This window comes from Cygnus atratus, chromosome Z (assembly GCF_013377495.2).
Source record: "Cygnus atratus isolate AKBS03 ecotype Queensland, Australia chromosome Z, CAtr_DNAZoo_HiC_assembly, whole genome shotgun sequence".
NCBI lineage: Eukaryota > Metazoa > Chordata > Aves > Anseriformes > Anatidae > Cygnus > Cygnus atratus.
In genome coordinates, this window is record NC_066396.1 from 39,911,773 (window position 1) to 40,188,398 (window position 276,626).

General features: G+C 40.8%; 4 protein-coding genes across 8 annotated transcripts; 2 read left to right on the forward strand and 2 right to left on the reverse strand.

The window, feature by feature from the left end:
* The first annotated feature begins 41,374 nt into the window (after positions 1–41,374).
* PTAR1 (protein prenyltransferase alpha subunit repeat containing 1) lies at positions 41,375–78,207 on the forward strand. The gene is made up of 7 exons (XM_035558547.2): positions 41,375–41,557; positions 46,612–46,781; positions 52,348–52,414; positions 57,055–57,159; positions 59,944–60,157; positions 66,972–67,288; positions 68,676–78,207. Exons 1-7 carry the CDS (start codon positions 41,472–41,474, stop codon positions 69,022–69,024), a joined length of 1,308 nt encoding a protein of 435 aa, XP_035414440.1. The 5' UTR covers positions 41,375–41,471; the 3' UTR covers positions 69,025–78,207.
* A 13,289-nt stretch (positions 78,208–91,496) lies between these two features.
* Positions 91,497–181,546, forward strand: APBA1 (amyloid beta precursor protein binding family A member 1). 4 transcript variants are annotated; one of them, XM_050716129.1, is made up of 13 exons: positions 91,497–91,597; positions 142,865–144,069; positions 154,849–154,950; positions 158,368–158,407; positions 161,447–161,592; positions 166,508–166,540; positions 167,658–167,744; positions 168,321–168,506; positions 172,200–172,379; positions 173,203–173,415; positions 176,685–176,804; positions 177,429–177,569; positions 177,938–181,540. In XM_050716129.1, the coding sequence occupies exons 2-13, from the start codon at positions 142,918–142,920 to the stop codon at positions 178,007–178,009; spliced, it is 2,472 nt and encodes an 823-aa protein (XP_050572086.1). In that variant the 5' UTR covers positions 91,497–91,597; positions 142,865–142,917; the 3' UTR covers positions 178,010–181,540. The 4 variants fall into 4 exon arrangements, with proteins under 4 accessions (XP_050572086.1, XP_035414454.1, XP_050572088.1 ...); XM_050716131.1 differs by lacking the exon at positions 166,508–166,540 and having other exon boundaries at positions 91,518–91,597; positions 142,865–143,033; positions 143,153–144,069; XM_050716130.1 differs by lacking the exon at positions 91,497–91,597 and having other exon boundaries at positions 142,871–143,033; positions 143,153–144,069.
* Positions 181,547–201,494: 19,948 nt separating this feature from the next.
* ENTREP1 (endosomal transmembrane epsin interactor 1) lies at positions 201,495–231,548 on the reverse strand. The gene is made up of 11 exons (XM_035558578.2): positions 231,150–231,548; positions 229,840–229,896; positions 218,153–218,263; positions 216,236–216,364; positions 215,423–215,530; positions 215,167–215,300; positions 210,616–210,745; positions 210,023–210,098; positions 205,952–206,101; positions 203,796–204,085; positions 201,495–202,687 (listed from the first exon to the last, which is right to left on the reverse strand). Exons 1-11 carry the CDS (start codon positions 231,534–231,536, stop codon positions 202,481–202,483), a joined length of 1,779 nt encoding a protein of 592 aa, XP_035414471.1. The 5' UTR covers positions 231,537–231,548; the 3' UTR covers positions 201,495–202,480.
* A 35,006-nt stretch (positions 231,549–266,554) lies between these two features.
* On the reverse strand, positions 266,555–273,182 carry LOC118253772 (riboflavin kinase-like). Of its 2 annotated transcripts, none has more exons than XM_035558531.2 (4): positions 272,938–273,182; positions 271,764–271,915; positions 270,484–270,586; positions 266,555–269,941 (listed from the first exon to the last, which is right to left on the reverse strand). In XM_035558531.2, the coding sequence occupies exons 1-4, from the start codon at positions 273,017–273,019 to the stop codon at positions 269,811–269,813; spliced, it is 468 nt and encodes a 155-aa protein (XP_035414424.1). In that variant the 5' UTR covers positions 273,020–273,182; the 3' UTR covers positions 266,555–269,810. The 2 variants fall into 2 exon arrangements, with proteins under 2 accessions (XP_035414424.1, XP_035414423.1); XM_035558530.2 differs by having other exon boundaries at positions 272,890–273,093.
* Positions 273,183–276,626: the final 3,444 nt, after the last annotated feature.

Consider the following 276,626-nt stretch of genomic DNA (forward strand, 5'->3'; position numbering starts at 1 on the left):
TTTCTGCTTTTCCTGTGTTTGTATAAAAATACCCCAAAGCAAAGATATTAAATGTTGATCAAATCAGTATTCTTATTCAGTTTAAAAAAAATTCAAAAAAAAAAATCGAATCAAATAAAGAACAAGTTCTCCATTTTGGGAGCGGGGGAAGTGGGCGGGAGAGGTCATTAAAAAAATGCAACCCATGGGACCTCTGTTTGCCAGCTCTGTGGAAAAGAGTTTGGTGACTGGAGACCTTGCTAAATAGACTGTGAAGCTGTGTAAGACCACCTGAAAGTCCTTTCTGATTTTCAGAAAACTGTAGTAGAGCTAATTTCCATCACCCTTCAAGTTCCTCCTCCTGTTCTCTCCATCTGTGGCAGCAGTCTTTGCGAGAGCCTGGAGTGCACCTTGCTGTACACTTGCAAAGCAGTTTCCATACCTTTCACATACCCTGTCGTGCACCTGCTTCACACTCAAAATGAGTACTTACACTGTATAACTTAGTGCTTTTCATTAAACAATGGACTAACTGGAACCTGCTGTGCTAAAGTTCCTGCCAAATTAGTCAGGAAGCATCATGTAGCAACTCATGAATTTCCCAAAATTTCCTTTAATCAAATTATTACAAAGAAACATTCTTCAAATAGCTATGTTAAACAACTGTGTCTTGCAGCTATGTTGCTATAATCTTAAACAGATCACCCTTTAAAATTTGTTAATCAGTTAGGTTTCCTCCTTGCAACTGCTTTATGAATAAGCTTTTTGAAAGCTTGCTGTGAAGTCTGTTTTGGAATATATTATGATTTTGATGGCAGATTCATATCACAGAATCACAGAAGTTGGCAGGCACCTCTGGAGGTTATCTACTCCAGCCACTCAAGCAGGGTCAACTACAGCAGGCTGGCCAGGATGGTGTCCAGTTGGGTTTTGAATAACTCCAAGAACTGAGACTGCACAGTCTAGGAAACTTGCTCCAGTGTTTAGTCATCCAAACAACAAAAAGGGTCTTTTTCTTCTAAGTGGAATTTCCCATGTTTCTGCTCGCATCCATTTCCTCTTGTCTTATCGCTGACCAACACCAGAAGTCTGACACGGATTTCTTTACTCCTCCCGTCAGGTAGTCATGCATTCTAAAGCCCACCATCTCGTAGTCACTGCAGCCAGGCTGCTCCCAACTTCCACACTCCTGACCTTATTTTCTTTGGAAATATGAGGTGCAGCAGAGCTCCTCTCCTCCCTGGTTCCACAGTCTCACTGTGTTGCCATCAGTGTGGTCCAGAAAGCTCCTGGAGTGTCCGTGCCCTGCGGTGTTGACCCCCCAGCAGATATCAGGTGGTTGGAGTCCCATATGATGACCAGGGCCTGCAAAAGTGATGCTTCTTCCAGGCATCTGAGGGAGTCCTCATCTGCTTCTTTCTCCTGAGCATATGTTCTATAGCAGAAACCTGCCCGCAGCATCACTCATTTGTGTCTGATGTCCCAAGGTACAGCTCCACACTTTCCTGCTGCTCTCTTGTATAAGGGGAAACTCCATCTCTTCACACACCTGGCTGCCTTTCATAATAACCCTGTATCCATGCATCACAGCACTCCAGACGTGAGCTCACTCAGTACATCCCTGCAACTGCAATGATACCATTGCCCTGCAGCTACACACAGACCTCTAATTCCTCCTGTCTTATCCCCATGCTGCAGTGGATTATTAAATGGTAAAGCTGAAAAAAAAAATCTAATTTTGTGAAAAACGTGAAAAAAAATCTTGTGAAAAAATTTCTTGTGAAAAAAATCTCATTTTAAACTCTTTCATCCTTCTTATTTACAATCCTTCAAGAAATAAAATATCATAACCAACAAGCAAACAGCTGTGATTTTCCCCCAGCTTAATTCAAAGACTTCTGGAAGCACTAGGCATTATACAGAAAGAGGTCTGCTTGCACAGGCAGGTGAGGGGGACAGAACAGGAAGATGAGACTGGCTGCAGGAGTGAAGACATCCAAGCATGTGCTGCAGATATTTTTTGTAAAGTCGAATCACATGTAGCAGCCTCACTTTCCCTTGTGTTAATAATTGGCACATTGTGATGTTTGTAAAGAAAAAGATTGGCTTTTGAACAGATATAAAAACTGAGATATTTCTGCCCTGATGGAAAAGCTGCAGCTTGCAAGAGAAACCTGCGCCACAACAGCAGCAACTGTGGGCAAAAGCAGATGGAGAATAACCCCGATTGGCATTGTTCCCTACATAGATCCAGCATTCATCCATTCTAGACAACCACAGGGGCCAATCAACAATGCCAGGTTTCAAAAAATCAACAGGCCTTGGTTATCTCTGTAGTGTACCAGCCTCATGTTTGCAGCCACCTAATCCATCAGAGCTTTTGCAATCAACCTCAACTGCCAGTGCTGTTTGCTACTGTATTTGCTATTATACAGCATCATTCGATTTCCTGGTACTCCATTAATTTTGTACTTCATACAACTATGTTATTCACTTCAAAAACTGTCTTATGTTCTTTAATAATATATTATGATGCTACTTAAAATTTGGGAATGGCAGTTACAGACAGTTCTATAACCAAAAAGGCAATCTATAAACAAAATGCCAGTGACTGGTTTGTTTCATTGAAGATCCTGGAAAGCAGGTATGCACAACACAATATAACGTATTTTATTAATTCTTATTCAGCAAAGCCCCAGTACAGAAGCTAGGAAGAAAGCCAGCATCTAAAGAATGAATGTTATCTTTTTTTTTTTTCTTTTCTTTTTTCCATATCTAATATTGAGGTCAACTCCCACGTTTAGATAAGTGTGTTCAACATTCAGAACAAGTGCATTTTAATTTGCAGTTTTGCATACATTCAGAATGCCAAAACCTAGCAAATTCTAAGCTAAAGGTGTCCGGTCTTAACTGCAGCTAATGTTTCTGTGACTGAAGTTAAAACCAGCAGGAGAATCATTAGGTATATATATAACCCATATATTTTTATGGCTATGTAGCATGTGTTTAAGTGGGTAGAAAAAATTTTCTCTCCTGCTAGGCCAACTGGTACAGTTGAAAAACTTAAATTTTTATTGTCCTGCCTGTGTCCTTAGACCACCTTAGCTACAGCACTGTTGCTCCAGATCATCTTGTGGATGCAGAGTTAGAATAGCCACTACAGCACAGGCAAAAGTCAGCATTTTCAAATTTCAGGGATTCCTATTGATATTATCTCTGCCTTGGATTATCACGGACTGATAATTTTATTTGTGGTTTAAGATTTGAACAGCCTCTAGATGGCATGTGACCAAGTGTGACAGATGGAAAGAAAAAAAAAAAAGTCTTCCGAGCCTCTTTAACGCTGCAGTTTAATAAAAACACTCATGCAGCAAATGATATTTTCCTGTTTTCAGTAGCAAACTGAGCTCACTATCAGAAAGGCAGCCTGTGGACTTTTTCCAGGAGGTTCCTTACACATAAAGGACTGCTAATACAGCCACTAAATTCTTGGAATCTGAAAAAGATATTGGTTATCTCTAAGTAGCTTCAGAGGCACGCATTGCATTACCTTATTATTGCAGGCATATCTGTGAATTTGAAAACACTTGATACCCTGTTACTTTGGTATACAAGTAAGTATGGTTTATTTTGAAACCGCTTAGGGTGTTTGGTGTCTCTATATCCAATTATTTTAGTATTGTCTCTAGGAGAGTAAATCACCCACTGCTAGAGGAAGTGATATGGCACTTGTGATAGCCTTGTTTTCTCTTTACGTTAGGTACATCCATTTAAGGGATTATTTCAATAGCCTCTTTGTATTTCATGGTTACTCTTCCAATAATGAAATTATTTGTAAAAAATAGGTTTAAATAAGTGAGGAAATGTTGTTGCTTTTTAATTTTTGTTAAGTTTACATTTTGTGGACAACACCATTTTCATTTGCACTGATGAAAACAAAGATCCTTACAAATTTATGAGGTCCTAACTCCTCGAGAAAACTAACTTATATGCAAAAACAAACAGAACAAAACAAAAAAAAACGGGGGGGGATTTAGGGCACACCACACATTGCAACAGACTTTTGGGTTTTAAAACATTTAATGTTCATGTATCTGAGGGCAAGCACCAAGGTCCTGAAGACTAAACCCCAAAAGGTATTTTGGGTGGCCACCTCCTGTCTGTGCCCTCTGCATGCCTGTGTGCCCCTGGCCCCATTGCTCTGGGGACAGTGCCTGCCTGACGCCACGTCTCTTTTTCTTGTCCCACGCCTCTCTGCCTGGTATGGTGTAGCCATTGTGTCACACACAGCCACACATGGAGCAACACCTTGCACTGCTCCACCTTGGTGGGCAAAGCCACTGGCCATGTCGCTTTCACAAGCACACCAGAACTTCCCTTATTCCGGCTTGCAGCAGGCAGCCAAAAAGCCACGTGAGTCAACCAGCAAGAAGGGAAGCAGGGCCGGAGCAAGGACCACAGAAACTGTCTGGTAAGGAATTAATCACTTTATGTTCTTACATCAGTTGTTGGGCCCTGACAGCACGGAGTGAGAGGGGCTCAACGGCGTGAGGTGCTGGAGGTGAAGAGGAGTCCCTGTACATCCCTGCTCAACAGGAAGTCTTCAGAAAGGACAGGGCAGGAGTGCAAGCAGGAAGAGCAACAACAAACAAACACACAAAAAACAGCAGAAACAACAGCAAAAGAATGGTTTCAGTGTAATCAAAACACCACAGGAATAAATTTCACTTAAAAACAAAAGGCTTGGCTTAACTACTCATGCTTCTATATGTCATCTTACCTCCACGTACAATTATCTGCCTGTTAGATGGGCTGAAGGCTATGTGCTCAACCTGACCAGGAATAACACAGCCCATTCCTGCTGTTAACACAGGCGTAGAAAGTGTCACAACGGGACCTGTTTTTGTCTCAAAGGCTCAACACACTGGATTCTCCTTCCCTAAAGTCAGACGCTTTCAAGTCATGGACTGAATACGCATCATGAATTCCTGTTGGGTCATGTGTATGTATATTAAAGGAGACACCATGGTAATCATTCGACACAGTAATCAGCACTGTAAACACTTGCAGACTTTGGTCTGTAGACTCTGTAGAATCAGAGACAAAATATGCCAAAGGAAGGAGTGAGTTAAAGTAAAAGTGAACTGTGTTTAATGGTATAATGCCATGCAAAGATACTGACAAGTCTGAGCTGAGCTGAAAAGATCATGGCTAGCTTAGTATTTGGCATGGATGTGGCCGCAGTAAAGTGAAATGGTTATGAAAAGCTACAGTGAGTATGCAAAGTGAGTTTATTTCTACTGAGACAAGCTGTCTCATTTTGAAGAAGCCAGAAATTCAATGGAAAAGACATGTGCAAATCTATGCCAAAAGGTATGCCATGATCAACAAAGTCTTCCTGCCTGGAGTCCTCAGGTTCAGTGTTGCCAGGGGATTTTCATTATTGCTGCAGACAGCTTCACACACAACACGAGTGTGAAAACAGCAGCTGCTCTTTCCTCCAGGCTCTTGGGGAAATTTGGTACCCTTTGGAACATAAGATCATTTTTGTATTAAAGGCATTATGCAAAAAATCCATAGCACAATTCTTTATTGAAATCATTTATGCCTAAGACCTACCTACTCTAGTTTTCTTCAAACAGAGGAATTCCCAATCAAGCAGCAGAGCAGAAACTTATGTGGAGAGAAAACGTGAAAGCATCTGGTTTAAGGACAGACATATAGCATGTGAGTCTTCATAAATGTTTATAAATGTAAACCACAAACAGATTCTAATTCTGATCTCCCATATACTTATGAAAACTGGGAGAAAGCCCTCCCAAGCCAGTGTAACTACTTTTCATGAGGAAATCCGGGAGAATTTAAGAAGAAAGTACAAGTAGAGTGGTGTAAAACAGCTGGTGAACATAAGGGCTGTCGAATTTATACCACAAATTCATTACGGCAGGAATTGCTTCTTTGTTTGTGGCTGATGTCTTATTCCTTAATTGTCAGTGTTATTACCAAATGAGAGTAGAACTGAAAGCTCTGATTTTTGCTAATTCAAAGCAGAAAGAAACCGTATGAGTCTCTTAGAATTGGAAACTGAAGTTTATGAGCCTAAGTAACAGAAACCCTATTACAACATGTCAAGCACTAGTGAGTCAGTCACATTTAACTTTGCTATGGTCATACATTGTGTCCAATGCTATATTTTTACATAATATCCTGCTTTTGAAAATGTTATTAGTCATTCATGTCTCTCTGTGTATAATTTTATGAAGATTCAAAGACTCTTGATGAGCTTAAATGAGAAATACACCAGTGTTTCAATAAGCATACTTTGAAAATGTCGGCACAGGAAGAATTAAGTAGTCATCCTACTTCAGTCTGTCTTACAGTGATATATTTCCTTGCCTCTGTTTGTAATGCTCTCTGAATATTAACTAAGACTTTCCACTGTTCCAGTGTGGCAAAACTTCACATCAAATGCCGTAAGTGGAAAATGAAGGTCATAAAAGGCCAGAGAATAATAGAATATCATTTCATATTTGATTTCTGTAGTAGCCACAAAGAAAACGGTAAAATGACAAAACAAAACAGGATCAGATCTTGATTTCAAAAACTGATGATTCATTTTAATTTAAAAAATATATATGATTAGCGATTGAGCTATGCACCTACTGAAGGAAGAAACAGACTTTCTGTATCTGCTAATGGAAACAGGTGAAGGACTTCGGTCACCTAGAAATGCTGCAAACTGAAAAGATGTACAACCACAAAAACTACACGGGAAACAAAGAAAACATTAATTTATATTGTACTTTATCATGTCTTTGTTCACCACTATTTGACACTAGAGAGAGAAAAGCAGTCCCAACTGCACCAAAAACTTTGTTAGCCACTGGAACATCTAAACACAATGTTGTGGTTTAACCCAGTCAGCAGCTAAACACCACACAGCCGTTCGCTCACCCTACCCCGTCCCTCTCTAGGATGGGGGAGAGAAACGGGAAAGTGAAGCCTGTGAGTTGAGATAAAGACAGTTTATTAAGATAGGAAAATAATAACAATAACAATAATAATAATAATAATAGTATTAATAGTAATAATGTGTACGAAATAAGTGATGCACAATGCAATTGCTCACCACCCGTTGACCGATGCCCAGCCTATCCCCGAGCAGCCGGCCCCCCACCCCGGCTAGCCACCCCTATATATTGTTCCGCATGACGTCAGATGGTATGGAATACCCCTTTGGCCAGTTTGGGTCAGCTGTCCTGGGTCTGTCCCCTCCCAGCTCCTGCTGCACCCCCAGCCTGCTCGCTAGCAGGACAGAGCGAGAAGCTGAAAAGTCCTTGGCTTGGTGTAAGCACTGCTCTACAACAATTAAAACATCAGCATGTTATCAGCGCTCTTCTCATCCTAATCCAAAACATAGCACCCTGCCAGCTACTAGGAGGAAAATTAACTCTGTCCTACCTGAAACCAGGACACACAATAACAAAGATTTGTTATTATTATTATTTTTCCCTCTGGCATCCAGTGGAGGTGTTTCTTAAACAAAGGCAGCCAGGACCTCTGAACTCCATTGAGTTGTTTGCCACATTTCTGATGGAAAAACTGGTCAAGAGTTTAGGAAGAAACAGTTGTGGGGGGAAAATTGCGAAGTGTGAATGCCCATTAAGAAACCACACTTTCTTTTCAGATCAACCTTGCTTTGCCAATACACCCAGATGGCCACATCTCTTTCTCTCTGCTCAGCAAAACTATGCAAAGGAAGAATCTGGCTCAGTATGCTATTTCTTTTTATCACAAAATCTCTCTGGGTCATGAGTAATGGAATCAGGGAACAACCCAGAGGCTATTTGTTTTGAAAACACTGTTAAATGCTGTCTTCATTTTTTAAAGAATTTTACCAAACTGAAAGTGCACCTCTCACTATAAATCACAAGCAGCAGCATTAACATCATCAGAGCTACATCATGAAAAAATTGCACAAGATCAGAATTAGATCCAGTAAATTTAAGCTAATGACTACCTAAGGGCCAAACAGAGACATGCAATTGCTACAAAGACACTGAAAATGAAAAAAAAAAAAGAAAAAAAAAAAAAAAAGAGATCCTACCATAGACATCTGTGATTAAAAATGATGCTTTGAGAAGCATGCTTTGAGAATTGTCTCCAAAGAAGGGTGAAAAGGATGAATAGGGAACTTTATCCATGATTATTTTGAAAGACATCTTAACTCGCCTCATCCTTAACATCACAGCAGAAAATAAAGATTTCTAGTTTCAAAACAGCATTTTTGAAATACATTAATATGTGAATAGGTTATTTTATTTACAACTGTGTACTTTCATTTCTAAACAGGTTTGAGATTCAAAATTTCTAATATACCTTAAAACAACAACAACAACAACATAACATAGAATAAAACTTCTCCTCCTTTCTCTGTATAGATTTACATTCACATTTGCATTCACAGTTTCACTTCAGTTGAAGGCAAAGCAGCCTCTAGCTCAGTGGTATGCAGACTTAAACCCAGTTCCTGTTCCTATGCCCAGTGCCTTAAATTTTCTTTGTGACCAAAGCTGTTCTGGAAGTAATGGGTTGAATTCCAGTCCCATCCAATCACACAAATGATAGCAAACCCCCATGAAATCAAGGCAGGCAGAATAACACAAACACACACCACAACAGGTCCTTTAGTCAGAAGCACTAATCTGTCCAAAAAGCAGCCTTGCATATTTTTCCCTTGGCTTCCAATCAGTTTGAGGACAGCTGCAGCAACAATTAACCACTTCTGACACCGCGTGTCTTCAGGGGAACCACATATTTGCAGCAGGAACCTCTGTCCTCCTCTGCCTTAACCAGCTGCTACTGACTGGGGAGCTCCGGCACCCCTCTACATTCAGACGGTGTCCTGAAGGCAGAGTTTTGATTTTCTGAGTTTTTGCATTTGGTAAGCTTTCCTGCGTTAAAAGAATCTGCAGGGTGTCTGCAGCTGAGGGCAACTTGCACTCAAACTACCCATTTGTAGAGAGTGACTATGCCAGCTTCAGACGTAGATTTAACATTGTGGGTTTTGCAAGCCTTTGAAGCTAACCCCAGAACAATTGTCAGCATTTATAGTGGTGATTTCTAACATGCCACTGGGGATTGCTTCATAATCACAAAGAAAAGAAAAAGAACCACAAAAGCAAAAGCCCTGCCAGAAAAGTAGACTAAATCAGGCAGATGGTTAATATTAACTGAAAGGACATCCAGATTTGTGATTTTCTTTTTCCTTAACAGCAATATCAACAAACAAGTTAAGAAAGCTCCTAATATTCCATCAATTAACCACTGAAACACTTAATCTTGTAAACCGTATGTGATTTCTCAGCACCAGCTTTGCCAGTCGTACCAACAGTGCAAGTGGGTTCCACAGATTTCTCCTTTTTAAATAAGCAAAATTTTCATACCCACTGAAGACATAGGCAACCCGTGTTCTCCGTCTTTGATCATTTTCAGATGAAGAATATTTTTAGGCATTAACCTTATACCAGAGAACATGGATTATCTGTTCCTCTGTGATTTACATACAGCTGCACGAGAAAAGGAGTGAGGCGGTCCAAGCAGTAACTAAAACAACCGCTCCAGTGTTAAGAGAAACCACTGAACTCTCCTGTCACAGAACATATCTTAGGAGAAAATTGCAAAAGGCCTATTTTTCTACCCCAGATAAAAAGTGAAGAGAGCAAAGGAAAGGAGGATTCAGCTATGGACCTGACTGTCTACTATAATTATGTTATAAAAATAAGAATGTGGTTCTCCCCTACAACCCAAAAACAGACCAAGGATGTTACCCCATCCCCCTACTAAGGGTCACGCCAAGGCAGATCTAAAGGAGACTTACTTCTAAACTTAGCAAGACCTCTGCCACAGCTATGACTGCGTCTCCAGTCCCTGGCAACTGCTTTGGGGACAGAACCACAGCCTCTAGGTCGGTTTGGTGAGGAATGGCTTTTATCCAGCCTGCTCAGAGCCGGCAGCCTATGGACCAGCACAACTGCCTCCACAGCACAACACCGGCCTGAGCCTGCCCTGCTCCATCCCTGTGGTCCCAATCATAACTATTATTTTCTGGTGACTTCTTAGTTCAAAGTACAAAACCAAAAGGCCATGTGCACACCCTGCCACTGCTGAATTACTGAAACATCACACTAGTGATGTGATGTCCACATCCTAGCACAGCACAGAAACACATGCACTAACCTCCTGGGACTGCATGTGCTAAGACGTGCCCCATCTCAGAACAAACTAGCATATGTACGTCCTGAATGATGAACCACAGGATAAGGTCCCTGCTGCAAAGCAGGCAGTATGATAAACTGCTTTTGTTTCTCCCATACTAGTGTACACTCTAACCAACCAACCAAACAAACAAACAAATAAACAAACAAAAAAAAAAACACTAGAATTGTTGGCCACTAGGCCATCTCCAGGGATCCAGGGATGGGAGCCATGTATCCATCTTCTTGGGTGGCTTCCACAGTCATATACTATAATCAGGTTCAATTATGGAATTATTTCCTACAAAAGCAACCACTTCCCATGGTTTATTCAGCCTCTTGGGCCAGTACATGAGACAACTCAGATTCCTGTGTCCCGAGCAGAAAAGAAACTTGCAGAAGAAATGGGAGAGATTTTAGGCAGATAGGATTTCTTGGAAATTCTTTCTACATGTAGTAGGTCACAACATAGGCAAAATGTGTCATCAGAAAGTTATTACTAGGCCAAGAGCAACCCTCTGAAAGTCTTCGGACCATTGATGTGAAAACCTTTCAAAATATCTTAAGGTAACACTTAAACACCAGATCAAACAAGTACATAGATAAACAAAAGAAGAGGGAAAACCCTTTATTTTTTTCATACAAGAAGCTTTGTCTATGCAGCAGATGGAGATACAGGCTCCTACTGTCCAAACCAGTAAAGCATCCCAGAAGCTACAGCTTCATAAAATACCACTTCGCTGGAGTCACATGTTCATCTCCATGCAACAGCCCAGTATAAACCATCAGGTGCCTGGGAGGTGCAGAACCCCCAGTGCCTCAGCCTCAGCACGGCAGGGGGATGCACTGTAGGCCCATGGACCACGAGACAGAAGACTTTTTCTTGCTGGGTTTCTTCGTCAAAGCCTGAATTACCACAGTGCATTAAGATGACAGGTCCATGCTGAAATGGTCAATGTCTGTAAGAACACCTCACCCACATGATAAACTACTTCAGCAAAAGAGAGGCAGCCAGGTTACACTTCTTTTTTTCCTACTCAGATGCTGATCTCTGTAGTTCTGGTCTATTCTACATGCCATGAAGGGCACAGCCCCAGTATAATCACAGCAGGAAAGGCTTGCTCCCATGCAAGAGCCCATGATGCTCTTTCTGCATGGAGCAGAAGGAAGGTGTGTTCTCCACACCAGCATCTCATAGGAAACATGCCCTGCTGAGTCAGCTGTCCCAGTATTCACCAGGAGAGACATTCACGCTGATTCATACTAACTGATACAGCTGTGAAAAATATCAGATATCAGTATTTTGAAATCTTTATTTGCCACTATTTCCAGATGTCAAAGTAATTGTTATCTTAGACACTAGTGGTATCTGAGATGCCTGCAGCGAGGTTATGGTGACCCACATAAACACTCTCTGCTCACATTCCTGTGGTCCGGGGCTCTAGATGAGTTCTATTAGCAGATAATTCCTAGATTTAGTAAAAGTTTATTTGTTTCTAATTGTACTTTAAACTCTAGCTAAAGTATCTTCAAGACCTTGACAAACTCAGGCATGAACCAGTAAGCCATAAGAACAATAAAGTGTTCTTCGCTGACATACCACACTTCATTTTGAAGAAACATTTTTACAGCTTGTTCCTTTGTTCAAGATTTCCCAGCACACTTAAAGCTATTCTTCAGTTGTTTTAAAAAGAAGGTTACTGAAGTAACAACCACTTTAGTTCAATTCTTCCCTGAACTACTGGGGGAAGGTGGGAGGGGAATAATGGAGACTCAAAAGGGGTAAATCACCACTGTAGTGTTTTGATCTGCACCATTTGTGTCATATACCACAAACGTAGCTTAATAGCTACAGCATATCCCTTTAAGAGAAAAGCTTTGGCTTTCAAATCACAATGCTTTCTAGAGTAAGAAGTAACAAGGAACAGCACTGGGATTTCCTGTCTGCAAAATGCCCAGATTGAACAAACTCAGTTTACAAATGCACGACGTTTAGCTACCTACCCACTTCATACATCTGTGAGGGTTCTTTCTGCCTCGTGTGCTATTGCCACAAACACTTTAATTTCAACACAAAATGAAACACACAATAGGAATCGTTCAGTAGAACAGAAGAGAAGGGTGAGAATGGACACAGAGGTGGCTTTCAGAAGTTCTGTCTGCCTAGGGCTCTTCTGGAAAGGCTATTGCTGCATGTGCTATCAGTGTAACATGGGACTCAGGGTGAAAAAGTCCTTCTACACCTTCTCTATGAGCTGCAAAGAGCAAAGAATGGAGTAGGAGACAATAACACTGACGGTTAGAAACATTATTTGTGTCCTCTTAGCTGCATTCAGAGTGATGCAACTGCTATTATTAATATTTTCCAGTTTAATAGGAATTGCTCCAACTCTTCATATTCATTAGCCTAAGAGCAAAATAAATGTTAAACCAGATTACAGTTTAAGCAAATAACTGAATTTTTAGTGTTTATTTTTAGTGAAAGGCTGCAGCTAGGGTAAGAATCTATTTGCAACATTTTTCCACTTTTTTAACTAAAAAAAAAAAGTCATAGCTAACACATGAGTCTAAAATGAGAATTTGGCCCTACTTCTATATCCAAATTTAGAACTTGTCCTCTATATGAGGATAGCTTGAATAAAACAGTAAATTTTTGAAAAATGTTATAATTATTTGTACATAGTTAGAGACAGAGCTAAATTTTGTGTAAAGATAACTTGTAATTTTAGCAGCAAAATTCCTTTTTGCACTTTCTTGTTCCCATATAAAAATTCTTCTTTTAAGTTCCTTCAGTTTAAATAACTACGCTCTTCGGACTTTTTCTCAGCTGAAATACAAAAAAATCATTTGACTGTCATTGAAAATTTGCAAACAGACCACTGTTTTTCCCTTTAAAACTCTACATGTTTTTTTTTCTAGTGGGGAAAAAAGAGAAAAGAGTGTGTGAGGTCAGCAAAAGCACTGAAAATTTAAAATAGGGAGAATGGTAAACTGAAATTTGAAATGAAAAGAGAGAGAGAGATTGTGTCCAAATAATAGTTGAAATTCATATTCATTTTTAAATCTGTCCACTGGAAAAAAAAAAAAAATCAAGTCTGAGCCATTACTACCTCATGGAAAAAGCCAAAGTCATCAAAACCACACTTTGCTGAGGTGCATTGGTAGGTAATATATTGGAGAAAGAAGAAGCATTGTGCAACTATTATAAGATGCCTCAAAATCTGTGAGGACCACACCAGCGACAAAGCAAATAAGAGGCAGCCTGGACTCACTCCAACAGGTCCGTGTCATTCTTATGCTGGGATCCCCAGAGTTGAACACAGTACTCCAGGTGGGGTCTCACAAGAATGTACAGAGGGGAAGAATCACCTCCCTCAATCTGTCAGCTTCCCTTCTTTTGATATAGCCCAGGATACCATTGGCTTTCTTTTTGGGCTGCAAACACACATTTCTGGCTTATGTTGAGATTTTCACCCAACAGTATCCCCAACCACACCCCGGTCCTTCTCTGCAGGGCTGCTCTCTATCTATGCTCCACCCAACCTGTATTCATGTTTAGGATTGTCCTGACCCAGATGCAGGACTTGCACTTGGCCTTGCTGAAGTCCATGAGGTTCACACAGGCCCACCTCTCAAGCCTGTCCAGGTTCCTCTGGATGGCATCCCTTTCGTCCAGCTTGTCGACTGCACCACAGAGCTTGGTGTCATCAGCAAACTTACTGAGGGTGCACTCAATCCCACTGTCCATGTCACTGACAAAGATGCTAAACAGTGCCAGTCCCAGTACTGACCTGAGGTACACCACTCCTCACTGGTCTCCATCTGGACATTGAGCCATTAACAACAACTCTTTGAGTGCAACCATTCAGCCAACTCCTTACGCACCAAACTGTTCACCCATCAAATCCATGCTTCTCCAATTTAGAGACAAGGATATCATGAGGGACAGTGTCAAATGCACAAGTCTGGGTAGATGATATCAGTTGGTCTTCGCTTATCCACCAATGTTATTTCCCCATTGTAGAAGGACAACAGATTTGTCAGTCAAGATTTGCCCTTAGTGAAACCATCTCTGTTTTCTATGCCTTGGAAGAGGTTTTGAAAATATGAAACGTTACTGCATGGAAAGAAATAAAACAAACCAACAACAAAAAAAAACACCTTTGCCCAGAGGCAAACACTCTAAAACCTACTAGATAAAAGGAGTTCATATACAGATATTCACGTAACAGTTAACCTACAGAAGCAAAATATGTATCTGTGATTTCCCCTTTTTAGGCAACAACCGCTCAAAGAAAGGATACCTAGCAGCTTTCTTGCAGCTGAGAACTTCCATTGGGACTTATCTTTATTGCTCTCGACAACTACCTGAAAGGAAGGTGTGGGGAGATGGGGGTCAGCCTCTTCTCGCAGATAACTAGTGATAGGACTAGAGGGAATGGCCTCAAGTTGCACCAGGGGAGGTTTAGTTTAGAAATTAGGAGACATTTCTTCTCAGAGAGAGTGGTAAGGCATTGGAATCGGTTGCCCAGGGAGTTGGTGGTGTCACCATCCCTCCGGGTGTTTAAGGAAAGGTTGGACCTGGCACTTAGGGACATGGTATAGTGGGTGACATTGGTAGTAGGGTGATGGTTGGACCAGATGATCTTGAAGGTCTCTTCCAACCTTAATGATTCTATGATTCTGTCATCTTCAAGTAACCAACATGTAGGAATTGTGTGTCACTAACAGCTAATAGGTTATCCTGTGTCTCCACATTTCACTCCTAAATTGAACTCAAAAGCAGCATTATGTTCTCACAGTATGGCTAGTGATTGTGATACTCCGATTCAGACAGCACAGCCAAGCTACTTGTGCCTTTTCAGCCCCTCTGTTAGCATACCTATATATTATAAATTAAAATACCCCTTATTGCTCTCTGTGACTGGAACTTCAGTGAAGTATTAGTTCTAAAGCCTAGTGGTTGCTGTAAATAACATCCGACTTTGTAATTCTCAGAGAACCAGAGCCAGAGCCCACAAATTTTCCTAGGAAAAAGGAAAATGACAAAAAGGCCTCTGACTCTCTTTTCCCCAGCATCAGTCCATAATTACATTATTCCTTTCTACGCAGTTAGTAGGGTGACAGCTCAGAGAAATCCCTAAATCCATATTTTAGTTTCGGAAAAGTTACAAGATCAAGTTCAACCATCATTCCCTTTTCCAGGACAGGAGAAAACAAACAGATATACAAACTGCTTTAGACCAGAAGATTTCTTTTCAGCCATTCCCAATTTCACAGGACTGAGTAAGACCATTTGCCAACTCTTTGTTCTAAACAAGGAGGAGAAAGACTGGCTTATGGCTTCCTGGCAATATAGTCGCAAGTGAATCAATTACATCAAGTTTTAAGTGAAAATGTTGCAAGTAAAATTCCCCTAATCACAAAAAGAAGAAAAATGATGGCAAGCCTAAGAAGTCTTCATTCTTCTTTACCACCCTATTCTATCCCTCTCCTCCCATTTAAAACGAAAGATTTTCTAAACTAGGAGTAGGGACAAAGGCATCTACAGATGTAGATAAGGCCTGATGCAAATACTCCAAGATTTTGTTAATGAATAAATCCTAAGGCTCAACAGAGACACCTTTCAAAAAAGGCTCAAAATAGACCTTTCAAGCTCACGCTATGGTAACATTTACTATTTGTTATCTTAGGACCTCGTCTGTGGGGATAAAACCCCACTTTTCAAGTCAAGGAGGGGCTTTCCTTGACTGAGAGCAAGGTCCTGAGTTGCACTCAGGAATACAGTGCATTCAATAAACTGCTTTCCTTAAGAGTTTTTATGATTTTGTGACTATTAGACCAAAAAGGTGACAGCTAAGTGGTCTTTTAGGATAGGCTTCTACAGGCAGTGATCAAAAATTAAACAAAGTGTGAGACTTGGGTTATCTAGTTCTTTTTTGAAACACCTGATTCACTGAATCAAATATGATCACAAGTAACACATGCTGCTTGTGATAAATCTATTCTCATGGCAATAGTAAATGACCCATACAGGAGCACAGCTGACCAGAACTGAGAAACTGTTTGCACTAGATTAAAAATGAAATATTTCAGAAAATTCAGTGCAGATGAACCTCTTTAAATGACAGTTAATTATAATTCTTTAGCCTTAACTTTGCTTAATTTTTATGCCTATTACATGTCCATTTATCATATTGTCAACAATAGTATCATCAACAATTTCATTGTCTGTCATTACTAAAACAGTAACTGAAAGATCAAAAAACTGACAATTGATATGCTAGCATGAATATTCTGATGTGGTTAAGCTCTAAATACATGGAAGAGAAATTAAACCCATGAAGTAACAATGGTAGGAAATCTGCAACTACTGTACCCATAGCAACTTAGTCTTCACTGACAACCGAGAGGAAGATTTAAATAATTATATACCAATCCTTTGCAATATTCTCTCAAAACTACCAATCTATTTTTATCTCTCAACTTGATTTTCAAGGAAGACATGCAAAAAGATGAGGCTGTTAAACAAATTCATTCTGCTGAAACAAAACACACTGATTCAGGCAGGACACTTTTATTTTATGATCTTTTACAATCTTTCCAAACCTCATCCATCCTCTGCTGACTTACTCTGTTTTACAGATGCTAATTATAGATTTCTTTTGCTCCAAGAGGAATAACAGACTTCAGCTCTCTCCCTCATGGCACTCCATGTTTCCAAAATTTTCTGCTCATTTTACATTTTTCACAGAAATCCAGCTACCTGATTAATATAATTAGTAACTCAATTTCATCATCTTCATAATGAAATAAAGATTATGTAAAACTGCAGTCACAAGGAATACCTGTCCCTGAAGTACCATGGTCATCAATAGGTTTAAAGAAATGTTGAAAACACACCATATGTGCTATTCTAAATTATTTTAGCTAGGATTTTGCTACATCTTTGTTAGACCAGATGTGTCTGAAAACTTTATTTTGCTCCTTAAGTTTGTTACACAATTCTGCAAAAGCTAAAATCTACTCTTTTAAATTTTGCTGTTATGAAAGTTGACTTTAGAAAGATAGCATGCTTAAATTACCTGCTCTAATTAACAGCAAATAACACCTAAATTACCTGTTCCAATTAGAGACACAATCTGTATACAACCATTGCTTCCCATTTGTCCTTAGATCACTACAGCTAAAACGCTTTCATTAAGAGTCATTATTCTCTTAAATATAATCACTGCCTTGATGACACCTCTTTAGCTATGAATTGCTGAATTGAACAACTAAGTCAGCATTTTCAAAAGCACTGTCATGATATGCAGTTAATCCCATTGAAGCCTTTATAGGAGATCAATTTACTTTAAAGGAAAAATAAGGCCAATACCGAAAACTCTGAAATATCTTTGCCTTTCATAACTAAGTCCCAATGAAATCAAAAGAGTTAGGCAGGTAGGAACTTTCAGGAGGTGAAAATGAGTAGTTACCATATTTCTTCCTTCTGCTCTATATCATTCTTGAGCAATGACTATGTAAGATCTGGCTCTCAAGTGGCCATTCATCTTTTTGAAAGAGATTATTTTACGCAAGAGCAGAAACATCAGCTGTCTCTCCTAGTGTGTTTGGTTCATCGCTATGAATTATGAATGGTAGTTCCATTCACAGGGTGCTCCAACAGAATTAGGATATTGCATCTCTGTGAACAAAGAAAGGGAGGGATGGGAAGAATGAGAAAAGCACACGGCTTTCCCCCATGTTGTACTTGACATGCACTATAGGCACTATGCACACTCAGTTTTACACATTTTCTCCTTTTCTATACTGCTGACAAAGCAGACTGTAACCAGCTTAAAACTTTACAAAATGATCTAAGAAACAGGATACAGCACTGAAAGTAGTGTTTGCCACAATGATTCAAATGTAACAACAGCTATTTATGAAAATATGAATGGCTTATTACACAAGGACCCAAAGCATCCTCTGAGTCCAGATGTAGCTTTGCATCCAGATCCCATAGAATTTTTGTTTTCTCACTTTTCTGGATCCAACCCCCAAAGAAAAATTAATATATATATATATATAACATATATTCTGTATCTAAGAGTTTATTTTCAAGGTGTGACCATGACAAGTATATGACAGTTTACATTCTTCAGTTTTCCTGAGATAATAATTTATTGTTCATCTGGAGGTATAGAACAGTTAAGTATGTGTCTATGCTAATTTACCAAGACTTGTTTTCTTCTACATCTAGAAGAATATTTTAGAGCAATAGTTGGAAGGTTTTCAGTACTTTGTTTAGTCTCCAAAAAGTTGTCAACAGAAGCTGTTACACATTTTATCAATAACCTCTAGTTGATCTATGAAAAATAATGTATAGTTCAAACACCATCAGTTTTGCTTACATAGAGAGACAGTAAAAGAAGTATGAAAATAAGTGAGGATAAAGCAAAGAGTGTTCCATCTATTCTTGCTTTATTTTTTCTTTCAGTAACAACTCCTTTTTATAGCTGGGCTGGTTATAAAACATAGTAAATACCATGAGAAGGATATACACCATGCACAAATTTACCAAGTGTGACTACCATTATAATTAATTCAACTGTAAGAAATTCCAAACTAATAAGATGTTTAAAATTATATCTAATTCTCTCTTTTTTTTCTTTTTTTTTTTGACAGTTACATAAGCAATGGAAGAAAGTATTTCATACAAGGTGTATGTGTAAAGGTAACTGGACAGACAGCATGCAGCAACAGAAATGATAAAAAATCTTCCACTTAATGTGTTACACTCTTTTTGTGAAAACTTAAATCAAGTGTCTATGCTTAGAAGAACTCTAGCAACTCAGTACAATCACATACAGAGCTCTCTAGGTTTCACCTAATTGCATTGCTTCACTGTAGCTTCATACACAAAATACTGCAATAAAAAAAGAACTGAACAAAAACTAAAAGAAAGAAAACCCAAGAGATTAAAAGAAGCAAAAACAGGAGGGCTATGCAGTTCTACAAAAATGCATTTTGAAAATTCTTTCTTAATAAGACAAGATTTGTGGCTGCCCTGCAGCTGGAGAAACCTAACAAGACATTTTCTTGCTGGGTTTTACAGATGGATGTGGCCACACATAGCCTGGACTCGTGGGTATCCATTTAGGTTAAAACAGCAACCATTCATGGGTTTTGTAACATTTTCTACAGTTCTCTGTAGTTTTCTAATAATGGGACATTCAAGGTTGACTATATTCTAATTAACAAGACCATGAAATGTTGACATTTTCATTCATTGACATTTACTCAAATGAGACCATTTTTTTATTTATGTCTGCAGATCCTCAACTAAGATAGATCTTTGCAACTCTGCTGAGTTCAGTGAAATTATTTCTATGCCATTTGAAGATACTGTATCAATATGTTATAACATTTTTAAGAGATAGCCATCAATGCTCTTATCAGATAGGTATCCCTCAAATTTAACTCAGTGGTATAAATATAATTCCCAAAGGAATATTTAACCAATTTGGGGTTTAACTCTGAAGAACTGAAAAAAGAAACACAGAACAGTTGAGGTGGGCAGGGACCTCTGGAAGACATCTGGTCCAACTACCCTACTCAAGCAAGGGCTACCTAGAGCAAGCTGCCCACAACCATGTTTTGAAGAACTCCAAGGAGGAAAAATCCACAATCTCTCTGGTTGTGGAATCCACAACCTCTGCAACCTGCACCGGTTCTTGGTCGCCTCCACAGTGAAGTGTTTCCTTATGTTCAGATGGAACCTATTGTGTTCCAATTTGTGCCCATTGTTTCTTGCCTTGTCACTGGGCACCATTACCAAAAGCCTGGCTCCATCATCTCAACAGTTTCTCTTTGGGTATTTATATAGGTTGATAAGATCCTCTCTGAGCCTTCTCTTCTCCAGGCTGAACAGTCCCAGCTCTCTCAGCCTTCCTTCGCAGGGGAGATGTTCCAGTCCCTTCGTCATCTTCATGCTCTTTACTGGACTCTGCCCAGCAGCTCCTTGTCTTTCTTGTACTGGGGAGCTGGACCCAGTACTCCAAGTGTGGCCTTACCGGCACACTACATCAAGCTTTAGAAGTTTGAGACTTTGTTAATAGGGCAGTGCACAAGTACATTTGAACAACTAGGCCAAGACAGTGCAAAACATTTGCCACTTAGACTTTCAAATGAACAGCAACAAGACACTTAATTGGCCTCACGTCAATACCTGGAGTACACTTGATTGAACATAAACCGTTCTTTACGGTTAGTAGATGTTTGTATGAAATAAGAATGCAGCACTGGAGAAACTTTCCTCCCTCTCCTCACAATTATCAGACAAAACTCTTGATGTGGTTCACTGGATTCACTTTCCCACTTGCACATTCTCTTGTGAGTTGTAGAAGATTTGCAATTCCACATAGATTTAGTCTTGCTCATCTTTTTTTGATTTGATAGTTAGCTTGCCACAAGATGAGGAAACCTAAACAACTGAAATGCTCAAAGGGGTAAGAGAAAAAGTGCAGTTAGACAGAAAGTATGTCTGGGATACTACTGAGAACAAGATCAAGTACCTGACCTTCTTAATTAATGTCAGACTCTTTGCTTCTGGTGGTATTAGGTCAACAAAACATATTTACCACCATCTGCTGTACTAGAGGGAAGTGCTTTAAACTAGAGTATTCAAGAGCCTGAACAGTCTAAAAAATATCCTCCCATATTTCTCTACTGAACAATCACACAGGAGAGGACAAGAGGGACAGTTCTTATTTTGCTCAGTGTTTCAATGACATGGGGAATCACTGGTCATTCATTTCTTTGTGCACACAGGAAACAATGCAATCACACTCATTACAGCATCTGTTTCATTATTTAAAAAATCTCTGAACAGTGATCTTATCCACTAAGGATAATTTTAATTTCTATTTCCCAGCTAGAGAGATGATCTAGTTAAAGAATTGTGTGAAAACACATTGCCTGTGGAAGGTTTATCACAAACACCCAAAAGAAGTCCAATGGTACTTTCTCTCCTCCATTTCTACAGCTGTGTTGGATTTATTGTCCATTGTTACTCACCTGGAAATCAATGAATACACGAAACTCAGTATAATTAAGCTGATTAAGTTTTCTATGCTTGTGGGAAAGTGGGTGGTGATAAGTCTATTCTATTAGCTACAGTCTTTGGGGACATTTAATTATTTGTTACGAAAAATATTATACGTGACTTTTGCCAAAGTCACCCTTCTTTCTAACTTGTTTTATCACTATTTCTGTTAGGATGATGATCAACAACAAATTTATTTTTCAGAGAGTTGCCTGTACATCATTTATCAGTGGCAAATTAGCAGTTCCTGAGAAAGCAGAGTGCATTTTTAGAAGCAAACATTAGTGTTCTTTGGAACAGAAATGACATTCAGATGCAACATCAAGATGCATTTGAGCAATGTTACTAACTGTTTCCTAGCCTGGATTTATTTAAGCATGAATTATTTGGAGGTGATGGAGAAGTGGGAAAGGAAAGAAGGAAGAAGAAGAAGAAGGTAAAGTGTTAGAGGTAAGTCACCAACATGACGTTAGCGGCAGTAGAGGATTGTCCGGTGTAGATACCTGAACTGTGCAAATGAGAGTTTCAAAAAAAAAAAAAAAAAAACTTTCAAAATTCAGTAGATTGAGCAACACCCTTTAGATTGAGAACCACTTAAATGACTCATTTTAGCAAGATATATATATATATACTGACTCACCAGTAGTGCCTTAAAGAGGCTTATATTACTTACATCAGTGATACCACAAAGTCACAACCCTGCATACAAATGGTCTCATTTGTAAGGAGCAATCACATAAGTAATGCCCCTGCTCTCCGGAGTGGGGTATCCCATACCACAGCAAAACATTCAGAAGGACACTTCTGGATAAGTGGAATAGAACAAAATGTTAAAAAATAGTCCTAGAGTTAACTAATTACTTCTGAGGATTTAAAATGTATGCATGTATTTAAAATGTATTTAAAATGTATGTAACCTTCCATTAAAAGTTTAAATGATACTGCATACAAAATGCCCCCAACAAAGTTGCCCCCGAACAAGTTAGAAATCCCAGATTTTCTGCAAAGCGTTAAACAGTCATAACTGTATGCATTAACTACTTCAAAGTTAAGACAGTGCTTTCAGACTTAAAGACTGTAACCATTAATTTCTTTTTTTTTTTTTTTTAATTGTAGCTGTATTTTCATACTCTTGTAGTAGTATACAGCAGTACCTCTTTCAGACTAGCAGAAGTTTTTGCCAGTATTATAGGCAGTCATGCAGTCACACTTCAATATTATGTTATTTGAACATTCAATAAGTTATGCAAAAAGTACATTGACAGAAGTTTACCAAAATAGGATATATTGTTTCAAGGTGAAAGATCCCACTTTTATTTGTTAAATGCAGTATAAGGTACTAAAACATCTCTGACAAGAGTTGCACTAGAGCATCTGATTGTTGAAGCCCAGTTATGAAATTTGGCTTTTCCTCAAACTATATCTGCAAAAAAACTTTGAAGGCGGATGTAACAAAGAAGTGAAATAAGTACATGGACCCTCTCTGCAAGCTACATCTCATGCTCTAGCACCTCAGTTTTCAGTTAAACTGCTTTTCCATTTTGTACCTATGCTTTTTAGCATAAGTATCTGAGGGAATCAGTTTGAATACCAACATGATTTTACAGCTTTCTGCTAGTCTTGGAAGTGAAATTTATACATGCTGATAACCAAATACAGATTAAAAAGCAGTTCTGTGTTGAACTTTTCTGTAATCTTTAACTCTCCCACCACCCCAAAAAAAAAAAAAATCAGTACAGGATCTGCCACTATACATATCCCTAATGTTCTTTACCTGAAGAAAGGAAAATTAAAATCATGATTATTTTCAATGGATCATGACGACATCCTGAGAAACAACTTCAGTGCCTGTCACAGGCAGTCCTGTCGCCCTGAATTATTAGCAATAAAGTATTAGTGCTCCCCCTTGTGTCCGAGTACAGACTTACTGTGTTCAGAAGTGATTCTCTCGTAGTCGTTATATCAAATAATTTTGTAGCAGCCACGGCTAAACTCTGAGCATTATGAAAAACATGAAGTGCAAGCAGTTTCTACCGTAAACTCTCTTCGTTTTTTTTTTTTGTTGTTGTTGTTTTTTTATTTTTGTTTTTCCCCTCACTATATAAAAACAGCATTTAGCACTTTCAGGGCAAGATCTGAGTTTTGAGTGACTGCTTGTGAAAATAAGCAGAGAGGAGTTACTCTGAAAACTGCAATCTGATAATACAGTTAAGCTCAAGTTTTAAAAGGTTTGAAAAATGTGGGTAAGAACTAAAATACATCAGTTTTCTACAGCTGCAGTAAGAACAGCTGCCCTCAGTGGAACACAGGCACATAATTTCTTCTTTTTCTTGTTTAGAAATGGCAGCATGTTACTGGAATTTAACAAAGAAGGAATGCCACTTATATGCTATCTCTGTTTGAACTGGACTTGAGCAAGATTTAATCTCTCCCTTCTCCAAAGAATGCTAAATACTTTTTCTATGAGTCAAACGATTTCATATGAAATTGGGCATTGTCAGCCCTACCTGAGAAATGAAATCAAAACAATTGTGCCACAATCTCAAGTAATGATTAAACAAAAGAGTTCTTTCATAACATTTTACCACCACTCACACTTTAAAGCATATTTTCTTAGCATAAAGGAATAGGAAGATGCTTGATGTGAAGTTTTGCCATGAAGAACAACAATGTATTAATATAATCAACTGATATTCTATATTTCAGACAAATAAATTTAAATAAGGCTAACACGATTCCATAATCCTGTAGTTTAAATGCTAGTCTTCAGTAAAGAATGATAGTGCTGCTAGATCGGTAGAGTGATTTTAAGCAGCAATTTAAAGCTTTTTTTTTTTAATTGTGAAAACTCTTCGCATCAAGTAGCACTAGCTGTGTTTTGTGTTCATTTCATGCAAATGTAGTCTAATATGGAATCTAACACTTTAAAAGCTCTCACACCTATTCTAGATTTACTGATACTCTTTGTATTCATCAAAAATTACTGTTCTATATGACAGCTATACACTTAAAGTGAACATATGCAAAAGCAACCCATTAAATGATATTAGTGCAAAACAATAAACAGGTCAGGATCTATTCTCACATTTAGCTGAATTTAGTTTGCACCCATCTGAGTGAAAATGGAAATTGGTTTTCTGTAGGCAAACTGGAGGATGGGTTATGAACTCCCAAAGTACGTCGAACTGTAATCTGTTCTCCTTGATTTTATTCTAACGTGTGCTTGTCAGTTTGGGGCAGTGGGAGGGAAGATTTGCTAGAAAATGCTTCAGAGATGGTCCAGGCTGGACATTTCTTATGCTAACATATTTCAGATATAAGAATATTTCTAGAAACATCACCACATAATACAACCTTGTTGCCAACTGAATAATGATAAACAGTTTATTTAAAGATGTCTGACAAAAATCTAAAACATATAGTTGATTATACAGAATCAAAACACATTTTAATTCACATGTGATGTGCTGAAGTATTTTGGTTTGATTATTAAAAGGGTAGCTAATTGAACTGCATCAGCTTCTGATGCTTAGTTCACACCAAGCTTAGGAGATTCCACAGAGTAACTTGGATCAAAAAAAAAACAGGAATTACTCTTAGGATGTTGTCTTGGAAACTGCCCCATAACCAACTGCAGTTCCTTGGAGGCTGATTTCTATACAAATACCTTTGTTTATCTAAAAAAGTGTTTAGGATAATGGTGTTTTCTCTGTCTCCATACTATGTTTTCTGGGTAGAGAAACCTGCTTGGACAGCATAGAGCAATGTAGACCTGTTCTTCATTTTGTTCTACTAACATTTATATGTGTCAACAGGTTGTTAAAAATGAAGATACAACTCAATCTGAATTTAGTAATATTTATAAAAGGCAAGTAAGCAGCGCTGCGTGCGCGGGGAGTCCGCGCTCTGCCAACACGCACACACAACCGCCCAACTTTCTACGGATATAGAACATTGCTTTTACATATTCATAAGAAACCCGAGTACGCCTATACATATGTATGACCTATCCCCGCTTCCTGTTATAATTATCTCGTCCAGACCGCAGGGGCGGCTTCGACCGCTCCCTCTTCTTCTGCGCAAGCTCTGCCATCCACAAGGTTCCCGAAAGTAACAAAATGTGATCGACACCAACCCATGCGAGGCCGTCTTTTCCCGCGTTTCGGTAACCCTTGAAACCACACTAATAATATGATTATCATATAACATTAAACAACAAATTTTAACAGTTTACTCAGTGATTTTCATTGTTCTATATCAGTAACTGCTACTTCTTTGTTGATGACATAACTTCATTATATATGTGTTGCATCCCATACTGAGGACAGGCTCCCTTCTTACACTATTCGCCCCACAGCAGTGCTTTTCCACTCACTCTTCATTGGTCAAACAACTTCGCCCGGCAACCAGCAAACCCCCAGCAACTTCCATGCCTTAACGGCGGGAGAACAAGCAACCCGAGACGGCGTCTCCTGAATCACCCTTCTTTGTTCCCTCTGAACTCTTTGCATTCCTGATGGCCTCATCGTTAGGAGTCTGATGTTATCACCAACCAACCATGGGGCTTGTCGACCCCCATGGCCACACTCCCACGTCTCCCCCTTCTTTATTAACATCAACCATCTTCTTGACACGAATTATTACTCCATATATCACAAGGTCCAACCCAGAAAGTACACAACAGTGTTTGCTGTACTTGAAAACCCTTGTTTTCCGTACACACCACATGATTATTCACAGATTTAATATATTTTTAGCCTTATATATAAAGAGGAAAAGGTACTTAGTTGAATGAAAGTGAATTTGGATTTAACCTTCTCAATGAAAACTGCACATTTAAGTGTATGTCTGCTAAATAAACTGAACCTAAAGGCCACAAGATGCATGTTTCGTTAATCAAAGTTACAAGCATGTTACAGATGTGCACACTGAAATTTCTGAGCTATAACAAAAGAGAAGGAGCAAGTTCTTACAGCACTTGTCTTTCCTTCTGTCATATAAGAAGACCATCACAAATTCTTTGAATCCAAAGGAGTCTTATTTACATCCTAGTCTTTGTGGTCAACCTCCTCATGCCTTAAAAAAAAAAAAAAAAAAAAAGTACAACACATTTTTTGGAAAGACATAGTGAAGCATTCTCCACTTTCAGAACCAAGATCGAATAATAATCTTATATATAATCCTATTGTCTTACTCCATCTCCTGCTATTACCTTTAGTACAGATGAGGTTTGCAGTTGCATCTCATTGCACTTGAGAGATGATGAATAATCTTTCTGCTTCGTCTTCAGAGAAAACAAAACATTTAGTGACCATACTAAACAGGATTTTGCACATTAGTGGAAGAATCATTAAATCTATTTCCTTATCACTGAACTAACACAGAACTAAACAGCAACAAAGCTAGCTAAAATGTGTGCAGACATAGCATATTGCCAGAATTAAGTCCTTTTTTATCTACATTAATGTTCACGTAGAAGAGTTTCTCTCTAGCAATATGCTTTAAACATTCTCCAGATTAATGATTACCATTAAGTGAGGTGCAGAGCACAACAGCCTCCTCCAGCTGCTCCGGCCCAGAACCATTCCTGCCTGGCTGCTGGGGCCCAGCCCCATGCCTGTGGACTCGCACACTCGTCCCTCAGGCTCACCATATCTGCAGGTCCCCCTGGGCATACCAGCACAGCCCTGAAGCCCCACTACTTGCTGACTGGTCCAGCTTAAAGTGTGCAGGCGAATACACACATGCACACCCCAGGCTGGGGAAGATACATGCACTCGGCACCCCACCAGAAGCACCAGGCCCGTGGGCTGTAACCTGTGGCCCTGCTCCAGCCGGTGGTGCAGAGCCCCCTCACTCACCTTGCTCACTGGTTTGGGAATGTAAACCCACCTTGCCCCATGGCTGTGGGTAGGGAACCCCACTCGCCCTGTTACCCCACTCGCCCTGGTAACTGGCACCACAGTCTGTAGGGCACCTACACCCCTGGCCTGACTCCAGCAGCTGGCACTGGTGTCACTTGCACACACACAGGTCCCACCAGGAGCTGGCATGCAGTCTTTCGGCATGCACACCCACAGGATAGAGTGCAAATATGCAGAGAGAAAAGATTTAATGAGGAGACATAGGACAAATTCTGGTGACAAGGCACAGCCAGACAAGTGCACTGAGCAGCCCTGTTTCACACATGACCGTCCCTTTTATACCCTTTTCTACTTACTCTCCTTCTACATACTCTTACCTTCTCATATTCACCACCTCAAAGCGACCTATCTAAGAATCCCTAATAATATGATTCTGAATGTCAGTCATCAACAGCACTGTGAAATATAACTGAAAAAGATGCAAACTGCAAGATGCAGCAGCTGGAGCTGTCAAAAATGATGACAAATTCCAAGAATCCATTTTTTCTTCCCAGTCTCCAAAAGAAAAGCATGGCATCATTCATTCATTCACACTTTGTGGACATCTTGCCATCAACTTAATTAAAACTGTAATTTCACTTCTTAGAATATGGAGGAACAAACAAGTCCCTGATTCAAAGAAAACTTCAGTCTTGATATCAGCACCCTATTTCTAGAAATCCATGTTAATAAATTCATAATGCAATATGGCATTCTAAGTTGCAAGTACAGGACTGAGTATTGCAGAATCTGAAGGCTTCGGAGGTGACAGCTGATATTCTCAATAGCCATGTGCTTATAAGGGTTTTTGCATTATCTAGCTTGATTGAAGTGTTTGAGACTTGCATTCATCACCCTTAAATGAACTTGGTTGTTCTTTTCTGTCAGATCAATATGCTTTGAAAGCTTAAAAAGGAAACCTTGGCCTGTAGGGAGGAGGGGGACTTAAATAAATGAATGAATAAATAAATAATAATGTCATAAACTTTATTTGTAATCACTGACAAGCAAGTTCCTGAACCACAAATATTTAGTTTGCATAGAACATAGTTTTCTTCCACTCTTGAGCATTTGATCTGAACAGCATTATCTGACTTCTGAGAGCTGTGGATTCACAAGTTCAACCCTTAATGTTAAAAAAGGATCTTTTACCCAGAACAGGATAGGTGGTCCACATATTTGTGGACCTCACAAGGTCCTCAACCTATTTGGTAACTGCATTAGAAGTCAAATTTCATTTTAATATTGCAGTTATTTTGGATGTTTTATTAAAACAGCTCAAGAAGCCAAATCAAATGAAGTATTCTGTGCCTAAAAGACAACATTCTGAGTACTGTGTCCAGTTTGGGGCTGCAGAGAATAAGACATTGAAATACTACAGAGAGACCAGTAGAGACCATCAAGCTAGTCAAGGACCTGGAACAAGTGTTGTGTGAGCAGAAGCTGTGAGAGCTGAGTTTATTCAACAATAACGAGAAAAATCTACTAGGCAGCCCTACTACTGTCTTCAAGAACCTAACAGGAGGGTATCAAGGAAATGGAGTAAAGCTCATCTTGGAAGAGCACCATGGTAGGATGGGAAGTAAAGGACAAAGGAAGATTAGGGAAAATGCTGTTACTTGGGGCAGAGGGTCTGGTGACAAAGAATAGAGACAAGAATGATGAACTCAATGTCCTCTTTGCCTTGGACTTGCCCTCAGAAATCCCAGGCCCCAGGGGCCTGTAGGAAAGTCTGGAGCAAGAAAGAAGACCTTTGTGGAAGAGGGTCAGTTTAAGCAGCTTTTAAATGGATTCAACATACTCAAGTCCATGGGTCCTGACAGGATGCACCCACGAAAGCTGAGAGAGCTGACCCTTGTCATCATAAGATCAATCTTAGTTATCTTTGAAAGGTCACGAGAACTGGGAGAGACTCCTGTGGCCTAGAAGAGAACTAGTGTCACTTATACCTTGAAGGAGGTTAAGAAAGAGGACCCAAAAAAGTAGACTGGTCAGCCTCAGCTCATTCACAAGAAAACTGACAGGGCAAATAACTCTGGAAACTATTTCCAAAGATATGAAGGGCAAGAAGGTGACTGGGAGCAGTCGGGATGGATTCACAGAAGGGAAATCCTGCCTGACCAACATGATAGCCTTCAAAATTAGATGAGTGGGTTTGTAGGGCACAAAGATGATTAGGGGACTGGAGCATCTCTCGGATGAGAAGAGGCTGAGAAAGTTGAGGCTGTTCAGCCTGAAGAACAACCCCCTGAGCAAGGAAGTAGACTAGATAATCTCCAGAGGTTCCTTCCAAACTAAAATTGTGATGCCACAATTCTAAGTGCTCATCCTCCTGTACTCCTGCATGCATAATGGGGTTTTTCTGAATAAAGCATTACACAAGATTTCAAGAATTGTCCCTTGGCCTTCATGGTTTCAATAAATAATATTTGTCTTCATATTTTTCCTTAGGTCACCTAAGATGCTGTTGTTATTCATGCTTTGTTAGGTGCATCTATCACTCTGAAACACACCCAAACCTGGAAACATAAGAGCAGACAGTGAAATTCCAAAAGTATTTCCATTTATTACTTTGTTTAAGTGGTGTTAAAAAAGTTCCAGAAAAGAAGTCTTGTGACAATTCCCTAATAACAGCAGATAAACATTCCCACTCGCTTCTCTCATTGAGTCACCTGACTTCTACCTGTTAAGAACAGAGCTTTTATCCTGAAATCAGTCTGGTATCCCAGATAATGAGATACTTGATAACTTTGGACAGTCACATCAGTCACTTCTGGAAACAACACACAAGCCCTAGCATATTCATGTTAAATATTTACAAGTGCTACTTTCTCTGAACTTTCAAAACTTTATTGCTGACTGACATGTCACAATGAATTGTTAACTTGCAGTATAATGACATTAATAATTCAGAAATTCCTGAACTCTGACATCAAAAATCATAGTGAGACACGAGAATTTATTCTTCACATGCTTTGTCTAATTCGCAAATTCTCCTCTGTGTACAGGAGAACCTGAAGAGCTGTTGTACAGCTATTCTTATGAAAGAAGAACAAAGTTGTTTGTGTTTAAAAACAAATTAAAAATGTATTTAACAAAGGTAGGATTGAGGAACTCAGCTGCATGCAGAACCTCACTTTTAATTCTGTGCATCTTACGACATTGCAACTGATCTAGAGAATGTCAATAACATCAGTTAAATTTCACTCAAATTAATTTCACCCATTAATTAAATTTCACTCCACCAAAAAAAAGTAAACAGATAAAGTTATCGAACTGTTCATTAATGATCCATTCCTAGCTATGCTTTCACTTTTTTCTTTTTAAATGGCTTTAACAAAAACAAAGCAAAGCAGAACAGAAACACTGCATGAGCTTTTAACAGTGCAAAGGATGTCTGACGACTTTCCTAATGCCTTGGGTGAACAAGAACTGTTTTTTGCCCACCAAAATTTATATAAATAGGTATACACACTGACTTACCAGAAGGGGACAAAAAGCTAGGAGTGGAGGATGATGCAAAGTTTCACATCTCAGAAATTGTGTGCAACTAAAAACAGCCAGTATCCAATAATGGACACAGTGTAACCTCAATGGTATAACCTTTCTTGTTCCTCCCAGCAAATACTAAACTGCTAACCTTCCTGAAAACGAGAAATCAGAGACTATAGCTCATATATGCAGAGATGTCGAAGAATTTATATGGGTTCAAGGGAAGACTTGAGAATTTTTTAGTGAGATCTTTTGAGGGTTACTTAGAAAACAAATCAGGGAGGAGCAGCTGGTACTCCTGGAAGACTCTGCTGTCATACAGAGGGACCTGGACAGGCTGGAGGGATGGGCCAAGAGGAACCTCATGAAGTTCAACAAGGGCAAGTGCAGGGTCCTGCAGCTGGGCAGGAGCAACCCAAAGCACCAGTACAGGCTGGGGGCTAACCTGCTGGAGAGCAGCTCTGCAGAGAGGGACCTGGGAGTCATGGTGGAGAGCAGGCTGAGCGTGGGTCAGCGATGTGCCCTTGTGGCCAAGAAGGCCAGTGGTATCCTGGGCTGCATTCGGAAGAGTGTTGCCAGCAGGTCATGGGAGGTGATCCTCCCCCTCTACTCAGCCCTGGTGTGGCCACAGCTGTAGTATTGTGTCCAGTTCTGGGCTCCCCAGTACAAGAGGGAAGTGGAGCTACTGGAGGGAGTTCAGAGGAGGACTACTAAAATGATGAGGGGACTGGAGCACCTGTTGTACAAGGACAGGGAGAGCTGGGCCTGTTTAGCTTGGAGAAGAGAAGGCTGAGAGGGGATCTTACCAATATCTACAAATATCTGAAGGGAGGGTATCGAGAGTATGGGGCCAGACTTTTTTCAGTGGTGCCCAGCAATGGGATGAGAAGCAAGAGGCACAAACTGAAACACACGAAGTTCCATCTGAATATGACGGGTTTACTGTGAAGGTGACAGAGCACTGCAACAGGCTGTGTAGTCTCTTTCTCTGCAGGTATTCAAAACCCACCTGGACATCATCTTGTGCAATGTGCTCTAGGTGATGGTGCTTGAGCAGGGAGGTTGGACTGGATGACCTCCAGAGGTCTCTTCCAACCTCAACCATTCTGTGATTCTGTGATGCTGTGACTTTTTGATTAGTCTTCCCTGGGTATCCAGTTGTGTCCTTTGAGCAGTGACATACTATTGGAACTAGTCTGAACCACCAGAGTCACTTTTGTGTCTTGAAGATTTCCGGCTTTGTGGGGCAAAAACATTATTTAGTCTCATCACTGGGGAGGCTTAAGTCAGATCCCTACTTACTACCCACAACAACTCCAGCTCCCCATAAAAGGTAGAAGAGGTAAACAATTTCAGAGAATAATTGATCTCATCATGTCTATACTTTAACTGTTGGAGGAGGGTACTGATTTGTGAACAGTATTTCTAAGAAAAAAGAAAAAAAATAATAATAACACCACAGGTTTCCAGCACATGCTCCAGAGACATTAATCACCAGCAAAATCCCATCTTAATCAGCAACATGACCCTTGTCAACACAGCAATGCAAACACCTTGTCATGTTTCAGGGGCAGGGCTGTATCATCTGATCTTTCATTTTCAAGCACAACAGGAAAAAAAGAGAAGATAAACTGATGGGTATATTCTGAATCTACGGTAACTTTATTCTTTTTTCACAGTCTAGATGTGAGACAGCATGTGTTTGCACTGAATCACATAACTAAAGGCATTCACCCATAATTTTCATTTTATTAAAACCAGAAAACATAGCTTTTCAAAATCTTAAAAAAAAAAAAAAAAAAAAAAGCTTTCAAAATCTGCAGCCTTGTAAAAGGGCTTCTGGAAAAATATTCTGTTATCTGTCAATATTAATTGGGCAGAACTCATCCATGGGAAGTATTTCAATCAAGAAACTCAGCTCGTACTTTCTTGTTAGCAGCAGGGTTCCCTAGGTAACTCTAAGAGCATTCAGCCATTAAAATAAAGACAGAAATAGAAAAATATCGGAAGAAAATAAAGCAGGGTATCAGATTCAGAAAGTCAAAGAAGTTCTCCTTCTTTCCAATCTTTCAGAAAAGTTTTAATAAACAAGGTTCCTGATCACATAGTGAATCCATGATATTGTAAGTTAAAAACAATAACAACAACAAAAAAATTTCTACATACTAGTTAGCTGAATTGTCATTAAAAGCATTAACAACTGAAATTCACATATACTCAGAATACAGATATTTATTCTTGGTGGGATAACATTATGGTTTGAAATACTGATGTTCAAACAAGGATACTAGGCCAGAATGCAATGCAAGACAACAACAAGAAACAAAAGGTTGAAAGCAATGCTGTACCCATTACACTTGGGGATAATACACTAGGCCATTCTCCAGTGAATGTATGATTGTCATATACATGAAAACTGACAGAAGTGTCCTTAGTTAGCCTTTTTTAACTTAAATTTTCCTTGTGGTATGTGGATTAAAGGAACCAACCATATATATCTGTGACTTATTGGAAGTTTGGTCTCAGTAGACAGCACCGTTTTAAATGCTATACAACAGAAATAAGAAAAAATTTTAATAAATAAGAAGAGGTAAAATTTAAGGATTAGATTAAGCAGAACAAAATATTTGAATTTGGGAAAATGAAAGAAAAAGGTGTTTCCTTAGGAATATATCTAGCCAGTTCTCTGAATGCTTATGTCCTCCCATTTATTTACCATTAAGAAGGCCTGCAACTAGAAAAAAATAAATCAATGGCTGAAAAATAAATTAAGAAAGAAGGTGGGTTGACTGCTAGCACCAGTTTGGACTAATAGAACAAATTAAGTGGCATTGGTATAGGCTAGCATTAGGGTTTGTGAGTAAGGCAAGGATTCAGACTGACAATAGTTAATACACAAATTCAGAATAAAAAGACCAGTTAAGCTAGTTGCTGCAGTTACCATCATTCAGTGGGCTACGATAATACACGGTTCAACTATGAGAGAAAATTATATACTATGTGAGCAAAACCTATGGGGCTAGCCTGATGTCTTGACAGCTTGTACCAAAACAGATCACTACACCTACATTTAACTTAAGATGCAATCATCACGGGAAGACAAGGAATAGCAAAACGCTCATGAGATAAGCTGACAGTTGCAACAAGCATGAGTCACCAGGACATTATAAATGTTGCTGTCAGTTTGCCTCACATCTTAAGACCACTGGCAAGAATTACAGGCTAAGACTATGACTACTGTATGTGTTTATATGGTGAGGGGGCAGTCACATTGGTTCAGAGAAAGGTCAGAGCTGTAATCTGCATTATGGGTTGGGCTAGATGAAGCCTGTAAGCTAGCTTTTTTCAGTCACAACTGTAATATAAAAGAGTGAGAACAACTGATGAGCATCCTGACGGATGGACCCTGTGGTACAGAGCTATGTGGGAGCAGTTCTTGAAGAGCTGCTGCCTGTGGGCAGCCCCCACAGGCTCAGTTCAGGAAGGACGGCATCCTGTGGGAGGGACCCCACGGGGAGCAGGGGCAGAGAGTGACCGTGAAGATGTGGCAGAGACAAAGCGTTTGGGACTGACCACAGCCCCCATTCCCCATTCCCCTGCACTGCTTGGGGGGAGGAGGTAGAAGAGGGTGGATGAGGAGAAGGTATTTTTCGTTTGCTTTATTTTTTTTTGTTTCTCCCTGTTCTAGTCTGCTAGTGAGAGGCGATAAATTTTATTAATTTCCCTATGCTGAGTCTGTTTAGCCCAAGATGATAATTGTTGAGTGATCTCCCTGTCCTTATCTCAACCCTTAAGCACTTTCCATCATATCTTCTTCCCCTGTTCCTTTGAGGAGGAGGAGTGAGAGAGTGGTTGTAGTGGAGTTTAGCTGCCCAGCTGGGTACAACCACCACAGTCACAGAGGTGGATTGAGGTAAAAAACTTGGAAGGCTCTTAAATCACAGAATCACAGAATGTTTGAGGTTGGAAGAGACCTCTGGAGGCCATGATTCCTTGCCCCTGCTCAAGCAGGGACACCTCAAGGAGGCTTCCCAGGCCTATGTCCAGGCAGCTTTCGAAGATCTCCAAGGAAGGAGACTCCACAGCCTCTCTGGGCAGCTTGTGCCAGTGCTCCACCACCTGCACAGTGAAGTGCTTTCTGATGTTCAGAGGGAACCTCCTGTGTTCTACTTGGTGCCCTTTACTTCTAGTCCTGGCACTGGGCACCACTGAAAAGAGCCTGGCTCCGTCTTCTTCACACCCAGTTTGAATCCTAGTGTGAATACAGGCACTCATTACTGCGTAGTGAGCAAACTGAAAACAGTACAGTTGTTGGGGATACTTAGAACCTGAAGAGTTTTTGAAAACTGACATGACAGACTAACTTCTTTGAATGGACATGGCCAGTGTACTTAAGACTTTAGCCATTATCAACAGTGTGTAAAGTGCCATCTGACCAATGGTAAGATTTCAGGCAACTTGTATACATTATTCAATGTGTAATGGTGAAGTAGAAATAAATTATGAAATAATTTGGTATCTGACAGGCCTGAAACGTTAGCCATGGTTTGCTGTCTGATAATACACATTCTATAAGAAATAGTTATAACTATTACTTTTTTTTTTTCCTTCGGAAGAGGAAAAAAAGTAACAAATATGACAACAAAAAGCAGTTCTTATTACAAGGTATCTTCGGAGTTTGAGAAGGACAGATGTAAGGGGAAGAAAAGCATGTGTTACAATCATTTCTAAATATATCTGTGAGAAAGCATCCCTGCTATCTTTCCCTTCACACCTTGAATCCTCACGCTGAAGTCGAGGTGTTACTCGCCTGTACCAGCTGCTTTGTGGTCAGAATCCTAGCATCAGTTTGAAGGTGTGAATAAAAAATAAAAATAAAAAATAAATAAAAAAACAAATGTTCTGTTTGCAGTATTTACACCTACAGAGGTTCTATTAACACAAGCTGAAGATATTATAGACATATCACAAGAAGGGAAGGGCATATACATGCTTTGTTTGCTTGAAGAGAAAGCAGAACAACAGCTGTACACAACAGGGTTAGGGTTTTATCCAGGCAGACACTTCCCACTCCTACACATGCGCGCCACCTCACCTGCAAGCACTCGAACTTCACTTTATCCTGTGTAGTCAGCAACTCCTTGTGCACAACCAGCGACATATGACAGTTTTGGGGAGAAAACAAGATACCCATATCAAGTTATGCTCAGCTTTCCTCCTTAAGAGAGGCTACTAGATCTCTGCTGTTCATTCTGGGCCCTGGAAGCCATGACCAAGGCAAAAAGCCAGCCCTAGTTTTTCGGTTACTTACTGATGTTTTGGACACAGACTTCCACAAATGAATACCTTTGACAGCCACCCAAGCACCCTTAACTCTCCCATTAAGAATAAGCCCTTTCAACTGAGGGTAGCCAGAGCACCATGAAAGTAACAGCTGAAGAAGCACTGCCAGAGTGGTGCCTGTCAGAGGGGTGCCTGAGGGGGCCGGGGCAGGAGAGAACAGCAAGGCCACACGAAGCCCTCTCGCAACCCCACAGCAGATGGCTGTAATCCTCACATTTGCTGAGGATAGTGGCAAAATCTTTCATATAGTTGCCATTTTTAAAATTACTGCACAAGGTTATACCTTTAGTTCATAACACCTAAGAGAAATAACTTATCACTCAAATAATGTACGTATCATTTTAATCACAAAGTAGTTTCAAACATTCAAAAACATATATCTCATAATTAAACAGTAGTATACCCAATTAATGTTATATGAAAATATTAAATAAAGAATAGATTATAAAACTTATTAAAATGTCAGTTTTTCCAATTTTTTGGTATTTCTATTAACACAGTGTATCACCTTCCTTCTCCCTGCACCAAGAGTAAGTGCTAAACAACTCTGTCCTCATATAGAACCAAACACTATTCTTAGTAACTGTGGTAAGTCTATAGGTGTTAGATGATGAAATGGAACTAGCACAAATTATTTTGTATTTCTAAAGCATTCTGCTCCTCTGTGACCTCTTTCTATGTCACCAAAATGAAGTATTTCCTCCATTCTTGTCAGTATAGACATAATGCTTTTCTTCTTTCTTAGGTACCAAAGTCCATCTTTTAGATTCCTATGTTATAGTTTATAATATCTTTTATAGAGTAGGAGATTTTTTTTTTGAGTAAGAAAATCTAATCAGTCTAATAAAAATTGCATACTAGATCACTGTAAAAAGTAATTTTTTGTACTTTGTTTTTGCGTGCAGTCCTTATCCAGCAGTCCACTACACACACATCAACATCAGTAAGGAATTTCTTCCTTGTCCCTTCAGTTTCCAGATGAAGGCTCCAAGTCTATTCAGTTTAAACCAGTCAAGCCCACCTGCCACTGATTTATATACTTTCACTTATTGCAAGACTGTTGTGAAGAATAGTAATATTACGTATTAAAATATGTAAATATACAACAAAGTGAAGTCAGGAAGTCACAGAATTCCATTCTCTATCATCTGTATCCTAAATAGAAATTAATGCTTTTACATATAAAAATTAGTGCTCTTACATATAAAGAAATATTCTGAGACTGACTTCTGACTTTCCGTAAAAAATAAGAAAACATTCTCAAAAGCAGTCAAATGTGGCCTCTGGCAGTAAGGAAGAATGTTTCAAGATGATCTAGGCACAAGATAATACATGCTCATTTATAAAACCAAGAAATCATCCCACCTTCATGCTACAATAGGAGGGAAAACAAAAAAATAGTCATATATATTACTTGTCTGCATCAGTCCTTAACAATCATAAGTAAAATCATGATGAAAGCAGAGGTAGGCTGTACAGTTATCTAGGTAGAGAAACAGTTTCAACATGAGTTTGCTGATATGGAAAACTGTATAAAGATATCTCATCTTTGTCTTAGCTAACATTGAACTAATGGTATGTGTAATAGTACACACCCAGCACTAAAACAATTATTATTCCTTCACAGAACTTAAAACAAATAAATCACATTTAAAAAGAGGAAAAATGTGGTTACAGACATATCTTAATTGATTCTGTTTATTGCGCGTGATTAGCCGATTCAAGTGTATATTTGAATCAATTGCCACCATTTTGCAGCAGACAGGGTAGGTGTACTCAAACCACTTGGCAGCACACATATATATACAAGTGCTGCTGGAACAGCTCCAGATTAAAAGTAGATCTAAGTGAAAATAAATGCAGTTTGATTTTCAGAAAAAAAAAAAAAAACATCACTTGGCATATTGGAAACACTTTCATCGTATTAAATATGTATTAATAAAGCACAAGTATATGTTTTAGCAATTTAACATTTCCTGCCTAAGGTTACTCTAGAATTAAAATCAATTTAGCTTCAACTGTTACATGGATTAATATTATTCAACAAAAGAGAGTGGATAGTTTAGTATGCATGAGCACCTTTTCTTGGCACTTCGAATACATTTAATTTAGTAAGAATGGGGAAAAAATTAATGTGGAGAAACACAGAAAACCTAATAGCCTCAATTTAATTTCATTAAATCAAAATTATAGAAAGTATGGGATGTTTCTGAGAAACCTTTTTTTCAGATTTTTCTGCACATTTCAGTGTGAGGTTTGCTCCCCTTTTCTAGCCATTCCTTTTCTCTTTCATCCAGCTGAAGACCATGTCTGCACTGTCCCTCTATGATGCCATTTCAACTAGCCCACTGATACATTGATCACATTATGAACTGAGCCACACCACAGTTCCTACAGTGTTTAAGAAACCATTATAATAAAATACAATTTATTGCAGCTGAAGAATTATATTGGCATATTAAATTTTGACTCAGCAATAACTTAGGACAAATTTTTCATACGAATTATCTGGTTTTGTTGCAAGGAAGAAGCAATTGACAATATCTGAGTACCACTGTAACACAGTTACAATCTGACCTCCAGTGTAAACTACTAACTAGCTAATATAAGAAAACAATGAACAACAAACTTTCTCCCCATATATTACAAAGAAAGTAATACTTTTTATTATTTCTCAGGAACTGCACTAGGTTGTTTTGTGTTTTGTTGTTTTTGCTTTCTTTTCTTTTGTTTTGAATCTAAAAATATGTATTTTTAAAAGGAAAATCCATGTAATTTTTAGAAATTCTGTCGTGGGGTCTAAAATTTCCAACTGTCAGTATCACATCACAAACTGATGTTTTAAGATTTTGGTCAAAAATGTTACAATGTGTTAAATAAATAATTAATAAAAAAAGGATTAGTCACTTATCAAAGTTGATATTTCAGGTTGCACATCAGTAATCTCTTTTTGGTCATTAACTGTTTGTTTGCCAACTTTTGCGATGCTCTACAAAAAGCTCCTTTCTCCATAAAAGGAGAGTTCGGGTGTGTCTGGCATTTATAAGCTATTTCAATAGCTAGAACCTATTTTGTTTCCAAGTCCAAGAATGAGAATGCTTAGAACTGTTCAGAGTGACCATGTCCATCCATGTGACAAGTTCCTGAATGCTTAGGATTAAAAACCAACATCATCTTTGCAGAAAAATGAAATTAAGGTTATCCATCTCAAACAAGTAAAAAAAAAACAAGGAAAAAAAAAAAAGGATGTAAGGAAAAAAAACGTGAGAACATACACTGTTAGTAACATTAACAAACAATGACATTAGCAAGATTCAGAAATATACAGGAATGTTGAGGGACATTTTCAATCAAAAATAATGTCAGGCACTGAGAAATAAGTATATTCCCTGTGTTACTATTAAACTGGAGGACTTTTTATCATGGAATGAAGTGATAAGAGGAGGGGTAATGGCTTTAAACTAAAAGAGAGGAGATTTAGATTAGATATTAGGAAGAAATTCTTCACTGTGAGGGTGGTCAGGTACTGGGACAGGCTGTCCAGAGAAGCTGTGGATGCCCCATCCCTGGAGGGGTTCAAGGCCACGCTGGATGGGGCTTTGGGCAACCTGTTCCAGTGGGTAGCATCCCCACTAGATCATGCCCAGGTGATCTTCAAAGTCCATTGCAACCCAGCCCATTTTGAGATTCATCCAATGTTTCTAAATCCTTCAAAATAAAACAATTCAAAAAAAAAAAATCCTGGGAAACTGGATCATCCTTGTTCACAAGTTTTTTTTGTTTTTTTTTTTTAATGTTTGCAGTTTTCTCAGCTCAGACAGAGAAAATTTAATTAAAATCTATATTATCTCTTGCATATTGCCATTTTCACTTTCGCGCATTCGACTGGAAGGCCTGAGTTTCAAAAGCTGTAAGGGAAATAACAGTTTTAAATAGTGAATAAAGTGGGCTAATCACTGAAAACCTGATTTAACAAGACATAATTTTAAGCAATACAGCATCCACTAGTAGTACATCACCCAAAACAGACATAATCAAGTGTATGTCAAACCAAGGGGACTTCCCAAACAGACTGGTACACCACCTCTGTTAATTTCCATTCAAGTAGTGCCAGAGAGAGTAACTGGCAGGCTTGTCAGGGAACGATGGACAGGGTTGAGGAGCAAAGTGGCTGGGGTGATATGACAGGAGAGAATCCCCCAAATCAACAAAATAGGGTTCACCTCCAGCATTTGCACGTACTTAAGTGCCTACAATGCACCATTATGGAGAAATCCTCAGGGCAGTTTGTGGGAGATCAGGATGGCGCAAGCTAGCAATCTGCATGAAGCTGCAAGGCTAGGATCTTTCCAGGACCACAGAGATGTGGTGGGATGGCTCCCATGGTGAGGGCTGCAGTGAAGGGATACAGGCTCTTCAGGAGAGACAGGTTGGGAAGATGAGGAGGTAGAGTTGCCCTTTCTCATGAGAGGAAAAATACTACAGCAGGCTTAAAGAGACATCCATAAACACTTAAAATATTATTTCAGGGAGTATGTGGAAAGCAACATAAAACATACTAAGCTATCTTTCAGCAATTGCTGCAGAAGTTGTCTCTGACATCCATTTTAGCTTTTAACCCTGCACTTCCATCAGTGTCTTGTGTCACTTGGGATTCCCTGCACTCCTCAGCATCCGTATTTGTCACATCCGAACATATATGGTACTATTTAACTACTGAAAAAACACGCATCAGCATGAAACATATGTCTGCTTTAGGTAAAGATTAATTTATTTACAAACCCAGCAAAAACCTGGCAACCTGAGCATGTGGGAACACATTCAGTGTTTCTCTAGGGGACATCCACCTTCCTCTTTTACACATTTCCTTGACAGAGCTCCTTTTCTACACGGAGTCTTTCCCTCCTCTTTTTTTGCCCCGGAGAAGGGCATACACTGCCAGGCCCTCCTGGCGGTGGTGCAGATGATGGTGAGGACGGAGCAAGCTTGAAAATGAGAGAGAACTTAAATAACGCACAGCTAGCGTTTTGTAAAACGACTTGTTGTGGAGCAAGGCGTTATTTTTCAAACAATAAAATACCGCAGCTAAGACATTTTTCACACAACCATCAGACACCTCAGTTATGTTTCAGTTACAATCTGTTCTTCACGCTTCGTGCCCTCGGCCGAAAAGGACGCGGCCACGGACCCGCCGGCGCCGCCTCAGCGGCCGGGGCCCAGCCGAGCCGGGTCCCTCAGGGCGGCGCCGGCCCCTCCGCCGCCACCGGCCGCCGGGGGGCGCCGAGCCGGGGCCGCCCCAGCCGCACGGAGGCCCCGCGTTGCCGGCCGACCCGGAAGAGCTCGGCTCGGCTCGGCGCGGCCCGGCACGGCCCGGCTCGGCTCGGCTGGGCTCGGCGGCGGAGGCGGAAGATGGCCGAGTCGCCGGAGGAGGTGGCGGTGCTGGTGCAGCGGGTGGTGAAGGACATCCGCAACGCCTTCGCGCGGAACCCGCACATGTGAGCGGCGCCGCCGGGACGGGCACGGGCACGGGGACGGGGCTGGGGACGGGGACGGGGCCGGGGCCGCGGAGGGTCCGGTGCTGCCCTCCCGGCTCCGGGGGAGCCGCCGCGGCTGCCTGTGGCCGGGCTGCCCGGGGAGGGCCGGGTGTGCTCAGCGGGCGGTTCTCGGCACGGCGGGGCCGGCAGTGCGAGCCCGGCTCATGCGGAGCCAGCCCCGAGCCCCCGGTTGAGGTGGTGGCAGCCCCGAGCCCCCGGCTGAGGTGCCTCTCCCACCCCGGCTTCCCCTCCCGTCCTTTGTTTCGAGACACACGGCGTGTAAGGGGAGCGACTTTCTGCCCGGCCAGCCTCCATGTTAGCTACGGCAAGTGAGACAGCAGATCGCGGGGAGCAGCTTCGTGACTCCGACGTGTGTGTCAAGAAAGGGCTGCAGTCCCTGGGGTGGCAGCCTGTTAGTCTGCCCCAGAAAATGGCACGCCGAGCAGTTATTTAGGAGCCCTGCGTGTGCTTTTTTAATTTGCTCGAGGGAGAGGATCAGGACGAGCATCCTCACGCTTCTCTAAAAGTAGCTAACCACTTGGGTAGGTGGCCAGGTTTTAAAATACAGCATATGGGTGCTGCCTAAAAAAGAACTGCGTTTTGCCATGGAGTTTCATTTTTAGGTTGTGAGCCGTAATGTGCTGTAAACAGACAGTGTTTGTGAATGAACACTGTGAGCCTTTTTAGTCCCTACTCGTTCTCCAAAATTCTTTAGCGATGGCAAACTCGGAGACCGTGTTTTGGAAGAATATGCTGCTGTTGCTGTTTTCTTTCATACAATCCAGGGGGTGAAAGTAGGTTACAAGAGTCATGTGCACTGAGACCGATGCGCTGTGTCATGCTTGGAGTGAGGAAGCATGGGCTGGTATACCGCTCACCTGAGGAGGAGCAGGGGGAATTCAGCCTGCCAGGTTTCTGGGCCACAGCACCCGTGTGGATAAAACAGGCTCCAGGCCTTCTGCCTGTGGAGCAGCGGGTTGCAGCCCCGATGGTCAGGCGTTCTCATAGATCTGACACCCTGCCTTCCTCCTGTGGGCGAAGACGGTCGTAATCCTTTACGGTCCCTGTCAAACATTATCGTCTTCAACTGAGTGTCCCGTTTGTGTCACAGATCCAGCTTTGAATTCTTTAGATCTGGCTCCACAAAAAATAAGTGGCTTGCCCAGTGCACAGTGTTCGTTTAGGACCTCATACTTTTGTCCCCGACTCTAATCGCTATTACGGCATTTGTTGTCCCATGTCTTTGACTATTTGTTCACTTGCCCTCATTGCTTCTGTTGGAATGGATGCTTTGTTCTGGCAGGCTCACCATTTTCTAGGGTTTAAAGGGCGTGTTGTCTCTGGTCAACAATAAAAGCATGTAAAAAATAAATTTGGGGCTAACTAGAACATTGTTCTTTCTCTTTTATTTATTTGTTTTGAATTAGATTTGGAGCAACCTTTCATAAGGCTATGAAGTTTACTGGAAGATACTTTTACCCAGTCTGTAAAAGCATAGGTTCCAATAAAATCATTGGCATGAGTTGTCCCACTGGAACTGATGGATTGCCAACACTGAACAGATCAGTGCATGTCTTCTTTTTGAACTTTGCTTTTCTCTGCATGTGAGGTCAAACAGAATATAAGATTCGCTTGTCAAAAAAGTACGTGAGTTTTATGGGTGTAATTGGAAAGCTGAACTCTTAGATGGTAGCCCAACATTTGTGTGTGAAATCTGAGGATGCTTTCTAGTTTGCTGACAATGATTTATATCACTTTAGCTCAGATCACTTTTTCTGTCTCAATTCACCACGTTCTTACTGTGTTTGTTTAAAAAACACACTTCACTTTATTAGATTGAAACTCTAAATCAAGGCATCTTTTGGTATGATTGCAAATTTCTCTGCTGGGGACTGAGAAAGAAACTTACTTTGTTAAGTCCTTACTGATACGAAATTTGTCTTGCTGCTGGCAGAGCTCAGCAGATGGTTGCACCTAACTTCTCCCGTCTCGATGCAGGTTGAAGAAGCTCTGTAATGACTGAGGCCTTCAGTGACAACCTCAGTTAAGTCGTCCACTGAGTTCTAGCAGCTTCCATTGTGTGTTTTAGGAATGTGAGTTACTGTGATACATTGATCACCTGTAAATCCAAAGGTAGTTCATGCGGTTTTTGGAGCATGACCATAGTACTTGCTTTTAGGAAAATAAATCCATGCACACCAAAAAAACCATCATAAAATTCAACAGACAATAATGGAAAACCAGGGAATCTAGGGAGTGAAATATTACTTTCACAGTAGGTGGTGCTTCAGGTGCTAGCAAAGAACAGGAGCCCTCGATTGCTGTTTCCTTCAGTATTGTGAGCAGCTTGTATCTTGACCTAAATGTGGGCATCCTCTGTCCTGCAGCTGGTTTGTGCAGTCATGTCAATATGAGCGAGTTGTGCCCACGCCTGGGCCGGATCGATGGCTGCATTCAGCAGGGGTAAGTGCCAGGTCGTGCTCTGGGGTCACAGCAACCCCAGAAGGAGCTGTTGGTTGGATCTGAGGATCTTTAAGTTCTTTTCCAACCTGGATGATCCTACGATCCTGTGACCGGAGGCTGTCTGCAGAAGATTAAGGGTATTTCAGTCATTTACTTTTACAAGCGCTAATTGGGTGACTGGTGCCTGCACGTGAGTCCTGCTGCAGAAGCTTTTTTTTGGGTTTGCGATGGAGCAAAGGCTGCAGGTGTTCTCAAGCAGTATCTGTTGGACTGACAAAATGAACGGCCTGCCCTGTAACTTGCTCCTTTTGCAGACCAGAGGGGCCTTCAGGAGCAGCCAGCTGGAATAGGTGGTGGTTTGTATGAATTGTTTTGGCCGTAAGTTAGGCACCCTGATGTGGATAAATCTGTTCTTCTGGTATTTTAAAGTATAAATTCTGTTCCTTCTCAGGAACCGAATGCCACATATGGTTTCTGAACCACCCAGGTCATCAGAAGCTATACCAGGGTGTTGTAGACAACATCTCTACCAGATGACAAGTCCTAATTTGCATCTTGGGAAAACTGAGCAGTTACCAGACACACCATTTCTTGTGTTGCATTGTATCTTCACGATTTTCATTGTGCCATGGTATGGTCCCCCGCCTCTTGGCTTGCTGAGCATGACTCCAGAGTTGGGGTGTTTGGCTTGTCAGCTCCGTGCAAACCCTACCTATCTGTCATCGTGGCATCTTCAACGCAGTGTTGTGAAATTTAGCTTTCCCAAATCAGACCTTTTTTGCGTGGTAAGAACAGAAGGTGTGGGTGTGTGGTTCTCTTTGGTTTTTGTTTTTGTTTTTTCCCCTTGCTGTTTACCTTTGGTGTACTGTCTATAGGCATCAGCTGGTAAATTTTATTGGTTATTCACATAATTAATTAGCAAAGCTGCAGGTAACTATCTTTCTTGTAGCTGAGGCCCTGTATGTCCCAGTATGCAAGGCCAGACAAAGTTTGGCCAAGGACTAGGTTTAAGATTCATAAATGAAATGGAGCCAGCAGGAAGTACCAACTTCAGTCTATAAGGCACCTTCTTGAAAGCAGCAGTCTGGAATGACATTGTAGGTCTAATCTGACTAGCTTTGTGAAAAGCTTAACTTGTTTTTTCAGTGGAGCAGCAAGCATGAAAATCTTCCTTTTGATATTTACTGCTTACGGTGTAGTGGGTAGTAAAATATAGTTTTCCTCTTCTGTTCCTAGGTGACAAGAGGTGGGTAGGGGACCTAGCTGTGCATTTGGAGACAGAGCCAAGCTATTTGGGGATGTCTTCCCTCAGGTTATTTGTGCTCTTTGTGGCTTGTTGCAGTCTGACAGAATAAATCAGTTTTCTGAAAAAGCAGATACACTTGTTCTTTAACAAGCACGTGGTGTCACTTTTGCTTTTAGACACTGAACTAAATCAGTGCATTCAGATTATCCAGTAACAAAATTAGTTTAAGGTAACTGAGTTAAGGTTACAGGGTTGGAGCGTATCTGTAGGCCTTGTACTGAGAAAATTTAAGGTGGTTCTGAAAACTACAGCAGATTTTTTTTTCCTGTCTGAGACCTGAGGAGCTCCCTTCTCAGCAACAGACGTTTTCCTGTGAAACAGGGCATAATGGTGAAATCGTTCATAATAGCAAGTATAAAATAATGTTGCTTTCGGTCCAGGTGAGTGTGAAAAATTGACAGTCTGTTTGTTTTTAAGAAGCTGTTAAAGCCACTCTTCCAACACCCATGTATGCTAAAAGCTGAGGAAAAATGGAAAAAAATGTTGCCCCTTGAAACTAAAAAGCTTTAGATACTGCTGCTGTGTTTGCTGGTATGAATTTTTGTGGCCATGTTTTATTTATTTGATTTTTTTTTTCTAGAGGCTTGGTTAATGTTGGTAATGTGAAAAGACAAAGCAGGGACCTTGCCCATTCAAGATTTTTGGGAAAACCTAGTATAGCTTTTCTGAGTGCGTTCAGAAAAGTGAGAATCACCAGAAGGAATCTTCCTAGATAGCATTTTAAAGATTTTGAATTCGTTCTTGTTCATGCAGTCATGGTTATTACATTGAGGCTGTTCAGCATGTCTTAAAATGTCCCTGTTTTTCTGTTGCTACAGCACTGGGGAGCTAAAATAAAATTTTGTAGAGGCTCTTAACCAAAACCACAGCTAGCTTTTATGTTGTGTCTAAATAAATTGTGTGGTGATAAAATACGTTTAGGCTTTTTTTCTTTCCCCCCTCAACTTAAATCTTTATTCGCACTTTAGAACGTGTTTGAATCATTTATTTACTGAGTTAATTTGCTACATAATTGTGCAGAGGATGTCTTTCTCAAAGCACATTTTATCATACCTGAAGTCTAGGAAGAAACAGGAGGGTGAGTTGAGAATAATGAGCACGGACTTCGGTAATATCAGGGAAAAAGGTGATGAACGGGCAGGAAGCACTGCTTTTTGAGAAAAATAATTGGCAAATACTGGAACTAAGTTTAATTATATTTCTTTCTGTTTTTTTTTTTATTTTTTATTTTTTATATTTTTTTAAGAGATGAAATTGGATTAATACCCTGTCCTGAAGCCAGATATAACCGGAGCCCTATAGTCCTGGTAGAAAACAAGCTTGGTGTGGAGAGCTGGTGTGTCAAGTTTCTTTTGCCATATGTCCACAATAAACTTCTACTCTACAGACAAAGAAAACAATGGCTGAACAAAGATGGTAAGTTACCCAGTTGGAGAATAGTATCTTACCTGATTCTTAACACACATTTTGTATTTACCTTTTTTTGGATGCTACACTGCCCCTTCTTGAAGGCAGTTTAACGTGTTCTGAAAGAACTGAGTGCAGCTCTCAGGCTTTATGTTGTGCTTCATGGTGACACGAATAAGTTGTATTGTTGCTTGGTTGAAAATACAAATCCTTCCTCTCTTGCCACACTGGAAGGTTTAGAGGGAAGTGAGTTATTCCCATTTCTGTGTACAGAAGGAATTATGCCCTGAGACAGAAGGGCAGTTATGGAGATGTGTGGATTTGAAGTAAGAAAGAAGTGCGATGTTTTTTGGACTTAGGGGTACCAGGAATCATGTGTCCAAAGAACTTGGTAATTGTAAAACTCTATTCCCTTTTTCTTTTTTTGTTGTTGTTGTTCTGTTTTTTAATATGTTTTACTTTCATGAAAAGTACTTTTGTATGTATTGTCTATTTTGAATGTAGTGGGTTTTTTCTATTTTTTTTTTTAAGAATTATAAAGAAGTGTGACATGGGATATATGACTCTACAAAGTAACTTATTCTGTTTAAAACAAGAATTAAAAAGGGTGACTGTAGCTTAGGAAACTAATTTTTCAGCTTATGGCTTTAGATCTCTTCTAAATGGCAGACAGCTTAAAAATTTTTCTTCCTGTATGCTTCTCTCAGTTGGATTCAAATTTACTGGCACACTGCTCCTTTTAGGCAGGTTCTTGTGCTTTCTTGTGGTGACACCGTCTGTCTGGTGCAATCCTGTCTGTCCAGCAGGAATGGCAAGGGTGTTCTGACTGTTCAGAAAGCGTTCCTACTTTCCTCACAGTTGAAGCATCTCAGAATCTCTTCTCTCAAAACACAGGTCATAAAGTTACGCATCAGAAAATACTGGAGCACTGTGAAGTTTAGATAAGTGCCTGTTTGTCTATTGAATCTTGTTTGATTTTCTTCCTTTGAAGAGTAACTCCCTTCTCCTTTGTTTCTTTAATTATGAAAGCCAATGTCACATGTTTGAGAAGAGATGACCGACGGTATTTTCACGTCTTCTGAGTAACTCCTGTAAAACATGATCGGGACCTCACCTTGTTAGTAGCATGCTTAGAAGCAATGTACAGGTTACAGCATTTAGCATGCTGTACCCTTAAAAGAGTGTCACATTTGATAGGAAATTCTAGTGGAAACTGAACTGCAATGGTGGAGGAAATGAAGGCAGAAGTCTTTCCCAGACAGACCTACATAATTGTTTTTAACATAGGTTAAGTAGGTATACTGTATCAAGAGACGTTACCTTTTCTATACATTTGAAATGTAATATCCTCAAGGATTTCCCTCTGAATTCTTTTTTCGTAGGTAAGACTTCATAGTGAGAATTTGGCAAGGTAGTTGTTTTCTTTTGAATGTAGTAAAAGTATAGATTTATTGCTGCTGCAAACTCAATTGCGTATTCTATTGATATTTGTAATAAACAGTGATTGCAAATACAGTCTCCTATTACCTCTTCTGTATTGTTTGAATTACCATAAGCCATTTTAGATAGAACAAAGAAGAAGAACAGGGTCCTGATTAAGGTGTATGATTTTGTTGGTAATAGAAGATGAAATACACATTTATCCTATGAATATTGCTTAATATGTGTTACATTTGCGATGTACTGTGCCTGGGCTGCGCTTGGAAGATACAAAATATATGTGTGAAGATAGCATGAGAGAATGCACTGATTCATGATGAGGAGTAAGGAGGAGGACTAAAAGAATGCTAAATTGCAAGACATCTAGATAACAGGGGCCCCTCGGACCCTGGGAACTGGATCAAACCAACCTTACGGTTTGGACTGAGACCAAGGGCCCAGAAAGCATGCATAAGAAGAAAAGGTAAAAAAGTTCAACTCTGATGAAGACATCTTACTTCATCCCAACGACCACCCGGACGACCACCAGAGAGTGATAGCAAGCGCAGAAGGACTGATAAGATAATTAGCATAGGAAGCGGGGCTAGGTGGAGCTAGGAAATGAATATGCATAGATGTGTTGTAAAACTTAATGCATATGTAATATTTTAGGAGATAAAAGAGAACCGAGTGAACAAATAAGACGAAGTTAAGATTTGGGCAGGCATGCCCCTAACTTCCGTCGCCTAATAAAAGCACCTTCATATAATCACTTTGTGGACTATGTGTCTTCGTGAATGCTAACAATTTCATCTGATATTCTTCTGGCAGGATCCTAGAAGAAGCCAGTTCTTTATAATCAGTCCTTAATAACTTACTGAGAGATTTTTAATTTCATCATGGCTTCTTTTGAAAGCTTGAAGGTTTCTCGGGATCCAGGATCAAGATTACTTCTTGCTATTGTTCTAGTTTAGAAGTCCCAATTTCATAATATGTTTTTATCCTTTCTCCAAATTGTTTTAATATATGTATGTATATTATTTGTGTATGACAACAAGACAGTTGTCTGAAATTGTTACACATCTTCTCTTTATGCAGAGTATCATTGTGCATATTCCCAGAATATCCTTACTTCCCATAAACCTGCATTTCCACTTCTATAACAGTGGAATTTTTTCTTCTTCTAAATTCTTCTAATTTCTTTTCTTCTAAAACAGTGGAATCCTTTTTTCTTCTGAAAAGCACGTTAGTGTGATACACGTACAAAAATAAAAATCTGGATACAGTCATATTTGAAAAGAAAACAAGCTAAAAATATACAGTCATTCTTGCCCTCTTGCATCTGAGGAAACTTTTAATGCATAGAATGATACCTATTTTGTGAGCATCTGTGATGCTGTATTTTGATTAAAATGTATCAAGCAGAAAGTGCTTTTAAAATTTTAAATAAAAGACATGTTGATTTTTGTTATTGACACAAAGAGAACTATCTGGCAACTACTACCTATATGTGCCAGATCTGTCACATGACATTGCATGGAAAAACTTAGAGGTTACTAAAATTGTGTCATTTGAAATCTCTGGCTCAGAATTCATATTTCGTGAAATCTACATGTGCTGTTTGTTACAGAAAACGTCAAAGTAAATTGGACTGAAAGAAATGGTTATTGCTTGGAGATTTTCCTTTGGTATGCTTCTTTCCTGTGATTATGTTCAGGATACAGTGATTTTTTTATTTTTTTTTTTCAAACACTTCTGTAAAACAGGCAAAATGGTAGATAAGCTAGTGCTTAAATTGTGCATGTCTTGGTGCTGTTTCAAAACTTGGGCAATACCAGAATAGTCACATTAATGGGAAATCATGACTGTAGGACAAACAAACTATATTCTTCTACGTGGAGTTATGTAGTCTCTGAAAACTGTTTCTAAAAAGAATTTGAAAGATTGATACAGGCTGTAATACATTTCGTTTAACATATCCTATCTGTCATAGACTATATAATGATGGTACCTAATAATTACTGAAACAATTAATAAAATTCAACACTCAAAAGTTCAGATTTTTAATGTCTAAGTTCAGCAGCTCTGTGTTGTCTATAATGTTCTTTGTCACAGTACTCTGTTGTTTCTCTCCATTTCATTTTATCCTGCATTTTGCAGTCCCATTTACCTTTCACTTTTATAGCAAATACCTTTTCCTTCTATAGCAAATAAAAAAGGTCCTGAAGGCAGATCTCCTTTATTATTGCGCAGTCCTGGTGCCTTGATGCTTCTGTGATTGAGCAGAAGCATTGGACCCTTTAGATACAGCCTGCAGACTTGTTTGCAAAGTGATAAGCAGCTGAAAATGAAATGCATGATAAGTGTCAGTCAACCTAGATTTGGTGGTTGAAACTCTTCACAATATGTTTTAAAAATTGTACTAAGCCAGCAATTTGCTGGCAGTTGAGTTTAAGTATAAGAAAGCAAGACTAAGATGGATGTGGCCCTCTTGTCTAGGGGAAAAGCAAATACTAAAATTTTGTGTGGGGTTCCTTCTTTTGTGTTTGTGTTGTTGTTTTTAATAAACACCAGTTGGAGAGAAGGTTGGTCGAATGGGGTAACGATGCAGTTACTTAAATAAAGGAGAATCATTTTCTGTTTTTAGTGTTGGTTTGTGTTTAGCAGCAAAGGTGGTAATTGCTGGATTTGTTCCTTCAAGAAACTCTCAATTGCCCTATAGTAGGTATGTGAATTTGACATAAAGAAGATTTATGTTACCTTGCATAACATAGTGAGAAGTGATTATTAGCTGTTGGCCCGTTGCATTTTGAAAGGCAGGAAGTTTTCTATATGTTTGTATTGTTTATGACTCGAGGTAATAATAACAGAATAATTAGTGTTTAATTGTGTTTATTGATGACACGTACAATCTATAGACTTCCGTAAAAGGTAGAATAACTGCTAATATATTAAGAAGGTTAAATGGAAAGTGTAAATGAAACAACCACAGCTCACAATTTTACTTTATATTTCTTTTTACACATCTGCTTTTGATTTGCTGAGTGTTGCCAATGCGACTTTTTGAGTGTACAGTTAAAACCATAGCCAGCAAAACACTTACTAGGTGTTAAATTTTACATATGTGAGTAATCCTGAATATTTTATTGTGGACGCCTGCAATTTATCCGTGTAAAATTAAATAGGTGTTAAATAGGTGTAGAAGTACTTTACTGTCTCAGAGGTTGAATAAGTCAAAGAAAAAGCTGTGTACATTTAGGCATCATATTAAGAAAAGTGTTTGCACATCTTAGATGCGTTTCATACCCCAGCAACAAACAGGTCTTTAAACAAAAAAATTTCATTAAGGGCAAAAAAAAAAAAAAAGGCAAAAAAAAAAAGAAACCTGAAAAAAACAATTCAGCATAATTCTTTGAGGTAATTTTTAAAATATCACCGTAACAGCTCAGTTCAAAATTGTCACAGTGCACTAAAGAGGACTTTTTTTTGCTTGCATAACATATATATATACAAATATCTGTATATATATATAACTTATATATAATATATATATAAATATATAACATAACTATAGGTAGGAGCATCATGAGGAGCACAAATTTGCTCTGTCAGACATAAGTGAGCAAGTAGGTATGCAGTTATAAACAAACATATTCTACTTTTTCACACAAATAACAACTGACCTCTCTGAGAAATATCTTGGTTAAAATATAAATTAAGTAATTTTCCTGTCCATCTCTGAGAGCATATGATGTGTTTGAATCTGTCTATCTAGTTATTTATATCTCTATATAGATATATTGTATATCTATCTATCCATTTGTATGTATACCATCTATCTAGTTAGATAAACAGGTAGCAGTCAGAAATTTCCAGCTGCAGACTTCTTAGATAAGAGTAGTTAACAATATAGAAGTCCATTATTTCAAATAGCCAAAAGGGAAGATATGGCTGATTTTGCTCCCTCTTAAATTGTCATTTTTTCTGGAATGAGATATAGCAGTGTTTTGCAGAGGCAGGCATCCATAGATACAGCAGCCATGGGAGGGGAGACATTAAGGACGGGTGGGGGCGAAGGGATTTCAGAGAGATCACTGCTCTTTGTGAACCATTGCTAATTTTTGTGTTGTTTTTTTTTTTCCTAAACTCATTTTAGAGCTGATAGATATCACGTGTACGCTGCTGCTACTGAACCCAGACTTCACCACGGCTTGGAACGTGAGGTAGGTTGCCCTGAGCAAATGACATTAGAACGACCTGGGCCTTAATATGCAAGTCAGCCATAAGGTCTGCTTTAAGTGGTAATTAATGACACAGCAACAGCTTCTCAGCTAAGGAGTGCTGAAGGAATGTTGAACATCTCTTTTATCCTGTATACCTCACAGATAATTTCATACTGGTTTTGGTTTTTGTTTTTTTCATGCAGACAAAGTTTATGCTGCTGCATGTGAATACAGGAGTTAGGCCCTTTTTTTTTTTTTTTGGATGGAAGTCCCATTTGAACTGCTGCTTCTCTTTTTGTCCATCAGTTGAGGCGGGCTTCAACTGAGTTGTAAACTTGAGATGGACATATCCTTTTTGCTGAATCGCATAGCGCCCAACTGATGTTTGCTGTCTGATTTCATTGTTCCCATTTTACCATTCGTTCAATATTATACCTGAGTCCTTCTGAGCTAACTGTTCAATTTCCTACCATTACCAGTGCAGCTCATCAAAGCTGAATAGCCCTTAATAGATATATACTGCAAGAGAAGGGGAGGAAGTTGTATTCATAGCGTTGTGAAGCAGATCATTTTGTGTAAATCCTGCAGGTGGGGGAATATTCTTCTGCACCCCAGGTAAGATATGACGCAGTCTGAAAGGAATAGTTTAAGAGTGGTTAGAGGGCTGGCAGGAAGTTGTTAATGTCCAGGAGGGCTCTTGTTTAAAACAAAAAAACAAAACCAAAAACGCTCTTTGTAGTTAAACAAAGTAGTAGTTTAATTTCAGTAGGAAAAAAATGAACGAAATGACCTAGAAAAGCGATGGCTGTGAGTTGCTGTCAGCCCTATATATTACAAATTCAGATTTTTTTTTTAATTGATGATACAGTTCTGAAGGATTCTGCTGGGATCTGTAACTCTCTAGCGTCTTGGGTGTAAGAAAGGCAGGTGGAAGTGGTAGCAAAGGGCTTAGTGTCTTGAAAATGTATACCCCCAAGTAGCTTTCAAGTAGCAAAATGGAATTATCAGCATGTATAAACGCTAGAGCTATTAGAGTAATGTAATCTTGTATATAAAACTGAATTCAGGTTTTTGCTTTGTCTTTTTTTTTGATGCAAATGTGTCCATCCTTAACAGTCAGTGCATTTTTTTTCTGCCTGATAGCTGAAAGAGTTTGTACATACATGAGAGGGGTAGTTTAAAATTGCAAATGGAATAACAATGTTAAGGAATGTAGATGAAGATCGTCTCTTTTATGGCCTTTATGGTTTAGCACAGTGTGCAAAAAACTTGAGAGGATGTCTGTGCTCCCCTAATTTTTGGTGGGGTGGCCTGGTTAGCGGTTTGTCTTTGAAGCACTGTGTCACATTCGGAGAGAAGCTGATGTCATACCAGCCATTCAGTAGCTGAGGAATTTGCCTCTGAGTGCTCTAGATGAGGTTCTGATGTGCTGAATATAAACCTTCCTTGGTTTAGGCTGCTGCTGGGCATTGGCCCTTTCAAACGGTAGGCACTCGATGGCACAACCCAAGCCAAAGCACAACACTTCAGCCTCCCTACTATGCTGTGTAATTCCTATTTCAGCATGCTACAGATCAAGGCAGACAGACATGGATGATATATGCAGTCACAGAGTAGAAGACAGGCTATGTTCTGCACAGATACCGGAGATAAATTTGTACTGTGGATTTTTATAAGCTGGGAACTAATTGTGTGGGACTTGCACTCTGCTTGCAGAACATGATGGATCAGCCGTGGGATGATTGTTTTCATCTTGAGAGGATGTTTTTTGTGCCAGATTCATTATATGCTCTTGACACACAAATTCCCTGTTTTATTTGGAGAGGAAAAAAAGCATCATAGATTCGGAGAAGCCTAAAATAAAAAGAATAAGAGTTATTTACTGAATAGCAGCCCATTCCGCAGAGTACTTTGTGTACAGTCTAATAACTTTATCATTTTAGGCTGAGATAATCCATGTTTCTTACATTGTATTCTCTGCTGAGAGCTTCAGAGGTAGTGATTGACCCAACAGCATTGAATGTGGAGAGAATGTGAGAGAATTGTTTGAGAGTAGGAAAAGGAAATCTCTTCCTTGGAGAGGAGATAGGACTTCGCAGAGCAAGAAGAGAAGTGGTGATGTGGAAGGCTAATGAGTATTTGAGCCCAAATGACCATCATAGAAAGTTGTATGTCATTAGTGAAGGACAGGAGAACATAAAACTTTAAATATGCTATCTGCTAGGAACAGGTAATATAATATGTCTGTCTTGACTTTGGAGCTATTCTAAACAGTGTAATGTGCCTGCACAGGTTAGTCTTTTATTTATTTATTAGATTTATTTATTATTAGAAGAAACTGGGAAGCTACAGAATGGCAGAGCCTATAACCTAAGCAGGGAGAACTGATCAAGAGCCAATTGTGTGGTGTAGGAACGCATGATAAAGAATAGGAGATGTCATTTCTTAGAACTCATAGGGAAATTCCTGTCATACAGAATGAGCAACGAGGCATTTGCAGTTACTAATCATAACTTATTTTATGTTTTTAGAAGTTGAAAAATCTTTCAGGCTACTATGACCAAAATCGTTATGTAAGTTATTACGAAGGAAATTGTCATAGGCATCATTGTTGTTGATATCGTTGCTTACATGTATGATTGATCAAATGTCAAAAGGCATCAGATAACAAGAAGCTCTGGAAGTTCAAATATTTTCCCATGAGATATCAGTGACTTCAAAGATGTCATTAAAACATGAGGCAAGTGAAGAGCATTTCAGTTTATCTCTTACGGGAGCTAGAATTCTGGAGGTTGAAGAACTAACAATGGTTCATGGGGCAAAAAGTGAGCTGGAAGTTGTGTATCCTAAATTTGACATTTGCTTAAAGAGACTGAAAGAGGTTTATTTGGAGTTTATAATACCTTAGTCATACATATGGTTGAAGTCCCTTACTTATGAATGAGGGTATCTACTGAATGTAAATCTGTGAAGCTAAAAACTGTTTTTCTACCACAGCAGAAAAATTAAATCTTGCCTGTGATGTTCCTCAACTTTGTAAAACTCAGAACAAATTTAAGAGTAAATACGTTTGAGACTATTTATTTACAGTTAAAACTTCAGGATAGAAAGGGCAATTTCCCCATGAGGAGTCTATATACTGGGAGGTTGCTGTCCTGGTAATCCATAGCTAATCTAAACCTGTACATGTTGCTTTTTTTTTTTTTTTAAGTGCTAGACTGATTTAGACTGCTCTTTCTCTGTCCATATACATGTATTTTACCAAAATGTCGCCTTTTGCATAGCAATAATAGACCAGTTCTTCCACCTGCCAGAGTGTTGCCATTCTATGTTATGTTTCACACCACAGAGATGTTTTGCTTGGTATGTAGGAGTTGTTTTCATAGTGTATTTCTTTCCCATCCCACCACTTTTTTTTTTTTCTTTTCCTATGCCCTTCACTGACTAGCACTTCTCTTGTTTAACCTGGTGCCATGCATATGATTGTGGTAAACAACGTCATTTAAAAACAAACAAATGAACTAAAAGCCAAAATTGCTACAGCTTTATGCATGCTGAGGTTCTGGAAGAGGCATGTTTCCTGAAATCAAATGGTAATTTTGGATCTTACCGTATCTTAACTTCAAAGCAGCTATCTAATAAGTAGATTGGAGAATAGGAGATGGAGGCTAATGTTCTTGGAGTAACCAGTGACAGGGTGATGTCTACAAACATGCTTGAGAAGGGCAGGAAGAGTTGTAAATCCAGAAAGGCAAACAGGGTGTGGAGCAGGGAATTCTGTGCAAAGAAGGCAAAAAAGGTAAAATAAAAATTTCACTCTGCTATGTCTGTACAGAGAGTGGTCTGGGAAGGCTTTTGTTAGCTGAACAGTAAGTTTTGTTAGGGCAAATTCCTTTTTTTTTTTTTTTTTTTTTTTTACCAGAAGGTGTTTTACATATGAGTAAATGTAGTGATTTCTGCCTTTCTGGTAAGTTCGAAAAATATTTTACACACACAGAATATTTCTCCCTTCCTTCTAAATTTAGGAATCAGTGATACTGTAACTTGAGACATACTTAAAAATTGTGTGTGAAAATAAAATCGGGGGGGGAGGGAAGCTGTATGGAAGAGTGACTGTATTTTCGGATATACAGAATAATCTAAAGGCCTAATTTCAAGAAAGATATTTCATCATATATGTAACTCTATTGGCAGTCCTTGAATCAAAGAAAAAAGAAGCAACTTATGTTATTAAGACTCTTTTAGAGTGTGCAGATAAAAGCAACATTACTGTTAATAGGCATTACATGTAGCCCAAACTCCTTGGTTTTCTGATTAGTAATAGAAAATGTGGTAGAGGCCACACTCAAAAATACAGTTGATTCAGTGGTTTTTGGTGGTGGTTGTTGTTAGAATTGAGAACCAACAGATTGAATGTATTAAGATAAAGTTCTTTGATTTGGATTTATTTTGTTGGGCCTGGCTGAATAATGGTGCCTGTATATAGCCAAGTGGAATGGGTCAGTCCACCAAAGCCTTTTAATTTGACAGTGAAATTGTACTTTAATGCAAACAAAATGCCATGCTGTTTGTTATTGGGATTTGTGTTTTGTTTTCAGATTACATCTTTTATTCATACAAATTTATTTTATCTTTTGTAGGAAAGAATTAATACTATCTGGCACTTTAAATCCACTTAAAGATTTGCATCTTGGAAAACTGGCGTTAACCAAGTTTCCAAAGAGTCCAGAAACATGGATTCATAGGTTTGTTTCCCTTGCCTTCTGTTGATTCCCCAAACTTAAACACTCTTCCTAGGTGTTTTTTGTTTTGTTTTGTTTTTTTCTTCTCTGATTGGGTTAAGCAGAGTGCTAGATGGAAGAGGACAACTAGAAATACAGCAGATTCTTCGAGCCAGTCACTGTAAAATTCAGTGCTTTAGCTTTTGAAGATGCTTCCCTTATTCTACACTTAGAACTACAATCATATGCAATATGATATACACAAAATATACAATCATATGCCAATATATGGCATATTTTTAATGAGCTTTGGAGATGGGATCATTTTTCCTAAGGGTTTATCATGTCTTGCAGCACCTAAAATTCTCATCCTGAGAATTTTATTTCCATCAATAGTAACTATTTGAGCATTGTGGGTTACTGTCCCCTAGCCCCCCAACCTATAGCTCTATTGTTTGTCTACAGACACTTTGGAAAGAGAAGAATCTATAAAAGCTAATCTCTGTAACTAAAGGTGTCTTCCTTTCCATTTCTTTGCTAGTCTTTTTTGGTTTGGTGAATATGTTTTTATCGTTTCTAATTTACGCAATGCCATTAAATCACCTATGCTAAATATTAAGACACCAGACCACATTTTTGAAAAATGTAACTCCAGAATTACTGAAACACAGAGCTAACCGTTTTAGTCATGACTGAGTGTATGTAAAATTCCTGTAGCACAGCTGAGTGAAGTATAGACACATTGCTCGATTTTGTGATAAAATTTCTTGGTATTTGTGTTGGTTTTTTTTTTTTTTTACATTTTTATTCATTCTTTTACACACAATTTTCAAGAGATTTGAATGGAAAACATTAGAAAGCAGTTCATAATGTTTGCATTTCACATGCCCAGTATTGAGACAACCATGAAGTTAATATCCTATGAGGGGATTCATATTCTATCAAAAACATATACAAGTTTCAGTCTTAAAGATAACATGGATTTTGGGATGAGGGAGTTGTTGGTAAACTCTTCTTTTTGAGTGGATGTGCTCAAAATTCTTGAAGTTTACATAAAATGCAATACGTGGAATATTACTAGGTGTTACTTACTTTATAGGGTATTATTACCTCACATAGTTTCTGTTAATTTCTTAGTGGTATTGATTTAGCAACAACATTAATGAGTTTCTGCAGTGTTGATTTTTAATTTTGTTACCCTTCAATGGCTTTTCAGCATCTTCATTCTAACTACTCATGCTGCTTGATTGCTTTGTTTGAAGCAAAAGGACTACATGGAAATAATGGAAGAACACCCTGCAGTTTGTCATGGTTTAGCCCTTCCTCTGTGGTAGCTAGCAGTGGAAAACTAATTTTAGCATGTAACTAGTGCTGAGCTTGGTGCCATGCATATCGTTATGAGGACCAACATACTCTTATGAAACAAGTCAGAAGTTTGACTACAAGCTAAGTTGTGAGGTTCTTAGTATTTATTTACATCTTAGAAATAGTGAAAATGTCTGTCTCTAATGCAATCTTAAATTGGGAATATTTTTATTAGTGTTATAATTGGTTGTTCTTTCTTGTGTTTGCTCAGAATAAAAAAGTAGTTTCGAGAATGATTGAGATTTTCCCATTTCTTGCATATCTGGTGACTGAAGTTAAAAAATAGTAGATGGGAATGTTTAGATTACAATTTTTCGTATTGTCTTCCAATAGTTTAAATCTTGTTTAAAATAACTAAGAAAAAGGCACAGTTTAAATAAATACAAATGAATAAGAATGTTATAAACAGTCTTCAAATGAGACAAAAAGCAAACGGATTACTCTTTTTTTCTGAGTATTATCTTTTTTACAGCTGCTATTTTATGTATGATGGAACTGCAAAGGAGAATTCTCAATTTATTTATTTTTTTTAGCTGACACTGTCATGAAGTAATTATTAATTGCTTTTGTGACTGATGTGAGTCAGTACAAAATAGAAAAAATCCACTGCACAAACTGAAATGTGTCCAGCTTTCCAGACCACTCATTTCCATGTGGTCTAATTGGCATTCTCTTGACGCTGCTGCATGAATATCTGCCATCATTTTCAGTTCTCTGTAGAGACTGCAAATGTACGTTTTCTGTAGCATTGAGGACACCTCTCAAAATACAGTCCTCATCTAAAAATAGTACTAAAGCCAGTCCAAAATAAAATTGAAAAGCCATTTAGGAATCTGTATGTGTCTCAGTGACTTCAGATCAAATATGTGTTATTCAATAGTAAAGACATTTGTTTCAGTTAAGCCCATAGCCACTGAAACCTTCAGTCTTTTGCATTTTCTTTCTGCTGATGATGTACAAAAACTAATTTTGCTTGCAATGTGCAGTACTGAGAAGTGTAAAAAATGCACATGAAGCACAATTAATATCTTTATTGAGTCACATTTTTCTGCCTGATTTTTTAAACTTTATTTTAGTGCTATACAAGCCTCTGAAAGGAACTCATGAGAAATCATATGCAGACCTTGAATTGTTTTCCTTATTTGCTGTTTCTTTTTGTTTTCTTCCAGTATGCTCTAAGTAGCCATGGCTACTTACAGTAAGCAAACAGACAAATACAGCTAAAGTTAAATTATATTGGAATATGATCATAAAGTCACAGTTCTCAGTATGGGAGCAGTTCAGGTGGTTGTGTTTGCTATGTTTTCTTATTCAGCCTCTAATTACAGCATAGTTCAGATAACAGAAATTTCAGAAAAGCTTGATTGATTTATATAAATGCAAAAAATTGTTTTTCTCTAAAAATTGGTCTCTCATCATTAACACTGTACATCGTTTAACCAGACGATGGGTGCTGCAACATCTAATTCAGGAAAACTCCTTGCCCACTCTTGTGAATAAAGGAAACTTGGGAGCAGCACCTGTGGAGAGAATTCATCGACTAGTGCAGGAGGAAATGAATGTCTGCTCTGAAGCTGCTGGGAGATACCCAAGTAACTACAATGCCTGGTCCCATCGCATCTGGGTTTTACAGCATGTGGGAAAGCTGACTGTCAAGGTATAATGCAATAGTGAATAAAGTCTTAAATTTCCTTGTTTAAAAAAAAAAACAAACTGTTTTGCCAAGCAGATCCTCTGACATGGGTGGATAGTGTCATATTAAGTGAGTATAGACAGCTAAGCATGTTCTTAAAAAACAGGCAAAACATTTCAATACATACTGGTTTGCATTTTTCTTGCCAGCATAGTCAAGTTGTGCTCTGCAGAAAGAACAGATTTTTCCTGCCCATGTACAACGTTCTGTTCGTCTGTTGGTATTTAGTGTTGGTGAGCACGTAGAGGATAGGTAGGACTACGTGAGCTAAAACAAAGAAGGAACAAAAAATGTTTCATAACACTAATCTTAAATTTCCTAATAGAATAAAAAGACAGCACACGATGGATATTATTTTGATAGTGTAACATGATGTCTTATTTTCCTACACTCACTCTCCTTCTCTGTCAGGTCAGAATATTGATGTATTGAGTTAAGACAGCAGGAATTATAGAGAACACATAGTAGTTCCAATAGCTAGTTTCTTCAACTCCAAAAGCATCTTTTGGCATCTATGCTTTTGGCATCTTATCAGGCCATTCCAGCTCCAGCAGTCTTATGTGGTGGTGAATATTTGATAGCACATGGTAGTATTTAAAACTTTGAGACCTATGGAAAATTGAATTAATTCAATGTGACACGATCTAAAATTATATGGGTGGTTTTGTAATATTGTGGTTCATAAAATGACAGGTGAATTGACTGTGAATTGTAGGCAGATACAGTGACACATCATTTGCATTTCTAACAGCACTCACAGTATTTTACTGTAAATCTGTAGCAGAAGTAAGGGAGGAATTTAGAGAAGGAGGTTGAGTCTGTAGAGCTCTTACTGTTAAGTCTTATGGGCCAGCTATTGCTAGCAGTGGATGTTGTTTTGCTTGTTTCCTGTTAATTGTCACCTGAGAAAATTTAAAAATAGCTGTGTCAGATCAGTAGTAGGTAGCAAGTATGTTCCAGACTCCTTGAGGGAGACAACACAGAATTTATTCATCTACCAAGTAAGATGTGAAAAGATAGGTACGGAAAAATCAGTGATACAGGATTGGGATAACCTGGAGGTTAGAAATTAAGGTTAAAGAAATAATAGGAAATAGGCACTTCCACGTAAATCTTTGATAGCTTTTTTAAAAGCTTGGGGGAGAAGGAGGCAAAAAATGGTAGCACTGTTAATTAAGACTCAGTAATTTTATGCTTTAGTTGACAGTAGTTCAAAGATTGGGTTAAAACCTTAAATGTTTTTTGCACCTGCTTTTCCTTAATAATTAAAATAAACACAGATAGTTGCATCTTGCTAGAGTTCTTCTCAGAGTTGGAATTTTTGTGGTGGTTTTATTCATTGGCAGTTGTCAATGTTTGGTGTGACAAGTCACAAGTGTGCCAGTGGAGGAAAATGCTTAAATCTGTTAGATCACTCCCAACTCTATTTGCCTTGGCAGCCATCCCAGTTTCCCTATTGGTCTTCTGTTTAGCCTTGTTACTCAGGTAGTGATAGTTTTCTCTGGTTTTGCCCAACTGGCTTTCATAGCCTTTGGCAAAATTTCACCAGGGCTGCTGATCATCTAAGTGGGTTTAACCCATTGAGAAAATCTCCATATTGAATCTAGGTATTTCTCATGGCAACACTGATGCTCTCTTCAGAGACAACACTCTTTAGATGGCCTAGCATTAGATGTTTCAGATTCAAGAAAAGTAGAAAAGTGTGGAACAAGAAAGATACAAAGAATCTTGAGATAAAATTTGTATCTATGTAGATTTAAAAGGTAGAGTTTTTTTCTTGCTTGAGGTCTCATTTTGTATGTTCAACCAGTTGTGTGCTTTAAGAATGATAAATTTCATTGAGATTTGAGGCTGAAACTGTGCTGAAAAAACAGCAGATAAAACAGATATTGTGGTTCTTTAGCCATTTAGTTCTTGCAAGATTGCCTCAGGTTAGAGGTCACTGTTTTATTTAGTGCCATATTTCTGCTATGATGAAAACTTTGCCAGTAGTATTAGGTTGTTCTTAATGCAGTGTACAAGAAAATAGATTCCCAGAAATATAATGTATATGTTGTTTTATCACTGAAATAATACTTTGCAAAAACAGTTTATCATTTATGAATTTATGTTGGCTAACTTTGGAGGTTTTGGGGGCTGGAGGCTGTTTGGTGTTTTTTTTTCTCTTTTACCTTTGGTTTTGTAAACCTAATGATTCTGCAGACTGAAACTCAATTCAAGCTCAGGAAAAAATATATGAAATGCTAGAGAGGAAAGTTTGAAACTCTAAGAAGATTTTCTCACAAAATATGGATGTTTTTTTTTTCTTGCACTAGACATTAAAAATACTGTTTTGTTTGAATATAGAAATCTCAGTTCATTTTTCCTGCAGAACTTGAACCATAGTAGCAAGTTTACAGTGTATTTGAATAGTCTTCATTAATATTCATTACAGATCTTTCAAGAACAGATTGTTCCAAGCCCATCTTATCTTTCTGGTATTGGAATACATAACTCAGAAAAGGAGGAGAAAGCTTGACTTCACTTTTTTCCCTTGACAGTGCAATTAGCTAATGGGGAAAAACATTAACTCCAAGCACCCAGTAATAGATGAGTGTGTAATTAGTTGGAGAACAAGTGTAAGAGAGTAGTGTCAGTATAGTCTGTTAAAATTCACACCCATCATGGTGCATTAGTGTGCAAGGACAAAAATAGGATATTATTCAGGAACTGCGGAAAAATTTTAATTTTCTTTAGACAGAAATAATCAGCTTCCTAATTAGAGGGTGGAGAGTGACTGTTCAGGTAAAAAAAAAAAAGTAAAAGAAAAATACACAAAATAATTTTTTCCTGTAGTCATCCCCAGTAAGGCCTTGGATTTTCTTTAGATGACTGGAACTCCAAAAATGCCTGTCTTTTGTGTGAGAGGACATTGACATATTTATGTGGTTGTTGTTAGGAAGTTTTTTCCCCAGACACAGTCCCTTTTCATTTCCCCAGTGTACCAGACCAAGGAGGAAGTTTTGAGCTGCATTTTATGGTTGGTAAGCACATTAAAAAAGAAAGAGGGTCAGGGAGGGTGTAAGAGGGAGTGCAAACCCAGAGGTTGAGGCAAAGGTCGGCATGTGCGTCCTGTTCTGGAGCAGGGTGCCAATTCCATTGTACTCGGCTTATCCTATAAGATAAAAGAGGTTTTCAAGAATGGAGGGGGAGGTGTTTTAATGTTATTTCCAAAGAATGGCAAACGAGTCGCTCTGTTTGGTGTTGAAATGGAGAAAATTGTGTTGTTAAGAAAAATTCCCAGCTAAAATTCATCTGGGAGAGAAAAAAAAAACACCTCCAGTTGTTTGAAGCATCTTCCACTGTTACTCTGATGTTCGTGGAAGAAACACCCTTAGTTTTGTTGTAGATCTCAAGAGGTTTAATAGAGCTCTTCAGTCTTGCTTTTCTGAACAAGATTTTCTGTTTCAGATAAGGAATGATGCTAGGGATCATTCTGTTTACTCTGCTTTATTCGAGGAATTAAAATATTCAATTATAATGTTCCTCGGTATCTTTGTAGCTCATGAACGTGTCAGTTAAATTAATCAGATTAACCTGAGATATAAGCACTTCATAATGTGCCTAGTATCATTTGCAGCTGAATGAAGGCTGGTCCGATTTTTCTGATTACACTATTAAACCTTATGTTGTTTTTAATAGGATATTACGTTTTTAATGTTCAGAAATTTAAATCACTTAAGTTCAGTTCAGCTGAACAGAGAGAAATTAATCAAGTTTAAAGTGGAGAACTGGGAATGGGGATTATTAGCCCCCTTAAGAATTCCAAGCCTGGAATAGAATCCAAATCTTTATAGAATCATAGAATATCCCGAGTTGGAAGGGGCCCAAGAGGATCCAGCTCCTGGCCTCACACAGGACCACCCAAAACTCAGTCCATGTGTCTGAGAGTGTTGTCCAAAGGCTTCTTGAACTCTGGTGGTCTCAGTGCTGTGACCACTGCCCTGGGGAGCCTGTCCCAGTGCCCGACCACCCTCTGGGTGCAGAACCTTTCCCTAACACCCAGCCTGACCCTCCCCTGTCCCAGCTCCATGCCGTTCCCTCGGGTCCTGTCGCTGTCCCCAGAGAGCAGAGCTCAGCGCCTGCCCCTCCGCTCCCCTCATGAGGGAGCTGCAGGCCGCCATGAGGCCTCCCCTCAGCCTGCTCTGCTCGGGGCTGAACAAACCAGGGGACCTCAGCTGCTCCTCATATCTCTTTCCCTCTAGACCCTTCACCATCTTTGTAGCCCTCCTTTGGAGGCGCTCTGATAGTTTTATGTCCTTCTCATACTGTGGCGCCCAAAACTGCAGACAGATCAAGGCGGGGCCGCACCAGCACAGAGCAGAGCAGGACCATCCCTTCCCTCGACCAGCTGGCAGTGCTGTGCCTGATGCACCCCAGGGTACAGTTGGCCCTTTTGTCTGCCAGAGCACGCTGCTGGCCCATGTACAACTTGCCACCAACCAGAACCCCCAGATCCCTTTCCGTGGGGCTGCTCTCCAGCCTCTCTGTATGTACAACCAAGGCTGCTCCATCCCAGGTGCAGACTCTGCCACTTGCTCTTGGAAAACTTCAAAGTGTTGGTGATTGCCCAGCCCTCTAATTAGTCAAGATCTCTTTGCAAGGCCTGTCCACCCTGGAGGGATTCAACACCTCCTCCTAATTCCATATCACCTGCAAACTTTGATGGTATGTATTTGAGTCCTACATGCTAGTCATTTATGAAAACACTGAAGAGAACTGGCCCCAGAACGGAGCCCTGGGGAACCCTACTAGTGCCCGTCTGCCAGCCTGATGTAGCCCCATGCACTAGAACCCTTTCAGCCCAACCTGTCAGCCAGTTGTTCACCCATGGTATTATATTCTTGTCTAGCTGTATGCTGGACGTTTAGTCCCGAAGCCTATTGTGAGAAACAGGACTGAAATCTTTGCTGAAATCCAAAATACTACATTTCCTGACTTCCCTTGGTCAACTAGGTGGGTAACCTTGTCATAAAAGGAAATTACATTAATTAAACAGGACTTTCCCCTCATAAGCCTGTGTTGGGTTCACTGCAGTACAATGACTGCATTGTCTTTGAAATGTTTTTCAGTAACTTCCGGAATAATCTTCTCCATCGTTTTACCAGGCAATGAAGTGAGATTGACAGGCCGGTAATTACCAGGGTTTTCTTCCTTGCATTTCTCAGTGAACTTTGAGGGGACTGGGACCTCTCCAGATTCCCAAGACTATTAAAAAAGTAATTGAGAGAGGTCTCACGATGACATCTGCCATCTCTCTAAGTACCCTGGGATTAATCCCATTGGGTCCCATAGAGTTATATGCATCCATGTGGAGCAGCAAATCCCACACAAGTTGGGGTGGGCTGAAAGTTTATCATTAATACAGTTGTGATCCTCCAACTCAGGGCTCTGGGGATCTCAGGGCCCATCACTGGTGTTGAATACAGAGGTGAAGAAGGCATTAAATGTCTCTGTTTTGCTTATGTCTATTTGTGAGGTTACCATCCTCATCAAGTAATGGACCTTATCAGTGCTATTATTTAAAAGTGTGTTTCAGTTTGCTGATTTATAAGGTGCTGCTGGTCTGTTTTTTCCAGACCTACCTCAGGTAGAAGGTGCTATTTGCATTGTTCGTATTTGCTCTCTTGGCTTTTAAAACAGGTGCACCATAAAAGAGGTGTGTTGCTAACTTTGTGCATATCTTTTGTTTTCTTTCTGGGAGGCTGTGCCTCTTGTGCTGCATGAGGAAAAAGACAGACTTGTGCCTGTGCAACCTGCTTTGCATCAGTCAGCCCTCTCAAATGGTGGAGGTAGCTTAGAAAGAGTGTTTAAGGCTAGATAAACCAGTAAGGTTATATACAGTTCTTCAAAAGTAAGTGAAAAAGGTACAGCTTTAAGTTCTTTGAGAGTTTAAATTCCAGAGAGGGAGCAATGCAAGGCAAGTATGTAATCATTTCTTCTAATAAGAGAAAATAAAGTGAAAGAAGCTTTGTCCAGTAGTCAGACTCACCTACCTAGAAATGAAAAAAAGTCCACAAATTAAAATTCTTAGGTGTTAGCTATGTTATCAGAACAGTTGCAGTCATTAATTTAAGTTCTTTTGAAAGCCTGTCTGTGACTTCACCAAGTCAAGCATCTTAATTATAGACAAATAGTCTTCTATTTCATAAGCTCTACGTTTTAGAACACGTTAGTGGTCAGCATTCTGTTTTGAAAAACTGAAGTGTAAATTAGTTTGAATCTTTTTTCCTTTTTTAATCTCAAATACCCATCGTTCACTAGGCAAAAATAAAATAATTCTAATGAATAATATCCATGTAGTTTGATGTACCCTCTACCTAGTATTTATTCCTAGCCATTTTGAGGTTTTAACAACTGCTTATTTCTTGTCATAAGAGTTTTGTTGTTGTTGTTTTCTTTTTTGTTGTTGTTTATTTCTTTGTTTTCCTGATCCTGTGGGTTGCTGTGACACCTATCTTGTCAGAGTTTGAAATAAGTATAATTTCTTTAGGGGAATACCTGTCAGCACACAAGGGAAAAGATTCTGTGGTTATTTTGTTTTTCTGTGTTTGTTCTTAAACTAAACATTTTTCTGTGTTTGTTCTTAAATTAAACACATTTTTCTGTGTTTGTTCTTAAACCACACTGACAATAATCTATGAAAACACCAGAAGAGAGGGTTGCCCTCAACACAGAAGCAATGGTGATAAATTCCTCTTTTATACTGGTTGATGACTGTTGCTGCTTTTTGTTTCAGATTCTCCTTGATGAACTTACTTCCACTAAATATTGGGTATCCATGCATGTCTCAGACCACAGTGGATTTCATTATCGCCAGTTCTTACTCAAATCCTTGATAAGCAGAACTGTGAATGATGATAATACACTGGTACGAAATCAAATGGTGAATGAGCAAAACCCTAGTCTTCAAAAGGAGGAAGAAGGTGAAGGCGCAGAAGCTGCCTGTGCGGAGGAGCAGAGTGTGGATATCCCCCACTATTTAGAGGAGGAGTTGGATCTCTGCACTGATCTGATTGACACTTACCCAGGGCATGAAACCTTGTGGTGTCATAGGTAAGAGGACTTTGTCGACAGAGTATCTTTCTGATTGTTGGGCTGTTCCTTGCCTGATATTTCCAGACAAGTAGTTTTTCTGACTTTAAAAGGTACCACTCAATAGAAGATTTCTAAGCTACCATGTCTTGAGCCTTTGGAAAACATTCAGGAGAATAATCAAATCTCTCGAGTGGAAAATTTGATTGGGTTAAATTTCTTGTTGGCATAAGCTCTGCCTGTCTGTATAGTTTGTGCAAAAGACCCAAGATGCTATTAACTGGTCTTATCATACACAAAAGGTATAAAGGGCAAAAGATGAAGCAAAAGATGGCTGAAGGATCATCTGCAGAAAACTTCTGCTTTGCTAGCCATGTGTATATGCCTAACAAGGTAACAGCAGGTTTGCCGAAGTGACGCTGAGACTTTTTTTTATATGCTAAGCAAAATGAATGAATATGTATCATTTTAGTTTTTATCTGCGCTGTGTTACCTAGCAGGCTTGGCTTACTTGGAAAGCACAGTGGCAAAATTGCACAGGGTGTATGTGTGCTGTTACAGTAATGAGAGCTAAAGATATATATGCTGTATGAGTTGATCTGGTACCCTTCCTAAGTACAATATCCCTTATTTTTCTTAAAATCCAAGATCGGTTGTTTACAGGATTGTATTCCTACTGTTTAGTGATAACAGAAGATCATTTGTGGGGTTTGAGGGAGACCAGCTGCTACATACATGCAATTATATGCATGCAACAGTTGCTTTCCATAGTTAAATTTCTGCTGGTTTCTTCAACAAGTCTTGTCTAGGCTGAACAGAGAGGCTGTGTTGAAATTTCTACAGTTTGATAAAGAGTTGGGCCCTCTAACAGTGAGATCTGACAAGATATGAGAATCTGTACATGATGGATGTCTGTGAAGTTCCTAGATTAAAATAATTCTGGAGATACAGAAGCTGTCTTTTTGTTCAGCTTTGGCACAGCTACAACACAGGCATGTGTCCCTTTCCATTGCCTGTGCTCTTTATCTTCATTCCTGCATAAAGTTACTTAATGCACGATGCCTCAGATGAGCTTGTTTTGTACAGTCTGACTGTGACAGCAGATTTTGTGCAGTGACACCTATTTGCAAGGGAAAGAGGTGAACTTTACATGTCCTTTGACGGTGCATGAGGAATGACTTGCGGGATGGTAATGCAAATTTTATTACTGAGATAGGCATAGAAAAGTACAATGGTTCCTTTACAGTCATTCAGCTTGAGGTTATCACACTCTTTCTGCTTTCAATAAGCAGCTTTCCTGTGTGTTTGTGGAGAAATGTGGTGGGGTGGCAAATAAAGTGGTGCAAGAGCATATTGTTTTCAGTGTATGACTTTTTTTTTCTTTTTCTTTCTTTCTTTTCCTCTGAAGAAGGCGTGTGTTCTACCTTCAGCACCACCTAGGCAACAGACTTCCTCTTCTGAGTGCGGTTGTGTCATCTGTGGACAGCAGTGATGAAGCTTTTCATAATTCACACCCCTGTCCTGCAACACGTCACGTGGCACAAGCTATGGATGTTGATGGTTTGAGTGAATCCAGCAGCAAACAAGGTTATACTCAAGAAACAAAACGGCTGAAGCGTGGTCCTTTGCAGGACTCTGTTGGGCCAGAAACAGAATACCGGTTCGTTGATAAAGTTTTATCAACTTGCAGAGATGCGGACCAAGCCAGGTTTGCTACTGCTTATAGGAAATGGCTAGTTACTTTTTTAGGTCAGTGAAGGAAGTGTTTAAAGCCTTCAGGGTTGTTCTTTTAGTGCAATATTCTCTTTTCAGACACAAACGCATGTCTTCATTGCAAGTGTTAGCTAACCATGTGTTTCTCACTCTTTTAATGGTCAGTCCTAAAATTGATACTCAGAGTAGAAGTTTGTCACTTTATTTATTAAAGAACTGGCATACCTTTTTACTAAGCAAATATAGTTTGTTGTCCTTTAACCTTTTAAGAAGTCACTCTTTTTCTACCTGTGTGCCAGCTTCCTACCATGCCATTGTCTTATTTTTTAACTTCTGCATTAAGGTGGACTCTGAATCATGTGGCTTTTAAGAAAAAAAAAAGTCTGCTTTTGAAACAGAGTGTCTGGAAAAAGAATAAGAGGATTTGTCAGTACCAGCTTAACCTGTTTCCAGGTTTTTCCTCTCTACTATACTGGATCATGCTAAAACTGTATTGGATTCAGACTATATTCAGTGAGTGCTATTACTTTTGTATTAGCTACCTTTGGCAGAACACCAGACTGCAGTGTTTCTTCCTTGAGGAAATAATGGTGTTGGAGTCATATCTTTTATTATTGTTACTTTTTTCCCCTATTAGTTGTCACGAGTTTGATAAGAAAGTATATGAAATTGAAATTCTGAAAAGCAGATGCATGAAAATGAACTATTTTCCGTCACAAGCACACACACACAGTCAGAGCTATATTTGGAAATATTTTTCATAGAACAGACTTCTTTACCTTCATTTCCTGCTTTGTATTTATTTATTTATTTTACCTCAACAATCCAGAATTAATGACACTTGATATACATTTCTGAATGTATTACGTACACTACAGAATATCAGCCTGCTAAGTCACAAATTGATAACTTGTACTCAACCAACACCATACAAATCCAAAAGATGGTGGACTAAAAAGTAATTCTGCTGACTGGTTGTTGAGACTATACAATTCAAAAAAAGACAGCAGGAGGGAGCTGTCTCTTCACTTTTGTTCGTCTGCAGGGCTTCAGTGGTTTGTTTTGTTTCTGTTTTTTTTTTTTTTTTTTTCCCCCCCCTTTGGAACCCTCTTTCATTGCACTTCTCCAACCATAGGACCTCTGTTTACATAACTATAAATTTTAAGGGGATTTGATATACATTTCCGTTCTGGTGGAATTAAACATGAATGGTTTATTTTGTTGTTTCTTTAGGAGTTGTCTATATAAGGGATTTTTAAGGGGAGAAATATTGTACAACTGTAGAGGTTTGTACAATGGCAACATTGCCTCTGTTCCAAACAGAGAATATTCACTGAGGGTATTAGATTTTTTAAGCTAGAGTCTTCGCCAAAATTGCTGTATATTTCTCCTGCCCAAAGTGCCTCCTGACTACAATAAGTTTTAAGCTGCTGTTTCTGTTGGGCAGAGAGAGAGAGCACGAACGAGGGACTGAAAGATAGGTAGCCTGCTCAAAAACGTTATCACCTGAAAAGAAAAAAGGCACTTGAGATGTGGAATTCGAACAGTCCTAAATAATTTGGTGGATAGAGGTTACTCATGCATTTCAGAATAAAAATTGACCTCGTCTCGTCTTAGAGAGGATGTTCATAATCCATTTCAGCCACAAAGTAGCAAACAGAGACATTTCTAAATATGTGCTCTTCTGTTTGTAGTACCTAGATACATCTGACTTAGGCTTGAGGATCTGCATGGCAAAGCTTTGTCTCTGTCAGCCTACACTTTCCTCTGTAAAGGTAGGGAGATTATGGCTGTTTGTTTTGAGTTGATCTGAGATGCCATCTTGGTTGATGGTTTTAGTTGCAGAATAATGTAGCTGATGTGTGAAAGGGGTGTGGGAATGGCTTGAGAGGATTATTAGGTCATAAGATGTTTTCTGTGTGACCACTGAAAAGTGGGTACATTCAGGTACAAACTAGAGTCAACCCAACTCTAGCAAGAAGTTACACCCATCCCAGAAGATACAATATGTTTTGCATATGAAAGATACACTAAGGCATGTGCAGTAGCCTGGGTCAGCTTGATTACAGATATCCCATTAACGACTAGTATGAACTTGGAAAGTGTGACATCATTTGGCAGTCTATTAAGGACCATATTTGTGGTCCTTGGTTAGTTAGACAGTAACTTAGTTGCATTTTCTTTGTTTACCTTTGCAAAAATTACCTCCTCATAAGAAGAACAGAAGCAGACAGAAGACTGAGAAGTGGGAGCAGGATAAGAAATGTTTCTGAAACTGTGGGAGGGAAGAAATGCTCCCTTCTTGCACTGGAGTGATTGAGGCTTTTAGAGGAACTTGCAAGATTTATGCCAGAGCCTGACTTGAAACCCATACTATATTTCTTCCAGACTATAATCTGGAGTCTTGGCTTTCCTGGAGCTAAATCATGGAAGTACTGTGCTATTGAATTTGACAGTCTTCGTGACATAAACACTTAGGATCAAACAACTGCCCTCAAATGAATGTGTGCAGTTCCTATTTTTGTCAGCAGGAGTTATGCATGCTTATATGAAGACAAGATTTGGTCCTACATAACTGAATAGAGTTTCATTGTGCTTTTGTGCTTGGAAGATGTTCTGAGAGCTCTGATTAGAGATGGTGCTCATATTTTATTACTTGCACAGAACACTGGTGACTGTAGAACGAATCCAAAGTGTGAATTTTTAAAACCTATACCCGATGGAAAAATTCCTTTTTTTTTTTTTTTTTTATCCAACGAGAATTGCTGCTTTTAGAAATGTTTTCAGAATAGACTGCCACACAGAAAAGTAAACAATGGAAATGAATTTGATTGAAACAAGTCATGTTTTCCATTTGGAAAGACATGCAAACAGTAAGCTGACAAAAAAAAAAGGCTTTAATTTTTTTCACTGTAACAATGTAAGTTATAGGGATGAATAAAATAGATAACTAAATTATTTCTTGTTGTCAGTGTCTTGAAGCCTCTTACATGAAATGAATGAAGAGATACTTAGAGCAAATTGTATTAAACTCACAATGATATAATGTTCTGGAACTATGATCTTTGGAACACACCTATTTAGACATTCAATATTAGTTCAGAGTCCCATTTGGGCATGACTTACAGCAAGAAAAGTAGCTTCAGGGCATTGGCAGTTAACATGAAGGGAGGTTACTGTGTAAGGATCCTTCAGATAATGCATTTCAGTCACTTTGTATTTCAGAGGTCAGAGCATTTTAATGTCAATCTTCTCTATTTCATGGAGAAAATGTCCAACAGAAACTGCAGAATACAAGGCTCTAACTCTCTGTTGTAAGTTCCTTCAGTTATAAAATCAAACCTTGTACATCTTTAAACATCTTCATATAGAATTCAGCATCTTTACTGAACTTATCTTCTACTGTAGTAGGTCACTTGCATTGATGCACATTCTTTTTGTTCACTGGATTAATCCTTGTAGAAATTTATTTGTGCTAGAAAGAAAGGGTTTTGAGGAACAAATGTAATTTGAAACTGCAGAAATTAGAATGGAAGGAATCACGGTTTTAATGGGTTGAATTTGCTGCTGCTACATACATTAGCTGTTATTTCACTGGCATTTGGTATCTTGTGTGTTACAGTCACTGGAGCAACGTGCAGCATTAAAAATAGCTACAATAAACCTGTATAATGTTGATGTTGGAGCACATCACTATAGCTGCTCTGATTAATATTTGTTAATCTACTTAAACCTGCATATTAGAGTTTTGTTGACTTCTTACATTCTTTATACAATCAAATCCTTGTGTCATTTAAATATGGGGAAAAGTAAATAGTTTACACAGTTTAATTAACTTATATAGAACTTATGTTAAGACAAATAAGCAAAGTGATAATATGGTAAGAAAGCTTAGAATCTGTTCTACAGTCAAAATTTCTGGCATTTCTAGTTTTGTGCTAGTCCTACTTCACTAGAATATGTAGCTAGTCTTTACGGATAGGATTGAATTTTTTACTAAGTAGATAATTAATTTTTAAGCAGTATTGTCTAATATTGATGAGCAGAAACAAAGGATCTTGGAGAAGCTTGTCTGTCTAGCCAGACTCGGCAAGCATGCTTTTTCAGAATAACATAATACAATGAACAAAATGTGACTACCACAGAATAATGTAAGCAGTGAGTCTTCAGAGATTTGATGGACTGAATTTTTGGACAAGGCTTTTTGCTTTGTTTTGCCTTCAGTGAGGGAGTAATGATCCTTAGATTTTATTTGTATTTGGTAGAAAGTGAACCTTTGCACTCTAGTGTAGGGACAAAAAAAAACCACAACTGTTGGGTTGTATGTTCTAGAGCAATTATGGAAATCAAGCAGTGAAGTGAAATGTAGATGTGACTTTTAAATGTATGTTTGTCTTGTATTCATTTGGGGATAAGAGTTCTTTACAATTGGAACTTACTATTTTTTAATGTTAGATATAAGAGGGGATAAATCACCTATTCTCAAATGCACTTAACACTCAAGTTAGTTTCAAAGGAAGGTCAGTGTCCCTGTCTAAGAAAATTTTCCTTCTTTTTTGCCATGTGTTCAGAGGTATGTTTCCTTCAGAACTTCTTGTCTATTCTTCCAACCAGCAAAAGAAGAATGTAGCAAAGCATTGGTGAGGTGGCCTCATTTCATGTTTAAATAACTCTGTCTACCTCCCAAAAAGTGCTCTGATTAATGTCCTTAACGGGAGTTAATCAGGCTCAGTTTTTTCGGAAACCACATGCCAGGCCTAAACCCTCTTTCAGAGGTGAAAAGCTTTATCTATGAAGCCATCTAGTTTCCCCAGAACAGTTTAAGGGTGTGTTGGGAGGGGTGTTGAAGGAAAAAAAAAAAAAAAAAATGTGCGGTGGTAGATGCTTCAGGTTGTAGTTAAATTTGGGAAAACTAGAATTAGCATAAACTTTCATTAGTCTTTTCCTCTGAAAAAGCGATGTATTGCTAAAAAAAAAATGGAGGAAATATGTGCTTCCAAGAAATTTCTTGTAGACAGTTTATGCTTTTCAAGTATAAACCTGACACTTTCTAGTGGCTTTTACTTAGTGTGTAATGTTACTTCTCAGGGCATAGTCAATCATAGTGAATTAGGGTACATTTTTACAGTTTATAATTATTGATTTAAAAATAAAACCTAAATGCTAAACATGTAGTAACCGGCTTTTAACATTTTTTGTCTGGTGTAGTGTTTTATATCTACCCACACACTAATACTGTACCTTACCATCTCATCTACATCATATTTTTATTCTGTATCTTAAATTACTGTTGTAGTCTTGCAGGAATCTCCTGGGAGTTGCTGTGTTTCTTCTCTAAATTTCCTGGTACAATTCAGTAGGCTATTCAGTGTACAGCTGAGTATCTCACATGGGCATAGTTGTAATGATGGTAAGCTTTTTACTCTGTATCTGTGTTGACATGCTACGTATCTCAGTTGTTTTTTTTAAAAACTTGTTAGGAGCCAATATTAGAATTAACAATGCTTTTAGTTGTTGGTAGCTGGCATATGTTTATTGATGATGTAAATACTCAAAGGTTGGACTAGATGATCTTCCAACCTAAATGATTCTATGATTCTATTCTGAAGAGCGGAACTCTTACCTGAAGTCTAGTTTATTAAGCATCTTTTTCTGCACCATCTTAAACCTGCTGCTAATGCTTCTATATAGGTGGAGGTGGGGAAGAGCCCACAGCAAAAAGGAGGTGTGTATTTTGTTCACAGGACATGTTCTGAATAGAATGTAATTATGGTGAAACAAAGAGCTTTTCTTGGATGAGGTATTCCTGTATGTTCCTTTTGGAATTGGTATGTCACTAATACATTATGATTCCCTGAATGAATGGCTATGTAGAATGAATAGATAAGTTTGGTGTGTTTTTTGTTGTTCTTCTTCTTTCTGTTGTTTGTTTTAAGCAGAGTATAGATTACGTTATTACCTGTTGAAAAGTCACATAAATGATGCAAGGTACCAAAATTTTTTTTTTAATAAGATAAAATATGTTTATACCTACTATGTTAATTCCCTTTTGTTCCAGTTCTTTTTTGAAGTGTCTACATTTAAAACTGGGTAGCTATCTTGTAAAATGTGTTTGGGAATGTATTGTTTAACTTCATGTAATAAAAAATAGTGGATGTCTTAAATGGTTTTAAGTAGCATTAAGATTCATGATAGTGATAGCACTACAGTATTTAAGTATGCCATTAAGCACTAATTTTGTAGCACTCTCATGTACATCAAAATACTATTCTACGTAGGGCAAAATGTTTATTTTATCAAGATATGTGAAAAAGCATTTAATTCTCACAGCTTTCATATTAGGAAAAACAGTTGTTTTTAAACACTATTTTGCAATATTTTTCTATAAAAAATTCTCAGATGCACATTTGTGACCATTGTAAATTTTTTGATTTCCAGTGTTGATAAATTAGATAAATGGTAAGTTTTGTAGCAGAAAGAATAAGAGAACAGTAAAACACTGGAAAGTAATCCAATAAATGAACAATGTTCTACAGGATAAAGTTCATTTTTCACTGGTCCTACTTTGTTATAGAATTAATTATTTTCAGGGATTTTTTTTTTATTAGTAGAGATCTGGGAACAAATTATCGATATTTATTCTCCCACAGTAAGCATGTGTATATGTACAGGTGGATGAATGGCAGCAGAGCTGTGTTCATGTACCGTCCTGTAAAAAAAAAAAAAAAAAAAAAAAAAGGCAAAATCTCCCACCTATGGCTATTTTTGTGTAATGCTGATGATCTATGAATAGAACTCTTCCATGGAAGACCTGTCTTAAGTCTCTGATTCTAGAAAGATAATTGCCAGTGTCAAGGTTTTCTGAAAGCAGCAAGATCTCTCTTCCCCTCTGTGGGTTCGTCTTCCTTCCTTTCGTGATCCTTGGGCAAACGTGCACATCCACAGACCAAATTATTCGTGGTGGTGTTTGTTCCAAGTGCTTATAGCTAATGTTTGAGACAGTGAAAGAACTGGCAAGGTTCTGCAGACTGGGAGGACTGGGGAGTGTTCAGTTGGTGTCCTACTTGCCAGATAGCTTACAAGAGCGCCCCAGGAGGAAAAAGGCACATTTTTGATGAACTGCTTTAGCATCAGAGGAGACTAGAAAGAGGATGTGAGACACAGGCTGGCAACTGAAATTGATATTTGAATTACAGACATCAAATAGTTCTTTCGGTACGTTATTTTCAGTGTTTTCTCATATTGTCCTTATGATAAAAAAAAAAAAGTCACATCAAAAATTCTTTAAGTTACTCATCATTTTGAATGCCTTCTGGTTTTGAACTACTGGATTTGAAATATCTCTCTTACGGGGCTCCTTTTTTTTTTTTTTTTTTTTTTTCAAAATGCTAGCACCTTTACTCTTTTCACCTAGACAATGCCATTCATTCCAAATGTTCTAAAATGAGCACCTGAAATCACAAGGCATTATTGAAAATACTGCTTATCATTTTAAATTCAAAATTTAAAGCAGGGGCATTTTCTGCTCATATATGTTTCTTTCAGTTTATCTTATTGATGGGGTGGGAAGGCAGAAGGGATTTATAGGAAGCCCTGAGCAGATATGTACAATTTTGGTTCACTTAATTTGGGGTTTCATTAGATCAGAAGGTTTAGTATGAGCAAGTAATAAAACCTTTAGAGTCATTTCACAGAAACGATTTGCAGGATATAGTAGTTTGTTGCCAGTTTGCATGCTTGATTTTAGAATAGAACAGAACAGAGTAGTTCAGTTAGAAGGGACCTACAAAGATCACCAAGTCCAGCTGCCCAACCACTTCAGGGCTAACCAAAAGTTAGGTTGTATTAAAGAGGGCATTGTCCAAATGACTCTTGAACACTACAGGAGAATCAGCCACCTCTCCAGGAAGCCTGTTTCAGTGTTTGACCACCCTTGCGGTAAAGAAATTTTTCCTCATGTCCAGTCTGATCCTCCCCTGGCACAGCTTTGTGCTGTTCCTGTGCATCTTGTCATTGATTACGAGGTAGAAGAGACCATTTTTACTTCTGTTAAAATGAGTGACAAAATCCCCTCTGATTTCACTGGCAAAGAATCAGGCCATACTGCAGAGAGGGCATCAGTCACCGCATGGTAGCTTTGACATAATTACTGTGATGGATTGTAAGTGACTTCAGATCGTCATATTTATGACTTCACAAATAAAAGCTGTTAGGGTAATGTATATTCATTAGTGCTGTGGTTGAGGAAAAACTGTTCAGGTTCTGGACTATTATCGGTTTAAAAGGGCAGCTAGAAACAAACATGGCTACTACCCAGGTATCAAGAGCTAGGAAAACTTTTCTGGTTTTGTAGTTGAAAAAAGTTTCATACTTTATACCTGTGTGCTAACACAGTAACACATAAAGAGTTCTAGGAGGTATTGCATATCAAGATACGCGTATAGGTCAGTGACCGTGTATGCAAAATTCTTAGGGACAAATGGTAAGCTTTTAGGTGACCTGTACTAATTGGCGCAACACTGAAGGAAGAAAGTCTTAATAAATAGTGGATGGCTTAAGTTTTACTGTTCTCAAAGTGTGCTGTATACGTTTATGGTGCAACAATAAACTGCACATTTGTCACACTGTCATCTCACAGATGCTTATAATTAGGTAACAAATTTACTTTTTAAAATGCATCTACTTAATGTTGATTTGAGATGTTCTAGAATTATTTGTTGTTATCTAGTACTAGATCTTTTCCTCTTTTTAATCCTTCTCCAGTGGAACCTAGCCAGACACAGATTTTCATTGTTATAAACCTAGCTTTGCTGTAAAGGGAAGTTGAAATTCCACCATATAAAATGTTCAGATCTCTGGTGTCTAGTTAGAAACATAGGAGGACATCCTAACATCGCTTTCCAGTTGTGCACACTGGGTTTTACCTTGTTTATCTTGAATATTTTCTATTGCATGTTAATTATATTTTTACATATTCTAGTAGTACAAAATATATTTTAAAAAAAAAAGAACTTCCCTAGAGCCCTAACCATTCTATGCAGATGTCTTCCAAAATTTACAGGTACAATTTTAGTGGTGGTGGTGATAAATGGATTTTTTTTTTCACTTATTTATCAGCAGACTTGTTTTTATATGTATTAATGATAGAATGTACTAAGCACAGCTGTAAGTTATTGTATTTCTGTAGAAAATGGAAAATAGTGTAAAATTGTTTTTGTTACATGTTGGCAATTTTTAAATAAAGTTTTCATCTCCTAAAAACTGTTTTCTGTGACAGTGTATTTACTGTGGAGTTGAATATCATTGTTAACAGATACCCTTCCTACTTACTGCTTCTCTCTTTTTGGTGATAAGCTTCTTTTAACAGGAACTGCACCATCTTCCATGAATTTATATGATGTCAGCTGATTTAATTTATTGTCTATTTGAGCATCAACGAGTAAGGCTTTTTCAGTTGCATTCTTACATATTTTGTTTGAGCTTAGTTTATGAAAGGATGAAGATGCACAGTAGTAGGACGTGTTAAGAAATTTGATTTTGACAATAGACATCTGGATATACTGTTTAGAGTTTAATGAACCTGGGCAGCTGAATGAAGTTCGTGTTACTGTAACATCTACAAGTTTCAGCATGCTGTTTACTGAAGTGCTTCCCTTTTTTAAATGCTTTTATAATTGAATAAATTTCAGAGAGCTTAAAATCTTGAAACTAGGTATCTGCCTTTTTATGTTCAAAATACGCTTTGCTTCATTCAGAGACAAGATAGCTGTAATATAGAACTGCATTACGTTGATCCCAGTTGATTGCCTTTAGAATATAAAATTTGCTGCACAAATTTTATGGAACTCCCTGATGAAGAGAACACAGATGACCCCTAATCTGGTCTGGCTGGAAAGGTGCTTGAGGGTATACTCATTATTTTTGTAAACTTTCTAATTATGTAAATATATGTGCATTAAGACGGTATGAGTTTTTATATCTGCAGTTATGCTCCTCAGATAGCATGCTACTTTATGTATTGTTTTAAGCTTTCATTTATCAAAAAATGCTCTTTTTTCATATCAAAATTGTCTTCTATGTTAAGATGTCTTTCATAGACTTCAGTTAATGCTGCTGTAAATTTGTTTTCATTCTTTGTGTATCAGGGCAATCAATAGCTCTCTAAATAGCTTTCATTTCAGGGTATTATCCAAATAAGTGAGATTCTTGCTGTGTAAATACATTATTATTACCAGAATGTTGTGGGTTTTCCTTTTTTTTTCCTTTTTTTCCCCTCTCTCTATTTTATTTTTTTAATCTATGACATGGCTATTAGGTTATTTCAATATAACAGCTTATGTGAAAGATTTTTTAAATACGGTTAGACAACTGTATATTTTAAATTTTTTAGAAGGCATGACTGGAATTCAATGTCCAAAAATTGTTAAGTTTACTTAGATGTTTCTTGGGTTGTCTCGTAATCCTGATACCATGTTCATCAGATGCATATGCAAGGAATGAATTACTGACATGTGAAAAGAGTTGAAAGATATAATGTGTTTGCATCATCATCTCTTCTACTTGCACTCTGTAATATTTGTTGTTGTTCTCTGGTGTAGGGCTTCAAATCTTCCACTATTTTCCAGTTGTAATAAATGTAAATGCTACCCAGCTACTCATAAGCATACAAAAACCTTTAGAACTCACTTGATTTGTGTCAGAAAACAGTGGTGGCATTGTCTGTTTTCTCAAAGGTATGGAGCACCTGGCTGTTCCCCTGCAGTCTGGATTTCGTACTCTTTTAAAAAGCAAGCCATGATTCACAGCTTTGTTTGTAACAAAACATCTGAAGGACTTATTTTCTGCAGTATGTGGTAGAGAAAAAAATTTAAGAAAAGAAATGGAAATGATGTGTCAAGATGTGTCTAAGGGAAGAAGACAACCTTTCAAGGGTAAGTGTTTTTCATCATTTAAAGTGGAGCATTCACAAGGGAAGGACTTTTTTTTAACGTGGGGCAGCTTTTCTTTTATTTCTTTTGCATGTATGCTATCTCAACTCTGACATGCTCTGCAGTATCAGTATTTCTTTGACTAAAATAACCTTTCCTGGTGGCTTATGTCACAACGGACAAGGTAGATAGCAAAGATTTTTAGCTGCAGAATCCATGAGGTTTCAAAAGTCTTGCTTTTGTTCTCCTTCTAAATATACGTGTTCAAACACAAGTATTAATCTCTCTGCTAGGTCCCTCTGATTGGAAAAAGTGAAGTAATTGAAAGTGCACTTAGTGATTTCCATGGCAATGAGTGATTAGCAAGAGAAGAGTCAGACAGAAGGCAGGAAGTGAGAGATCAGTCCAGCTGTTTATCATCATTATCCATCATAAAGTTAAAAGCATACATCTTTGATTAAACTTGTGCAGACATGAAACAAAGTAAGACTGAAAGACATCACAGTTCTATAGTGTCAGGTCAGGTGAGTACATCCGTGTGTGTGTTTGGCTGTATTGCAGATGATGTGATTTTAGACAGGGAGATTTATCACAGCTGCAAATATATAATTGGAGCTGAGAAAATTTAGTAGCTGATGATGATCTGTTGACCTAATTTCATTCCTTATGGGGACGGCTTTGCTACTGAAAAGCAGTATGGCTGTTTCTGAGGTAAAAGGAAATAGGAACCTTACTCTCTGTGCATAAAACCTCCAACACCCCTCAGATATCCCAGATCCTTGCATCCTTAAGCATATTCAAAGTTCTGTTTTGCCTGCAGTTCCTTGGTAACCCATCAATGGGTGTGACTGACCAGGTATGTTTCTTGGGTTTTGGTCAGATTTGCAGCTCTGTATGTTCTTGATAGAACTGTACAATCACAGAATATCCTGAGTTGGAAGGGACCCAAACGATCATCGAGTCCAACCCCTGGATCCACCAGGGACCACCCAAAACTCAGTCAACGTATCTGAGGTCATTGTCCAAAGGCTTCTTAACTCTGGTGGTCTCAGTGCTGTGACCACTGCCCTGGGGAGCCTGTCCCAGTGCCCGACCACCCTCTGGGTGCAGAACCTTTCCCTAACACCCAGCCTGACCCTCCCCTGTCCCAGCTCCATGCCGTTCCCTCGGGTCCTGTCGCTGTCCCCAGAGAGCAGAGCTCAGCGCCTGCCCCTCCGCTCCCCTCATGAGGGAGCTGCAGGCCGCCATGAGGCCTCCCCTCAGCCTGCTCTGCTCGGGGCTGAACAAACCAAGGGACCTCAGCTGCTCCTCATATCTCTTTCCCTCTAGACCCTTCACCATCTTTGTAGCCCTCCTTTGGAGGCGCTCTGATAGTTTTATGTCCTTCTCATACTGTGGCGCCCAAAACTGCAGACAGATCAAGGCGGGGCTGCACCAGCGCAGAGCAGAGCGGGACCATCCCTTCCCTCGACCAGCTGGCAGTGCTGTGCCTGATGCACCCCAGGGTACAGTTGGCCCTTTTGTCTGCCAGAGCACGCTGCTGGCCCATGTACAACTTGCCACCAACCAGAACCCCCAGATCCCTTTCCGTGGGGCTGCTCTCCAGCCTCTCTGTATGTACAACCAAGGCTGCTCCATCCCAGGTGCAGAATCTGCCACTTGCTCTTGGAAAACTTCAAAGTGTTGGTGATTGCCCAGCCCTCTAATTAGTCAAGATCTCTTTGCAAGGCCTGTCCACCCTGGAGGGATTCAACACCTCCTCCTAATTCCATATCACCTGCAAACTTTGATGGTATGTATTTGAGTCCTACGTGCTAGTCATTTATGAAAACACTGAAGAGAACTGGCCCCAGAACGGAGCCCTGGGGAACCCTACTAGCGCCCGTCTGCCAGCCTGATGTAGCCCCATGCACTAGAACCCTTTCAGCCCAACCTGTCAGCCAGTTGTTCACCCATGGTATTATATTCTTGTCTAGCTGTATGCTGGACGTTTAGTCCCGAAGCCTATTGTGAGAAACAGGACTGAAATCTTTGCTGAAATCCAAAATACTACATTTCCTGACTTCCCTTGGTCAACTAGGTGGGTAAGCTTTTAAAAGTTAATTAAACAGGTCTTTCCCCTTGTGAAATTGTGTTGGATGCAATCAGTAACTGCACTGTCTTTCAAACGTTTTTCAGTAACTCTTATAATAATCTCCATCATTTTACCAGGATACTGAAGTGTGACTGATAGGCCAGTATTTACCAGGGTCTTCTTCCTTGCGTTTATTGAAATTTAGAGCAACATTTGCTAACTTCCCATGGACTGGGGCCTCTCCAGATTCCCAAGACCGTTGAACAGTAATTGACAGAGGTCTCATAGTGACATCTGCCATCTCTCCGAGTACCCTGGGATGAATCCCATTGGGTCCAATAAGGTTACATGCATCCAAGTGGAGCAGCAAATCCCACACAAGTTTCGGGTTGGCAGGGAGTTTATCATTAATACAGTTGTGATCCTCCAACTCAGGGCTCTGGGGATCCCAGGGCCCATCATTGGTGTGATGTGGTGTCACTCATTGGTGAAGGAGGCATTAAACATCTCTGTTTTGTCTACGTCCGTATTTGTGAGGTTACCATCCTCATCAAGTAATGGACCAATGTTGTCTCTCTGGTCCTCCTTTTGCTGTTACCATATTTAAAAGAGCTCTCTGTATTGTCATCCACAGTACAGGCCAGCTACAACTCTAACTGAGCCTTGGCCACACAAATTTTCTACCTTATGTCCATTTTCCCCTTTTTTTTCCTATTTTTTCTACCTTTTTCTTCTTGATTATGGCTTCCCCTTCTACTCTTCCCTTTTGTTTCAAAAAGGTGCTTGACAAGTTAAGGGAGCAGAAGTTCCATCTCTCCACGTACCCTTGCACAAACAAGTTTGCATGTTTTCAGGGAAGATGAAAATCTTACTTCAGTGTAGTTTATTGTATCCCACAGCAGCTTTATTGTTTTTACTCTGAAACCTTTTCAGTTTGACTGGAAATGCAAAACCTTCCAAAAAGCCTTCAAGATGGATAGATTTCATAATTTCTCCTGTCCCAGCAGTTTAGCAGTTCTTGACTTGAATGAATGCAGAAATTAAAAATGCTTCCAGCTGATCCATCTGTGATTGCACCATCTTACAGAGATACTGCAACCACTGCTCTAATTGAGAAATCAGTGAGGACAGTGGGTGTCATCAGAAGTAGTTTCTTAGGGGCTAGAACAGGGATGGAGCTAAACAACATGAAATATAAATAGTTTAATTCCCTTTCTGTCTTAAAAGATTGGGTTTTCTCAGTCATCAGTCAACTATAATAGCCCAGATCTTATGTAACTGTTTTGTTGTGGTGGTGGTGTTTTTTTTTGTTGTTTTGTTTTTAAGAGGAAGAAAGAGAACATAATTACATTAATGAAGTAGATGTTACATGGTTAACAAATAGGATATCCATATTTAAAATGCTAACTACTACCCAGCATGTCAAAGCCATCCCTGCCCTGAGTGGTATTTAGGAAAAACAAAACGAAAGGGGGGAGGGAGATGCAGGACATCAGTTCTTTGCTATCCCTAGTAGCAATACTAATCACTGCAAACTTATCAGTACATGGGGGAAACAGTCAGCTCACCTGTGGGAGGGAGCTGGTAGGAAGTAACACTGGAACTGCTGTGGGTGAGTCCTGTCATAAAGGAGAGAGAAAGGAGACTGCCTATCTCCATCCCTCTCCTTGTTAAAATTTTCCGTAAGGGGAGCAGAGGTACCAGCTTATTTTCCCTTTAAACTGGAGGGCAAAGGAGGGCAGGAGGAGATAACGAATGGATTATTTAGGTCTTCTGTGTCACACAAAATGTAAAAGAGTCTCACTACCCCAAAGAAGAAAGCAATCATGAAGTGTGAGAAACCTGCATAACCACTCCAGTTAAGCAGTGAGGGGAGCCAAAGAAATTCCTTCTCAGATTTCCAGCTTGGACTGTCCATTCTGTGAACTTTGTAAGGTATTTTATGCTGAGTGTTTATGGGAACCTGGCAGTGGCAATAAGAAAACCTGCCTTCAGGTCTTCCATAGGATCAGACTAGCATTAAAAGCCTGATTGATACAGAGGCAGACGGCAGAAGTTGAGCCTTCTTTACATCTTCCTATGTGACAACTAGTCTGCAAGATATTTTCCTACTCCCTTTGTTATTTTCTGCACCGGTGAATAGTTTTTTTTTTTTTTCTTTTCTGTAGTGCCAAAGGTACAATAGAAGTAACGAGGACTATAGGACTATGCCCCACTCAGGCAAAAAAGAAAACTCTGCTTGAATGCGGCATGTGGTAGCTAATTGTGGTAAGCAGTGTCCTCTGGCACAAAACAGGAGTGAGGTTTTTTGTTTGCATTTTGATGAATCGGCAGAGGGAGAACAGGATTTCTCCCGTGCTTTTGTGTTTAGCACCTGACTTTCATTCTGAGAAGTCAGGTATTCTGAAAGATCTTGTCAGTGATATTAAAGCAGATTACTAGCAACTAAAAGTAATGAAGAAAAAAGGAAATAAAGCTCTTCTATCTTCCAGCTGTTAATAGCCAGAGGTCTGGCACTTAACAGTTAGTGATTCGATAACCAACATTACCATGGTGGCATCTATTCCTGAGGAAGTTTACAATCTATTTATTTCATGCTGGAATGAATGTGATTTTGATTGGTATTGTTTAGTGCTTTATTTCAGTATTTTGTAGGTTTCTCTGTTTTCCTGTAAAATATGGCCTGTTTGTTTTGTTTTTTTCTTTTTACATAGGTTTAAAGGATCTTTCTGTACTAAACATAATAGACATATCTGAACTTATTTAAAATAAGCAGGCCTCCTCTGAGCTAATTTTCTTTGGTAAGGATGATATTCTGTTTTCAGCATACAGAGGAACACGTTCAACATCTAGAGACTGATTTATCTCTATACTTTGATATAATCTTAGTAGAACATGTTATAGCACACTTCTGATACATTGTACTGTGCTCTTATAATTTGAATGAATGCAGATATTAGCATAAACACATGACTAGACAGGCCACTGATTTTCATTTAGCCTGTTCCTTCTGTGTTTTCATAGGAAAACTATTTCATTTCTCCTCAAGACTTTATTATCCAGCTGTATGCATTATTAGGATCACATATATCCCTGACTTTTATGGCAGCTTCTCCTGTGTTGGTTCTGCATAACTCTTGCATACCTCAACTGCTTCATTTTTCAGTAAAAACTGTTGGCTTTTCCATTCCTGCAGTTCAAATGTAGGCCTCCATCTGGATGATTTCTTTGTTGACTCCAAATAAGTTATACTGGGATGGAGTTTTGTTTTACTTCATGTATTCACTGAGTTTCAGGTGAGACACCAACTCCCTCAGATTTGCATTACATTTTTTCAATCAGTGAGACCCAGGTATCAAGTTATCGCAAGTGACACTTGAAAAGGGATCCCATAGAATTAGTGGCCACTTTAAAAAGCAAAAGAGGAAAAAAAAAAAGAGAGAAGGATGTCACTGGCACTTCTGTTTCAAACAGTGTTTACAGGAACATTTACGGTCCTGGTAGGCAGTGTGGCTTAAACAGTTGCAAAGCACCAAGTACTCCAACAGCAGGCGTGGTATATAGCATGATGCATTTTTAGCATGGGATAGCTAATGCTGTGATAGTTATGTGCCTCAAAGAAGAAGCAGTTAAAGATCACACCTGATAACTGACAAGAGGTTCATCTTGAGAAAATAAGCCTTGCAACACGTCCTGAAAGCCCTCTTGGATCCAATAGATTGCTGGTGGAGGAAGTCAGAAATCACAGTGATCCTCTACTGGGAATATCTCCTTTCACTGTCTTTGCTTGGCTCCTGTTGTGCAAGTGCCTCAGCTGAGGATCTTTTCACTTGCTGAAATGCAAGGGCAAAACCACTGTAAAGGATACAAGTGCCAAGTCATTAATGTAAAACCTGGAGTTGCAGGCAGGAAGCTACAGATTAAAAAAACACTGGAGCTATGCCTTTTTTTTTTTTTTTTTTTAAACTGCAGTGGCTGGTTTCTACGGCATCAGCCCTTCAGTGCTGGCAGTACCTGGCTCCAGGAAAAGGCCCAGAATGGAGGGTGCCTTTGGGCTTGTTGTTGAAGTGACAAAAAATTACAATAACGAAAAAAAAAATCCAGTGTTCAGATGAATTATACTTTCTTTTTTTCCTTTTGCAGTCTGCAAAACAAACACTCCTACTCTCTGCACTACCTGCAAGTGTCCTTGGCAAGGCTTTTTGAGTACTTCACCAACAGATGGAACAGGCACTGACCCTGCCAAATCCTCTGCCTCTTTCAGCCTTGCAAACCAAACAGCGCTGCTGCGTTCTCTGAATGAGGCTTTAAACTCCTTTTGTGCCCTTTCCTGGAAACGCCTCAGAAACAGCTTGCTAATGAAAAAATGAAACAGAGGTGAAGCTATTGGCAACATCATGCTGCCAGAACACACACAGCCTAGAATGCCTCCTCTAACTGTTTTGGTTGGTTGTTTTTCCTGCTGGATAGGTGAATATGAACCACAGGCTGGGACTCTGCAGAGTCGCTGTTTCAGAAAGGCAGAGAAAGTCATTTGGGTGACTAGCAATGGCCCAGCTCCATCTGCTGATAGGTCTTAGGCGGCGAAGAGCAAGGTAGCGTTGAATTGTTCCATCTGCTATGAAGATCTCATAAGCAGGTAAATCAGTGTGTGAAAGCTGCAGTGGAGCTATTGGGTTCACTTTGGCAGCATGCTGGAGGAGATTGCTCAGGGGAATAAGGTATTTTTGTGGCATCTGAAGATCTGGAAAGAAAGGCCTAGAAAATGGGAAGTCAGAGAATTACAAGCAGCATTGAAATGTCCTTGCTAATAAGATCAAGACAAACAATATTCAAATAGAAAATGCTCATGTCACAGAAGTTCTGCAGATGGAGGTAGCTGAGGAGGAGTATAAGATTTGGTCTTCTCCAGGTTCCCTATGCTCCCTTACCCACCATTTGCAAGTGCTGGCTAGTCTAACCTGCTAAAGACCTCTGAGATTAAGACTACCAAGGCAGCTGCCGTATTCAATTCAATCTTTCTGTTCCTTCTGTGAGGCTCCTGATGTGTAGGTTTCACTAGAGATTCCCTTGTACACCAGTGGGAACAAATATGAAAAACCTCATCTGGGTGTGCCAAGTGCAAGATAACGATCTCTGAATTCATTGGCTTCAGTAAATATCCCATTCTGTTTAAGGCTGCTCTGAGACAAAGCAGCCAAAATACAAAAAACAAATAAACAAACAAACAAAAAAGGTATTTAACGTAGATAAATTATTTGATATGATTATAAATTAATGTCTTTTGTACTCACTACACACATAGTTTTTCTGACTTACACGTGAAAAAATATATTTTACTTTCCATCACTGGTAGTCATTAAATGTTCTAGAGTGTTTATGTCATGGTTGGAATGTATAACATAAGCTATAAGACACAGGATGTTTTCTCACACTGCCTTTAAACTGTTACAGCCTTTCGGAAAAAGATACACTATGGGTTTATTCAACAGTTCTATATAAAGCACCATCATCAACTCGATTGCTTTATCTATGTTCATGTCTCAAAAAAACCTGTCTAAACTGCAGGAATAGTAATTGATTCACTAGTGAAGGGGAAGAGTTAAAAAAAATCTCTACATTGTGTCAAAAAAAAGAAAAAAGGGATAGTAAGTTGAGGGTGACCTTCAAGTACATCATAGTCCTTTAACATTTCTCCCCACTTACTTACAAAACTGTCTACTTCAATGTGTTGTTGCTGAATTCCCCAAATACTACCATATATAATATTACCCATATGACTGATTAGTGATGATTTTTAATTTTATTCTATCTCAGGTTTTCAGATTTGCGGGGCAGGGGGGCATTTATTTTGTTATGAGGTCTATTGCCTAGTGTTCCAGAGGGCACAGATGTTTTCTCCTATTATACCCTGAAGAGTTTTCTCCTTGCCATCTGTCTATTTAAAGGCCTCTTCATTAGATGATGCTGCATTCTTTATAATTTAAATTAATGAAATATTTATGTATGTAGTCCCTCAGGCAAAATAAATGCTTCAAAGCATAACTAGTGCTATATTGTTCCCTCAGATTGTTAAAATATTAGAAAAGGGACAACCTGTTTCTACAGGTAGGCAGGCTGCAATAATTGCAACCCAAGAGAAGTGCACTTTTCTGTTGCTGTATGTGGGATGCTTGCTCCAGTGGAATGACGGGCGTCATCAGAAAATAAGATTTGTAGAAATTTTCAGTCAACTTTTTGGGAGCAAAGACTAATATTTGAAATAGGATGGAGAGGATTCAAGAGATATTTAATCCCGATTAATAAAGAGGCTATCTGTCTAGTGTCAGGATGACTTGAAAGTGTTATCATTCCCTGACATGAGAAACTAATTTATGAAGGAAAATTCCCACAGGACCTAAGTGTTTTTAGTTCTGCAGATTAGTGGCAGACTTGGTGTAGACAAAACTGGGTGAAATTTTATCCACGTGTTATACAGGAAATCAGAATAAATGATGATACTGGTGACTCCCAGCCTTGAAAACTAGCTGTGACTCTGCATTCCTGACATAGCTATTTTAGACCAAAGTAAGCAAGAGGATAGGATGTGTAGGAGACTTTATCAATAAAACTGTGTTCTCATTAACTGGGCCTGGATATTGCAAAGGGAAAGAAGTTACATTGAAGATTTCTCTTTTCAGAAAATAAAATAAAATAAAATGCACTCATTGGTCCAGCATTAGAATTTGGAAACATTTCCAGTTCTGAAAGGCACCTCCCTTAACATCAGGAAGCACCTCTGAATCAGTCCATGCTTTCTAGCAGCAGATGCTTCACAAACACTAGTCAGAGCTTAATGTTTTTTGACATATAAAAGCTGTAATTCCAAGCTTTCAGACAGTAAAAAGCACTCATTTCTGTCCCTAGTGGATCTTGAACTATCTGACCTTAAAACCATGTCAAGCTTACACTGGTCTTTTCAGTCTGGGAGAGCTATTTTGCCTTTGGCCCAAGGCTGAACCTAAGATCATTGCAATTTCTAGATCCTGAAAATACATTCAGGCTGACTAGATTAGTACAGCAAGGTAGTAAAAAAAAAGTCTGAGCTGCTACTGCCATGGTTTTTATGTAGGCTAATGGATATATGCGTAGAGGTGGAATGTAGACATGCTGAATCCAATTAATGTACTTTACAGAAGTTTTTTTTTGTGTGTGTGTGTGTAAGGGGGGGTGTTTTGGAAAAAGAAGCCCTCAACACAATTTCTTCCTGTTTGAAATATCCAGGCCCAGTTAATTAGATGTCTGTGTGAAATCCAGACCAGGCTCTTCCCTGTGAAAGAGATGCTTTACTGGCTCTCCCACGAAGTGGCTTACGCCGAATGAGCCTCAAAACCCATTGATACATGGAATGATGTAAATTCTTGTCTATAAATTGAAATACTGGGGGTGAGCATATACAATGGAAAATCAGTTCAGTGTTAATAGCATTATTTACATAACTAAAGTGTCTGAATATTTCAGAATCTGGTTGATTTGCATTTTTTACAGAATACCACAATGATTTAGAAAACTGTCACTCTTACAACGTTACAACTTAACGTCTAGCAGATTGTACAGATCCACCCTTACACTTACATCATTTAATAAATTTTGCAGGTTTTTCATGGAACTTGTGACACCAGTGTTTTGGCTAGGTTTTACTTACTACATTTAAAGGTAACCTGGTCGGTTTTAAAAGGGCATTTTACACTTGCCCAGGAGATTAATTACATCTAAGTGTGGTTTTACAAAACGCTAGAAGTGTTTCTACATTTTCAAAAAGAGCAAGAGCAAAACTGTGTTGCCTAAATTAAAGCTTCATTTCTAAAATAAACAGAATATAATTTCCAGCATTTAAATTGCAAAAATTTAAAAAGAAAAATATTGACATAAATAATGATCAAATCAATAACACGTTAGAGCTGGACAATCGGTGCTTAATGCTAGCATACTAATGCTGTTGTGTTACCAGTAGCTTCTCTTCAGGTTCACAGGTAACTTGTACCCTAGAAGACCTGTCATGATGAGTGGTGAAATAAATGGGAATAAAATGGAGCTGTGGGAGAAAAATGGATTTATAATACTGCATACTTCTTGGACATAATTTAGCAATCATGAAGACTGCTATTATTAGTCTTTTGAAACTGTAAGACTTTAGTAGAATAAGATAGGTTGGGAGGGACCTCTAGAGCTCAGCCAGCCAAATCTCCCTCTTAAAGGAGGGTAGAGCATATTCAGGTCTTAACTGCTTGATTTTGTGATGGAGGACAGAAAGAAGTAAGTCAATCGTAACTCAAGTGTTTTACCTAATGCAACTATTCAGGAATGAACAGCTTTGGATGTCTCTCATGCACATTCTGAACCTGCTAAATTGTAACCTGGGGCCTTAAGCAGGGCCATATACCAGGGCCGCAGAAAAGAAGGTGCAGAGATCTCCTCCGGGTTTTATTTTTACTTCAGAAGTTACCAGGCTGGAAGATGTCTCCAGGATGAGAAAGAAAAACAACAACGATAAATAAAAACTATTAGCAATGGAGAAAAAAGAGGAAGTGTTGCAATGTGATAAAAATAGAGGAAAGGGTAGCAGTTGTCTAAACAGCACAAGTCACACACATTTTGATATTTTTTTCTTTAACAACGTGTATTTTTGTACTCTCCTCTTCAAAGTTCGCACTAGTGAAGTACTGCAGCGTTTTGACTAGGACACAGAGGTAGAGTTGTGCTTACTGAGTGGCTGATGCACATCACAGGCCCCATGTTACTAGCAAGAACCTGAGTTTCTCTGGGGCATGTTTTTGGAAGGCAGTAGACAGGACTACATCCCAAACTAACGCCACGTTATCATAGTAACCAACTGCAAGCCCACGTCTGTGCTGCAGTTACTGAAGATAGCTTGCATCGGGGTATGCCTCAGCCCTTCACAGATGCTTATCACCTTCTCCGGAGAGACAAATTTGCAGTGCTGTCAAAATGTACCAATTTAGGATGGAAAACACTCTAATTCTGCATTAGTTGTTAGGCACCTTAATATGTCTCCCCTCCTTCTTTTTCAATGGACAACTTTGATTAGATATCAGTCTGGCCGTGACTAAAGAAGCGTGCTCCTTCGGATGGTTTATTAATCACTGTCTGGGCACCTTGCTTTGAGCACCACGGGAGCCGAGGCGTTCCCGTGAGGATTTCGGGGCGCAGCACCCAGGGAGACCGGGCACCACAGCTGCCTGCAGCCCCCACCACACAGAAGAAAGCGAGCCCTGCGGAGCCCTTGGCAGCAGGGACGTGAGCCCCGAAGAGGCGCAGGTACTGGCAGCTGTCTCCCCGGGGTGAGGACGCCCACGGGCTCGGCACCTCGGGGCCGCCATCTCCGGGCCCTCAGCCGCCTTGCCCCCGGCCCGGCCCGGCCCGGCCCGGCGCACCGCGGCGCGTCCCGTCATGGCGGCCCCGCCGAGGGCGGTGGCGGGCGCTCTGACGCGGAGGGCGGTGCGGAGCCGAGCGGCGGGAGGGGCCGGGCCGGGCCGGGCCGGGTCGGGCGGTGCTGGCGGCGGCCGGAGGAAGATGGTGGTGGCTCCGGAGGCGGCGGCGGCGGCGGGAGGAGAGGTGCGGGGCGGCGGCGGGGGGGCAGCGCTCGGGGGTGCCGGGCAGCGCTGCGCGGAGCCCCGCGGAGCAGCCTCGGCCCTCACCCGGTGCCGGTGCCCGGTCGGGCCCGGCCGCAGGCGGGGGAGGCTGTGCCCGGGCAGGGCAGGGCACGGCCGGGCAGGGCAGGGCAGGGCAGGGCAGGCGGCCGCGCCTCCTCCGTGCTGGGGGGACCGGCGGTGCTGCACCGGGGGGCGTACAGAAATCCGCCTTCCCGCGGGGCTGGGGGGGTGGGTGGCCTGGGCAGCAGAAACCGCAGCATCTTCATTTATTTTTTTATTTTTATTTTATATATATATATATATATATATACATATTTATATTTATTTATTTATGTATTTTTTTTTGGGGGGGGTGGGTGGGTGCTGTCGCCAACAGAACCGGCGGCACCTGCCTCGGAGCCAGCCGGCGGCGGCGGTGGTGACAAAGAGTGTGTGTGTTCCCCAGGTGTTACATCCCGGTGGGGGGTCAGGGGGGGGGTAGGGGGATGACAAAAAATGACAAAAAAAAAAAAAAAAATCGAGGTGCGTGTTTGCTTTTTGCTTTGGCGGCGGGGAGGGGAGGGAGAGGAGCTGGTGCCCGTGCCTCTGCGCATATTTGCGCTGAAAAATTTAAGTCTCTGGTGAAACACCGAGGGAGACCGTGCAGGAGCAGAAAATTCAGCGTTTGGGCGCGCTGTGGGTGTTGAGGGACCAAAATGCAAAGCACAGCGAAAAGCAGCTTGCTTGGTTGTTGGTAAAATACTGACCCGGGCTGGGATGCGGGAGCTGCGAGGCCGAACCGCTGCTTACAAAGGAATGGCGCTGCCATCGAGGTGGGCTGTGCGGCACGGAGCGGGCGATGCATCCCTCCAAGTTTCTGCTGGGCATCGCCAGCTGTGGCTCGAAGCAGCACGTCTGTCTCACATCGAAGCGCTGTCCTCGCTTAAAATAGAAATAATGCTTTTCGGGCTGTTGAGCTGTCTCCTAACAGACACAAGGCCGGCCGCCTAGAAGCCTGAAGGTGTTCACAGACTGGCCCTTTGGTTGTAAAATGTAAGGATGCTGGGAAGGTGGGTTTGTGCATACAGGTACTTAGAAAACGTAGCTCTGGTGTGTCGGAGGAGGAGAGCCACCAAATCTATCTAGTATAACTCCATTTGGTTACTTCAGATGAAGTAATTTTCACAATTACTTGATTTAATAATATATTTATCATTATGTTATTACATATATTCTCAAACATCCCTTCATGGTAAGTTTGCAGTTCTTTACATCTTGGGAAGAGTAAAAATGCATTCCCTTTTTTTTATTCGTTAAAGGCTGTCTTCGTGTGTTTAAACAATAGGACGTAATGCCTTGGAAGGTGCTCTGCGGTGCTGGATGTGGTGGCACGATGGATGCCAGGGTGGAGATCTTGGTATCGTCCGGTGTACCTTTGTTCTTGTGGGGCAGGGAGAGCGGGTGTGGATTTTTGGAGATAAGCCTGAATATTCCGTTTGCTATATGCAGTTATTAAGAACGCGTAATGCTTTCGGATCAGGGACTGCTAATTTTGAGGCTGACGTTCGTGTGATTTCTCCAATAAACAACACTGATCAGAAGCAAGCGATTGGAGGCGAATGGATTTTAACTGGGCAAGGAACTGGCTTCTGACTTCTTCGATACCATTTTAAGCCACAGTCATATACGATGTTTGCATTCTTAAGCTTAAAAAGCCTTTAATACGAGAATTATGTCTGTCATTAAAACACAGGTAACTTTCACTTTTTATAAACAATGCCTATGAATCTGGAGCTGCATGAAAGACGTGTAGGTGTGAAGAAACGGAAGCTCTTCTTCAGCTTCTTTGTGTTTTTCATAGGTCAATAAGGGTAGTCACAGTGTTTTAGTTGTTTGGCTTGAGGGTGTCTCAGTGTGCAGTAGTGTTTATGGCAAACAAAATCAGGAAAATGGAGCAGTAAATCTAGAAACGTTATCTGGGCTGGTACACACTAGGTTGGTTTTGGGGTGTTACTGCACCTACAAAGTGAGTTCAGGGTTAGTATCCAAAGCTAATGATCAGTTTAAAAAAAAAAAACCAATACACTTTTGAGTCATCAAGTAGACAAAATAAAGGAAAATCAAACTAAGAGCTCAAACATTCACCTTGCGTTTGTTTGCCTAGACACTTCAAGATTAGATTCATCATTTTTTCCCTCAGCACACAATTTGATGGCTGTTGACAGTAGCTGTTCTGGATTTGCACTAGGTTATGAATTAGAAGAATCAGACCTTTTCCACTAAAAAAGAGAAAGAAATAGAGGCGGTTCAGGTAGTTTAATTCACATTGTCCATAGGCTATGCAGCTTGATTAATTGAAGCTTAACTTTGAACAATATCCTATTACTGGTGGTTTAAGTCAATCATTGATGTTCTGGTAATGCATTTTTAGATATGTTTTTCTCATTTTACAGAAGATGAAGATTCCTACTTAATGAGAGGTCTAGCAGGCGGCCCTCTGCTCATTATTTCTAATAGGTTATGTGTAATACATATTGCATAGGGTTAAAGGTTTCTGAAAAACAGATTGATTGGTTTTGCTTCATCGTATTGTCTGGTTTGATAAGCCAGCTGCTCAGAGCACTGTGATAGTATTTTTCTGTTTTCACTGCATGACACGGTGTTTTTCTTAAAAAAAAAAAAAAAAAAAAAAAGCTGTATGTTTGTTGCTTTGCTGAAGGGACCTGCGGAAACATTTTTTTTGCTGCTTTCACATCTGCATGTGTATAGTGATACCTGTCCTAATTCTGAACAGCGCTTCCTATACATATAGGAAGTGAAATGAGGAGCAGCTGTAGGTGGCAGAGGACTTAGTTCAGGGCACCGTAGCGCTGTAGGATGAGAATGGACCCTTTCTGTTGGAGAGGGTCCATCCGGGCATCAGGGCAATATCAGGACATCGGAGGAAATAGAAGTCAAATTTCCAAGGAGCCAGCAGGGAGATGGCATTGGGAAAGTGGCGTGCAGCTCTGTTATGTCCGTCTTGTTGTCATCACTATCTCTACATAGTCATGTCCTGCATACTGTGTCCTACAGGCTATTTCCTATGCTTTGTTCAGGCTGATTTCAGACATTACTGGAAGAATTTTCTGTCTAACAAGACTATATAAACAATTGTTTGTTGATAAGCAGTGGGGTTTTGTACAGCATAAAAGAAACTAGTGAAAGACGTGGATTTACAAGTATGTAAAGCAATAAAAAGTCTAGGTGAGGTAGGCCATAGTAGGAGCTTCTGTTTTTCCTGTTGTCCAGCGAAAGGAGGAGATGATCTGTGAAATTTAAACAATGACTTCAGAATCATTAAAAAAAAAAGGGATGTTCTAAATTCTTTTTAGATGAAACAGATAATCCAAGAATATATGACAGTTGGGGGGGAAGGGCACATGTCTATGAAATCTTGCTCAAAAGCCAGCAATTTATTTATTTTTTTAACGAGGAGTTCAATAAAAATTAAACTCTGTAAGTAGAAGACCACCTTATCAAACACATAAGGAGTATTTGAGAGTTAGGAGTGAGGGACATCATAAAAAATCTGTTGGCAAATGTGACAGATTAGAGCACGTCCTTAGAATATTTGGTTTAATCCCTTTAATGGTAGTCCCTTTAATTTAATCCCTTTCTTTTATCAATTTATTAAACTTTTCTGAACCTCTGTGTCACGCTTTTCAAGCATCAAGAGCATTCATGCTGATTTTGGTATTTAAACTTTCAACTCTAAAAGGTGAGCACAGATCAGGAAAACATCAGGGCAGTAGAGCCAAAACTTGGCCATCTGCTACCAAGATAGATTGAGCAATTACCCTAAATTAACTCGCTGTTGCTTTATTTTTTTCCATGCTAGTGATGTATACAAGGGGAAGAACCGCTTTTCTGTATATATGGTAGGGGTGCTGGACTGATACCTAGGAGATAAAGTTCGAGTTCCCTGAATTGGTCTGGATAAATCATTTTATTTTTTTGCAATTATTTTCATTTTTGCACATGAGAGAGAAGGTTTCTGATTGTTCCACTTTTGGTGGTCATTCAGAACTTTTTTTCTGACAACATTTTGCTCACAGGATAGTGGATATTGGGATGAGCAGGAAGTTAGGGACTGGGTAATATAAAGTATTTTTAAACGAGGCAGAAGAAAAAAAATCAGGACAATGGAAAATTGAAAACATACATGAATGCTTAGGTTTAGTCATGATTTTTTGTTTAATTCATTCTGATATGTGAGTTGCAATTCTTGACGATAGTTTTACTGTTACTGTGCATTTGTATAATGCATATTCTGGTGGGACTTTGATCATGTTTGAAGTCTGGCTGCTTCTGTAGTCTTAAATATAACTCTTCCTTAGACCAAATAAATATAAATTGGTAAAGCATTTTTCCAAGAATAAGCTGACAGTAATATCTTAAAAACATCCAGACAATGATGGGGGAGGAAACGGAGGGTAGAAGTTTCTTGCTCTAGGTCTTCCCTAGGCTAATGTAGAAACAAGGTTTTAGGTAACAGGCTTTAAATCCAGAGTTTTTTAGGTTACAGGCTTTAAATCCAGAGTTTTGGGAGGGCAGGTGGCGCCTCCGCTCCTGCCGGGGCAAGTTGGCCCGTTCTGCGGGACGTGCGTGGGGAGCTGTGGGGTTTTTATTTTCTCTTAACAGCTTTCTCGCACCAGCTCTTTTATGATCCCAGGAATAATTTAAGTTGGAAAGGATCCCCGAACGCCATCTGATCTAAACCCTGCTCAAACTGGGTGACTGAGACAGGGGTTGCGCATGCGATGCATATACACGGCTTGGCTCGCTCGCCTCCGAAATTATGAAACCGAGGTACCGCTTCTCCGGGGGCTTCACAAAGCGAGGCTGTGCGAATGGTTTTGCTCACAGCCCAGGCAGCAGGAGGCAGGGCTGGCCTCCCTCTGACCCGTCGTGGTCTGCCTGCAGAGGCTTCCTGCTGATGGCAGCTCACGGTGCTGGGAACAATGGTTACCTCGCAATGGGCTCTGCCTTGCAGGTCCCTCGTACCGTGGTCGTTCCACCCAGCCTGAAACGCAGCTGTGTTATCCTAACCAGCGACCTGACAGTTCTCTGCTTTTTAAAGAAAAGATAAATCGGATTTTTAAGACGATAAAAAGAGAGAAAAGCGACCTCCAGAAATTCAGAAAAGATTTTCGTGTTAAATGACGTTGCAGCAGTTTCACAATTTGATCACTGTTTTTAAAAAATGAAAGATTTACTAAGCAGCTTTCCTACTAATTGCATGTTGTACAGTTACCTTTTAGCTGATGAAGAAAATCTCCCCTAATAATTTTGTGGTGACCTGACAGAAATGCAAATGTTTTGTGTTAAATAAAAGATTGTATGTGAGCCAGTCCGGAGCTTTGTAATTTCAGTACATTTCAGTGGGCATTTTAAATACCCTTTCCATGTGCTTTATTTGTATTTTTGATATCCTCAGCTGTAGTACCTTTTGTCTAGGAGTGAAAAATAGGGGTGAGCTCAGGGTTCTGCTCTCGCTCAAGAATTATCTTGCCTTGCTGATAAATGATTAATGTAATCCACTTAGTGGATTGCCATGACATCATTCAGATTTTGGCATGCTTAATTTTATTTCATAACAACGTACCAATGAGCAAATCCCAAAGTCCTTGAAAGCTTCTTCCTGCAGGAGCGCGCTCCGACGGCGAGGGCAGCGGGAGAGGTAACGGAGCTGCCCGCGCTCCTAGCGGTGACCTGGGCATCGCTGGAGGGGGCTGCTCTGCCCTTAGTACTGGTGCTTCTGCCTGAATCTCAACTCCTGGACTTCCTAGAGTTCAGCCTTCTTGCTACAAGCTGATGACAATTAGTCTGATCGATTCAGCCCCGTTTTAAAGTCTTGCAGGAGCTGGCGGTTTTCTCCCACTGTGTTTTGAGTGCGGCACCCATTGGGCCGTGATGGTTTTGGCATCAGCAGTTTCACTTGTAGGTGAAGTTGACACGTGAGTCCGCTCTTCTCTCTTTACTCACTGGGAGGGTACACTCAGTTAATTAGCTTAACACACACTCGGATGTCTTTTTATTTCTTCATTTAAAAAAACTATGAAGACTGAATGACTGAATTTCAAGTTAGGCCAAGCTGGTTTTGAATGTAAATTTAGCTGTAATTAAGGCTACAGAAAACACATCTGTGTTTCAGCAGTTACACACATTTAACAGTTTGGTGTACAATTCATCAAAACATGTTCTGGATACACTTCCAACTACTTTATTAAAAAGAACTATTATTTCTAGTTAGCTGCTGATCTCATTATTTTTGGTCAATGGTTTGCAGCCAAGATATCTCAGTATCTTGAATATAAAATTTATGCCTCATGGAAATCTAAATAAGTAAGCTACAAAGCAGGATAATTAAAAAAATATTGTGATGTATATTGGCTGCATGTATCACTGCTTATATTAGATCAAAAAGTCTCAGAAATGTATGAGGTTACTCTGCGGTTTACTTCAGTAGCATGGAACATCACCTCATGTCCTCTGGTGCAATGGTTATGAGAGCACCCAGGGATCTAGTCATTAGTTGTCCTTGACCAGCAAATTCCAAAATGTTTCTTAGAGGAGGTCAGTGCAGCCACCGGTAGGATGAATTATCCCCTGGTAGTCCATAGAGGAATTTTGAACTGAATGACAACGTGGAATTACAGTTGAATGAAAACTATGTACTAAAAGCACAACCATAACTTTTATACAGTTAGTATAGTAAATTTTCAAAAAAGTAATAGGTTCTTTACTTTAAAATGCTCGCCTTTTGGTGATTCCTCAGAAATTAAAATTCCAGTGGAGAGCATATTTGTGTGTGGAACACAGGCAGTTTTTGGACCTGGCATTTTTTGTATGCAAATTCATGTTCTGTTGAACATAGTTTTTCTTCAACATCTCTAACTATGAAGATAATGACTTCTGAGGTAAAGGCACAAAGATTGTATATGTGTATATATATATTTTTTCCAGTATGTAACTAGGTTGAAACCCAAGCAGGTCACAACTCAGTTTTGATCGTCAGTGATCTGCATATCTGTCTCTTAATTGTCATTTTGTAAGCAGCAGTCTCCACAGGCACCATGGTGCAGGTTTATATACATATGCTAGATACCCTCCAGGTTACGGAATAGCACAAACACTATTAAAGTAAGACTTCCTTTTTCTAGTGAGAAAAAAACACTTGAAAAAGGAAGACTTTTTCAGCTTTCTGCCCAAGAGCCATGACATTGTAGAAAAAGTTATTTTGGGGCCACGAGACATTCAAAACACTTAAGGATTTGTACTGGTTTTGTGGTGTGGTGGTTTTTTGTTTTGTTTTTTTTTTTAGAAGGTGTCTTACACCTGAAATCAGAGGGCTAAATTACAAGGAAAGAAGAATTTAGAGTGTTGCACTGGATAATTCAGATTTTTTTTTGTGTTACAAGGAAGATAAGGATATTTTTTGTTAAGATACCTTCAAAGTCAGTCTGAAGGTTTAATAGTCACATGAACATCAAAGAGATAATGGCAGTACACCAAAAAAAAAAAGTTACTCTTTGTTAAATAATATTCCATGTTGCTGTTATTAAGGGTTAGAGTATTAAAAAAATCCAACAGACACCACTGAAAGATTGGCCTCCTCCAACTAGATGCACGTATGCTGTCAATTTATTTACCCCCCTTGTTGAAGTCTTTACCTCTCAGATGCTTAATATGAGTCCTGCTGCAGTATGGCATTCTGCAATATCTAGCACTGTTATTATGGCATAGGAACAGACAAGCCACAGCTCTTCTGTGTTGGCTTTTTGGCTGTGATAGGGTGCTGAGGAGTGGGCATATCTGATAATCCAGATAAAACTCACAGTTTTAATGGTTCTGAGTGAGAATCCAACAAAGCCTGCAAAGCCTTTGTGCGGATTTCATTGGTCTTTACCTGGCATCTGTGAGGGACGATGGCAGAAAGAAAAGACATTTGTAAATATGTCATCAGATCTTCCAAGTTGGTATGAAGTGGTACACTGTAATTGTAATTATTCGTATGTAGTTTGAACAGCATGGAAGACTTGTTTGAAACACTAATGGGTTTTAGGAAGCGGACTCTGCTTGTAGAGAAGAGGATGAATATAAAACAGTGATTTATGGCTGCAGTTTCACTAGAAGCCAGTGGGGAGGCCACTTGCTGGAGTCCCCAAATGTGCCATAGGGATACACATGTTGTGTGTTGGAAGCAGGATCAGGTTTTGTGGTCTGTCTTGTGGCAGTGTTTTAAAGGTGAGGTGGAAAGTAGAGCAGTGTGAGGACAAGGGAAAGAATATGGGAAAGGGAGGAATCTAGTTAATTTTATTTTTTTCTGTAGGAGGAGAAATTGGGATGCTGAAAGTGCAGAGAAGTACCAGTAGCCACCAGTTCAGTCAGTCTGAGGGAAGTGTGTGTTAGGTTGGTGGCAGGGAGAGATTATTTAGAAAAAAATCAAACTTCTCTGAAAGTTGTGTGTTATTCTGTCTTTGCTGGGGTAAAACTAAGCCTTTCCAAAGCCTTGCAAATACTGTAGCAGTACAGCTTTGTAAATAGTTTTAGGACCGACACCAAATTTTACCATTAAATTTGACTAAAGTAATTGGAGTAGTGATTATGCTCAGGTAAGTAAGTAATTATCAGGACAGGATTTTCAGTGTTGGCACCTGTCATTGCTCTTTAAAAATTACATCCTATTTGGAGGAGAGGAACGAGGAAGGGAAGTGACTTTGTGTAAGTGCAACATCCATCTGGTGTGTTTTGATGACACAGCATGTCAGTGAGTTGAGTTATCTTGTATTTGCTGTGACGTTTGCCAGTGCTAAATACGTAACGAGGACTTGGCATACAGTATAAAAAGTACCTGCTATTTTACTTGAATTTTATATATTCAGACTTACATTATTTCTGAAGTCTGTTCATTCTTTTGCTCTTGTTTATTAAGTGAATCCTTTGAAGTCAGCCTAAGATCCCATGACCTCAGCCCTTTAGGATCAAAATTCATGAAGTAAGAAATTTATTTTACCGAGAGGGAAAAATCCCCCTGAAGATGACCATGATTTTGTTGTACAAAGACTAAGTCTGCTATCTGAAGTCCTGTCTAAAGGGGAAAAGGATGGATTAAATGTTAATGGTCGAGGATGGAAATCTGGAACCCATTTTTGCTGAGGAGAGACTAAAACCTGTGAAGTTTTGTCATCTTCTTCTGTTGCAGAAGAGCAACTGAAGGTACTGCTTTCCCCACAGGCAGTGGTTTCTGAATTCTCTTTTACTCCCAGATCTGTTCTTGTAGGTGTTCATATCTTACCAGGCACGGACACAGAGAACTGATGAAGTTTTTGACACTGTCACTTGTGTGGAAGCATTTGAATGCCAGGAGCAAAAATGGAGTGAAAAAAACACTGAATTCAGCCTGCTTTTTATGAGATGTCAGTGGTATTGTTGCAAGTTTTTGCATCCGGGGACTCAGGGTGGTAGCAGTGCTTCTATTTGCATTTCTAGAATTATCTTTATGATCATCATTCTTTCACTGTCAGTCCCAGATACATGAGAGGAAACCTGCTGTGCTAGTTAATTTTCATTTTTTTTTCGTGTCCCAAAGTGTAGTATGTGGAAATTGAATTGCTCCTTGCAAGAATTAATAGCATTGTCATCCTTCTGGTTCATCTCCACGTGTCGCATGCTTGTGACAAAGTCTGGAAGGTAATCTCACATACACATTTAATTCTACATCTGGTGTATCTGTTCTTGTTTTGCTGTGGGTACCGTGTATTTTAAATGTGTTTGGATTGTATGTGGTGAGGATTTTTAATCCTCTTCTTTTTTTTTTTTTTTTTTCTCTTCCCTCCCATCAGTCTCTGGCTTTTAAGTTACATCATCGTTATGTCCACTTGTTCCTTTTTGTCCTGAGGAGGCTAAATCTTCCCCTAAATGGAGCCCCGTCCACAAGTGCCCTGTGTGTGTGGTACATTCCCCAAGAAAAAAGTGAGGGATGGTGGGTTTTACCTCTGAGGGTTCATGATCAGAAGGTGTGGCTGTGGAGGACACGCGGGAAGAGTTGAGTGGGCTCATGTGTCTGGGTGTGCCTTTCATCTAGAAACATCTGCTTCATAAAACAAAAATAACTTTATCTCTTGGGAATTGCGGAAGAATCATGGACTGGGTTAATGGGAAGACCTGAGAGCTTAGAAATTGGCAGGCGCTCCCCCGTTGTGCCCGGAGCTGTGCCACAGCCCTCAGTCAGCCAGTGGCCCAGTGTCCGAATAAATCCTTGTCTCCTCACGGTAACGACTTGGCAGCGCGTGGTTACTGTTCTGCATGGCTTTGGTACTCCGGAACAGGGGAAAGTCTTCCCGTTCTCTGAGCCCAGCTGAATTAACTGTCAAAAAATCAAATTTTCTCACTTTTATATTTGGATTTTTTTTTTTAATAATGTTTAGTGTATTGGGATGATGTCTGTACGTACTTGCGTGTGGCACGAGTAAGATGGTGTTTGCTCCTTTCCTGCCATGCTGACAGGGATGCTTAGTGACTTGCAGAGATAGAAGGCCTCTTTGTGACGGACGTGAACACAGTTTCTCTTGTCAACAGCTGCACGTTAAGTACATGGCACTTTTGTAGTGCTTGGCTAGCAAAGGGAGTTCCCTCTGTTGTTGCTGCCGTGGTTGTGTGCTGGTTTATACGAAGGTTTTGTTGTTTCATAAGGGACAGACGCGATGCAAGACTGCAGAAACAAGCTTTCTTCGTTTTTCTTTGTAAAGCTTGTACTGTCAAGAAGAGAACAGTACTAATTCTGAGCTGAAATTAGGTTATCAGTCTTCCCTGTGAAAATTACGTTTTGTTTCAACGTCAGTAAAAGCAATTTTATTTTCTTCAATTTTTTGAACCGAAGCACCTCAGAAGTCCAGGTTTGGTTTTTTTTAGTGTCTCTTGTGAGAAAAAAGTTCTTGCTCTGCCAGTTCGTGACCTATCAAAGAGACACAGCGAGGAATGCGGGGAGCGATGTTAGATGGCAACATTGGAGTCTCAGCAGCAGGTCTTGGAGCACAATTTTCCATTAAGGCTTTTGGCTTCAAATGAACCTATAAACTTTTCATCTCGGCCTTAGTTGTGTGCCTCTTACGGTATGGGTTGCTCGTCTTGAAACAAATGCCACGAGGATGTTCCAGGGGTAGGGATTATTCTTAGTACTTTGAGCAGACTGAAATCTTATTTCCCTTTTGTTAATTAAGGGGAAGGATCTTGCTGAAAAGCTGCAGCCCCCTGACAGAAACAGCAGGAAACAAAACTGTGCATGATAATGAGGGCTTAACTGTGAGCGATGGGTTGAGAAAAAGGAGGAAAAAACTAAGCGTTGGAAAAATCAGCTTAACTCTGAGGTCTACTAGACTGTGAAATAGTCTCTCAGGGAGAGAGGGAAGGTGTACTGTTTTGGAGAAATCAGTCCTCAGTGGTACACGGACCTCAAAAATATGGTAGGGAGTGGTCCTTAATTTGAATAATCTCTTTCTGAGGGATTTTGACCCGGCTTTGCATTTCATGATCAGGGATGACTTCATCCGTGAAACTGATGTAAACAGATCCTCCCCTCCCCTCCCCTCCCCTCCCCTCCCCTCCCCTCCCTTTAAATTTGTATTGTTTGTTTCTCATCAAATGTAATGTTCTGATACTGTTTTTTACCTGAGCATAACCATGTGGTGATGGAGTAAATTATTTTCCATTTTAGCTAAGCTGTTGAAACAGCATTCCTTGTCTTTTTCTGTCGCCAACTGCTTTAGCTTGATATTTAAAGTTTGATTGTAAAAAAGGTTAGGAAAGTACATCGGTATATTTGACCCTTGCAAAAGAAGATCAAAATTAATCAATAAGTTGGTATCACCTGTCTTAACAGGTGGTCATAGCAGAATTGCATATGGTCATGCTTTGTATGATTTTTATTTTTTCTATTTTATGACCTTTGCAGGTCAGAGGAATGTGTCTAAATAGTGCGCCCTGTACCAATGGGTGTATCTTTGATGTAACTCTGAACATGACCACAATTTGAGCAACTTGCCTTTCCCCTTTTAAAACATACAGGGACAGTGAAATCTGTAGAAAAGTCGACCTAAATTGTAAGGATCAGACAGAAGTTCAGTGAGTGGCAGAGGGAGTGCAATATGGGCTGGGTAAAAAGAGATTAAGAGAAAAAATGGGAACACTGTACAAGTACCCTCACTGTAATAATGTACAGGGTGGGAAGGGGGTTAGTTAACTTTTTTCAAAGTGGTAAAACAAGGAAGGATGTTCCGGAGTTGAAGGTGTTGGAAAAAAAAATCATAGTAAACATTACAAGAAATTGTAATGGTAATGCAGGATTAATGGAAACACTGCTAGGGATTCTGACTGGAAATGATTTATAGGATTCAGAAGTTAATGTAGATCAACAAAAGATGCTTTACAGGCCCTGTGGGTCTGTGATGTAACCATTTCCCTTCAGGGAAAATATCTTTCCTAGCTGAGTTTCTTTTGTTGCCACAGCTGGCTATGAAAATAATGTGATGTGCATTTGTATGTAACTTTCTTCTTTTTATTCTGAAAAGACAGAGTAATTTTTATGATTGCAAAGTGTCTTTAGCTATTTCAGCTGCTTTGGTCCTCTCTCTTTGTGTCCCTGTAGGTGGTTCAAAGGATGCCATTCTAGCTCTGAGGATTCTCATTGTCTCATATCACTGAGTCGTATTTTCTATGCTCTTAAAATCCTTCATTGTGCCAAATGCTCTTTATTAATTGAAGAGTGATTATCATTACTTCTGTAGACTATTGCATTCTCTTTAATGATCCTGAATTTCACAGTATTCTGTCTAATATACCCCACTTACACATTTTACCCATCACCATAATACCTTCAGCATGTGAAGTGGGCAGTGGAGCCTCCTGAGCAATCACAACCTGTACTTGCACAGGATCAAAAGACCATAATGAGGCATCAAGCCTGACTCTACTGAATGATCACGCCTGCAAATGGTGTGACTGCAACTGTAGGACTGGTGTTGTGGCTTCTGTGCTACTCAGAATTGAGAAAATTATTGTACATCATCTCACTGAATTGACTAATTTCCTGGATGTACTAAAAATGGAACAGTTTATTTTTTCCTTGCAAGTATTTAATAATTTAACAGATTTTAAATACTGTTTCTCCTTCCTTTCCTCCCTCAACTGTTATTTTTCCCCATTTTTACCAAAGAGCCTGAGCTTTGAATATAAAGAACTCTGCAATCTCCAGGAAAGCAGTGTCCATCAGTGAGATGCAGCATATACTGTTATATTTTGACTCTTTTAAGATCTTTCTCCTGCTTGTCAAGGCTGTGTGAAATCCATTAATTTGCCAGACTTCTGCAGACTTCCAGGACTGGAACAGTGGTGGAGTGGGGTGGAGAAGGTAGTGTGGCCCCCCTAGCCACGTGCCCCATGTCGATTGCTCGCTCTGGTGAGGTGACCCACGTGGCCGTGTCAGTGATAGCTTGTTTTGTGGAAGCCTGCTCACTGAAACAAAGAGAAACCTGTCTCTTGTGCATCCTGACTGCTGTATTCCTCCTGACTCGTGTTAGCAGTTTGAGGAGACTGACACACTACATTTTTATGGCCTGAAGTTCAGCGACGACATCCTGGAAGTCTTCAAGTCCAAGTCCATTAAGCTGTGTATGCATAACATAGTACAGCAATAGCCATTCTTCTGTATGAATTTTAATTGTGATTGGAAGATCAGCCAGGGAACTGTCAACGTTTGTTTGTTTGGTAATAAATTGCCAGTGTTGTTTGTTGCTGTGTGTACAATGCAGACCAGAAATCATTGAGACAGTGGAGGGAAATGCATTTTCAGTCTTAAGCAAATGGACACGCAACTCAGGTGCAGGGTTTGTGACTCTGAGGAACCTAGTAAGGTTTAGATTAATGTTAACTTTTGTTTCTCAATAAATTCAAAACATGTAATGAAGTGATTACTGCCTGATGCCTGTGGCTTGTTCTTAAAAGAAAAATCAGTCTTCTGTGACATTTGGTTAATTTCACTGAAGCTTGTGCAAAGATTTGGCTTCTCTGTGTATTGTGTGCAAGTGCAATCAATGTCTGGAAAAAGATAATGAAAAATATTTCCAAATGCTCTTCTACCTTTTTTTTTTTTTTTTTCAATATGTGGAGCAACCAAAAAGATTAAGGTGACATTGCTGCTTTGATGCTGGGGGTGTAAGGGTAGAAGTAATGAATCGATAATCCTCTCTACATGTAAGAGATTACCTTTTTTGTTTAAAGCAGCATTTACTTAATTTTGATAGTATTTACCATGTCGCATGCTTCTGTTTACACTTCCACTAATTGCTTGCTCTAGAATAGCTCGCAGAAATGCCCCACAGAGACCAGTGCACAAGCACTTTCAGAGCAATGAATAGGCGAGCAGAGGATGGCATTGTGGAAGCCCTGAATAGCAGTTGAGGCTATGCATTTGAGCAGTGACATCCAAAATCTCTGAGGTGGAAATTAGTGCAAGTGAAGGGTATTATCAGTGGCATTCTTGATGAATTTAGCTATAGCTTCCCTAAGTGGGATTTTCTTGCTGGATATCCCAGGATTACAAATCCTTGGGAATTTGGAACAGTACATGAGTAGGAAGTAGAAAGGGCCTGAAAGATCCTTCAACTTAGCAGATCTCACGATCTGTTTCTAGGGTAACTAGCTAAGCCCCTAACAGAGATTTTCATTTGCACCAAGAACGTAGAAAAAGCAATAATTTTAATGAGGAAAAAACATCTAGAGACAGCTGATTTACATCTTTGTAGCTCTGCTATAATCCTGTCAGTGATGCAAAGCTATATTTAATTTTGTGGAGTTACATATATTTAGAACCAACTGGAGGTCTATCCTTAGTATTTAATCCATGTTTGTTACTGTTGAAAGGCTTACTTGGGAACTAAACTGAGATGTCGTTGTGGCTTTGTGGACATCTCTGAAGGATATGCCCATATGCTGTTCGGGAGCTATTTTGGAAGCAAGTTTCCACTATTTCCTTTTTGGTACTGTTCTCAAACAAAATCTGTTTAAGTAACTCTTAGTTCTTATTGGAAGCCATTTACCATACTCTTCTCATACTTGCTCTCTTTTAAATTCAGAATGTGTCAGTTGATCAGTGGCATTTTCAGCTCAATATTTGCATTGATGTAGCTAAGAACAAGGTGCAACCTGTAGCCATCAGTGATTTATGGCTAATTTTGTATTGTAATTTTTTTTTTTTGATGATACAGTGTAAGATGTGGGAAATAAGTTTCAGAAGCAGGTGAGCTCAAAAGCAAAGATAACTTCTTAAGATTCTGTACACTTGCTTGTAACTGGCAAAAAAAAAAAATCCACCCAAAGAAATCTGTAAGAGAAAAACATGCTAAATAGGCTGATTTTTAGGTAATGTTCTTATTTAATAGGCTTTTTAATTTAATTATTTAATATTTAATTTTTAATTTTTTATTTAATTCAGGCTTCAGATAGCAAAGTGACTATCACTCTTCTGTCTGTCTTTTCATAATGTAGGTAGCTTTGATTATATTCTTGCTGGAAGAATTTGCTATCAGTTTTTCTTTGTGTTTTTTTTTTTGGTTAAGAAGTGAATTGGGTGATATTTTAAACACAAACACAATGAAGAAAAAAAATGCAAACCCAAACCCCATAAACTAGTCAATTTGGACTCTGCAGAGCTGTTTTAATGTGATTTTTATATTAATAAGGTATTTTTGGTTGAAAAAACTAGAAATGGTTCTCATCTAACATAGAAGTTTATGAAACTTGAGGGAATTAAAAAGAAATACTGTTTCCTAATCAGATCATATTTATGAGCATATAGATAGGTTAAAAAATATTCTAAATATGGGGATGGGAAACTGCATGTTCAAGGAATTGCCACTTTCAGATCTGCATTTCTGTATTTGAGAAGTGCTTGTGAAGTTACTCCAACACTTAATATTTTGCTTTCTGTCACAGTTCATCTTTGTATAGTTATAATGCCAGAAACCAGCAAAGTTCAATATGTGTGTTGCAAAATTTAGAAGAAATCAGTCCTGGAGTAATGCCAAGCAGGACCATAATTTATAAAAGAAATGGTTGCTGAGTAGGTGGATTCTGTACACAGGGAAAGAGCTAAACTTCTGGTTTGTTTGGACCCTTCTGTAGAATCCTTTGTACTAAAACTGTAATCAATAAAATTACAATAGGCAAATGGAATATCTTTCCTAGAGAATGAGCACAATCCCTTCCCAGGGATCAAATGACCTTTCTGTGTCTTGGACGTGTCCCATGCAGAATCCCTGTGTGGCTCATGAATACAGCTTCTTCATGTCTTTTTACATAGGATTTGAGGAGTTGTTTTGTAATATGTAGCTGTCATATCTGTCTCCAGAGTGCTTCTGAGAAGAAAAAAAAAAACCTTAAGAAATTATACAAGGACTGGGGCACATGGAACCTGATTTTTGAAGGATTTCAGAAGTCTGCCTTTCTTAAACCGCTCTATTTCTTTCTTATCCCATATCCTATCTACATATCTACATATTCCCCATATCCTATCTACATGTCTCCCAAGAAAAGCAGGGAATTGGTTAAGAAACAGGATAGGATGAGGATAAGGTAAAGCTGAACACGTGCAGCATTGTTGACCAGATCATGTCCACAGGTTGGTCTGCTAGCAGCTACCAAACTTACGCTTGACTTTCCCCAGGTGGGAAGATGAGTTGGGATTGTCCATAAAGCTTAGAGAAAATGTACTGTCTTTGAGACTCCTGCCCTTATTAATTTAAAATTGGTCAGTGGTTAAAAAGTTAAGGATGAGAAATAAGAAATGTTTAATCACTTTAATGTACTGTTTATGTACCAGCCTAATAAAAAAGTACCTTCCAGGCCATTTCATCATAGCATTTTTTTTCACTGTAATATTATGCATAGGTTGTAAATCTTACAAACCCATGTGGTTGTTTTATTTTTGGTAAATGGTCATTGAAAATGAAGCTTTAATTATGCCTATCCATTTCTGTTCCAAGAGAATCAAGCTGTGTGAAAACATCAGGTATACTTCATGAATGTGATGGCCTCTCCACAAAACTGCTTACATGCAGATCCATAGCATTCATCTGCATTTTGTTTTATAATGAGCTCATTCCTGATTGTGGTTTTGGTGAACCTTTGTGTTAATTTTGGTGCAGTATGGGTTCTTAAAGAGTTAATGTTGTATGAAGTGTAGAATTTGGATTCATGTATCTAAAAGTAGATTTAAATTGTTATGCTTTAAAAAAAAAAAAAAACATTTCATTTGCAATTCTGAATGGACTGTATGCCAGACCATGACTGCTTCTTTTCCCTTGTTTACTTTGCTTTTTCTTTCATCCAGAAACTTGAGTTACGATTACTTGAATAATTGATTACTCAAGGAGATTATTAGAAGCCTTAAATTTGGCTTCTCTTAGTTTCAGCACTAACCATTTTGCAATTGCAGTGGTCATTCATGAAGAGATCATGCAGCTAATAATACTTCTGTTTGCCCAAACAATTTCTTACAGATGGATGAGCTCTTCAGGACAGTATTTTTGATTACCTTAGAAGAGATACAGAACTTCATAGTAATCACTTTTGTGTGTTTAAAGTATTTTCATTTGACATTTTTCAACAGAAGTTTGCAATAATTTTGAATCCCTGCTATCAGTGGTTGTGCATCAACCAGTTGCTACACAATGAAAAACAGTGGGTTATGGAAAGCAAAACTCATCTGTTTCTCAGTTGTAAATAGGTTTGCTAGACAGTTGGCTGATTTCATGTATTACCTTTTCAGTGCCACAAAAGAGAATTGAAAGTGTCAAAAGGAGTGTATCAGCATGACTTATTAGGACAGAGATACCATTTAGATTTTTTTATTTTTAATATTTATTTCTCTATTTTGTCTGGATTTCTTTGATATTATCTGAATTGACAAATGAAACTATGGTGGACATTTCTTATTGTCACAGGATGATGATAACTGGTGCATCTCTAGCCAGCATTTTTATCTACCTCCTAAGCCAGCACAGTTTCTCCATGGTTATCCTTTCCCTAAAATATAGTGGTATTTTCAGCTGATAATTCAGGTAGACTATGAAAGGAAACTAAGTATTGCCTTTTCAGAGCTTTTCTAAGAGGTACTAATTTTAATTTTGAACATATTTAACTTGGAAATAGACATTGTAACTTTATTCTGCTTTAGATTTTTAGTTGTTTTCAGATATGTGTAAACAATATGAAGTGTTTGTTTACAAACGAGTGGATTATGTCCAGCCTTCAACTCTTGCTTTTATTAATCTCCCTTTCCACCTCTCCTTCCACATGCTTTTGGTATATGTGACCACCTTAAATAGCAAGAAGGCTAGAATTTGTTTATCTTCTTCAATTCAACAATGTCAAATATCAGTGTTACAACAAAATGAAGAGAAAGGGTTGCTTCTACAAACATTGACTGCTGTAAATTCTGCCATATCGGAAGGTATGCAGTTGCTGCTAAGGCTTTTTTTTTTTTTTTTGGTGTTAGGAGTTTGGTGCTAACCTTTGGTTTGAAAACAAAGCTTCTCTGGATTTCAGGGGATTTTATTTTTATTTTTTAAAATTTTCTAGCTTGTGCTTTGGTCTTCTACTGAATTTCTCATTATTCTTTCTCAGTTGTTATTTTTCTTTCAGAAGATAATCACTGTTAATTCCACTGTAACAGGAAGCATAACAGGGCCAAACAATATTCCCACTTTGTAGGAAGAGGTAACAGTCTGCCTTCAGAAGTATACTGCCTTCTGTGACACTTTTCCTAGCATTCCAGCCAGGTATCTAGATGGTGCATAGTGTATATAGGGACATGTAATTTTGTGTACTTCACTTGCTGAACAAAAAGAAAAAATTGAGTGATTTGTGTGTATATATGTATTAGGGAGGCACTTACAAATGAAACTGTGGCTAACAGTATGATTTTCTTAGCTTTTTGTCTCTCTCCTGAGAAAAGTTATCCGTAGCTTAACACTAAGTGCTACTGAGCCCAGAATCTGGTTATGGAATAGCAACTTTATTCTGAAAAATGACTACTGGAGAACAGAACCACTTATGTAATTTTTTCCTTTGTATATTTCACGTGGGTCATTTTTGGGGATAAAAGACCTTGTTAGCTAAGTTGATTCTTCTGTTTAACATTACTGCATAGTTATGCTGAATTTCATGTTTGATTTGAAGAATGATTTGCTGCTTTTTTTTCAGCATCCTCAAAGGACGCTGTTCAAGGTCATGTATGGAGGAGGTTGTACTTCATTACAGCTGAGCAGTCCAGAATGCCCCTTGGTGATATCACGTACTAGTACTCTGTGAGTACCTGGGGGTTTTACTGCTGGAGCACAGCACCAGATGAATACGTTATGGTAAGGTTTGCTGGCTGGACCTGCACTGTGGCATTTTGTCTCTTGTTTTCTCACTTGTTTCGTTGGTGCAGACTTGATTAGTGGCAGAGGAAGGGTTTTTTTAGTCTGCTGCTTCTTGTTATAAATTAGTGTTTGTTCTTTCAAGTGCTGGTGTACTGAAGTAATGGCAGCTCTGTATGTTGTTACAGTGAAAGACTGATTCAGTCTGTAGGAGTTTTAAAACATTGAATGCATTGTATTCTGTCACATTTATCACTGTGTAAAATTACACAGGCCTTACATTGGTATGATGTGGTGGTTTCAGAGGTTATGAACTTTGGAAGAAGGTTAAGTAGCTTAAGGAGATGCGTGTGTTCTTTGTCTATGCTGAAGCAAGAGATTTACTTTGAAAAGCAGGTTAAAGAAGTAGAAAAGAATCTAATTATAATAAGTTCTCCTTTTTTCCTTTTTTAAGAATTGTAAAGATTTGGCAATACGTTTCTATTAATCTATCATCTTCTACATTTTTCATTCTGCTTCCTGGGGAGGAATTTTTCAAGGACTGTGGTTCCTTTAATGATTGATTATTTTAGTCATTTATTTATTTATTTATAATATTTCTCTGGTAAGTGTGAGGTACAAAGGTCTCTGTGAGAAATATCTCAATAATTTTCTCAGGATCTTCTGTGAAGCTATTTTATTCATGATTGCAATGGCAGGCATCCTGCAAGCAGGAATGCACGGTAAAAGTATATCGTAACCTCATATTCCCTATTACTCGATGCTTGATTCCTCCCATTTCTTCATTGGCTGAGCACTACAGGTTCACAAACTACTAGACACTTATTACTATACCATCTATGTACAAATTTATTTGACCAACCTTTAATTTCTCCTTTTCCTGTTTTTTTTTTTTTTTTTTTTTCCTTCTTCTCTCTTGACTAGAGGGCCTGTGATTTTTGTTTTTACTGATTTCGCACTGCTCGTTCTGTTTTTCTTATTTTGGGACAGTGGGACCTTCCTCTTACCTGCTTAACATACTCCCCACTGCTATGCTACTGTCATGCCTGCACAATCACTTTTGAATATGCAAGGTTAGTGGAATTTTCCACTGCAAAAACACCTCCTATTGCAAAACCACAACTTTGTTTCTCACAGTCTCCTTGTTCTAAAAGCAGAGCCATCTTCTATGGAGATGTTTTGTTTTGCTGTTTATGTTTAATTTAGTATTCTTTTCTCAGCTGTTCTTACATCCTCAGCATTTCTGAGGAAGTCAGTGAAATAAGAGCAACCACATACCATTAACTCAGTGCTGAACTGGAAATGTGTATCAGGATTTTGTAGGATTTTGTCAGTAATACTCAATATTTTCATTAATGGCGTGAAAACTTGAGTGGAGAGGCTGCAGCCTTGGAGGAAACACCAGCGTTTTGGAGGACAGAAAACGATCATGATGAGTTTTCAGAGGGTGAAGGGAGAGGCTGGTGCTATTCAGCAGGGGCAAGGGCGAGGTGGATGGGAGCAGCGGGCAAAGGAGTAGGTCTGCAGAATCGGTCCGTGCGGGTTGCAGGTGTTCAGAGTGTAAGAGGAATTGCCAGTATTGTATCGTTACTGAAAGGCAAGTGCTGTACCGAGGGTACAGGAGTGTAGCCCTCGGAGAGGCATGAAGGGTTCTTGGAGAGGACGTGGATGCTGTGTCCTTTTTGCACTCTGCGTTGGAATGAGTTTGGAAGAGAGCACTTAACGTGGGTAGGGAAGACTATAAAGAGTGAGATAGGTGGGGATTCTTTCAGCCACAGAAGAGAGGGGCTTTGCAGGATACTGAAATATAGCTGCAGTAAAGAGAAGCTGGGCAGCCTGTGCTTGGTTTGACAGGAATGGTATGACTAACCAGCTTCCACTGAAGCAGTGCAGAGTCAGGCTAGATTTTGGGAAAACCATGCTAATAGTAAGAACATTGAAACACTCAAACCGGACCGGGTGACCACGGATGCTAGGAAGCCTCTGGAATCAATAAATACTTTTATCAGAAATGCCACAGGTGTCATTTATGACAGGAACAGGGACATTGATACGATTTTATGTAAAACAACATCTCAAGGTATGAATGACTAGTGACTGTGGAGTTTTTGGTATGCCACCATGTAACTGTGCAGTTTGTTGGTCTTTTTTTGTCACAGGCCTGAAGTTAATCCACTGGGGTGGGAATGGGCTTATACATGCCCACCCCTTCTTTTCTTTTTGTAGCCCGATATTATAAAGAAAAATAAATTTATACAAGTTTCAGCCAAATTTGGAAGAAAAGTAGAGCTCTAAAATAAATAAACCCGTTCATATTTCTTGATATTAATTATCAGATAATGGGAAAATGTTTTGAGTACCTACACTGAGAAAAAGAGAAGCTGAACTTCTTTACATATAAATTTGGCAGTAGCCATTTGACTAGGCAGATTTGTGTATTGGACAACCATTGCATGTGTAGCTCTGGACTCATCACAAATTGTTCCATTTGGCAAAGCGTAGAAACCCATAGGAATTTGAGCTTTTCTTGAGTTGTCTGAGTAACAAAGTTGCTTCAATTTATGAAGCAACCCCATGTGTTCACACAAAGACTTCTTTCATCACTATATTCATATCTATTATTTCAGTACTGCATTTCATAGAAACATAGAATCATCAGATTATTAAGCTTGGAAGAGACCTCCAAGATCATCTGGTCCAACCATCCCCATACCACCAATGTCACCCACTAAACAATGTCCCTAAGCACCATGACCAAACTTTCCTTAAACACCCCCAGGGACGGTGACTCCACCACCTCCCTGGGCAACCAGTCCCAATGCCTGAACTTCCCTTGGTGCAACTTGAGGCCATTCCCACTTGTGCTGTCACCAGTTGTCTGCGAGAAGAGGCTGACCCCGAGCTGCCCACAGTTTTTTTTCAGATAGTTGCAGAGAGCAATAAGGTCTCCCCTGAGCCTCCTCTTCTCCAGACCAAACAACCCCAGTTCCCTCAGCTGCTCCTCACAGGACTTGTGTTCTGGGCCTTCACCAGCTTCGTAGCCCTTCTCTGGACACACTTCAGGGCCTCGATGTCCTTCTTGTAGCGAGGCGCCCAAAGCTGAGCACAGTACTCGAGGTGTGGCCTTACCAAAGCAGAGCACAGGGGGATATGGTTTAGTAGAGGACTTGTTAGTGTTAGGTCAGAGGTTGGACTCGGTGATCTTGGAGGTCTCTTCCAACCTGGATGATTCTGTGGTTCTGTGACAATCACCTCCCTGGTCCTGCTGGCTACACTATTCCTGATACCAGCCAGGGTGCCGTTGGCCTTCTTGGCCACCCGGGCACACTGCTGGCTCATGTTCAGGTGAGCATCAAGCAACACCCCCAGATCCTTTTTCCTCTGCACAGCTTTCCAGCCATTCTCTCCCAAGCCTGTAGCGCTGCACGGGATTGTTGTGACCAAAGTGCAGGACCTGGCACTTAGCCATATTGAACCTCATCCCCATGGCCTCTGCCCATCAACCCATCCTGTCCAGGTCCCTCTGCACAGCCTTCCTACCCTCCAGCAGATTGACACTTCCCCCCAGCTTGGAGTTGTCTGCAAACTTACTGAGGGTGCAGTCAATTCCCTCATCCAAATCGTCAATAAAGATATTAAAGAGGATGGGCCCCAACAGTGATCCCTGGGGAACACCACTGGTGGACTGGTCACCAGCTGGATTTCACTCCGTTCACCACCACTCTCTGGGCCTGGCTGTCCAGCCAGTTTTTAACCTAGCAGAGTGTACCTGTCCAAGCCTTGGGCTGCCAGCTTCTCCAGGAGAATATAATATTTGTATGAATTACAACACTTGACTTCTTCCATTATGTTTTCCTTTGCACTAATTAGATTTAATATGTAATCTGTAGCAGGCAAGATGAGAACCATGTATGCATTTGGGAAAATACCAGAGACCTTGTCATAATTGTAACTGGTGATTTCCAATATATAGTTTAGATGCTAAGCTGAAATCTTACAACATATACCCAAGGGGCTTCTTCTGAACAGGGGGTCTGTTTATTGTTCATGGTTTTAAATGAGGGGTGTAGACCCAGTGTAATGGCTCTTTACTAGTGTTTTAAATATGTTAGTATGTATTCTATATTGAATGCTAACTGTCCTCTCCCATGTTGAATAGAAATTGTAACACATCTGAGCATCCTTTTTACACAAGTAGTGAATGGAGTAGAAGGAGTTTGGCTTTCTTGCTTTTCAAGTAGATTTGAGATCCGGGAAAGCTCCAATTGGATGAGCCTCTCTCTTTCAGAATTTGAAGCCTCTACACTTGTCTGTATGTGTGAAGTATTGTCACCTGGGTTGAAAACCGTGCGGCTGATAGTCTGACAAGAAACTTTGGTTTATGATGGAACACGAACTGGGTTAGGACACATTTGCTCTGTGAGCTGTGATTATGGCATGTTTCCTGCCTGTCTTCTGAATGCAGGTTCTGTGAGGCAATGGAACAGTACAGTGGGTGTTTGCGAATTAATAATGTCAAGGCCACAATTGAAGCTTGGAGTAATCGGTTTTGCAGGCTGATGTTGCTGTTGCTCAGTTTTCCTGGGTGTTGTCTCTAAGACCAGCTCTGCTCTTTCTTTTTGCTTACTGAATGATTTTACACAGGGGAAAATGTCCAAAATAATTCCCAGAGGAAATGAAGGAATTTGGAGGAGGTCTGCTTGGTGCAAAATACTGTCATATCTCTGACTAATTGAGAATAGAAATATAATTTGGTTCATGTCACAAATAGAACAGTATGCCTGAGAGAACACAAATGGAAATTGCTTATGCAGTAAGGAAGAGTGAACTGCATTATGCTGGGTACTATTTTGCGTGTATAATCTGTAAATCCGTTCTGCTCAGATTCTTATCCTATGTGTCTCTCTGTAGAATTAGAGTGCTTCAACATAAATGAATGGGCAATGTAATTAGTTTATCTCAGCATTTATCCATGTTGAATTTCAATCCAAATTGTACCTTGGGACATCTTGCTGTCCAGTTTGGCCTAAAGCTTCTAGAGCTTGTAGAGGGAATAGTATAGCTAAATTTATGAAAGTGTTTCAAATTGGAATTAGTTTTTTTACACAGTAGAAAAACAAGACAATAATAAGATAGATAAAATCAATACAGATGAAGTAAATGACTTCTGAAAGTGAGCAGTCATGAATTATTCTGGTTCAAATACAACAGTTTTCCTTTTTTTTTGCTTTTGGTTTTGGGTGGTTAGTGACTATACAGAAGTCATTTATATTGTCTGTGTTCTAGAAATAAAGTTTTAATCTGGAAGGATTTTCAGGATTGTTTTCAGTCATCTTTGAAAGGTCATGCGTATCGGGGAAGGTCCCCCTCCATTTGAGAAAAGCAAGTGTTGCACCCATCTTCAAAGGAAAAGGACTTCCGGCAACTGTAGTCTGATTAGCCTTACTTTTGTCCCTGGAAAGAATCCTGGAGTGAGTCCTGTTGGAACACATTTCTGGGCATGTGTGGTAGAAGGCAGTGACTGGGAGCAGGTAGCATGGATTGACCAAGCGTGTGGATCATGCCTTATCCACCTTACTATTTTCTGAGACAAAATGACCATGGGAGAGCAGTGGGTGTTACTTACCTTTACTCTAGCAATGTTCAGCCACTGTATTCTATAATTTTCTTTTATCCAGTTCTGACATTACGGTCTGGGAGGGAGGACAACCAGAAGGGTAAAAAACTGGTTGACAGTAAATGGGTCATGTGCTGCATGGAGGCCAATATCCAGAGGGATGTCACAGAGCTGTGTCCTGGCACCTGTTGCATTTAACATCTCTTTCAGTGACTCACCTGGGAGAACAAGACTCCTAATTTTTGCAAATGACACCATAGCAGGGAGACTGGTCAATTTGCTGGAGGGCAGGGCTGTCATTCAGAGGGACCTCATTGGGCAATAGAAACTGAACAGGTTGAAATTTTTAAAGAAAGACAAAGGCTGAGGCCAGCTCCTGGGATGGATGAATCCCTGGTAATGATACAGGACTGGACAGAAGGGGCCAGGGAGCAGCTCTACAGAGATCATGAGCTACCCTGTGCCAGTAAGGTGGGTGGACCTTGGTTGGCAGCTGCACACGCACATGGCTGCTCTTGTATTCCCCCTCCTCAACAGGATGGGGGAGAAATAAGGTGAAAAAGATTATGGGTCCAGATAAAGAAAAGGGAAATCATGTACCAATTATTGTCACAGGCAAAGCAGACTTGACTTGGGAATAATGAATGTGATTCAAAGATCGATAGTCCAATTTCTTTAAGTGGTATATTCTTTATTGCAGCGCTGGATGCATGGGGGATCTCTCCGCCTATCGTGCATACCCGAAGTGAAAAGCCATCCCAAATTTATACAGCAGAGTGATGAATATTTTATTAACGCCTATACATATTCATTATCTAACCCCGCCTACTCTCGCTTCTCATGCTAATTAGTTTTTTGTGTCCTGCGTCTGCGCAGATCCTCTCATCAATTCTGGGCAGTGGTCGTCGGGCTGTGGGTGGTGGTCTCAGAGAGGAAGGCCATAAGTCTTCCTCACAGTGTACTTTTCACCCTTGGTCAGGATTCTGCTGAGTTTGCTTTCTTCCTAACCGCAAGGACTGGTTTTTGCTAATTATTTCTTTATCTTGTGTTCCAATGTCCAGTTTGAGATATATTGTCCTCCAATGTCCTGTTTGAAATATATTGTCCATACATCTGTTTCCTGTCCTATACATAATGGTCTGTTTTCATTTTATTCCTCCATTATCTCAACTTCTCTAATCAAATGTTTTGCCATTTATAAAAATAGGGTGGAATGCTGAGAAACAAAGACAAAGCTAAACACCTTCCCCACAGCCCCTTCTCGGGCTCAACTTCACTCCTTCATTCCTGACTTCTCCTCCGGAGCAGCACAGGCAGAACGAGGAATCAGGGTTTGCTGGCAGTTCATAGCACTTTGTCCATGCTGCTCCATCCTCCTCACACGTCTCCCTCACCCTCTTCCACCTCCTCCCCCTGCGTTGTGCAGGGGAACTGGGGCTGGGGGCTGCGGTCAGTCCCTAACGCTTTGCCTCCACCACTGCTCCTCTCTGCCCCTGCTCCCCGTGGGGTCCCTCCCATGGGATGCTGCCCTTCCCGAACTGAGCCTGCGGGGGCTGCCCACAGGCAGCAGCTCTTCAAGACCTGCTCCCACATGGCTCCGTACCACGGGGTCCATCCCCCAGGAGCAAACTGCTCCAGCACGGGTCCCCCACGGGTGGGCGGCAGCTCCCCTCAGACCTCCTGCTCCTGCGGAGGCTCCTCTCCACGGGCTGCAGCTCCGGCCCAGGGCCTGCTCCAGTGGGGGCTCCTCCACCCATGGGCTGCAGCGTGGAGATCTGCTCCATGTGGGACCCATGGGCTGCAGGGGGACAGCCTGCTCCACCAGGGGCCTCTCCACAGCCCGCAGGGGAACTGCTGCTGCGTGCCTGGAGCACCTCCTGCCCTCCTGCTGCATTAACCTGGGGGTCTGCTGGGCGGCTTCTCACTCCTCACTCCTCTCTCTCACAGCTGCTGTACAGCTTTTTGTTTACCCTTTCTTAAACGCATTTTCCCTGAGATGCCACCATCTTGGCAGCGCGGCCCAGCTGGGCCCTGCGGTGGGGCTGTTGGAGCTGGCTGGAACCAGCTGTGCACAGCATGGGGGAGCCCCGGCCTTTCCCTGCAGAGATCCCACCAAAACCTTGCAATGTAAACCCCATACAGCCAGACACAGACACTTTAGCCAGGCTTAAAACTGAATAAAACAACCCATTGGGCACCAAAATGTCAGCCAGTCAGGGAAGCACATGGTGTTGCTGCTCAAACTTAGTTAAAATAGTGGTTGCTGCATCAAGAGATCACAGCTCTTGGAGGATCCACACCAAGGTGGTGACACCCCTGTCAGAATGCAGCCCATGGAGGAACAGAGGCCTGGAACAGAGAAAATGCGTTATAAGGAAGGAGCAGTGGAAGGAGATACGCAGGAAGCAAGAAGCAGTAGAAAAAGTACACAGTATTAAACCCACCCTCCTACACTACCTATTGCCTTACCGTAGGAATTGAGGACTAGGCATAACATGCAGTGAAAACAAGGAAAACAGGGACTAAGAAGAGAGAATAAGGGGTGTTGGGCCAAATCTCAGCTTGAGCAGGGAAGAAGGATGTTTCACAAACTGTCTAGTTGTTTATGTTGTTGTTGTTTTTTTTTTCAGTTGGTAATCAGATATTTGTACTAATTGGATGTGGACATATAGAAATGAAGTAAAATTCCCTGTGTCAAGATGTTTTTTCCTGTGGCAGTGCCATACCTGTTGTGTGGTACAGCTGCTGAAAAGCCAGCCTGTGATTAGTGGAAAACAAAATTTCATGTTGTGAAAATGTTGATTAGTTAAGCGCTGGTCAGTTAAACGTAAGGTATGTGCAAATACACTGTGTTACTGTAGCATTTTTGCTAAATCTAACATAACTGCATTGATTAACAAAAGTTCGGAAGAACAGTACTACAATGTTAGTCATAGTCCATTATCCAAGTGTCCTATTTCTGGCCACAAACACTTAGGAAAAAGTATAAAAACAAAGGGTATGTTATGGAGTTTTCTCAACCTTACAGCATTCCAAGAATTTCCTCACTCAGAAGTGAGGTACAGTCATCCTTTCAAAATGAGAGAAAGGTGAAATGTGTAGAGGAATACCCTTCTACAGAAATTGGTTTGTTTTCACCAGTTCCTGATGTCTCAGATAATCCTGTGCATAAAAATTTGGTGTTTTAAGAACAGCTAGGCTTGAAACTTTTTTATTGCTTTCCCCAGAACCCCAAATTTGAAAGCTGTTGCAAAACCAACTTACTTCCTTACTAGACTTACTCCTGTTAATCCTTTTACCAACAACGTCGTTCAGTTTAAAAAATGTTGATTTTTTTTTTTTTTACTTCCAGGTTTTTAGGTTTTTATTTTGTTAAAATCAAGATCAGCTCTTCTAGACTTTTCTAGGAAACTAGAAAGCTTGTCCTAATTATCCTTGTGAATTGTTCCGGTACCTGTTCCAGTTTCTGTACCTGTTCAGTGGTTCTGATTGAGATTCCAGCTGAGGTCTCACTAAGATCTTGTGGTTTTGCTTGTGAACTTGCTTGGTTTGCTGCCTGAATTCTGATCTTGATTCCTGGGAACTCTAATCAGAAGCAAATCTGGGCTTCACAGACTGAGACCTCTGTATTGAATATATGTAACTATTTTCCTTTGAATAATACATGAAGGAGCTCTCCAAAGATGCAAACGTCCAATGAAAATTCGTTTACAGGAATTAAAATTGATGCCTTGTTCTCAAGCAGTAAATCTTAAGATGCTCTAGACTAAAGGGCATTAGAAGTATCTTGAAATAAGCAAAAAACAAGAAATCTTTATGGTGAAATCAATGCGATTAGATAATTTGTTGATTTCAATGGTATCTTTACCTTGATTATCCTTGTATAAGCTTGTTTTTACATTTCATTTTTTGTTTTTGAAGATTCTATACTTTTTCCTCTTCCCTGCCTAATGACCTTACATGAAATCTAAATTTTGATCTTTAGGGTTTTCTTTTGTTCAACACTGAACAAGTACATAAAATTGTATAATGGAATGGCAAAACAACTTTTTTATTCAGAAAAGCAGTCCTTAAAATATTTCAGAAGTTAGAGCCAAGAAGGAGAAAGCAAGAAATTTTGACAACATTTTCCACAATGCTATATTTAAACCGTTCCATGTTAAAAATATTTCAGACTGAGGTTTTGGTGTTAAACTGTCTATTCAGTCTTCCTAGAAAACCTTTGAAGTGTACACTGTCAAGGTACGCTTAAAATTAGCCCAAACTAATCAGAATTTGTTTTTGGCAACGTTTATGTATTCATCTCATGTAGAGCCAGGTGCTTTGCAGGTTCATACCAGATTGGTCCCTTAAATCAAAGGGAGGACTGCAAGAATGGATCCTTCTGTGCATATACAGGACCTTTAAGATTTGCTTGTCTTGTAGCATGGGCCTTGAAGTCCACTTTCAGAAAAGATATAATCAGAGCTGGAGTTAGTCAGACTGAGGTTACTTCATCACAGAACTTGTTTTCAGTGTAGCATTCCAGAAATATGAATGGTTAGCCTTGGCTTTGTAAGTTTTTTCTGTATAACATGGTTGTCTGTACACCACCCCATTCTGTAAGTTTTCCTCCTTCAGCCTGCTAGTGTGCCTGCAACTTTTGATCATAACCAGTTAAAATATAAGATGTTTTCCATATCTCCGTGTGCATTCAGCTCTGGGGCTGTCTGCTGAGAAACCAGAGATGGCAACCTGTAGTTTGCACCTTGCATAGTTGAGTGCTATCCATGGACACAGTGCACAAAGTTTGCCTTGTGAAATAACAACTCATGTTTCAGGAAGAGAATTTAGTTCATGTTTGTGTTGCTGCCTGTTATGGGTCTACTGAAGTCCAGTCCCTTGGGATTACATAGCTGAGAAGATAGGATTGATGTCTGTGATTACTGTTTGGAAGGAAATATCTGATCCTTTTTTCCAGGAACAAACTCTTAAACTTGCCTCGTCTACTTGGGATTAAAAAATAAATTGCTTAAAGGAGGTGAAATTAATCCCTTACAAAATTCAACAAATTTAATTTGGGCCATTCTTTGAATGCCAGGTTGTCTGTGAGACTACAGGTTTTTCAGTCTTATCTCTTGAAAACTCCGCAGGTATTTCTTAATGGGTTGTAAGATGGCATTGTTAATGCAAAACTATGTTTGGAAGGTTTTTCAGCCTTCTCTCTGTTTTTCTCACCCCACTGTCAAGTTGAGTAGGATTAATAAAGCACCATTATTGAATCCTATAAGAAGAAGGATTTTATGTTTTCCTGCTGTTTTTTCAAGCAATTTTTAAAGGATAAAGTACTGAAATTTTAAATGTTTTAAAGGAGGTGACAAAGCTTGTGGGCATCCTTAGAGCGCTTGTTGAAGGCACTGACAGTTTTCTTTCCAAAGTAGTTTCAAGATTAGATAGACAGCATATGCGGATTAAAAGGATCAGTCTGTGTCCTGGCCTGTGAACAGAATCTGGGTCTGCCCTGAGGTAGTGCTGTGAAACTGCTGAATTGCTCTCTGCCTTTAAAAGTGTTTCCCATAATATTTTAGGACATTTGCAAGGAATCTTCTGACCTCTTTGTGATGCCCATTTGCTGCAGCGAGGCTACAGCAAGTAGGACTTCCCAGGCAGTCCTGAACCCTGTAAACTGAAGAATTATGCAGTTATGCTGAAAAATATAGCATCCATTTCAAACAACAAAAAAAAAAACAACATACCACTTCAGCTTGCTGCCAGCTACTTAGTACTGGAAGACCTTACAATCTTACAACATGAAGAGCAACTCGGCTCACTCTACTTGTAATGTCTCTTCACTATAACACCTGATTTTAAGTGCTGTCCAGTTTGATTTAAAGGAAATAAAATGTTCCTGTTCTTAACCTCTTGCATCTCTGTGGCAGTGCACAGAAAATTTGGTAATAAATTTTACAGTTAAATTCACAGCCTGTATTTATAGATATTTAAATCTCAGTCAGCTGCAGTCAGTAAGCCTGATTTAACTCAAAATGAAAAATTTACATCATATATAATTAATGTGCTTGAGATATGTTTGATTTAATTACTGCTGTTGCATTCATTTATGTAACAAGTAGACATTTCTCATAAATCCTCCAGATAATTATCTTCAGGAGATGTGTTGCAGGTTTACACTGTTTTGGTTTTTTTTTTTATTTATAAATTGAATTCTTAAGTAGACTCACTTTATTTTAAGCTTTATTTTGGTCCCTGGTACAAAAATAAAATAGGTGAAGTAAATAAGGTGTGACTGTTACCAATGCTTATAGAAGTTAACTTCATTTTTTTTTTTATTTCTTCCTCCTCCCCACTGTATTTCATGTTGCTGGTGCTGTGTCTATCATTTTAGGACTAGTTGACAGAAATTGTCCTTTTCATTTTCAGAATTCACTGCAAATACTCACTGATTAATTTTCACTGCAGTCTAGTAACCTGAGTTTTTTAGTGTCATGCTATTTGCCTATTGTAGACAGACAGGGATACTAAAGGAGACGTTTTATGTGACTTGCCCACTGCCAAGAAGGGTTTAAATAGAAATCAAGAATTTCTGGATGCTAGCTATGTTCTTGGAGCATCTCTTTCTGTCTCAGTACAAAATAATCCACATATTATAAGCTTGAAGCAGTGGCACAACCGTTTGCCATCAGAGTTGTTTAAACATTGCAACTGTTTAGTGCTTTGTTAAGTTCAGTGCAGGAAGTTGAACCCTAACATTTTTTCAAGAACACTTTTCTAGTGGTGATTAGGAGAAATAATTAACCATTTTGGTTAACACTATTTTTATTTAATAATTTTTTAACTGAGAAATGTTTTAGTCAAACTGTTTTGGATTTAGTTTTGTAGGATTGCATCACTTGCATATCAGATGCATAGAGCAGGGAGTGTCGTGTCGGTGTCTGTCTTGGTACTACTTCATTAGAGCAAAATGTACTGTGCTGGATCTGACAGCCTGAAGGAGCTGAGGCGTCTGCTGCTCCATGGCATGGGGTCCAAACCAGTAGCGAGGCCAAGCATGAGCTCCCAGGGGACACATGCACACTGAGCCAAACAGTCATCCACACCAGCCTCCCCCCGGTTCACACGAGACAAGCCCCATTTTATCCTCCTGCCCCTCTATTTTCCCACACCTTCCTCCCCGGATCACCCAAATCCATCCCTTTCCCCACGTTCAGATCCTTCTCTAAATATCCTGTAATGTGCAGATCCCAGATGCTCTCCCCTGTGTCCCATATCATGTCCCACAGCCCTGGACAGGACCCCCTCCTGTCGTCCAAAAGGTGATGGGAGAGCTGCTCACAGTGACTCACCATGGTTGTTTACCACACCTGGATGCAGGGGATGAAGCTGTCTTGGGACAGCCCTGGGAGGGCTCCAGACAGGGTCCTTGTTCCTCCAGGAGAGTGTAGTTTGGGTTCCTGTGCTCCTCTGTTGAAGTGGAGATAGGCTTTTGGTGGGCCTGGGGTAGCTGGGGCAGGGTGTTTTTGGGGCTTCCCCCATCTGCTAACGTCTGTCTCTGCTGCTTGGTGGGTGTGCAGATGAGATTTTATCACGTAACCTAACACAGACCCTGTAAGAATATCAGAAAGATTTGCTATCTACATTTCTGTTACTGGCAAGGTCTGACACTTCCCCCATCAGAGACTTTAGACTTGGCTGATGTGAGTTATTAAGATGGTTATTGATTAAATGAGTAAGAGAATAAACACCTGGGTAGAACAACACAATGATCTACCCAAAGTAATCTATACTATTTGCAATCAAATATAACAGTTTACAAATTTATAATGATGCAGAATAATGCACATTCCAAGGAATCACATATATGATCACTAGTATATTACAGCTTTTGAAGTATCAATGTGTAAATATATTCCCCGCCTCCCTGCAAAGTTTTAAGAAACTGTTGGAGAGCGTATTGTCCCAAGGGGGTCTCCCCCAAACTCCTTGTGGGCATGTATCCATGTGTTAGTCATCTGTAGGTGTCCACACAACCATCACCTTCCTTTTTTCTCCACCAGATTTTTTTTTTTTTTTTTTTTTTTTTTTTCCACCTGAGTTTGGACCTAGCTTTTTGTGACCTTTATACCTCCATGTCTCTGACACAACTATGGCCAAGTAACCAGCCCTCCCATAACTGATTATTTGCTGTTGGTCCCAGTTTTGCTACACTCATGCCCGGATTTCCTATTTCTGATGCTATACAGACAATTTAGGCTTTATGTAGCGTTATCAACAGGACTGCCTCAGTGTGAGTGGCATGGCAGCCTAAAATTCACCTATTATTACCATCTTGGAGTGGTTGGATTTGGTTGACATTGCTCAGTTACTAGGCATTCTGATCTCCTTCAGCTTCAGCTCTCTGCCTATTTCCGATTCATCATGATCAGGTTCTCATTGTATGTGCATGCTGGTGGTTCACATGCCAGGGCAGCAAAGTTATGTGTTTTCACACCCCTGCTGTGGGCTGTCATGTTTTCTTACTGGGACCTTAGCTATTGTGAAGCCTTGTGCTCCAGTTTGACTTCATACTCACAACTTCCTTTACATACAATCCGTTTCTTCTTCTTACTGAAGTCTTTCTGTTTAATTAACTTGGATTTAAATGAGGACCTTGGTGAGAGATCTAGACCTGAATCTCTTGATTTTCTTGCCATAAAGAAGCCAAGACACGTTTGAATAAGCAAGGAAATCTTACTGCTATGAAATTGCATATAGCTGATGTAGAAGTGTAGGGCTGGAAGCTCATTCCAGATATGAATGTAATTCATTCCTCTAGATACGAATCAAGTTGGAACAGGCTGCCCAGGGAAGTGGTTGAGTCACCAACCCGGGAGGTCTTCAATAAATGTGTAGAGGTAGAACTTAGTAGCGTGGTTTAGTGGCGGACTTGTCTGTACTAGGTTAAAGGTTGGACTAGATGTCTTAGAGGTCTTTTCCAGCCTGAATGACTCTGTGATTCTCTGTGATACTTGCATCGTTCCAAATGAGATACTTCTCTAGGCTTTTCTTGGTCTCCAGCTAAGGAAAGAGATTCCAGAGCCTCCAAAATTATTCAGAATAAAAGAATCATTATCCTTTAAAGTTACAGGTGTGTGTTTCTTTTTTTGTTTGTTTGTGTTTGTTTTGTTTACCCTAAAATCTGATCTCAGTATTTCTAGTTGCCTTTTTAAACTGGTTGTGTTTTGTGTTGTGTTTTTTTTTTTTCTTTGTTTTCCAGGGGACTAAATAAAGTCATTTCCTTCAGCCTTTTCTCAAAGGTTTTATATTCCAAGCATCTTGTAATTATTTGTTTGCTGGTGCCTCTCCCAAGTCTATTATCCTCATCGTGTCACTCACAGAATCCTGCTGTTCACACAAACCTAAACTTCATTGTTTTGTAATTGGGACACAATTATCTACCACGTCTTGTTTTTCAACAGTAATTCCTCTGTTTTTAGCCAGAATAAAGTGTCCTTTCCTCATAGCCTTCTCAACTTTCTGAAGCAGCAAAGACCCTTGTATTCTTCTAGGATTAGAGTACTTAAACTGGGATGGACCTACAAAGATCAGATCCAACTGCGGTAACTGTATCTTGCGTAACTTTCTCACCAGTTGCCTGAGTTAATGAATTCTTGTGTTTACCATCCCAGGCTGTCTATTGGGTAGTCGAGATAACTAGTTAGGAAAAAAAAAAAGTCTTGTCTGTAATCGCCTCAGAATTTGAGAATCTGTTTCACCTGTAGCGTTTCCTTTGTTGTCTTCTTCTCTGCCTTCCATCTTAAATTCAGTTCAGTCTTTTTACTTGAATTTCAGAAAAAATGCACTACTTTCAAAATTCATTGTAGGACTTTGTTTCTCTTAACTCCTTGCCATGGTTGTCCTTCATGAACAATCTGTCTTGTGTATTACTGTTATGGTTAGTTGTCTCACAGAGCTTTCAGGATGGTGGATGGGACATAGAACAGAACTTATCAGATGCTTTTCTATTTTGGGGATTTTGTGAGGACATCTTCATTGTTTAGGGAAGTGTCTTGTGCTTTTTCTCAGTTTCTTCTATAATCCTTTAGGAACTGTTGCAAGTTCCAACTGCATCCTAGATACAAGTGCTAAGACAAAGCTACTGTTGTCTTAATCTGTCTTTTCCCATGCATTTCCTCAAAAAATAGTTTAGCAACTGTTTGCTGTTGCTGAGGTAGTATTCTTCATCTGTGCATTTTTGGCCATCCTTCATTTGCCAGACAGGACCTCTCAGTTGAGAAAATTACAACCCTTCTGTTTGTGTAGCCGTGTGCTCATTTCCAGTTGTGCATCTGCCCCTACTTGGGTCTTCACACATGAGTAGGAGATTGAAGAGGGAGCCGCCTGTGTCCCTGACTACTTTAGCAGTCTCACAGAAACTAAGCATTTCTGATCTGTTACAGCCGTATCTGGAAATGTCATTATAGCATGTGACTAGGTAGCATAGGGAAGGAGGGGCCCCAAAGGGGAGAGTGGAAAGGTAATTAAACTCTCTAAAGCCACTAGTCTTTTAATATTACAGAACAAAATGTTACAGGTTTGTTGGGAAGCCTGTACTCACTTGAAATCATTTGTTTAGTATTTAAGCTTCCTGAATTGCTTTTGAAAGTCAGGCAGTAACATTCACATGTGCTTCTGGAAATGTCTGTGGTCTTCATCTGTATTTCAGAGCATGACTGCAAAGGAAATTGTGTTACCTTATGCTCTCAGCCTGTCCTCTTCAGACTGATCGTGCCGTCACTGCAGTTTCTCTGCCAGTTTGAATTGCAGAGACCTGAGAACATCAGCCAAGAGACCCCTTGCAGACAGGATCATGTGCAGTCATACGCAGGGATCTGTCAATCTGCTTGGTGCAAGAGTTATTAGTGAGTTACTCCAAGGTGTCCTATAAACCATATTTTACCAACTGAAGCTTTTTAGAAGAGGTGGTTTTTGTTTCTGGTTTGGTTTCTTTGTTTGTTGGTTTGGTTTGTTAGTTTTTCTCTTGCTGAAATAATGTCTAGTCATAGACTAATAACCTCTTCTTGCTTAGAGAAATGCAGCAGCATAGAACTGTTTAGGAATGCATTTTAAGGAGAAGCTGATTTCTTAATGCAAACTGGGTAATGCTTCTTTCTGAAAATTAAATATACTGGTTTAACTTCAGCGTACTACATACCACATATTAGCATAATGACAAGTAAGTGCATTTTAGTCAAGCAAACTGTAAGTTTGTTCTAGCTGCATGATGACATCCATGATTCGGAACACTGTACTGGTGGTTCTTTACACTGTTAAAAAAAAAAAAAGTAAAGAACTGAATTTCTGCTTTTAACTGAAGTTAGAAGTCATATATTATTTGGTTTAAATGAGACGTTGAGTAGTTCATCAGATTTGGACACCTATTTAGCATTTTGTACAACGTGATGTTCCTTATAAGAAAAATAGAAGTGAAGTTACCATTTTGGACTTCTGTGGAATTCTATGCCTAGCTCCAAAGGACATCAAGAAAGTTTTACTTGGTAGTCATTATGTTAGCTTGACTGTACTTTGTAGTTTCTGTAGAAATCATAGTTTCGTCAGTATTAACTACTGGGGACAAAAAGGTATTCTCAATTATGCAGCTAGTTTAAAAATGAGAGAGCTCTCACATGAGAGAACGTGGTGGTGGTATGCCTGCTCCTGGTGTATTTCTGATGTTTGTGGCTGTGAGTAGCTCACTGTTAATTTAGTTAGGTTTACAGGGGTGCGCGTTGAGAACAGCGTGGCAGGGCATCACGAGATTCCTTTGCTGGTGGATGTTAGCAGTTTTGTGATGGGGGAGTTTGTCCCTCTGTTGCATCTTCACTCCACTAAATCCCTAGTTTGAAAGTTTGCATTAAGAAAGGTCTGTTCCTCTCCAGAACTGCTTTCCCAGAGTCTGGATATGACATCATTTGATCCGTTCCCAATCTCTGACCTATGGTGTCCTGCAGCTTTTCCTGCATGTGTTGGGATTTTTCTCTCATTTGATTAAATTAACCTTCTGATGTCAAGCAGGTTGACGAGTGCCTTCCAAAGGTCTGTTACGTGCTTCTTGTCTTTTGTGTTGTCCATTTAGCTTCTAGCCTGATCTGAGGTTTATGTAGGTCTCATCAGTTACCGTGGATTTGACACACTGCTTATCTCCATTTTGGGGATGATAATCTCTTACAGTGTGTGGAGTGGTTGGAATTTCGGTAGTTGAACAAAATTTGATGCTGAGCTTCACAATAGCTGGATGTTAGTAAGTCAAAGACTAAAAATTTAGTTTTTTTATGGAACATCTCATTTTCTTTGTAACTGGAGATAATTCTGAAAATATGACTTAGAAGGAAATAAGCCACAAGTTTTGGAGATGAATTTTTTTCAGCAAGTGTAATTTTATAAACAAGCTACATAAGGATGTTCTGCATTTGCAGTGGTTATTTCTAGATGTTAGCATCTACAAATCCAAATTGTAGACAAATCTTAAGTTGGCTATTCTTACTCTGAATACAGTTTCATATGTTGCTCCATTTTTTCCTGCAAAAGGTTTACACATTTAACAGTCCCTCTTGTGATGCAGCTGAAATTATGATTCCAGTGGTTGCAAAACCAATCTGCAGACTTGAAAAGAGGATTTTTGTCTGGGATAGGGATGCAGAAGCTACATCTTCACCTTTTAGCTAATTTTTAGCTCATTTTTTTTTTACATTGCCACCAAGATCAAGTAACCTGGGGACTTGACCTGTGGACAGTGTTAGCTTGTTCATGTTGCCCAATGATACTCTACTGTAATTTTGCTTGATAAGAATTAAGATTTACTTGCCCTGAAGAGCTATTTATATGGGTTTCTTAACACCACACGTAGAAAAGAAAAAGTATTCACACAGTACTTGTAAAAAGTAAGTGCTGTTCAAAAAGAAGACGTGCATCTTTGGCAAATTGTGCATAATATTAAAAGAAGATACTGGCGTTAGTCCTAATCTGCTTCACAGGCAGGTCTTTCTGCTTGTGCTTTTTCTGTTTGTTTCTTCAATATTTGGTCTATTTATATAGCTATTTGGGACAACTTGTGTGAAAAAGTATTTTGCTTTCAAGCTTTCATCTAATGTTGAATGTTTCTCACTTGCAAAAGTGCAGCCTGTTTCTGATATCCTGTTCGATTATTTTGGTACAAAGTGGTAGGAATTTCAGCTGAAAGGAAATTGTAAACCCTTGGAGCCTATCCACATGCAAAAAGTACTTCTGTAAAAATAAGAGAGATAAAAGGTGAAACTCACAGGAAAACATTTTTGTGCATAAAATGTTTGTCAAAGTCCTCCCATGTCCATCAGTGATTGTTAAGCCAGAAGAAGGCTGGTAAGTAAAAGAGGAAAGGGTTTTGAGGAGTTGTGAGTGATGTTGTTTAGCCTCATGGCAAGGCATCACAAATTGTTTCAGTTTCTACATGTCTAGTAATGCTCCATTGTTCTGGCTTAAGTTGTATGTGGATATGAGAGTGATAGAGCAACTGGCGTGGTTGATTCTGGGGTGAATTTTGTTCTGCTGGTTATTACTACATTTCTGTTAGTCCTGTGGTTCCTTGAAGCAGTTTCTGTCCAGTAGTTCAAAGGTAAATTTATTTACAGAACTGCAGCATTGAGAGGTGTTAGATCAGACCCTTCTGGCAAAATACAATGCCCTACTGAGAATTGTGAGTGTTTTTTGAGAATCAAGCAAAGTTGGTATGAAAGCCGTAATTTTGGTTTTGTACAAGCCGAAAAGTCATTAGACTGCGCTGCAGCCTCATCTTGCCAACAAGATTAGTCTTTCTAGGTACTGGTCCCTCAGTAGCAAGAGAGTATGCTTGGGAACCAATAAACAAATAAATATGTAGACAAACAGAGTTGCTCTAGAAATAAAAGACAAAAAGTTTTGGCTTGTATTAATATAGGAGGACATGCAAAATGGTTTACTGGTCCGCTTGGTCCAAGAGTAATTCTGTGCATGTGGATGCAGACTAGTGCATACCTCACAGGAAAAGCAGGGTAAGATGTCACTCAAAAGGATATTTTGTTCTTCAATTAAATGGTGAAATTGCCTTCTTAACCGTAACTACACTGCTAGCATGGGTACTCTGTGCTCAGGTACCCTGGTGCATAAAAGAAGAGTCTTTTAATAGCTTCTTCAGTTGTGGTTACATGAAAGTTGCACTCTTTTGGTTAGAAAACACAGAATGCATACAGAGATACTGGAGGTGTAGAGTTTCACTTAACAATTCTGATCTAAAATAAGTCATTTTTACAAGTCATTTTCACAGGTCTTTTTTTAAACTGAATTAGGCTATTGTGATGCTTTAATTTTTTTTTTTTGGTGCCACACCAAATAAATCTTAGCCAATATCTAATGATACAAGAAGACGAAATTCACAAAATATATTTAGGAACAAAAATGTAATTTCTAAATACACTTTAAAGAAGTTAAAAGCCAATTTTTCCTCTTTCTTCTGCGACTCATTTTTTTTAATAACTTACATGGCTTTATTTTGATTCTTCATGGTTTTTTTTTTGGAAACATTTTTTAAAGGGAAAAAATGTCAGTTTATATGCAAAGAAAATGAAAGCAATGGCTTTAATAATAAGTAAATATCAGTGAATTTCATGTCTTGTTTATCTTTTCAAGAGTAAGGAGACCAAGCACTAATGTGGAGAGTAAAGCAACATTTAATTTAAAGAATCAAAAAGGATGCCACTGGCAAGGTTTTAAAACTGACTGCCAGATCTTCAGCTGTGGTACTTGTAACTGAATTGCAGAAGGCTTTGTTATGAAGCAGTTCCTGCCTTATTTCTTACTTTCTGTGTCACATGCCCTTCTTTTTTGCTGGCCCTTCACCCTCCCCTTTCAATTCGTAGTTCCTCCAGGCCCAGCTCCTATGATGTTTCTTCCCAGGCTTATATTTACCTGTGTGAACAGGTGTATGACGTGCACAAACGAGAAATTTGCTGGTAAGGTCACTTCTGAAGTTTCAGCTGCAACAAGTTACTACAGTAAGGGACATCTAGATAGGACATCATGTAAGATAAGAATTCCTCCCCATAAGGCCAGTGCAAAACCAGAACGGGTTGCCCAGACAGGTGGAGGAATATCCCATCTGCAGAGGGTTTTGAATTTTGGCCAGAAAAAGTGATGGCAAACACAGTCTGGTATGGATGTTAGTTCTGCTGTGAGGCGCAGAGGATCCATTACGTGATCTCCAGGTCTGCTCTGCAATGTGGACCGAAGCATGTGGTGGGTAGGGACCATCAGAAGCTGCCCTTCGAAAGTGTACTTCAGAGTCAGACTGAAACATGAATGTAGGCCTGCCCTGAGAAACTCGCAGTGACGAGCATGGGTGCCGATCTATGCATTCTTGCAAGCTGCAGATTTATTGATTTATCTATTGCCCCTTCTCTCAATTCCGCTTTAACTTTACTAGTTACCATGGGCCTTTACGACGTTTGTGGGCATAAAAGCTCTATTTGTCTAGTGATGCCCATGTAACCTAACAGCAGACATCTGCCAGATTGATTGGAAACACAGAATCAAATTCTATAGTGAAGTGGTGATGTTAACATAATCCTGTAGCACCCACCCTACAGAGCTGTGGGAAATACCTAATTCTGTGTTACTTTCCTATTTTTTTTCTATTCCACTTCTATATTTAAAGTTAGTTCGGTGGCATCCTACGTTCATTTTAAAAAGTTTCTTTTTTTTTTTTTTCCTTGAGAGAGGTCACGTCTTCGGTACTTGTTCTGACTTTAAGAAGTTAAAAACAAAAGGATGCTGAAGTACAGCAAAGAAAAGTGAAATTAGTGTGTGCGTGTTTATAAGGTCACTCAGGCAAAGGTCTGGTATTTGAAGAGAGGTCCAAACTGTTCTGCATGATGCAGAGCAGAGACCAGACCAGCATGGTTTTTTTAATTTTAGTGAAATACCACTGGAGAACAGTGGCATTTAAGCCTGGATATCAGAAGAGAAAGACATCCTATTGTAGGAGGGATGATCCGTCCTTGAAAAGGAATAAAAAGATAACGCGGAATAACTTTAAATGCCCATTTTTGTAGAATTCCTCTTATCTAGGTCTCGTGGAGCATTTAAGAGGCCTCTTATTTTTCTCTTTATAATGAAGCAAAATAATTAGGACTTCCATTTCCAGGAAAGAAAGGGTCATGAGCGTCCATGCAATACATGGCCTTTGCTATAGCTTCTAAGGATAAGTGAAAGGAGCCATTGACTCTCAGACTGGCTGTGAGCAAAATGGAGAAAAAGAGTTAATAGATGGATACCTAAATATGTTAATTACTTTAAGTATTGAAACATTTTAGACTCATATTGTTCCTCCTGTAATCTTACCCTTGTGAAATGTGTTTTACCTTACAGCTACCCTGTTTAGTTGCTGCTTTTCTCTGCTATAATTTCACTACCTGGATGTGTAATTATTTTTAAAAGATAAGGTTAATAATCCATAATAAAAATATTCTTAGTGGAATTTACTCTTCTACTAAAATCTAAGTGTTGCTGTATAAAAAGAGAAGACAAAGTAACCTACTTTTACAAAAATGTGGGTCATGTGAAGTTTGTTTTGAAATAATTTTTATTTGGAATGGGGACAAAAGCACTGGGGGAGGGAGAAGAAATGATTTTAAAAGTAAGACAACCGGCACCCCACCTGTGCTTAGAATATCCCTTATTCGTGTTCTTCTTTGACATATGACTAACACTATATCCGTTTTTCCCATAGTCTGCACGTATGGCTTGACTTGACTTGTCTGCATGGAAATAGGGGGGTGAAAAGCATATGTTTGGGTGATTCCCCTCATTATTCTTTGTTTTATTCTGAACTCTGTGGTATGCGGTTTGGTTCTGGTAAGCTTGTTTTCCTAGCGGGTAGAGACTGGCAAAAGCTTTGTGTTTCTGATGCAACGCATCTGGTTTTGATTTTCTTGATCTGGCAGGGCTGTGTGATGTGGGCAACTCGATTAGCACCGCGTACGTGTGTGTTTTTCCCATCCTGATGGGACCCTGCAGCTGCAGGCAGGCTCTGCCCTCCCTCCCACCCGCCCCGCGCCGCCCTTACCCAGGCTGAGCCTTGGAGTGAGCTGCAGCCGCAGGAGACGTGGAGAAATGCCGGCCTTCATTAGGGGTTAATTGTGTCTGAGGAACAGATTTTGCATGTCACTGTCTCGTAGCACTAACGGGAACGTGCTGGTGCTGAAAGCAGGTCTCGGTCAAGGTCTTAGGTCAGGGCAAGGAGAGCGGTGTCGGTACCCGCACCGTGTGAATGAACGGCCGCCCCTTCTCGTCAGCTCTGGGCAGGGGCACGGGGCTGCCCTGCTTCCTCAGTCACTGGGGATGCAGAAATTGTTACAACATCAGGCTAGGAGAAGAAGAAACGCTTGGCATAGCTAGCCCCCTGAAAATCCGGTGTGTGGTGGTACCTCGGGGCGCATCCGTGCCGGCGCTTCCTGTCAGGAAGGCTGTGACAGCGGAAGGTCTGCTTGTGGGGTGTCCAGCTTGGCCATCTCTCTCTAATCACTCAGCGCTACGCTGGGGGAGCAGATGTATGACATCCTTCCACGTGGTTTTGGCGAGGATGACGGGGCTGCCTTTACGGTATAGCTCCGGAACGCGGTTGTGACTCTGAGAAAAAGCCAAAGAATAGTTTTCCCTCGAGCCTTTGGAGCTGGTCTCTGCAGATACGTAGGTTTTATTTATGTGTGTGTGTTTTTGGTGGTTTGGTTTGGTTGTTTTTTGTTTTTTTTTCTTGGTCTTTTTTTTGACTTGGTTTGGTTTGGGTTGTTCTTTGTTTTGTTTTAGCGTGGAGTAAATCAGCAGCTTGTCCTTGAAACAGAAGAAATAAAAGGATCTGCAGGTGCTGTTGGAATGTGATGGGTGGAGATTAAAGTGGGCTTGCTCTGAGGGCTAAAATGGTAATAGAAAATACAGTGGAAGAGAAAGTTGTCTGTGTAGGGGGGATAAAAAAAAGTTGATTTTAATCTGCTGTACCCTGCATTATGCATTCCTACTTCCTCCTCCTTTGCATCTGTTTTTTTCTCCATAGTATTTGTTTGTTGTGTTGCTGGTTTGGTTTTTTTTTCTGAAAAAAGTTACACAGATACAAGCTCTAACCTTCCAATGTAGCATTTAATTCCGTGAATATTGCAGCTGAAAATCACTAAGATCTTTTTTTCTCTCTTTCTCTCTTTTTTTTTTTTTTTAGAGGAAAGAAAGTAAATTTGGTTTTGTTTTTTGGCTGTGACTATAGCTTTAAATGAAATGTGTTTGTTAGTGGGATTTCACATTTTCTCCACAAGGCTTTGGAAGCGTGCAGCTCCTACATGATCTTTCTTACCTAATTTTGGTGAGTGGAAGCAGATACAGGCTCTGTCACTTGCTGTCACACTAAAAGAAGAGACACACCATCTAATACTTAAAAACTGCATCTTAACAACACAATCCAAACATACATCAAGTCCTTGAAAAGGAGCCTAGGGTATGAAAGCTAGAAAGTGTTAACTCAGCTGTTTTGAAGGTTGAGATTGGGAAGGAAAAGAGCTGATATACCCACCATAATCAAATAGTTGGGAATTTTATAGGTACCACATCTCCCCATCTTCCTTACTCTTCCCCAGTCTGAACATCTCTGCATCTCACGTACTGCACTTTTCAATCCTTTCTAGAAAAAGTCTTAGCCAAAGAAGTGTGGGCTGAAGTGTAGGTCTAATTGAAATAACAGTCGAAAAAAAGAGTTGATGTTTTTCAGTTTTTTGTTTTGGGGGGATGAAAGAGGGGGCTGTAAGATGTGGTGCTTTCAATAGCTCGGTGTTACAGTTTCCAGGCAGTGGTACATTTTTAACTGCCTGTACCACCAGGAAAGGTAAAGCAAGTTCCGTACCCGACCTGTCCCACTGGCTTTTCCAGCCGGGCTCAGATACAGCTCCTTTGGCACTCGTGAAGTAAAATGAGAAATTAAGGAAGAATCAGGTCTCTTATTTGCTGTCTGAGCCCTGCTTGCTTTCCATGAGGGTGTATCCTTACCTGGAAGCCCTCAGGTAGTTAGGAGCACCTGAGAACAAATCCTTTTACGGATCGAATGAGACTGAACGTAGGAAGTTACTGGGGTTTGAGCACAATCGCTGTACCTGTTCAGTGAGTTGATCTTGTACATTTAGATTTGGGAAGACAGAAGATGTTGCTCTGTTGTCTTGGTAACTGCTAGATTTGTCACAGATGCCTTTAAGAAATAGAAAGGGTATTGCTTAGCTGTCCTAGGGGCTTTTTACCCCTCTGTATGTGCACTGTTCTATTACTCTACCCTTTTTATTTTTTAAGGTATTCCTGGAAACAGTATTCGTCAACACATTTCTGTCTGCTGAAGGACACCAGTTCGACTAAGGTGCTAACCGGTGGACTTCCCTCTCTGTTGTTTCACTTGGTTTTTTCATGGATGCTGAATATTTGCTCGGGAGCCTTCTCTCACATTCTACCAGGTCCTTCTGCTGCTGAAATAATCTCAACACAGTCCAAATGTTTCTGTGTACCTGACACAACCCGTGGCTTGTTCACATTAAAGAATTCAAAAATGCAATGCGTAACTCACTTTAAAACTTTGCTTTCCATAACAAAATTGATGAAACTGATTTTCCTCTCGTAGTATCATTTCAAGGTATTAAATCTGAAGGACTAAATGACTCGAAATTTTTCATAGATGCGGAGTGTTTTGAATGTTGATTCTTCTCTGGTACATTTTCTGTCTCAGTTGCATCAAAGAGTAGTTGCTGCATGGTAGCTATTTGTGTCAAGACTGTAACGCTAACCAAGAATACAGCTGAGTAAGATTGTCTCGACCAGAAAGGTAGGATTAAGTCTTTATTTGTGGGCAGGGGAGGAATATCCAAGGATTTATTGAACATTCTAGCTTACTGTCTGTGAGTGAAGACTGGGGTATTGTTACTCACCATGAGGATAGTCATGCCCTGCAGTTTACCAAATCATATTTATGAGCTCTGTTCACAGTTGTTTGTTGTTACACTATTAAGGGTACCTAAAAGGAGATGGAAAGTTTATTGGGCTTGTTGTGTCGTGTCGACTTTATTATCTGTTTTTATTTCATTTTGTAGCATAGATCTTATCCCCTATTGTTTTGAGAAAAATACGCGTTTTCATTGCTTACAAAAGTGTCGCTAGTGTGAAGATAATTTGCATTCAGAATGGATCACTGGAGTGTCACTGTTTTCCACTGTACCCTTTCTTTTTTCACACAGAGGAGGAAACATTGTAGATTACAGATAATTATATGCCCAGATTCAGTAAAGATTCATTTTTAATAACTGTACCTCTAACAGAGACTGAAATTAGTCTCACGTTGTAATACTGATCTTAGATGTTGTGCTTTGACATTGCTTATCTACTGTTTTAATTGCTCTTTCTCACTTGGAAATTAATTTAATTAATAATTTAGATTATCCAGTTGCAAATTAAAGATGCAATCCATAATACATCCAGAAATAAGAACAACAATAACCTGTCAGAGAATCCATGTTTCCTTAGCTTCGCTTTTAGAATAGCACTTCTATTTATGATGCTTTGTCATTCTGGTTGGTGAGAGCAGTCAGATTTATCCCTTAACCAATTTCAAACTGGGATTTATGATTGATTTTTTTTTTTTTTAAGCATCTTTGGTCTAGTGAGTATAATTGTTGTACTTCACTGCACAGGTTGCCTGTGGGTCCTTGTCAAGATTTTTCTCTAGTGCTCTTGGCTTCTCTCTTCTGTTTGGGCTATAGTACCAGGTATCGTTTCTCTGGCAGCATGTGGATGACTTCAGATACTCCCAGAGTCCTTTGTGTCTGTTTCTTCAGGACTTCAGTGACAGATGTGATGGGAAGGATCTGCTTTTTTTGCGATCACACTTCTGCAGTGCCCTAAGGCTTTATCAGCCCTGTGCTCAGGAGACCTCTGTCTCTTTGTTCTTGCTCATAGGAAGTTGGTCTGCCGGCACCAAAGGTTCCTGACTAGTGTTCCTTGCTCAAGTTTAAAGCTTAGTTTTGAGTAAGATGGGGATTGCAAGAACATGGATGGCATGGTCGCAGTACTCTGTTATGTGTTATCCAGGGAATAATGACATCTCCAGACTCTACAAAGCAGCTGTGTGACTTGTTCAGGTTCTTTAGTTATGATGTCAATTCAAATTAAAAGAGATATTTAGGATCTGTTGTAAACAATTTTTAGATTGAAAGCAGAAATTTAAATTTATTCCCTGTAATCAAGGGCTAGCCTGAGATGACATGGTTTAGAAAGTCTACTTCTGATGCACATTCATCCTTCCCACCACAGAATTTTATTCCCTGGATAGAGCCAAAGTGGAATTAGAAACAGTGGGAAACTGAAATCTGACATATGATTTGCTTTTGAGTCAATTAGGTGCATACGGCAGCTTAATCCAATTTACTTCCATCCCAGTGTGGCTGGAATACTGATCGTTCCACGTGGATTTCTTATGTTAAGGGCGTTTATTGTGTTAAATATGGGGAAACTTATAGTTACTTAAATCTACATAATACGTGTAATTATGCCTTCCCAAGAATTTGGGGGTTTTTACTTATTTTTCTGCCACAGAATTAAACCTCTTGACATTCCTATTCAAGCAGCTCAGTGTTCCTTTGGTCATAAATTCATGGTTTTGCCTTTTTTTCCTCCATTATGCCTGAAGTTCAGCTTCTTTTGTGCTTTCAGCTGTGGGCAAACCTGAAGCCAGGAAGCCGCTGAGTCTTGTACCACAGCAGCTAACTCTAGTTCTCTGTTAGGCACCGCATTTGTGAGCGTACCACACTGATGCTGTAAGCACGGGCTGGTGTACAGCTCTCTCTTAGTAAGAGTGTTGCCTTACTTTTTGTTAGAAATTTGCATACTCTTTTAGGCTAGTTGTGATCAGAAGAAACTTCTGCAGTTAGGATGTAGCTCTTCTTGAAATTTACGTACCTTATTCTAATTAGTAAACATGTCAAGAAAGAGAAAATGCTGTATTCAGCCTCTCCACTCCTAGTAAGAACAAGTTACCTGTTTATTTGTTGGCTTAGACTAAGGCATATGAGTAACAAGCACATATTTACATGCATGTGTAGTGTAAGTGCCTCTGCATATGGATAATAAATGCACCTGCAGTTTTTAATTTTGTTTAGTTCAGTGAAATAGTTGATGTTTGGAGGCGGGTGTTTTTTAGTGCCTTTTCTTGAGCTGGAGATATCCTTTCTTAATCCCCTAAACATTTTTGCAGAAAAGGAGCTTGGAAGTCATGAACAACTGATGCAGTCCTAGGAATAGCTGACTTGAGAATACAAAATAGGAATACAAAATAGGTTAAATAACATAACTTTGGAATATATTGCTTAATTTATGAGTACTGCGGTGAAAACATTTTTGATTTGGCATTGTGACTAACTGAAGACGACTCTCTTCTTATATTTTTTTCTCCCCAAAGTTACCCCTGCCGAGAAACATACACATGCTACCAAATAGTACAGTTCTTAGGGCTCTGAAGGAATCACGCTGTATTTAAAAATGTTATTTGACCTTCTTTTGAACCATTGTATGTTCTTGCAAGTATTTTTTTTTAAATGACTACTAAATTTTATTTTCTCTTTCCTTCTCGAAATAATCTGCAGTGTATGTGGTTTTACTTTCCAAGGTATCCTTTTTTTTTTTTTTTTTATTGCTATAGCTCTCACCTTGTATATCATTTTGAATACCAAACTCTGCAGAAACGTTTAAAAAACTGCCTACATGGAATTAGGGTTGATGACTAGAAGACAAAAGGCTTTTCTGTTGAACACCAAGTAGTGCAAGTTTTAAAATGGGCTCTCTGAGTTCATAAGCAGGCCTTAGAAATGGAAGCATCCAAGATTATGATGAATGAAATTGGACTAAAATGCTTCCCAGCAAATATCCAAGTCATATTATAGTGATAAAACTAATGTGTTTAACTTATTTAGAATATTGCGGTGTTATTGCAAGGATTCCATGAGGGCTTGTAGAAAATTTTGTGCGCTGGGTAGGTTTTCATGTGTGGTGTTCCTGCTTTACAGTTACAATATGGTGAGTGTTGTGGGGTACTACAGTTGTCCATCCTTGTCAGTATGACACTGTGCGTGTATTCGTGTGCCTGTGGTGTGGTGTTAATGTCACTTTCCAGGTGCTGCCTTCACTGACTGGCAATAAACATACATTTCACAGCTTCTTCTTCTGTTTGGAGCTGTTCTGGGTGTGCTTGCTCAGCACGTGGCAGGGAAAGCAGTGGGGTTTCCCGGACAGGTCTCAGTTCAGAAAAGAGAGAGTCGTCTATTACAGGAGAGGTGGGGAGTTCTCTCTAAGGAGGCATTGCTTGTGCTGTTCAATCCTCAGCCATTTCATACCAAAGAGTCCCTTAAAAATTGCAAAGATGGCATATGTTTCCTAAAAGAACATACTGGATTTTTTAGAGGTAGCTTTTATCCACGTCTTTTCTAGGTACCCATACCATACAAGTGGAACATTGGCGCATTGCTGAGTCTGGCAAAACATGGGCGCTTTGTGAAGTTCCTCGGAGAGCGTGCCAAGACGACTTGTACTCAGAGCCTGTGGCCCTTGCAAATTCAGCCTGAAGTTTCTCTGCTTCAGGTGTGACTTGGAGATGTGGGTAAATACACCCAAAGAGTAGCTGATTTTTGCTTACAAGCTCAGCTGGCACACTAACTTTTCTCTTTTGGAAGTGGTGTGAAATGGGAGCAAATGGTTAGGGCTCTCACACTTGAAAAGATCGATTAAAAGGTGTGGGCACAAAGGTCCCTTGCAGTGACAGTGGCCTGGAGCTGAGCCTGGGCTGCACTCCCCGGGTGGTGGCAGGGCAGGGCCTGGCCCCACTACACAGCAGACACCCACGCACCGGAGGGTGCCGCATGCAGAAGAAAGCAAGTGGTTATACATCTGGATGTGGGAAACGAGTAACAAGCCAAGTTGGAAGCTCTCACATTTTCACCTTTTCTTACCGCATGCTTTCCTGAGCATTAATGTTGTGGTCTTGCTCCCTGTCAATAGTATGCCCTTGGGTAGTATCTTAAGTACTTCATTTTCAGCATAAAGTAGCAGAGAGAAATCCTCAGACTTAAGCTGTTTCTTACTGTTGCTTGAAGCATATATGGAGAGGTTGTTTTTGTTTTGTTTTTCTTCTTTTTTACAGGAAGAAGCTAGCTTAACCTTCAGCAAACAGCTGGTTGTTCTAGTAATCAGCCTCTGATTTCTCTGTTTTAAAGACAGGCTCATCCATCAAGTCCTGAGTGCAGAGCTAGGAGTGCTTAGAGAGCACTTTCCCATGTATGTGTGATTACTGAAGCACAGCTGCTGTTCTGGGTAATTAATGTGAGAGTATGATATATTTCAGATGGGTGCTGCGTCTCTATTTCCAAGGTCAGATGACCTTTTTTTGCTTATATTCTCTTCTGTCTGTGGCATTTTATTTAGGATATTGATTTTTGTTTGCTTGCTGGAGATAAAGTGCTCTTGGAAGGCCTGGTGAGAAAAACCGGGAAGACCTTGTGTCTGCATGAGGAAAATGCTACTAAGAGTAAAAACAAAAAAAAAAAAAGGTTTTTAATAGTCTTCAGTTGCCACATGTGAAAAGGGATATAGTTATTCACTGTCTTAATACATGGTTCTTCAAATTACTGTTTTAAAGACTGATTGTTAAATAGTCAAATGGAGGTACTTGACTTAGATGCTTACTTTTCTTCGAAGGTTATTGGGGCTTAGGTGAGCTAGGGGCATTTATTCAGATGCCCAGTTCTATATGTAAACTCTACTGAAATAAAAATACATTTGTAAATGATAATTTATTATTTGGAAAGTTAAAAAGTGAAATTTAAATGAAATTATTTGACTTGAGTTGTAGGCAGTTTTCATGCAGTTGAGTCTTACCATCTTTTCTAACTTAACATTGTTTGGTCAAAGATGTGCCAGGATACGTGTGGTAAAGATTTTAGAAAGCTGGTCGTCATCCTGTGTTTGTGTGTGGCTTCATTTCTTTCAGCTAGTGCTGCCATTTCGCTGTGAATTACACTTAGGTGCAGGCCGGGGGCTGCTTTGAGTGTGTCAGATTTAATGCAGAATTTTTAAGCAATCCTCCATTTCAGCCTAATTCTGTTTCCATGCAAGTTGTTGAAGAGTTTCTAACTGACTTCAGGGAACATTGTTTGGGATGGGCTTTTCAAAGGGCTGTTACACATTAACATCTTTACTCTTCCCTTTGTGGGCTTAAAATTGAAAACTCTGCAGTGCTGTTTTTCTTGTTGCCTAAAATAGTATATTTTTTGTCGTATGCTGGGGGGAGGAGAGTGTTTGGTTGGTTAGTTTTGGCATACACCTGTCCATTCTTTCCAGATTTCTTGCAAGTCTTAGCTGGAAAAGACCTTACCTTGTCATGGAAATTTTCTTACTTGCATACCTTCTTTAGGTGGAAAAGACAAACTGTCTTTGTTGGATCTAGCTGTCATATGCCTCTCTAGGGAGAAGAAACAGCTTACTTCTGATGCAGCCTGGGAATCCCTATTTATCTCTGCTGATTTTAAAAGTGCATAGGGTGACTGCCTCAGCTGAAGAGATGGTATTGAAGGAGTGTAGTATTCATAGGACCGTGTATCTTAGCAATTGCAGACTGCAGTGTTGGAACCGTCTGTCATTTTACATTACTACATCTTTCCTTTGTGGTGGGTTAGTGAGGTGTAGGGAGAGTGGTGGAATATTTCTGTTATACCTCTACAATGTTCGAGTCTATGGCAAAGTTAACTTTTCCAATGCATACCCGCAAACGTCACCGAAATGCTGCAGCTGTCCGTAGGAGTACATCCAAGGAGCTGCTTGGAAATGATTTTTCCACAAAGAATTCATCGATTAAAAGTGAGAAATGCCGCCCCCAAGGGATTCATGGTTGGTGCTGTTGGAGGTCATTTACACAGGTCATACTGCTGTCCTGGCTGTCCTCCGACTTCAGAGCTGATGAAGTCAAAAGTTTGTCTGCTGGGGAAGGAAGGGTGCATTTTGTTGCTTCTGTTTATTGACTCCACTTTTTCTAAGAGTAACTTCAGAGGGTTTTTTTTTATTTATTTATTTCCAGGTGTGATTGACAAAATGTCAACAGAGTAAGTGACCTACCCACCAGAACTTGCCATGAACCATTTGGTTGGACCGCCTGATGGGGAGGTAAGCGAAGAGCCAGCAAATGGGGCAGTGAACGAGTCGGTGGAGGCTGACCTGGAGCATGCGGAGGTGGAAGAGGAACAGCGGTATGCAAGTCACTACCCAAGGCGTACAAACAGCAGCCAAGGGGGCCTGTCTGGGCAGGAGGAGGAAGGGATGTTAGCTCGGTCAGCCAGCACTGAGAGTGGTTTCCACAATCACACAGATACTGCAGAAGGGGATGTCATAGCCACGGTGGAGGACAGCTACGACACGGAGAGAGTTCAGGAAAATGAGGATGAGAGCGCCTATGCAGTGCAGTACAGGCCTGAGTCTGAGGAGTACACGGAGAATGCCGAGGCTGAGCATGGCGAGGCCGTTCATAACCGAACACTGCCCAACCACCTACATTTCCATTCCATCGAACACGAGGAAGCCATGAACGCAGCCTACTCAGGTTACGTCTACACACATCGTCTCTTCCACCGAGGTGAGGATGAGCAGTATGCCGAGCCTTACGCTGACTATGGACTGCAGGAGCACGTGTATGAGGAGATTGGAGATACACCAGACCTGGATGCTAGGGAGGGGATCCAGCTGTATGAGCGGGAGAGGGAGGAAGCTGACAATTACCGCAAGGAGGCACTCGGTGCCCGCCTTCACCATTACGATGAGCGGTCTGATGGAGAGTCTGACAGCCCAGAAAAGGAGGCAGAGTTTGCGCCCTACCCAAGAATGGATAGTTACGAACAAGAGGAGGACATTGATCAGATTGTGGCGGAGGTGAAGCAGAGCATGAGCTCCCAGAGCCTGGACAAGGCAGCTGAAGACATGCCAGAAGCTGAGCAGAGTTTGGAGCAGGCTCATACTCTTGCCGGTGGGGGGCATGAAAGCAACGGCCAGCTTCCACCTGGTTCTCGCGTTACGTCCGGCTCAGGAGAAACTGTGCAGAGGTACAGCAAGGAAAAGAGAGATGCAATTTCACTGGCCATCAAGGATATTAAAGAGGCTATCGAGGAAGTGAAGACAAGGACCATCCGTTCTCCTTATACCCCTGACGAACCTAAGGAGCCGATCTGGGTGATGCGGCAGGACATCAGCCCAACCAGGGACTCTGACGACCAGAGGCCACTAGATGGAGATGTGAGTATGCAAAGCTTCCAGCTCTCTGTTATGTATGTCCTGTTCCTTTAATTGTGACATACATTGCAGTGAGAGAGGGTGGATTTTGTTTTTGTTCTGTGACTCATTCTTCTTAAATTATGTAGTGCTTTGCCTATTTTAAATTTGTACTTTAGAGGGCACATAAGAGATAAACATGTACATCATCAGTGGACCAAAATCTTCCTTTGAAGCACTGACTGTTAACCTATGCAAGAGTTTGACACACAAAACTCTTCACTTTTTTTTTTTTCTGAAACAAATCCCATGGGATACTTAGAGTAGCTACTGAACAGAACACTTTGTCTTACATAATATAGCCCTACGTGTTTCTGTTAATTCTAGGTTTTTAAATCTCAGTTTTTGTCACATAGCAATGTTTATGATTCCATCAGAAATCTGTTAATATTATTTATAGTGGTATCACATATCCAGATTCAGATTCCAGAAAACCTGCGTGGGCTTTGTCCACCTCCAGGGTCTAGAAATGTGCTATGAAATTCAATATATTATCATTGTAAAACATATTTGATCTCCAGCAGTATAAGTACTGAAAACCCTTTTTTGGGTTTACAGCATTAGCATTTCTCAAATTCTGTACTTTTGGCATGAGACTTAACTTGGATCAGAATCAGTTCACAGTTTGTGGTTCCAGCTGTCTGTATGATAAACTTTCCTTGAAGTTTTACAGGTTTTCTATATTTCTAATAAAACAAACTCATAAACAACTAACTAAGTTAAATTTATGCCTGATGTGAAAATGGCTGATATACTAGAAGTATTGGACCAAAAATTATCTCTAATACGGAACCATGCCATTACTTCATGGGTAACTGCACTACAAACATCTGCTCTATCCTTTGTATTGCTGTGGAATGTTTTTTGTGACCTTTTTTTTTTTTTTTTTTTTTTTTGAAAAACACCAAATGATAGAACTGTGGGGTTTTTGGCCTTTTAAACTGAATTGCTGAAAACTTATAGGAATGCATCAGAACTATCCTAAACACCTCAACCTTTTCAAAGGGAATTCAGACACTGAAAAAAGATCACATGCAATGCAGATCTGTGACATGCTTCTGCATTTTTCATCTGTCTTCAAAGCTGTGAAGGCTAATATTCTGCAAGTGGAAAGAGATTTTTGGAGTATGGGGTTTGAGTTGTTGACAAACATGCAAGTTAGCTGTGAGAACTAGCTTTCAGGTTTTGTTTTTGCTTGAAAACAGAAACACATAGCGATGAGTGTGTTTACATTTGGGTTTTGTTTCTCTATAGTTTCATTGAAACTTTTAATTTTAAAAAGTATTGCAAAAACTATTCCTCTTAATATTATTAAAAAATAAATCTGTTACAGAGTTGATTAGCAGTCTTGTGGAGGCCTAAAACAACATTTCCAGATTATGCTGTAAATGAGAACAATTATCTTTAGTGTAACTAATTCAGAAATTTCCAGAAGCTTTCATTAAGTCTCTTCTATTGTTCGAATATGGGTGGCATTACTCTTTTGCTGTACATTTTGGTCACCATATTGTCTGTGCATCTAAGTGCTGTCTTTTTCTGGGAGGACCAAAGAACTTGCTGTTGCTTCCTGATTTTTCTGGTCATAACACCCAGTACCAGCAATGGTCTTGCCAGCGTTAGGCTGGGGATCCTTGGAGCACTGAGTCCTTTCTGCAGGTGCTCCAGCTGCTTTCCAAAATATTGCTGCACCTTGCAGGATTCGACTTTCTGAGTATGCTGGTAGGACTCGGCCTGGTGTGTTCATATAGTAATCAAAACAGGTGTTTCCATCAGTCTGCATCAATAACAATACCCATAGTGAAGTACACTGGGGCTCTGGTTTTGTACCAAAAGGTAATTTCTCATTCAGCATTTTTCATTGCCTGTCAGACAAGAGCCTGACCGAGATTTTCAGTTCTGGCTGCAGTCAAAGCAGTGATGTATGATGACAGTAAGTATAGCTCAGTGGAAAGTGAAATGGTGATTGTAGATGTATAGACGGTCTCTGTTCTTGGAAAGAGAAAGTTAGTTGAGTGATAGTTTAGCAGACCAGGAGCAGATTGAAGGGAATACATATTGCAGAAGAAGAATATAATACAAGATTTGGGGTTGTGTAGGGTTTTTGTTTTTCACTGAAGACTACATCTATGCCTTACCGTACTCTTTAAATCAGATTTCACAACATACTGTTCTGAACAGTCTGCTTTCTTAAACAGAGTATTACTACAATTGCTTAGCAGTAAATTGGGCAAAATTGGATTTTGCTGTCTAAGTGGTCATGAGTGATCAGTTGCACTGAAAATACAGTTAGAGCCTGTTTATCTGAATGTAGATTTTCCTTCTTTCTCCCTTCAGAAAGAAAAAGGGTGTCAGACACAAGCTTTTCAGTGCAACCAGTCTATGCCAGAGAAGTAATTCAATCTAATTAGTGGTATTGGTCTTGAAATAAGAAGGAACTACATGGACAGTGTTTTACCTTCAGGCAAACACCCTTTTCTTCCCCTAGAATTATTGTTGCCTGATGTAAATTGGGTCTTTTATTACCTTCAGTATTTTTGCAGGTCTACTTTGGAAGTTGTACCCACATTGTTTTTTATCAAAACCATTTTGATTTTAAAAGTAATACTTGTTTGGAAATATTTGTAAACGTTCTGTGTATTATAAGATACTGAAATTGGTAAGGCCTCTTCAGATCTAAGGACTGGTCATGTTTTATTTAGCTAGGAGCTCTGCAAGAGGGAGTGATGAAGCCAGGGAGTCAGAAGAATGATTTGTGGTTGAGAGTCAGTAAATATGACAACCTCTTTTGGCTTTTTCACAAGAAAGTGACTGTCACTCCTCAGCACTGAGCATTTAGATGATACGTTCACAGTAGAACGTTTGGAAGAGGATGAGTTTGAAGTATCCTGAGACTATTTTGAGAAGCTAGCAATCAAGAAGTGTTTGGCTAGCCTGCAGCTGGGTGTAGTTTGGGACTTAGGAAAGACTTATGCAATGAGCATGACAGAAAGATACAGATCACTTCAGTAGAATTCTGCTTGTTTTTAAGAAGGTCTGTTCCCAGGTTTATTCGAGGTTTAATTTACAGGAATTTCTATTCATTGGCCAGTCCTACTTATTTCTCCCCAGAAGAGATGTTTTGTAGGTACACAACGAAAGAAAATTTACTCACAGACATGGACAGTTCTGTTGTAATAAACGATAGTAGTACCACGATGTAGGTGGCAGACTTCTGTGAATAAATAAATAGTATACTCGAGTATCTGCTTAATAGTTAACAATGGAGAGTATTTGCTGCCACTGGCCTTGTGCACCTTTGTTAGTGATGCTTTCACTGGGATGAGAAATGTTCTGGACCATATGTGGGAAGGTATGACACTTGTGTATTTGATAAATGCTGAAAAATTATCTCAGTGTCCTTGTAGTAAATGCAGTAAGATTTTTTGTAGTTTGACACTTACAAGAGATATGAGCAATTGATATATATTTCTAAAATCTATTTATCTGAATATTTTTTTTTAAACCAAAGCAGAAAATCACTTGGATTTAGCTTCACGTGTTTATCTTTTTCAAATACAGTAGCAGTTAGAGCTGCACAACTGTGTGAAATGTGGCGTCAGGAAACTGACCCATGGTGGAAAAAGACTGTGGAGCTGCGGTTAGGTTTTGTTTTCTGAGTGTGAAACTGGAGATGGTCTATTCACCTCCTGCTGAATCATGTTCATAGCTTGAGACCAGCATGAAGCTTGTGGTATGCACATGTCTGGGAGCGGTGGACAGAAATACCCTTTAGACAATACTGTTCTTCTAAATGCCTGTGGTTATCTCCCTGGAAGGGAAGGCCCATATTCTTTTTACATAGTTCATGCCTATTTCTCTTTTCAGTCAGATTGTCCATCAGAAATATGTTGTGAGTGTGCCTAGCCAAGCACAGGACCAGCGGTGTTTGCAGGTCTAAATAGAAGATATCAGTAGTGCATGGGTACAAAGAGGATAAGGGAATAGTTCCATGTAGTAGGTACCTCAGAATATGGTGGAATATCCTGGTATATAAATCATACAAAAAGTCTAAAAAGCATCTTTAAAATGTCATAGAGCTTTGAGAAGAGTGGCGACTCCAGTTGTGGAAATACAGGGAACCTGTTGAGAAAAGCAGAAAAAGGCACAAACACTCAATTAGGTCTTTTTTTTGGCAAGGATTTAAGGAGCAATTCTGTCCTCTCATGACCAGAGAAGACAAGCAGGCTGCCTACTTCACTTCTGCCATAATCAGGAGAAAACAGTGGTTTCGGGGGAGAAATTCCCTGCTCCCAGGACTAAATACCATGACTTTGTTCTGAGGTCCGTTCAGTTATTTATGGAATTATAGATCTCAAAGCTAGATCTCACGTTTTGTTGACCTGCAAGGCATGTTTTGTTGCTGTGTTCCAAGACTTTGGTTTGTAAATTTCTCTCATCGGTGGCCACAGTCTCTGTTCCTCTGCAGACACTTGAGGTGGTGGAACATAAAATAAAACCTAATACAAATTTAAACTACATACATGGGTGGTTTGGATTTGTGAAGTGGAAATTCACAGCTGAAGACAAGCCTTTCAGGTTGAACAGAACTGAGCTGTGTTGTTTTGCTTCTCTGTTCTTTTTGGTTATCTATATTTAATTTCAACCCTTGACTTCTCAGTTGTAGGATTTTCTCCATTGTGGTGACTCCAAAAATGGAGTGTCTTCATGGAGATGAATTTGCTTCACTTTTTCCGGAGCAGGACTAATGTATTATTAACAAAGGAATAAAGAAGTCTGTTTTAAATAATTAAGCAGGTTTCAGTAATAGATGAACTGGGGGAGAAGAAAATGGGAGGGGGAGAAAAGAAATGAAATAAAGATGAGTTTGTATTAATAAGATATCGTGTTTTTTCTCTGAATGGACCCTTTAAAACTGTTTGCTGAGCACAAAGAATAGAGGTAATCTTTCTGTCAAGATCACAGTCTTAAAATTAAAGAGTAAGCCCAGTTAAAAAAACAAAAAGCATTTTAATCCCCAGGGCAGAAAGTTTTATGGTGATTCATCAATCACACAGAAGAAAGCGTATGTTTATCAATTAGTGTGCTCGATAACAGGCACTCACCCGATGACTTACTGGCTTTAAAATTACAGTGAGCATTGCATTCGTAACTCCTTGCTTTGTTTCTTTTTGGTGGTGGTGGTGGTTTTTATTTTGTTCTTGTTATGTTTTCTAAATTACGGAAAGCTGAAGGCAATGCCAAGTGATTTTTTCCTGTGCTGTTGAAAGCTGGAACAGCACTTGTTACAGTATTTCAGTCTTTTGAAAACACAGGAGGGATCTGCACTAATTTTTTCGAACTGACCCGTGAAGCTGCACGCAAGCTGCAAGTTCAAGTGAAAGTACAGCTGGGGAGGTCCGTAGCCGAGAGAGGAGCATCCAGCACCGAGCCATCCTCCAGGAGTCCCGCTGTGCTGGCAGCCTTCCACCCAGCGCGCGTGCGGCAGGACAGACCCCAACCCTCTCAGCGTCAGTGTGATCTGACGGAAAGTCAGAGTCCGTACAGCCCGAGGTTTTATTCAGAGACAAGTTACAGCTCACAAAGTGCGGCTGTGGTGCTAAACGCTTACTGCTGCTGATTCCTGTGGCTGTGAGGTTCTCTGAAATGGACAAAGTAAGGGCCCATCTTCCCGTAACAGGCTCAGTTACTTTTATTACTAGCTCACTCTGAGTTTTCTGTGTCAAATCTAAACCCCTTCTCATTTGTACGTATATTTTTATTTTGTATCTGGGATTCAGTAATATAAGCAGTAGTGGATAGGGATCTTAAAAGGCTTTGGCATAGGTACACAGTTATGGCTTAGGTCAAAATCTCCATTTTTGTAACTTCTGTGAATTTTACTGCAGAATTACATACAACTCAGTGTTGCTGTACAGACGCTCATGGACAGTGTTTCAGAAAGCTAGTTTATTCAGAACTTTGTAGGACCACTGTGGACATTCGGATCTCTCAAGTGGGCCTGCCAGTCACTATCCAGGCAGTGGGAAGTGGTGGGAGGCCCCGATGTTGCAGGGCACCCTCAGCTGAGCTGTGGGGACTCCTCAAACCAATACACCCCAAACTGCTGATGCTCTCAGCAGGTGACACGTGCGCAGCAGGAGTCACCAGGGGGAATGCCTACAATTCCTGTATGGAGAGGTGCTACAGCAGCTAACCAAATGCTTTGTTCGGAGCTGAGCAGCTCAGTCAGTTACCTTGTCTCAAGTCAACCTGTCGTTATCATCTGTGCATAAATTAGCCATGTTGAGGGGGGGTCCTGGACCACACAAGGAAACTGATGGGTGAGTGGGCAGCACAGGGCTGCAGTTGTGCCATAGGTTTAACTAAAGGACAAACTGCAGTTTCATCCTCATGCCACAGCAATAAAACAAATTCCACAGATTGTGTCACAGTATGCATGTATGTGTATAATAGTTCAGGGTGTTCATGTTTTTTTTGTTTTTTTTTCAAAGCCTTTATTTATCACTACAGTTACTGCAAATTTATACAAAGTAGGACAGTAATGACGATTAGTTATATCGTAAGGAAATTTAGTTTTCAGCTCTATTCTTTACAGGTACTTGATGTCATCTAAAAGCTATGAACATTTGTTGATGGTCTCAGTTTATCACAGTAGATCTTCTGCAATGATGCCTTCCATGTGATAGACTTGTGATCAGGTCCTGAAATAGGATAGCTGTGGTGGATTGCTTATTAAAGATCTTGGCTGTGGGATTCAGGTGCATTTTCTTTCCTCCTCCCCTGAAGGAAAGAAAAACAGCTTTAACAGTAGCTCATAACAATACATAATGTGTAATGCATAGTAAGACTATATACCGTGTACAAGAAACATAGTCACAGTCAGAAAGTAGCTTCTATACCAATAGCAAAAACTATTTTGATAAATCACAGTGGATAGACAACTTCAGTGGCTAGGCTACAGCTGCTTGTGAAATTATGGGTCTAATTATAGTTACATGCTGGACCTGAAAACGTTGTAGACCTTTGACCTTTGCCTAATATATGGGGGTACCTCTGAGAAGACTTTTTATCACTGAAGTCAATTAAATTAAAAACCCTTGCTTTATCTAGTCGTCTCCTATGAGCTAATGTAGAGGAAGAGTACCTTTGCCATTCCTCTGCCAAGAAGCCTGTACGTGGACGTTACTGTCGTGTAAGTAATGGTCTTTTGTTTGAGTCCATCTTGCTTTGCTGAAGTATTTGTTGATTTCATCCTTTCTGTCCCAGCTTTGTATGTCACCCAAAGTTATACTGTTTTCAGATATGCTGCTGCCATAAACAGGTAAAACAACATTGCTTTTATGAAGCAAAAGCAGGTGGTTGCGTCTGAAGATGTTTCAGGGTCAGTTATGTTTGTCTTCACAAGTTATTCAGCAGCCAGGTGGGTTGACCTGGATAGGTTAGATGCAACACGATACTCCTTCCTCTCCAGTTCCCAGTTCTGTTACTGAATTCCAACGCACAAGAGCAGGGAAGGCTTCTCAGGTGGAGGGAGCTGTGTGTCAGACAGAAGCAAACAACACCAAAACTGAGATGGAAAACTTTTGGATGTACCAGGCTGAATATCGTAAGAAAAATGTAAGTAGATGTTCATGACAGCAACTGGTACTTTTTTGTTACTGCACATCAGAGAACAAACACTTTAGTTCTGCTGCTGGACCTCTCCATGTAACAACAGCATGCCTCACATGCATTTACGTTGTCTGTTCTGAGAGCATTTTCTTTAGGCTTTTAGAATTTGTTTTGTTAGGAGACAATGAAGCTGTTACTAAGCATTTATTTTAGACTTCGATTTGTTTGCTTTGAGGAGCTGTGGAAGTAGTCTATCAAAGTATTTCTTGATACTGGTATGAAAGCTACTCACAGACTGCAACTGCATTCTTTCCTTGTGCGTTGTAAGTGAACATGCATTTTCATGTGGAAGAAAACCGAGTGTTATTCTTCAAAGGCTGAACTTTCTCTTACAAAATTTCTCAGGGAGAGCTCTCGTTTCTTATTATGTAGCAAACTTGGTAGCCAGTTTGATATTTGATGTTAGTATTTTTGGTCAGGGCAGAGGATTTTCTTTTTTTCAGGAAAAAATGAGTGAACTTTGAAACAGCACATGGGAGGGAGGCTGTGTAGTTATTTTGGTGTTTCCTTAACACTGATGTTTTGTAGATGAAGATAGGCCAATGAAGTTACTTGTAGTGCAACTGGAGTAACTGTTAATACATTTTAGATTGTGCAAAGTTCCTAAATGTCAATAACCAACTGTTTTAAATGAGATAATTTATTTTAGTTGCTAGTTTTGTGTGTCAGTAAGAAAGCTTTCTGGCATTTTAAATAATGTTTTGTGTGGAAACAGTTGATGCTAAAAGATTGTATGCTTTACTTTGTTTCTTTGTTTACTGTTTAAAGTTCAGTCCTGCAATATACTGATGCCATTATTAGGTTGATAGTGGTGCTCCCCCTTTGTATTTAATCCTCGTGCAGAAATATTAGCTAGCTAGTGGGAATGGAAACACTATGGGGGTACATCCTTAAGGAAACAGAAGTTGCCACTTGCACAGTTAAGTCACTGTGGTATTGTAACTCTTGGTAGTTACACAGCAAGTCAGGAGAGCCCGGACCCCTCCCACAGCCCCTGTGTAAATGCCAGTGGAGTGAGGAGAAACCATTTAGTCTTACAGAGCAAGTACATGCAGCAGCCTAGGGACCCTTTCACAACCACATCTGGTCTGTTCGGTAACCATCAGTCTCATTTTTGCCCTCCAGTTATGAATCAAAACGTAGGGAGATGCAAGGACTGCTGTTTTACCCTGGAGACATCCCTAAAAGCCGTTGCTTCCTAACTGGGGGAGCCTTCACTAGGTTGACTGTACTTCTAACATTTGCTAAGTATCCAATATATTTCTTTGAGAGGAATCAGGGTAAGAAGAAAGAGGAGGAGGAGGGAATTCTATTTTCTTGTTTTATCTGTGAAAATAAACTTGCAAAACTTTGAGTTTTTGCACACTATTTCATAGAGCTTAACGCTTTAGCTAGAGCAGAGGCATAGCAGGAGGAAACTCCTGGACTGGAGCTGCTGCCAGCTCAGAGCCCTTTTCTGATATGACTGATATGGCACGTAATTGTTTATGAAAACAGAAGAATAGCGTTTGGCTGTTTTGCTGTCAGTGATGTACTGCTGAGCTGGCAAAGGTGGGGCCAAACTCCTGATGTGAAAGGAGATTGTAGAACTCCAGTGCTGCTGGGTTAAAAACCCAGCTTGCGTAACTGAATGCTAAAGCTTCCTTAGAGGGTTCACCTTTTGGCATGGACATATTTTACAAGTACCTTCTTAAAATCTGCCTTCAAAATGTGTGCCGGGTTGAAGCTTTATTCTCTCTTACAAGTTGGTCACCTGCATTCATTCCAGCTTAGTGTTCTTGCGTCATATTTGCATTCCAGTCTGCCCTGCTCGGGACCTTAGGTACATCGCTGTGGCTTTTTAGCAACAGTGTGCTGTGTGTTAGCAGCATCCATCAAGAGCTGCCTGTGATTAGAACAGCCTTTCCAAGAGCAGCTTACCAAAATACTTGCGGGCAGATCACACAGAGCTAGAAATTCCATGCTGCTCTTCTTGTATGCTGTTCCCGTTGGTTTTCTACTATGATGTTTTTCCTATGATGTTTTTCCTGAATTGCTAGGAAATGATATGAGAGACAGCTTCTCCGCTAAATTGTGTATGGGTGAAAGAAGAAAAGTGAGGAAATTTGATCTAGAGAGCATGTATGATATTAAGATGAACGGCGTGAACTGTGAAATTTTTTCAAAGTTTGTACTGTATCTAGGCTGAGGAATCATAGTTCTTGGTTACACTGGTACTGAATAGCCCTTGAATACCTTGAGAAGTCCTTGAATATGTTAATATTACTCTGTACAATTTATTAAAGGTGTTTTTATAGATGACGGCTAACATATATGGACAACCACTGAACTCCATCTCTGCTTAGATGAGATCAGTTTGCCACTTTAGGTTAATCATACCTGAAAGCCTATATGCTTGTAGAGGAAACCACAGGCATTTCTTCCCTCTTCCCAGTTTGACAGTTAAGTAATCTTTACAGAATCCCTTTTCTGTTCATGGTCAATTCACCTGTCTGCCATCACAGCTTACTTCTTCTTAATGACATTACCCTTTCTTTCCTAGAACGCCAGAATTCTAGGACGCGGGTCTGTGCTGCTTACAGCTTTCAGCAGACTCAGAATCATTTGCCTGCATGCCACAGGCATGTACTCATGCAGCTGTAAGTCCTGTAACTGCAGCTTAGTTGAATGCTGACAATAAATGGAAGCAGTTGGCCCAGTACCACAGACAATCTTCCATTTATCCCATAAAAGTGTGGTGTTATGACATACTTTTTGGCTCAGTCTTGTTTGCCACTGAGTACATTTTTTTAAGTTTTCCACTTGTTTCATTTCATACATACACATTTTTTTTAAAGATTTAGATGTTGAGGTTGAGTCCAGTGAGATACTATGTTAGTTACATCTAATCATTGTGATAAAATCAAGGGTTACAACATTTCAAAAAGTGTTTGTCCTGTTTTGTTTTGTTTTGTTTTTTTTCTTTTTCACTTTCATCTCTTATTTCCTCTACCAAGTTAGAGGAAAATATGAAAGAACTTCTACATTGGTCACTCAGATTATTATTTAATTTTATTTCCTTGCCATGTCTAGTCTCCATCTCCAGATTCCTCTTCACCTCGGGGTGCTGAGTCGTCAAGTAGGCAACATCACCAGGATGTCTGCAGTACAGCAGAGCCCTCCACTAATAAAGAGGTAGAGTGAAATCTTTTTAAAAGCCACAGTCTTGTTCATAATGCTTATGCCTTTTTATTTTCCTTGCGCAATCCCTTCTCTTTTACTGAAATTGGAACAAACTTGAATAGCTGATTTGCTGCTCCTTTCCCTTATGCTTGCCTGGCTGTCTGACTGAATTTCTAACATTCTTAAGTCTGTTTGTCGTGGCATTTCTGACTCTGTGTTTGGCTGCCACAAAATTTACTTAGCAGGCTGGGAGAAGAACAGCCAACATCACTTCTGTAGTAGAGGCAAATTAAGCCCTTTTCCTTTTTCTGTGCAGGATGTCCTCCAACAAAGAAAGTAATGCTTGTCAGCGAGATGAATAATCCTCCTTAAATAAAATTAGTTAGGTAGTAATTTATGCTGCTTACTATATTAGCATTGTACAACCTGAGCTGTTGGAAGAACTGGATGATTTAGTGATAACTTGTCAGTGATTTACAGTCAGGATATAGGAGTTCCTTACCCTGTGCTCCTCAAAATAGAGCTGTTTATTTATTTATCTATTATTTCACCCCGCAGCTTTTTACAGTATTCTAGCTCTACCAACGCAAAATGAGAGTTGTGAGTAGAATTTCTCACAGCGCAAGAAGAACATAATTCAATATAAAAAGTATTTAGATTAGTGTAGACTGTCTGGCTTTGTAAACAGAAACATGCAAATATTTGGTTTATTTGCTTTAAAAAAAAAAAAAAGAATTTCAAAAAAGTATGGAAACTGTAGGCACAGTAGCTAACAAAGGACCACAAAAGACCACATTGCTACTGATAACAATGCATGAGTTATCTTCCATAGTGAGAGAAATTGACCTACTGTGACTGGAAGTACTGATTAAAATTGAAACACTAATTAGTAATTCTTTTTTTTCTTTCTGTTTTTATTATCAAGAGTGTAATAAAGCTTGTATCATGTATGTATTTCTGCTAACCGGTATTTGCATTTAGAAGAAAATGGAAGGATTCAAAAGGCTTAAGAAATTCATAATTTCTCATGGGCTAAAGCCTTCAGTAGCGGATTGCACTTTTGCCTGCAATATTGTTAGCTTATTCAAGCCTCTGGCTTTCTTCAGCTTACAGATTTTATTACTTGATGTACATTCTGACTGTTAACAGTTTTTAGGCATTACTGTATGTGCTCACACATAGCTTCAGAGTTAATCCTGGTAAACCAGGATTCACTGTAGGATGTATCAGGCTGTTTTGTTTCCCTCAAATGAGCAATAATACCTGTTTTAGGACCTCCATGCAAGAACAACAGTCATAAAGAAGCCTCATAATTTGGGGAAATTACTTTAAGGTCTTAATAAAACCTTTTTTTAATACAAATTTTGTAATAGTAGGCTGAAAGGCAACAAGATTATTAACAAGAGTAATCAAATATTAATACCTCAATATTTCATTATTCATGGGTATCTGAAATTAAAAGGTGTAGATTTCCTCTTATCAGCAACTTTATCTGTTTCTATAGTATTCTTGTGGTCTTAGTTGAATGTCCTTTGACCTGAGTTAAGGACAAAAAAAAATTAATAGTGTGCAAGATTTTGTAGCAAGAGCATATATGATGACAGTTTACGTTGTTTTATCCAGAGAAGAAGTTGCATCAGTTCGTCAGATTGCTGAAAAATTGCCAAATCTGTATTTATAAACTTCGGGCACTCAGTTTAACATAAAAGTGCTTTGGAAAATGCATTTATATGCATAAGCTGTCGCAGGCATGCATTGGATTTGTCCTCTGTCTCCTGTCAGAGTCCAGCAGTTGAATATCCCTCTTAGGTCCACACCAGCAGCAACTGCAAAGCATTGTTGAGTCTGTATAGGTAGGTGGTCTGGTAAAAAAAAAAACAAAAAACATTAATCTGACGAGATGAAAGAGCTACAGGTCTGAAAACGGATATCTGTACCCTCACAGGAACTGATATGCTTTGGCAGAAGGAGAAGATCGTTTATTTATGCTAGTAGTATCTCTGATGGAGAGCCTTCTTGGTTTTGCAGTACAGCTTAGTCATTTTTCTAAGGAACAACAAGTACTTAAAGGCTGCACAGGCTCTGCTGTCTGTCATGCAACTGTTGTTTTACTTTCATGAGTTGTTTTATTTTATAGCAAGACTAGCATCATTCCGTGAAAAATATTACTTACGTTACATCTATTTTCCATTTGTTGCAATGGAAAAAACTCCCTGGGGTTCGTCACTCAGCCTGTCACTTAACTTTCCTAGTTTGCCTGTTTGTTTTTTTTGCCTACTAACATACAGAACCTGTGTTGCTTGCCATAAGGGAAAATAATTTGGCATATATGTGTAAGTGTATGTTTGTATAAAAGCAGGTACTATTAAGATACTAAAAAGATACTATACATTATTCTGATCACACACAGATCTTCTTTTAATACAATTGTATTGAGCAGTCATTGGAGGAGTTACTGCTGATAGAATCAGTTGTAGATTCATGAAAGTTTTGTAGTCCTTGGACTATCCAAAATTCTTACCTATGACACGTATGATAGCGGCATCTGTTTCAATGTCATCTATTACCACCTGTTACCATCTATATGTTGACACACCAAATTTTATTTGGTGTATTTTCCTGTGTGGGGATGTTACTGAGTATATACAAAATGGTGAGTCTTGCTGAATTTGTAGCTTTCAGGTGCTTGAAGTGTTAGCCACAGTGTCTTTTGTGGAAAGATGCAGTTGAAAGGTCTTACTTTACACTGAGTATTTACATATACAAGGCAGGACTTTTTTTATTCATTTGTATTTTATGAATTTGAAACAAACAGATGTTTTTGTGGTTGATACCGTATAAACATAGCTGGTGGTGAAGTGTTAGAGAATTCAGTTATGCTGTAGAACATAGGCTGCTACCTGGCTTGTTAAAATTTGGAAAGTTTCTTATGGGCTGTATTAACATGAGGATACATCTAAGAACAGTCCTAATGAATAACAAAATTTAGGTAATGAATAATTAACAGCTGATAGTTTCAGTCATGAGTAATAACAGTAAGGGGTAATTTTGTATATTGCTACATATACTTATTTGTGTATGGAAAATTCAGTGTCTTTGAGATACCACATGTTTTCCTGCATACCTGTTGATCAGTAAAAGGAGAGCACTGACTGATAGACAGTTAATATACTACCAAACACCAGCAAGTAACTGAAAATTGAGCTTAGCATGTTGCCTGATAGATAAACACACAAGTGGAATACACCAAACTTAGCTTAGGTGGTTAGAGTTTGAAACTACTGGATAGAAAAATAAATCTTAATAAGCAGTTATCTTCCTTTAGTAATAACTGATTTATTTATTTATTTCTATTTGGCATGGGGAAATTTTTAATGCATATGTGCACATGCTTTGTTTTGTTTGAAATCCTTTTTGTCTTAATTACAGTCCAGAAAAAGCTTGGCTTCATTTCCAACCTATGTTGAAGGTAAGATGGTTCTACGATTTCTAAATATTTTTATATATGCAAAGAACTCCAGTATTTATAAAGTATAATTTTTTATTTTAATTTGCTGAATACAAAAACTGCTAGGGTTGCATTTACGGATTTAGATAAAATTGTGTTCAGTCTGCAGCCTGAATTAAATTGTACTAGGCTCTTTCTGAAGTTCAGAAACATGCATATTTTATTTTTTTAGTATTCTATTCATGGTTTCTGTCTCAGGTCCTTTTTTTATGGTGGATGAGGAAAAGAGGTTAGGGAAGATGACTAGTGCTCTCTCTAGCACTGATTTCAAATGGCATCCTCAATCCAGTCTCATTTGTGTTAATTGGCAGGAGTGAATTAATAAGATTACTTGGCAGGTCTTCCAGAGGAAATCTGCACTGCTTTACAGCTATTTGTCCTCTAATTAACTAGCACTTCCTGTGTTAGAGTTAAGGTTGCACTTGTATTTGTGCTGAGTTTATTTAGAGCAATGTCAACAAACAAGTTACCTGCTACCTGAACAGCTTTTGTAGAGTCTGCATTATGTGCATACAGAAAGACTGCATGCTGTAAAATTCACTTATTTTGTTATGAGAGCATGACAGAAGCAGAAAATTCTAATTTGCATTTGTTGTTTTGCCCCAGCAGTGGTTGTGCTATGTGCTTTATGAAATGCCAGAAATACGGTTGATGTGATGCTTCATTTGGACTGTCTTGGAATTCCTTGGATTGCTTTATAGTGTGCTGTGTTTAAACAATTACATGGTCATTCTCTTTTGACTACAAATTGATCACTCATTTAGTCTTCAGTATATGTGCTGCATATTTTGGAATCTATAGCCAGATCATCAACTAGTGTAAATCTCGTATGTTGTTTCTAAACTAGTTGAACTTTGGAATTTTGTGGCAATGAATGACCTGTCTTAAACTGAAATGAGTTTGCTGGTTGTAGCCCTCTGTCAAGGGCTATCTAAAAGAATCCTACTCTCAAAAAAAAAAAAAAAAAAAAACAACTAGTAAACTAAAACTTTCTTAAATCTTTGTCCAGTGGGAAATTACTTTTTTTTAAAAAAAAAAAAAAAAAAAAGTCCTTTGTGAACTAGTAGTCCAAAAAAGCTTGCTAGCACTTATGCTACACTTCCATTCAATTGAAAATAATTTGATAATATCTGTTGTCAGAGATAAATGGAAGGGGTCTTTAAAAAAGCAGCATTGTATGTAAGTTCACCTCTAATGAAAATAGAGCACATGCCTTTTTTTTTATGCTTTCTGGGAATCTTATCTACACCTTTACAGAATGTCAGACTAAATTTGTGGTTTTTTTTTTTTGTGTTTTAATCAGGAATAGTACTATAAATTGTTTGGTAATAGAAGTTGTGATAAGGCCTTTACCATATAGAGTAACAAAAAGCAGCACTTTAAAATGCTGTGTGGTTTCATGACTGGAAGAGTTTATAAATATGTAGCACTTCCAGATGCATAAATTTCCCTAAGGGAGAAATTCCATTTTTTTGGTTTTGTGTCCTTGAAAATGACTTGTTCATTTTGAGGGTCTTCCAGACACTTAGTATCTGAACAGCTTCTGCCAGCACGCAAAATGAGCATCTTAAAATGACTAGTCCTAAATTTTTGTATTTAAAGAAACCACAAAAGAGACTAGCTTCCTTATAAGGTTTATACATCTACTTAAGTCTGTATAATCTGAGTGTGATATTTATCTTCAGCTCTTGCATTTGTTATCTTATTCTTAAGAATGACTTGCATTTCTTCAGAGCTGAAGTTTCTCATGCTTGTTCTAAGTGGTTGTTAACCTCTTCCTTTAAAATTAAACTAGAGCTGGCATTCTGAGTAATGTTAAACTTTGAGCCCCATTGCTTCATTTCTCAAGATAAGCTCTGACCTAATGAAAACTACATTCTGATACTGTAAGATTTTTTTGCTTTGTTCCCAGAATAATGAAAAAAAAAACCAACCTGGGGTATTTTGTTGTTGTTGTTTGGTCGGCTGGTTTGTTTTGGTTTTGGTTTTGGTGATAAAATGTGGGCACTTTTACCAATAGAGTTCTTTAGGAAGATTTGCATTCTCAAAAAGTCTTCAACATCAGTTGTTTTTTGTCACTTGTACAGAAACAGGAAGCTTAGCTAAACCAATCACTCTACTGAATCATGACAATTTTAACATATAGCAAAGTGTTAAAATACAACTTTTTAGCTATACAATTTTTAGATATAATTGCCTAACACTGAAAATGTTATCAATCATAAATGCTGCTTTATAACAATTAAAATTGTTAGGCATTGGACACTTCATCACCCTCTAACTTTCCACAGAAGCTAATGGGAATCAGATCATTAAGAATCTTTGGGGACTAAAAGTTGCTTTTTCCAGTGGGACATCCTGTGCTCTGAATGTTTAACCACACTTTTACTGAATTCTGAAAGTACTGAATACTCCCCCTCAATATCCTTGTTGAGACTAATAATGATCTTTAAAGGCCTGTGGGATAACAACAATTTGTTTAATTGGGCTCTCAGTCTCAGTAAGGGGAGCAGTGTAGTACCTGTAAAGCATTGCCAGGGAGTTTCCTCTACCTGTGTACTAACTGTGGCTGACACCAAGTGAGAAAGTGGCTGATGGCCGTTCCTAAATTTCACCCTTCCTCTTACTGTTCATGACTGTTTGCCTTAGAATTTCAAGGCTGTTTTTGGTGCATGAGGGAAGAGCTGAGTCCCCATGTCTCTTCATAACAGCAAAACCTCAGAGATATTGTTTTGCCCTGGGGTGATCCTTGCTCACAAAAGGATGAGCTATTGCAAGAGACAGGCTGGATTAACAATTACAGCTTCTGCTGGAGAGATGTTGAGAGCATTTTCTTGATGTTTTGTACCTTTGAAATTACTGGTTACCATGTCATCATGGTACACTGTAGTATTTCAAAGGAGCATCTACAGCCATCAGGTGCAGGCTCAAATTGTTAGTGCTGCTGTTTTGCCATTGTTCAGTATGATTTTCTGCAGTGATTTCTTTCCTGTGTTACAGTTCCTGGACCTTGCGATCCTGAAGACTTAATCGATGGAATCATTTTTGCAGCCAATTACCTTGGCTCAACTCAACTCCTTTCTGATAAAACTCCCTCCAAGAATGTGAGAATGATGCAGGCTCAGGAAGCTGTCAGCAGGATCAAGGTGAGAAGTGATTTCTCTTGCTACTTCTCATACTGGTACCTTAAAATTGCAGATAGGAACTTCTTAGTATGTAGTAGTGCTCTCGTATTGTGTTATCTGTGGTTTCAGGAATATTAAGTGCCTCATCTTTCTTTCTGCAAGATAAATCACTTGCATAATGCTGCTTTTGGAACAAGGGTGGTAGGTAAAAGCTACCAGATCATTATAATTCCCTGTAGAAATACTTGTGGTATGTTCTCTAAGCTAGAATCCGAACTGAGTGGTGGTCTCAGTTTTATTTTACATAGTGTTGACAGAAAACAGGTTTAGAGGATAACTAGTAGGTATTACAGCTGCTTCTGGCTTGGTGCTTGAAGAGAACCTGTACTGTGGTAATGTCTGCGGTTATTTTTGACCATGCTGTGGATACTATTTTCTCTACGTAATAATAGCTGTGAGCTGACTTAAAAAGAGAAAGAAAAGCCCGAGAGAGTACGGGGATGTATAGAAAAACGTAGTTTGTCCTGGAATATGGTATGTTCATGTCATTTGGTTGTTTTGTCACAGCATGATGGGCGTGCTGCTGTATTGTGAGTTACAATGACATTGTCAACTGAAATGAAGGTGTATGGATGAAGTGTTGTAGTCATAGAAGATGCTATAACATTTCCCCTACCCATACATCACCGTGTGTTAGGAACACAGCTTCATCTTCTGCTAAGTCAGCTAACCAAGGCAATGTCACCTCAACATTTTCTTTAGTTTAACATTTATGCATTTTTCCTTTGTATGGTTTATTTTGGATTCCAACTCAGACTCTGTCTGTACAATCGTTTAAAAGAGAGAGGAAGAGATACGGCATGTTATCAGGAAGGCCAATAGCATTGTCTGTTAAAATCCGCTTATGCTTCCTAATATTACTACTTCTTTCAATACTTCCATGCCAAGTGCTCAGTTCAGTTTGTGCATGAAATTCTCAGAGGAATGCTCCAAATAGAAATATTGAGACACTTCCAAAAATTTTAATTTTGCTGGTCTTCAAATACAGAAATTTTTATAACCTTGTCTCTAAAAATCTCTAGGATGGTAGCATTTTAGAGAAGGCTCTATTTGGCAGGGAAGTAGCATTCCTGTCATCTTTTGCCATCTCTATGGAAAGACTCCACAAACTTAAGAAACTTTTGAAAAGCAGTGGTTTGTCTGTATTCAGTGGAGACTCTAGATTCAGTGGAATTTTTGTAAAAGATATTCACTCAGCTTTCTCAACCCTCACAGGTCATAGTCTTCGTGGCTTCTTCCCAAAGCTATAGTGGAGACTTATCCTTCCACTGTCTTTTCCTTTCCTGCTTTGGGTGTGAGTAAAGCTGTGCCTTGTTTGCATGGTAGAGAAGTTGTCTGATTTGAATGCACAGGAAACAAAAGGTAAGCTACAGGAAGGAAGGGAATAAGGACTTCAGTGAGGCTGGATCTAGGAGGCACACATCGCTGTAAGCTGAAAAGAAAGATCATCGTCAGCTATGATGGGAAACTGGCATCAGGAGTTTAACTTGAGCCTGGTTCTGGACATGAGGCCTGCCTTAGTAAAGGCAAAGATTGAACAGATGTGTTACAGAAAACTGAAATAGAAACATTGATTCAAAGTGGGTTTATGTAGTAGAAAAGAGTAGAATCTTTCTCTGATACTAAATATATTTCTAGGAAATGATTAGGAAAATAAAGTTCTTCCTGAGGTTTCTGTTATGTCTCAGCACTGCTGTGCCTCAGCACAGAAGGAATCTGTTTAGCTCATTTCACTCATCAAGCCTGTAATTTACACATCCGTGTAAATGAGCAGGCATGCATATTCTTGGTTATAGAAAATTTGTTTCAGCATGGAGGTCCAAGCAGTTGCATGGTTGACCTGGTAAAACCCTAGCTTGCACACGTAATTTTCTGGAACTGTAAGTGAATTTCAGAAAATGGTTTGCCTACTGCATGGCACACAATACCATGGTACACTTCCGTGACAGTACTCTCCTGCTTCTAGGTGAAGTTCGGGAAATGTAAGTATGCTTCCCTGCACTGTAGGGTCATTGTTGTTGATTTTGGCTCTTTTTTTTGGTGATTCCCATAAAAAGCAAACTTTTTTATTGAGAACTTCATTATGACAGAGTTCTGGCTGCTAGATTCATCACTGCTCAAGGCAGCCTGTAGGCCAAATGTGTAAAATATTGCCCACGCAATGCTAGTGATACCTGTGCCCTACTCGTCCTTGTTTATTGAGTAAGTTAGGTGCTGCATATGAAACATTTCTCTACAGTTAAAGAAAACAAAGGTTATGAATTAAGACTGAGCTTTTAAAAATCTACAAATCTGAAGTTAAAAGTGTTAGAAGTGGGAAGGACTTTGTTTAAGGCCTGCTGCATACACATACCTCCCACGTGAACATGTTCCTTTTGAATTTAATAATCTAATGCTTACTTGTAGCAGAGCCTTTAGACCATGCACTTATTCGTTCAGAATATGAACTGATTTTGAAAACAATTCTCCGTGCTTTTTCTGTAAACACGTATCTCTACAGTTAGAAGTGGAAGAATTGAGGGTTTTCTTGCTTCGGCAGTTATCTCTGTGAAGTCAAGCTAAGTTACAACAGAAACAATGCTTTGAAGACATTCATCAAACTTAGTTGATTTCATATTCCCACGAAGAGGTACTTTTAGTGTTATGAAAGGTATTTCACTATTTTCTGACTGTAGTCTCATTTTTCCAAATAGTGTGGGGAAAAAAAAATCTTTCCATAGTTTACTTGAAATTAATCCATTTAATATTTATAGCAGTATAGAAAAATAAATGTTCATGATTACAATTCATAGCTGATCTGTGGAGAATTGCTGCTACATTTCACCTATAGAATAACAGCTTTCATTTTTTATTTTTCACCAGCAGATTTGAGCTGTGTGGCAGGTTTGAACATTTTTAGATAACAACTGATTTAATTGCTGATTGTAATTTAAGAAGCCATATGTGAAAATAGTTTAATTCATCATATTTCATCTACCAAGTGTCATCTGGGTTTTCACTGAGTTGCAGTACATTTTTTGTAGAAGTCAAATGGGTTGACTATATTTAAGCCATCCATGGAGCAGAAGTGAGTATGCTGATTCTTAAAAATCTGAGATTTTGGAAATCGCAACTAGCCACATAATTAAATCTCACTTAGGTTAAATGAAAATTCCAGACTCTGCATACTTTAAAAAATATTATTTTGTGTAGAGTAGGTAGTTGCTGTTCTTTCTAAGAATTCTGAAATGATCTTCTGATCTAAATCAGAAAAATAACTCAGTGATGAAGAGGATTGGAATAATAAAGTCACTTGTACAGAATTATCCTAAATTGGGGAGGCGTTGGTGCTTTTTTTCTTTCTTTCTTTCTTTCCTTTTTTTTTGTGGACCATATTTTCTTTCATGCCATTTCAGTGTAGTGCCAAACCACTTCTTAAAATTGTTTGTTCCATGTCATCACCTTAGTTCTATGAAATATTTTGGAGAACAGTTTAAATGCTTTATCTCATGCGTGTCTCCCCTATGCCCATTGTATGCCAGGCAGCTGTTATTCAAGGTAACTATAGTATTTCTGAGTACCAGTGAAAATTAATATTAATATAATGCACAGTCTGCAGCATGAAGCAATTCTAATTGCTTTTGCAATAGTTTGTTATCACCAGGCTATCAAATATTAATCAGTTTGAAAAAAGTGCCTAAAAGTTGGCGTGAGAATATATTCATATTTGTAAATAAGCAGCATGGTCTAAAGCTTCAGTCGCTGCTTTCAGATTTGTTTACATTAAAACTGGCAGATTTTAAGTTGTGAGCATCAGTATAAAATATTTTTCTTCTTGTGATTCTACGAAGCTTGAAATAGTAAGCCTCCTTCCCTCCACAAAAACACTTGTCAATTTAATTAGCTAACACTAATTGTTGGAAGTAAAAAGATATCTGCCAGCCTGGTGAGTATTGAATTTCTTTAGCAAGCAGGTCCATCAGTTCAGTTCACTTTGGCTTGAATAATGATTGCAAGACTGTAAGAATGATGTTGCTTATTTATGTTGTTATTGTTATCACAGTAATAGCACATAAAATATCAATTTGTTGCAATGCGGTGATATCTCTCTGGATGTAAGTCAATTAAACTAGTGGCAATTAAATCAGTGACAAGAGACTGTTTTCAGAGGGGTTGTGGACATGAAGTATGTGCTCCACTGCCTTTCTTGAAAAAATATGGTGGTATGCAGGTGTCGCAGGGAAACCTGTTGTTCAGAAATGCAATGTGAACGTTGGCGTGGGCATATTTGCATAGAAGGAGGAGAAAATGGAGGTGACAATTAGCTTCTGTCACTTTGTATTTCGAAGAAAAACTAGTGCAGTTTTAGTGTTTTTTTTTTTTTAAAGATGGTTCATGTGTGACAGCATTAGGCAACTTGAATTTAAATTCCTTAATTCCTAAAAAAAGTTGGAATAAAAATAGTTAAAATTCTTCTCTTGCTTTTTACACTGGTGTTGCTTCAAAGAAAGTAACCTCATGGGTCATGCATGGTTTACCTGCTGCAAATGAGGGGAAGCTCTTTTTTTTTTTTCTTCCTTAAAAACAAACAAAGAAGTAAAGCCTGTTGTTTGAGAGTAGAATTTTAAATGGAAAAAAAAAATCCTTTTGTATTTTTCCAGTCTCTTCTGGTGTGGTTTCTTTTCATTTTTTTACACTGGTTATGCTAAACATGAAACTTAAAAAAGAAAAAAAAATAAGAAAGAAAAGGAAAGAAATTAATCTAAGCAGGGACTAATTTAGAACGGCTAGTAGTCTGTGAGCCCTGTCATTAGCATGCAGATTCCTTCTTGACTTGGAGTCTCTGTAAAGTCTTCTCTAACTATTCTCCTGTCTCTGTTTATTCCATGCTAAGCAGATGGCCCAGAAATTAGCCAAAAGCAGGAAGAAGGTGCAGTACAAACTCCATCAGCTTGATGTTATGCCTGTTCTTTTGTTTTCTGGCAGTTTGTTTGTTTGTTTGTTTTTTGATTTTTTTTTTTGCCTTTATTTTGAGTTATTTTCTGCATCCAGCAAGTTTTCTTTAGATTTGTTTCTGAGCCACCATACAAGTTGACATTTCTCAGAAATCAGTTGCCTGGTTGGCCATTTTTTGTTGCTTATCATTAGCCATTTCATGTTACAAATAGAGTAAAGATCGGAATTATCAAATGGTTACAAGCAGTACCCAAATCCATGCTAAAGAAACAGGACTGACATGGCAAAGGTTCTAACTTTGTAAAATGACAGATTAAAAATGTCTGGTTTTTATTTTATCTTTTATCAGTAAGGATGGTCTGTTTGATTCACAAATGTGTCAAATTGCTGGATGCAAAAAAGAAAAAAGTTTATGTATATATACACAGTAATATGCTGAGTGACTTATTTAAGTGATAAGTTTTGTTCATGGAGGTTGTGAGCACCCTTTAACACCTCTAACTTTTTTTTTTAAAATTATAAGCATTGGTTTTCTATTGACAAAGATATGACTTCTAAAGTGGGTTAGTGCTTGAATGGTATGTCTGACTGTGAAGGCCTTTTTACCAGAACAGTATTATGAACTGCTTAAACCGTACCTACCTGTGGTACAGGTTTTTCCATGGGTTGAGCAGTCACTGTAAGCCCATATAGAAACTACTCAAGCAAGAGATACTGTTAGGCCTTTTTATGGCATGTGTGAAAAACTTCGTTAAAGTGGGATTCCTAATGTGGTGAAAATGAGATAATCATTCTGATTTTCATAAAATCTTTAAACAGTTCATGTCACAGTCATGTATAACTTTACTGGATCAGTAAATATATCAGGGAAGCTTTTACAGGGTTAGAAATTGTTCAAATACTATCCAGTTCACTTTCATATATCTGTATATTGTTTCCATATCTTTGTGTTTAGCTTCTGCAGTCTAATACTCTATCTTGCATTGCTGTTCTGGTGACTGTGTTTGTAGTATACCCCTGTTTGTGAGCTAACATCGTTAGTAAGGATGTTACCTTATGTTTGTGTTTGACTCTAATCCATTTATTTGCAGGCTCCCGAAGGTGAATCTCAACCAATGACTGAAGTGGACCTCTTCATTTCTACACAGAGAATTAAAGTACTGAATGCAGACACACAGGTATAGACAAGGATGCCTTTGTCAATATTGTGGTAGTAGGCCACTGAAATAGTTTCATCTACCCACCAAATTTCATCCTTCAAAAAGTGCTGGGTCTTGTGCTTCTCCCCAGGATTTCCTAGGTTGAAATCCATTCAAGGGCTGTGTCAATTACTTTGCCATATCTGTAGAAAATGATTAGAATTTGTCAGTAAACTAACTGCATTCAGCTGACTTCTTACAAGCTGTGATGTGACAAGTATCGATTGTGCCTAGAGCAGCCCAGAATGTTTGGTTGTGATAATCTGAAGTTTATACTCCTTTGCGTGTTGGTCCCATGCATGCTCAGCATATTCAGGATCTTATATTGAGGTCTTTGTACTTTTCAACAGAAAATAAAACTATGATTTGTAAAACTTGTTCTTTGCTTTACTTCTGGAAAGTGTAACTCGTGTTTTCTATTGGCAATTCCCTTCATGCATGACTCTTTATGTGGACTTAACTAAGGTCTTATGTTACCATTTGTGTGTTTTCATAAGACCAGGAGTACAATAAGAAGAAACACCTGCTTATATTGTTGTTTTTTTTATTCCACAGGAAACCATGATGGATCATCCCCTGCGGACCATTTCTTACATTGCGGATATAGGGAATATAGTTGTTCTGATGGCTCGTAGGAGAATGCCACGGTCTAACTCCCAGGATAATGTGGAAGCATCTCACCCTTCCCAGGATGGAAAGAGACAGTACAAAATGATTTGCCATGTCTTTGAGTCTGAAGATGTAAGGAATTACTCTGTCTCATAATTTTCTAGGGGTGGAAATGTAAGCACATTTTGGTAGTCTTGAAGTCCACGGCAAGTGGTCCTGTTTGTTCATTAACCGCAACAAGGTATTTCATCTTGCTTTTTGTTGGCATGTTCAGACCTGACATTTTACTCAGAAAACTGTTGTAGAAAAAAATCCCATTTTTAAGCTCATACAGTACCTTTCAGTAGCAATGAGAAGAAGGTCCAGCTGCCACAGTTTACATATACCAGCTCATAATCTGCATATGAGAGTGAATGTCTATCACAGAAGCTTGTTTTCCTAGGGAAATTGTAATCCTAAATACTACATCAAGGATCATTGATACATATCAGAAATGTGATTTCTGTTGTTGTTGAGGAGATCTGAGTTGGAGAGTAATTGGTGACATTGTATTAAAAGCCAGCAAGGAAAATTGATAATTCCAGTAATCCTGAAGTACCCTGAATAGAGACAGCTGAGTGAATGTCTGTGGTGTGGGTCAACTAAGTTACCTGTTATCAAACTTGATAGCCTGTCTTCACGATCAGTGTACAAAACATGCTGTTTTTATACACTTTTTAAAGGTGTATAAATGAAAGGTAAAATCAAACACACGCACACACGTCAGATTGAAGTGGCCAGATATATAGTTGTCAGTCTCATAATCAGATTAGCCCTAGGTGAAGTGATATCACACAATGTTTCTAATAATTTGGGAAGGCAAAAATTCCCAGTTCTAAACCCTCCACATACCTGTGTCTGTGGCAACTGTCATATTAATACTAGCCAAGTCAAATGGTTCCTGTAGCAGGAGGTGGAAGAAGGGGAATCACTCCCATGTGTAAATTATGTACACATTACAGAGGTGATGCCAGTTAGGGAAGGCATCCTGCACAAATTAGGGAGGATGACATAAGGACTTACTTCCTGTTCTTGTGGCTTGCACATCACTTAGTCTGAAGAGTCTTTGCAGTGCAACGTCAGATATGCTGAACTAGTTAACAGAAGTAAAGTGAAAATATCAGGTTCTTTTAATATCCTCATATGCCTTCTACTCCATGGTGTATCAGCAAGGTCTTCAAGATGGGAAGGTTTACTTGAATAAGCAGCTGATTTTATGTAATGGTGAACGTAGTCTGAACCCATGATCAGATAAATTATGTGGCTGCAAATGCATGTGCATACTATCACCCCCTGCTGAGGTTAACAAGTAAAGGCAAAAGCACTGATATAAGTACTCCTCTACAAAAGTTTTAGTAAAGAACATTAAAAATGGCAGATTTTTTTTCCAGAATAGCATGTCAGCCAGTTTTGCAGAGCCTTTCAAGAATCTGGTGCAAAAAAAATGAAAAGAATAGCCATTTTTTTTCATTTAATATCATTTGATATGTTGCCTGTTTTAAGACTGCTGTTCCTGTATTTCCAGTTCCAAGTTTGTACAGTAGTAGCTCTCTTACTGACCAGTTGGAAAAGCAAAACTCAAACTGCCAGATGCTAGAGGCTGTGGCTTGCTTTCCTTCAGCACGCGGTAGTTTGACTCTGATCTAGATCTCCTGGATCTGATTCCCAGGCTGTTCTTAATACCTTGACTAGCTGGAATCTGTGCTTCTTCCTTCTGATCACTGGCATTACTTTCTGTGGTTTGTTTGGGTCAGGGCATATTTGTGTTGGATGTGATCGTCCATCCCTATGCCGCCTGCTACTGGCTTAGAAAGGACCTGTCTGTAGTTCCAGTAAAAGCGTTGTTCAGTGGCACGAAAACAAGCTGAGAAATTGCAAGAGATCATTTCAGCTTTCCTTAGTCAAGGTTTAGTTCACAAATAGTGTACAAAATTTATTTCAAATATCCAAGTGACTAAGAAAGAGAGTGGAAAAACCATAGTACCTGTTAGCAGGAAGGAGATGGTATCTTGAAAGATCTTGTACACCTAATGGAATAATACAGCCTGCCTATATTTTAAATCTCATACATGTCTCATTGTCATCTTTTCTTCTGGGACAGCTGGGTATTTAGAAGAATTTACACAGAAACTGTCACAGAAACTGTTAAGTCCTCGTGGATTTTAGCCAAAATGTGTACCTGCTTGGAAATATCCTTATCGAAGGAGCCTAGCACCAGATTCTCAATTCTGTCTAGGGCTAGATCTTCAAAAGAGCTAATGCTTAGTGATGTCTCCAAATGCTGGGTGTCCGAATGGGAGTTGATCTTTTCTTGGAGACAAGATATATCTGTGTGAACATAAAGTCCAGTTGTCTACTCTCTTAGTTTGTGGAACTGAGGAGATGTAGTTTTCCTGTTATCTTGTTGTCTTGTTCTTGCCATTAAGCTGGATTGATCTGAGCATTGGCAAAGTAATGCTTGTCTGGACTGTGGCCTTTTCAGCACCAGCAATCATGCTGTTCTCATCAGCAGGTTTAGTGCTATCTTGAGTTGCTTTAAAACGCAATCAACAACTTATTTCAGGGTTGGGAACCTTTCCCTTATTAAGGACCAAACTGGACCTTAAAATACAGCTGGTAGGCTGTATAAAAATATACTTTAGCAGTGTTCGTTCATCACCAGCCCCCCGAAGGCCTAGACTATTAGCTGTGGAGCTCTGACCTTCTCTTCCCTTCCAACCCCCTAGCCAGTACTGCACTCCAAGGGACTGTTTCAGTACACATCAAAGCCAGCTCCTGTGTGCTGCACAGTGCTTCCTGCACATAGCACCCCAGTTATGCACAGCAGTGCTCTGCACCGTGCTGTGCTGCTTTCCTCTCCTGTCCCGTACCTGTGTCATTCTAACCTCACCTTGATCACCGCCACAAAGGGAGACATCCCTGTTGTCTGCTGTTTCCAGCTCCACCCACACCTTGCATGACACAGTGCTTTACCTGTGTTTGCCGTTGTGCCTTATTTCTCTCCCACAGCTGCAGCTGTTGAACAGCTCGTGGTGGATCAGTGCAGTTTGGTGACTGGTGCATTTGGTGGCTTGAGGTGCAGAGGCTATGGGAAGTTGCATGTGCAAGAGAGTGCATACGTAGGACAGGCTGAGAAGGGAAGGGGTAGGAAAGTGGAGGGAGATGGAGGGAAACAAGAAATGTAGGGGGGAGAGGTTGAAGGAGGTATCAGGGTGGAGAAGGAGCTGCACACGACCATTTCTCATAACTTCACGTGCTGGTTACTTCAGTGAGTCAGTCCTCCTTCATCTGGGATGAGGTAGGAGCTGCCAATACAGACGTGATGATTTTAAAAGAGGGGGAGAAAATGGGGAGGAAATATCCTTTTCAGTATGGTTGTGTTTTCTAGCAGCCATTTTCATTTTCTCTGCTGGCTTGTCAGAGAATGGCATTCCCTCTACTAGAAGGGAGAGCCACCTGGGAGCTGCATGTATGAGAAGAGTTGTAGGTGAGAGGTAGAGTTGTCTTTTGCCATCTCTGCTTCAGTCACTGCAGCAAGTATACCCTTACATTTATGCTACCAATTCTTACCTGTGAAAGGATAGCTTTATTTATGCTTCTCATATGAACATGTTGACATTTTTGAGCCTTTTAAATTAATTTCTAATGCAGAAATATTTTTAAACTGTAACTTGACTTGTAGGGATAAACCATTTTACAGTGTGATTGTAACAGAGAAAGTGGCAGTGCACAAGACCATCAGAATGTTTGACTTTTTTTCTTTTCTCTTCTCTGGAACTGCTGCAGGCACAACTGATTGCACAGTCCATAGGTCAAGCATTCAGTGTGGCCTATCAGGAGTTTCTGAGGGCAAATGGGATCAATCCGGAAGACCTTAGCCAGAAGGAATATAGTGACTTGCTCAATACCCAGGACATGTACAATGATGACCTCATTCACTTCTCCAAATCTGAAAACTGCAAAGATGTAGGTCTCACATTTTTCTCCATAACAGCATTAAGATTCTCTGTACCAGCTGCAGGCCCATGCTGGCAGAAATCAGAAAACCATTAATGCTTCCTATAAATGACCTGAGTGAGTTTAGAATATCTCCCCCAGTAAGTCAACCTGTCATCAGTTCTGTATCAAAGGCAAATAGTGAACCCGAAGTCTATCAGCAGTGAAATGATTTTGCATGTGTTTGTTTTATTAAACAATTTTCAAATGTTTCAGATTGTATTTTAATGAAATGAATGTAAAAAGGATTAACAATTAATACGATTTACAGATTACAGTAACTAACATAACATCTATGGAAGAACTAGTGTCAGTGAAAGTGGCTGATTCCAGATTTTAAAGGATTGTAGTTGCTGAAAGGATTTGCTGCTTGGTTCTTTTAATAACGTGCACCACTGCCACGTACAGCTAGTGGTCTTCCAATGTGCTGTCATAATCGCTTACAAACTCCTCCTATTTAGCTATGTCCACTGAACCCCCGTCATACAACGATTTCTTCCCTTCCTGTTCCCTCTGCTCATAAGCAGAAACAAGTTGTGTGAGGGCATGTTCAGCCCTAAGCAAAACCTGTATATTTAGTGTTGATTATCTCATGTTTGAATACAACTGAAATGTAGTACCCTATTAGTTTTACACTAGGAAGTCAGGTTGCAAATAATGAGGGGGTATGTGTTTGTTGGTTCATGAAACATGTGTTTTTGTGGTTGGGGGGATGAAGGATTGCAGGGGGAGAGGGGTCAGTTCCGTAGTTGAGAAAAAGCTTTTGTTTGAAACACTTTTTCTTATGATACAGGTTTACATCGAAAAGCAAAAAGGAGAAATCCTAGGTGTAGTGATTGTGGAGTCTGGTTGGGGATCCATTTTGCCTACAGTTATCATAGCCAATATGATGCATGGAGGACCAGCAGAGAAGTCTGGGAAGCTGAATATAGGGGATCAGATCATGTCGATCAATGGGACCAGTCTGGTTGGCTTACCACTCTCAACATGTCAGAGCATTATAAAGGTACGGAGAATGTTTCTGGATGTTTTCAAAGGGTTACGTGATAGGAGAGTATTATAAGTACAGAACTATTAAGTAATAATTCTTATCAAATGTTTGTATAGCACTATCCATTTAGTGATGTTCAGAGTATGTTGCAAATTATGCTCCACCAAGTTTTCTGACTCCCAGAAAGTGAGCTATGTATTTACTTGTATAGCCAAGGATTCTGTGGAGAACCTCACACCACGAGAATATTTTGTTGAAAAGGAAGATACTACCAGATGCACATCTGAAGGCTGTTATGGATGTTAAAGTTGCATTACTACACAACTTCCTGGTGACTGGTTGTTTCATGCAATATGTTTCTTTGCATTTTGTACTTTTGTATTTCACAAAGTACATTTTTATTTTTTTGTCCTTGAATCAGTTTTGTAATACTTGAACTCAGATTTTTGCTCTAAAGACTTCCTTCCTATTCTGTTTTCCAAAAACATGAATTCTGTGCTCTAGTGAGTAATAGGTGCGCAGATCTCTGAGCCAGCCATTTTAGATTCAGGGAGTGGAAATTATAGCCCAGAAGTGTAGTATACTAAAAATGTGGCAAATGCAGTCTTACATTTGTGACGTATGAAAAAAATAATAATCATATTAAAAATCTCTGTGCCAACTTCAGTGGAACTAAACCCACCATGAATTCAGACTTTTCATGTTAGCCTTACTTGTTTCCTATCTCACATCAGTTTTATCTCTAAAACAGTGATGAGTTGTGCTTCTCTGATTCAGAGCCTTTTTAGGTAGAGTTTCATTATGATGAGCCTTAGCTGTACTTTCTCAAAACAGAAACAGTCAGCTTTGCTCTCTCCAGCTTCTTCAGACATTCCTCTTCCTCACTGGTACTTATGGCTGTTGCCATAGGAACTGGTAGCCATTTATTTTGTCTTTCTAGACAAAAGCAAAGTCTGCATATTTTCATGTCTTCATAACCGTACATGTAGACCCGTTCATATGGCACTTCTCATATCAAGTAGAGGAACCACTGAATGATCTAAGCACAAGTTTAAATGTGGCAGAAATATCTCAGATTTCAGGTTTATTTAGCATGTCCTAAGGGCTCCTATGAAAAGATGAGTGTTATATAGCTTAGAAGATATCTTGCAAGCACTTAAATAAGGTAATTTTAGTATTACAGATGTAAGTTCTGCTACTAATTGACTGAAAACCACAGAGCTAGAAAGAAACTTCCCACATGTGGTGGCTATTCCCTGATTGTATTGCACTACTTGTCTCTTTTTTTGGAAGCCTCTGATGATGGCTATTATCTGAAACAAACTCAAGGACTACATAAGCAACTAAATTGTTCAAATGATACAGTTGCTTTTTTTCTAATAAGCATATACTACCATTCTGCATAGTGGTAGGAGCTAGGTGTTATTGCAATCATTGTACTTCCTGTAAAATTACTAAATTTTTTGTTGGGGGCCACATTAGTGCTTTTTGAAGGAATAGATTTAAATAACTTGTGCATGCTTCAGGGGGAGTAAGAGAGCATTGATTTCAACTCTGTTGAAGACATGCAGCCTGAATGAACTCAGATGACCCTAGTTAGACACCTAAATTCCTCATGGATACAGTCATCTCTGCAAGACTCCTGCCATCCTGGATTTAGAAAATTAAGGCAGAATCCCCTCAGACTTTTGTCTAAACATTACAGCCACAGCTTGGTATGGTTTAGTTCCTCTTATCTTTTACTCTGTGTGTTGATTTGAAGACCTGTAGGAAGATGTTGAATGGCCCTTGAGCACTGCAGCTAACTCCATTGAGGTAAATACAGTCACAGAAGAGGTTGAGTTTGGACCTTCTTTCTGCTGAGAGTGGAGTTGAGGCACTTCCCATAGTCGTGTGCTTTGCCACTTCATGTTCACATGCACTTTCTCTTGGAGCAACCTTGAATAACGAGCCAAGCTGAGCCCAGGATTGTGTGGAAGTGTGGCCAGCTGTTGCCCATGTGATGGCTGCATCCAGACAGTTCAAGGCATTGACAAGAAAAAAGATTCTGAGGCAGTTAACACTGGCTGGATGCCATTTCAGTTATTCAAGTCACTGCTGAGTCCAGAGTCAGCAGAATCGTTAGCAGTAAAAGGGATGTAAAAACTTCATTGTGTTACCTTAGTTGTGGTGAAAATTAACCTTTCAAAGTCAATGTCAGACATCCGTTAGTTTCAGTGGGACACAGATTTCAATTGTACACGTAAAAAGAATTCAGAAATAGGTTTTGGAATTGATATGTATTGTATAAAATAAGGTGGAAGATGCTGTATTCTTTACAAAGCATTTCTTTCTTGATGTGGATTTATTTATTTATTGGAGGCTAATCCTTTGTGTGAATTAAGCATTTAAGAGTAGAAAAATCTGTGTCCACCTCTGTGTTGGACAGAAAAAGGATCTTAACAGTCTACAAGTAAGAGATCTGAACACTTGAAATCGTACAAGGGGTCAGATTGCAGTTATCTGCATTTTAACATTTGATTTTTCATGGAGCCATACAATGACAGAGACTCCAAGACTAGCAAGCACTTTGGTTCAAAGCAGCGTCAGCTAGAGAAGGTTGCTTAGGGCTGTGCCCACTGGGCTTTAAATAACTCCAAGGATGGACACTACAAACCTCTCTGGGCAACCAGTTTTAGTGTTTCACTACCCTCACAATAATATATGTATATTATTTCTTTATTTATATATATATATATTTCTTCAGTTTTCTTCTGGTAACAAGACATTCATGATGATATGTCTAGGTGATATATCTAGAGAGAAGAAGGAATGGGAATTCTATGATCTTGGTATGAGTAGAACCCTCCATTTGTGTGGCAGAAAGCAATGTATCCCATTAGAGAAGCCACTTATTTGTTACTATCTTAGCTACCTATTTAAAATTTCATTTCCCAACCACAGTCAGCTTTTTTGGTGGGCTGCATAAACCGGTTTCATATTCTTTTTGTATGTTACTTGTGTTATGAAATGAAGAAATTGCCAACAGGAAGCTATATTTCTTAAAACAACAGTGCCAGCTTCTTGGCAAGAAACATTTGATGCTGCATTGCTGATTTGACTGAATATTCACGTACATATGTCTGGTGTTCAGTGATTTGGTTCTGTTTTAGAGCATACAAAGAACCGTTTATTCAGGACTGTTCCCATGTCAATGTTTTAACACTTACTTTTTTACCCAGTGTTTGTGTTAAATGTTTCACCCTATCTCTGCCAGCATATTTCATGGTGATTTCTTTTTGCAGGGTTTGAAAAACCAGGCCCGGGTTAAACTGAACATCGTTAGGTGTCCTCCAGTAACAACAGTCTTGATCAGGAGACCGGACCTCAGATACCAGTTGGGCTTCAGTGTGCAAAATGGGATTGTAAGTAGCTTCCAGACTCCCTGGTGAAGCTTTAATATACATGAAACTTCACATCTATTTGTGACAGTGTGGGAAGAGGGAAGCTGCCATTTTCTTCTTCACAGCAAGCAACACTTTGCACACGTGCGAAGTCTTAGATGTAAACGTTATTTTTGTCTTTGACTCTACTTAGTCCACAACTTCAGAGTTAGTCAGGGGAACAGACAAGCTCTTTCAGGTTAGAGAAACAAAACTGTGTACCTGAAACTGTTCTCATCTGCTTCATTCCTGTCTAAGCAAGCTATTGTATGTTCTCAAAAGAAAAAGACAATTCTTTATCCTCTTCTGTTGTAAAGCATTTACATCCTGAACATTATTAAACTGTGGTCCTTCATACACTTTTAAACTGCCAAACCGTAGCGTATCTGACATAAAACACAAATAGCCTTTTCTGACAGTTTTGTTCTTGGAAGAGAATACACTGCAATTATTTGCCAGTAACAAATTTTACTTTAAATCTGTGTTGGATTACATTTTAGAATTTGTTGCAAGTCTATACTGAGTTACAAATTAAAGGCAAAAATGGGTAATCTAAATCCTCTCTTCCATATGTAGACCCTGCTAAATTTGTCCTTTCTCTTCCAGATCTGTAGCCTTATGAGAGGTGGTATAGCAGAGCGAGGAGGTGTGCGTGTTGGCCATCGGATCATTGAAATCAATGGGCAGAGTGTTGTGGCGACACCCCATGAGAAAATTGTGCACATTCTGTCAAATGCTGTTGGTGAGGTAAGAGCAGTGCCTCTAGGCAGCATAACATATTTCATCATTGTTACTTCTTTTGGCCTGTTGCTACTCAAATCTAAACAATGGAAGCCAGGGTAAAGACAATCCACCATTTCTTTTTTTATTATTTACTGATAGTTCTCAAATGTTTTAGATGAACCCTAGGCAGAAAATATTTGTGTCCACAACTTTAGATGTTGGTTGATGCTAATCACACTGTTCCATTAAAATCACCGCCTGCAATACTGTAATAAGAGTATGAAAACTCTCAGGCTTTGCTTTTTGTTTCTGTCCTGTATCCTTTTAGCTAGTTCCTTCCCAAAGTATGGTACATGTTAGGAATATTGATTAATTTCTTTTATTTTCTCTAGATTCATATGAAGACTATGCCAGCTGCCATGTACAGACTGTTGACTGCACAAGAGCAACCAGTTTACATCTAAAGCCGACACCTCACTGTCACAATGTGCATGGAGGATGTTTTTCCTCATTAGTGCTTGTCTCTCTAGTGCTGCATTTCTGTGTCCGCAGAGACATTTCTTTCTTTGTCTCACAAAAAAAGAGACTTTATATCTCTTTTCCCTCCCTTTCTCCCCTTCTCCGTAACATTCTCCTGTATTTTGGGAAGGGGCAAAATATACGGGACTATTTTGGTTGCATCTCTTTACAAGTGAAACTAAATGCAGTTCCACACGCAAAACAGGAAAATAGCAGCAGCATTGTTCACAGCAGTATTCACAAAAAGGATCGACTCTGATTCATTCTAATAACCAGTTTTATTTTTGTGACTGTTATTTGGTAAACTGAATAAATTAAATGTTGCTAAATGAAAGATGTCTTTTACCAAACAAGCAGAAGTGTAGGGTGCAAAGTGTTCTCTTGGACATCCTGCACGTGGCTTTTCTTTTCTTCCCCTATTTTCCCACAGGCACTGAGCTCTGTTTTAAAGGTTTATGTCTGTAGGAAAGGTAGAACACCAAAAAGATATTTTTGCCCTCAGGAGGAATACCTGCTTATGAAGAATGAGTAAATGCTGCAGTGGTAAAATGGACTGTCCAAATACCTTTTAATTACCTTCTGTTACCAGTTTTTCATGATCTTAGGACCCTAAAAGGTACTCTGCGAGTTGCTGAAACACATTACAATTGCATTAATTACACCAAGTAATCGGGGAGGCATATTTTACAACTGCCTCTCCCTCTCTACCCCCAGTTTTTGAACTGTTTTGCTCTACTTCATTTCTAAATGCAACATGTCTTCTATAGTCCCTTGCCTATTTTAGAAGTTAAAGGAAAGGGGAGAGAAGGAGGGGAGAACAAGAGAAACAATATGGGGATTTGCTGAATAGCTACACGTTTTCTAGGCTCTTAATTCTGCATTTGATGCACACAGCAGTGTGTGCCAGTGTATATAGATGTTTTTAAAATTGTGCTTGCTATTTATGAAGTTTGAATATAAGAGATCTGCATACTATTCTAAGTAATTTTGTTCTCTGAGCCAGTTCTAACATATATTTTTGTCCAAAGACCTGTCTAATTTTATCCTCTTTAGTTCATGACATAGATAACAATGGGAGGGATAAGGTGGGAATAAATGTATTTATTTTGTTATATAAGTTAAGTTGTTATATTTTTTTTTTCCATTTGTATGGCACTTAACAGATATATGTGTGTACTATATGCACTTGTATGAAAAAGATGTAGGAAATATAGGATTTGATTGGCCTGTAATTTGCATGCTAGGGACAAAAGGGGAAGGGGAAAAATGGGTTGGTGGTTGGTTTTTTTTATTGTTTTTCTTTTTTTTTTCCTGTTTGTTTTTAATTAAAAAAAAATTGCTTTTCTTTATAGTGAGGGAAATTCTCCATTCTTTGTAGTTATTTTTGGCAGGACTGTATACTGGTGTTTACATTGAAATTGAACCATGCATTTAGTCCAGGCTGGTAACACTGATTTTCTTTCAAGGAAACAGTTTCTGCTCTGTCTTAGTGCGATAGGAAGACCCAGTGAGATGAAGACAAGAACAGGTCACACACACACACGGACGTGTCCCTTCTGTTTTGAGAATGTGTTCATGGTCACAGTCACTTGTTTTGCTATTGCTGCATGGCGGACTGTGCAAAATAGGCATTGTTTGCAGTCCAGTAATGACACCTAGAAGTGACCCCAGGGATTCAGGGAAGTGGATGTGTCTGTGCGTGCTCACGTGTGTGCATGGGCACACCTGGTGCACACGCTGCTGAGAGCCATCGAGTACTCTTACCAGAGGTCTGCTTTTGGCTTTCAGGAATAATGGGCGTCTGTGGTCTGATCAGAGGGAACGGGTATACTTTGTGTTTCAGTGGGTAGTAAATATTTAAGGGAGGTAATGAAGTGGTGCATAAACTATTGTAGTAAGTGAATATGTTTTAGTGTTGAGGTTAATGTACGATGACTTGATTTTACTGCAGTTCTTGTTGTTATATCATTTAATCCCAGTCTCTGGAATAGCAGACTGCACGGGAGTGTGGTGTTGGTATTCCAGTTAGTGACTTACCTCTGCTACCAGACTGATGCAAGTAGATAGTGAATGACTTGTGAGTATATTGTTTAACTGTAGACATCTAGTTTATGATGATCATTTGAACTTTTTTTTCCAAAACTTTCCATATATATAGTAATATATGTAAATAAGATATATAACCATGTACAATTTAGATTATATACAGTGCAGCCTTTCCATAAGTTGCCTGAGGAAACTCAGTGAACTCTTGTAGACACAGTTACCATGCTCCTGGTTCCTGCTATGTTTACACTCTCAGCTTCACTTGTTTCTGTGGCTCTGTAAAACTTATGTGGTAGGGTCTTTAACTGGCTTCACTGGGAAATGAGGAGGACCTGAACATGCAAGGGTATTGAGGGATGAAACAACTGCGGCTTTTTTTTTTTAAATCTTCCAGCCAAGATTCTGCCAAGTTTCTGGCACTCGAATGCTTTCATGGTAAATAGCCACTTAACATTAAGCAAGTGAATGTTAGCAGGATCAGGGTCTAGTAAAGAATCTGTTGTTCCAGTTAGGATGTGTGTGTAAGGCTTTTGAGCTGGGAGGCCCATGGTGTGGCACACGCTGCTGGTAACTGTCTTCTAAGCAATCCCTTTTTAATTCGTAGAGTGAAAGACTTCCAAAAAATGTGCTGAGAAAGGAGAGCTGACAGTTCTCTAGACTGTTGCAGCAGTTTGTTAGATGATGTGTGAAATTTTAGCAAATATGGTGGAACAAACAGCTGGTTTACATTCCTTCTTCAGTGATGGATCTGATTTTTTTTCTTTCTCACTGCTTTGTGCAGTCTGATCCTTCAGTGTTTACATTAAGGATGAAACATCCATTCTTTTTTTTTTTTTACTGGAAAGTTTCACACATTTATTTTGAGTTGTTCAAATTTGAGGTTCAGTTGGGGTTTCCAGGTTTGCTTGCTTTCATTGTTTTTCTTTTTTTAAATAAAATAAATTTCTGAAGACAGCAATGTGGTTGAGATCTCTTGTACATATTTAGCGCAGTACCTAGACTATGAAGTTATATTATTGTTCTGTAAAGAGGGTGAATAGAAATTATTGTAAAGCGTTGGGAGAAGTATAGTATTGTATTTGTAACAATATTGTTCTTTGTAAACATTTAATGATCTCTATATAAAAATATAAATATATATATATAAATACATGTGAGCCTGGAATGTTGATACTGCACATCTACTGAATGTAATTCCTCTGATGTTTTTTGCCACAGGTCTCTGACCTCTGTAATGAAGCTGCTGTGGTCTGATTTGGGGGGTGGGGGGCGCGGAGGAGGAATGGGCTTTTAATTTGGGGGGTGGGGGGATGGGGGAAGGAGTTCTGGCCAGCTGTTTTGTTGTGATGTATTTACTGTGCTACATTCCTTTATTTAACAGAGCGCTAATGTCTGTAAGATTTACAACAATAAAATACAAAACAAAAATACCTCAGACAAGCCTGAGAGTTTGCTCATACTGATTTAGGAGGTGGCTTGCCAGTACTGAATGCATGAATGCTTGGAAGGTAACTGTGTGAGAAACACTCCGTAGCCAATAACTTAGGCTCAGGCGAGGATCTCAGTGAAGTAGTAATTTATTCGCGATTGCAATGGCGGGCGCCCCACAAGCAGGAGAGCGCGCCTACTAGTTCCAAAACACAGTTTATATACTTTTTGATGACAGGACCCTCCCCTGTTTCCCCACTGGAGTGGGTAATCCAGGTTCACAATCCATCTGATGCTTCACAGACAATGCCTGGCCTTCAGTTGCCGGCCTGTTTTTGAGGTGGTAATGTTTTCTCCCCTTATCTGGCTTGACTTAACATAGTGATTTTTACCTGGTTGCTCTAAGGAGTCTGGTTGTCTGCATTTACGAGGTCACCTGCTGAGCTTTCTTATCACTGTAAGCATATCTCAATACCACATTCCTTCCTTCTAAACAATGTAACACTGCAAAAACAACATTTCTATTCCCACAATTCCCCCCTTTTCTCTTTTTATAATTTGTTGATTTTTGCAAAATTTTTCTCTAAGGTGTAATTTGGTAGATGTCTTCCTCTTCTTCACTTTCTTTGCTTTCCCTTTCCTCTAATATCATCATCTTATCTGAGTAGGGTGGTGGATCCATGGTCATTTGTTTCAAAAGTGCAGTTTCAATTAACCGCTGGACAAGTCCCCTTAAACAGGGGATAATGCAACAACCAATGGCTGTCAAAACTCCTGCTACTACAATTAAGGATGTAAATATGGACACTACCCTCCCTTTCCATTTACCAAACCAAGATTCCAACCATCCTGTGATGGAAGTGTCTGCTCCTGAGTTTTCTGCCAATTCATTGGCAAGGGTAGTAAGCCCTTGCAATGCTCTAGTTACTGTGCAATCCGGGGCAGTATTGTGAGGGATAAAAGTACAACAACGGTTGCCCAGCATCACACACACACCACCTTTCTCCGCAAGAATCATATCTAATGCTATTCTGTTTTCCCAAGCCGTTTTGCTGGTGGCATCTAGTTGTTCAGCGATTCCTCTTATCGCATCTCTTGTATAGTTTATGAATCTCTGCTGATTATAATAGATATAATTAATCCAATCCACATTTTTATTAATTGTTACCCACCAGAACAGTGACGCAAACCCTGCAGCAATTTGATTCCTGGCTTTATGTTCATCAGGAACTCCTCTAGGCACCCCTATAGAATCTATGTATACTCTATCATCAAATGATATTCCTAAGCCTCTTTTACTTCTTCTGGGTATTTGTGATGTTTCTCTTTCAAATGCCAGGGTGAAGGGTATAGCTAATTGAACAAGTGCACAAGTGCCTCCCCAGTTAGATGGTAGGGTGATCTAAGATCTTAAGATCGTAAGATCTTCCTTCCACAGTACCACCAGAGATCTGCCCTGGGGATCTCAAGTCTTGAGCAGTTTCCCATCAAGTCCTTGGTAGCATTCAAGGTCCTCATGCACAAGGCAAATTCTCCCAGATGACGGGTAGCACTCACACCTTGCCGTGAGAGGCAAGCTGTATGGTTACCTATAGCTGTAGAGAATGCAGGGGGAACCCTGATATTGCTATCACGCAAGGAAGGGAACAGCAAAGAGAGAGACTTACAGGCCTCATTTCCCCAGGCAGTCTTTTCTTGGTACAATGCAATCATACATCGCATCCCCCGGGAATCCTTGGTCCACCTCAATGGGCAGAGCACTATCTGGGCAATCAGTCATCCCGAGGCACAAGCATAGCAATTGCTATGGTTGAGACTCTGGACAGTGTATTTGACCCATTCTATCCAGGCATTCACATCCCCATACTCTGTTTCAATCTCAAATGTTTGCCTAAGATCTTTTATTTCTTTAACTGTGACAACTGCCGCATTTCGAAGAGGTTCTCCTGTTTTCTCTCCTGTTTTCTCCTTGAGTTTCTCTCTTTCTCTGATGGCAAGAGAATATCGTTCCCTTACAACTATTCTCAATCTGGCTGTTGGGTCTCGCCCAGTTACATCTGCTCCGAGACCATAAGTATGGTTTGTGAGGTAATCAGCCTGACTAATTGTTATAGTTATTGGATTACATTGTAGATGCTGACAATTGGGCTGAACAGTTCCTTTAAATATGTTAATGTGTTTCTTTAACCTCATGAAGTAAACACTGGAGGTGGGCGTATGTGACCACCCTTTATGATTGGTCGTCCACCATACATCAGTCCATGCTGGGCAAGGGGGTCCTTCAAACATACTGCTAGTCTTAGGTTCAGGACAGAGATATTTGTGCTCTTTGCTCAATTGTCGTTGAGCATTTAAATCTCCACAAGTTAACACTTCACAAGCATCAAACGTGATGGATTGTGGTTCATAACTCTCTGTCACATTCACCCATATTTTGACAGGGTATCCCGTCTTACTATTATCTGGTCATGCCTTTTCCAAGTTGCCAATTGACCAAGGCTTTCTCTGAGGCCTACAATCACTAAAAACAAAATTAATGATTGATTTTTCCCTGTCATTAATTTTAAACCATAGATTTCCAAATAATTATCAATACAAAGAATAAGATGTACACTACTACTATAACAAACCCCCTTGGGAGCACTTCAATTCACTATAGGTCTGTCCTTTCTCTCAATCACAAGTCACACTCATTAGCTACCTGTGAAAATAAAAGGTTAGTTCACAATTGTAAGCTTTTATCCAGCTCAGAGTCCAGTATGAGATTTTTTTTCTCTTCGATTTCAGCTTCCAACAAGTCTTCTGTAGGAACAGCTTCCCAGGTACTAGGGTCGACGGATGCCTTCACTCGAGTAAAGTGAGTCCAACCTTTTTCCGCAGTTCCTATGGCTGTTTCAGTGGTTAGTAGTACTTGGAAGTGTCCTTCCCATTCAGGCCAGAGTTGATCTTTTCCAGGTCTGAATCAGGACCCAATTTCCCACGGGTCCTGAGAGATGACGAAGAGGACAACCCCAGAATACAGTTCTTAAGAAAACTCTCGTTTCGAATTGTGGTATCTCATCCCTTCTGCCCAGATCGGGTAATCCGAACAGCATCTCATACGGTGAAATTCCTATATCGTTTCTTGGTGCTGTTTGAACCTGTAGGAGTGCTAAAGGTAAGCATTTTACCCAAGGAAGTTGGGTTTCTAACACTAATTTAGTTAATTGCTTCTTTAATGTCTGGTTCATTCGCTTTACCTTCCCAGAAGAGGAGGGGTGCCAGGGGGTGTAAAAATCCCACTCAATCTCTAAGGCCTGCATTAACCCTTGCAGTACTTGTGAAGTGAAATGACTTCCTTGATCTGAATCAATGTTTTCAGCTACCCCATATCTAGGGACTATTTGCTCCGGTGATACCTTAGCCACCGTGTTTGCAGTGGCAGATACTGAGGGGAAAGCTTACACCCATCCAGTCACGTGGTCAATTAGGACAAACAAGTACTTAAGTCTCCCTGCTTTAGGTAACTCAGTAAAGTCTACCTGTATACTTTGGAAAGGTCGAATCCCTGGCTCCCGTCCCCCTCTAGGTGAGTTACGGATGACCTTTTTATTTGCCTTTTGACATATGGTACATCCTCTGCATATTTGCTTCACTAAAGTATATATTCCTACACAGACATACTTAGCACAACATCGCACATTGCTTGCACCTCCCAATGACTGTCTTGATGTAAAACAGTTAATATTTGCCTCATTGGTGCTTTATTCAGCGTTTCTCTCCCATCAGGGGGTATCCATTTTCCCTCAGACTTCGTGGCTCCTGATTCCTTAAAAAAATCTTTCTCTTAAAACTTTTTAGTTTTTTTTCTTAGTTTTCAACAATTCCCTGAATCCTCTCTGGATTTATTCTCTGTTTTCCCTCAGACATTATATGCCTTAAATACCTGACTTCTCTTTCTACATATTGTAATTTATTTTTCAATACTCCCAAGCCCTGCTTTCCCAGAAAGTTGAATAGTTTGTTAGTAGCTTCCTTCACAACTGTTTTCTCCTGTCCTGACAATAAAAGATCATCCACATATTTGTAACAGTAATTCCTCCTTTGGAGGTTATAATTGCTCCAAAATCTGTTCTAGAACTTTGCCCAAATAAATCGGTGGCCCTGTAAACCCCTGAGGTAAAACTGTCCATACGTATTGTTGCTTCCGCCTCCATTTCAGGGTCTTTCCAGTCAGAGGTGAATATATCTTTGCTCTCAGGGCCTGAGAGCACTCCATTAATAACACTGTTATTCCAGTCTAACAATTTACTATTCGAATGCCCAATTTCATCATCAAATCCCTTCCCAACAAGTTAGTCCCTGCCTTGGGTACATACAATAATTGCCCAGAGATCATTTTATCCCCCAGTCTCAGCTTGGTATCCCCCAAAGGTGGCACTGTTATCCCAGCCCCTTCTACCCCCATCACTTTTAGGGTTTCATTAGTTAATTTAATCCCTGATACTTTACAGGCCAGTAATGACCTAGCTGCCCCAGTGTATTGGGTTTGATGGCAAGGTTCGGGAGGGGGCTGCAGTGGCAGCTCCCACGAGGAGAATCCAGAAACCGCCCCGTGGCAGATAAGGGACGATTTCATCCGGCCCCAAAGGGGCCCACCGCTGCCCAGAGACAAGCCATGAGCGACACAGTCCGTGCCTCTGTGAGAGCACATCCACGAAGACAAACAAACAAACAAAAACCTGCTGCTCAACAGCAGCTGGGAGAGCGAGGAGTGAGAAACCTCCCCGCAGACACCAAAGTCAGCACAGAAGGAGGGGGTGGAGGCGCTCCAGGCGCCAGAGCCGAAGCCCCCTGCGGCCTGTGGAGAGGCCCCTGGTGGAGCAGGCCGCCCCCCCGTCCCCCCTCTTCTCGATACTTGGGAAACTGACCAAACACCACAGCAAATACACCAAAACTTCTAGACTGTTACTTAGATAATGCCTACATCCTCTTTCCCTGCTCATTCAACTTTCCCAACTCGTTCAAAAAACAGCTCTGTCAAACACTACATACCACACCTTTAACACCTTCAACAACCCCTTTTAACACTTCTTTTTATCTTTCTCCAGCCTGTACTTTCACCAAAGTCTCAGTCATTGGCCAACCTAATTCCATACCTTTCTCCCTCCAGGATGCTGAAACAACACATCAGTACAACATATTTCATCCCACTTTCCTTCTCTCCTCCTTCTTCCACTCCGGATATTCCTACCTGAAGTGGCCAGCCTGGCCACACTTAAAACATCCCATCAAAGCCTGTCCGTGTGAAGATTCATGCCACAACACAGGTAGCTTTCCTTGCCTGCCATTCCTTCATCTCTCTTCCTCTCCTTTCCATCCTGGCCCTGACTCCCCCTGAAGATTTTCTTCCTCTTTCTCCAACCCTCTGCGTGACTACCTGCTACACTGTCAATACCATTAGTTTCACTCTCTGCTTTTCCTTCTCATCTCCCCTCCTGACACACACCTTCAGGGCCTCCTGCAGGAGGGCCCCCCAGTGACTGTTCACTACATCCCCCCACCTTCTGGAGCATTTTCTGTGTATCTTGCCAGGCTTTAATCACAAAATGAACTTTCAAGAGCCCTTGGGATACCGGGTCCTCAGGATTCATCCCCAAGTACTTTCTCATTCTGACCCCAAGTCTCTCATATGATTTCTGTGTTGCACACTATTATTATTCCAGCCAGGATCGGCAAGTGGTTATTTCTGCCCTGCTGGTATTACCCCTGGTCCTAGAGGATGAGCTCTTTCCCATTTTTGTATAGCAGCTCTCCTCCTGATCATTCCCATTTCTTTCCCTGTAAACAACATATTTATATACATAATTCCCCCCCCCCCCCCCCCCAAGAGTATAAGTTAGGTCCTAGGAACTGGTCTAATAGTTCAGCTAGCCTGTTGGAGTCCTCAGTTAAAGACTTCATCTCCTTAAAACTCCTAACCTCTCTGCTGGTAAGGAGGGGGGAAGTTCACTTAAGAGGATACACAGTGTTAGTACTGTTAGTATCAGGGAAGGCAAAATTCTCAGTACCTCTTCTACCTTGTTCTAATTCTTGCCAGAGCCTAGAGTACGCTCTTCTCTAGGGACAGTGTTAATTGCAGTCCCTGTCTCCCTTCCTGGAGCGACTGCTGCTGCCACCGGTGCAATATTAGGATTATAGGGAGCATAATTTGGCTCCTCCTCTGAAAAAAAAAAAAAAAAAAAGGAATCTTATTGTTTACACATAAATTTAAAGCCTGAATTTTCATCAGGCCCGTATTTTGGCCAAAATACTGCTGATCCTTAATTGGTTCTTTTGTCCAGACTGATACAAAATATTTAACCATTTTTTTTTCTTTTATCATCTCCTCTAATTTTGAGATTATTTTTCCAATTTCTTATAATTCTTCAGGAAGAACTTTTGGTAGGCACTCCCCCAGGGATACTCCCTGTCCCCTGGAACTCATATTTCCCATTTTTCCTATTCTGGAAAATGGGGGTGTACTGCCAAGCACTTCCCCGTGCAAGGGCTACCGCACACCTATGAGTTTACCAGATTCCCTGGTGTACTTCCAAGCACTTCCCCGTGCAAGGATTACTGTGCACCAAATTTCCCTGGTGTGCTGCCAAGCACTTCCCCGTGCAAGGGCTTACCATACACCAAATTTCCCGAGACTCTTCCTTTCTCTCCCTTATCTCACGCTTCGTCCGTCTCCGGCCGCGCCCCTCGCGGAGCTATGGAACCGCGGATCAGGACTCCACACTCACTTCGTACAAAAGTACGTCTCAGTCACACATCACACAGAGTCTCACCCGACCCCCAAGGCAATACTTAATATTTCTTACTTTGGTCTGTGCACAGAGTTACCGGAACAATTCTTAAAACCCGGAGTGCCTACCTTCTTCCTTTCCCCAATACTTCACGGATCCTGCCTCTTTAATCAGTCTCGGGCCCTCTGTCAGCTCTCCGCAGAGCCGCCACCGTCGATGCACAGGACCGCTGAAATCAGCGGGGCATGCCTTCCCGCTGCTGTGGTGGTGGGGCTCCCCAGTAGGTGACTGGATCCCGGACGAGCCCCCAAATTGTGAGAAACACTCTGTATCCAATAACTTTGGCTCAGGTGAGGATCTCAGTGAAGTAGTAATTTATTCGCGATTGCAATGGCGGGCACCCCACAAGCAGGAGAGCGCACCTACTAGTTCCAAAACACAGTTTATATACTTTTTGATGACAGGACCCTCCCCTGTTTCCCCACTGGAGTGGGTAATCCAGGTTCACAATCTATCTGACGCTTCACAGACAATGCCTGGCCTTCAGTTGCCGGCCTGTTTTTGAGGTGGTAATGTTTTCTCCCCTTATCTGGCTTGACTTAACATAGTGATTTTTACCTGGTTGCTCTAAGGAGTCTGGTTGTCTGCATTTACGAGGTCACCTGCTGAGCTTTCTTATCACTGTAAGCATATCTCAATACCACATTCCTTCCTTCTAAACAATGTAACACTGCAAAAACAACATTTCTATTCCCACAATTGGATTTCTTTGTTGTCACGTAGTTGGGAGTATGAGTACCTGTATTTCTGCAGATGTGAACCAGTGCTATTAGCTTTGTTGTTAAAACAGCATTATGTTCAGGTTACAAATGACACTAGTGCTCCTAAATGAAACTGATTTCTTATCTAGTGTTGCATCCCAGTTTTTACCATATGAACTGTCACCATGTTTGAACCTCCCAAAAATGCATTATTTCAAGATGCTTTCTACATGACAGAAATACTATTTCATTGTCTGAGTATCATTAAATGTTGTGGGGTGTTTTCCATAAGTGAGATTTTCAAAAAACCAACCAACCAAACAAACAAACAAAAAAAAGCCCTCACTTATTACCATTTCTGAAACCACTGTTTTTCTTCAAAGGTCATCAGCATGGTTAATTCCTAAAGACCTCATATGATTTGAATAAACAAACTAGAATTAAAAGATGTCAGTCCTTAGAATAAATTCTGGAACTGCCTGTAACAAAGTTTAAAAAAAAAAAAAATAAAAGGAAATACTCGTATAACCAGAGATTGATTATGAATGGTATCTGAAAGTCTACCAGCAAAAGCTAACTTAAGAGTATTTCTTCAAGTAAGGCTTCATAGGATTTTCTGTGCTCTATAGGTTGTCATAAATACTTTGAGAGTACAGAAATGAAAATACACGCCACAGCTGATTCATAAGAAAAACTAAATGGGGGCCTTCAGCCACAGAGTGGCTCTCCATAGCATGAAATACAACTATTGCCAGCATGAGAGAGTGAAGCAGTTAACCTTTCACTTTGCCTAAATGATAGATTGGAGAAATTCTGAACCATTTGGTAAATGGTGCAGCAGACAGGCTGAGCCTGCTTTCCTTGTGTCCCTGCACACTGCTCTCCATCCTCCCCCTGCTTGTTATCCTTTTTGTTAGAACTTCTTGCAATGTAGAAACCAGAGTGTACTTTTCTACATTTTACAGGATAAGCCTAAGTGTGACTTTTCCTTCAGCAGCACAGACACAAACCTCACAAACTCTCCCAAGGATTCGGTGATCCAGGTTATCAGTCAGCCTGAGGAGGCCCTGTCCTGTGCATGCACAGCCACAACACGTTTCCCTCAGCCACAGGATGAACTTGGCTGGGTGATTGCAAGCGAGGAGCCTTCAGGCAGCTCCTGCTTGGTACCGGTGGTGACACAGCTTGTGTGTCCTTGCCTCCATCAGAAACAGCATCCAGAATTATGCGAACATCCTTTGTCTTTGATGGCAGAAGGGACAAACGGTGTTGCTTTCTTTGAGAAAAATCTCTTAATAAGTCAAATAACCAAATGGGGTAATCCTTGCAGGGATGGGATCTGCAGAACATGCTTGCACCCTGCTCATAGCCTGCCAGATACTGCACAGCTTGGGGGTCCCACATCTCAGGGGACGTGAGATTGTCAGTACGGTCTTCACTCTTCATAGCATTGCTTCTAATAAGTAGCATTTTAAATGGTGCTTTACAAGACCATAAGTGGTTGTTGTTTTTTTTTTTTTTACTGAGATAATAGTAAATCAGCACCTCGTGGTGCATAACACATACGCTTTGGAGTTTTGACTTTGTTTCTGTCATCAAGGCAAGAATAATGTCCCACCATTATGTGAGAAGGCTTCTAGGCCAAAAGAGCAGAATGCAGAGCACTTCTTTCAGTCTGCATTTTAATTACAGATTGCAATTAACAAAGAACCTTCTTTTATAAGGGATACTTTTAGAACTCTCCAATACTGTTTTTTACTGAAAGGCAATTTGTATCTGAACAGCTGCACTTTGCTACTGGAGCTTTTGGCTTAAACCACAGTACTGAAAATTGCAGTTTTCTTAGTTCCTGCTTTTGACAATTGCTTCTGGAACAATCATACATGTTTTCTGCACAGGTTACCAAACATAAGAGCCAAGAAAACATTTCTCTTTTGTAACTTCAAATAGGGTGGTACATAAAATGTCCAGATTGTAACAATGCATCCTAGTAGATTTTCTTCCTTGCTTTTCATCAGTGTGACAACGACTGAACAGTGATTTCGTTGGGTTCCCCAAAGAAGCCCATACTGTATGTTATATGTAATAGTCGTAGTTCATTAGAGAAACTGTTCACGTGGAGACTAGGCTATTTATGAGACTAGCCTACAAGAATAATGTGTATTTATAATTTTTAGCAAAAAGAAGTATGGATAAAGTGATTATCTACGACTCTGCACGCTGACATTTTTTTGAGGGTGGGCAGCAGCAATTCTTAAGGCAACAAAATAATCTGAACAGGTAGTGTGCTAGTTAGATGTTTCTCAGACCCAGTGCACAAATAAATAACTGCTGTACATAGAGGAAGGGAGATTTGGTTAATGCTCAGAGGTGGATTTGTGCTGTAAATGTCAATCCTAACTACTGTTGTGTCCAGATAGTTTTAACCCTCTCCAGTACAATATTTCTGAATAACCCCATTTTCTCTGCCACAGACCTTGCATGACTGCTCTCCTAAGTATCTCCCTCTCAGCAATCCAGACTTTTTGTTGGCATATTAGAATTTAGTGTCTATTTTAAATGTTTGTATTCCATCTCAGCCAAGCAACATATCTGTGTTTTATGCTAACTCTCACGTTTTCACAGTAGCAATTTGTGGTGGTTTTACCCAGCTGAGCAGCCGAGCTCCACCACAACTACTCTGTCACTGCCACTCCTCAAAGGAACAGGGGGAGAAAATACAATGGAAAAAAAAAGGGCTCAAGCATTCAGATAAGAACAGGGAGATCACTCAACAGTTATCATGGGCCAAACAGACTCAGCATAGGGAGATTAATACAATTTATTGCCCATCACTAGCAGACTAGAACAGCGAGAAACTAAAAGCTAATTAAAAACACCTTCCCCCCATCCATCCTCTTCCACCTCCTCCCCCTGAGTTGTGCAGGGGAACTGGGGCTGGGGGCTGCGGTCAGTCCCTAACGCTTTGCCTCCACCACTGCTCCTCTCTGCCCCTGCTCCCCATGGGGTCCCTCCCACGGGATGCCGTCCTTCCCGAACTGAGCCTGCGGGGGCTGCCCACAGGCAGCAGCTCTTCAAGACCTGCTCCCACATGGCTCCGTACCACGGGGTCCATCCCCCAGGAGCAAACTGCTCCAGCACGGGTCCCCCACGAGTGGGCGGCAGCTCCCCCCAGCCCCCCTGCTCCTGCGTGGGCTCCTCTCCACAGGCTGCAGCTCCGGCCCGGGGCCTGCTCCTGCGGGGGCTCTCCATGGGCCGCAGCCTCCTCCAGGCCACATCCACCTGCTCCACCGGGGGCTCCTCCACGGGCTGCAGCGTGGAGATCTGCTCCATGTGGGACCCGTGGGCTGCAGGGGGACAGCCTGCTCCACCAGGCCGCAGGGGAACTTCTGACCTTGGTGTCTGCTTGGCTGTTTTTCTCGCATTTTCTCACTCCTCTCTCCCAGTTGTTCTTGGGCAGCACTTTTTCCGTTTCTCACAATGACGCATCCAGCGCTGTTCACTGGCTTGGCTCTGGCCAGCAGCGGGTCCTTTTTGGAGCTGGCTGGGACTGGCTCCGATCTGCTGTGGCAGCTGCTGGGCTCTGCTCACGGCGGACACCCCTGCAGCCCCCTAGAAACCTTGCCACATAAACCCGACATAAGAGCTCACAAACTTTGTCAGACATACAACGAATTCTTCATATTTGACTGGTAAAAAAAAAAAAAAAAAAGTAACGTAAGGTACGTGTCAAATATCATCATGCAGAATCTTAGTATTTCTTTCCCACTAAAAATGTGCAGCAAAATAAATTATTTTCTTCAAATATGGTCATAATGTTCCAGCAAGTTTAAATTTGTTAGTATTCCAGGTTGGCTGACAACTCCAGAACGCTCCCAACTCTAGAAGAGATCAATTTTGACATCCTATGAAAACGTGGCCCATAAAGGTGGTGTCAGAGTTTACTTAGTATCCTTAGAGCTATCTTGCTGGATCTGTGTGTGGTGGGTGAATGCTTCATTTCATTCTGTGATGCAGTTTAGATTCTCTAAGTTTTCACCTATCCAAACTGCAAGTTGAATCGTTGTCTTTTCCAACTAATAGAATCTGTTACGTACTTTTGAACCTGCTAATGTGTTCCTATGCAGAACAGTGGTCGATTAAGCTTTTGTTGAAAAAAAAAGCAACTCAAAAGTAGTAACCAAAATTATTGTTTGATTTTATTTTGCTGAAATGAGTTAGACAACAATCTCTCTTGAATTGGAGAGAATTTTATTTTTTTTAAATAAGATTGTATTTCAGAATTCTTCATTCCTCCTTTCTTCACATAAACTTACTGACATCAATTTCAAAAATGTTGTTCTCTTAACTATTTTACGACTCCCATTGTGTGGGCTATCTTTTTGTTGTTGTTGTTGTTTGTTTTAAGTAGCTTTGAATTTACACAGCTGATGCAGTTCTCACATTCCTTTCAGGCTTATTGTCATCATACCTCTCTCTGTTCAATATTATCAACACCATCCCACTTATCACAATCCCATTTGAATCAAAGGCAACTTGCTTCTTGTTGGTGAAAGCTTTGAAGCTTCCCCCTCGGGAACATCTGTCTTCCTCGCTGGGCAGCCCCAGAGACCTCTGTGATGTCGCCAAGCAGCGACTGTGACTGCCCGTGACCTCAGTGCTTTTCAGCAGCTGTAGGCTCTGTCCCCACGCCTTTTGTCCAGGAGCTCCTGCGGGTGCACACGCGAGGCGTGACAGCTCCTGCAGGACCGTGGCTTCTGCTTCGAGCTGTGGCTTTTGGAGAGCAGCGGCTCTGGGCGCAGAGCAAAGGCAGCCTCTTCCAGCGCTCCTCTCCACGCTGACAGCTGCAGGGTGCTGTGTGTGGGTCCCACACGGCGGCTGTCCCAGGAGGGGGCCAAGGTCTTTGGCAGCGCTGAAGATTCCTGGAGAGTTTCTCCACCGTCCCTGAGCGCCTTCGTCAGGTACCTCAGTTCACCCCAGTCATACAGGGCCTCAGGGAGAGAGCACGTGGAGATCATGGACACCCCGACTCTTCCCCAGAGCCGGAGAGCTGACGGGGGAAGGCAGGGCTGGAGGGCCGCCCCTGAGGCTGGCTGCCCCACAGGACTGCTGCTGCTTCTCAAGCCACAGGGAGCCCCTTTGGGAGGCCCTTTCCTACCCTCTCCCTCAGCTGAGGCTCCCTTTCTTTTTCCCCTCCTAGCACCAGACAAGGTCAGGCACGTGGCAAAGATGTCGGGGCAGGACGTGGCAGCGGGTGCCCAGAAAGCTATGGAGGAGTGCGCCTTAGATGCGACTGCCGGCACCAGCCAGCAGCAGCAGGCCAGGCCGTTGGAGACAGCAGAAGACCTCCTGTGTCCCATCTGCATGAATGGCATCGAGAACGCAGCCTACGTGGCCTTCTGCTTCCACCGCTTCTGCTTGGAGTGCATCCAGCAGTGGGCTGAGAGGAAAGCTACGTGCCCTATCTGCAGGCGGCCCTTCCACCGGCTCCTGCACTCAGTGCGAGCGGACGATGACTACCAGGAGTACGTGGTCGTCTCTTCCACCTGTCGCCGCAGGGACGTGGCCAGAGAGAGAGACCGGAGCAGGTCACCACATCGGCGCTCCAGCCCACACAACTCAGCCACTGACCACAGCCCTTCAGCACCCAGAAGGAGGCCTGTGGGACGTGACCCAGCATCCGGAGAAGATGCCATTCGGGGGCCCTCCAACACCACCTCCCAGCAGGCTCCCACATCCAGCACTTCTGGGGAGCCAACCCGGCTGAGCACAGGGCAGCACCCGGCCGGCCCTACGGCCGCACCTCGCGCCAGCTTCAGAACCGTGCTGCGGCGAGCTCTGCGGTTTGACTTCTGTTGCCTCCAATAAACATCTGGGAGACATTCAGGGGTGTGTTTTCTAGACTAACAGAACAACCCACAGTAGGGAATGGTTTCCACCACTGACTCAACAGGGGAGGAAATTTCCGGGTCTGACTCCTGACTTGGTGTAGCATAAATGCCACAACAGAGCATGTCTCCATGCTGCTCTCCCAGACTCCTCCTTCCCAGCGCCGGCCCAGTGGTGCACAAGCCCTCTGACCCCACAGGTTGGTGGCAGGTCCTCAAGACCTGCGCAGAGCTCAGCTGCCATAAACTCGGCCATGCTGACAGCCCCATCCCTGGGGATGGCTCTTCTCTTTAGGGGAATCACTGTCTGTTTTGGAAAAGCCATTGCAGGGGAATGAGGCCCTTTGTTGACCTACACGCCTCTGCGTGGTCTCTGTGGGCAGAGGAAAGCTCTGGACCCGCAGCCTTCTGGGAGTCCTGCAGCAATCCAGCAGCAGACTGCCCTTCAAGCAAAACAGTTTTTCCACAAGTGGAAGCAGCAGGTGAATGTGTGGGTTGCTCCTGCACAACCTGCTCCAGGTGACCCTGCTTGAGTAGTGAGGAGGTGGCTCTTCTGCCCACCCTCAGTGGAAAGGTGCCAGAGTAAGGGCCCAGAGCGGCCCCTGTGGCTGAGCTATGACCTCCATGTTGACAAGGCGGGACCAGGCTCTTTGCAGCAGTGCACTGTGGTCTGAAAAGTGTGTGCCCACCTACCCTGAAAGAAGCCAAGTTCACACTGGAGAGAAAGGGAAACCTTTCTGTTCGTGGGGAATCTCCAGAAGGGAGCAGGTTGCCCTGAGAGGTTGCGCCACCTGCATCCTTTCAGCTTCTCAAGACCTGGCTGCAGGAATCCCCAGGGCCATGTGGTCTGACCTCCTTGCTGGGGCTGCTTTCAGCAGCAGGTTTTCCTGGGGACCTCCAGGGCTCCTTTCCCAACTCAGCTTTCCAAAATGTTCATTCCCATATGTTATAGCCTGTATTACTCTGGAGGATTTTGTGTCTTCAAAGACTTTGTGGGTTCTCCTCACAGTGTCTGAAGGCCTTAGATCTCAATGAGTTCTTCTCTCAGTCTGTGCTCATGTCCGGGATTGCCCCAGCCCAGGTGCAGCACCCTGCACTTGAACTTGTTGAACCTCATTAGGTTCGTGAGGGCCCACTTCTCCAGCCTGTCCAGGTCCCTTTGAAAGGCGTCTCTTCCTTCTTTGGTATCAACTTCACCACTCAGCTTGGTGTCATCTGCACACCTGCTGAGGGTGCACTCAGTCCCATCGTCTACATCGTTGATGAAGATATCGAAAAAGTACCGGTCCCAAGACAGACCCCTGAGGTACACCGCTCGTCACTGGTCTCCACCTGGGCATAGGGCCATTGACCACCATAAAAGGCCACCATATTGGTCAGGCGTGATTTGCCCCTGTTGAGGCCATGCTGGGTGTTCTGGATCACCTCCTTGATAGGATGGGTTAGATTAGTGGGCAGTGAGCTGGTAAGGGTTGTGCAAAATAACAATTTTCCCCAGGGGACAGTACTGTTTAACATGTCATTAATAACCTGGACCATGTGCATCCTCTGCACATTGGCAGATGATACAAAAATGGGAGGAGTGGCTGACAGACCAGAAGGCCATGCTCTCGTCCAGAGAAACCTTGACAGGCTGGAGCAATAGGCTAACAAGAGATTTATGGTGATCAACGGCCCTATGCCCAGGTGGAGACCAGTGACGAGCGGTGTACCTCAGGGGTCTGTCTTGGGACCGGTACTTTTCGATATCTTCATCAACAATATAGATGATGGGACTGAGTGCACCCTCAGCAGGTGTGCAGATGACACCAAGCTGAGTGGTGCAGTTGATACCAAAGAAGGAAGAGACGCCTTTCAAAGGGACCTGGACAGGCTGGAGAAGTGGGCCCCCATGAACCTAATGAGGTTCAACAAGTCCAAGTGCAGGGTGCTGCACCTGGGCTGGGGCAATCCCGGACATGAGCACAGACTGAGAGAAGAACTCATTGAGAGCAGCCCTGCAGAGAAGGACTTGGGGATTCTGGTGGACAAAAGGCTTGACATAAGCCAGCAGCGTGAGCTTGCAGCCCAGCAGGCCAACTGCATCCTGGGCTGCATCAACAGAGGGGTGGGCAGCAGGGGAGGGAGGTGATTGTGCCCCTCTGCTCTGCCCTTATGAGGCCCCACCTGGAGTGCTGCGTCTAGGCTTGGTGCTCCCAGCACCAGAAGGAAGCGGACCTGTAAGCATGAGTCCAGAGGAGGGCCACAAAGATGCTCAGAGGGCTGAAGCACCTCTTCTATGAAGAAAGGCTGAGAGAGCTGGGGCTGTTCAGCCTGGAGAAGAGAAGGCTCCAGGGAGACCTCATTGTGACCTTTCGATACTCAAAGAGGTTTTCCAAAAAGGATGGAGTAGGTCTCTTTACTCAGGTAGATAATGATAGGACAAGGGGCATGATCTTAAACTAGAAGGGGGTAGATTTAGACTAGACATTAGGAGGAAATTTCTTCTGTAAGGGCAGTGAGGCACTGGAACAGGTTGCCCAGAGAAGTTGTGGATGCCCCATCCCTGGAGGTGTTCAAGGCCAGGCTGGATGCAGCCTTGGCCAGCCTGGTCTAGTGGGTGGCGTCCCCGGCTCTGGCAGAGGGATTGAAGTTAGCTGGTCTCTGAGGTCCCTTCCGACCCAAGCCATTCTATGATTAGTCAGTTTGTTTATGAGGATGTTAAGAGACACAGTGTCAAATACCTTACTAAAGTCAGGCTAAGCAGAACGAACTGCTCTTACATCATCCACCAAGCTAACCACCCCACAGAATCACAGAATCACAGAATATCCTGAGCTGGAAGGGACCCACAAGGATTATCGAGTCCAACTCCTGGCTCCATGCAGAATGACCCCCAAATCAAACCCTATCTATGTCTGAGCGCCTTGTCCAAACGCTTCTTGAATTTTGTCAAGTTTGGTGCTGTGACCACTTCCCTCGAGAGCCTGTTCCAGTGCCCGCTCACCCTCTTAGTAAAGAACCTTTTCCAGATATCCCTCTTTCTTGCTGATGAACCGTTACCTAGCAAAAGGTGTTACTGAAATTACTTTTGCCCAGAGTCCCACTGCTAGGAAGGAACTCTGCCTTGGATAGAAGATCTGAGGCAGGAAACAACCTCCTGAGATCACCTGGTCCAGGCTTCTCTTCAAACAAGGTCAGCTAGTGCAAGTTGCCCTGGACCATGTGCACCCAGGGTTTGGTTGTCGCTAACCAAAGACAGAGGCTCCTCATCCTCTCTGAGCAACCTTTGCTGATTTTTGGCCACCCCACAGGAGAAAAGTGTTTCCTTGTGTTCAGATGGAATGTCATGGTTTTTAATTTTTGCCACTTCCTCTTTACCTGTCAGTGGGCACCACTAAGAGTCTGGCTCCCTCTTTCTCATTCTTTCCCATCAGGTATTTACACACACTGGTAACATACCCCTGAGCCTTCTCTTCTCCAGGCTGAACAGTCCCCGTTCTTTCAGCCTTTCATCGCAGGAGAGATGCTTCATTCCCTTCATCATTTTTGTGGCCTTCTGCTGGACTCATTCCAGTATATCCTAATCTTTCCTGTACTGGGGAGCCCAGTACTAGACACAGAACTGCAGATGTGTTGTGGTGGTTTTACACAGCTGGGCATCTGAGCTCCAGCACAACTGCTTGCTCCCTCCCGCTCCTCAAAGGGAAAGGGGGAGAAAATACAATGAAAAGGGCTCAATGGTTGACATCAGGACAGGGAGATCACTCAACAATTATCGTCACAGGCAAAACAGACTCAGCATAGGGAGATTAATACAACTGATTGCCTATTACTAACAAGCTAGCGAAGTGAGAAACGAAGGAAAGAAGCCAAAAATACCTTCCCCCCATCCATCCTCTTCCACCTCCTCCTCCTAAACAGTGCAGGGGAATGGGGAACGGGGGCTGTGGTCAGTCCCTAACACTTCATCTCCACCGCTCCTTCATGGTCACCCTCTGCCCCTGCTCCACATGGGGTCCCTCCCACAGGATGCTGCCCTTCCCGAACTGAGCCTGCGGGGGCTGCCCACAGGCAGCAGCTCTTCAAGACCTGCTCCCACATGGCTCCGTACCACGGGGTCTATCCCCCAGGAGCAAACTGCTCCAGCACGGGTCCCCCACGAGTGGGCGGCAGCTCCCCCCAGAGCTCCTGCTCCTGCGGGGGCTCCTCTCCACGGGCTGCAGCTCCGGCCCGGGGCCTGCTCCTGCGGGGGCTCTCCATGGGCTGCAGCCTCCTCCAGGCCACATCCACCTGCTCCACCGGGGGCTCCTCCACCCATGGGCTGCAGCGTGGAGATCTGCTCCGTGTGGGACCCGTGGGCTGCAGGGGGACAGCCTGCTCCACCAGGGGCCTCTCCCTTCACAGGCCGCAGGAGAATTTCTGCTGCATGCCTGGAGCACCTCCTGCCCTCCTGCTGCACTGACCCTGGGGTCTGCAGGGTTGCTTCTCACTCCTTCCTCTCCCAGCTGCTGTTGTCCAACAGTTTTTTTATTTCCCCCTCTCCTTGCTTTCTTCAACCTGCTCTCCCATAGACACAACCAGCATCACTCACCGGCTCGGCTCTGTCCAGCTGCAGGTCTTTTTGGCGCCGGCTCTGATCTGACGTCAGGCAGCTGCTGGGCTCTCTGCTCACAGAGACCACCTCTGTATTACCCTTGCTATCAAAACATTGCCCCATAAACCCAAAATACAATTTTGTGCAGAATTATTCTCCACTGTATGATTTTTATGGCTGAGCAAATAAAGCTATCAGAGTAAATGTCTCTGCAACCTATGCAATTGGCTAACATGCCTCTGCCCTCTCCCTCCACTGGTCATTTCTCATAGTCTGTGTATGAGTGTATTTATGTAGCGGAAATATGTACAAGACGTGAATTTTAGGGAAGTGAACTGAAACCACCTACAGATGTGTGGTTTTTTTTTTTTTATTCACTTTACGTCCGTCCTTTATGCTTAACCTTTTGAGCACTGATGCTTCTTTCCTGCTCTGTCTTTCACAGTCTGTATGTACTCTGTCTTTCCTCCCATACTTCATCTCATACTTCTTGAATGGCTTCTTTGAATTTCCCTGCTGAATGAGATCTGCATTCTGCTCTTTCTCCAGAAAGGCCTCTTCATTTAAGACCGTGGAAGTTGGAAGTTCAGGGTATATATATATATATATATATATATATATATGTATATACACACCCTGGCAGCAGGAGGAAGAGACAGTATGGCAGCACTGAAATTTGTATATCACCCCCACCCCTGTTTTAGAATGAGAAAGTCTAGGGCTATGAGGGCAGCTTCTCATCCACCACTAAGTTCCCATGGTGGCTTCTTCATTGGGTAAAGAGTTGGAGGAAGACCAGTAAGGCTTCTGTGTTTGCAAGCATGCTACCCATCAAGGGGGGCTGCTTTTCATTAGGTTTGAAGGCTGCCTCGAATGGAAATGAGACTGAATTTGCAAGTGGGAAAGGGCATGAAAAGTTTATCTTTTCAATGTAAGAGAGCTCATAAAGCTGATAGTAAAAATAAAATTAAAAAAAAGAGAAACTGCTCGTGGGGAAATTGGTTCTGTGGAAGAGGTTTCCATAAACTTTTCTGTAAGGGAGAAAAAACTATGAAATGTACGTGATTCTTCTGTTGTTAAGGGCTGCACTGTCACTGGAACTTGGTGATTAAAGTTAGCTGCTAGAGACCTTGTAGCTCTTCAAATCTTTGCAAGTTTTATACTTCCTGGAATAGCATTAAACGTGGTAAGTATGAGTATGTGACCGGTAACTCCACGTCTCCGAGTAGATGAATATAATTTAACTTACTACATTGGGAATCATTTTTGATCATTTTGTAAATCACTTTTTTGGAACTGTCAATGTTACTTTCCAATACTTAGTGAGAAATTTAACTTGTATGTTGGAAAATTATTCAGGTTGCAACACCATTATTTTGTAGTAGATTTGCTTACTATCTTCAGAGAGGAAGGTAACTATTCAGATTAGTCTTGTTTTGTTGGGATAACAAGCAATTAGCTGAAATCTGATCAAGTTTTCCAAAGTATAAGCTTATGTTCCATCCTGACTTAGAGCCCAGGGACCTTGCAGACTTTTCCCCAGGCAGGGTGACAGGGAGTTACACAGAGCATAACACCAGGGTAAGAGCTGCTGGAAGGAAAATGTGCGTTGATGGAGCATATAACTCTCTCTTATTCCACAACCTGCTTTTGGAAGGGGAATGTTAACTGGGAAAAGGAAGCTGATACTGAGGCTCCAAAAGAACTCCCACATCAGGTGATGCATATAGCAAGAAAAGTTAGAGTTCTAAATGTAATGGAATTGCAAAATATTTAATACAAGTAAGGTAAAAGCCAGCATGTTCTTGTGATGCTTGCTTTCCTCTACAAGACATGATCCCTCAATTTTGACTTGCTGTGCTCTTATTTCTGAGAGCAAAATGTACCAATAAGCCAGTGATCCAGCAATCCTCAGAGCCCTATTGTATTTCCTCTACCAGACAGTAAAAATAAAACACCAATTCGAGAGTAGAGATGAGCATTTTATTTTACTCAACTTATCTTTCATAAGTGAAACTGCACAGTTTCCACTTCTGAACAAGCTTAATTAAAACTCACTGTAAAGCTTTTTGGTTTTCAGTATGAAAGCGTTTAATAATTGTTAAATGAAGCATTAACATTAAAATAGCAGCAGGAGTATTTATTCATCCTGCTGAGACACAGAAGGCTGCAACTAGCCTTGCAAATCAAAATTTTGTGCCTGATCCCAGCCTCTGGAAACACTTAGTGTATTCCCAGTTAGCAGCATAGATATAGAACAGAGCTTGACAAACTATCTGCAGTCAACAGCTTGAGCCACCTGGCTTCTACATTCGTTTATTAGCTAAAGAGTGTAAACTCAGGGGTCACTGTGGCCTAGTGGTTAAGGCTGCCAAAACAATATTAGGTAGTCACCTGCAGATCTGCAGAGGATTTGAGATGGCTGCGTAAATGCTTTCAGCATATATGTCAGCTGATACATAAAAAGCACCTCTACGAGGAAGTAAGTTGGAACAGGCCAGCTAAAAATCAATGGAGCTATGGTAATTTACACCAGATAAACACAGGCATTGGCTCTGCCCTGTGTTCTTCACCGAGACATAAAGTGCACACACACGGTAACTGTCCTTGCCTCAGCCCAATGAACCAAGGCACAAAGCTCTTCTGCCGCATCTAAGTTGAGGAAAAAAACAACTCTGTCCTAAGTGGCAGTAGACTACAGAGGTGCAACAGAAGAGTGCTGTTTCACAAACACTAGTTGCACCTGAACAGCCCAATTTGCAGGTCAGCTCACAATCTGCCTCAGAGGGTTTGTAGAAAGAGCTTCCCATTGGGAGTCTGAGCATGAGGGTATAAAAAATAGGCTGGCGACACCCTCTTCCACCTACTTGTCAGAGATGGTTTTCGTGTGCAGCATGAATGCCTGACAGAAACGCTCTCCCGAGGAACAGAGAAGAGAGAAACCACCTCAAAGTACAGTTTCCCTGACAACTCCAATAAGACTGTGAGGCCGCTCGTGCTCTGCTCTCTGGATCCTCCTCTCAGCTGACTGACCTTCACCTGCTGTGAAAGTACTCAGGTCACCACAGCTCTCCAGGTGCAGCAATCCAGGACGCTGCCTGAAAGGGAGCACGTGGGCCCGCAGTGACATGGCTTCCTGGGCAGGCGCCATCACCTTTGAAAAGAAAAAACGTAAATCAGGTTTGTTTTCAGGCTGTTGTTCCATTAAGATGGTTTCTTACCCAACTAGGAAGAAATTGTAGTGTTGCCTGTTTTAAAAAAAAAAAATTAAAAAAAATATATGTATCTGAGAGTAAAACTGGTATTTGTACAAGAGAGACAGGAAAAGTCCCACTGAGAAAAGGTGTGTGTTGTCATCCCTCAACTGTTCCCCACCCCCCCCTTTTTTTTTTTTGTGAAAGCTGCACAAGAATTAGCTCATCCCAAACTATGTCACATCAGGTAGAGTTTAATAGGAATCTAAGTGTTACTTCCTGCTGAAGCCACTGGACTGTAACAAGCTCTAGGCCAGTATGAAAAACAAAATTCTCCCAAGTAAAATACTTTTCAGCTCTTTTGTGTCAAATCTGTTGAGGCTTCTGTTGCCTGTAGGCTGCAGTGGGAAAATCTCACTGTATTTCCACAGCCTAAATTAAAATTTTTGAAGTGTTTTGCATGACAATTCAAACCAAAACTAGTTATCACAGCAAATCACTCATGCTGTGCTTGAATCAACTCTTTTTTCCAACTGCTGTATAAGCTGCCGAAACATTTGTTTGATGATGTCTGCAATGTCTGAAATGGCTGAATATTCATTCCACTGATGTAAGCATATCTTTTCTACTTTTTTTCATTTAGTACTAGGTCTTATATTTATTCAGGCCTTATTATGGCAACGAATCACAAAAAGTTGCTGCCAGTGGATTTACATCAAAATTTTCTTGTCATCCTCCATTCGTGCCAGTTGCTTCTTTTCCCTCTCACCTGCCACCTTCACTATAAAACATTGCCATGTCATTTACTGTTCATGATTCTACTACAAAAGACCATCGCCTTCAGCTTTAAAAAGTACAGTGTTCAGCCTTCTGACCTGCCTTGCTCTGTCAACCACAAGGCCAGAGACATCACACATGCACAGCCTTACCACTTTTCGTACATTCCCAATATGAAGCTAAAATACCACAGAATTTAAATTGCGTTCAAAAATTTTGACACACAAAGCAGAGTTGCAAGTGTAAACCTAGACTCCCAAACCAAGGCCAGCTTATACATAACAAAAGTACCTGCTCAAGGAAGGTGGCACTGGTGATAGCTTCAGCCATATGTTCCTCATCTGATTTTAAAACAGACTTGATGTTTTCCACCAATTCATGTATGTCGGGTGTCATGCTGCAGGAGGACTGCTCTAGGAACCGTGCCACGAGCATCTTAGTGTCTATGTAAGACTTGTAGTCTATCAAAGATCGGGGTCTTGATCTCAAAGGTCTTGCTCTCAAGCTCTTCCGCAACGTGACAGTGTCAACTTGTGGTTTTATTTCAGTCTGAGTTGCAGCCTCACAGCTGAGCACTGGGCCTGAAGACAAAGATCAACAGAGCAAACAATGTACTTGCTTCACAGTACTTTTCAACAAGTGTCTTGTGAGATTTCAATACTGATTCAGTGACGATGCAGTGCACAGTTTAACCAACAGTTTAACAGTCTGGCACGGCCAGAATGGCATGCAAGGTTCACCCTGCATTGAATTTACATCGCAGAAAATGCTTGTAAAATAGAGTACATAGCTACGGTTGAGTGCATACCACACATCAAAGGGCTTGGAGGAACATTTCTGTGAATGTTATTTGCCATTTTCTATACATCAGTTACCTTCTCTTCTGCTTCTGCTCTGATTGGTGAGAGCTGGAATGAGCTTTCAGTATTAATGTTAACATACAAAGCAGGCTGAACACAGTTTGCGGAGTTTTATGATCCTTCCTGAAGTTTTTGTAACTCTCAGTTATCACCAGCCAAAAGGTCTGTTTACAAAATATCTGAAAATAATTGCTTCTCAAGCTGGAAGCTAGTAATACCACAAACTGGAAGTTTACTTCAAAAAGCCATTCAAAATGACATTGCAAGGATTAAGCAAAGGTCAGCAGGGCATCGATTCCACTGCCTTTAGCCCAAATAAAAATCCACTGCCTCTGGTCTAAGCAACAATCACTAATTTTTGTCGCTGTTAAAAAGAGGACACCTACGGGTTGTTCAAGCAGCTCTTTAACGATGGCATTATGCCAAGTACAACAATACCAGGAGGAGATCCAAGGCTTTCCAGCAAGAAGAAGCACAAACTAACTTGAAGCAGCTTCCGCTGCTACAGCAGCTGACTTCCCTTTCGGCAGCAGTTGTGTATTTAGCTTTCAGGTCCAATGCTGAGCAGGCCTAACCAATTACACATGGAGCCTGAAGAGCCCAGACACTTCTGGCTGATGGATTCCCTCCACCCCAGAAACACTCTGCTCTGCTTTCCCGGCTCTGAATAGGCTCTGTGTCATTCAACTATCGCTTCAGCAGCAGATTCTCTGGGGTGCTCCAGTGGAAGTTGATAGGCGGAAAAGAGAAAACCGATGATGCAGTGGAGACATGAACACATTCCACAAAATAGTAAGCATAATCCAGCGTTCAAAACAAACAGTTATGGCTAACACGCCCCCTCCCCACCTCTGTTCTGTGAGTGACAATATCTATTAGCAGCTATTACAGGGTTCCAACAGCCTGTAATAAAAACCACAAGACTATTGACTAGTGGATTTTTGAGACTGTCGACAAAATGAAGGGCTGTGCAGCCACACTAGCAGTTTTCCCACAGTGACTGCATTGGATCACCAACACCACAGTATCTGCAACAGACTGCATCAGCTCTCTGCTGTGCGTTTATTTATTTATTGTGCTACGAGGAAGGAGAAAAGGGGGAGGGAGGAGAGTACATTTAGAAGCTAATACCAAATACCCAAGCTAATTTTGCTGTTAATTGCACAATGACATTGCCTCTGCAAGCTTTTAGATGCTACTGTGCGAGTACACTAAGCAATCCTGTGTGTTATCTCCTCCTCTTCCACCATTCTCCCCTCTCCCTGAAATAGCAATGCCTGCTGCTGCAGACCCTGTTCTTAGAGGTGAAAGCCTACAGAGACAGCGAGACTAGGGCGTTACACAGAGGGGATGTGACAAAGCACAGACTGTTTGCTGTAATCTAGGTACTCTGCTGGGAGGCAGTAGCTGACATTTGCAGGTATTGGGTTCAGGGTACTGACCCTCTCTGACAAACAGAATCACAGAATGGTTTGGGTTGAAGTGACCTTACAGATCATCTTGTTCCAGCCCCCTGCAATGGGCCGTGAGCCCGAATGCTCCCTTAAGGGTTCATTAACTAAGCACGGACAGAGAAAATTAAGTCACCTTGGGGCAACTGGCAGTGCAGCACAGGGTCACTCTTGGAGCGCCTCTGCAAGGGGTTGAAGGCTCTCTTGTACGCTCCTTCTGCAGGCATGGGGCTCACAGCTGAAGCTGAAAGGCTCACTCTGCTGGAAGACTTAGGAATTTCATCACCTGCGTAACCAGGAGTAGTAAAGGAAAAGTCATTAGAATAAAGCAGATCTGCAGGCATCATTATTTCAGGTTATTACCTTTTTTTTTTTTTTTTGAGTAATGATTGGACACAAAGGCTTAGAGGTGCTTGTATGTGTGCATATGCCTACACTCACCAGAAATACTCATCTAAAGCCTGCTTAACTTTTTACAGAAACCTGTTCAGCCTTATACAACTGGAGCAGCAGCAAATACAGCTTTGCCTAACAGAAACCTCACCTTGAACCACCTGTTCAGAGAATAAGGTAGCTTCTCAGAGAGAAAACTAAACCTCTCAGAGCTTGAAATGCTTCTGCATACAAGCAGCAGTACCAAGATGCCACAGAAGTCAGTCACTGTTTGCAATTACGTAGCTCGCGAATCAGTCACCAGTCCCTACATAGGGATTAAAGACCTTGTTTCAGAAGATTATTTGTTAAAATAAAGACTTTCCTGAATTCTTGTTATCTGTATCATCTTTCCAGTTAACCAACATTCCTCCCCTTGGCTGAAGGAGGGATTATGTGGTGTCACTCCTGCAAAGTGAATAGGACTGGATGAAGATACACGTTTTGCAACTAACCTGGTTCTGTGCCTCCATCTGATGGCACCTGGCATTTTACAAGGAAACAATTTTCTTGCTCATACAAAAGCCAAAACAAAAATGAACGCAGATAGTGTCTTATTCAGAACATGGAAAATGTTCATGCTATTACCCTACCAGAAAACTGCCACTGGCTGAAGCCGTCAAGAAAATTAAGTCTTGGATGATGTGTACTTGTTAAAGATAACACCTTATCTCCCACACGAATACAACCTAGAATCTTCCGAAAAGAAGAAACCGTGGCAGAGCCTATATAAAGCAGACACCATCCTGACAAGTCAGGAAATAGGACCTAGCAACAGAGCATGGCAGACCAAGAACCAGGCAGGATTAAATCCATCACCAATAAAAACACTAACTCTAGTGGAGCTCTGCTACCAGTCAGTTCTTCAGGTACAGTGGTGCTCGTATTCTGGTGAAGGTTTTTTTTTAAAAAAATACTAATCAGAAGAATAACCTGATTTCATGATCTCATGATAATTCTTAATAATGTTACAGGTGTTAGAGCCTGTAAAGTGGCTTAGAGGTTAAGGTGTGAGTGGTGTAAAGCTGGTGCATACTGGAAATGCATCAACCCAGCACGTGATCACACAGGGCAGCTGCCAAGCATCCCCAGGCACCAGTAGGTTGTCTTCATACTACACTTGGCATGGAGAATACTATTCTGCTGGATAAGAAGGCTTCTGAAGCCAGTAAAACCATTTCAGCTGGCACAAAGAATGTCTCAGGTCCTCCTGCAGCCAGCAGCTAGGTTTCAGGTAGCTAGCAGGCAGCCTTCGCTTCCACTGGGAGCTACGCCTTGTCCTCCAGTCCTGATGATGCCAAGGGAATCACGGCGTTGAACACAAATGCCCTGGCACAACAGACCACCAGCATGAACCATAAGTTCAGCACTTATTTATAGACCGTTACTCGACATCAGCTGAGACAGCCGGTGGAGTTACTCTGCCCCACGTGTAACACGCCTGCCTCCTCACTGTGTGCCCCTCCTCTGGTGCCTTACCCCCAGCAGGCAGCCAAGCCCCACACAGCCACCCCCTCTAACCCCCCCAGAGCCAGCAGGCTGGGGACAGGCAAGAGGGGAGGAAGGAACATCACCAGGGCAGCTGACCTAAACCAGCCAAAGGGTTATTCCATACCATGTGGTGTCACAGTCAGCAATAAAAGGTGGTACAAGGAAGAAGAGGGGAGGGGCAGGCTCTCATTGTGAATACGTCTGTCCTCCCGAACACTGGCTACTTGTTGAGGCCCTGCTTCAAGGACCTCAAGCATCACTCGTTGGTGGGAAGTAGAGAGTAGTTTCTTTCCTCTGCACTTCCACACAGCCTATGCTTGTGTTTTGTTTTGTTTTTTTCCTTATTTCCCCTTTTCCCTTTAGTTAAATATTTTAATTAATAATAATTTTCCCTTAATAATTACTTTTCCTTTAATTAAATTATCCTTATCTCAACTCATACGTTGTTTGTTTCCCTTTCTTCCTTCCCTCCTTTTCTGAGGATGGGAAGTGGGAGAGCGGTTGTGGTGGAGTTGAGCTGCTTAGCAAGGCAAAACCACCACACTGACACTGCTCAGCGTGTGTCATCAGCACTGTTTTGGCCACAAATCCAAAGCACAGCACCATTCAGGATGCTACGAAGAAAATTAACTCCATTCCAGCCAGACCAAGTACACCTCCACAAATATAAATAAACAGAGAGATACTGCTCAGTGTATTTTCTTTTCTTAAATTCACTGCCCCTAGAAAGCCTTGGCATCTAGAAGAAACAATGTTAATTTTCTTTACCAAAGTACTCACTTTCTTCTTGCATATGAACATAATAGCCAAGCTGAGAGGTTAAAATCACTTTGCAGGCCAATTAATAAAAACAGGATGGATAAACAAGCTAAAAAGATGGGGAGGAGAGTACAATTTACCACGTGTGATCCAGTCTGCTTGCTTAAAAGGAAGTTTTTAAATACAAACAATGCCTCAAACAATGCCTTATCATGCGTTTTGGGTTTTTGGGTGTTTTTTGTTTGTTTGTTTTTTTGGAAACTTTCCCGACTCTGTTGCCTCTCTATAGTTTTCTTTTCCTGTTTTCTGTTCTCAGAACTTTAAGCAGCCACCATGCAGTCTCACATCTGATATCAGTTTGTATTCAAGGTGCGCGGAGAATGCAACAGCAGCTTTATCTACCAGAAGGCCTTGAGAACTAAGCTTTGTGCTGCCACTCCTCTGAATTTCTTTCTGGCCATCACAACTGATGAGATACCAGAAGCATGCAGGTGTTGGTTTTCAGCAGTTTCAGGCAGACCGCTGGAGTATAAGGGAAGTTTGAAAGAATTGTTATTTGATTAAAGCACAGATCTGTGGGGAAAACAAACAAACAAAAAAAACCCTATTTATTCTCCTGTCATCACGTAGTAGGGACAATTTCAACTGTTTAACTTCACAAACCAAAGTTTTTCCAGCAGGAGTCAGAGTCATTTAAGAAATTTGGGATGTTGTTTGTTTTTTTTTTTTCATTTTATGTTTGTTTTTTAGTGTTTTTTTTAGGTGTCTTTACTCTCCATATTCTTGTGTTGTAATCACTGTGTGGATAAGCACACAACCATCTGTTGAACTTCAGACAATTTGTGCAGCAATAGCAAGTTAAAACGAAAAGAAGAAAGGCTTTTCACCAGGGCTGTACTGGAAAAGCTGCCTGTTGCTTACCTGGGAGCCTACAATATTTTAACTGCAATTGTACAGCACAGCAAACGGAAAAGCTAGGTTGAAAACAGCCTGGAACAATTTCCATGGTTTTCTGAAACAATGCTGAAAAAAGTCTGATGTAACCTCTACTTGTCGTGTAGCCACGTCCTGTACCAGTATGCAGAAACTCATTAGCAATTCTTCCAGTGCAAGCTCAATAATGGAGGAAGTCCCACATTTAGCTCAACACATTATTTTTTTCATTTTACTCTTTTCATCAGCAATAAATTGTCAAACAGGCACCATTGTCTGTACAAAGCACATGAAGACACTGGAGCTGGAGATCATTTCTTACAATGTATGGATGCAGAGTCAGCAGCTTAACTTGTAGATCGCTGAGAAGGGAATATATCTTTCTTTCTGGATCTTAACAGTGAACAACATTTTTTTTTTTTGTATTTTAAAGGTCAATCTCTGTTCCTGCTGCCCAAGACAATTGTAATTCTGCATCTGTGGCTTGAAATATGGTGGGTGGCTTTCAAAGAAATATTAATGCTGCTGCAATATTAAGCCATTTGGATTGGGAAGAACTGCTGTACGGCAAATTCTAAAATGTTCTTTTTACCTTGAGAGGCCTGCCTGCCACTTGTTTCCATTGAATCAGCAACAACTTCCACCACACCTATTTGCAGTGCAGCTTCCTGGAACAAAACAGAGAAGCTGAAAATCAGAAACCATCACCATTTTTACCAATGTTTTCCAAGAGCTACAACATCCATCTTAGAAAGTGAGCAGTTAACTACATGGTGACTATGCCATAGGGGTTTAATTCCATTGCAAAACCAAGAGTGGTGTATTTCTAAAATTAATTTTCAACATCCACTTCAGACTATTTCAATCTCCCAAGTATTTTTTTGGGGGAAGCATCTATCTTCAGCAGTGACAAGGGATCAGTGCACATGGTAAAAGTCCCAATGTTGTCCAACATGGGGAGACTACAGGTAGAGAAGGGAAGCAAAGCAGGGAGGCAGCATGACAGCCCTCTACGACAACTGTTGTGCTCCACTGTGTATTCTGCTCCTTCTCCCATACTCTGGTAGTTTTCTCCCATGACACCCAACTGGGAAGAAGCTTAAGAAGAAGCTCTAAAGGTGAGTTGCAGATCTTACCCTTACAGCAGACAGACATATTTCACTTTGAGACCGCTACGGATCATACCTGCTCGGAGCTGATCTGGCTCACCACAGCTTCGTATGGAGGAGGTGGATCCAGGGGGCAGAACACTTCAACTCCTTTAATCCTCGCTCCGTAAATGTGTGGCAGTGGAATCACATCAGAGCCGAGCATCCTGCAACACAGGACACCACGCAGCGCCCTCAGCACGGTGTCCCACTGCCAGGAGGACACAGCCAGACACAGCTCTGCTGGTCTCCCTGTGCCAGCTCTGATTTGGGGATCTCAGCCACGGCTCACAAACTCGACACGAGCTGCCAGATCTCCCCAGAGCAAAGACGACACTGCTCCTGAGGAGGTGCCTCTCCTGTGCAGCCACCAGAGCTTCAGGCCTCCTCGGACAGTACCGCACGCAGGAACCCGCTGCAGCTGCACAGAGGCTCAGGTTTACCTTGCAGAGACTCAAATACGGGTGGGCGTTGAAAACACTATAACCCAGCTCTGATTTTTATGAACTATTAAATTCCTAATTATAACTGAAATTCAAGATACTTCTGATCTCATGTTTCATGTTTAGTTAGATAACGGCTGCACAGAAAAACAGTAGAGGCTGTGATGATGCTCAGCTACGGATATTACAGCCAATCTGCGTCTGAGGCACATATACCCCATAGATACCTTGCTTCTCAATTTACTATAAAGAAGCCTCAAAGCCTCAAATACAGCTGAAATGCTGAAGATGTTTTCCTGCATTATCTTCCTCTCAGGTGGCAGAAAGGGAAGAAATCAGAACAGCGTCTGAAGAAACTCTTTTAGGCAAATGTTGCTTTTGGCAATGAGTTTTTACTTTACCTCATTTAACACTGGGGCAGGGTGGTGATGGACTGCCCAGGGAAACTTCCCTATACAACCTTCAACTCTTTGACCCAGGTCAGCTAAGTTTTTCTCTGCTTTTCGTTACATTTTAAGCTACTAATTTGGCAGTGAGCAGGCACCTCATGCAACCACAAGTTTTGCTCTCCAGATCCATCTCAGGCTTCTAGCTACCAGGGCTGGATGTGGACTGTCTACAGAGACACACTGCACAAGAGCAAGACCTTCCCTGCAGAGCTTCGGATTTCTCTGGACAGTGTCTAGAGGGAACAAAGATGGCTGTGAAAAGAATATTTTTTTTTCATGCCATGATCTGAAAGTGCAGAGGGAATGGAACTGTCTACAAAAGGTTGCTAAAACAGGAAAGGAGTAAAACTTGCCAAAACAAATAACAAAACTTTTTGTCAATTGGTCATTATTTTTTTAATTAAAAAAAATGAGAAAATATTTCAGCCTATTTCATCTGTCCCTATAAGCTCCAAAATCATTTTCAAGTACAATGGAAATTGATGTTCAATTTATATTAATTCTTCACTTTTTTTTTTTTTTAAGCATTCCACATATGCGCTGAGCTTACAGCCACTGCACACCCCAGAATCATACACCTCTTGAACCTTAGTTTGACTTCATTTTTAAATATGCTTGATCTGGTCTACCCAGCTCAGTCACACTGAAAATTAATGCTGCATACAAGAATTCTATCACGTTACATCTTATAGAGACTATGCAACTAGAAAAGCATTCCCTTAAGTGCTAGGGCATAAAGCATATAAAACTTTAATGAAAGAACGTGGATGTTTGTCAATCTGTTCTTTATCTCTTAATGTCCACTCTCTCTTTTTACACAAGGGGAGAAATTCATGCATTAGTCCTGCAAACTGCAGTGGACAACAGCGGGCAGTGTTCCTCTAACCTCTTCTCTAGGCAGGTGCTCTCTCTCCAAAGTTGACCCCTGCCACTATCTATCTTTTCCAGCAATCGTAACACAGACTTCACTCAGGATATCAGAAGGCTGTTACTGCACCGGTAGAAAGCAATTACAGATTACATACGCCATATAGTTTTACAGAGATTGTAAGGGTCTAGCTGCAAATGAGCAGCGAACAGCAAGTGGCCTTCTTAATGACAACATGGGGAGGTAGGGAACAGTAACAAAGGCTTTCTCTGGGCAGCCACAGGCTATGCAGAGCGCTCTAGGCACGGGGAAGGCAGGTGCCTGCCAGCACACCGACGGGGAAGGGCTCGTCCTCGCCCACCTCCCACCCTCATGCCTGCTCTGAGCGGCGGCTCAGAGCTCCAGGCTCAGAGCATGGCTCATTAGTAGGGGTGTGCTGAGCTGCTAAGGAACAGGTGGCACGTGGGGCCAGTCTGAGACAGGTATCAAACCCGGAGTAACCTGAGCAAACAGATCTGCGTTTTGGTAAATGCCTCTAATTCCCAAATCACAAATACTTTCAACCAGACTAAGGTATATTTCTGGATCCCAGGTAACTGTTTTGCTGCCCTAAATGGATTCCCTCTTCCTAATCTGGAAGATTATTGTATTTCAATTCCTAATCTGGAAGCTCAGCTGTACGTCCTATTGCTGCGCCAGTCCTGAAAAGTAACTGCTCTTCCCTTGTCTGTAAAACAACAAGCTGAGAGGTAGGAGTTGAGCAGACATCTGCAAAGCTAGTTTGTCACTGAGCAGGACAAACACTGAAGGTTTCCTATGAATAAAGGAACATTTCCTATGAACAAAGGAACAGACCACCAACCTGGCTTTGCTGGCAGTGCCTCCAGCTCTGCAACTCAAAGGGTGGCAGAGAAGGGAAGCAGGATCCTAACACGCCCCTAGCATGCATTTCAAAGCCTGCAATGCTTGCTTTCTCATCTGGACATGTCTGTCTGGGAACAGCCCTGGGTGCAGTTGGCAGAGGGTGCCTCTCGACCCTGGACAAGCTCCGCAGCCACCCTCTCTCCTCAGAAGAGGCCCTCAGCTCAGAAGGCAGGTGACGGGCACAGGGCGCGGAGGCCGGCACGGGGCGCGGAGGCTGGGGGAGAACAGGCCCCCGTCACACCTCAGCCCAGGGTGAGTCAGTTTCCCTGTCTGCCAGGAAGGGAAATGAGGGCTGCCTGCTGCTTTCACTTCTGCCCTCAGCACCTTTAAACGAGCAGGCAGACTTTGGAAAGACGCCGCCTTCGCTTAGATGTTATTATCAGCAAGTTTCAGCGCAGCAACGGGCGAGGCAGCCACCCTACACTAGGCTGCAGAAGCCTCAAACACTGCCCAGCAGCCCCTGCTGTGCTGAAAATAGACAAAGAGAAACACTGCTGCCGGGAAGGAGATAGCCATCTAGACTGACATGCCAGACAAAGAACGACAGCCCCGCTGCAAAGCAGGGGAACTGTGACAAGCACATTTCAATAAATACCTCATCTGCCAAAGAGATCACTGCGCAGGACGCTCTGTTTTCACACCGCTCTGTTTTCCTAATGAGCATGTTAGATGCTGGAACCGAGACTTGCATAGCAATGTTTTTTAGTAAAGGCTGGAGTTTTAGATGGCTTTCTCATTCCAAATCTATTCCTGTACCATTTTACTTTTGCAGCCCCACAACAGGAACTGTAATTACCTCAGCAAGGACCACAGGGTCACGCGCAGTGTTCCTGACGAAACATGGAAATAAACAAAAGAGTCCTGCACACAGCAAAAAGCAGGAGTTTTAAACAAGAGTTATATCATTCAAACTGCTTGGGCATCGTGGTATTTTTACCTATAAGCACTGACTGTTCACAGCAGAGTAATGCAGCCCCACCAGAATCATAAACTAATAAACAAAGCTAACCCGCTACCTACTGTGAAGAGTGTGTAACTATCTGGAAAATGATGGGTAACAAACCCCACATAAAAATAATCCCCCCCCCCACCAAATTTACGTTTTAATTTTTCGTAAGACTAATTACACCACAGAAGGCAGCCCTCTGCAACAGAAAATTTTTCTGCACCTTTTCTGTCACTCACAAGAAGATTAATACAGCTATTATTTTATTAACCTCCAAATCCTTCTTCCCTTATCTTTGTAGTACTGAATCTCCCTGCTCAAAAAAAAGCAGGGAAAAAAAAGAGAGCGATTACAATGACTTGTGACTATCCCGTTTGTACTCTGATATGTTAACTCATCCCTCCCTCCTTGCTCCCACTCCAACTCCATCACGTGGCTACAGATGAAGAAAAGCCCAGCAACAGCAACAGGGACAGATCCTGCCCGATTGCTCACACTGTGCAGTGTCTTCCCAGGTATGGAGATAAGGGCAGTGATTACATGGTGTAAGGGCACAATAAAAATATACCCTTTGATCAGCCCTGTCTGCCAAAGAGGAAGGACTGAATTATTCTGGCAATGGGGGCCTCTGGGTCAGGAGTCTCTCTCACACAAATTGTGCCTGGCTTTCAGTCACTGCTGTGCTCTTGACAGCATCGTACAAGTTTTCAGTCATGTCAAATTGCAGCATTTCTCTTACCCAGAAACAGTTCCTACACAATTTGAAGTGAAAACTACAAAATTATAGTCCTCCATACCACTGTATTTACACTGCCTCCTAACTCATCAGTTTTTCACCTTTAAAAAAAAAAGCCACCAACATTTTTAAACAAGTAACAGAGAAAATAGTCTTAAACAAATGAAGATTACATAGGTTTCCAAAGACGCTAACAGAAAGGAAGAGAGTCTGGGGATTTACCTGCGACTCATTCGTGGAGTATACGAATAAAATGTTGCAAAATACGAAGGAGGTGGCACAGGCGGGACGAAATCTTCAGGATCTGAAATGTGACCTTGTTCTTCAATTTCTTCTGCAGAAATCTGAGATTCATCCTAATCAAATGCAACTTCCGTTAACAAAGCTTCCAATTGCAATCTAACGTTACTGAACCATGTAATCTAATAATACTGTTAGTACCACTGTTTATATTAGGCAGTGCCTTGCACTCACGTACTATGCAGGATCTTCTTGTTGCAAATATCTGTAAGTAACGCAGAGCAGCTGCTACCAAGCAAACTGTGGTGGTGAGAGCATTCAGGGCACAAAGAGCAAAGAGAACTTTCTGAAGAACATGAAGATTATGGAAATTAAAAGATTAAATCAAGGTATTTGTAAATGTCAAAAAAATAAATCAAAAACAAACACAGAAAACACAAAGATGACAATGACAATTACTTCTTAAAAATGTACGTGATGCAGTCTTCGGGATAGGTAATCTCCGAGACTGGAAGAATTTGCAAAAGCTTGTTTTGCCCTATTATGTGTCTTTGACAGAGAGATCCGGGAGGGTTTAATACTGCTCAGATGTGATTTATAGGCCATCTATTCTTCCAAGAATTTTAACCTTCCTCTTAGCTTTTCCGTGAAAAACCTGAATCTGAGATAGTTAAAGCACTCTTTTATTTGGAGATGATGCTGTCTTGAAGTTCTATTTTAGCTTCTTTGGAAGCTAAGAAGGGCTGAGTATACCAAGAGAGATGACAAACAGAGGCCTCTAATTATAAGCTTAAATTTACATCATCCTTACCCATGCAGTCTTGTCTGAACTGAACTGTAGCTGTGCTTGTATAAACCATAGAAAGGATGAAAAACACATGCCAGATCAGCAATGCACTGGTCAAGACTCAAAGATGAGCAAAAAATCTTCTGTGCAGAAGACCAGAAGATAACAGAATTTTTCATAGTAAAAACATCGCTTCAGTATTGAGTTTCTACCCAAGTATGGACATTATCCAAGCAGTCATTTTAGGCAGCAAGTGCAGGGTACCTTAAGAAGGAGGTGAACAGCACTGCATGACTTCACTGGGTAGAGCTTCAGTGCATTCTCTTTTTCTGTGCATTTAGTGGGATGAAATTCTTCACAACAGAAACATATCTTGTTTTCACCCACATCCACCTTTAAAAACAAAAAGCACACTTTTAAATTTATTACCTGTTTTACACAACATTTTCAGCTGCATAATACAGAGCCTGTGTTAAAGTTTATCTCAGACAATGCAGACCGGAATACAGGCTTCTAAAATGAAATTTGTACAGTTCAGTATGTCAACAATTCACCCATCATAGAGCTGTATTACACATACCTCTTATTTGAAAGAGCATTACTAATAAGCTCAAGACATTTAAATACAACTTAAATCTAATCAAAGCTGCAGTGATTACTGAACAATTTTAGTATCCAAGCTCCTGCAATACCTAGCAGCCTGGAAGCTCTTGACCAGTACATAAGCCACATTCTTTGATTCACGGGTATATATTCTGCATCTCTGTGGGACAGAATAGTATCCACAACTGTAATTTCAACCCAATCAAACCAGTAACAGTTACACCTGTACAGCACTGTTTGCAACTTTTGGAGTAATGTCGTTATCTTGGTTTTCAAGTAGAAATTCAACATTGGTGTGCCTTGAGGTAATTGTTTTATTAGCTGTCGAATTCTCTAGAGTCATTGCGTCAAAGGTTTTCCACTTACACAAGTCACTTCATGGAGTAATTCATGATTTTCGGAACGTCTTTTCACTGTACCCTATGTTTCCAGCCACAGAATGCTCTGAAATTCCTGAAATGTTTAACCACCTTGTCCTGAAGAACACTTAACAGTTCTCCATGCTGCTTCAGTAGGTTGATATTGATTCAGTGCTTGTAATCTTGGACTCTCACTGCACTTGGCTGACTGGCATGTTATGGAACCAACAATAGCTTTCAGTGAAGCAGCAAGTGGATCAAAATAAATAATCAAAAATCTTTCCATTAACCCTTTAAGATTTCCTCTGGCCCTTACACATGATCATCTTTATTACTAAGTGATCCTGTATCTTTAAATTTAAATTACTCCACTGTTTCTCATTCAAAAATTCTTCTGCTTCTTATGACACCCATTTGACAAAAATCCTTTGCAATCTGTCCTTTCCTGTGCAGATAGCTTTTTCCTCCAGTAGAAGTGTTCTGAGAACAAAGAATGGTTTATCTACCTTATTTTTTTTCTCATGCCTCTTTCTGTAAGTAACAAACATATATTGTTCTGAACAGGTATGGCAAAACTGCATAAACTCTCACCCACAAATTATACTGACTGGGCTTTTTCAGTTAGCTCATCAGTACCTAGTCATGCTTTTACCAATGATTTATCTTTGTCAGATGACTATAAAAATCCTTTCTGCTAATTCTTAAGTGACTGTTATATTAAAATTCGTGAACAACGCTGGCAAGAGGAATTTTCTAAATATGCCTTTGGGATTTACCTTGCACAGAATCAGCTGTGTCTTCAGATGCTGAAGACAGAGCCCAGCTATCAATGAAGTCAAACAAAACCATTTCTGGGCCAATCACGCTTTCTTAAAACCCTCACAACATACTCTTTTGGGGTCTTTACCCTAGAGAGATTAACAGCTTATGAAGGCTCCAACCACCCCAAAAGCAAATGTTTATAAACACAGATAATAAAAGCACTGTTGTGGATTTCAGTGAGTGTGTTCACAATTTGAGTTGAGTCTAGGCTTGAAAGAGCAAGCTTTTTTTTGTTTGTTTGTTTATTTGTTTTTTTACCCCCAACACACTGTAGCTGTATTTTTACCCCCTGACATGCATTACTTGCACCTCAACATTAGCACATTTTGTGAGCCCAACTTGACAGCTGATGCAGCATGCTATGAAGAAATATGTGTAAATCTCTACGTCTGCTCACCAGATCACATCTAGGAACGCTGGACACAAACTGAGCACCTTGACATCCTAGTATAAATCCAGCCAGGTTCAGCAGCACACAGATGACGGACAGCAGAACGAATAGGTTAACCTGAAACAGCAAAGTTAACAGCTGATGGAACAGGATCACAAAACTGATACAAGAAACCTATGGCAATGCAAATCCCATTCCCAAACTCAAGACTCTCTCCTTCTGGGCAATTTCCAAAACTCCCTGGGACTTCACTGAAGTGCCCCTGGGTGTCTAATCTTAAACCAGATCAATCTTAAAGCAGATTACTACTTTGAACGCATTTACTCTCTCTCTCTCAGCTTATCCTGCACTAACTGTGCAGTAATAAAATGCATGCAACTACTGAAAAGCACAGGTAGCTAAAGATTTTCCGGAACCCTCAAAAAAGTTCTATTTCTGATCCAATCAATTTTTAAAAACGCTTTTCTACCCAGACTGTTTTCCAAAAGGTCCTCAAAATTGTCCAACTGCCACGTAACCAGCACCCCAATGAACTAGGGCAAGGCACATAGAAAAGTGCAAAGCATCTTAAAAAGTTTGCAAAACTTCTGAAATCCACGATATAGTAGAATCATTTCATGTCATAGAAATCGTATCATGAAATGGCTTGGGTTGGAAGGGACCTCAAAGATCATCCAGTTCCAACCCCCCTGCCATGGGCAGGGACACCACCCACTAGATCAGGTTGCTCAAAGCCCCATCCAACCCAGTCTTGAAAATCTACAGGGATGGGGCATCCACAGCTTCTCTGGGCAGCCTGTGCCAGGGCCTCGCCACTCTCTGAGTGAAGAATTTTCTCCTAACATCTAATCTAAATTTTCCCCTTTTAGTTTTAAACCATTCCCCCTTGCCCTGTCATTACCTGCCCGTACAAAAAGTTCCTCTCCACCTTTTTCATATGCTCCCTTTAAGTACTGAAAATCTGCAATAATTTCACCTTAGAGTCTTCTCTTTTCCAGGCTGAACAGCCCCAGCTCTCTCAGCCTTTCTTCACAGGCGTAGTGCTCCAGCCCTCTGATCAATTTCATGGCCCTCTTCTGGACCCACTCTACCACCCCCATGTCCTTCTTGTGCTGGGGGCCCAGACCTGGACGCAGCACTCCAAGTGGGGCCTCACAAGGGCAGAGCAGAGGGGCACAATCACCTCCCTCCACCTGCTGCCCACCCCTCTGCTGATGCAGCCCAGGATGCAGTTGGCCTGCTGGGCTGCAAGCTCACACTGCTGGCTCGTGTCAAGTTTTTTGTCCACCAGAACCCCCAGGTCCTTCTCTGCAGGGCTGCTCTCAGTGAGTTCTTCTCCTAGTCTGCAATCTGTGCTTACAAGAGACTGTGTTGATATGGATTTTAAACATATGCAAGAACTTCTCCTGTCCCGATTCATACATGCAAATGTTTTTCCATACTTCTTGAGAGAGACAAGGAAGTTCTTACTATAGGCGAGAAGAATACATCAGAGAGTAATAAAAATAACAGATTCACACCCCAACACATTTAAATTTTAAGCACTCAGTCCTACAAAGCAAGCATCAGGTCTTTTATGTCCAGAAGAGTCCTTGTTAATAATGATCTGCTCACTCAGATTCCTTTGTATTAGGAAGGGCTTAACTAAAAATGCAAGAGATGACAAAAAGCTGTGGAAGAAAAAGGAGATCGTGATGGACACGGGCTCAGTTCTGCTCCAGGTAATTTTACAGTAGGTCCACCAACAAGACCTCCCCAAACATTCACAAAAACAGTGATACCATTCCAAATAAATTTAGCTGATGTATCATGGTTAGCTACCTAGACATCTGGACCAAAAATAAATCAGAGCCATTGTACCAATTTATGATCCCGTTTACTTAATTTCAGGGAAAAATAATCACTCCTGAATGGCTAAGAGCTGAAGAGCTTTACTGTTCATGCTCATTCCTTAAATTACAACATGTCATCTCTGTACGTTTTACAGAATTGTAACACTACCACATAAGGTAAGTTTTAACCTCAGAAAAAACAACAAACAAAGTAGCTTTTAGTACTTCTCTGAAGTGAATTGTGACTATTGTGTTCTAGACATACTGAGAACAATCAATATTAAGGGGAACAGCATTTTTTTTTAAGGGGAACATCTAGTTTTATAAATACGATAAAACCACAGATAAGAGGTTTTTAATGACAGGAAGCACTTTGAGTGTCATTTGTCTTTATGTACAGACATTTAAACCACAGATTTTAATCTCTATTTTTAAATTAACTCTCTTCTCAGCACTCAAGTGAATCAATATCTTTTCTTACACTTTTGTCTAGATTACCCAAGTTACCCAAGTCTGTCAGAGTAGTTCTAAGGGTATCTCATGCAAAGAATGTTTTTAATCTACTTTCAACACAAGGCACTGTAAACCAGAAATTAGTCGGTTTCAAAAATAAAAACACAATCTGTTTTTTATTATATGCATAGCCTATTTGTGACTGCAAAATTTAATATACAGAACTTCCCATTAAAGATGCAGAAGGTAAAAATAATTCTTCCACATACAACCTAAAACATTATCAGGATCTGAACCATAGTTGATAATACATTTACATCCCTTAGTGGACAGGAATGAGCATTCAGCTCATTTGTCAAGATCTTGTCAAGAGAAAAGACCCTTTTTCTTTCTGCCCCATCACTGGTTAGTATTTTTACAGAATGGCTGAGGTTGGAAGGGACTTCTGGAGGTCATCTGGTACAAGCCTCCTGTTCAAGCAGGGCCACCTACAGATGGCTGCACAGGACCATGTCCAGCTGGGTCTTGAGAGCCTCCATGGATGAACACAACCCCTTCGGGTAACCCGTGTCTGTGTCTGACTATCCTCATAGTACAAAAACATTTGTCCTACATTCTGATGGAATTTCGTATATGGTGACCACTGCCTCAAGTCCTGTCAATAGGCACTACTGAGAAGGGTCTGGCTCCCTTTTCTTTATTCCCTTCCATCAGGTATTTATGCAGATGGAAGCCTCCTCTTCTCCAGGCTGAACTGTCCCTGCCCTCTCAGCCTTTCCTCACAGGAGAGGCGCTCCAGTCCCTTCATCTCTTGCTGGCCCTGTGCTGGACATGCTCCGGGATGTCCATGTCTTTCCTGTACTGGGGAGCCCAGAACTGAACCCAGCACTCCAGACAGGTCTCACCAGTGCTGAGTAGAGAGGAAAGATCACCTCCCTTGGACCTGCTGGCAAGTCTCTGACTAACGCAGTCCAGGCTGCCATTGGCCTTCTTTGCCACAACAGCACTTTGCTGGCTCATGGTCAGCTTGTTGTCTGCCAGGACCCCTGGGGATATTCTGCAGAAGGGCTTTCCAGCAGTTCATTCCCCAGCATGTACTGGTGCCTGGGGTCTCTGCAGGGGCAGAACTCTGCATTTTCCCTTGCTAAACTTCGAGATTCCTCTCCACCCATTTCTCCAGCTCTCCAGGTCACTGTTTGGGACGCACCAACACTTGGTGTATCAGCCATTCCTCCCTGTTTTGTATCATCTGTGAACTTGCTGAGAGTGCACTCTGTCCCGCTGTCTAGATCATTCATTAAGATATTAAATAGCATTGTTCCCAGTAACCACCCCTAGGGTGCAATGCTGCTGACTGGCCCCTGGCCAGCCTTTGTGTCACTGATCACCACCACCCTTTGGATCCAGTCATTCATCTAGGTTTCAAGCCATCTGGCCGTCTGCTTATCTAACCTGCCCCTTGTCAGCTTGCTTTGTAAGATATATTCTCCTGCAGATGCAAATTTAAACACCTTCTCCATCGCTACTCACCTACAAGTAAAAGCAGGTGGTCCACTTTATCCCAGTAAAAGAAGAACCCCTCCATATGTGAATGAGGAGAAAAATATTGCTTCCCTTAGAACGAGCAGTCAAAGGCAGGCAGGCTATTTTAAAAGTTAAAATAGAGGTAACTAGTCTTAACTGCAGTGATAAAAATAGAAACAACTCAAACTATGAGCTTAGTTTGGCCCACTGCCCTTCATCTTTTGAGCATTAGATAGGCATGGACTGTGAACAGCTGCAGAAAGTCTTGATGAACATTTATATGAATTAAACTATAGGAAAGCAAAGTGTATTCTAATGTCAGAGACAGTATTTGCTAATCTCTTGCATGCGTGATCTTTTCCACCTAAAAAAATCCTCGTGCCTTTTGAGGACCCAGTCTAAATAGTGTCAGCCAACCAACCTAACTCTGCTGAAGTCAGTGGAGTTTTCTCATTACTGTCAATGGGAGCTCCAGCAGCGGCAGGACAAACTTACACGGTAAGGCCCTGACCTTATAACTCATTCCGTACAGCCAGACTGTGTGCTGTCCTGCTGCTGCCGCTGTTGAAGCCAGTATCTAATGCCAGGAGGAATTGCTTTAACATGCACTCACATGACTCACGCATAAGCACGCACTTAAAAAGCGAGTGAAAGAAAAACACTTGCTCTGCACTCATTAACTCTTATACCTGTTTACGTCCTACGTATAGTCTTTATAAGCATCCTTCTAGGAAAAGATAATCCAGTGTATTGATTTTCCATACACACAGCAGTAATAGCAATAACTAGGCATTAATTATATGGCCTTACTAATTTTCTATCAGTTTATTTATTGTGCCATGTAGAAACCTGCAATATACCTGTGAACAAAAAAATGACACAGAAGTAGAAGACAAACTACCTCATTTAACAAAAAATTGCCTCATACTTTTAACGCAGCATTAAAACATCCCATATGACTAAGTAAAAGGCTTTTTCAGCATCAAAATAAATGATAACAAAATGAAAAGAAACCTGACTTATGCTACACATAAGGCTTTTTATAGAGTCTCACAACTAAAAGTGTATTTTTTTTCACGGGTGTAGACAGACTTTAAAACCTTTATATGAATGCCATTTCTTGAATTAATGGTGAAGACCTACATGTGGGTCACGACATTAACACTGAGCTGTTTTACTTCTAAAATGCAGAGAAACACGCACCACTACAGTAATTCTCACTGAAACCAAATGACTTTGCCTATTACAAAGCTCATGGCTAGAGACAGATTGTTGTGTTGTTAGGGTCATGATCTGCAGCTTCTGTTCACAGTCCTTTCTATTGTTGCTAGCAGAGCTAAAATTTAAGAGTGACAGCTCATGAGGAAGTAAATAATATATATTTTGGCATAGACATTAAATCTTAGTTAAATCTATGCAATTCAGTCAGTGTGCAGATGTCAAGAAGACAGTAGTTAGCCTTAAAAATCTTGTTTTTTAAAACTGGTTGGGAAACATTTTTCTTCTAATAAAATTTTTCAATTAAATAAAAGGTTTACTAGAAATTTATTCTTCACAATATTTCAAGGTTTTAAATATATACTTGAGTTCCATAAGCTCTTCTGTTTTGCAGTAAAGACCCATCCATTTTTGCCATAAAAATAGAAATATTAACACCTTTGAGCGAAGGAATGTTTCAAACAGAAATTCCAAACCCCCGTGATTACCACAGTTAGGACAGCAGAAGAATACTGAATCACACAGAGCACACAACCTGTACTTTCCAAGTCAAAACCCTACTGTCTTTCACGCAACAGCTGACGTCTGTAACAGTGACATAAAAAGAAGAGCTTGCCCACTGTCTGAGCAAGGAACCATAAAGTGCTTGAAGCCGCTGAAAGCCAGACACACTCAACCCACCTCCATCCACCATGTTAATGTCTGGATGGCGGAGGAAGGGCTCCAGAGCACAGGCAGCCACCACTGAAGCTCTCTGCACCATGAGCAGCCTGCTTGATTGCTCCGTGCCATGCTCCCCACGGTGCTCCTGCCTCCCATGGGCGACCACAGCCGAACCTTCCTCCAGCAACAGAAACCCAGTACAGAGCAGCTGGCAGAGATGTCCTTAATTCAAAGTCGGCATTAGTTATCTGGGCACAGCGTTAAATCCAAGTGAGTTGGTGTATTGGGTTTACATGGCAAGGTTGTAGTAGCAGGGAGCTGCAAGGGTGGCCTCTGTGAGAAGAATCCAGCAGCTGCCCCATGTCAGATAAGGGCCAGCATCAGCCAGCTCCAAAAGGACTTGTCACTGTCCAGAGCTGAGCCAGTAAGCGATGTTTGTGCTTCCATGAAAGCAGATTGAAGAAAGGGAAAAAACTGCTGGACAACAGCAGCTGGGAGAGAGAAGAGTGAGAAGCAACCCTGCAGACCCCAAGGTCAGTGCAGCAGGAGGGCAGGAGGTGCTCCAGGCACTGCAGCAGAAATTCCCCTGCGGCCTGTGGAGAGGTCCCTGGTGGAGCAGGTTGTCCCCCTGCAGCCCACGGGTCCCACATGGAGCAGATCTCCACGCTGCAGGCCATGGGTGGAGGAGCCCCCGGTGGAGCAGGTGGATGTGGCCTGGAGGAGGCTGCAGCCCATGGAGAGCCCCCGCAGGAGCAGGCCCTGGGCCGGAGCTGCAGCCCGTGGAGAGGAGCCCCCGCAGGAGCAGGGGGGCTGGGGGGAGCTGCCGCCCACTCGTGGGGGACCCGTGCTGGAGCAGTTTGCTCCTGGGGGATGGATGGACCCTGTGGTACGGAGCCATGTGGGAGCAGGGGCAGAGAGTGACCATGAAGGAGCGGCAGAGACAAAGCGTCAGGGACTGACCGCAGACCCCATTCCCCCATTCCGCTGCGCTGCTTGGGGGCAGGATATACAAGAAGGTGGATGGGTGGAAGGTGGTTTTAGTCTGTTTTTATTTATTCACTGCTCTGGCTTGTCAGTAATAGGTAATCAATTTTATTAATCTCCCTATGCTGAGTCTGTTTTGCCCATGACGATAACAGTTGAGTGATCTCCCTGTCTGTGGTGGTGTTACTCAGGTGGGCAGCCGAGTTCTGCCATGGCTGCTCTCTCACTCCCCCTCCTCAAAGGGGAGGGGGGAGAAAATACGATGAAAAGGGCTCAAGGATTGAGATAAGGATGGGGAGATCACTCAGTGATTATTGTCACAGGCAAAACAGAGTAGGGAGACAGTAAGATTTATTGCCTACTACTAACAAGCCAGAGAAGCGAGAAACAAAGGAAAGAAACCAAAAATACCTTCCCCCCATCTGCCCTCTTCCACCTCCTCCCCCGGAGCGGCGCAGGGGAAGGGGGAATGTGGGCTGCAGTCAGTCCCTAAGACTCCTTCACGGTCACTCTGTGCCCCTGCTCCCCGTGGGGTCCCTCCCACAGGATGCCGTCCTTCCCGAACTGAGCCTGCGGGGGCTGCCCGCAGGCAGCAGCTCTTCAAGACCTGCTCCCACATGGCTCCGTACCACGGGGTCCATCCCCCAGGAGCAAACTGCTCCAGCACGGGTCCCCCACGGGTGGGCGGCAGCTCCCCCCAGACCCCCTGCTCCTGCATGGGCTCCTCTCCACGGGCTGCAGCTCCGGCCCGGGGCCTGCTCCTGCGGGGGCTCTCCATGGGCCGCAGCCTCCTCCGGGCCACATCCACCTGCTCCACCGGGGGCTCCTCCACCCATGGGCTGCAGCGTGGAGATCTGCTCCATGTGGGACCCGTGGGCTGCAGGGGGACAGCCTGCTCCACCAGGGGCCTCTCCCTTCACAGGCCGCAGGGGAACTGCTGCTGCCTGCCTGGAGCACCTCCTGCCCTCCTGGAGCACCTCCTGCCCTCCTGCTGCACTGACCTTGGCGCCTGCAGGGCTGGTGCTCACTCCTCTCACTCTCCCAGCTGCTGTTCTGCAGCAGGTTTTTTTTCCCCTTCTTCAATCTGCTCTCACAGAGGCGCAAACAACATCACTTACTGGCTTGGCTCTGGCCATCGGCAGGGCCCTGATCTAACACGGGGCAGCTTCTAGATTCTTCTCACAGAAGTCACCCCTATGGCCCCCTGCTGCCAAAACCCTGCCTCATAAATCCACTACACTGTCCTTACCTGAACCCTTTCCATCACATTTTCTCCCCCTGTACCTTTGAGGAGGGGACATTAGAGGGTGGTTGTGGTGGAGGTCAGCTGCCCAGCTGGCTAAAACCACCACCACAGTTGGCTTGGTGTGAACCAGTGCAGCAGCAAGGACCAAGGTTACCACAGCAAGCATGGCCTGTCAGAGACGTGAGCTGCTCTTAATGTGTATGCAAACAAACAAGCAACGAGGAATCAGTATGCTTTTTGAAAAAAGCTAGGTTCCTTCAGTTGAAAGTAAGATTTACAGGCGTGATGATGGAAGGATTTTCGGAGTAGACGGGAAGAAACCAGCTTCTCTGCAGGCAGAAAATTGCATGCAGCCCTGAACCACTGACAGCCAATATCCAAACAACTTAAGGAAGAAAAAAAAAATCCCTTTCCCCATAAACACATTCAGGCAGGCACACACAGGAGAAAGCTTCTCCTCAAGAAGAAAAATCCGCTTCAGAGCACAAGTGCAATAAGCTGAATTCCGAAGTGGCTTGACAACTGATACCCAGGAGAGAAAAGCCTCAGACAACCACAGGCAAGGTAAGATTTCAGAGCCAGGGCTTCTCAGCTGCTCTGCCACTGAAAGCCATGCTGGCCCTGCAAGAATGTCCTTCGAAGGAGCTGATTACAATGCAATTTTGCCTCACAGCACCCTGACTCTGCAACCTGTTATTCACTCATCACCTTCCACTGCTCTGCTACAGCCACCCCTCTCTGGACTGACTGGAGGCCCACCATCGCCTGCAACTGACAGCTTTCTCCACCCTTTTCCAAGCACAGCAGTGACCGATACACAGCCACCCCCTCTGCCACCTCCTCTCCCAGCACCCCTGCCAAGCCTTCGCGGGGAGACAGAGGGGAAATCTTTGTAAGCAAAGGCACTGCCTTTTCATCGGAGGAACCAGACAGCAAAGGAGATGCAGGCAAATGGATGCACTCCCACAGGTTTTTCAGGCTCTGAAATCCCTTGTCAGAATAGCAAACAGGCTCCTTCTAGAAAGGCTTCGTATGCTTTAAAGGGGGTGAAGAAAAGTGTGAATTCCATTATAAAGTCCCTTAAAAACTGCAAACTGACAATAAAAATAAGGTAACATGAGAAGTCTCAAGAAACACCCTGTTCCTACTGCAAGCTCATCTGAGGAACGACACCTCCTTAAAGACATTCTGCAGCACCCACCCGGCATTCAGCTTAAGTGTCAGCTCCAGAAATGAGGGAGGGATAAATGATGGAGCTCAACTGCAGCCTCATCTGAGGCTCTCAGAGCACACAAAGACAAATTAAAATCTGTATGTAATTACTGAACTTGGGCTAGAAACAAAATTATTTTGGGGGGTTGAATGCATATGAAGGATTCTAGAGGGTACTTGGAATGCGTAGTTACATGAAATTATGAAAGCTAGCTGAGCAACTGACAACAGCTCTGCATAAGAAGAAAGAGGCCTGTCCTTATGAACAGAAGAACATTTGTAGATTAAGACATAACCAGAGATGAAAAAGGATAATGACCACTGCTAGTCCCACAAACTTTATGCTGTAACTGTTGAGCACAGTCCAAAGGCTCTTCATGAACGCATCTAAACGCTAATATAAATTGCAGCACTGCAAAACGTGGTAATTCATACCACATGTCCAGAATAATCCTCACTCCTCAGATTTCAGGCATGGGTCTAGCACAGGTACCCAATATGCCCAATATCCAGGTTCTGCTGCAATTTTGTAAAACCACCTTCATGTGAAATCAATCCTTTCTGCATTGCTTATTTGCCGCATAAAGTTATTTCTATACCTGGCACCTGCCTAAGTTAAGGCCTGTCAGGAGGACAGACGTGTGATCACTGCAGCCTTCGTGCCTGGGACACGGCTCTGGGCTATTTCTGAACAGGCAAAGAGATCAGGGACCCAGTCCAAGCCTGGTGAGAGGAACCCATGACAAGTGTATTTGCAAGGAGTAAGTACAAGAGGCTTGCGTAAGGAGCAAAAAGGAGAGGGCAGTCACAGCTGGAAACAAAATCTGTTTTAGCTCTGAATGCATTTTCTGGTCTTATTTATGAATGTTCTAACTCTAAGCCATTCTGTACAATGACTGTCATTACTTAGGTCTTTAGGAAACCTGCTTTTACAACTTACACAGCAACTCAAAACTCCCAAGAGAAAATGTTCAGGTTACAAGAGGATGGGTATATTAGAAATTTAGCCCAAAATGAATTTGCTCATAGAAACTAATATTCTTTACTTGATAGGCCATAGCTAGTTCATTCAATGCAAGACTCCCTTTGAAAGTTAGTTTCTTCTTGTTAATTTTTATTTTTACTGAAGCCCTGTGAACTGTTTAGTGCTGGTTTCCTTTTTTGCATTTTATTATCTGACTTTCAAAAATCTTCTACAAAACATACATAAAATTAAGGGCAAAAAATAGGTTCACAATATCATATACTCATAGAACAATTGCAATTGAAGGGACATCTGGAAGTCTCCAGCATATCCTCCTGCTCAGCACAGGGTCAGCTATGAGATCAGAGCAGGTTGCTCAAGGCTTTAATCGGTCTCATCTCAGAAACTCCCCATCTGCTGCACAACATCCCTGGGCAATTTGTTCTTGCCTGCTCGACCCTCCTAAGATCAGTGGAAACAAATGAAAGGATCAGAAAGAGTTTGCTGCTTCTGTATTTCAGTAAGACGAGAAGGGCCCACAAAGTTTATACTAAGAAGGCCTTAAAGAAAAAAAGGAAACTACGGCAACAAGAAACAGCACAGAACACATGTAATATAGAAAAAGGTGACACCCTGCAAGCCTCAGGCATTTTGAGAGAGATGGCGCTTACATTTATTTTCATAATAGCATGGTTCTTCCAGACTGGGCGCCCCAGAGACCAGGCTCCTCCTTGTATCCACAGGACCAGTATAAAGACTTGTTCTGCTCCTGTTGTGCTAAATAATGCATCACTAAGACACCACAGTTCGTCCACAGCTCGCTTCTCTGATCCTTGGTACCTCCTACCGATGACAATGTGGATACCTCACACATCCCAAAGAAGAGTTGCATAAAAACAAAACAATTGCTTTGTCCTGGAAACAGTCTTGAGAAGTGACGATGTGGTTTAAAAAAAAAAAAAAAAAAAAAAGGAAAAGAAAGAAGAAAAAGCACCTTCAAATGCTTTTTTCAAATCCCATCTCTGAAATGTTGAGAGCTACAGAGCTTTAGATTTCACTTACAAATAGAAACAGCTTGCACACCCTGCACATTGATTTACTTCTCTCAGAACATTGTAATGTCAACTGTATTTGAAACAGTAACGCTGGATACTGCAAGGCACCAATGCTTAGGTTAGAGCTCAAACCTGCTATCAGACACTGGCAAAGGACAAATGAGCAAAGCTTTCAAACCAACTGCCTTATTTCAGCTCAAGCAGCACTGCCTCAGAGAGCTGAATTATTTATACTAAACTAGTATTTTCTTATACCTACAGAAACACAGAAAGTGCTCTGTAAACAACACGAGCACATCCTCCAGACATGGTCTACTCCTGCCCGTAACAGAGACTCCTAGAGGGAACTTAGCCTTTTGCGGGCTTTGACTTCTCCCTCAATAATTATGGCTCTACAATCTGAAAAAAGAGACTCAATAGTATAGTCTATGTTTTCAAGGAGAAAGAAGTGGATTTTTTTTAAACTAATGACTATTAAATCCCAAGTATCTTCTGATGCTTAGGTCTTTATACCCTTACAACAAGCTTTAATCCGTGCTTACCAGAAGTATCATTGGCCTCTTCCATGTTGTTAAGCCTATGATTCCAGATAAGATTACCTATAACATTAAAAAAACAGTATTACCAAGAAGTCTACAACTGTTCAGAAAATGCCATTTATGTATTCATCGCTGCTCTGACGAAAGGTCCTTTGGAGTGCTAGAGCAATGTTGGGATGATGTGAAGATGCACTTTAAAGCAGAGACTCAGAGCCTGTGCTGATGAGGTTCTTCACTCCTAAGTTTATCCTGTGAAATAATACAATCAGAACTGACACTTTCATCTACTACTTTCTTGTGTTTTCCACATAGAAAACATCCACGGTGGCAAAAAGTTACAGCAGCAACTCCCACCTCACCAATTGCCAAAATATTGCTTTCAGCCGAGGACGTGTTTTCCTGAAACATGGCACAGCAAATCTAAAAACTGTCTACGCTGTCCCCGTCCATGGTCACCCACTTCCATCAGCTCATCAGGTGTCCACGACTGCCCCTTCGTGCTGCTTCCCTCCTGCTGCTCTGCCCGCTTCTGACCTTTCCAGTGAACCTTTGGTTACCCCATTAACTTGATGTGACCGATCTGATCTAGCGTAACACTCATATATGACTTAGCTGAAACACCTCGTGTTATCACCGCCAGTGTTGCAAAACCACATACATAACTCTGCAGTTTCATAACTAAGTATTTTTTGAATTCTCTGAGTGCACAATAGTCACATAGTTTTAAAACTGAGCGCATCAATACTGATGCGAATTGGGGCTTTGGCTTAAGCACAGCAAGGCTGATTTCAGTACACTTGTTAAAGCTTTACGGTGCACGAAAACAAAGCCTTCCTCAAAGTTTTCCTGACCTGCACTTAACCAGTGCATCGCAATCAGGATGTCGCATCTGAAAAGGAAAAAGCAGACACATCCTCAATTCCAGCTCTCAGCTGCCTCCCCTACCTTTCCAATTTGCTGCTGGGCTAAATTTTTTCACTCATGCACCTGAAAGGCATTCCTGGTAATTTTCCGAGACCGAACACGTTATTCTTTCAGAGCATTAAGAAAGCGAAGTTTGTTGCTGTTATTAAAGCAACTGGACTTTCCCAGTCCACGCGTGTGTTTTTAAAACCCTTTTGAGAGCACGAGCATAGGTTAAACAGCTTACACAGATGTAAATAGGCTCGTTTGGAAACCAGGTAACTGTCCGGAGAGACACCAAACCGGCACCGGGACGGGCTGGGTCCCCGTCCCCCGGTTAGGGCTGCCACACTTCAGGGACGAGCACGGCACCTCGCTCAGGAGCTCCCCAGCCCACCCCCGGCACTTACCGAGGAGCCGGCCCAGAAGGGGCAGGCGTTCTTCACCTGCGGGGCGCCGCTCAGCGACAGCGCCCCGAAGCTCAGCGCCACCATGCAGCAGCCCAGGACGAGCTGCAGCAGCCCCAGCGACAGCAGCGGCCGGGCCGGCAGCAGCTCGGAGCCCGGCGCCGGGGCCGGTGCCTGGACCGGGGCCGGGGGGCGGCGGGCGGCGGGGCGCGGCGGGGGGCCGCCGACGCCGGGCCGGCAGCAGCGGGAGCGGAGCGGCGGCAGCGAGGGGTCGGCGGCGGGCAGCGAGCCCGGCACCGGAGCCGCCGCCGAGGCGGCCGCCGCTGGAGGGGCGGCGGAGAGCCCCGGCACCGGGCAGCAGGAGCCCGGCAGCACCACCGGCAGCGACATCGGGCACAGCCGCCCCCCGCCGCCGCCTGGGCCGAGCCGAGCCGAGCCGGGCCGGGCCGGGCCGGCGCCCGCCCCCCTGCGCCAGCCCACCCGGGCGCCGACTTCCTGTGGCTCTGCCCGGCCCGCCCCGGGCCGCGGGGTGTCGGTGGTGGCCTCCGTCCTGTCCCCGCCTGGTTCCCCCCGGGGGTGGGGAGCTGGGTGCGGCGGGGGCTTGTCGTTGTGCTTCACGGCTGGAAGTGGGCCGGGAGAGGAAGCTCCGGGGTTTAGTTCAGCCGGGTGTGCTGCTGCTTTCCTTATCGGCCCGTGTGGTTGTGTACCTGTTGGGCTTGTCTGGACATGAACTCAAAAAAAAACCAAAACATGGAGAATCTCAGTTGTGAAAAACAGCTTTTAGTACTGCAGGAAAATAAGCTGTGTTAAAGGGGTCGGCTCATACGACATAGGCAACGTATGTTGTGGTAATCACAGAAACAGGGTTGGAAAAGACCTCCAAGATCATCTGGTCCAACCATCCCCCTACCACCAATGTCACCCACTAAACCATGTCCCTAAGCACCACGTCCAACCTTTCCTTAAACACCCCCAGGGACGGTGACTCCACCACCTCCCTGGGCAACCCGTCCCAATGCCTGACTGCTCTTTCTGAGAAGAAACGTCTCCTAATTTCCAACCTGAACCTCCCCTGGCACAACTTGAGGCCATTCCCTCTAGTCCTATCACTAGTTACCTGCGAGAAGAAGCCGACCCCCAGCTCCCCATGCCTTCCTGCACATTAGAGATGGTGCTTTTGGAATTAAACACTTTGTACATTTCTGTTGATCTTCTACCTAAATATTCAGGACTAGGAGAACTCCTTACCAAGAAGAGTCACCCACCACCCCGGACCACCCTCTTCCCATGAAGACCTCACAAATAAACTTATACACCAGGCTTTGTGGACCAGGGTTTGGAGCAATAGGTTTTAATGCCCAAGACTGTGTAAGTGGGCTGTCTGAGTGCTACTGCCATCGTGTATGATTATATGCCCTTTCACTCTGTCATTAGTCAGTAAACGTATAATTTCAGTCATCTATGTGAGACTAAAGGCTATCATAGAGACGCTTACTGCTAACTTACCTGACTGTTTATAAGATTTTGCCTTTTATGTGGTTAAATGAAAACAGAATTACACATAGCGTATGTCAAAGGCTTACTAATACTGAGCCCCTGGTAAATGCTACATCCATGCATTTCAGGGCTTCAGAGTAGATGCCCTAATGCTACCGTGTCAAACCCATGAAACACAGTCAAAGATTAAAGATGCTGCAGCAGGAGACAAACCTCAGCCTTATCCAATGAGCATCTTACTTAAAAAAATAAAATCAGTATCCGCACTTCATCATGTGAATGGAATCTTGTACATCTTGCCATTTATTTCCAGTTTGTTTAAACATGCTTTTCTTTTTAAGTTTCATAAGTTCAGGCTGGAAAAGGCACTTACAACAAAAAGTTATTTTCCGTCTAAACCAAGAAGTTATTACTTCATGTCTCAAAAATGCAAACCTAGAATGTTTTCATCCACCTCACATGCTATAGGGTCTCTGTCTTCTGGATGTGCACATTGTTTTCTTTGTAGACTTTTACTGTCTTAAGTTGGGAAATAGAAAAGAATATGTAGATCCTTTTTCATCATGTTCCGTGCCACTCCAAGTAGCTGAAACTCCAAAGAAGAAGAGGGCTGAACTAAAACAGACACATTTTACATGGTGGTCACATTTTAATCCAAATCAGGAATGTCTGTGTTTATTGCTGAGATGTGGTGGGACAGCTTGCACAACTAAGTTATCCAAATAAATACTGGATGGGCCAACCAGGGGGTACGCACAGCGGGTGATATGCAGCGGAACCTGCTGCTCTCTGGCAAGGAAGAACTGTCTGGGAATGCATTAGCAATGACAGATTTTGTAGTAGTGGAGGTCAGGTTCCTCAGGAGAATGCAGGAGGCAGGAATTATCAAAGCACAGACCCTGGGCAGTAGGAGAGTAGATTGGCAATCTATCTTTGACCTTGACCATGAGTTTTTTTATATGTCCATCTCAAGCATCTGGCAGTGTCTGCTGATAAACGACAGGCTCTTCTGCATCAGAGCTCATCTGCCATGTCACCTCCTAAATTCTTATCATCATTAATTAAGTATTGGTAGCATTTCTTATAACTAGGACATTATGTGTGATAACTTTGCTTCTTTTATTTATTTTGAAGCAAGAACATTTTGTACCAGGACACCTGTAACAAGGCTATTTTTTCTGCCTGGTGTTTCTGAAGAAAATTGTCTGCTTTTCTGTAGAGTTTCTCTTTTTACTCATTGTAGCCTGGCACATACTATTCTGAGGAAGTAATGTGTGTCATCAACCCCAAGACATAAAACAATGTCTAGTATAATGCACTGTACCAGCCTTTGTGCTTTTAATAGTGAGAGTCCATGGCAATGTTTATTTCTGCTTACACACAGGCAAACAGAGATGTTCAAATGAGATGGAGAAATCATCTTCATGCCATATAAAAAATAAGAATTTTATTAAATAAAAAGAGTGGAAAGAAGTCATATAGCTATAAAATAAATTCCTATAAAGTCTTTGTTTTTCTTTAAATAACACATCTAAGCAAGAATTTGCTGACTTTATTCATAAACAGATGATAAACATGCAGATAAACCGACTTTTATAAAATCATAATGTGCCCCACAGTTGTCCCTTCTTTGTTTAGTTAATGCACTATTTTAAGATCCCATATATTTTTCAAAAATAAACACAGTCAAGTAAAGTTACAAAGTATATTTGAGTTCATGAGATTTTATACTTCAAGTGTCTGAAAAACAGTAAGCTTTTGTTTATAACCTGTCATGGATGAATGTATCCCTGAGTATGCCACATTAGAACACAGTTCACTGAAAATGATTTTAGAGATAACAGATTATTTTATATGATTTATAATCTTTAAAATCCATCCCTTTAACAATGGCAAAAAAAAAAAAAAAGATGCTATCTTCAATAATGCTGAAGTATCCAAAAGAAAGTTAATAACCATGTATAAAGATCATATGTTAGATTTGAAATGGTTCTGCTTGCCAGCCCTTCAAGAGTCTTCACCAAAGATCTTACAAATCTGTTTGAAATGCGTAAATATTTTACATACACTTCAATAGGGGTCCATGCTAGCTGCTTTTAAAATTATGACTGTTGCACCCAGTTTTCAGCATTGTAGCTTCTCTGGGTCTCTGTTGAGGATTGCACTGACAAGTAGTGACGTTCGGGTTGTTATATTATTAGACAAGAAAATCCGGATGCTTCTTCAGAAAAGCCATGAAGACAGAGCACTACTAATTTTGGAGGACCACATTCAGAAGAAGAGACCCAAACTTTCTGAAATGTAGAAATAAGAAAACTCAAAAACGGCAAGCAGCAAAACCAGGAGCATGTCTTTGTCTTTAAATACTGAAACATCCTTTTGAATACCTTAGCAGTTGTTTTCTGTTGTTGCCTCAGCCACATGGTAATAACAGTTAACAGCAACCTGCGTGTGGCAGCAATACGGGATTTCAGATGCTAAGAGGTTTCTGCAGAAGACTGTATCAGGACCTTGGTCTTTGCTGTCCGCATTAAGCATCCCTGAAAGCCATTATCAAAAGGCACATTGTATATCTTACTCTTCTGATCTCTCGACTGAGAAAAACCTTCACTAATTCATGCCTTTATTAAAAAATAAATAAAAATAAATGCATCAGTAGCTCTTCCCAGCTCTGGTTTGTTGTTTTTTTTTGCGGGGTAGGGGCAGATGGGGAAGGAAGCAAAACAACTCAGAGCTCAGTTTTATGAAAACAACTCAGAAGCCAGAGAAAATGGAGTTGTCCTATTCTTATGATTCAGGATAAGATTTAAACCTCCTTTATAGCCATCAAGGAGTTGGAGACAATTATTGTGATGACTTTTTTCAGGGTAATTAAAGAAGTTTCCCATATTCACCCCAGGTGCTGATCTTGCTGATTCCTGGATTGAATAACTGCTATCTGCATGCTAAATTTCGGAGAATGCAGTCATTGAAATTATCCATCAGTGAGAAGATGCCATCTGAGTCTGACCTTCACAGAAACCAAAAGGGGCATACACAGTCCCAAGCTGTAACTTGGTAGGTTTGGAGAGAGAGCAACTGTCACCTGCTAACTAGGCTGGTTACCTACCTTTCTTCTCAGTGCAACTTAAACACTCTGAGTCTTTGAAAATATTTGTATTGTGCTTCATGAGACACAAGGAGCATGTTATTCAAATACAGACATCAAGACAAGGTGCTTTGTGAGTGCAGCGTAAGAGCTGCAGCCAGATTTCATCCACTGAACAGAGAGAAAAGCTGTATTTAAAATGACCCTTTCTGCTAACGGGGTTTCTATATCCATGAAGTATAGTTGTCACAGGAAGGGAAAGAAGAGCTTCTTCCACAACTGAACCAGGAGCTTGATCAGTTGGACCTTTTTGCCCTGATCTCCCTTTTCTCTGTTGACAGAGTCACCTTGATCCCCCTGTCCTACACACTCAAATAGCAGTGCTGGGCTAAAAATAGAGGGCAGCTTTTCTGTCTTTTCCCAGAGAGGACTCCGCTGGGTCTCCTGTCTCTGCAGAGGCTCTGGGGCATTCCTGCCACACACTCAGCCCAGGGTCGATGCTTTCACAGTCAGGGAAAGCAACTAAGAGCTGTTCTATGAAGTGGTAAAAAAGCACAGTGCTAAATCTTCTACCTCCTACCACAACAAAGCATTTCAACGTCTTTTGTTAAGTGCACCATCAACTTGTTTAATCTTTTCTTCAAGCTAATGTTCTGTGACTAGGCAGAACATTACAAATGAGGTCACAGCTAGAAGAATCGTAACATGTTTGGTATGTTTTTGTTCTGTTTTCATACACCCTAATATTGTCTGTTTGTGTGATGCATCAGATGCAAACTTCTGCATCATCAGGCATTCTGTATTATGGGGGGAAAAAAATCTAATTAAGTTGAGGAAACAGCAATTTCTTATCAAAGATAAAATCCCTCTTTCCTTATCACTTTGTCCAGACTATCACTGATCTTGTTGCAGCTGCTGCTGCAGAAGAGATGCAGTACTAGTTGAGATACAATCTCTGTCCAAATATTTCTCTGAGCAATTGTCTCCAGAGGACAAACATTATGCAGCTCCACCGTTCAGATGACAAGAACACATTACTACCATAAAATTAAGGACATTCTTAGGACTTACATGAGAACAGATGGATGCTCCCTTTTGGAATAAATTGTATCAGATATCAGTTATTGATTATACTGAAGTATTGATAATCCTAAACTTCACTGTAAAACTGATTTGTTGATTACTGATAAGGAGGATATCTCAGCATTTCTCCATTCAGAGATTAATGTTCAAACATTATTTGACTGGTGGACAATTTGGTGGATAAGGAATTGTCTAAATGGCTCCACCCAGAAAATGGTGGTCAATGGCTCCATGTCCAGGTGGAGGACGGTGATGAACTGCATCCTGGGCTGCATCAAAAGTGACCAGCAGGTGGAGGGAGGTGATTGTGCCCCTCTGCTCTGCCCTCGTGAGGCCCCACCAGGAGTGCTGCATCCAGGGGCCCCCAGCACAAGAAGGACGTGGGGCTGTTAGAGTGGGTCCAGAGGAGGGCCATGAAAGTCATCAGAGGGCTGGAGCACCTCTCCTGTGAAGAACAGTTCAGAGAGCTGGGGATGTTCAGAGAAAACCTGGAGATGGGTTGAAGAGAAGGCTTCAGGGAGATCACATTGTGGCCTTCCAGTACCTAAAAGGAGGCTTGTAGAAAGATGTAGAGCAACTTTTTGTTCAGGCAGATAATGACAGGACAAGGGGGAATGGTTTTAAACTAAAAGAGATGAGATTCGGATTAGGTGTTAGAGGAAATTCTTCACTCAGAAAGTGGTGAGGCACTGGCACAGGTTGCCCAGAGAAGCTGTGGATGCCCCATCCCTGGAGGTGTTCAAGGCCAGGCTGGATGGGTCTTTGGGCAGCCTGGTCTGGTGGGAGGTGTCCCTGCCCATGGCAGGGGGTGGAACTCTTTTTAAGGTCCCTTCGAAACCAAGCCATTCTATGATCATCTATTATGTGTTAATTGCTTCATATTTAATATACATATTCCTCAAATACAGTTTTAATTGCAGTGCAAGTTAAACATTTAGTTTCTAGTGTAACTTTGCAATGAGATTTATGACCTTGAACAAACTATGAGCAGCTAATTCATCTTACTTTAAATAATAGTACTGAACATAATCCATTCATGCCAATTAAATACCCGTCAATACCAATTAAAACCATACAACATAAATATTTCTAAAGCAAGAGCAATCTATCCAATGACATGTTGAGATACATATGATAGAAAACATCAATACATTCTTCAAAGTCTTTCAAAGTCTGTCTTCAACTCTAACATAAGCTTATGCCAGCTTAAAAGAGACCATGGCCTCTACCAGTGTTTCTCTAGAAGCAGAAACAAACAAACAAACAAAAAAATGCATTACGCATGTCATATAAGCATTTTCTAGCCACTCAGAAATGATACTTGAAACCAGCTCTCTCGCTTCCTTTTCCTAGTTTAGGTAAATATCCACAAGTCAGCTCAACATCTGTACTCCTGTTTCTTTGTCTAGACAAGGCCTGGCTGCTCCGTGCTGGGGGGGGGGGGGGGGGGGGGGGGGGGGTGGCTGATGCCCTGTGGCCACCTGCTCAGCAGTGACAGAGCAGTCTCAGTTCCTCAGCAGTCTGGCACAGGTGGAAATGGGAATCTGGGCACTCCTGAGCAGAGGAGAAGCACACTCAGGGATGACAGCTGAAGAAGTAAAGTCAGCAAAAATTGCATGTGCTGTTCCTGTGAGGGATTACAGTCCCAGTCATACTCACCTAGCCTTAGATAAATCATACGAGTAAGCATTCAGAGAACTTATATCCCTCATAGCTGGGTGAAAGGAGTGCAGGCTCTGTGGTGTGAGGGGATGGCCGCTTTGTGGTGGGGGTGAGTAGAGAATAGTCAGAGAGCAGTGAGTGACTTTTTATGGCCTTAAGATAGTGTCATATGAAGTTTGCTAATGTTGTTTACTACTAGTATCAATAGTATTAGTAGTAATAGTACTATTTGTTAGTACGATTATAGTTTATTTATTAATTAGATCATATTAAACAACTCATTTACATAAGCATAATTGTCTGGTGGTATGTGTGCTTAATGGGAGGATTATAAAGAACTGTGTTCCTACACAGGTGTGGTTAGCTGGATCCCTCTGTTAGACAACTGCAGCTCATAACTAAGTGCGTTTAGAGTGACTCATTAGGTGAAATAGTTATCAGCTACTGATGTCTGTATCTCCAGATACTGAATCTCCATTATTACTGGGACCACTACAAAGAGGTGGAAGTGTAGAGTATGTGGTAGATAGAAAGATGTAGGACAATGGTTTATAAAGGAGGGATATGACATTCTGCACTAGGGTATTGAATGTGTAGAGGAAAACTGTACTGACCCCATGGCAATTTGGTCAGAGTTTGAGAGATGGAAAAATCAGACTAAGCTGAAGAAAGGAAAAGGCAAGTTGGGAGTACATTGTTTACTTGGAAGTTGCCCATGCTCAGTGGTAGATTAAGAGACAAACCAGGTAAAATCTTGTTGTTAGAAGCTGAGAAAGAATATCTTAGCCAAAGCAATGCAACTCATACAAGCAGAAATAGCCAACTGGAAGCACAATATTAATAGAGTAAATTAAATTACAACCTAAAGTCTTTGCCAAAGTTCTGCAGTGATGGTGGTCCTACTGAAGAGCCACTCCTGAAGAGAACAGAGGTCATGTGGACTACAGATTGTGGGGTCTTCGCTGTCCATACAGGGGAAACCCTTCTGGGGCCACTCCTGAGAGCCTGGAGATGATCACATCTGAGCAGTTCATACCACTACATGGGTACACAGTGGGTATTAGGCACACACTACTTATGAAGCCCTGGACCCTAGCTTGTCTCTCATGGCAGGGTTTGAGGAATTGAGGCTCTGGGTGCAGGGGATGCTGACACAACCTGCAGGGCTGTAGTCTGCCTCTGCAGGACACCTTGCCCTCATATAATTCCTTATTTTCAATTTCTTATCAGTTGAAGAAATTGAATGCTTCTCACCCCATTCCTGTTTTGTCATGAAAATAATTGCTAATAAACTCCTATAGTTCATAAGAAATCATCATCAAGAGCACTAGTCCATCTCATGTCTTTGGATTCCTATTGTTCTTCTCAAACTGTGTGTTTTGACTAGTCTTAGTTTCAGCAGAACGTCTTTGGGCAGCATACCAGGTTTACAGAAGTCGCTGTCACCTGGATCTGCTAATCTGGGCTGCTGGCTGCTCACCAATGCAGACATCCCATTTTGCAGGCATAATATATATGATGCTGCGAGTTAATATGACCGTTACTGTATCAGCTGCAAAACAAACCCCAACAAACACCCACCCACACAGCAGGCATGCTCCATTGCTTCCTGCTTCTGCTGTGTTTGTAAAACAGGATGCGAGAATTTGTTGGTGGATTCATCAGCTGTGCTTGAGTGAGTATAACCTCACAACGAGGCAATAAACTGAGCCAAAAGGGAGTAGAAAAACTCTTCCACAGTTCTGGGGACATGAAGGGCTCCTAGCATTATTTTAGAGCAGTGGTGGCCTTGCAGAAGCCTCACTGAGCACAGATCTATAGCAACTTTATCCAAATGTCTGGATCCTGCTGTAATGGTACTGCAAGGCTGCATCCTAACACTAAAAGTGGGAGGGAAAAAAGAAAAGAAAAAAAAATAAGGAAGAGGGATACAAACGGTAAAAGCATAATATCCATCTGTAACTTCAACACTGTTAAGGAAGCTAATTTGATGAAATTCCCCAGAGATTTCATGCAGGCTGCCCGTCTCAGCTCACAGCTCAGTTCTCAGCTCACAGTCCATCGGGGCAGCAGATTTCCCTCTGGAGTCCCCAGGCCGAAAACGGCGACACGGTTTTTTCCAGGAGCAGAGGTCTCGGCAGAGTAGCTGGCACCCTCTTGTGTTCACGGTGAGCAGAGCCATGGCCTTGGCGTGCATTTTCTCTTCTATTCAAAAAGCCTCTCTATGAGAGAAGTCGGTCGCACTATTTTGCACGAGTGTAACCATCTCTTAATAATTTTGTACTAATGCAAAATTAATAATTGCATTTAAATATTTAACTTCTAATTAAATTTGATAATTTATTATATATATATATTTTATCAATTTCACTAAGTTTCAGGTAACCTTTCAGTAAAGTAGAATGAGTATAATGAAGTAAATCTATACAAAGCTTAAAATCATGAGATGTCATTTCAGACGTAAAAAACAAGTTTGTAATAGGGGAGTTCTGCATGGAGAATTCTGAACAGATGTTGAGTAAACATATTCAGAAGAATACAACCATAATGCTGAATACACTCGTGGAGAGCTACATGTATGATTAATTCATCATGATGAAAAAGACTTTTCTGAACCTGGCACTGTCTCCTGATCACCATCAAAAATAATGAAAGCATCTAAAAAAAATAAAATTTTGGGGGTTTATAAAACTGTGCTGGTGATGATCTCCATGCTACCAGGGTAAGATCCATGCCTGTCCTGTGAAGAACAGAAATGTGACAAGATTTGTTTTCTGCTCAGAGAAAGAATAAATAACGTGGCCCTGTGCCTGGTCCCAAAACTGCCAAAGTCCTTCAGGGACTGCATGCAGGATGGTATGGCCACAGCATAGCTGGCTGAGTCACAGAACCTGGAGAAAGGCTGAAACAATGACTGGTTTTGACCATGTTGGTAAAATTTTGATATTTCTGCATGAAATTGAATGGCCATGGTCAGGGGAGAGCAAGGAGAGGGAAAGACGTTTTGGTTTTATTTTGTAGCACTTTCTTTCTCTTTACCCTTTATTCTGCTAGATAGTATAGAAACTCTTGAATGGAATGGTAATGTTTTTTGTTTTGGTTTGTTCAGGTTTTTGTGCTAATGTAATAGAAAATACATTGATCTTCTAATTTGCTCTTAAAAAAATAATATACAAAAGGTAGAATTTCCTTGTTGGAACCAAGGGAAAGATATATTTCAGATGAGGAAACTTGTGCTGCTCACCATAGATTACTTTCATTGAGCATTTCTACCCTCCACCGAAAATAATTTGTTGGCATTAAAACTTTTGTGTTCCTCCTATATGTTGTTACATGTGGGTCCTTCTGAATTTCAGTACTACAAATCTTAACTCTAGAACAGTCAAGTACTGCATACATTAGAATGTAGTTTAAGTACAGTTGTGCAACGAGAAAGCAAAACTAAGAGATAGTCACAACCAACAGCTCTTTCATGTAATTTCCCCCCACCCAGGATCCTTGTGCCATTCAGTCCATGGACCATTCTCGTTTAGTGGGTAATTGTTTGGATCTTTTTTATTCTGGTATCCAGTGTGTGGCCCTACCCTTTATCCCAGTCAATAAGTAGTTGGAAAACATGCATTTATTTACTCCATAATTTCAGACAAAACACTCAGTGCACTCTAGTGGCCTTAATTATCTCTGGAAATCTAGAGAGAAGCACCTATTGAAATATAGTGCTTCCCAATCAAGCTGCTTTGGCTTGCTTGCTTCTGAGTGTCTCTACACACATTAGACACTAGACTTTCCAGGTGGATTTGTAGCATGGGTGAGACACAAAACTAAGTCTTGGGGGTTCAAACCAGTTGGTGGCTGGTCACAAGTAGCATCCCCCAGAGCTCAGTAGTGGGGACAGTTTTGTTTAATATCTTTATCAATGATCTGGATGAGTGGATTGAGTGCACCCTCAGGACGTTTGTGGATGACACCAAGTTGGGCACAAGTGTTGATCTGCTCAAGAGTAGGAGGGCTCTACAGAGTGAAATGGCTATATTAAAAGACTGGATTAACAGGCTGAGGCCAACTGTATGAGGTTCAACAAAGCTGAGTGTTGGGTCCTGCACTTGGGGCACAACAACCCAATGCAAACTTACAGGCTGGGGAAAGAGTGGCTGGAAAGCTGCACCATGGAAAGGGACCTGAGGCTATTGGTCAATAGCCAGCTGAACATGAGCTAGCAGTGTGCTCAGGTGTACAAGAAGGCCAACAGCATCCTGGCTTGTATCAGAAATAGCATGACCAGCAGCACTAGGGAAGTGATTATCCCTTTATACTCAGCTCTGGCGAGGCTACACCTCAAATACTGTGATCAATATTGGGCCCCTCACTATAGCAAGGACATCAAGCTGCTGCAGCATGTCCAGAGAAGGGCAATGGAGCTGATGAGGAGTCTAGAGAACAAGTCTTAGGAGGAGCGGCTGAGGGAGCTGGGGTTGTTTAATCTGGAGAAAAGGAGTCTCGGGGGAAACCTTATCATGCTCTACAACTACCTCAAAGGAGGTTGTATTGAGATGGGTGTTGGTTTCTTTTACCAAGCAACAAGTGATAGGACAAGAGTAAATGGCCTCAAGTTATGCCAGGGGAGGTCTAGGTTGGATATTAGGAACAATTTCTTCACTGAAAGGGCAGTGAGGCACTGGAACAGGCTTCCCAGGGAAGTGCTTGAGTCACCATCCCTGGAGGTCTTCAAAAGACATGTAGATGTGGTGCTTAGGGATGTGGTTTAGTGGTAGACTTGGCAGTGCTAGGTTAATGGTTGGACCAGATGATCTTAGAGGTATTTTCCAAACTATGGAAACTATTTCTATGATTCTATCATATACTGTAGTCAGAGACTAAATTAGAAAATCTAAAGCCTTTGAGGGTATGTATACTTACTTCTTATTTTCAAAGACATTTTTATCTCACCATTTGTTCTAAAATATCAGAATTTTAACAAAATGAAAAATTGGGTGAGAAATATCATCCCATTTGATGGGTTCATCATCCCAGCTGATGAACTGGAATATAGAAAATCCTTCAAGATATGAAACTAGTGACTTGAGGTGACTTTGTTTTGCCATACTGCTTGACTCTATCTCCACTTCTCTACTAGCTACGTTATTGCATTGCTGGATTGTTGGCTATCTGAAATATTCCTTTTATTTATGTGACCTAATATTTGCATATTTGTGCATTCTGTCATTAATCAGTGTAGGTACACACCTACAACTACTGCATGTAGAAGATTGTGTTGACTTCTGAGGTAATTATCACAAAGAGGAGTCAGAAGCAGAATGTAAACTGTGGATACCCATATTTTTTCCTCAAACAAGGTAGATTATTTTTTATTTTTTATTTTTTTTTAAGGGTGTAACCACACACCCTTGTTTTAGACATGTGTCAGCTGCATTTTATGTGTGGCCTGATTTTTTGTGGCTTCAAAAAAAAAATATTTAAACAGTCATGTGCTGATCTGAAAGACTGTGCTTCCAGCCTTGTGATATCTACTAGGGATTGAGATAACCTTGGAGGTAAGTCAGTAGGGTATGATATACCTCCTTCTTTTACTTAGCTGTCACTGGAAGCTGTACGGAAGATTAAGTTCAAATCCCATTTTGTTCTCCCCACCTAAACACATACATTTTCTCGTGTAACATGTAATGAACACCTAATAGAAAGTAAAAGTCACAGTGAGGAGAGCAGCATGGGGAAGTATCCTTAAACTGTGGCATTAGCAGCTTACTAGTAAAGATACTAAATCTTTCTAGAGCTCTTCAACACACAACACATTTACTTGTGCTAGCAAGACAGATTAGCAAATGATAAATAATTTAAACTCACAACAGCAGTGGACTCCAGAGACCTCTGCTGTCTCAAAGCTATTAAAACTTGTAGGAAAAAATGGCTTCACCTGTTTTTCAGGGCAGTGGAAATTGTATTTAAATTGGATTCTGATAATAACTAGACATACTATCTTGAAGACAAAACTGAGTCTTCCTTTTAAAAGTTTCTGGGGCTTCTTGCATCACCTAAAAAGTGAAGTATAGGTTTTCAGCATTAAAAATATAATGAATTTTTATTTTTCTATACTAAAAGCCAAATATTATATGACAGTGTTACAGGAAAGCCAAAAGCTAACTTCACCTGTTCCATTTTCACATGTTGAGTTTAATGCTAATCTCATCATTAACAAGCTAGAAAAGGTGGTCTAACCTCACAGCCACGTGCAAACACTGCATTTCTTATTAAAAGCACACAGTAAAAGAGTATCATAACCTTGTGTTCTCTATTACCCAACACCTGATTTCTCCCCCGTGGTTCACAACGTACTCGACGCACTTCTATACCATAAATGTACAATTTTATTTGACTGACCGTTAATTTCTCCTTTTCCTTTTTTTTTTTTCTTTCCTTCTTCTCTCATGACTAGAGGGCCCATGATTTTTGTTCTTACTGATTTCATACTGCTCATCCTGTTTTTCTTAGCTATCTTCCTTATTTTGGGACAGTGGGACCTTCCCCTTATCTGCTTAACATACTCCCCACTGCTATGCCACACAATCACTTTTGAATATGCAAGGTTAGTGGAATTTTCCACTGCAAAAACACCTGCTATTGCAAAAACACAACTTTGTTTCTCACAAAAATTCAGATGTTTGATTAGGGAAGCTTCTCCTGGATGATCATTCAAATGGCTTTAAATTTTCCGTAGGAGTTTTCCCAGCTTGGGTTATCTTGTCTGTGATTATTTATTTAAAAGTTTTAATAGACTGTTCTGTCTTTATACAGCACCATTACTCTACAGCTGATATGGTAGACGGAGAGTCCATCACAGCCCTCTTGATAGAAACTGTCCATGCACCTCTTTGTTTTTAAAATGGAATCCATTATCAGATTGTGTTTCTTGAGTCAATGGGAGTGTAGCAAGCCATTAATTTAATGCTATTACTGGGGACAGTGCTGTGTAACTCCATACTGGGTATGCATTTCCCAAATCACTTATTATCGTTCAGGATATGCTGCCATCACTTGACAGTTCTCTGCATAGGGCCTATGCAATCTCTTTGCCAGGTTTCCCATAACACTTTTGCTTTTCTCAGGTTAACATATTGTTGGCCCTGGGAGATGTAACAAGCCACAGTTTAGCAAAATTGGCAAGATTATACTTACTATTCTTTTAGCTAGAGCATGTGTTCAAGGCCATGCTGGTTTGTCTGCACGTGGGAACAGGTCCAAGCTCCCATCATGTCTTAACCATTTATGTAGCTGCCTTCCCAACCTCTCCTCACAGGCTTATTGCACAGTATTACTTTCAGCCAAATTGTTGGTGTCACAAGCAACATGGAATTTTGCTTAATGTAATTTATGGCTGATTAAGAAACTTTTAATTGCGGATTCTGTTTTTGAGAAAAAAAGAAAAAAAAGAAAAAAAAAGAAAAAAAGGAAAAAAGAAAAAAAGAAAAAAAAGAAAAAAAAAGAAAAAAAAGAAAAAAAAAGAAGCAATTAAACAAGAACTTAGGAAAACACACCTCAACTTCCCTCTCCTTGCCTCTCTCTTCATTTTCCTCTCCTCTCTCCCTGCTGGTCTCCCATCCCCTTGCTGCATACTGCATTTCCCCCCGTGGATGACAAGATGGTGGTGCAGGAGGATGAGGCTGGGCTAGTGGTGTGCTTTGCTTTTGCTGCTCCTCGTTTCCTACTTAGCTGCCCTTGCACAGGCTCCTGCACAGGCTGCAGGCCCTCAGGGGTGCACCACCTTTGTTTTCTTTTGTGCTGCATTGCTTGGGTGGCTCTGCCCTGTGACTTGCTCATGTGTCTCTTTCCTCCAGCCTGTGCTCAGGCATCTCTTTCCTCTTTCCCTGCTCAGGTGTTTCTTTGCTCTGCCCCAGTTCAGGCCTCTCTTTGCCTTGCCCCTGCTCAGGTATCTATTTGCAGCAATGTCTCTCTTGCCCCTGCCTGAGTGTCTGCTCCTTTCTTCACCACCTCTTTCCCTTAGCAGCTACCGTCACTCCTTAAATATGTGCACTGGCAGGTTTTCTGCTGCTAACTGACTGAGAGCAGCCATGGGCATACCCTGCAGCTGCCATCACTTGAAGCCTTTTTCTCAGCCTTTCTGGTTTCAGGCCTTGTTGACAGATGTTTTTTGTATTTTTACTTCACTCAAGCCTTTTCTGTGGTGGTGCTGGTGTGACAGGCTGAGGTGGGGGCAAATCTTTTCTGGGTTTACATTATTTGGATCTCAGGTGTCATTTTTGGCCTGTAATATAATGATAACACGATCAGCATCTGCTGCAGGACTCCTGGCAACTGACAACCATGCCTGCCATGCTCAGCAGTGCTGGGGGTTAGCATCTGGGGCAGCCCTTTCTGCCATGGGACAGAGTCCTTCTGTGGTGGCATCCTGCTGCCCTGGGCTATTCACAGCAGGCTGTCCACCACCCTACTGCATTCCTCTTTTTAGAAAGTCTAAGAGGGCATTTGTTTTACTTTGGATTTGACAGACTTTGTAAGGATCAGAAAAAAACCCTTAGCTAATCAGAATTTAAAGTACAGCCTTCAAACACATTTCCATGATTATTTCCATATCCAAGCAAACAACAACAAAAAAAAAAACATAAGAGGCAGTCTGAGGTTCTGTTTGGGAGGCTTACATCTTACTAACAATAATCATTAGAAAAGCTGCAATGCTGAGAAATGCTTCTGCTTTGCAGCCATTGTCCAGGAACGTGGTGGCAGGTTATTGTGTTAACAACTCCACCTTCTCTTCCCTGCTGTTTGCAGGATCTCTGTTTTGAACCATCCACATGGTCACTGCAATGCAGACAAGAAACTCTAAATGCTCACGCAATTGTGAAAACTGTGCTGGAGGCCATGGTGACTAGTGCATGACCTGTATATCTGGATACCACCTGAATAAAGGAATCAATAGATATATTACCAACTGCTCTGATGGGATTTACCTGGGTAAAAGTTAGTATTTCTTATTGTTTCTTTATAAAGGGCTTCAGTATGAGGTTCAAGGATGCTGCTGGAATACTCACAAGCAAGTATAGGGTATGTTGATACACACCTCTCTTCTCTTACTCCTCTTATTAAATTATTAGGTGGCAAGTGTGATCAAGAATGTCCTCAAAAATGGAGCTGGGAGTCTGACCTGATTTTATGAATTAGTCTTTGCAGCAAGATTTCTTTTCTGCTTAACAATAACACTAGCAAAAGGAGGGCAGTACAAGCAGGATGCAGGACAGAACGGGTTACCACTACTCCAGAAAAAGATGGGCAGTATGCAAAGTCTGAACACGAAACATTCCCCCAAATGCAAATGTCATGGGAGCGTCATGACCATGTGTGCATAGAAAAGACAGCTGAGAAATCCCGCATGGCTGATGGATTTTTCCTAGACCTAGTGGTCTATTTTTCCTAGATTCTAGGTGCAGAAAGTGGTTGTAATTAGGTTTCTGACAGACTTAAGTACCTGCAATGATGTGATGATTCAAGATCAGTAATTCTCTGCCATGAGAGACACCTGGCTTCAATTTCCTCCTGTGATTGGCAAGTACAGTGCCCACATTTAATTTCCAACTTTGGCTAGCAAGAATACATGGACATATGTTCAAGCATGTGGCATGTGCTTAAACTGCACTGACTTAAGTATGCTTAAAAGATAAATATTTGCTCATGAGCTTTGTTCTGACAGATTCCTTACTTTTTGCTCTTTGTTTCATGAAGCTGTGTGTTCATTTCAAGAGCAAGTAGTAGGTTTACTTTTTCATTTTCACTTTGTGAAAATGATAGTGAAGGGAATTATTTTCTACTCAGTCAAGGTGGATAGATGGAAATTTAGGAATAACCGAGAGTGCCAGGTTGTTCTTCTTAGAGAAGTACATGGCACTGCATCTAACAAGATAGGAAATTTGATGAGAGAAGGAGAGAGAATTTTAGAAATGAAAAGGCAGGTGTTAAGTAATTTATCTGTTGATTTTGTTAAGAGCATAAGTGTTCATGCAGGTGTGTCCTTGAACACAAAATCAGCTAAGATAGAACAGGCTGCTTGTATGGAAGGCATAAATGATAAATTGCAGGATGGCCACAGGAGTACATTGTTGATATAAGGAAAGATCATTTATGTCTGTGTCAGAGATAGGTAATACGAATTAAAAATATCTGAAGAAGTTTTAGCAACTTCTATGCATGGTCATATTCTAAGGGTTCAACTATTATTTCAAATGTTTAGAAACAGTTTAAATGATTTGTTGATTGATGGAAAAATGTATCAGTATGCAGAAACTTGCAGTTGTAGTCCAGCTTGCTGCTTCCATTCCTGATGTTAAACTAGAAATTGGTAATAGTATAATGTAATAATACAGCCATGTAATTTTCTTAAACACAGTTGACTAGGGTTCTCTGGGATGTTTTCTTTCATTCCTTTGTAGATAATATCATTTTCCAAAAATGCAGTGAAAGCTGTAAGATGTGTTGAATTCCAAATCAGCATGAAATGCTGATGAGATACACCCTGTTCTCCAGGCTGAAAAGTCCCAGCTGTCTCAGCCCTTCCTCACAGGAGAGGTGCTGCACTCCCTTCACCATTTTCTTGGTACTTCATTGGACTCTTTCCAGTAGCTCCATGTCCCTTTTGTACTGGGGGGGCCCAGAACTGGACGCAATACTCCAGGTGTGGCCTCACCAGGGCTGAGTAGAGGGGAAAGGTCACCTCCCTCGACTTGCTGGCAACACTCTTTCTAGCGCAGCCAAAAATACTGTTAGCCTTCATAGCGGCACTATCAGATTGCTGACTCATGTTCAACTTGGTGTCCACAAGGACAAAACCAAGAGTGGATGTGTTTTGTTGATAGAGGAACTCATCTGTTCTTGAAACTGATGGGTAAAACCCACAACGCAGCAGCAGGCATTTCAAACTCCTTTATGAATGAATGAATGACTTTTTATCCAAGAAGCAAAGGCCAAAAATCTTATAAAATTTGTAAAGGATTGAATGTTTGGTTTATGCCGCAAAAAATATGTAAGTGCTCAATATCTGTAGGCATTCTTCTTTCAGGACACAGGTCTTCCATAAATGTGGCAACAGTTAACTTCTACCCTCCATCAAAGTGGATTTTCTTCTTTCATTTGGTAGAAGCTGCATGTTGGTTGTTTCCAGGACAAAATAGATAGATTCCTTTACATTTTGTAACTTTTATTTTTTTGTATATTTATGTTGCATTAATTATGTTGCATTTATTTCAAGTGCCTGCATAATTCTTACTGCCAGTGACCTTTTCATTGAGGTTGTATGTTCTATGATGGAAAGAACAAAAACTTCCTGTTTTCTTGGGTAATATTAGTAAGCTGAGACAATTTCTGATAATGTTTTGAAAGAACACCATCTGTGCAGGGGTGGCAAGTAAATGGAGCCTTTCAGGACACGTGTTTCATAGGCATCATTTCAGTACATGCTGCATTTTCTTGGCAGTGTTAAATCTATGGGCAGGGGCTTAGGTGGGACTTGGGAGACAGGAATTTGAGTTTGGATCCTATTACTGACCATTTTTTAATAAACTTGGGGAAACGAATAGGTCTCCTGTGTGTAAAAACATGATAATGCTACCTGCCTTTTAAAGCTCTTTGAGAAGTATAGCTGAGGAAAAATAATAAGCAAGTAGGTATTGTTACTTTTGATGAATTACTAATTTCAGCTTTTTTTTTTTTTTTTTTTGACCCGAACAGCAATTGTGTGCATTCTTGAAAATAAATACTGGTGCTGATCACATGTGAGTTTTAGTGGATTTGATCTGTAAAAGAGCATTAACACATGCTTTGAGTGGTACTCCCTAGAGCTGAAGAGCATTTTTTTGAGAAACAGCTAAATTGGTTGAAAGCAGAGGTTCCACAGAAGATGCCACATGGCAGAGAAGTCTTAGCTGGGGAAAACAAAACAAAACAAACAAACAAACAAACAAAAATCTAAAACAAAACAACATACACCCTCCTCTAGGCACCTTACAATGTGAAAGCATAAAGAACTACTTATAGAGAAACATGGAAATGTGATTATGCTATTTCTGTGTCTTCTGTTACTCACTATTTTCTGCTATCACGTGCAAATGCCTGCAGGCAGAATACCTCTGGCTGCAGTCTAGGCAAATCTCCCAAGCCATGCAGAACTGGCATTCAGTTAGGAGATTTCAAAGGAAACTGCCACTGGAGAAAGAGGTGGTGTTTTCCTTTGTAAATCTATTCTTAGCCTGGGGTATAGCATAGTACCAGGGGAAGCTGGCCTTTCAAGAGAAGCATGAGGTCTTCTTAACAAGACTCTTAGCTTGTTCTTAATGCAAGGGTGCTGACCCAGTGCCAAATTCCTCACTGGCAAATGTAAACGTACCTGATTTTTTCAATACCCTTTGGCGATGTTCCTTTGTAGTATTTGCTATAAGTTCATAAACAGCTGCTATTTCCCCATGGGCAAAACTGCATTTCATTTTCCCTTGAAGTTACTACTCTCTCTAAATGTGCAAAATTAGATCAGCAAAGAAAGCTGATGAGCCCTAAAATTTTAGCCGTTCCTTTATTGAAACAGAACATGGGTTTGTGAATGACTTCATTGTCCTCTGTTGCTGTTATCTGCTCAGAGATGAACCTGCACTTTTTTCCATTTTATAGTAGTTTGCATGGCACCAAATGTGTGATTCACCGTGAAAAAGTAAAATACCATACAGAATGTGAATCAAGCTACTGATCCTGTGCAACATGCATGCAGACACCTCAGTGACATTTATCTGGATCTTTTTCTTTCCTTTGTACTTTATCTCTGATTTTACATTGCTATATCGAATTTCCAGTGGAACATGGTTGCTGACATTTAAAACCTTAATTTTCTTAGGAGTTCTTTAATGCATTTCTGATATGGCAGACTTCTTTCACCTGACATGAAAAACTGAAAAAAACAAATATACCGATTTATTTTCTTTTAATGGAACTAGTAATTTTTTATCATTCCCTCCATTTTCTTTCCAGAAAGGGGGAATGACTGACAGATTTTGTGGCAGATTTTCAACTACCGATATCCACATCCTTCAGAAAAAAATAGAAATAAATAAATAAATAAATAAATAAATAATATATACTGAAATTACACAGTGTAGTTTATTAACCATGTACCTTTGTTGCTTGATATTACTCTTCACAATATATAGCAGCTGAAGGGAATAAAAGCACATGAAATGTGGCCCCTAAATTAATGATAATCTTTTATTACAGTTAGAGCTAGTAGGCAATAGTAGGATAGTAGGAATAGTAGCCAGTAATACAGTGTATTTTCTCTCTGTTTTGAGCAGCTGGAGCATATACTTGTACAAACTATGTACAGGGATATTTTGTGAAAGGTGGAGGATGCATGCAATCCTGTCAGAGTGGTCATTACCTTGATCATGCTACTAATTTGGATGCAGAAGTTGCTAAAGGTATGATCTGTTCTTCTGTGACTAATGTATCTGTTGTGGCATTTGGCAGCTTACTAGTTATTGTGCAAGAAAAGTAACTATGATAACATAAAATACTGCTGACTTCAAAAAAATCAGGGAAAATATATTGCAAGCTAAGCTAATGAAAGAAAAAGATATTTTACTTTAATGTGACTTATATTCATACAAGTATCTATTTTCTTCTTGTGCACATTTGTGTCTTTTGCTTTTAAGTGCTTGTATTGAGAAAGTGATTAGATAGATATAAAAATGTAGAATTTACAAATCAAGCAGAAAAGCTGTTTCTCAGTAACAAAATGAAAAAGGCCAAACCAGGATTTTTAATTGCAAACTAATTCCTACTCACAGGGACTGCTTCAATTCTTCATCTGCAGACAGAGTCATGGTATAAATACAACCTCAGACTGCTTTCTAGAATGGTTCCAGAGTGGATAGATGTCAAACAAGTTCATCCTGTATGAGGAAGGCACTATTTTTTTCCATTCCATTTTTTTATTAAGCAAACACCACAGATGCTTTGGAATCATCTATCACTGGCTCACATTGGGTTCAGGCCAGGAAATGAATCAGCATACATTACAGTTTTCCACATAAAAAAACAATCAATACAGAAAACATGATGGAGCCAGAAGGGTGATGAAAGGAATGGGCAGTAGGTCAGAATTTCTATCCTGTGGCTTTGAGTTCATTGATGTAACCTTGATAGTGCACGGATACATAGTCCATGTAATACCTTCATTGATTATTTCTCCGTTGTTATAAAATAACAATGTTATGTGGTTATATAATAAAAATACTGGGAAGAAAGGGTCGTCAGAGGCAGGAATCAAGACTGGGTTGTAGGGAGAGGTAAATTTTGTTACCATTGTTATTAGAGCTTCAGATATGGCTGGAAACAGCAAACAAGCCCTTTACAGTACACAAGAGGTCTCTTGGGAACTCTTGCATTTGTTGAGTGGCTGGGGCACCTTCTGCTGCTCTTTTAGATGCGATGCCTACTGTGTGGATTGTAGCAGTCAAGGAGACAAAACCCTACAAGTTGACCAAGCCGCTATAACCTAGGCTCTGGTGTCTGCATAGTGGGGACAGTCTGCAAGGGTGGTGAGTGCAATTCTCTGAAAAGATGTGTTTTACTGCTGCCAGCTATTTATTTTATATGCATTGAGTTTGGTCAGTATCTTTCTTGTCTTTTGTTATATCCTTCATCTGAAGTCAACACTATTTCTTAATGTTTTCAGGTTCGTGAAAGAAGGAAAACCAATGTTAGCATGTATTAGCAGGATCAGCCCCATTCACTTTATATGAATTTTCCTAAAATAACTTCCTTGCCAACAACTGACTTTTTCTTTCTTATCTGTTTTTCAAAAGCCTTTGCTTTCAGAAGAACTTTATATGAAGACCCTCGTGTAGTTAATAGGATCACATTTGTCTATTTCGACACTTCAAACTGTGAAAATGCTGATAAGTACCAATGTATATTGGTAAAAAATGCCAGTTTGGATTATCTACAGTACTACCTGAATTATGTTAAAGGGTAGCAAGTTTTAAAAAAGGAATTATGAAGGACATCATTTAAGAGTCCATCGGTTTTATTTAAGAGGTTACTGATGTAGGTGACTCCCTTCTGAGGGAAACAGAGGGCCCAATCTGCTAATCAAACCCACCATTTTGGGAAGTTTGCTTGAAATGATCTTGGAGGTCTTTTCCAACATTAATGATTCTATGACTATTACCCGTTCTTGCTTTTTCATGTGGGTAATGATGATGTTGTAAAGAGAGGTCCAAAAAAAAAAATAGTAGCAACCCAAACGAGTCACTCTCCACAGAATAAAAACAAACAAATAAACAAAACAATTAAAAGCAAATTAACAAATAAATAAGAACAGAAAATTCATAATTCTAATTTTTGCATTTCCCCTAGGGAGCAAGCCCAGGTTTTCTTGACACTGCAGTGAAACTTCTTAATTTCATGAATTCAGAATAGATCCTTAAATCATTAAATTAAATCTAAACAGATCTTTAAATCATTAAATTTGCCAGCATGGTTTGGTGCTTTGTAATTTATTTTTTATTATTTTAATACAGAATATTTTTCTGAAATACTTTTTATGCCTGGGGAATATCTTCACTGTCAGTTGTGTGAAGCATACTGCCAGAAGTGCACTGGATCTGAATCAGACAGCTGCATCAGCTGCCCAGCCACAAGACTTCCTTTGTCAGGGTGTGTAGTGACAGGACAAGCAGAAATGGCTTTAAACTAAAAGAGAGGAGATTTAGATTAGATTATTAGGAAGAAACTCTTCACTGTGAGGGTGGTGAGGCACTGGCACAGGTTGCCCAGAGAAGCTGTGGATGCCCCATCCCTGGAGGTGTTCAAGGCCAGGCTGGATGGGGCTTTGGGCAACCTGGTCTGGTGGGAGGTGTCCCTGCCCATGGCAGGGGGCTGGAACTGGACCATCTTTAATGTCCCTTCCAACCCAAGCCATTCCATGATTCTAAGAGACGTCTCCTAGCACCATCTGCATTTAGGGAAGCGCCTGTACATTTTTCAGCACCAGGTTGCAGAGCTGAACAAAGAAGCAACAAATGATTATGGCAAACAAAAGCAAGACAGAAAAGTGTTACCTGAACAAGACAGTTGGTTACACAGATAGTTGATGTTTAACCATGTGACTCCTAAAGACACAGAAACATTTATTTGAGAACGTGGCATACACTTTCCTTCACTCTCTTGCATTCGAAATCGTAACTGCTGGAGCCACCACAGGGATGAATCCAAGTGACAAGAGTCCAGACTGTCTGAAGCTTTGCATTTAGGCCATGTTGCACCTGATGCAGTGGTTTATTGCTTTTAATCCCATGTCTTATCAATGGTTTTATTCTCACACCAATATCTCTGGTTCAATTGCATTGAATTGCATAGTACCAAGCTGACATTCACACTGGTAAGAAAATGGAATAAAGTCCTGAAAGACATTTTCCTGTATAGAAAAAAAAAATCCAAAAAAAACCCCTACGCTTCTATGCTTTACAATTCAAATGTCTATGATAAGACAATGTCATACCCTAGTGGAGTCCAAAAAAATTAATAGCTGAGGAAAACAGTACTGATTAGTATGTGTTATATCTGCAGTGGAATGATCACAGGAAGTCTGGACAGAATTTTGGGCAGGGAACTGAATTTTTCCAGTTCTGATTGCATTAAATCGGACTGCGTTCCTTGTCCCCTGTTTTGTGTGTTTGACACAGGAATATCTGCACGACAGAGATGGTGCAGAACAATCTGTCACTGTAGTTACAATGCCATTGGGCAACACCATTAGACGTTTGCAGCAATAAAATCTTTGTGACCTTTTGGAAGGGTGCTGCTGTCTCAGCTGTAACAAATCCTCCAGCAGTTGTATCAAAGCTTTCCAAGGAATTCCCATGGTCCTGCATTTTATGAGAGACTTTTAGGAAAGCTCATAATAGTTCAGTCATTATCAAGAGAAATAATAATAAAGAAAAAGTCAGAAGCTAAAGAATAAACCCTTCCAATGGACATTATTTATTAAGTACTAAAATAGACCTATTTAAATGACAGAGACTCCTAAAACCTATAGCTCTTGGGAGCTTTAAATGATGCCTATGATGACAATAATGAGTGGCATTAAAATTTGGAAGTGCTGCTTTCCAAGAGGGGAACACTGTTGGCACAGCCTCTTCACAAAGGATGAAAAGATTGGTGTGAGAGTATTAGTGAAAATCTTGTGAAAGTGAAAACATTGAGCAATATCTGCTTTTTCTGTGAGAATTCAGTACCAGCCACCACCTGATTTCATAGTAAACCAACAGACAGCCCAAAGAGGATGCATATGTATTAATAGGAACTCTAATAATGCAGTTGCAGGATTAAAAATTATAAAGGAAGGATTATAAACTACCTCCAATACCACAAATTATGTATAAAATCATGTCTCTTTAGTTATGTCCTTTGCTCTACCAATATAACTTCAGGCTTGAGATGTCTTTTTTTTTTTTTTTTATTTAACAAACAACCAAAGAAAAACAAAACAAACATAGAAAAAAAGCAGGGGGCATGTGAAGAGGACCACAACTTTTTGCATCTGAATTTCTCATCCTAAATATTTTGGGGACTCATTTAATCTGTTTAAAAACCCATACAAAGAAACTCTGGAAGATGGTTCAAATTAAATTCACCTCAGTAAAAAAAAGATAAAATATTGGGAAATTGTTTTAAGTGAAGCAAGAATTTTGTTCATCTTCTTAATTCTGTTTTGGGATCACAGCTGAAGTCTTAGAGCACTAGTTTTCAAGGAACTTTGCCATTGTCTGATTCATGTTGAACAACTCCAGATGAGAAAAAAAATAGAAAAAAAAATATTTTTCAGTCTTTCTCGGTCTTTCAGTTTTTTAAGTGCTGGAATAGACTGCGTTGTCAAAGCACTATTTTAGCTTCAGAGCTACACAAAACCTTAACTCAGGAAAGGGCACAATATGATTCAGTTTCTCAGTTTCTGGAAAAGACTAGGTGAGATTGAGCTGGGTGTCTGTTCAAGTTGTTACTCGTTCTGATAGAGGCAAGAATCAATGTGACATTGAGTCAGATTCTGGTCTGAATAGAAGCTTAAATAGAAGGCATTTTAGTTTGGAAAGCAAAACAAAACAAACAGGATAGAATATACACATAATAACAAAAACAGACCAGTAGGTTTAAAAAGGTCATACATTTTTGCCTTTAAAAAGTAGCAGAACACTATAATGAGAAAATAGTGTTTTTCTTTCTTTTCTTTTTTTAGCCCAACAGTCAATGCTCCATTGTTGGAATATGGTTAGTTCACACTTCTCTCTGATGCTCTGGTTCATAATGTCTTCAGAATCAGACAACATCATGTATATTACTTTTAAATTTACAGACTTCATGTGCAACCATAAGTCTGCAGCTACAGACAAAAAAATATATATATATATAGGAAAGCTTATAGGATCCTCAAATACAGGATTGTAGTCTTCGACAAAGAAAGAAATACAACAAACCAGCTCAACAACAAGCCACAAACCTCATTTGTTCTTATTTGAGACTCATTTTTACATGAGGAAAAGTGATAGGTCAAACATAGGGCTGAAGCCTCTGAGCTGGCAATTCTTCCTATGAAGGCAAGAACGTTGTCATTAATAGGTTTTCATGTGCTGTTACACAAGCCCAGTTGTCATACTATCCTGAGTAAAGTTTTCTGATGAGTGAAAGATCTTTCTATGGCTAAAACCAGTCATTTGCTGTTTTCCTTTATCATAAGTTCAAGGGCCAAATATATGTATTTTGCCTTTCACATAACCAATGTTCTGACATATTTGCAAGGCTGTTCTTCAGAAAGCTCTGGTTATGCTATTGTAAATACCTTGAAGAGGTTTCTGTAGCAAATCTTCTGCATCATATCTGTGCATTCTAGGAATTTTTTGATGTGAAAACGATTGCTTTTTTTTTTCTTTTTAAATAAAGGAAGGCATGATTCCACTCCTTCTGCAGTCAATAAGAGCTCTGTCATGGGAAGAATTTTCATTTTAACTGTCCAGAATTAAAAAACAAGATGAGTTGTAAGATTTTTATATTTCTTCTAGAACTACTCAAGTTGGAACCTTTAAACATTTGTATCTGACTGTAAAGGTAAAGGTAAAGGTAAAGATGGTCTCTCATGACAAATATCCGAGGCCCACCTGCTTGTGTACATTCCCCTCTGGTGGTGACTGGCAAGTATTACAGGAAATAACAAATGATGCCAAATGGACGAAGATTAAATGGAAAAAGGAAAGTACTTCACTGAAAAAATACGTATTTTTAACTGCAAAGCTTTACATGTTTTTGAAATTACTAGCTTCTATAAACATTCTTCAGCAGTAGTTTTCAGCTTCTCTGTTTACCTTTATCTTAACTGCTCTCTATATTTTATATTACATCAATTCTCTTGTCAGAATCAAGGTCTCTTTCAACACTTCAGTAATATTTATGGCTTGTTTCATTACATACATAACTGGTGCTAAATCACAGAACTTAAAACTGCCCAGGACTGAAATAATAAAGTTGGATGCAAAGCTGCTAAGAAAGAAAATGAGAATTTGGATACCTTGCATAATTAGAAAAAGTCCATAATCAGTTTTAATGAAAAAATTGGAATTCAGCCTTGACAACTTCTGAAGGCTTTTAGAACAACTAAAAGAGGAATGGAGGATTTTCTGATTCTTTTTAATTATTCCTAAACTAAGACACACAGCTGTCCTACCAACCCCCTCTCTGCTTATATCCCTGTACCATCACAGCTAGAATAGCAGAGTTGTGGTACTGGAAGCATGAGATATTAAGTCTAACACATTAATAATTTTAAGCAGGCCTAAATGTTCTACTGGGTCATTTAAAACAAAGATCACTTGCACCCGACCTCATATAATTTATTTATTTTTAAATTTCTATTTTCAGATGATATTTGTATTATGTATATATGTACCAGATTACATATATGTTGATGTATTATCAGATGACAGAATGTATTATGATCCACTCTACCACCTGAAAGCAAAGCCAGACCACTTTCTTTGCTGTTATCTGATTTTACTTCTCATTAAAGCCATTTTATTTTTCTGGAAGAAACAGTGAACCATAGATGCAGCTGTTAATAAAGGTAGGTAGGAGAAGCTGACAAATCACTCCAAAGCCTTTCCTTCCCACATGAGCAACAAAGAACACAAACTATTGACAAGATCAAATGATAGAGTACAGAAGTTTGTACTGGAGATTAAGATGATGATGAAGATGATAGTATGGCATATATGGGACAGGAAGGCAACAGTCTACTGTAAATTTAAATGCAGGCTCTTGAAGAACAATAAGGAATATGAGCTTGAATACAACAGAAGTTATTCTTTTAGATAACTACTAATTCACGATTTTCTGCTCTGCTGCCTTTGTTATTAAATTACAGCAATTTAGTTAAGTATGTTTGGTTATTTCTTAGCATGCTGAGCTCAGGATTTTAGCCAATAGATATTGTGAGAGGAGAATGTTTTCTAAAAACATACTGTTTTCCTAAAGCTTTACATAAATCTGTTCTAGGCCTTTAAGTAGCACTCCAACTGTAGGTCACTTAAGAGATTACATTTCTGTGTATTGTGCAGACAGTGAATCCTTTCCCAGTATGCATGTGTGTGAATTATAACTAATACAAATACTGATTCCAACTGCATTCACAGACTGATCGAGAACCTTAACAATCACTACTGAAAAGGTGACAAAGTAAATAAGATGGGTGTATTTATCTGCATGGCAAATGTCACTGCATAAGGTGTCAGTAGTATAGTACTATGCAACTATAGTTGCACACACATTTGTAGTACAATAGGTGATTTTGCTTGATTTTATCAATTTTTCTGTGTTGATATTATCTGGCATATGTGTGATCCTCAAAACTAACATATTTTTTCCTCCTAATCTTTTAGCACGTTTTCGAGAGAAATTGTCCATCTATAACATGATGCTAAAGGTTTGTGACTGTAACTCTGTTCCAAGTGCTTCCCCTATATTCATGGTTCATATGAAAAATATCTGAAATATTGTATGCTTCATCAATGTCTGATTAAACTTAATTCTGGTAGTTGTTATATAACCTTTCAACACACACACACAGATTCTGGGTTTACTGCAAAGTGAAATATGGTCTATAGGTATACCTGCAAAAAAAGGACTTTGTCTTTTTAACTACCTTCTCAGACTACAGGGAATTGAAATACACAGCAAGCATTTACAAGAGAAATTTTCCATTTTTGCTGTACAGGGTTTGGCATGTGCAGACTATGCCAAAGGGAAAAAATATTACTCCTTTTGTAGTTTAACTTAAAGAAACGCCACAATGTTGTTTTTGTTGTTGTTGGTTGTTTGTTTGTTTCTGTCATTACATCTATCATTGCATATGATATATCATACTACAGTAAAGGATTCTCTTTATGACTCCTTGCTGTGGAAGAACAAATTCTTTGCAAAAACCTACCTTGAAAGTGCAGTTATTCATCAATAGTAGGGCCAGGTGGCTAAGAGAGCAGACTGAGCCTTAGAAGTCTGGCTTTGGTTGCCTGCTGTCTTGCAGAGTTCCTTTAGATTTCCAATAATAATCAGGTCTAGAAATGTAAATCACTTAGACTTGCCTTCTACAAAGGAAGTAAGTGTGAGAAACCCTAATTGTTATGGCCTAATTCCTTAGCGGATTATTTATTTATTTGTTTGTTTGTGTTAAGTGTTCCTGAAAACCTCAGACTCTTTCTGTGGGTAAGTTTAAAAGAGTTCAGTGGATAGGTGTAAAGCCTCCACTTTGAATTTTAGGCTTTTTGCTAGTGCACCTTCACTAAGGAAGGAATTCAAAATCATGTGAGGGATTACAAAGGACAAAACAGTGACTTGTATTTGTTAAAAGCAATATAATAGCAAGGCACTTTGGAAAAGCACATCTGATCTGTTCAGTCAACTCATGTTCTTATCTGAAGGAGTTCTCCAAATAAATAAATAAATAAATAAGGTCTTTTCTTTTGTTGTCTTTGGTCAAAAAAAAAGAAAAAAAAAAGGAAGAAACAAAGAGTGAAAATTCAAAAGGCATTATTGAAAAAGGTTATCTGTAAATGCCCTCCTACACTTGTTTGGATTAACATTACACTTCATTATTTTTGGTGGTTTATATAACCTGACCCTTATCAAATTTCAAAGGTTTAATCCAAGCTAAACCTGAGCTTGAAATCACTGCAAGAAAGGCACATGGTGAGATTTTGTTTTATGGGCTCTCTGGCAAACATTATCATTATTTTAGGAAAACTTTTGTATATGAAGTTACCCTGAATGGTAAAACAACAACAACAACCGAAGAAGTGTTTCTTAAAATAATTTTGCCTAAATTGCAAGTAAGACTGGAACAAAAGTACCTTTCTGAATATGTATCTGAAGTCTTCTCAAATACCAATTCGGTTCAGAGATACTTTGGTTTGGACATAACATTTCAACCATATTTTGAAATTTTTAGCTGTACATTCTTTCATTATTCCATTGTGATTCTTTCTTTCTGGCTTTCAGAGCTTTTAATGTACTGTCACAGACCCCAGATGTCACAAAGCAGAAGAGATGCTTTTAGCACCTCGTGGAACTAAAGCTGCACGGGCAAAGCTGAGCCTTTTGCTAGGAGAGACAGCATTTGTTAGGAGAGCAGCAGTACTGACATCTCCTTTCCTAAAAGTCGTGTGTTTGGTGGGATTCAGATGGCTGCTCAGATGAAAAAACTGTTCCCAAAACACTGCAGGAAGACGATTTTATGCTGATGTTATATGATTCTATGATCAGGCTTAAATGTCTGTGTTTTATGAGATGGCAGACAATTGCCTACAAATATGTCTTCTTGATATAGCAAGAAATAACTGATGAAAAACATTAGAAAGAAATTATATGAGCAAGAGAATTGTGATAAAGAGTTGCTTTGTTTTGTTTCGTTTTGCTTTGTTTTGTTTTTAAAGCAGCAGTTTAAAAGTGTAGAATTTTCTTCTAAAGAAATGATTTTCTCCTAAGACTACCCCTTTGTAGTCAAGGCTGCCCAAACTAGCTCCCTACAGATCCGTATCAACTTCATGGTGTTTTCAGTAAGAACTGCCTGCTAAGAGTGCACGTTTGCCAAGAATGACAAACTTTGTAACAGGTCATTGGGCTCAGAGCTACTGACTCAGACTCAGCAACTAACTGACACCTCTGAAGAAACTTCACAGAAAACAGTACAACAAAGGAAACCAGTAATAATTGTGCAGAATATAGTATAAAGGGATCTGAAATAATGCCTTTTACACTGTCCTGGAAGTAAAGGTAGAGAAAGTCAAATCCACAGCTGTTCAAATCCACAGATCCTCAGATGTCCAAAAGCCAACACTATTTCTCTCTGTTTTCCTGCCTTCTCCTTCACCCCCTGTACTGAGAAAGATAACCTGAAAGAAACATATATTAAAAACCAGAACTGCTATGGCGTCTCTTTCATCCATCTGTTTCCTGAGTTTCAGCCTCAAATTCCTTTTATCTTAGGTAAATTTCTCTCACCCTCTTGCTTCTCAGGCTTTTCTTCATCTCAAGGCCTTTTTCTGTTTTCTTCTTTCCTCACCCTGTACCTCATTGATAACGATCTTTCAAAAGGATCTTGTAAATTCATATCTCCTGCACAGTTTTACCATCCATTTACCTCTCATATAATCCAGTATAAAACTTGATTTCAAAGGGAATCGTGGGTTACCAGTGTGCTTTAGCCTTTCTCTTCCCCATGGAGTTCTATGTAAATAATGACAAATTTCCTTCTTCCTTGACTCTATTCAGAAGTTTTGCAAGAAAGGAAGTGAAACGGATCATAGGAGTTATAGTTTAAGTGCCTAGAGGCCAAAGCCACCTTCCATTACAGGCTACGCCCTAAGTCAGACTACATTTTAGCAGTGTACTATTCAACTGACTCTGGATCTTGTACGACTATTACGTGACTTCTGGCTTAGGACTCAGGCTAGAATTTCAAACCAGGAAGAGGTATGAAAGTCAGAAAAACTTAAGTACATAAATTACCACAGACTAAAATAGAACTTGAGATGTTTTTTTTTCTCCTGATGAATCATAGGTATTTGTGGTGGTTTTACTCAACTGTGCAGCCACGCTTCACCATAGCCGCTCTCTCACTCCCCCTCTTCAAAGGGAAAGGGGGAGAAAATACGATGAAAAGGGCTCAAGGATTCAGATAAGGACAGGGAGATCACTCAACGATTATTGTCATGAGCTGAACAGACTCAACGTAGGGAGATTAATGAAATTTATTAACTATTACTAACAAGCTAGAGCAGTGCGAAACAAACAAACAAGAATAAAGCAAACTAAAAACACCTTCCCCCTCCATCCACCCTCTTCCACCTCCTCCCCCCGTGCAGTACAGGAGAACGGGGAATGGGGTCTGCGGTCAGTCCCTAACGCTTCATCTCTGCTGCTCCTTCATGGTCACTCTCTGCCCCTGCTCCCACATGGCTCCGTACCACGGGGTCCATCCCCCAGGAGCAAACTGCTCCAGCACGGGTCCCCCACGGGTGGGCGGCAGCTCCCCCCAGAGCCCCTGCTCCTGCGGGGGCTCCTCTCCACGGGCTGCAGCTCCGGCCCGGGGCCTGCTCCTGCGGGGGCTCTCCATGGGCCGCAGCCTCCTCCAGGCCACATCCACCTGCTCCACCGGGGGCTCCTCCACCCATGGGCTGCAGCGTGGAGATCTGCTCCATGTGGGACCCGTGGGCTGCAGGGGGACAGCCTGCTCCACCAGGGGCCTCTCCCTTCACAGGCCGCAGGGGAATTTCTGCTGCAGTGCCTGGAGCACCTCCTGCCCTCCTGATGCACTGACTTGGGGGTCTGCAGGGCTGCTTCCCTCACATTTTCTCACTCGTCTCCTAGGAGTTGTGTTGTTGCACATCATTTTTTTTACCATTTCTTCAGTCTGCTCTCCCAGAGACACAACCAGCATCACTGGCTCAGCTCTGGTCAGCAGTGGAGTCCCTTTTGGTGTTTGCTGGAACTGGCTCTTCCCTAATAAGGGGCAGCTGCTGGACTTTTCTCACAGAGGCCACCCCTGCAGAAACCCCAGCTATCAAAACCTCATCAGGTAACCCTGATAGAGATATCCATTATATTAAACAGTTCTTGCTCGGATTTTTTTCTCATGTTCCTCCTTCCTTGCTCATTGCATGTCACAGAATCACAGAATGGCTTGCTTGGAAGGGACCATAAAAATCATCCTGTTCCAACTCCCATGCCATGGGCAGGGATGCCACCCACCAAATCAGGTTGACCAGGGCCTTGTCCAACCTGGCTTTGAACGCCTGCAGAGGTGAGGCATCCACAGCTTCTCTGGGCAACCTGTTCCAGTGCCTCACCACCCTCAGAGTGAAGAATTTTCTCCTAACATCTAAAGTAAATCTTCCCTCTTTTAGTTTGAAATTATTCCCCCATGTCCTATCATCTACCTGAACAAAAAGTTGCTCTCCATCTTTTATAAGCCTCCTTTAAGTACTGAAAAACTGCAATGAGTTGTCCCCAGAGCCTTCTTTTCACCAGGCTAAACATCCCTAGGTCTCTCAGCCTTTCTTCATAGGAGAGGTGCTCCATTGCTCTGATCTGGGGAGGCCTTCGTGGTCGTCCTCTGCACCTGCTCTAACAGACCCATGTCCTTCTTGTGCTGGGGGCCCAGACCTGGACGCAGCACTCCAGGTGGGGCCTCACAAGGACAGAGCAGAGGGGCACAATCACCTCCCTCCACCTGCTGCCCACCCCTCTGTTGATGCAGCCCAGGACGCAATTGGCCTGCTGGGCTGCAAGCACGCACTGCTGGCTCGTGTTGAGCCTTTCATCTACCAGAACCCCCAGGTCCTTCCCTGCAGGTCTGCTCTCAATGAGTTCTTCTCCCAGTCTGTCCTCATGTCTGGGATTGCCCTGACCCAGATGCAGCACCTTAAACTTGTTTCATTAGGTTCACATGGGTCCAATTCTCAAGCTTGTCCAAGTCTCTCTGGATGGTGTCGCATCCTTCTGTTTATCAACTGCACCACTCAGCTTGGTGTTGACTTGTTGTCTGATGCAGTCACTCCATCATAGAAGGCCACCAGATTGGTCAGGCGTGATTTGCCGTTGGTGAAGCCATGCTGGCTGTCTCAGATCACCCCCTTGTCCTCCATGTACCTTGACATTGCTTCCAGGAGGATCTTTTCCATGATCTTGCTAAACACAGAAGTGAGGCTCACCGGTCTGTAGTTCCCTGGGTCCTCCTTTCTACCCTTTTTAAGAATGAAAGTGATGTTTCCCTTTTTCCAGTCACCAGGGTCTTAGACTGAGTACCATGACTTTTTGAATACAATGGAGAGAGGCTCGGCAACTACAACAGCCAGTTTCCTCAGGACCCTGGGATGCAGGTCAAAATCAGATATTGCATACTTAGCAAACTGCTCTGCACCAGGGAAGGGGGTGAGCTGAGAGAGATAAGCCATGCGAGGTTTTTCTGGATCTTGGTAAGAAAGGCCTGACAACACATGGCTTAATAAAACGGTCTAAGGGCTGGTACCAAGTGGGAGCTGCCTGCACGCTTCTCTGGTACAGTGTGCTATCTGAGTTTTTCCTGCAGCCAAGAGATTCATGCAGCAAAACGCAGCCTGACGGCCACTCTGCATGCATCAGGCATCACAGCACAGGTCTGTGTTTACTCAAGCTACCTGTGATGTGGGTCACTGAGTCCTTGATGCACAATGGTCTCCCTGTCAGGATCAATACGTGAATCTATCCCAAACTAAGGATACCAACTGAATATTGGTTCCATTGGTTTCTATTAAAGCTCTCAATTTAGAACGTAACTGCCTATACAAGAAGCCTGTGCTAATAACTACTCCAGACTATTTTTCTGCGTGCATTTGGCCCTAGGTTTTTCTAAATGCAAGGAAAAAATGCTTTTTAGTATCTGCTAAGCTTAAGTTCTTTAGGGTATTAGGACCTCAGTTAGTTCAGTGCCACCATTAACAGAATAATTTTTGTGAGAATATGTAGGAGAGTGTCTACTCCTTTAGGGGTATCTGGTCAAGGACCTCATCCAAGGCAACAAGGCATAGTAAGAAAGGGAAGCAGTGGTGGGAATCTAATCTAGTCAGTCACACTAATTGATGAGGGCATGTGAGAATGTGGGCATGTTTATTCCAGCAGGATGAGCTGTTTGAAGACTTCTAAGGTGGGAGACAATGACCCGATACAAACCTCCTAGTCATGCTAATTGATGGGCTAGCAAGCTGCAGATGCCACTTCCAGGAAGGATGAGCCTGGCAGCTGATCAGATTGTGCACCGAGACCCCAGATGTGGAGGGTGCAGAAACTGCAGACCTCTGCAAACCCATGGGGGTGTACTGGGGAGTGGGGGGGCAGGAAGAAAGAACAGCTTGGGGAGCAGGGGGATACGAAAGGGTATAAAAGAGCCAGTCGTGTGTAAAACAGGGCCACTCATTTCACTTGTCTGGCTAAGCGCACCTAATGACCACACTCTGTCCCAAATATCCTGTAATTTCTCTCATTAAATCATTTCATAGCTATCTCTCTGTGTAGTTCTGCTCTCTCTCCTGTGTGTGTGTGCATGCTGCAAGGACTGCATGCCAGCTACTGGGGATACCTGGATGTGGGTGAGTCACCCATCAGTGCCAGCTACTGCGGTCAGGTTGGGGAATGAGCACCGCGGCCTGTGGTGCCAGCTATCAGTGCAAGTGCAGTGGTCTCAGCGCCAGCTGGTAGTAGGACCTATGTGTGTGAGTGGAATTGATGCCAGCTACCAGAGCAAGTGAGATCCCCTACCCCCAGCCATGGGGTGAGACAGTGTGCCTTCCCAAACCAGCTTCCTGGAGGCACCAGTGTGAGTGAGGCGAGTGAGGGGGCTCTGCACCACCAGTCAGAGCAGGGCAACAAACAGGCTACATACAGCAGGAGGAGGCAGACGCACTCTCTTCCCCTCTTTTAACAATTTTCACCCACATGCAGTTTGGAAAAAGTTTATTATACAGACATGCTCATATTGCCGACAAGCTTCATTTCAGAACAGCAACAGACTTCAGAGGGAGGCAGGTAAGGGTACGAAAAACACTTAGGTTTTACTTGAGGAAGTATTTGAAACTGAAAAAACTTGTACTGTTCAAACTCCAACAATTTAAGTGGCCCTCTAGTTCAACCAAATTGAGATATGAAACACCTCTGTGCTTCATTCGCTATTTGTAGTGCCTTACAGAAGAAATGCTGAACACAGAACTGAACATCAGAACTGAACACAAATACTGCAGCACTGAGCTTGTAAGCAAGAACAGCTCTTTGCTGAATCTGAAAGAAGTTTAAGCAGAGTAATGACATACATCTAAAGTATCTCCTTCATAATATTTTAAGGAATACACCAAGATGATTTATTTGCATTAGATATGATCAATCAGGAAACCTATGACAAGGATTTTAAACTTTGACAATTACAATTCCTTTATTAAATGGTACAGTGCAGCAACATCAACTGACAACATCAAGTTTGTATATAATACAAAAATATAACCCTTCATAAAGTCTGTACTGTGCTAGGTATTATGTACTGAGCTTAAATAGTCAACATATAATGTTTTATCTTAAATAATGTGAACAGACAGGTACACTCAGCCAAATGAACCTAATAACATTTTCTCTAATTTGAAGACAAGCATACACAGAGCAGTTTATTAGTTCATTGTATCCATACGCCATACTTCACGTAAGAGTCAAGAGCAAACAAAGTTTTTCAAGTTTTGCCTTTGCCACTGTTCTCTGTCCATAGCACGGTGGTTCTACAACCAGTGAATTGAATTTTGGATAGTAGCATTTATTAGCAGATACAGAAAAGTATTACTCGGACAACCAGCTTAAGGCACTATGGTTTCCACAACAGACACATGAAATTACTGGGGAAAAAACAGAGAGAGTTCAGCTCTGCAAACCCATGCGGGTGTGCAGGGGAAACGGGGAGCAGGAAGAACAGATGGGGGAGCTATGAGAGTTCAGCTACAGTACCATGACAAACATCAATTTATTCTTTAAATATATATTTGGCAACACATTTAGTAGACTTCTGTGACCCCTGCTTGTTCTTCCCCAAAAGATAAAAAGGTAACAATGTCAAAATGTTACAAGTCTCAAGAATTTCTCCAGCCTTTGCCTAAAAAAAATTTCCCTTCATCCCTCCATTTTAAAATAATAAAAAAATTCAACTTTTACTTCTGCAAGACAATTCTTTTACAAATTTTTACATACAGTTCATAACAAGTTATACATAAAAAGTCCACTAGGTTGTTTTGTTCTTCTTTTAAAGAAAGTATTTCTAACTGCCGATAAGTGAATTTTCTTCCTAATATTCTCCTTTTAAGAAGGCAGAAGCATGCTTAAAATATCCAGGTAACAGGTAGGATAGAACTGTCAGCGTCTCAGTAGAGAAATGTATAACCATCTTGGCTATGCAGATCAAAATGTCTACACCAACAAGTTCTCGTTCAGAAATGAGTGCCCCCAGTTCTGTATTCCTTCTGTTTCTGCTATCAACATCACTGATGAACAACTCATTTAAATCATCTCACGTTTCTGTTCAAGCTCTCCACAGCAAACAGGACACCTTGACTCACTCAAGACCTCTTCCCTAGCAATATCCCCAGGTGCTGGCTCAAAGTTAGACAGTATGAAGTGGAACTAGCATCCTCACAGCACCTGCCACAAAGAAGACTCAGAAAGCTACCTTCTTAAAGCCCTCTTAAACCCTAGACTGAAATGTAGGACCCAGATGGGTTATGAGGAAGAGTAAATTCAGAAAGTTATACTACAGGAATTGTGCATTCCCAAATTGTATGGGACAGTTCTGTGCATTCCCGATTTGTATGTGACAGTTCTGACGCAGAACTACAGGTTAGACATACTGACAGAACTATTTTCAGTTTCAGAAAATATTTCAGCCACATCACAAGCCAAGATCAGAAGAATATGAAGATGACAGTCACAGCAGCTTACCTAGCTCCCCTTGCTGAGCAGGGGATAGAAAAATCTATCAGAGAAAAAAAACAGATTTAGAATCACACATCATACATTTTTAGTATATCCCAAATTACTATTGATTTTGACAATATCACCTCTATTTATATGTGCATACGTTTCAGAGTAGCGAAGGGTGCACTTACTTGCAATAAATACCCTATACCTACTATAGTGTTGATGTTTTATTACATGAATCGCCAAAGGCTGTCATCTGTATATTGACCTGCTTGGTTAACCAAAACTTTGGATCTTACGTACGCTTGGTGTGGAGGGCTGATGGCGTTTTTCTGTACCTTAAACTAACCTTTAAGTCATTTTATTGTCAATACGTGAATAACCTCAAGATCCTCTTCACCTAGGGTAAGCGTCAGCAGCAGATAGAAATGCAAAGTTGCCTCTTCTGTCTTTGAGCCCAGAGAGCAGAAGTCTTGTTATAGTATTTCCACATCCTTAGAACCTCAACCTTTACAGTACATCAATGTTCATCCTATCATTCATGTCCTGAATTTCAGTGAAACATTACCTCTGAAGGAAACTACAGAGGTCATACATTCTATTTCTGTACAGTTGCCTGTACATATCTCAGATTTCAGTAAATCAATGAGCAGCAGTGATTACATCTATTTCAAATAAAGTTAAAATAAATAATTTCAATTGAAATGACAGTTTCAACTACAACAGCTGTAAAGCACATCAAAAATAAGAACCATAGGGAGTTATTCTTGTTATGGTTATCTAATCATTGGCTTCCTGCACCACAGGAAATCTTTCAATCAATAACAAAACTTCCTAAGCTGCTAGCTACAATCCAGATGTGAAAATTACAGAAAATTGGGAAAAGAGGTTGGAATAACATCTGTATGTTAAAAACTGACGCTCTTCACTTAAGTGAACTCTACACCCCTTCAGGCTGAAGAGGTCACAATTCACTTTAGTCATGTTCTATGTACGCTACTGACTCTAAACACTTGCAAATTTTTGGATGCACAATTTATCCAAAAGGACCTAAAACCACTTTCTACTCCTTTTGAATGGCTGTGTTTGATCAATTCACTTGAGCAAACTTAAATCCCCTTATATGGTTGGTTCCAATCTCATTGCCTAGACAGACATGACAAAGTACCTACAAAAGCAGTGCAAATATAAGAGCTCCACAATACGAACAGGAAAAAGAAAAGCTTGAAAAAAGCTCATCTGTTTGCTCAGTGGTTGTTTACTATTTTGCCTCCTGGTGGATGAAAGAAGTTGTCTTCCTTCAGTTTACGGTGTTCCGGTAAATCTAGCTGTCTTTTTGCTTCTTCAATGTCTTCCTGAATTGCTGAAATGAGTGCCTCTAAAAATAGAAGAATAGGGGTATTTAAAAGCTGATCAGAATTCTAAATACACAATAACAAGCGTAAATATCTTGTTCCATAGAATGACAGAAAAATCACAGAGGTAGAATATAATTATTACAACAAGGTTGGAGAGGCAAAATTATTTTTTCAAACATGTCAGAGTTGTGTTTTCCTCCACTGTAGTCACTACGTTGTTCCAAAATTAACTTTAGAAAAAGATCAAAACAATTTCATAAACTGTTTGAATCCTAACAGAACTGCATTTTCAAAAGAAATGAACAGACTAGACCAACGCCTTTACGACAAGATCATGATTTTAGAATTACTCCTCGGACAACTGAAATTTAGACTGAAACAAGATGTGGGAGCTTTTTTTTTTATTATTATTATTACTGAACTAACTTATACATTAGTACATTTAGCTTATGAAAACATTGTACTGAAATTTCAAAGGCTAAGAGGTAAAACAGCTCATTATGAAGAAAAAGAAAGTGAAGACATATTACTTGCATGAATAAGATAATTCTGTGATACTGACCTAAGGAATCAAAGTTTTTTTCTGGTCGAATATACCCAATTATGGCTATGCTGAGAATTTCTCCATAGAAGTCTTCTTTGAAGGTGTGGATAATGTGTGTTTCCTAAAGGAAGAGAAATTAGTTGGCATTTACGATGAACTTGGGACTTTTTCCCCTCACAGTAAGTATGTTCAGCTAATACCTTTAACACAAATTCACCACAACACATACCAATGAAACTAAGATGTTTAGTATGTACAATGCAAGATTAGGAGGCTAGGGCTTCTGCAAGGAGGGAGAACCGTACTTTGCACAGAGTTTAAGAAATATTTTTCACCACAGAGTATTCTGATAGCCAAATTAGAAAGAAGAAAAAAAAAAAAAGGAGAAATGTTCAAGAGAAATGTTTCACTGCTTCCCAGAAGTAATATTTATAAAGCAGCAAATAACAAAGAAAGCTTAATCTTTCATTAACTTCATGATGAAACAACTATGAAGACATGCTGAAACAGCTGGCTTAAGGACTCGTTTTACAAGTAGCTCTGAATGATAAAATCAGGAAAATGAATGACAGAATTCCAGGAGTGAAAGCTGAGAAAGGATTCCCCATCCTACGTCTTGCTCAGAAAAGGTAGCTGCAAAAAATTTGGAGTGTATGTTTATAAAAGTCAAAGGCATCAGAATAGTCACAAACTTAGAGTCTTAGAAAGAAAAGATTCATGCCCAAACAAAAGTGCTTTCAACAATTAAAATAGAGCTCTCTGCAAGGCTCAGGAGAAACACCAGCACCTGACAACAAGAAAAACGCTGCTGTCACAGCTCAGAATTTAATTCCTCCATCCTGTTATTATACATTTTTGAATACTAATTATGTATATCAAGCCACAGCACCACATCCATGGATTTCATCATTTAAGAAAAGTACAGAAAATAATTATATATTAAGGTGCCCCCACATCTCTTAGTTTTAATGTAGATAGACAAGGTTAGATCATCCCAGCTCACACTAGGGATTTCAATAACTAGTCAATTCAAAGCACCTATTATGCTTATGCTTATTTAGCTATCAGCACCACAAGCAACCACTGTTTCAGAAACAGATAAATATTGATCTCTGAAGTACTTAGGCAATGATGGAATAGGACAAAAAGAACAAGCTTTATTCATCTATGCCTACATCCTGTCTGGCTACAGGGACTATTTTCTCTTCAAAATACAAACATATAGGACTGATACCAAATACATTTCTAACAGCAAACAGAATTTCTAGGCAAAGTACCGGACAAAGCAAAGCTCTTACCACTGATTTCTTAGTATTCTTATAGAAAGGATTCCATCCTATGCTCAAAACCATTTTATGCACATCTCCATTTCCAACACAGGCCCATCCATAGTATATACCGGTAGAGATATCAGACGGAAAGCTTTCAACTACTTGCTCAGAAAAGTTTGCTGCAAAAATTTTAGAAAGGGTAAAGCGTTAAGTGACCTTGTGGAACTCCAGGGCATCACAGAACCTTCCAAGACTTAAAATTTCTGCCTACAAATTGAACGCTTATGAGCGCAATGACGACTGTGATGTAACATGCCGCTTAGCAAGATATGAAATATAAAACAGCTTCGTAAAATTCAGCCCCTGTGGTAATACCAGAGTTATCAGATCTCCCGCATGTGCTGTTTTACATACATGCCACTCTGCAGCAAACATTAATAAACATATGCAGAACGTTCAGTTGGTACACATTTCATGATTAGGATGACCACTACAGCTTTAATAAGGTCAAAGAGGGGAAAACAAAACAAAACAAAACAAAACAAAACACAAGCTTCTTCTGCAGTATAAAATAACCTCAAAACTACCTAGCAGGTAGTAAAAGAATTACTTAGTAAGTACGTAAAAATGAGTGAAAGTACGATCCTTATCACCTGTCAGCTTTATACATGTTGCTTCTAAGGGCGTTTATATCTGTGGATTTCTGGCATTTTCTTTGAAAACTACAAAGTTAAGTCACACTTCCTTCACAGCGCGCCTAGGCACCTTCCCAAGCAACTATTTATGCCTCAGTTACTTTCCGGACGGGCAGATCTCGCCGCGCCAGACGCCAAGCTGGTCTGGAAGAATTTACGGCTGCTGAATCCCTACCGAAGCCCACAGGCAGCGGCAGCAGCACCTCCCTCCCCCAGCCCCCGACACCGACCGGGTATTTAAATAGCAGGAGGACAAAAGCCTTCAGTAATTAACAGCCGTGGCCACAAGCTCGGCACTCCGAGACCTGCCCCCAAAAGCTTCCTGGTTACCAGGCGCGGTGCCCCCAGCGACAATTTGGGGTGAAAAATCGCAATTACGCCTCTTCGTGCGCTTAGAAACCGAGGGGCAAGGGGACGGGGCGCGTTCCAGGCGGCGCCCACCCGCCCCGGTCCCCCACCTCCTCCCGCCGCCCGGCGGTGGCGGTTGAACGGCCCGGCCGGCTCACCGGTGGGGACGCCCAGCTGGCGGGAGCCCCGGCCGAAGCCCTTCACCACCTCCCCGCGGCAGAAGTACGGCAGCTGCCTCATGGCCGCATCCGCCGCGCACCCGCCGCGCCGCAGCTCCCCGCTTCCGCCTCGCCGAGGGCGACGCCAAGCCGGGGGGGGGGGGGGGGGGGAATGAGGGGAGAGCGCCCCGGCGCGCAGCCCGCGGGACGCGGCGGAGGGCGCCTGCCTCCCCTCCGCCAATGGGCTCGGCCAAGTGCTGGCCCCGCCCCGCCCGGCCGGGCAGGGGGCGGCCGTTGCGTTGCGTAACGGCAGTGGTGCCGGGCTGCTGCGGGGGGGGCGGCGTTGCTTTGTCCCAGCGCCACGCCGCCCGCCCTGTGCTGAGGTGTAAACTCACCAGTTTGAGGGGCTTTAGCTGCCCTACAGACTCGTGAGACTGTAACTGTTAGACTGCTAACGAGCAGTTACGCAGGGGTGGCAGTACGTGTAACAAGGTTGAAACGCAAGAAATGTGCTACTGCCGTGTACATAGTTACGAAACATAAAGGCGTTCTCCCTGACGCTCGTTAATGGGAGCGTCTTGGCTGTTAACTAGGATCTTGGCAGGAAATGTGGGCGATTGAAGGGCAAAAAGCAAAGCAAAACGAAACAAAATGTCCAGAATACATTCCCTCTTGACAGTAACGAATTAAGCATCAGCCTAAAATTTGTATTTAAGGAAATATATACATGTGTTTTCTTTCTCCTTCTCCTTCTCCTTCTTCTCCTTCTCCTTCTCCTTCTAAATGATTTTTTTTCCTGACTTTTCTGAATATCTCCTCAGAACAAAATTGAATGTTCCTGTGATATCCACAAGATGGCACACAGTGTCTTCCTTTTCAGCGCCTGTAGGTTTGGGCATGAGCTTTGCCGCCTTCTCTCAGCAACAGAAGACCTTGAGAAATAGAACAGCAAGGCAACGCAGTACTGTTTTAGGAGCTACGTGATTAAAAATTTCTCAGAAGTCTTAAGTGATGACTCCTATTTGTCAAATCCATTCTGTCAACTAGTTTTACTGCTAATTGCTTTTTCTCTCATTGTGATATGTTGCTGTGATTCAGCTAAAATTTAATCTGTCCTTGATGCTAGACATGTTTATTTTGTGGTTGATTGCACTTGGCTCATACTGGAGATGGGGATCTTGCATAAGTAGAATTTAGTTACCTGAAGTGAAATTTAGTAGAGTTAGACATTTTTCTTCAAAAAGTGTATCTGAATTTCAGTGATGAGCATGTCTGTTAGCATTGTCAGAAGACCACATACCTGCCTGTAACTTGAAAACTCAGGTGCTATTTCACGCAGCTAAAAAGGAACTTCTCTTCTTTGCTTATGCTGGATTATTGACTGCTATTGTTGTTTGTAAGAAGTTCTTCAATATTTTTCTAGTATACATATGCAACCACAGAAAACAGAATAAAGAGAACAGAGCACGTGTCGAGTCATCTGTGTAGGCCCCATGCCAGGTTACCTGATTAAATATAAGCTTTGTGGACTCATCATACTAACCAACATTTAGTGCAACGCTGAACATATTCTGTTCATCATTTCATAATAAATCATATGACTTATATCACAATACAACCCTGTGTTGTGATACAGGGCCTCTGTCTCCTGTTACCATGCTGCAAAAGGGTACATTCGTAGCCATGGCTTACAGTGAAATATCCTGTTTCCTCCATGTAAAGCTGGGGAAAATAGCAATAAAGTATCTGCTGGATACTGGGATATTCTAGGGCTGTCCTGGCCAAGCTGGAAATTCTGGTCACACTGGGCTCTGATGAAATATTCAGGAGGTAACTTGGGGAAAAGAGTGCCATGTAGTAAAACTAGTAGCACTTTAACCAGCTCCTTGGAAGTTTCCATTCCCAGCATGACAAAACTCTCATTGATTCAGGAGTTCAATTCAAGGACACTCTGGCACGCCTTACTTTTAGTGGGCTGAAACCAGGTGATGAAATCAGAGTACAAAGTAATATACAAAACAGTCTTGCAAGAATGTCTAATAAGCGTAGCTGCTTCAAAATTATTTTTCTGTATTTTAGTCTGGAACAGCAAAACACAGGATGTTTTTGTTTATTTTTTAACAGTCTTTTTTTGTTCTATTTGAAAGGACCATGTTCTTTTATAAAATAACATACATTTGTGTGATGGCTAGCAAGACTGCATTACATGACAGGAAAGTGATGTAATAGGATAGTAACAAGTACTATCAATGTTAGCACCATAAAACAGCTGATATAATCTACTGAACGCTTCCTGGTAATTGCAGAAAATTCTAGCAACTACCATGTGCATGTTACAAAATAACATGTGACATACAAAGCTTGTCTGATTACTTACTGGTGCAATTCAGATGTTGCAGAAATATGACATAAATGCATAGAGCCTGATGCTTTTTGAAAGTTTGTATCTGGTTTGAAAGTTCATGTGTGTTCAAAAGTTGCCCTCAGCTTTTTCCTTCTTAGTGCCTTTTCTCCACACTGAACACTCAACTGTCTTCATGAAAAATGCACAGCACTGCTTTCAGCTACCTTAACTGCTCTCACTGGTCTCTGCACATCATTGTATCATGCCGTGTAGACATACTTCATGGTTAGCACTTAAAATTCTGTATGTTTTAAAGCTGCTGAAGAACACAAGCTTTCTTCATAGACTAAATGCATTTTATAGCCATCCCTATAACAGGTGTCTCAGTTTAAGCAGCTGTGATCTAACTAGTCCTGATAAGGCTGAATCACGCTGACCCAAATCAACGTGTTTGAACCAGTCTATCACACAGTATAAGAGCAATTCAAAAGTTTGATGTAGATTTCTAACCTGCTACAAAACTAAAGATATAATTCAGCCTGATTAGTGGTTTGGTGCAATCTTGAGGGAGAATCCTACCCACGGAGGCTTTGGTAACAAAAGAAAAGTCATACAGAGCAAGGTATCTCAGGCAGCTTCCATTCCTAAAGATGAGTAAGTAAAATTCTCATCTGTTTGAGAGTCTGTGTTCCAAAATACCTTGAATTTCTTGGAAAACAAAACAGATTGCTATCAGGAATCCCACAATGAAATGTAGAAAAACAAGACTGTTGAGATGTCAGAGAAGTTGTTTGGGAGTAGTTTTCTGGGTCATCAGGAGTTGTGCAATACCTTGTGGATGAATAGATGCTAGGCAACTTGGAAGTTAGTGTCAAGATTGTTCTGATCAGTAGTCCTGGGAAAATGGCATGCAAGAATGTGTTACATGAAGTAGTTAGCTGTGAGAGGTTAAGAAAATCATAAACAAATACAGCTAGATGGGTATTGGTTTTCCAACTCATTGAACGTAAATAAATAAATAACTTAAATCATGTGATATCCCAAATTCAAAGGGACCTACAGGGATCATCGAGTCCAACTCCTATCTCTGCACAGGACCACCCAAAACTCAGTCAACGTATCTGAGGTCATTGTCCAAAGGCTTCTTGAACTCTGGTGGTCTCAGTGCTGTGACCACTGCCCTGGGGAGCCTGTCCCAGTGCCCGACCACCCTTTGGGTGCAGAACCTTTCCCTGACACCCAGCCTGACCCTCCCCTGTCCCAGCTCCATGCCGTTCCCTCGGGTCCTGTCGCTGTCCCCAGAGAGCAGAGCTCAGTGCCTGCCCCTCCGCTCCCCTCATGAGGG

What these genes read in the sequence shown, in the direction of transcription:
- PTAR1 (XM_035558547.2), top strand. Translation starts at nt 41,472, where the DNA reads ATGGCCGAGTCGCCGGAGGAGGTGGCGGTGCTGGTGCAGCGGGTGGTG. An exon ending in TGGGAAAGCTGACTGTCAAG is followed by an intron (nt 60,158 to 66,971) that starts GTATAATGCAAT and finishes TTTTTGTTTCAG; the next exon opens with ATTCTCCTTGATGAACTTAC. An exon ending in GAAACCTTGTGGTGTCATAG is followed by an intron (nt 67,289 to 68,675) that starts GTAAGAGGACTT and finishes TTTCCTCTGAAG; the next exon opens with AAGGCGTGTGTTCTACCTTC.
- ENTREP1 (XM_035558578.2), bottom strand. Translation starts at nt 231,536, where the DNA reads ATGTCGCTGCCGGTGGTGCTGCCGGGCTCCTGCTGCCCGGTGCCGGGG. An exon ending in GCCAGATCAGCTCCGAGCAG is followed by an intron (nt 210,099 to 210,615) that starts GTATGATCCGTA and finishes GTTTTGTTCCAG; the next exon opens with GAAGCTGCACTGCAAATAGG. An exon ending in GCACTGCCAGTTGCCCCAAG is followed by an intron (nt 204,086 to 205,951) that starts GTGACTTAATTT and finishes CTTTGTCTTCAG; the next exon opens with GCCCAGTGCTCAGCTGTGAG.
- APBA1 (XM_050716129.1), top strand. Translation starts at nt 142,918, where the DNA reads ATGAACCATTTGGTTGGACCGCCTGATGGGGAGGTAAGCGAAGAGCCA. An exon ending in AGCCCTCCACTAATAAAGAG is followed by an intron (nt 154,951 to 158,367) that starts GTAGAGTGAAAT and finishes TCTTAATTACAG; the next exon opens with TCCAGAAAAAGCTTGGCTTC. An exon ending in AAGCTGTCAGCAGGATCAAG is followed by an intron (nt 161,593 to 166,507) that starts GTGAGAAGTGAT and finishes CATGCTAAGCAG; the next exon opens with ATGGCCCAGAAATTAGCCAA.
- LOC118253772 (XM_035558530.2), bottom strand. Translation starts at nt 273,019, where the DNA reads ATGAGGCAGCTGCCGTACTTCTGCCGCGGGGAGGTGGTGAAGGGCTTC. An exon ending in AGAATACTAAGAAATCAGTG is followed by an intron (nt 270,587 to 271,763) that starts GTAAGAGCTTTG and finishes CTCTTCCTTTAG; the next exon opens with GAAACACACATTATCCACAC. An exon ending in AAAAAACTTTGATTCCTTAG is followed by an intron (nt 269,942 to 270,483) that starts GTCAGTATCACA and finishes TTCTATTTTTAG; the next exon opens with AGGCACTCATTTCAGCAATT.